Genomic DNA, 288358 nt, shown 5'->3' on the forward strand with positions numbered 1-288358 from the left:
AAAACTTTGATCCAAATCTATTGTTAATGACACACTAAATACTTAAACCAATTCTTATAAATGCAAACGTTAACAAAAAACCCCAAATCTCAGCATCCACTCAAAGCTGTAACAACATAGCTACCCATATCCACCCCCTTCTCAAATCCTTTATAAACAAGTCTCTGTTTAAAGCTAAAGAGCCAAAGAGAGACAAAATTAATTTCACCGGAGACATCTCAATTATTTAATTAAAAATAATTTTTGGACATGCTAATCCTGGCTTAGGTTTAGTTTTCTGTCTCAGAAGAAGAAAGTGATTACTAACACAAGCAAATCAACATTCTGCAGCAATATGGTACCTCAAGCGTCTTTATAAACAGGAAGGTATTATTAAAAAATAAAGAGCTCCCAAGCTCAGACTGAGTGTGCAATTACAGTTGATTATGAAACTCTGCCATCATCACAAACTCACCAAGAGAGATTGCTGAAGCAGTACCAAGAACTGTTCTGGACCTCAGGAACAAGGGGATAACGCTGCGCTTCCCTTCCCCCAGGCCTCCAAGGACAACGCCTAGTGCTCCGACGGCAAAGGGTCAGAATTAATTTCATGTGGGCCCATACATCCATTCTGGGATTTAACCTTTGTCTTTGACCGGTGGAAGGTGATTGCTAATGAGATCTGCTTCGGGGTTACACAAGGGAACATGGGAGGGTAGCACAGTGTATTAATGCAGCAGGAATAACTAGGCAAAGAATCCAGGCTATGCTCTTTCCTCTTCACGGTGCAAGTGTGGCAGCCACTTCTCAGATGACTTCACTGCGTTCTAGGCACTGAGCACTGACTTTATTTGATGGAGGAGAACTGCAATTGAAAATGGTATTTTTGCAACTTTTTAAAAAACTTTTTAAAACCATTTTTACCATCTTTACCATTGAAAATGGTATTTTTATGGCAAATGGAATTACTATCAAAAATTGCAATAGCCATACCAATAAGGGTCAGCTAGCTTCAACAAAGGAAGAGTGCCTTATTTCTTCTTGGTATTTTTGCAAGGTATAACTAAGGCTATGAGAGATGCTACTGTAGTCTACCAGGAGCTGGTGGAAGGCCAAGACTTACGTAAAGCTGATAAGGGGGATTCATACTGGAATGTGGAACGTCTAATCAAGAATTACTGTCCTTGGGAGTAAAGCACATCCTGGAGAAATATGTAAGCTAATTAAGATGTTTTGGGAACCGTCTGAAACTACGAGTAGAAGTGTGATAAGAAGCACCCTCACGTGAACTATCCTCAGTATAATACTAAAAGTCACACCCCTTGAGCCAGGGACCCTGGCCCAAGCAGAGACCCCTCACCTTTGGGCATGTGCAGAATATTAAAGCAGCACTGTAGCTTTAAGATTGAAACAATAAAATGTAGACCAACAGAAAACTGCTTTGTGTAATTACTTATGCATATGCATAACTAGACTGTATAAATACTGTACCTGCATGACCGAACTTTGTGCTAGCCTTGTGGAGCTACCACCCAGCACCCACCTCTGCGCAGACATAAAATAAAATACCTCTACCCTGGGTGTATATTGGCATTTTGCACACCGGGCAAAGGACCTCACACTTGTGGGATAACACTAGTGTCATAGGTAGTAAAAACTGAGCATACTTGAAGGATACAGGGTCAAACCCTCTTCTCTGAAAAGACAGCCCTTGGGAGCCAAAATATTTGGATTTATTTTTTCTACAGTCCATTGCTCTAAGGTAGTCTTGAGGGATAAATCAATCCATTTTAAAACATTTTCTGGCATTATTTTTCACTCACATGCATTAGCATAATCTAGTTTGATCACAGCTCCAGAAATTTACAGCTCTGAACGTCTTGACTCAGAAAGGATCTTCTCGTCAGCATTTTCCTTCGTTTGCAAGGACAAGGTGAGGACAAAGCCTGTTTCCCTGAAACTGTTTTCCTTTCCTGTGATTAAACGCAACGCTACACAGCAAGGAAGAGCAGTAGAAAAGAGCAGGTATCTGGCCACACACCATTATACAGAGCTTTTGGGAGGTAGGGAATGACCAGGAGTCACCCCCTCTGAGGTGACCGCCTTGAGCTTTGACTCCGCTTCTCCGGAGGCCGCAGGACTCCCGGCCCACCCAGCCACTCTTTCTGAACAAACACGCTGCTAATTATTGCACCTCCAACACAGGGCGAAAAAACCCGCAGCCTGCAAACTTGTTACAACTGGAATTATCTTTAGCACAGTAAGCTGAAGTCATTAGTTATTTATTCCCGGGCAGTGTAGGTGGATAATTAGTGCATAATTTGAGGTTTTCTAGGCATGACAGCCTGCTCTGATAGCTGCCCCTAGTCCTGATTAAATCGCTGCCTCAGATCTCGCAGCAGCATCTCATGTGAGAAAATTTCTGGCTCTGCCAATATCAGGTTGCTGTCTCACAGTTTGAAACCATCATCAACGTTTTGGGGTTTTTTTGGGTTGTTTTTTTTCTTTTTTTTTTGAGGAAGAAATTTTTTTTTTTCCTTTTTCCTGAAGCTTTGACTAAACGCTGCTTTGCATCCAAAGCACCTGTCAGAACATGGCCGTGACTGCAGGAGAATGAAAGGGATATTACACGAGGCATTCAAATAGCATTATGAGGAGAGACACACACAGGCTTCGGAAAGGAAAAAAAAAATAAATATATCTGCGTGCTAGGAAAGGAAAAGTGAATTCAGTGTGTGAATTAAGACTGCTCTAGCCCACACACTATGGAGAACACACAGGAGCCATTATAACACACTCAGCCTGTGTGCCCAGATTTTCTGCCTCCTACACCACAGTGCCCGGCGCTTCACAAGAAAGCACCCTGGACTGAGTAAAAGCCGCTGTCCGGCCATTGCTGTGCCAGCTCTGCTTCCAGGGGAGGGCAAGGCGGCACGGGCTGTCTCCAGCTGCTCCCTGGCAGGCGGCTCTGGGGAGCCCGGTTCCTCACCGCGCCGGTCGCCTCAGAGGCACCGCTGTGGCGGCAGCCGCACACCTGAACAAAAGGCTCGTTAACGCTGCCGCTCTTGGGGTGCATGCGGGACTTTCCTTCCCGCCCCTCAGGAAAAAACCTGCTTCGCATTCCCCCGCAGCGCAGCCGGGAGCTGCCCCGACTCTCCCCGCCACTTGCTGGCCCCTCCCCTCTCTTCCAGAAGCTTCCCCCGCGGCGCCTGCTGCCGGCTTCCATCGCCCTCGGGCGGCAGCCCCGCAGGGCGGGCAGCCACCCGGCCGCACCGGACCAAGCCCTCCCTCACAGGGACGAGTGGCCAGGCGGCCGGCTGTACCCTTAGCCAGCTCATACCGGCTCCTGGGGCAGGACGCAGGGGCGGAGGGGCTGCACAGGGTGCTGCTGCCCACGCCCAGGGCCCCTCCATCCTGAGGAGAAAGCCCTCAGCAGCCTCTTCCTGGAGGCCTGGTTTCTGAGCGCTCGTGCTCCCCTGAGTGGGGTTCAAGCTATGCCCCCCCCCACCCTGAGATACACCCGTGTTTTTCAGCCTCGCCCACAGTCCCTGGGCAGGCAGGATGGCAGTGGCTGGGTTTAATGAGGTATTGATTTTGCAGATGGCGGCAGTGGTGGGGTTGCTGGTTTCTGCCTGCGGCGCCCAGATTTGGTTGCTTGTCATAAGCGAGATCGGCAGATTTTATACATTATGCTTGGAAAGGTCACAGCTCTCTGAAGTCTGCAAGCCGTGTTGTCATCCCCTTCATCCCTCAATTCACTAAATGCCAGTTAGCTGAGTGGCCTCTGGCAACAAATTAAAACCAGTGGGATAAAATGGATCATAATCTCTGATTCACGGAGTGGGGATTCTGTACAGATATTTATTTAAGATTTTTCTGCTCCCATAAAATACCCGAGTCCTTACTGATTTTCTCCCCATGCTGCTTCTCCTCTCTTGTTCCCATTTTCTTTACTGTTGCCGCTCTGCCTGAGAGCACAGGAATAAATGACGCAGAGCCCGGCCCAGGGGCCGCCCGAGACCCCACATTTCTGCAGCTCACCACGTGTTGGAGCTCCCATCCCGTGGGCCCCCTCTGAGCACCAGGACCAGCACGATGAGCACTCGAGGGGGGGCATAACAGGAGGGAGAATCTGACCCTGTTTTGTGCTCCAAACAAGAAAGGAAGGAGGTGTCCAGCCACTGCTCGTGTTGTTAGGCTCCTGTGGAGATTTTTTTGGTTTTGTTTTTGGGTTTTTTTTTAATTCACAGTGCCTTCGGAGTGTTTTTTGGACACGTCCAGAAGTTGTAGTGGAAGGTAGCTTTGTTATTTATCTGAAAACTGCTAGGTCTCACACACGGGTCTTTCCTTTTCCTGCCTCAGCTGGGCGGTTCAGCTGGCAGGCATCCTCACAGCACTGGAGATACAGGGTAGCTGTTCTCAGCTTCTGTGCATCCCAGCCTTGCTCATACACGGACTAAAGAGCCTACCTTGGGTACCACTAAGGGACAGAGGGACTTCTGGCAATTACATTGCCTAAATCCCTCTGTGGATATAGATTTGATAAAGGCATCCTTGACAGAGCCCGGCTTCCAGAGTCCAGTCCAACACCTCAATCCATAGCTATTCCACAGATGTTGAACAGACGTCACCCCAAACTCCCATCACAAAATATTACCTCTCAGCATCTTAATAAATACCCTTCTCTCTTTCCTTGAACTGATCCCTTATTACATTTCGGGGGCTAGCTTGCAGAGGACAGGTTCATTTGCTAATACATGAATCATTATTGCTTTGAGCCTCTGAGCTAGCATTTTTATGAGCACGTTTCAAAATGGATTTGATTGCTGTTAGAAATCATTTTGGTTCACACTCGACAACCAGGCCAACCTAAGCCAATATGCTCTGCCTGGCACTGTGAAAGGATGTTGTGAGAATTTAATTACTAACTGCAAGTTACTGTGCATATGGTGAATCTTAAATGTACTATTTCTTTCCTTTTTTTTGGTCTCCAAGATAACTCCAGCTTATTAAGATTTCTATCTAGGAGTTCTGATAAAATTGTTTCAGATTGTACACCCTACAGAGAACAGCATGCTGCCTTTTCCTATCCACGAACTGCTTGCAGACCATAAATGCCATCCAAGCTAAAGTGAGTCCTCTTTGCCCTTCTGTAAGCCTGGGCTACATGTTAGAGATTAGAGTTAATTCATTGCCTTCATGTAAGAAAGCTTTTGGAAAAACATTTGTTTTATGTGATAAGGTGCAACAAAACATCACTAGAACAGAACTTCTTAGTTCTGGCAGCAAGAGTCTCACCTTGCAGAAGGGAGGGAGAGAGGGAGGGATGGTGGAGGTGTAGACTGTAAAAATACATGTAAAATAATTTAAATCCACTCACTCTTTACTTCTCCTTTTTCACTACTACGATGGTGCTGATGCTCTCCTACTGTTTGGCTCCTATACACTTTTGTGGCACAAAAGCTCCATGATATATATCACACTGATATATATATACACACAGAGTAAATCAGAACCTTATATTGAATCAGATTTCATCAGCACAATACCAAGAGAAGGAAGAGGGTTTTTCAGAATGTCTCTTATTAATACATACAGTACAGCATAAAGCCCATGGAAAATTCAGCCCTTACATGCTTCTACTTCTACACTGTGCTCATACCCAGTATTCTTTCTAATGACTTGACTAAAACTCCTTGGGCCCCACTCTATGTGTATATTCCCTTGAGCTATGTGTATATTCCCTATACTCCCTATAGTGGAGTACATAGTGTGCATCACACTCCCCACTGTCCACCAGCTCCCTTTCCCCTCCGGGAAAGATCAGTGATGCAGTCTGGGTCACCCGTGTTAGGAACCTGGCAGCATACCTTTTATTAGAACCTGACTGCCAGACCCACAAATAAGCAGGGTACCAGCTCAGCCAGGCGCAGCGTGCCGTAGAAACAGGGAAAGTATGAAGAGAAAGCAGAAGGAGAATTTGAGGTGGGAAAAGTACCTTTCTCCAGATGGTACAATAACATACATTTTTACAGTTCTGCTCCTTCCCCTTGTCTTTCCATAAAACAGACACCTCAGTGCATAGAGTCTCCTTTAGGACAAACTTTTTCCACATTCAGCAGCGTGGACTGCCTTAGATACATCTTCTCACCTGTAAGAGCTGCGTGCTTACAGGATGGAAAAATAAATCATTAAATAGATCTGGAAACCTCCTGCCTTTTGGTGGATTTTTTTCCTCACCTTTGTTTAAATTCCAGTGCTAATCTGCTTTCTTTGTGAAGTTTTTATCTTGAGCAATTCAGATCGGAGGGCTGGATATAAAGAGTGTGATTTGAATTTATTGTAGAACAGAGAAACTGCTGTGGATGGTGAAAAGCAAGACTGGAAATCTGGAGTAATGATGCCAGAAATAGAATCATAAAGAACTGATTTAGAACCAGCACCCAAAGAAGCATCTGCTGACTTCCACCTCAAGATAAAACTGAAGCTGCTCCTGAAAAACCCGCTCTCCCGAGATGACACTTCTCTTTGGAGGAGGATTTGAAGGGATTTGATAACGTGCTACTTGAAGGAGAACACCACTGAAGCAGAAAGGACCTGAGATAAATACACTGTGTAAATGTGGACTAGCTGTTCCGGAGGCCAGCAAGTTACCATTATGCTTAATGCTGGGTCTGAGGGAGCACATTCTCACCCACCACGTTGCATTCAATTACATCTAATTTCCCTATAGCTTAACTGTATCTGCTCAGCATTAAATCTGACAACCCCACTGAAGATCATGAGCCACTTTTCCCTGCACGTGTGAATAAGGGAGAAAGCACGTCTTGTCATTGCTTCGTTCACGAAACATGATATTCCCCCCCTGTTTTGTTACAGACTTCCACTGGTGACCCACTTCAGCCAGACTTTTTGCCTTAGTGGCTTGAGACCCTGAACTCAGATTTGGGAGAGAAAGGTAGAAGGAAAGAGGAAAAAGAAAAGAGCTTTTTGCTCTTGGGGCCTCTTTTCCTTCCAGGCAGAGCCATGAGTGATGAGGAGCCTGACATTCTCCTTGGTTAAGTGTTTAAAACGAGCTCGGATAAATTCAGCCCTTATCCTCCCTGTACTGCAATTCCTTCTCTTTGTGAGGCGGAAGATTCCTTACAAAGATATCGCAGGAACAGGTTCATTAGTGTTTGTGACGCATTCAGATACATTACAATGAGAGTCACATTGGTACTTATAACATTTCTGCAGATACTGTGATAGGCTTCTGATAGTTTACTTTTGTGCCTCTCTCTTTAGATTTTAATTCTCACTATGAAATGCTTGAAGGAACCGGAGTGTACATTTCAAAACAGAAATTAGGAGCACCAGCTTACTTTCTCTGCTTGCCACTTCAACAGTTCTTTGATTCTCATGCTTACAAAACCAAAACAAATCCTAAAACCTGTATTTTATCTTTTTCCTTGGTGCTGTGAGTTGCCAAGTTTGCTTGATACCTTCTGGCCCTTGTGAGCACAATAAGCACATTAGACCTCCAAATTTTCATGAAGTCCTCGGGCCTGGCACAAATGAACTAAATAGGAGCCTTGTTTTTCTAAGCAGCCAGCATTTTTCTACTTGTTTGGGATGAATCCTCTGCCGATGTACAAAAGAATAATTCTGTGAGACATGATGAAGCTGTGTGCATTTACCTCAGACAAAATTTTTGGCCACATTTATCAATGCATTTCAAAAGGAAAAGAAAGAAAAAAACCCCTAAAAGTCCATTGTTTTGCTTTGTGCTCAGGCAAAGAAGTTAAAAAAAGTGCTTCAAAAACCTTAGAATTGTAAAGTTTTAAAATAGGTTTAATAGTTACACAGGGTCCCCTTCTACTAAACCCAGTGAAGCACTGGTATAAAGAAGAAGAGGCTTATGTCACTCTGGCCTGATGGATAGCAAAACGGGTCTCTGTAACTGTTTCAGACTTAAGAAAGGAGCTCTGGCTCCAGGATCAAAACATCAAGCAGGCTCCTACGAGATGAAAAGTGTCCTGACTTTTTTATGATAAGGCTGAACACAACACAAATCCCTCACTGCCCCTCAGGAGCCCACTGGAGCTTTGAACTTCATTTCTGGTCAGAAAGAGAAGGCGGCACAATGCAGTATCCTGGGCCTCAGTATTATGATAGCTTGAGGCTGTGAGGGAAACACGTGGCTTGGACATGCTAGGATATATTCGGAGTATTTTAAACAAAAACTCCAACAGAATCATTCAAAATGTACCTTTCCAAAGACCAAGGAAAAACATTTTCAAAATACCTGTGTCACTTTAATGAGCCTACACTCTGCTCTCAAGAGCCACCCAAAATGACGTACACCATGTAAAAAGAGAAAAACTGCATCCAAAGTTATTTAGGTTCAGATTCACAAAAATATTTAACTACTTACCTTTAGTGAGTTGGACCTCAGCTGATCTGCTTGACTTGCATTTTGCACCCTCGATGCAGATTCTCTTTCCATAACTCTTTGCCCCTTGGTCAGCAAGACGAGACCATCCAGTGTCTGTCTAGCCTAGACCTCCTCTTGCAGTGTGAGAATGGCCAGCCAGGTCAGCACTTCATTTACCCAGAATCATCCTGAACAGGCCGAACATCTTGCTAATTGCTTTTTAATAAAAAAACCATCGGCCTTGCAATGAAAATAGCATTTTCTTCAGTTTAAACAAATAATTTTGCTGTTTAATTTCCTCCTTCTTGCTGATAGGTGGCACCATTTTCTGCACAGAATGCCAACACTTGAAGTACATTGAGAATTTCAATAGGTTTTGGCAAATGTTTCGCTGCTAACACACCCCGGCACCAACCCGTGTGTGTTTTGGAGCTCTGTCAACAGATTAGACAGATTTCACTGTAATAAACTGCAAAAGCAGAAGAATCTTTCCTGAATCCTGATTAAAATCTCTTTGTTAAAGCTCAGTTATTCATGTGAAGAACCCAGGGCCTTATCGCTCGGTGAATTGCTGTATGTCAGTTCATGCTTTGCAGATTGGGCAGTGCAGCTCAGTCTCTCATGTTTAACTCCCACTTTTCCAGTTCAAGGAAATCCTGATATGCCCTGCCCTTCCCTTCTCATCTCATTTCTGTAACTCCAGGTTATGACACTAAACCACTTTTCTGTGAGAAGTGAAAAAAGTAAAAAGTTTTTTTAAATAACTTTTTCTGCCAGCTGGGCCCACCTGAGGAGTCATGCTAGAGCCCCCACTGTCAGCAAGATAAAGGCCATTAGGAAGTTCTGCTTGGCTTTTCTAAATCAAATAATAGACTCCTAAAAATTGTACACACGGTCTAATGAATGTCACATCACTTTGCTGGTAGCACCTTTACCCCTAAGTTCTGTAAACGACAGAATTATTTTTGTTAGTTAGAAGGCTCCTTTTTCCAGTGCAGGTCATCTACATTAGTAACACACCTGAAAATACGATACACAATTACATTAGGGAACTAAGATGATAGAAGAAGGTGAGAACAGCCTAAAAGGAAAGTCAGAGAATATGGTTAAGCAGTAAAGGTGAGCTTATGATAAGAAGAACACAGTCCAGAAACATGTTGCGCTAAACTCACAGGAAGAGGGCTGAGTTTTGTTTGCTGGTGCTTAGAATCATAGTTGGGTTTAGGCACTGAAATAAGTTCTTGGATTTGTTTACAGGTTAGGAATGTTTCATAAATTCTAGCATAAGGAGGTTTTGTTTGTTTGCTTGCTTTTACCTCAACATTACAGACGGGAAAATACCTCAGTCCGTATTTTCCTGTTTTAAATTCCAAATAACCAGTCAGGATGCAAAGGCAAGTCTAACTAACACAGGTGCTCACCTACGTTACAGTAACAACGGATAGCCCAAACACAACAAAACAAAAAAATGACCAAGCAATGTATAGGCTGAAAAATCATTATCGCTGCTACTTAGTGCTCAGTTACAGGCACATATTCATGATTCACAGTTGATTCATGAAGATTTATTGATCAAAAAAAGAAGAGGAGTGGCTACTTTCATGATATACATTCTTCACAGTGAAAAATCTGAGACTTAGGATAACTTTTGCAGTACAAGTGTTGTCAGATGCAGAACTGCTGACAAAATACTTATATGAACCTAATTTTGCTGGATATTATTCATTCTAGCAAGCATATGGTACCTTTAAAGGTGATATTTCTCCTTACAAGAAATGCTGGCTTGATTATAATAGGAAATTAAGTCCACGGAATACCTCGGCTAGCAACAGAGCAGCGCTTCTATGCAGAGTCCTCAGTGTGGATTTACAAAGAAATGCCTCACCCTAAAAAAGACTGATCCTGGAGATGGAGCTGAATTTGGCAAGGCTGTGTCAGGCTGTTCCTTCTGAGGCTGGTTGTATCGTTGCCCACCTGAAGACTACGGCCAACCCTGCTTCCTCTGGGTAACTCGGGGAATCGCTGAACAGCTGCTCTTCGACTCATGCCGTCACTGTCCTTGTAGAAATCAGGAAGGAGAAAGCTTGTGCACTTGGGTCTCACCCAGTTAATTCAACTGAACCAGAAGTGTGGTTGGAAGCGTGTCCCAGTCCGGTCACAAAACTGTAACCCGTGGGTGGGCCCTGCAGCCTCCTCCTAGCAGGGAGCAGGGAGCTCTTCCTAGCAGAATGAAAGAAGGTGTCAGATCCTTTCTCACGTGCTCTGTGATCTTTGATCAGAAATTGCAAACTTTGTGACTACACACTAACAGAGGAGAAGCAGTCTGGCTGAGATCCAAAATCAATGTTAAAACCAGTAATGTATGTTTCATACTGCTGAGCAGTTCAAGAGCCCGATCAGTTCTCACCGTTCTATCGCCCAATCCAATATATGACACAGAGCATCTGCTTGTGCTTTTACGAAGTTGTTTGCTAGCGATACAAAAAAAGCATGACACTCAATCGGTTCTGAAATACATTTTAAAAGAGGATGACAGAGGTCAAACTAAGGGTGTTAAAAAAGAGTTGGCAGCAGTTATTCACAGTTTTTCACCATAAGAGAACTACAGGGTATCCTATGGAATGAAAAGCAGAGATACTGACTCGCTGCAATTGTGCTATTTATTACAACAGGATGTTGTGACATCCAGAGGTGTAAGTGGGTTAGAGACATACAAGCCCACAGTAGTTATTAAATCTAATGGTTGGGTTGGTGTGTACAGCCTCTGGCTTAGGAAGTCCTTACTTTTTGAAATTAGGGGGAGATATGTGATGAAAGGATCATTCTGCGTTTTCCCTGTCTCCTATTTCATTCTTCTAAACATCAATTATTGACTGTTTTCAATGATGAGGTGCCGGGCTGTGTAGACTTCTGGTAGAAGTATGACAGTATGGAAGGGAGTTCATAAGCAGTTCATATCCCCTTTCTATTGCCTTTGGGCAGATAAAAGTGACTTTGGAAGCAGGAAAAAAAATCAAGTCAATAGCAGTATCATCAGTTGCAACAGACCAGGTCAATCAATGGTATAAATTACTATAGTTCCCACAACTTCCTTGGCTGCGGCAGAGCAATGACATTTGTATCTTCTGCAAATCTGGCCTCTCTGTTGATATAGGTCAGGTCACGGGGTGTGGGATATCCTTCGGTCCTTTGTATTAACTAGGCGATTTGAGAAGTATAAGCTGTTCTGTTTCTTTGGTTGCGGGAGTGTTCTGTGGAACAGTAACACCGCGATAGCAGATCAATTTTGCTCTTACACATTTGAATTGCTAAAACATAGCTCCAATGCAAAACTCCTAGAAAGAGAACACTTCCATCGTCAGCTTCCTCTCTGTGGTTTGATAGCATATTTTTCCCCATGGTTCAATGATTCCAGGAACGGTGATTGCAAGGTCAGAATTTTTTTATGGGGATTTTTTTAATCTATGTTTGAATGCTTCTTGTGGAGCACTTAATAGTCCCACAGGACCAAACAAGAACAGAGCTTGTGTTGCTGTGTGGATTGGTACCTGGCAAGCATTACACAAGTATGTCTTTGTACTGGGATGGCAAGAGAAGCCTTCCCTCAGGTCTCACAGTCACAATGCAATCGTCATCTGTACCGTTGTCAGTCTAGTTTTGGATGCAGGCTCAGGGGCCAAGCCTCTAATGAGTGTGTGGTGATGCATCTCCTCTGACGTGCACAGAGCTTGTCCCCTTTAGAACAGCTTGCAATCTGCTGCAAAGTGTGCTGTGCTCATCTCAAAAATGGGCTGACTACCTTTCGGAACAGATTATGTGCAATTTAAATTTTCAAATGCATGTATACTTTGCTTTTCTAGTTTTCCTTTGTGTGACAACTTTGAATTTTAAATACAAGGTGTCTCGATGTACAATAATAAAAAATGCAGCTCATGTCAGCAGTAAAATGCATAGTAATTTATTAACTTTTCAAGTGTAAATACAAATTGATTTGATGATGAGCCACATAATGAAAAATTATTTGCAGTCACAACTAGCCTTCCAATTGCTGCGTTATTTTTTTTAAATTAAACTTATTACAAGGAGTTTGAAAACTGGACAATACTTGTTGATGGCCAATAGAAAACTGTAACCCTATGAAAAGTACTAAGTTCTTCTATATGTCTTTGAAGAATGCTCTTGATTCAGAAATACTGTTCTTCCAAATCAGGTTGCCATATATCGCTTCACTGGGGTACTTATCAGTAAATATTCTTGGCCAAAGGAAACATTGTTTTTACTCAGTGCAACCCATGAACTCAATACCTTTAGTTACATATCATTAACACTTTTGTAATGTAAGTCAATGTATTTTGCGAAACCATTCTAAAATCCATTACAATGTACTAAAGAGGTCACTGTAAATCTCTTTTTCTAATGGCCTTGATGGCTGGGGCATCGTAAAGACACAGCTAAAGTCTTTGCACGGCATAAGCATCCCAGATCTTTATAGGGACAAGCTGTTTTCAACAGTTATCAGAGTAAAATAGGGAGATTGTTAAGAGAGAACCTAAAGCTAATTCACTGCATTTTTTAGAAGATGTAAATATTGATGTGCTTTGTGGCAAATTCACACAGAGAGTTATTCACTATATAATTTCCGTGTTTACTCCTTGAGCTCCCTTAGTTCACTCGGTAAGCAGACTCCATCTCTAGCAGAACGCAGTGCATTAGTATTTCAAGAATATCCTTGTTACCACACAGGAACCTATAAATGCATGATGCACATACTTCAGTAGATCATGGTGCTAATTAAATGTATTTTCCATGCATTCAGTAATTACGGCTCTCGCCTTAAGTCCACTAATGTCACACACACAGAAAAAATTGTATCTGCAAAAACAAGATTTAGAGGTACACACTGCAGGGGTCTCTTGAATAGGTATTCCCGATGAAGCAATACAAAAATGTGTTGTTTGGGATTCTTTCCAGAGAGAACATAATATTAAGTTTACTTTGGTGGCATCCAGATCTAGAGACTCATGAAGACCTGATAATTCCTTGGTTTCTATCCAGCTTGTTAGCTAGTTCCTCTAATTTGCAATACCATCTTTTATCTGTGGCATGACCTCACGATCGATTTTGATTAGCAGTAAGCAGGCAGTCAAAACTGGAACATCATTGCTAGAAACATTTTCAATTAAGCGAATTCTGACAGTTGTTCTTCCTCCCAAAGCCTTTCATGAAAAAACCAAAGGTATTTGTTTCCTAACTGAATAATAATATGCCAAACACCCTCTGAACTCCAACTTTAATAGAAGTTCTTCTTACAGCCCAACTCATTGGGTCCCAAAACAGGCCATAACGTGCTTTAGTATGGCTGTTAATGAACCATTTCAAATGAATACTGGGTACTGAAGGAATTACATGCTGTGTAATTGATCCAAAGAACAGATTAGGACTGGTGCTATTTCATTAAGTCTTATTAGCTCTGGCTTAAGTACTTAAAATTGCAGCTGTCCTATGTCAGATAGATTACACCCCTTGTCACACGGCAAGTGAGGTTTTCATCCACTAGACCACAGTTTTTAAAAAGGAGCAGGCTGATGGAAAGAAACGTAAACAGCATCCAAAGGATGGTGAAGGCCTGATCTTCAGACATGCCAAGCCCCAGATTATTCATTGAAATGAGATAGTTCAACACTTTCAGAATACGTATGAAGAACTGTTGTTTGTTTTGGTATTTTTGTCTTAGAACACTTCTATGGAACCAGAGTTTAGCTTTTTGGTTGGGGGACAGCCCTGAAGAGTTCTCATGCCTCATGGATGAGGGCAATACAGATCTTTATGTAACTGCAGTGGAATCCATTGGGTCCTTCAACACCACCTTTTTTAGCTCTTCTTTCTCTTAGTTGCTTTCCACTGGAGGTTAGCATGCCTCGGGAACCAGTGAGCCAATAAAGCTCGAGGACAATTTTGGCTGAGCAACAAATGGCTTTAATCAAGCCAAGAATAAATTCAGCCTGGAAAACAGTTTATAGCTTTCAAAGGAGATAGGGCTTTTTTCCCACAGAACTCAAACTAATTTTTAGGGATCTTGACATGCTTACAAAAGTATTTTTTTACTGGTTTGCCTTTGACAGCAGTGTACTAGACTTGATGTTCCTTATCACCTTCTATTCTTCTGTCCTAGGACCTAATATTTAACTCCATAATCTCCTAAATCAAACAAAACAACAAGTGAAGATTCTGATCTGAATTTTCTCTACAAGGCATCTTACACTATATTAAACATTTTTCATAATATCTGGACTGCTGCACTGGGGGAAACAAGACAATATTTGAAACAACATTAAGCAGGACTTCAGATTATACTAAGGGGTGAAATACTTACAAGAAACCCATAGACTTTGGTTAAAACAGATAATACTCAAGGCTTTTTTAATTATTATTCCTTTTATGAGAGAATACTTCAAACCCTCTCTCTCACATGCAGAGTCACCATGTTAATACCACAGCCAAAGCAGTGGTTCAGACAGATAAAGACTAAAGTAAAAAGAATCCAACAGGTGTATTTTTCAAATGTCAGAAATTGTTTCAGTGAATCTTAAAAAAAAAAAAGACAATCACAGAAAATACCAACTCCACCTTTAAGAGTTATTTAAATTCTTTTATATTATTCTGTAAATCTCAGAGCCATTTGACTATCACAAAAATCTGCTTTCCTTCTTATACTGAAAGTCTGGTTCTTGCAAGTCTCCTGCAGCCTCCGTGCTCAAAGCTTGCCAGGGCTGACCGCTCTCAGGCAGCACGGCCACATGCAACTGCTTTGCACTGAAAACGTGCAGTAGTGAAATTCTGAGGACACCCAGTTCGCATTCATTACAGTGGTATCATAGCGAAGGGTTGTCATGCTTGCTTGAAATCTTTGCCAGTAAATGCAGATCTATCTGAGCTTCTCAGCTTCAAAGTTCCTAAACCGCAAATGCAACACTCCTTTTTGGATAGTAAATTTAAAACCTGGTATTCCTCCAAATATTCGGCCTTCCTTTTTCATTTAGCCAGGATTTGAAAGGCTTGCTGCCCCATTGCTAACCAAGGATTAAGTGCAGATTGGCAATTCAAGACGAGGAAAAAAAAGAAAAAGGGAAAAAAAAAAAAGGCATGTGGCATATTTGCTTCTGTGGAGTACAGTAACTTTATACTCTAATAGTTAGGTGTTTAGTAGTCACACTGATGTATAATTACTTTCAACTTCCAGCCATCTTTATATAAAATAGTTAGCACTTATTAATTGGAAAGACTACAAATGGTGTGAATGACCTGTGACTTTACTCCCCCCAAAAAGGTCACCTGGTCAAACTGTCTTTCCCTTCTTTTGCAGTCTCACCTCCCTCAGCCAAATATTTCACAGAGTAAAACTCCATCAGAGTAAACAAAAGAAGAATACAGCTTTCATACAATTCCTCCCTTTTAAATTGTACCTGGAGAGAAGATGAAAAGTCACTTACAAATAGAACTCCTCTACAAAGCGTTCAGCACCTTCTCCATAGATGGTAAGTATCCTTTTACATTGTCTAATAGGTTAACATAAGGAGGTTAAATGCAGGGCAACTGTTCCCAATCTATATTTAGCCTGAAGCTTCCTACCTGTTTAAGACCTGCAGGAAGGCTTGAATACTGAGCTTGTCCATGATTTTTTACTGTATTGCTTGCTTTATTAAAGATGCTACCTCTCCCTGCAGGTCTTATTACACTGTTCAAGAGGTTGTTTTCGGCTAACCATAAACACAGAATTTTAAGCATTTTTATATTTAGAATCTCACCCGGTATTATTCTTTTGTATATATTCATGCATAACCGGATCCACGTTAACATAAGTAGAGATCAGCTGTTAGCCACAAATAAACTCCAGGAGAATTGGCTTTGTATTACATATTGCGCACACTGTTTCAAAAATAAAATTGGGGCAAAATAGAGGCATATGGTCTCTGGATACCAACCAAGAGGTGACAAGTTAAAAGTAAATATTTTATTACAGATCATGCCCTTGAAAAATTAAGTTTGTTTCCATTTTATTTTGTTCAGCATGCCTTGAAATAGGAATGGCAAAAGCTCTTCAAGAAACAGATCACCAAGATTCATGGTACCGCAGTGTCTGCAATTACCTGTTTTCCTGGCTCAGTAAAACAAAACAAAACTTTTTTTTTTTAATTACTATAAAATATTAAACAGTGAAGTTAACAGATACCATCTTTGTCTCTCCATCAGTATGACTGAATCTTCTGTCATGAAAAGCTGTCTGCCATGGACCCACATCCAAAGCCTGCTGACGTCGACTGCGCTCATCAATTTTGACAGCCTTTTGGATATGGCCTTGTCATTGCTCTGGCTACCTGTGCACAGATACCGCATGAACCACTGGATACATTATTAAATTCAGGTTCACAAAGATGCTGTCAACAGGTCAACTACAGTAAAATATTTCTATTTCAGGGTAACAGTACTTATAAATGCTGCCTAGTTCTTTCTTGCTCTAATTTGCCCTCTTATCACTAGGTTTGTGTTTGTTTTTCAAATACTGAAAAGACTTTGTTGGTTTGTTCAGGAAATTGGTCTAGATAGCGCTCACAAAGCTTATTTGCTCACATTTGACATTTTCACAGGATGGGTAGCAAAATGGAAGCTTCAAGTTGCTAAATTCCACAGATGGCACCTAACTCAGTCAGCTTATTTTCATAAGTAACGAGTATCCAGCTTCCAGGCAGTTTCTGGAACAACACAACAGTGCACCTGCATGCACAGCACTGCAGGATGGGAGCCTTGCACTTACATACTCAGGGCTTATGGGCCAACCGAGACCTCTAGAACTTCATCCATCTACTAGGACATTTACTGCCTCGAAAGAGTTCAATATGCAAGTGCTATATTGTGATGCCTTTACAGTCAAGAAATGTAAAATGTGGCAATATAATGGAGGATGTGGCTATTTTACCTATTCAACATTTACCTGTGTCTAACTAGAAGAGGTCTCTAAAATGCTGCTTTTTAGCAGCTTGAAGGTTGAGAACCACCTGTAAACATTTGCGGAACAGTCTCCTTCCAGAAATAGAGACTCCTAAACAATCAACCTTGAAATTTATCATATATTATAATATATTTCCAGTGTTATTTACAGATCTTATTTAGTACAATGAACCAGACATGCTGAAAAGGTAAGATTTTTCCAGTTCCCTTTTATATGAAGTACAATAAAAAAGGCACATGATTATTCACCACAGGAGTTGTGCACCAGTCAATAACTTAAAGCTAAAAAGCTACCCATCAGAGAACTCTCTTTATGAGGCAGTATTGAGATCTCTCCTTTCAACTCATCGTAGAACCATCCGTCTATAATTCCTCTAGGAGAGCTTAAGGAACCCACTCTTCTGTTGCGTTCTGATCTTCACACGATTTCCAAATCAACAGAAAACTCTTAAGCTTCCCAGGTCATCTACCGGAGCAAGGAAGAGTCAAATAGGGCATGTATGTCTCTGCTTTTCTTATTCTTTTTTGCCTTTGAATGCCCAACTGTGGAGGACTCTTGAGAGCCAAGTCCTGTTCAAACTAATTTGCTTTAAGACAAATGCCTTGCAAGATATGGCACACTGAGCAATGGACAACAGCAGGAGCGGCAGCTTCTCAGCCCCAGCGATCAATGTCGGCCATGTTTTATCCAGTTTCTGATCATCCATTTTTGCCCCGAGCACCTTTGTACGACTAATCTGAGCCCAAAATTTGCATCCTTTGACATTTCCACTTCTAGACAACGGCCAGTGTCTCTGCTGATGATTGGACCATTCTGAGAAAAAAAGAAAAAAAAAAAAAAAAGGAAGGATTAGAGGAAGGAGTAGAAAAGGTGAAAAGACTAGAAGAGAAATAGTGCCAGATCTGTAAATCCCTAGAAAGCACTATGAAATGCCTGGAAAGTTCTGTATATATGAAGTGATAAAAGTCCCTAAAAGTGCTAGAAATTCCTAGGAGAAGCTAGATAATCTATACAAAGTACCAAAAAAATTCCTTGATAATTCTAGATTTAGGAATTGCTAGAAAATTCCCCAGAAATCACTAGAAGATCTCTAAAAAGCACTAGAGAATCCCTACAGACTCCAAGATACAGGAAATCCCACAAACTGTAAGAATGCCTTCAAAAGTCCTAAAAGTTATTTGAAATCTCTTGCTCTAAAAATTCCTAGAAAGATGCTAGAAAAATCCTAGAATAGTTCTAGGAAAAAAAAATCCTAGACACTCAAAAAAAAATTACAAGTATGTTCTTGAGAACCACTACGGAAATTGAGAATATTCCACGAAAGGCTAACTAAAAATTCCTAGAAAGCATACCCCAAAATTCCTAGTAATAATGTAACAAAATTCCTGGCTAGCACGTAACCTATGGAAAACACACCTGACTATTTCTAGAAGGCATAAGGGGGGATTCCTAGAATAGTCCTCCAAAGACCTCCTTGTTTTTCATTAAATATCCTCTAGAGCAGCATTCCTCTCCAGTTTATCTCTGCAAGGCTCCCTGAGCTCTTCCGTACCTGTGTGAAATCCCAGAACCTCTGTGCTGGCCTCAGGACGTCTTCGCACTTCTTCAGAGTCGGCGTCCTGCCCTTCCCGTCGTCAACGAGGCATTTGGAGTCAGGCAGAAAGGCCGTGGAGCCCAGCGGCCCCAGCTGCAGGACGCCTTCCGAGCTGTAGCGGACAAGCTGGGGAAGAAAGGAAAGGGAAGACTTGCACCGCAGCCCCAGGGACCCCAGCGAAGGGACCCAACGCTGACCTGCAGCTGCCTTCCCTGCTGGCTTCTGCCCCAAGTGCTGGTGAGGAGCCCTTTGTCCTGCTGCGTGTTGGGACCTTCCCAGCCTGGCACACGCTGCTGAAGGGCAAAGCTTGGGAAACTCATTTTACCAACACAGGGTCTCTGGCAGGACACAATATTCCCCTTCTTTCACCCCTCTGCTCCCCACCATTCCCTACCCACTATTGCACTGCAAAAGGACAATCAGGGAAGTGAAGTAATCAATATGTAAATCATGCCCACTCAGCGGGAGTTGATTTAACAAGGACACAATGTCAATTTGCCATGCAGTTTGTTCTTAAGAGCTCTGTTAGAGGCTATTGATAGCAACAAGTCTAATTAGTTTTTGTAAATAAATGTTACCGAAAAAAGCCAACCATGCAACCGGTATCCAAAAATATGAGAAGAAAAAAGAAATCATGAGGGAAACAGCAGCAAATTTGCTAACATATGCTTCAGGCCTACATAAGAAAGAATCACACTGGTATTTTAGTTTTGTGTGAGGCTTAACTGTTCTGCAATTTAGTGATGTGGTAAATACTACTGGCTGTAATTAGAGGCTTCAGGTGAGGGCCATTTATTATTTTAGAGGAGTCTTTTTAATAAAAAAACTTAAGCAGGCACAATCTTTCTTGTTAATTTTTACAGGAGTGTAATTTTTTTTTTTAACCTTTCTTCTATTTTAAGTGATGATTTCACTTGCCTCAAGTATTCACAGTAAAACAGCCCTCAAGGAAAAAAAATCCACACGTAGAAGGTGAGGTAAGAAAATTGGTCTCTTGTAATCTCAGTGTGCCAGAATATATTCTATTACATTAATATTGGACCAAGGGAAAAGATTTAGAGACATAAAGAATATCTGTAGACGTCTCTTGATGATCAGGAGTAATTGTCACGAAACAAATATGTGATGGAAGAGAACTGCTTTGCTGTGTCCACGGCAGCCTTTTTCTGGAAGCAGAGGGCGGTTGCCCATTTGTCTTCTCACGCTGCTACGTTTTGGGTCAGAGCGGAGGGTGACGCCGCTCCTTCTCTGAGCTCCGGAGCTCGCTGGGACGGCAGAGCCTCCCGCACGGCACGCGTGGGAAGGGACACAGCCAGCGCGGAGCCTGCAGGCTCCTGGGAGGGCAGGCAGCAGACAGCAACCCACATCTGAAGGCACTGGAGGAAAAAAAAAGCTTTTCCTAGGGACATACTGGAGACCTTGAAAAGTTTCTTGCAACCCAAGAAGCCACTGAAGAACTGCTGGATGACAGCAGGCCTGAAGAACACAATCTTGATGAAGGAAGGTTGATTTCAAGCTCTTTATTTTGCCTCTTCCAGATCTGATTTTTCTCTACTGCAGTTTGTTTCAATCTGTATTCTAATAAAGCCTCAAAGCCCTAAGGGTGGTTTTAGGATGTTCATTTAGAGGGAAAAGGGGCTCTGTCGGCTCACTCTATATCACATTGCACTGAGATAACCATGATAGCGACGGAGTCCTCATTTATAAGTTGCAAAAATTAATAAGTAATCCCCTTAATTACTGCTACTTCCTAGATAGTTGAGGGAGAGCCTATTGAGGGAGGTTTCAAAGCACATTAAAGCAAAAATGCACAATGTTAATTTGGCAGCAGGCCAATATGTCAAATCAGACGTATCTACTTCTCACTTCTTCTGTGTTTAAATCCGGAGTCATTAGACCAGCATAATGTTTTGCCCTTCTTACCCTAGAAGCAGTCAAGTGCAGCACCCAGGTGCCAAAAGACCTGCAAAATGGAGTCAGCTACGCGGCTTGTACGCTGCGAGGCAGGATGCTGCGGGGTGAAGATCTGAGCCACCGAAGAAAAGCAATTATCACCCAGGAAATTCGCTGCCTGTCTGGTCTTATTGCTGTTATATGGCTGAAATTACTTAACAAGAAAGGGAAGGAAGGTCAGAAGTGCCTGCCATTTATTGGATGCTACTGACCAGTGCATGAGATGTCATTAAGAGTCAATCAAAAAACCTCGAATTAGAGTCTAGCTTTCTACTGCCATCCTTATTAACCTCAGTAGAATCATGCTGTGAATAATCATATCTTGCTGGTGGTAAAAAGAGCATGGTCTACTCGCTCCCAGACCAGCTGCTCTCTGACAAACTACGTGTTCATTTTCCCACCTGCCGCTTCTGTTCAGAGCAACCATGTGAAGCGCAGAGTTAGAACAGAGCCTACATCAGAGAGAGCAGAGGGATAACCACATGAGGAGTCGTCTTCGTATGAACAATGTCATGGTCGAGCACGCTAAATAGAGACACTTTTTTTTTTTGCCTTTCACTATAAGGGTATGGGGGACATATGTAAAACAAGCTCAAGCAAGCAAAGTGATTCAAAATATGAATGGACTGCCAGCTCAGACAAATTAACTTCCTTTTTTCCCATATAAAGGAGGGGAAAAAAAAAAACAAACAACACACTTTTTTTTTTTTTTTTAAGTAAAACCTGTCTGTGTATTTCACAATTCTCACATCTAATGGGTACTCAGCAGAGTTCAAATGAGCTGCAGGCATGGCTGAAACTTACACTGACTGTGAAATGTGTTCATCTTGCAGTCTGTATGGTACCTTGCCAGGTCCCAAAATACCACCTAGCAACTTGGTTGGCTTTGCCTTCTCTAGATAATCAGAAGCACTGTTGATAATGGGCTAGCTGCTCTGTAGTATAGGATCAATCTTCCCTGTGGTTTAAGATGAGCAGCATTTTCTGGACCGATATTAAAATGGTCTAAAATATTATTTGTCTTTAGAATCTCAATAGCCAGAATTGCACGTGCTCTGCCTCGCAGTAGCCATGTACTTGGGAAAGACATTGTTATACAGAAGCCTGTCAAAGCAGAAACTACCATTTCTGCTCAGGCTTTAGAAGTGGAAGATACGCTAACTCTATTAAACTGTCTCCGATATTGAAAGTGGCAGTTGTGTGACAGCTCAACAGAGCTGGAGATGGCTTGGTGCAGGAAACCGGTATCTATACAACGACAAGACAAATGGAATATCATTGCCTTAATTTTCCTCAATCTGTACTTTCTGCCAAGAATTCCAACACTCATAAAAACTTAGGCTCATCCTAAAATAAAATAAAATTCTAAAACAACACCCACAAACAGTTATCTCGGTTTAGACCACATTACGTAGTAAAGTTTTAGTGCCTGCTTCTGCAAAATCAGACCAGAAATTAAAGTTGAAGAAACTACTATATGATTAATAATATCTCCCTCCAAAGACTTCATAAATTCCTAGAGACAACATAAACTGTGAAAATAAATTAAGCATTAAAGTTGCTTATTACTGTAGACTAGAAAACAGGAACTGGGATACAGAGTCAATGAAACAGTGAAAATTACACCTGCTGTGTTCAAATTCGATCTCGAGTACCACCATACTGAAAAAGAAATAACCTCTGCATTTGCATTAGAACTGTGGGCACGATACATCACGCCAAATCCATTCCCAGTGCAACCAGCCAAAATCAAACGACAAAGTGCCCTTGATTAAGGGATATTCAATCCCATTCATAAAAAACCAAGTCCGTCCAAGTCTCGATGGGCTGAGCGCCTTACATATCCACATACTCCCATTGCAAGCTGCAGAACAGAAACAGGGGTTTATACATCACATGAGGATGGACCTTCGCTCAGTTTTTCCCTTTTATCTGAGAAGAGCTGAAGGATCCACATAAGCGACACTGAAGCCAAGTGCTCTATTAAATACTCCAAGATCTAATCCTGATACTGTCTGCTGTAGCTATGATAACAGAGGATACTTTTCCCTTCAACATTCAGAAACCTGTGCAGAATGGAAGAGATGTGAAGGTTGTTTATCAAAGCCACCATATCTGATTCAAAAATAGTGAGCAGTGCTGCCTATGGAAGGTGATCCTCCAGGAGCATCAATGTGATAAGCAAATGCCAAATCCAACTGAAGGATTTGACTTCAGAAAATCCATTCCTGCTAATTTCCACTCAAGTGGAAAAAAAGCACAGAATAACAACAGGTAACTGTTTGTAGGAAACAGTTACATGGGTAGGTCCCGTAGCTTTCCACACTAAATTTAACCCCTCTCTCCCCTCTCTTTCGCTCTTGTTCTCCAAGCAAAAGGAAATCTTTGGTGATCCTTCAGCCCTGCAGGTTAAGGTGAGCTGTAAGCTGACACACAAATTGAAACAGCAAGCTATACAGGAGTCCGAAATACCTTAAATCTCCAGAATACTTGTCACCGTAAGCCAAACAGATCACAAAAGAAACCGTTACCAAACTTCCAGGTTTGTTACAGAATCTCGCCCACCACTTCCTGCAAGTGAAGAAAACTCCCTTTTCATCCACGCTGCTCTAAGCAATCAGACCTGCTACCCAGCGTGCAACTCTGGAAAGCCATAGCTCTACCAAGCAAAATGTTAAATATCTGCCCCCAAGCAACAATTTAAGTAAAGCCTTTCATCTCCTCTTATTCCATCTGTTTGCCCAACTGCGAGCTCCAGGAATCCGAACGTCGAGATCTCCCTTCTTTCTGCTTGATCTCAATGCCGAGGGAGTTCTCGCTTTCACAGCGGCAGTGCCTCCTCTTTCTCTCGGTGTGAAAAGGGAAGAGAGGAGGGCGGAGAAGGAGGCTGTTCACCGGGGCCCTTCTATCCCAGGATGCCGTTTATTGAGTTCTCCCCTTCTTTCACATACCGTATAATCAGCTCCACATCACAGCATTCAAGACAGACTCTGAGACAGTGAACATTTCCACTGAGGCTGTATAAGTATTCTCAGATGGTTCAAAACCTGTGTGGCCTATTACCATTCCACGAAGCTTCCAGAACAACACATTCCATTTCTGGGGGGTTGTGTCACCTGTGTCCCGTCCCCCCACCTTTTTTTTTTTTTTTACTTTGTTTTACAACAAAAGGGTAATATGCAGTGCTGTAGAACCAGTGGGCTTTACAGGTGATTGTACAAGACAAGCCACACGCAGAGGCAAGGCAGTTCAAGACCCCCAATGTACTGCTTTGTTTCTGAATTTTCTCTAGCCCTGGACTGTTTCCTATTGCTCTCCCAGCAGTATTTGCAAACCTGTTTTCGTGAAAGGGATTAGATTCAAGCTGCAGATCTAATGAACACATATAAAAATGACACTACTTTTCTGCAAAGCGAGTTTTGAAATCAATTTAGACTGATGCAAAACCTTGTCTGGATATTCCTAACTGTTAGCGTGCACTGACTTAGCTCGAGTCAAATTTGTTAAGCTAAATTGATGTAAACTCAGGCTAAATGCATTCCAAAGCATCCATAAAAGATCTTGTCCCTGTTTGAATAAAGAATTTTAAAAGCTGATGTCATCGAAAAGACGTGATTTATCATGGTAAAAACTGATCTTGAGAATACACATAGGGAAAGGCATTTTGTTCATGGAGCAGTAACGGCGGGGTGGGTTTATTTTTCACTGGTACCGCAGGACAATGCCAGAGGTGTGCAATATGCAAGGGAAATAGAAGGGTAAGAAGAAAAGAATTTTATCACAGATGAACAGTAATTTTATTCCTGCCTCAGCTTTCTTTAAACACTTGACTGACTTCTGTTGGTTTCAGTGGAACCATGCGTATACTAAAATCACTGGTAATTTGCTTGTCAGAATTGAAGAGTATGAAAAACAAACAAGACTGTAGCTGAATAGCAAGAGGCTTTCACACCAGTAGGACACATCAAGCACCAGTGAAAACCTAACTGGTGAAAACGAGTTTTGTGTTTATATTCATTTACATTCAGTAGGCGGGTACAACTAACCCAAATCTCAGCTCAGTAGGGGTATTTTATGCCCTATGCTTGAGATGAAAAATGCCAGAAACTGAAAGCTAAACATAACAGACAACTATGCTCACCCAGGCTGATTAGAAGAGGGGCTTTAAAAATGTTTATTTAATATATTAAAACGCTGGCTGTCAACACCTTTCATGCTATGTGCTTGAATATCCTTGATTAGGGTTCGTGCAGCTGTGGTTCTCATACTGAATTAATTTTGTAAATTGTGGTGAGATGATAGAAGTTTTCCAGCTGTGTAATCAGTAATTAACTTGGCTGCATCTGAGTGGCTCCAACCCATGCTTGTCTGTGAAATACTCAACTTAGATAAAACATCACCTCTGCCTTCTGCTTGCTGTTTCTTACAGAATGAAAACTTTTTTCCTTTTGGAAAATGCAAAGTGCTGCAGGATGATTTGGTAGATTAACTTTTTGCCTTTCGCATACTTTTATAATTCTCACACACAGGGGATGCTTTGCATTTTAAGGGTTTGAGAAGAGTGACTTTCTCTTTCTATGCATTTATACAATGCTAGTAACAAAAGGGCTCTAGCTTGTGGCTGTAATGTAAAGTCTAAAAACAGCTTTTCAGGCTTTTCCAGAAAATTCACGTAGACAGGATACTGAAGACCTGTAGCATAAGCAAGCCAGAGGAGATTTAACTGGTCACTACCCAACTTCAACTTCTTGGGCAGTAAATACTTTGTGTTGTTATTTGCACCTGAGAAGAGCTGCCCAGTGTCTAGTCTAGGGCCCGCAATTCAAAAGGCGTCATCTACTAGGCAACATATTTACATCTTACTAAAAGGAAAATGAGCTCTTCCTTAATGGAAAAAATTAGTCAGAGCTGGATGCTGAGAGTTGAGCTATTTTATGCCCCCAAATCTACAGGAGTTAGTCAGAAGCTGGGCACATCGTACTTCCTTTCAGATAAATTCACGGTAACTTATGCCCTCATCTATTTTCTTCTTCTGGAAGTCAAAGCATATTCTATGAAACAGGAGTCATGGAGGCAAACAAGTAGGTTAAGGACTTAAATTGCAAAATAAATTACAGTCAGAACCGTTTATTTCATTGTTCTTCTCAATGCTAGCACGACGATAGGAGACTAGATGTTGCAAAGGAACTTTCTGGAAGGAAATTTGCAACTTTCTGGTCAGAATTAGAACGGAGCAAGAGACTGAACTCTCTCTGAGTGCCTTGACATCTCTAACGAGTCTTCTTGAAAAGCTCATTTACATCTAATTAAGCAACACTATTTTGTTACCTTACTCAAAGGCTGTTCCTTCTGCCTCTACTAGGAAAGTGTCAGTCAAGTGTTCCATAACCATCCTGCCAAAGGTGGACATTTTGTCAGTAGGAATCACTGTCTGTCTCACTTTGCTCTAATAAGGTGTGACTCTTCACCAGCTTGCAATTAAGCACAATAGGCAATATTTATATTTTGCAACTCTTGTTATGACTCCGTGGTGATGTACGAGGCAGGACTCCAAATCAATGTCTGTATGACTGAACTTCAGATAATTGTGAAGTCCATGATAAGGTCAGAGTTTATTTACACATGAGAATGTTCATTAACGTAGTTTTCATTCAGATGGTACTTCAAAAGAAACTAGAATTACATTTCAGAAGAAGCTCAAGTCCTGGATTTAAATAATATCCAACTTGTCTTTAAAACACAAGTAACATCACTATGAGCGTGGAAAGAAGAAATGTCACTTTAAAATCTGCAGACATGTGTAAGAAAATAATAATATGCACAGGGACTGACAAAAAAGAAATCTTCTATTTTAGAAAAATATTAAAAGATATTCTTAATTCCCTTTGAAGTTGATGTTAAATATGTGCTTAACTTCTTGCCTACTTGGGGAATCAAATCAACAGCTTGCTAAATCATTTCTGCATAGGAGCCTATTGGACCAATGAACAGTTAATTTAAAGAGGTACTATTCCTAGAATAAGTAAAGTCAAAATGAGAAGAGCCGCTCACCCAAACAAACTGTCTAAACTCATTAATCTTCAGTGGATCGCTCCGTATTAAAACAAATTACGATTATTCTTCTGTTTTCCTTACTGGCATCTTCAACGTATAGATTCACATGCTGAACAACCTTGGAAAGGGCACCCAAAAAGACTGGAGTAAAGCCAGATATTTTCCTTTGCAGCTCAGGAATGTACCACCAAACTCAACTCAGATGCACCAAATCCCTTTATGTTTCTTCTGAAAATTCATTAAGTTAAAGGTTTCTCATCAATGATGGGATTTTAACCATTTACCTGAGAGGACATTCCGTGGCATGGATAAAGGATTGCTTTGTCATCCTCTTCGGCTCCCTGATCTAAGCAGTAGCCACTAGCTTTGCTGTTACGCACCTATAACCGGATCAGAAAGAAAACAGTTGCGTTAGAAATTAACCTGCACAATGCAAGCCCAATCTAGCTAAATCTTAGCTGCACTACAGCTATTGAAACAACTAGTCTGTAAAACTGTTCTTCTCTGAGAAACACATGCGTATTCTCCAGATAGGACAGGATGCCAATAGTGAATTTGCTCCAGGAGAAGACGTTATTTGGACAACCTGCTGTCTTTACAGACCTTGGGTCAGAGTTATATTTTCAGCAATTACTTGACATCAAAACCCCATAAAATTCACTCTAAGAAACCCAGGCCAAATTTTGCTCCAAATTACCCTCTTGCACATATAAATTTTGACCATATATGTTGAGAATGTGACTTCAACCAAACAGCAGAGGAACTCCCCAGGATTGGTATGGGATGTGGCACCCTTTTAGTTGCACCTGCTGCATACATAAAATCAAAAAAGCATACAAAGCAATTCTATTTGAATTGAGAATATAGTATATGGTAATGTACAGAAGTGATGTAAAGCACATTATTGTGAAAGGATACAGCAATGGTGACCAGTGTTGGAAGGCTTTCAGTATATTTAAAGTTTGGGTCCAGACAACCGACCAAGTCAAAAATTCATGTGCCTCCCCAGACAAGGGTAGTTTACAAGTCTATAAAACCGGGCTGGAGCTTTTGTGACATTTCACACCTGCCTTTCTCTTCAGGCTAGAAGTATTACACGCATATTTTGGACACAGAAACATTTTACAGGTATCTTAATCAAGAGGTTATTTAGACGGACATTTTCAAACAGTCAGCAGGTCAGTTTTGGTTTAGGCTGTGAACAATTTGTCTGGCCACCCCCCATGATATAGAAATAGCTGCCGCATGAGGTGTCAGAAAAATCGGTAAATAATCTTTCATATTACAGTGTACGAGCATAACAGGGATCAGATAAGGGGGCTCACCAATAGTTAAATTTCAGGAGGTTTATTTTATGACTTGAGTCCTATAAAGGCTAAAGAAGATGAAGACAGCTTTATGACACGGCTTTAAAAAATGTGAATTGAGTCACTAGGAAATATATTTTTACTACTGTTTCAATCTGTTTCACATCTACTCAATACATTTATTTTCCTTTAAACTTACTAAAATCCAGACATCTTTTCCTCCAGGAAAATAACCAGAAGATAAGGTATTTAATAACAAGCTTGATGTCATTTAGGATGAAGCCTCTAGATTTTTCATTATGGGCATGTAAGGCTGAAAGGGAACTATGCCAGTTTATACTAGCTAAATAGCTTGTGTGGCTCCATTTTATTATAAATTTTAATGAATTAGATGCTTGCATCAGTAAACTTCCTGTTTGACTCAAGAACCTTCATGTGACCACTGAACAGAAACAAACTTCTTTCTAGAGCCCAGCTTGCTAACCGTCTGGTATAATTGACACAACATTGGCAGTACTGCCAATGTTCTTCGCAGTTAACAGCCTTCTCAGAGCTGACAGCTACTAATAGCTCCTGTTGAATTTACTAAACGTCTTTCCTCAGCTACTGCCATATTAGGATGCAAAGTGATATTATGCAATAAAGCTCGCACTTTGTATCAATATCTGACGTGCCTGACTTATTTTTATATGAAGTCAATCAAATGGAACAGAAAGGAAGAATGCCCGTTTAGTTGTCTTGTGTGAAAATATATTGCCTTTGGATTTAATTGTAGTTCATGTAGACAATTAAAACAGAATCTTAAAAACATTGTGCAGCAGGAGGGCTCCTACAACTTCGCCCCAGTTCACAGTCACAAGTGATAGCAGTCCTTACATTACAGGCACGTGATATAGATTTAAAGAGTTACAGACGGCATGTCTGACTTCTTTAAAGATTGGGGTCAAGCATATGTAGGAGATTTGGTTGGTTCACAGAAGAGAAAGAAATGATCCAGACAGCTGAGGTGAACCGAAACGTCTACACATTTCTAACAAGTTTGGATCCAACATTTTATTAGGGTTAAGTAACCTATCCACTCAGCTGTCTCACAGTAGGTGTTCCAAGGTCCTACTCAATACTGGTACACAAGTGGAAATGAAAATACAGAATCTGAGCACAAAGCAGCAAAATTGTTTTTCCTCTAATGACTTTTGCATGATGAGATAAAGACCTGCCAAATGGTAGCCTCACCTCATAACCTGAACAAGGATATGTTGCTTTTTATCCTGAACAAGGAGGATTGCAAAAATGAATTAATCGAGTGAATGTAATCCTTCAAATAGTTTGGCAAAACCCAAAAAAGGGGTGGTTCTTTCCCTAAAAACAGTTCAGCAAACTCAACTGTTCTCATTAACTGCAATTATGTTAGCTCTCTTGACTGCTGATATTTTCTTGATGACATCTGTGGCATCCTATTTGGGAAAATTATTACCTCAAATTTATGTTCTCAGGGCTGCTGTATTTTAAAATGAAAGCCAATCTTATGAAAGCATATCATCGTTAGTGAGAACGATTTCATCTGACACACTCCAATGAGAGGGACAGTGCTTCTCAAAGCCACGCTTCCTAGCGTTGATTAAAAGCAGGGGAGGGCATTTCTGTTGCTACTAGTGCTGACTTGAAATTGCTCCTGATACCCACCGCTAAGATGAAAGGACTGCTCTAATGCAGCCATGATGTATTTTCAAAGACGTACAGTACCTCTCCATAAGTGACTGTATTATTATAAATCCTCATTTCAGGATAGACGTTCTCCAAGTACCACTTAAAACTCCGGCACTGCAGTCGCTGTCGTAGAGCTATTCTTTCAGAAACGTCTCCAAAGTCAACGCCAGGGTTCTACAAAGCAGAAAAGGAATTAAAAAATCTCACTGCATTGACTTTACGGTTGTTTTCTTTACTGAAACCAAACTGGAGTTCATTTTGTATACCAAGCTGTATTTCCCTCTCTTCTTTCTCTTTTGTAACTAGCAGCTCATCAAACAGCTGCTGTTGAGAGCAGACAATAAATATTAATGAAAGTCAGTGGAAAAAGAAGGATAACGAACAAGCAAAAAACAAACATCAATCAAAATAATAAGAATACAATAAGAATGTTATTACTTACAGCAATTCGAAATGTTTGCAATCAAACCTGAACTCTTTTGCTTTCCGATTTGTCAGGAATTTAGGCGGTAATTCTGATCTAAGATATGGCCGCTTGATCATGGTTTACTCTAGTAACAGCCTTAGGTATTCACGAATATAAATGAAATCAGAACAGACCTGTTAAAACTTCAAAGAAGAGCTGCTCAAGAAGTCATTAAGCTCCATTAAGCATTTGCATAGGCCAGCATTCAGTTTTTACTGGAACTGGAGCTCAATTGCAGACTTGAGCCATAAAATGCAGTTAAACTCAAAACCTTCTTTATAATTCTACTTCAGAATTTAATTCATGCTTGAATACAAATACCATGAAAAACACAGGCTGGAAGAGTCAAATCAATATGATCAAAACAAGCCGTTTAAAAACTGCCAGGTCCTGGGTTAGTGTCTGTTTAAACCATTATAAATCATCACAGTTCAACAGTAAGACAGTAAGAGTTACCTCATCTAAAAGGCTTTTCCGACACCGTATGAATCAAATGGACTGAAACTGGGGAGTTTTGCATGGATCTGTCTTAAGTGCCTTGTACGTTTCCTCCAGAAAGATTTCTGTACGTTTTACAAATGATGTCTAATGCAGGGTTACAAGACAGCAGCAAATCTTAGCTCAGGGTTTATTAGAATCCCCAACAGATGCCTCGTTTTCAGGAGAGAATACAAGTGTAATACTGAACAGGTTTTTCTGTTTGCTACATAAAGAGTTTACTGTGCTCACTGCTGCTTGCTGATGCATACTTTGTCATGAGCTCTCTATGCAGCATCCATTCAAATGAATGTTAATTTACGTACTACTTCAGGCTACATGGAAGGAGAGCTATTCTGAGGCACTCAGTACAATAAATCATTCAGTATAAGATTCCTTTATCACTAAAATTGTCCAGGAATAGATCATAAGCAGGAGCCTACCAAATATTTGGTTAACTGAAATAAAGTTACGCTGACCTGCTGATGAAGGTTATAGGAATATGATCTTGCAAATGCGTCCAAAGCTCATCTGCTAATCAGGATACACACTACGCGCAGATCCTCAATAACTTGGAAAGGAGCCAGTTGAGAAAAAGATGGTGTGAGTTATGAAAGGGTTAATTTGGATGGGTTTTGGTATGGGAGAACACATGTATTTTACTCGCCTCCTTTCTTCCCTGTTCTAAAATGAGGCAATACAATGCCCTGTTTGCAGTGCCGTTTCTACAGACCACAAGAGCAGCAAATGGAGCAGTTATGAAAACGCTGTGCTTGCTTCTGTATTAGCTGCAGTCATCATGTGCGGGTTACAGTGCGATAGTACAAGAATGAGGTGTCCGCGGAATTTAGTATGTGAACATATTCTTTTTGACCAGGCAGCAAGGTTTCTAGTTCTCTGCAGAAGGGTTTTCTTATGGCTTATGACAGTACAGTACTTCTTAGTCATCTACATTGAATACTACAGCGGAATAACTCTGTGAACACTAACGCTAGCTTCCTTTTCCTGAGAGCTAATGGGGTTATTTTTATGATGCACATTTTATCAATCAATTTATTTTATGGAAAGAAAATTTTAATGTTCAGTACTTATGCTGATTTGATGTCTCTTAATGTAGATGTGCCCTTTTTTTTTTTTTTAAAGCGTTGCTGTATAGCTCAGTGCAGAAAACTACATCAATAAGTAATCTCAGAGAGATTAAAGGAAATCATGTTTTGGTGTAAATGCTTATTTAAATGTCTTGCCTTTTCTCAGAATTCATTTGCAGAAGGCATCAAGCAAACAAATTTACCAAGGTTACTTCTTTTTCCTCTCCTGTTTGAAACTTACCATTTTATCAAATGGATGCAGACAGGGCCAAAATGGCCCTAAAAACTGAGATGGACGCTGCTTTGCCTTCCTACTATCACGGAAATCTTGTGTGGGAAAGAAGTTATGCAGTATTGCCTTGTTAAGGCAAAATAATTCCCTGCAATTACCTCTCATGCCAAAAGAAGTCACCAAAAGACATCTTCATAGAGACCTAACTTTCAACATTGCACAGAATGTCCAATACTGAACAGCAGTAAGGGAAATTCAGACATGTGCGAACATCTGACATGTTCAGACATCACACGGAGAAGAACGAAACATTGCTCCTTTAGGTATCTGTGCTCTCAAAACTACAACAGGAATGAACAAAAATGGGGTTTGATATATTACCTAGCTACCAAAGTACAAGTAGGTATTTAGGACACAGACTAAATCCGATGAAGTCTTTGACAAGATTCCCGTGACCTTGATGGACTCTAGGTCATAACTGAATATTCACAAAGACACTGCTGGGTTGGCATATTTTCCTGTTCTGATAGGAACATTCCTGTTTCCATTTACTTCAATCAGCTTTGAACAAACCCCTCATATAAGGGTTAACTAAACCATCATTACCTACAGAACGGAGTATGCTTCCCCTCAGCTGCTCTCCCTGTGCCCCTTCACATGAATAATTTGGATGCAAATAGCACTAAAGGATACAGCAGCAGTCAGCTTCCACCTGACTGGGATATAACATATACCTCTTCTCTCGAAGAATTATGCTCAGTGGAGATGTAGCATGTGATACACTTACAGAATAAAGTGATAAATTGAACGTATAGTTTATCTAATATTTATATTACATGGATTCCTAGAGGTCCCCACATGCCATCTACAATTCGTATGCACAGTGAGAAACAGAATGCGTCCACGTTGCAACTCCCAGCCTGGAGACAATAAAGCTAGTTAATGTGTGATTCTTTTATCGCATACTTTGTTTTTATGCTGGTGAGGTCTACTGAGTCTCACAATGAACGATGATATTTATTTATGGACTTTTCTGTAGTCCTCACCACTGTAGCATATGAACACCTCAAAGTTTAATGGCATCCCAAATTAACGACTTCTTCTGAGGAAGCACATAAACACGAAACATCGTGCTCTAGTTAAATTATAGATCTGTGTCACCGCTCCTGAGCACACAACAAAACTTACACCGAGGAAGCAAGTTTATATGGCAGAACTCTCCGTATTGAGCACGCACCAGCACGAAAGCACTCTTCCCCCTATGCTCAGCCCACTTCATACGATTGCAGTAATATCCTTCACCTCAAAGAGCTAACTAGGAACAGCCATCCGCGTTTCTGTTCAGGAGAGAGTGCGACCCGTACTTACTGCCATGGGGATGTTCCACGCCATGTAAACGTGCGACTTGAAGTCATCCATCCAGACCTCAGCGGCCCGCAGGGCGTTGCGCTTTGCATAGTAATCAATGTCGTTGTTGTAGGGTTTCTTTGTGCGTTCAATATGTGCCACGCGAGAACAGGGTAAGACCTCCATGCTTCCTCCGCACTGCCAGACCTGGGAGAGTTGGAGGAAAAAAAATTACGTGATTTTTTTTTTTTTTTTTAATAATTATTTTTAAGGTGATACAAGTGCTTCTTTTCAGATGCTGTATGTAGAGTGTTCCCTAGGCGGAGATGGGTACTATCGAACGATTCAGAACGATCGCCCGATTTACCTGCTCTGGGGGTGAAACCCCTCTCTCTTCACATTGACTACAGATGAGTCCGAGGTGAATGCAGCTGGCTGTGTTAGGTACATAAGTTTAGGTGCCATAAATATCCACGTTCTTCCCCATAATGCCACTGTTCTTGGAACTATTAGGCAGAAGACAAATTATAAGGTGGTGACCTCTATCATAGGGACTAATTTAACATAGTGCTTGTTACTGAAACTTCAACAAAAATCCGTTGTATCAGCTGGCTGTGTTTGGTGCTGTATACGTGAGGTTACTGTGTCAGCTCTCCAAATCAACTAACAAACTTTTAATAGCTTAAATGCGACTGCCAGAAAAATCTGATACGTGTATACATAAGCATACATAAGCATCTCAGATGACCTATTCCACACCAGCGCCTTTTACGTGGGGATTTGAACATTACCTTTGGGAAAGAAAAGGAAACAAATTACCCACATGCACAATACCAACAGAAAAAAAAAGCATGGAAACACACTTATTTTCTCATTATGGAAGCTTAGACTTTGATTGTGAGTCAGTCAATTATTCTTTTCTTTTTCTAATCTAGCCCCTGCAGGCTTCACTGGTTTTCAGCGCAGCAATTCTCCCTTCACAAACACGCTTTGCCCTACCTTCAGTAAGAAACAAGCACTGACTTACCTGGTACAGGGCGTCCCATGGAAGTTTTAACCGAGAATAAGACGCAAGTCTTAGCACAGGACACCTTGGTAAATCTGGCCATGAACCAAAATGTGCGTTTATATAGCAACAGAGGTTACTGCCACACTCGGTAGTAGATGAGAGCACAGCAAACGCGTTTCCCACCCAGTGCTCCTACAGCCTCTCCGCCGATAACCTGCCAGGCAGAGAGGAAGGGAGGAACCGCTGGTGCAACTATTCCGTGTGCCTTTACCTGCAGCCTGGTCGCATAAGAAGCAATGAATGACCGCTTACGTCTCTACCCGAGTTGATGAAGATGGGTAAAAGGGGCTGAGTGGAGGCTGGATCACCCAGCCTTCCCAGACACCCCCACACCCATCCCGTGCCCTTTTTTCCTGTGGATTATTTATTGTCTGAACTCCACGGTGGGAAACAAAGAGGACTTGTCCAGCGAGATTAGGAATGATGCAGGGTGAGCGAAGCTTATGCGTTTCAGTTCCCTCAGGTCTGCACCTAGTACTATAGTCTAGCTGAAATAAATAAACTATACTAAAATATAAGCAATAATCCATTGCTTCCCAAGGCTGCCTTTTACTGAGCGTAAGAGCTCATTTCCACACAAGATGCGCTCCAGAACAATACTGGGGCAGTTCTCCACCTAACCTGCCTTCTCAGGGACAAAGATAAACTGCTTGGGAAGTGGCAGATAAAATCTTCTCCTCCAGTTCGGCTTTTTTTTTTTTTTTTTTAAATACTTTGTTAGGTAATATTTGTTTGCTGCTTTCCAAACAGTTCTGTAGTAAATCACTGGCCACTGGAATTTGCATTTGATAAATGAAATACACTGAAAAACACAGTGCTCATAAATTTGGACTGACATACGCTGAGGGTTTCCTCAGTGAAGTGGAAGTGCTACAAAAAAGAAAGGAATTCATTGATTTTCATGATCAGAAGGGGAAATGAGCAGTACACTTTAGTATACTGCTATTTGCCCAACCCATCCTGAAAGTCAGCTATTGAATGCACAGCACATTTTTTTTTCTCTTGATATGGCTAATGACCTTGTAATTTTTATTTATATATTTTGGTACCAAAGGCAAATACATTATCTGAGCGATAGATTTATTTCCTTCAAATGCCAGTGCTCATGCAAACCTGAAAAGAAAAAGGTACCAAACTGCAACATTAAAGGAAACAGTTTGGCTCATCTGTAAATTCAACACAAACAGTTATTTATCAGCGATAAATTCTTCCCAGATGAAATCCACAGGGAACTCAGACACCTGGCTTTGAAGAAAACACGGCACAAAAAGGCAGCAGCAGCCTCGCACCAGATAACGCTCGCCCTGCCAGCCGGGAGCTCTGGTGCTCAGCAGTCAGCGTGAACTCGCACCGGGCTGTGACCGCCCCGTCTGCAGGTGCCTGGATTGCTTTACACGTGCATTCCGTCACTTCTCTCCCCTACCCCTCAGCACCATCTTGCTCTTTAAAGAGACAAAATTTGCTGAAGAGTAGGAAGGGAGGAAACAGCCAGGGAATAATCATGGAAATTTTGCTTCCTATGGGGATGATAATTTACCCCAGATGACTTGTTTTTTTCACAGAATCACAGAATCGTATAGGTTGGAAAAGACCTTTAAGATCATCGAGTCCAACTGTAAGCCTAACACTGCCAAGCCCACCACTACACCGTGTCCCTAAGCACCTCATCCAAACGGCTTTTAAATACCCCCAGGGATGGGGACTCAACCCCTTCCCTGGGCAGCCTGTTCCAATGCTGGACAACCCTTTCGGTGAAGTAAAATTTCCTCACATCCAGTCTAAACCTCCCCGGCGCAACTTGAGGCCATTTCCTCTCGTCCTGGTACTCGTTACCTGGGAGAAGAGACCGACCCCACCTCTCTCCAGCCTCCTTTCAGGCAGTTGTAGAGAGCAATGAGGTCTCCCCTTCTGGGAATGTGTAACTTTTAACACCAGTGGGGGACGTTTCCCAGGGCAAGGTTGGGATTTCCCATCCCAGAGAAAGAGCGCGGGATGTACAGCATAAGGGGTGAGAAGGCAGATAGTCGTGTATCACCAGGAGTACATCATCATGCCACCATTTCTCCAGATCCCAGATAAACGCCATGGCTGCTCGACTAAGGGTCATTACTTTTCAGGCCAGACAAGGTCTCCTGTTTCACTTCATCAGGATTAGTTGCTGTTCAATGGAGCACGGACATGACTCTGCATCCCCACACCCTTTCAGTGCACTGCTAAGTGCAGAGTGAAACTCTTGTCCTCTCCCTTTCCAGCCCAATGATTACTTAATCTTACGCAAAATGAAAGAGTTTCGGTAGTACAACCAAGCATGTGCACCCAAAACCAGCCAAGATCTCAGTAGTTAAGAGCAGCCATGTGAGATTTAGATGAAGACTCAAGACTTGTGTCTGAATCAAGAGCATGGGGAGGTTTAGCAGCACCTTCTCCTTGCTGGACACAGAACTGAAAGACACACGCGATTCAGAAAACCATTGCCTGGCTGCCTCCAACTGCAAGAAGGTTTGGAAATACAATGAAGGATGAAAGAATGAGGAAAGTTTTACTGCATGAAACAGATAAGAGAGGCGAGTCAGTGGCTGTCCCCGAAACCGGTTGATTCTCCTCCTCTTTTCATCCTCAAAACTGTATTTAATGACCCATTTTAACAGTAGCAAACAACCCATTTCTTTCCACATCTAACTACGGAAGTACGCCAGAAAAATAATTACATGCATCTATATAGCATTTATCAAGCAGAGTTCTTAAAGTGCCTTACTATGGCAAGCAGACTATTTCTACCTGTGAGCATAAAATGATGCCCAAGTCCCTCCAAACTGACACATTTCAGGCAGAGGAAACCAACTTCCATGTCAATGACTCATCTTCTGGGATAAGAACACGTTTCCAACCCCAGTAATTCCTCCCACACTGAGTTGCCAACATTAACTGTGTGTTTCAAGGTTCATTTACTGAGAACGTGGAAGTCGAATGGTGTCTCTGGGCCGGTCCCTACGAGGGTGCACATCACTCAAAAGCAAACTCAGGCAACAGTTGGGGCAACAGCGCAGGCTCCGTGGGAGGTAAGGTAGATGCAGACGCCCAGCAGACGCCCTGGGCAGGGCACAGAAGTAGCTCCAGCTGATAAGCAGCAACAGCAGAGAAGGAAACGGGCTTCTGCGTTGTGTGCTCCTCGACTCAGCGCAGCTGCGACAGCCCAGGGACTCGGCTTTGCCTCCGCGAGCATCACACTGTGCAACGTTTTAAGACGTGATCGAGTAATTCCAAGAGACACTCAATTTATTTGCTAATTGTAGTTAATTTCTAATTTCAGTATTGCTCTTTAGGCTGCTATAAACAAAATTGATAGCAATATAAATGTTACCATAGCCGTGTTACCTTCGCATTTTTACTGCTAATTATCTCAATCAACTTTTCTATAAACAGACATATTAAGTATTAAGAAGAACAAGTACCAACGTCAGGGGTAAATTACAAACTGAATGATAGTGTTTGTGGTTTGCGCTACAATGATTTACTGGCACTAATTATTAGCTATTCCTGTACACCTGAGATATGGCTGTCCTGCAGAAAAGTGTTTACCATTTATTATACAGAAGTCAATCGGACATCATATTCTATGCATCAAAGAAAAACTGAGATGAGACAGTGTCTTGTCCACCGTGACCTAAACTGTCCATCACCGAAGTTCTCTGAATGCAGGTTGGGTACATGATTTTAAAAGGCTAATAAATTGCTATGCTTTAACTCTTGCCAAAAAAGAACAACTTTTCTGAGGAAATACATTTTTCCACAAGTACTTGTTGCTGGAGGCCCAAACTATCATTTTTAATATTGGTTTCCTAAAAAAAAAAAAAAAATAAAAAAATCCAGAAAACATCTTAAACCAACTTATTAGCATCCTAAAAAGGAAGTACAGTTTCAAACAAACCAAAAAAGGAAAACAACACTTTTGACCAAAATCCAGGTATTTGGGGAATGAGGAAAGGAGGTGAGGCAAAATAAAGTGTAAAATTCCATCAGTCAATCAACAAGGTCAGACAACAAGCCTGGGCACCGTTGAAGCGGGGTGCAGAGCTGGCTGGACTGCTGGGCTAATCAGTTCCTAAGTTATGGCAATATATATACAGAGCATTGCTGAGAGCCTCCAGCTCCGCAGGCGAGACCTATTTCCAATAGCATCATGCCGTGCTGAGGGAACGTCAGAGCTCAGAAACATCGCGGGATGTAATACTGGGGGGAGCCGTTTGCAGCAGGGTAGCTGCAGCTCCCAGGGTGCTCACGCTGGTTGCAGGGAGGGCTCTTCGCTCTCGCGGCCCCAGTGCTCTGTGAATTGAAAGGCAGCCCCTCTTACCTGCAGCTGTTCTGTTTTTTGAAAATACAGGCTTACTGACTCATCAGTGAAATGATTCATGCCAAAAATGGCAATGAAATTCCAGTATTTTGTGGCCGTTCTTATGCACGCTTTTAGGAGTGTCAGGAGAAGGGGGTGCCTGCAGTCTACAAGTAACTAAACTAGAGATTATTCATCGTTTCAGTCAACAAACGCAAACATACAGCTTCACAAGTATATGTATGACATTGTGTTGTACACTAAGCCAACTGGACATGGTTATTTAATTTGGTACAAATTATCTCAGTAAAAGCAAAATGAGTAGGTAAAAATGAAAATGGCATTTTACGAAGGCACAGCTGAGGAGAGAGTTAACTCTCTTAACTTAGAAAACAGACTGGAAAGAAAGATCATGATCCTTAAGAACTTTGTATCCTGCTGTGAATTTTGCAGTTTAAACACCTCTGTGCTCAGCGCGAGAGAAAATAAAAGCTTCAGGCTCTCTGTTGCAACTATTTTTTCCATCAAATACACCTTTGATGCAAGCAGCTGGAAGGATGAGCTACCCAAGAACGTGTAATAGTAGGAGGACGACATCGGGGAGGGGGATTTGTTTGCAAGCAATTACCCTTTGCTAACAATTTCACGGGCTCTTTTAGTGGACGCACCGTTTCTGTCCATTGGTGTAAACACAGCAGGTCTACAGGTGCCAAGGCAACTCCAACACAGAGTGAACCAGGCATTTGCAACACATCCGTCTCCACCTCCTTCAAAACTAGCTGAGTGAACATTGGCTCACTTTTCCAAAAGAGAGCTGGGATTAGTCCTGCCCTCTAATAATATAGAAAATCAAGCAATTAATGAAATTTGCAATAATCTGGACTTTGAGCCCATTTTTCATCGTCAGCAAGCGCTCTGGAGGCGGTGCCAGAAGGGACTATTAGTGTACACCTTGCAGTGGTGTTGTAGCGGCTTTGTGCTTTATCTGCTTCCAAGAACTTGTGGCCTTTTCAGTGGTCCTTTGCTGAAAGAAACAATCACTGTCTACATCTTCCAGCAGCGAGAAAATGGAAAGAATCGGCTTTAAAACATGCACGTGGCAGCAGGGTCCCCTCATTTCTAACATGCCCAGCAGAGCATGTTACCTGGCATTTCTGCAGTGGTTTCTGCCGGAGGCAGCACTTCGGAGGTGGATGTTCAGCACATCCTGAAATGAAACCCTTATGCTAGAACCAGACTCTGATGTTTTATAAAAATAGTTCTGAACTCCACCTAAGCAGCACTTCATAGAAGTAGCCTTTCAGATTTCAGACTTTCTTTTCTGTGTGAAGGCAACAGAAGAGATGGAGGAGTTTTTAAAGCAGCTCAGATATCCCCGGTTTATGATATCCCAGCGTGGGAATTCTTAAAAGTCAGGGATCTCAGGTTTTCTTCAATTTTCGATGCAAAGCCTACCAAAGACGGATGTCTTCTAGACTACCCACATACACCTACGGCAGGACTGGAAAAAGATTTTCCTGTCGTGAAAGAATTTCCACATATTTCAGAAATTTTGCTGACCTAAATTGTCACGAATAACATCAATCTTCAATGTTTTCACTAGCTGAAGCACAGGCTCTTTGTCACCTCCATCTTCCTCCCCTCAAAAAACTACCCCCAAAACATTTTTCTTAAACTGAACCGCTAATGATTTTCCGAAGTCCTGTTTAGTGTTGAAAGCTTTTTGAATATAAGCATATTTCAATCTGAAAGGCCAGTTTAAACTGAAAACCCAAACCTTTGTTGCAAAAATAGTAAACCACAATCTTTTGACGACGTTAAAAAGAGGTATTTGTTCTTATTTCGAAATTTGGTCAAAGCACAGCCTTTTCTACAGAAGTATTTTTGGTTTAATTTATCAGCTCGAAAAGCCTCAAAAGCCTGCCCATCAAACTTGAAGGAGGCCAGTGGGCTCACAGCCCCTCTCAGAGTGCATGTGGCCTGCAGGTAAAGATGCCTTAAATCACTGCGACAGACCATCCAAATGAGGGGATCTGCCAGAGTGATTAAATTGTGGTTCCTCAAGGTGAAAAAAGTCTAAGTACTTTCTGGCAAAAGCTGCAACATCTGAAGGGCAGGAGGACACGCAACCCAGGTAGTAAATTCACAACAGCAGGTACCGCTGCGCCCATCTCAGCTCCTTTAACACCGCTGTGCAAGATAAAATCCACCTGTACAGCAAAGTTACAGGAAAATTCCGACCGTGATGAAGTCAAACAGAAAGATAACTCTTAACATTAAAAACTTGCATAGGAAGATGATGCTGTAGTTTTGGCCTTTCTTTCCAGTCAGCCACAGACCAACAAGGTCTAAATCAGAAGGGATTTTTCAAAGTACATTTGAACCATGACAATAAGATCTTTTTCACTCTGAAACACAGGAGCTCTCTAGTTATTCTCCGGTCCTTAATGGATGTGGCAGCTCTTCCAGTACCCACTCTAGAAACAAAAAATTAGCATGAACATAGCACACTTATGGTTCTTGCATCTCTGATATTGACAATTTACATAGTTCACTGAAAACTGGTTTTTCAAAGTAATTTATAGCCTGACATTTTCTATTTTTCTAATGGGGTTTTATGGATATTCTTTCTTTCATGTATTCTCAGTGCTGACCAGAGAGTTGTATTTAATCAGATGTGCTAGATAAAGTGCGCTCTCTCTGTTTTTCACTTCACATAGGAAGCTGTTAGAAACTAGGGAGGTGTCATAATCAAACATGTCATATGGAAAAATTAATCATGTGGTCTCGTTTTGTTCACCAACTACATTTTTATCATCATCTTTAAAGACAGCCATAATTATGGTTTAAAAAAGTCCCAACTTTCATTTCTCAAAATAGCCTGTGCTATTTAATGGTGTACTCATAGCAAAAAAAAATCTTTCCACACTGGAACAAAACAGCTTACATCAGAGAAACTTTTAGCTGCCAAAAAAAGAATTGAAAAAAGGAAGAAATCACATCTCAAGATCCACAGATCATATGTTTTGTCAAAGATTTCAGCATAAACTTCTGACCAATGCTTGCAAATTACAGGACCCAAAAGGGTCCCTGCTTGACTGATCATGACATTGTCTCCATTACAATCCCTGCCTTTTTGGTTTCAACTCCTGCTAACGGCAGTTTACAGATAATCTGCTAATAGCAGATATAGAGGGAGTGTGACAAAATCTCACATATAAAAGCTAATTCTGTCACTAGGATAGTCTCATTAACGTAGGTGTGTAAATACCTAGCCCCCCCACTGCTCTTGCTGCCCTGTAAGGCTGGGAACACGCAGAAGCATTGGTGGACTACTGATTTTGGAGGGCTGAATTTCACTTGGGGCTCTCCTCATGTTTTTTTTTTTTTTTTTCTGGCTCATCAAGCATGAACTTCAAATGAAGACAGAAGCATAGATATGGAGGGTAGAGCAGATGCAGTCACACGAGTCTTGAGTATATGTTTGGACCTAGTATTACCTCTTTATGATGATTATTATTAATATTTCAGTTGCCCCAGTGATGAATACTTGGAAGCTAGCCGATTTTCCCAAAACTATTATGATAGAGTTCAAGGGTGCGTTGTTAGATCCTCTTGCAGAGTCATCTATGTGAGGTTTCATGGTAGATTCAAAATGGTACCTTTTCTTTGTAAGAAAGTACAAAAATTATATCATAAATACTTGATTAGCCTTTAAAATTTGTTCGAATTGATTGGAGTTTGACCTCTTAGTTTTGTTCCCTTGGGGTTTTCCAATATTTGCAGATGAATTGCTTTCAGAGAAAAAAGGCAGCGGGACCATGATGTTATTGCAATGACACACTCAACTGATGCATGTTTTTAAAATTTCTCTGGTGGCTCTTCAGTAGCAAATTTAGAGGTTGTCCTTCATATATTTCTTGGAGGTTACACAGAACCTCAAGCCAGCTAAGATCTCAGATGTGACAATAGTGAGAAGATAAAACCCTTCTGCTAACCCTCTTACAGAAGAAAATAGATAAGCATGAAGAAATTGAAACGTGTTCTAGAGAAACTCGCACTCAGCAACTGCTATCTTGCTGTAAAGATAAACTTTGTGTGTAAAGAACTAAGTTTGATAAATTAATAGACTAGCTGCTATGGGAGGGAGAAGATAGGATTTTAAATGATATTAAAAATGTCCCATATACTTTAACCACTAATCCGATCTCCATAAACCCATATTTTGCACGGTTTTTACAAAGACTACTGCACCTTTGAAAAGGTGCATGTCTAGGGAAGAAGCTGATGATTTTGTGTGAAGTAGAATTCCCTTCCGCAAGGAAAATTCCAGACTCTCTGAAATGTCTTGGTGATGGGGGATGGAAATTGCAAAAAACCTTTAGAGAAACAACAGCAGACTGCTACCGCATGGGCTAGCTGCACATGCAACATTCCATAGGCCATGCTTTATATACAGATTTAAAATATGCATTAACAGGGATAGCAAAGACTAAAATATCACCCCAAACCAAGGTGGTTCAGCAATTCTTGTTTGCCACTAGGAAAGCTCATCTACAGCTGCAGTGATCCTGGTCAAAGACCACGTGCTCAGATAGGACTGTCTCCTGAGGAGCTGGTGAGAAGGCTTCACAGCCAAGCAGAGCACAGCAGGAGTTAAGCACAAGCCCGAAATGACGGCACAATGCAGCCAGGTCTGTACTCAACAAAATGTTAGGAGAGCTTATGCAGATACCAGACTTCCATCACTGGGCTCTGGAGCCTGCTCCTCATTCCCAATCCTGAGCTCCTAGGATTCACATGGCTGCAAAGCAGAGCCTGCTTCTGGCGATCATATCTACCTACCCTTGCTGGCACAGGTTCCCTGGATGCCTGCCTGCTCTGGGGTAGTTGCCCGAGAGAGGCACCGGGAGAATTATCCAGAGACTCCACCGATCCCGACTGATCCAGCTGCAGCGATGCACCATGTGCCATGCAGGGGACAGTGGCTCACCCCTCTGCTGAAGGCATGATCTCCGTCAGCACGTCCCTCCGGTGGAAAAGGATGAGGGAGATGATCTGTTAGTCCAAAAAAGCACTTAGGGAGCAGAATTTTGGGAGATGGCAGCTTAACAGGTAATACCAAAGCAGGCAACCTCACAGGCATGGCGTATAGCAAACGCTGGTATGTTCTGTATTGCTGACCTTAGGTGCAGATAAGCACTGTTGTCTACCATCAACCTCACTGACATCATTGCTTAGGGATGGCATCAAGGTCTGAGAGGAGAGGAAGCACTGAGGAATGGGAATAGAGAGAAAGGACAGCCTATCTAAGGGCAAGTTTTTAATTTTCAAAGACTTGTTTTTCTTAGCAAATGAATGAATGTTGGCACGTCAAAACGCTCCAGGAGATGTTAACAGCTCCTATCGTGTAAATGACAGGCATAGAGGAGAGATTGCTTTGAGGCATACCCTTAGACTTCATAGACTAGAGATAACAACTCTACTTCCTCTGAATTCTCCTCAAGTCTGAAAGAGGCTGCAGATATCTTCTCCTGGTCTAATACCAGATATGTTGGTTTTTGCAAGCCCCAATAATTTTTCCTTGTATAAAGTAAATGCAATTTGGTATCTCTAATTTAGTTTGGTAATTGTCCCAGGCAGATGCTCCTCATAACATATTCTTTAAGAATGCATTTGATGAGAATAATTTTCTGCCTTCTTACAAATTTACTCAACTTTTTCCCAAATCAATAGAACCGCTGTCAGTCATTTCTGCAAATCTGTCAGCACAGACACTGTTTGTACTGTAACTGTTAAAATTCAGCAAATTGGCCTTGGAAGAATACAATCCACATGGGATACACGAAACGGCATGTACTGGTTTTGGCTGGAATAATTTTCTTCACAGTAGCTAGTATGGTTTGGCTATGGTTTGGATTTGTGCTGGAAACAGTGTTGGTAACACAGGGATGTTTTTGTTATTGCTGAGCAGTGCTGACACACAGCCAAGGCCTTTTCTGCTCCTCACCCCACCCCACCAGCGAGGAGGCTGGGGGGGCACAAGGAGTTGGGAGGGGACACGGCCGGGACAGCTGACCCCAATGACCCAAGGGCTATCCCACACCATATGGCGTCACGCTCAGCACGTAAAGCTGGGGGAGAAGAGGGAAGGGGGGGACGTTCGGAGTGATGGCGTTTGTCTGCCCAAGTCACCGTTAGGCGTGATGGAGCCCTGCTCTCCTGGAGATGGCTGAACACCTGCCTGCCCACGGGAAGGAGTGAAGGAATGCCTTGCTTTGCTTTGCTTGCGTGCGCGGCTTTTGCTTTCCCTATTAAACTGTCTTTATCGCAACCCACGAGTTTTCTCACTTTTACTCTTCTGATTCTCCCCCTCATCCAACCGGGGTGGAGGGTGAGCGAGTGGCTGCATGGGGCTGAGTTGCCAGCTGGGGTTAAACCACGACACGGCATTAAAGACCAGTCCGTCATCCTTGTTCCTCACTTTCAGTCATGTGATTGCTTTAGATTGTTTCTTCTCACTTATCCCAAAAGACTACAGAAGAAAATCTCCCTCTAAATTCAAGTCTCAGCAAGGGATAAAGACTACGTACATTAAGCTTACATCAGAAAATCTGCAGCTGAGCTCCTGCAGCATTTAAGCTCTTAGGAAAATACCTGTTTTGCCACATTCTGAGCTTTGCTAACCTGCACCAAGCCACCAAATAACGCTGACTGGTCAATTCAGAAGCTTCTCTTGACACTCAAGGACCAGTATACTAACTGACATAGTCCAGTGCTCACTTGTACACTACTTAAAAGAGGCTCGAGACTAGATCAGCTGAGCATAGCAGCAGTCCAAACCAGGTTGAAGCACACTGTCAGATACCAGGAGAAAATTAGCAAGAATACTGAAGGTCAGAGTAGGGATGCCTTGCTTGACATGTGTAGGTGTTCACACAACACTTCCATAAAAGTCTCTGGAAGAGTACAAAACTAACTCCCAGAGAACAGAACTGAGGCACTTTCTAAAAAACATCACTTATAAAATAACTGCATTGACCACACTTGTCATTGCTGTCTCAATTTCCACTAATATATGTCAAGATCAGTATACTCTTCAATCATTCAGCTACTCGATCACTGCCTGAACAGAGAGGCATTCAATCTATTAATCATGCTGATACTTGTAGTATGGCTTTCTAAACCTTTGACTTCCTATTGGAAAGTCTTACCTAAGAACAGTAACTGGCACTTAGTCACTATATGCCTTTGGCCCATTAGTAGTTTCATTCCATTGAGGTCTACAAGGCTCTGTATTAACAAAAATCAGTCCTTCAGACAACATAGCAAGGCACTGTGCTTTTGGTCTGAGGCCAATCCCACCCTTGCCCTAGCCGGGGCTGTCACCTATGGACACAGTTCATAACGTGACAGCTCCTTCAGAAATGAACTTTTCTTCAAGAAACTCATCTCCTCAGTGGGGGAAATAAAAAAGCAGTGAGTGCAGAGAACCAGATTTGGTTAAAACCCGTCACATGATCTACTTTAAACACATCTCTGAGATAGAGCTAAAGCCAAAGATATTTAGATGGGGTTTGTTTGCACCTAGTTTAGGTTCAGGTTTGGGCTTTGGATCTGTGGTCAAATGAGGACAGTCTTTGAGCTTCTGAGGGGAAGAGTTGTTTATGTTTCAAATCCCTTCCCATTTTAATTTGGTATCTCAGGTGAACAGGGATTATTTCCTCTGACTAAATTAAAGCAAAAATCAGACCTCCAACCCAGAAGCAAAATTAAAAGCCTTTTCCAAAGCCAGGTCCTAGAATTAAAACACCCACACTAGAAACCTCTGGGGTTGGTCTACTCACAACATCAAATTTCAGATTTAAACTTTTTGAATTCAGAAAGAAAACAAGAGAAAAAAATGATACAACACGTTTGGAGTCATGCATCAGTGCATGTGGCAGCTGAATTACAGAATCACAGAATGGCTGAAGTTGGAAGGGATGTCTGGAGGTCATCTGGTCCACCCCCTCCCTGCTCAAGCAGGGCCACCTAGAGCCAGTTGCCCAGGACCATGTCCCAGCAGCTTTTGAATATCTCCAGCGATGGAGACTCCACAACCTCTCTGGGCAACCTCTCAACATTGTCTCAACAGTGTGATTTCAATTAACTGTCTTCAAAAGGGCAAATGAAATGGTTTTCACACTGTTTAGGGTGCCTAGCTTAGTATGTCTGGGAGATAAACTACTCCTAACTTTGCAGAAAGGGCAGACAGCAAGTGTGTAACTCAAAGGCACTTGTTCCTAACAGGCAGGCAAACACATTAGCCTAAAACTAGGCTGAACCTCTAATAGCATCACCCTTCAATTGTTACCTAAGCTAAGCCAGGTTGAAAGTAAAAGGCAAAAGATGTTCAACTTCCCCCCCTACCCCCACCCCAAAGCGAGTTCTCAGCTTTCTCGTGTAATACCATTAGTTCACACTTTCAGTCTTTTGCTAAAGAAATAACACTTACTGCATGTTCAACCTTCAGTAAAAAGGCTGAAAAATGATAAAATGCTTCCTGGCATTTTAGCTGAGACCACAGGGAGGAAGAATAAAGAGTGGAATTTATTGATGCTTCCATTAGAATAAAGTCATTCTGGAATAAGAAAATATTGAAACAGACTGTCTAATGAAGTGATCACAAAGGGTCTTGTCAAAGGACCCTAAGTGGAGTCATCCTCATTTGTTTTCTCTTTCCACAACAGCCCCTTAAATGATCGTTGCATATTGTCTGCACTAAATCCTGCAGGGTTGCTATTTCATGTTAAAGAACAAAGCTTTTAGGCTGCAAGGGATTCATTCAGTGAGAGCTATTATGCTTATTGTGACTCTGCTGCAGAGCCAAGGGATTTACTATATGCTCATTAGATCCTGCTTTGTTCCAAAACAATCTTTTACAATGCAAATTCTAGCATGCTGATCTACTTAGAATAACACTTTCAAAAAAAGGCTATTAAAGTAAAAGCTTCTTCTAATGCAGAAACACCACAAACTCAGATTAATTACTAATATTTTAGACCACGAAGACAGCTGGTGTCTCAGCTTAAATTCAGCTTTGAACATGGTTACGAGAAGTCACAAGGACTCAGTGTTAGGGGTACAAAGCAATACCCTGGACAGTCGCAGAGCTCAGAGGCCACATTATAAAGCCATCATAGGTGAGGCACGTTTGTCAGTTGGCTTCTTGGTGCCTGGCATACACAAGACTTAATTTGTTCAGGCGCTGGCACCTGAAGCATCTAGGCAGCGGAGAAGCCTCGCCAGCAGAGATGTTCGTTCGCCAGGACCTCTAAGGAAGCTACATGAGATGAGAGGTGCGAGTTCTCCGCACCCTGCTACATAAACATCTCCGGGGCAGTGCCGATGAAAAAAAGGAAAGAAAGCGAGGCAAACGTAGCTGGAAAAAATGGCAGAAGCGAGCAGAAACAACTCGCTGAGTTCTGGTGCTGGGTGCTCAGCACTCGGGGAGCTGTGACAGCTTCCATCTCTCGGGAGCGCTCTTTAAACTCCCGTTGGGCAGCTGTGGCCCGCAGAGGCATTGATGATGCGGGGTGCGCTCTTGTTTTTCAAAGCATTCGTTCTAGCTTGTTCCTCCTCTATGACCTTCCCAAGGGAGCGGTTGTACGAACACAGAACAATGAGTATTATCATCCAGGAGATATACCTGATAGCTCATTCTTAATAGTTCCATAAATCTCACTAAGTCTTAGTGCTTTAAGCGTACAGCAGAGATAATACTGCTGTAAGGAATAGTGTGAACCCATCTCTCCTAAGTACAGAAACCAGCCAGTCTAGTGACGCTACATTAAAGCATTCTCTCTTGTACTCTGATTAGCAGAACTCAAGCTGGAGGTAGAATTTATACTGGAAACTGATCTCTAGGAGGATAATTAATAAAATATCAGAGGTGAGCAATACAAAAAAAGATAGCTCACTAGCAGAAGTACTAACAAATCATTATTGCCATTCCAGACATCCTTTCCCACACACCCATTCTAAATCAGATCAGCAAACTAAGCATGCAATTTATATTAAAAAAAAACCAGAAATCATCACCTGCTTATACTGGACAAGTTCATCTGGTGGGAATAAGCACCTGCTCACTAAAGCAACACATGATTATTGAATTCAGGGGACGTCCTGTTTTACACAATGAGTGCCAAATCCTTAATAAACCTTAGATGCAGATGTGTGTGAGCATGGTTTTCACTGGGAATGCTTATTTACTTCAGATGATAAACCCATGATTAAGATCCTCCTCCTGGGGAAAACATAACCAGTGCTACAGAAGGTGTCGAAGGAGGGGAGTTGCCCACGAACAAATGGAATAAGCTACCTGAAACATATCTCTGAAGTTTGAAAAACATTCCTCTGACTACACTGCCCTTTCGCCCAGGCACGGCTACCCTTGGCAGCTACCTGAGTTGCAAGAAGAAGGCAAAAAAAATGCAAAAACCCTCTGGTGAGTCTGTTACAACACGCTCTGACTTCACCTTTCTGACTAAAGGACAGCACGTCTGGAAAGATTTTTGGATACCTTAGAGGAAACGCACAAAGGCAGAGAAGAGGAACTTTAACAGAAGGAAGTGCTATTATGTCCTAGTCATTCACTCCGCTTAAATGCTTTATTGCTACTATTAATGGGCAGATAATAACATCAATCGTAGGCTGTGACGTGACTGACAAACTAAGCTATTTTATATGAACAGATTGCTTAGTATGTCACCTAAAGAGCTGGTAAAGGGATGCGATTTGGGTAAAATACAAAAGAAAAAGACTGCTTGGGATTTTGATAGACAACTCCCTAAAGAATCTCCAAATCCTAGGACTGCAAAGTAGGCTGTCACATTTGTAGATTTGTTGCCTCTCCAGGGAAATTTGAAATGAGGTGTATCACCAGACACAGCCCTGTACTGCCTCTTTTTATTTCATTTCTTCAGGACCAGTTATTCCCAGTTACGAATACTTAGACTAAGGCTTGCTTTACTTGACAAATTCTTTTGTTTAGAGGGTTATTTTTTTTGTGTGTGTTCTGTTGTATAATGAAACCAGCAGAAATGTGTTGATGGTGACATATAAAAGAGTTTGCTAGGCATGTTTTTATTCTTTAAACCAGACAGGACACATTCCATCTAGCATAAGAATGTGAAAATATACATACACATTTGGCAGTATTTTTCCCAAGAGCTAAAAGTGTCCTCACAATCAAACACTGTAAATATTAGCTTCAGCTTATTGGGAAGATAGTGTCTGTATTATTAAAGTGCTGAGCAAATAAGGGATGTTCTTTGTTTGCAAGAGATTTCTAGAAGTTAAATATATATAGGTACAGATATGGTTTCAAATTGAACCAAAAATGTGCTTGGCATTTCAAGGTGTGTGACACCTCAAAATATGGAAAGAAAGTTCATTGCAGATCAAGCAAAATATTTTGTTTCAACAACATCTGAAAATACCCTTTTTGAGAACATAATTTAATGGATTCTGCTTCCTCAACAGATGAATTTAGAGATAAAATATTTTTATGCCAAATCTGTATTCTTGTTTCCAAAAAATTATTTGGAAAATTACTGTCCCATTATAGACAAAAAGATCATTAGTTGATTACAAAGAAAACACTGACATTTACCCTTTGCCTTTTTCTGGCTTCCTTAATTAAGTCATTCATCATCATTCTTCACTCCTAGGCTGGGAACATCCACACCAAATTTCTGCCGCGAGCAGGTTTTAAAAAACCCTTCAATTACAGACCGTCTTGAAAACAAACTATGTAGAAGGAAGTCCCAGGCTCTGAGCCAGGTCTGCCTTCTCCACCTTGGATTTACCACTTTGTGCTAAGCCCAAGAGAAAGGTAATCTACAGCTAATAGAATTTCACCTAAATTCATCTCTTGTTCTGCTTCCCTGTGTCAGACAGCCAGATGCTGAACCACGTGGTGACACCTATCACGCTGGGAATCAGTAGCAGCTCTGTCCCTGCCCTTGGAGACAACTAAGACAGAGCTCAGCAGAGGTTAGAAATGTTTTTGTATGATCCTTCCTTGCTCTTATCGAAGGACTTTCATCCTGACACCCGAGAGTGATCTGCAGACACCCACTGTGAGCAGGAAGAACAGTATCCCAATTTCATAAGCTAGGAAATGAAAATGGATGTTTTTCATGCCACCTCTCGATGACTCTGTTCTTATAAAACTCATTGCCTCCGTGAGGTTCTTAGCGTGGAAAGGGTTAGAAGAAGTAGGGTATGTTAGACGAGGATTTCAGAGAACACGTGCTCATACAGCATGCTCATCCCTCCCCCTCAATCCTGCCCTTATTGACCCTTCCCTGGCCCACCACAGAATGTGGCCCCTCTGCATTTCACATACGCTAGATGTTGAAGGTGATTACAGTGCAAATACACGCTCACAACCGCGGCACCGCTTGACTTGCGTCTAACAGAGCAAGCCAGAGCCAGTTATATATAGCACAGTCATGAAATACAGGCGCAAAACTGACCTCAAAGGGATGCCAGACATGACCAGAAAAGCATTGCATTAGAAAAAAATACAGAGTTTACTTAATGACCGATGGCATTTTATGTTCCCAGACAGTTACTACAGTTTTACTCCAAAAGATACACTTCAACTACAGCTTGGCTAAAATAAATAAATAAAACCAACCTCTCTGCTACTCCAGTAATTTTTTTATTTCTGGACAATGGTAGTAGTCATTAAATACTACTTTGCTTCATTAAAGTCTGAATTTCCAAGAACTGAAAGGGACAGTGCCACAGGATTAAGTAATTCTTTCATCACATGGCTGATGTGTTTTATCCCTGCTGGGTCACAAGTGCTCTTCATTTACCGAGCTCCAGGTTTTATCTATTTATTTGTGGAGCCTTTGTTGTAAACATTTTGGGCTGCCAAAGAAATAATCGAGAGTCTTTCCTACTTTTCTTTTTCAACCTAAATACAATTCTCTGTTAAAAAACCTTTGCTGATAAAATGGGATGGATGATAAGAAAAACAATTACAGGGGCTGCATTGCTTTGCCTATCATCTGTAAGAAAATTTGAAAAAAAAATATAGCTCTACATCATTTTTATGAAGGTGCTTTTCTGGACTTCCAGTTCATTTAATTTTGCCCTGGAGCATCTTTGCTGTGAGCAACATGGAATACAATCCACTTGTCTGTCCCGTTGCCTCTAAATAATCTCTTTCCATCTTGTCTCAGAGCCAGGCTGTCACGAGCGGCGTAATACCTCTGTGCAGAGATGAAATAAGACAAAAGCAATAACCGCAGTCAAGGCCCCTAGGGATTTCTTCACTAGCTCTAACTACAGTGTCCACTGTATCAAAATCCTGCCTTGTTGCCCTGTGTCAATGTTTACATGCTCTGCTGCTTCTGCTACTTGCATGTTCAGAGGAATTCCAGCCTTATCATCTGCTTTGTCAGGTGATGGCAACAACTATTTCCTTTCCCCATTTCTCCTGTCACTGTCACCTTCTGCCAGCCAGCTCTGGTCACAGCCTCTGCTCTACGGCTGAACTACGCTGAACAATTCCATTATTATATGAAGGATGCCGTGTTTAAAAATGATTCAAGTACTCTGTAACACTGCAGGAGAAAGGGCTTTGTGGCTGCTTGTGTCCCATCGCTGAGACTAAACTGCAGGTTACGTGGTTTGTCTCGGCTGGGCCAAGTGAAGCCCTTAGCCCAGAGGTGTTTGTGCCAGTCCTGGTTCATTCCCTCTGCCCTCCGTATTCACCCATCCCCAAAAGATTGCCACTGCTTGAGCTGGTCATGCAAATGCCTTGTAAGCTGGGTAACTCATAATTCAGAATGACACAGTCTAGTTTAAACACTTAATAATAGGAGCTGTGACCCTGTATCATTTTGACAGATTTGGGAAGACTAAGTATGCAGCTGAGGTTTAAGGGAATGGTAATCTCTGTTTCAGCATGAAGACAAAGAGGAGGCAATATATTTTTACCTAGCTTTGCTGGAAACAAAATGCCTGACTGTAATTTATGTTGGCATGGACCTGTTGAAGGGTGAATTTCAGTTTTTTAAAAGAGGAGTACTGTGGCTGTTAATGTGACAGCAGTTATGGAAGCTTCAATCACATCCAGATGCTACGCATGCGTATATTAAAATACCAGAAGCATTTTAGAGATCCTCTGAAAGATGGACATGGACAGAAAGAAATATTTCCTCCCACCTGCCATAGAACAAAAAATCGAATATAGGGAAATAAAATGTCTTATTTCAAAGCCACCTCTGAACCTATGGCAGAGACAGAAATGAACTCAGGTTTTCCAATTTTTGGGCTAGTGCCTTCGCTGAAAGATTGTCCTAACGCAACCACCTGTGGTCAGTCTATGGGCTCTGCATAGAACAGGCAGAGAGTTTTTACTCGTTGGCAGATCTCTGCACGATTTCTGGCCAGGAAACATCAATTCTGCTCAGTATTTCAAAATTTGTGTTCAATCTAGTTTTTCTCAACTTTATTATTTTGAAAAGAAATCCTCCCTGGTGCTCTGACAGGAATCAGGAGCTGAGAAACATCGGCAGCCCCAGGTGAACCAGGACGTGCGAGCAAGGACAGTGCTCCAGTGAATACACGGCCTCTCCGTGAGCTGCCCCGGGGAGCCCCTGCGCTCCCCACAGCCCCGCACAGGCAGGCTGCTGAGGAACGTGATCTAGCGAGAGACCAGGCAAATTCAGAGAAGCCGAATCAAATAAATAGCCTGTGTGGAATAAGATGAATGTAATGAATCATTGCCTTCCAATTAAGAAATACCCTCTTAATTTTTTTTCCCCAGGGTAGCTTAACTGGGATCCTCCTTCCTGATTAGAGTCAGTGATTACTGATGGTCCCCAGAAAACAGGCTAATAAATTCACACGCTGACAGATACATACAAGTTATGAGAATAGAAAGACACCGTTCTTAAAGCTGTCTAACTACTGTCTCCCAATATCGGCAACGATTCATGTCAAAATGGCTTGGGGAGGGCTCAGGAGCGTCATCTGCTCCCTTGAGGGAACACGTCATATACATTCAATGTCTACCCGCATTCATGCGCATAGAGAGGCGACGCAACCGAGTGGAGCGTCTGAAGGTGGTAGCTGGAGATCGCTAGAAAACTCTGCAGGTACGCCTGCCCCGTATCTGCACTTGTCAAAGCCTTCAAACTTCAGGTTGAACAGAGTTTCTGCAAGTGGACCAAGAAAATGTACTTTTCTTCTGACAAATTAACTGTATTTCACTAGTATTCCTTCTAAATAGCGTGAGTATGTTTTTAAATCTCAAAAATACACCATACAGTGAGACTGAAGAAGCCCAAGCTATTTTCTGAGAGAAGTCCAAGAGACAGTTTGATAAGTAGCTGCATGGGAAGGAATTCCTGATCCTAGCTCTTTAATGTAGCAGAAAAAGACATAATGAAATCTAATAATTGGTAGCTAATGCTAGAGAAATTCTGACTTCAGAATAAATTGGGTTTTTTAAACAACAAAGATAATTAAACACTGGACAGCTTAGTGGCTTACTGTGGCGAATTCTCTACTACTAAAAGTTTTTTTGTAGTGAGTAAAAACTTAAAGTTTTTTTTGTAGGCATCTTCTAAAACTTACAAAAAACTCAAACAGAAATTATGGGGCTGTGTAAGCTGCTGGGTCGGGATCTTGGCCCTCCATTAGCCAGTTTAATTGAAGCAGCCTGCTAGAAGTTGGGGGATTTAACCTTGCATATCAAATTTACAAAGTATTGTGGAGCAAGACAACACCATGGCTCAAAGGAAAGTCTGACAATCAGCAAACTCTACTTTTCCAATTTTTATGAATGATATATAATTTTTATGTATAACAATTAATCAGGCAAGCTTCCTAGACTGGGCTCAATCCAGCCCAATAACCCTTTGATACAGAATTAGAATTTCTTCTTTCCTTGAATTTCTCAGGCTATGATTATTATAACTACAGGGCAAGAGATACAGATGGAGATTAATAACTCCTTCACAAGGGGAAGAACATTGGACGCATAGTGCATCACTTTTTGGTCATCCAAGGCACAACAGAACGTCGTCTTCTGCTTGTAATCACTAAGGATATGCATTAAACCAGAAGTTATCGAGCAAAACAAACTTAATGCACTTGAGAGCAGTACAGTCATGGTTTTATATTAATAAACTCAAGACTAGGCAGCAAGCAATGGCTACTACTAAATAGGCACCATGGCCAGAGCTGAGCATGCTATGTGACACCACCTCAGAAGCAAATGCTCTGTAAATGTCTTCCTCAAATAGTGAGTGGAAACTTCATTTTTAAGCTAGCACTTGAGGACAGTCATCATATGATGCTAAGTTTAAAAAAAATAAATAAAAAGAGCAAGCAGCAGAGTTACTGGGAAGAGGCCAGGTGAAGTGAGTCGCTCCCAGCTCCGCTCTCTAAACAGCAGAGCAAAGCCACCTCCCAGCCCCTACCAGGGTGACAGCACAGGACTCCGAGGAACTCCGTGGTGTCTCTGGAGAGCAGCCCCGAGGCGTCCTTCAGATGATACGCTTGCTTCAGGCACTCTGTTGAGCTCCGAACGCAGCTTCTGGTGCAGCTGCACTGCAAGCTCCGGGACGCAGAGGGTCTCGGGACACAGCATCCCGGCGGATCTGTAAGCCTCAGCAATAACCGTGCACAGACAGCTCCCCGACTGCCGCAGAGGCAGACCTACGGACATTCCTCGTATCCCTGGGTGGATTATCTCAACTTGGACCTTACTTCCGAACTACTTTCCATTTTTAACCATTAGACTGCATTTTGCCTTTGTCTGCTGGCATAAAGAAAACTCCGCTACCACTATCTCTCTTTTATATCCTTTGAGATCATTAGGAAATCACTTCTTGCCTTCGCTGCTGATGCAGAATGGCATTACTGAGGGCAGAAATGCAATTTGCAATTGTCTGTAGTTCCAGATCCAGCCAAGGACTTGACTGCTTGCTTAACTATACGGCTCTGTTATTCCATTGACTATAGCAGGACAGCTCACACAGCTAAAATTAAATGCCTATTTAAGTGCTTTGTAGGTTTTTGGCTTGTTAACAATTCACCACCAATACCTCAACCTGCTTAGCCTGTCGCTCTTTCTCTCTTGTAGTGCTTCTCCAGTGTTAACTGGAGTTTAAAAACTCCTTCTGACTCCAAGCTGAACAAGTAAATGTGCTTCTGAAAGCACCCATGAGAAGACCTACTGAAGAACCTGCTATCTTTCCTACTTATGCAATTTTCGTAACAGAACTGTACATCACACTTATCTCATTAGCAGTCATCACCTCAGGCAGTACAACGTGGGTGGGTTTTCTTTTTTCTGATTACTTAGGAAGTCTTGCTGTCTCTAATTTTCCATGAATCTCATGAATTGCTGCTGAAATCTTTATAGCTACAGTAGCCTGGAATGTAATGCTCTAAACCAATTTTATACCCAATAAAACAACTTAATACCTAGTAAACTTTGTGAAGAAGGTGGCACGTTTCTGAGCAGTGCCTCTTGGTAATGAAATCAAGCCAAAGATGCTTGAGGGAGAAAAGCTCCATGCCTGAGAGTAGCAGCCTTGGGTATGTGCCGACACCTAGGGTGGACATCAGAGGCCTCACAAAACCAACCAGTATGATTTGATTGCCCAGCCAGATTTGGCAAAGCTGTAGCAATGGGTCCATCAATGAAGAATTACTAATCCTTTTCACAACAGACGTAACGCACTGAAGTGTACTAATGCAGATAAGGAAGGAAAGTCAAAACGCATTGAAGTACAGCAAAGAGGCAAGCAGAGCTCCTGTAACCGTCCGATTGACACGTTTGGCTTGTCAGACTTCCCAAAGGCAGAGACTGCTCTTCCTCAGAAAAGTGAGGCTGGAAAAAGCACAGAAACAGTCTCTCACCTTTCTAGTTCTGCTGAAGCCTGAAAATGCTGATGTGTGAAAATGGGAGTTAATTTTGCAAGAACTTTCTGCAGTGCTCAGATGTTGACTTCCGAAATTCTGTGAAGAGATGATTTTTGGATTTCATTTTCACTGAGAATAGTGTAAGCCACCCCAAGATGAAATCAGCATTCTTGAAAACATAGCTTCAGTTTGGAGAACAGAGTCTCATCCTCTCGCTCCTCAGAACAGCTTGTAACAGATCTAATCAAATAATTATAATATGCTTTGGCTAGAAGGGTAAGGAAGAAAAACTGTGCATGTGAATGAAAAGAGGATGGGTCACAATAGTAGCAATGACTTATGAGGGTTGTGCCTCACATCTGAAAGCCCAATAACTCACAAGTACCCCAGCCATAAGTGAATTATACGAGGCTTTTGTGCAAGTAAATTTTTCCATTATGTACCTAGTCTGATGCACAGTAACAATTTGTCTCTCTTCACAAAACCATAAGGAATGTTTCCAAGAGAACTTCAAGAGCCGCAGAGGGTAAAAGGCTTCCTTGCCTGTGAAAATGCCCGTGCTTCAATCAGCAACGCCTCTCTACATTTAAAGCTGCTTAAGTGCTTAACACTCCCCTTTTGAGGCTTTGTAGGAAGCGTGCCCTCCAACGCATCATTGGCATACAGTCTATATCCCCTATTTTTCCTTCACTTTTTTCCACTGGTACCTTTCCTACAACAAGACTAAACTGTACTTTTCAGCTTGGCTGTTGTAAATTTACAATCAAGTCATTGACCCGAGTAAAGTTAGTCTGAAACTATACCAGCCCAAAGGCAGCAGCTGGCCACAAAAACAGCTTTTGTGTATTACAGATTTACAGATGTGCTCCTCTCACCTGATTTGTTATCACAACTGGACCCAGTAATCCTCTGGGTGTTCAGCATATGGGGGAAAAAAAAAACAAAACCAAAAAGCCCATTGCTAACAAAACTAGTAGTATATTTCTGCAGTTTGTCTTCCAGACCTCTTGGAGTAGTTTAGATAATGTCCTCAGCTTTGTAGTGAGAGGCTTCACATTTCTAAACTTATCTTAACTAAAATGAGCTTAAAAATGAAATTTTACACTATTTTTATCTTACGGAGAAGTTGTATTGTAGAGGATGATCCTGTACTGTCAGGAAAACAGTACGGATAATAGACTTTAACGCCATTTCTCAGTTTCTCAACTTAACTGACACCTTCAGGCTCTGAAGAAAAAGCCCTCGTTGACATAATGGCTGTATAGAAGTAGGGACCTCTGAGTGACCTCATTCTGGATAGAAAACTGCTTCAACTCTAACCTCTGACCAGCTTCAAAAGACAAAAGCAAACAGCAGTCCATGAGATATGTTATCTAAAACAAAGTGGAAGATGCCAGCCCTGGTTCTTCACTCCAGCTCTGGAAGAAACCATGAGATATGTTATCTAAAACAAACTGGAAGAAACCAATTTGTGGCCCTGAGATACTCAGTCTTGGCTGAGTATCAGAAGCCTGTGTTTTATACTATGGTAAGAGAACTTGCACATTTCCGCTCCTGTCCACATCCTGCTCCACCATCTATTTCTCCAGCTGCAAAAGAAAAATGAAGGAAAAGATGGGTGAACTTTTGCACAGCCTTGGTACCCATGGAGAACTGCACATGCTACAGGTAATTTTTTTTACTTCTACTCATTTCAGGGCTACTGTGCATATTATTGTGAATGTGCAGTGTGGAAAATCACGCTAATTACGACTGTGGTATAAAAGTTAGGTGAGTAAACCATATGCCTGTGGCCCTATGACTGAAATGGGAAGTCTGTCAACACAAAATATCAGTCTACCTGCCCGATTCTTCCAGTAGCACAGGAGCTGCGAGTGCTCCTTCAGGCAATAAACTGTAACATCCTTAAATACATCCACAGTTTTAAGCGTTTCCCCTGACATGAGTGGGAACTTAAAAACTGTGCTCAAAAACCTTTGTTATATTGGGATGGAATTGAATCTGTGCTTGCCCTGGATGCTGTTGCATCTTTGCGTGACGGATCTCTGTAATCATCTTCCACTTAATCAAAACACAACTCAGCATAGCTGTGATTACACAATTTCAAATGATGAGTAACAGTCCTCATCTTTTGTTTTGATGAATTCTGAGTTCTCTACATAGATAACATGGTTAATTTGCCATTCAGAAATGGCATTTAATTATTGAAGGACATTCTGAACCTGACCAGAAAAAAACCCACCCCAACAACCAAAGGAAAAATAATCAAACAATATTTGATAAATGCAATATGTTTTGAACATTTTTGTCCAAAGTGTTGAGCTTAGCAAAAGTAGGCTAAGTTAGCAAAAACTGTACTAATTGACAAATGGAAAAAACCCCAACCCTCTCGTTTCACTTCTCTGATATTTCACAACATCTACAAGTTGCTACACAGAAGGCAGCTTTTAAAAGATTTTACAGTCGTTTTGTATTCTGAACAAATTCACTTGCTCAGCAAGAGAAATGACATTAAACTGCTGACAAAATATACAAAGCAGAGCTGGTTTCAGATATTCATGCCTTAGACTGTGTCAAAAGCACTGCAAACATTAATATCAAACCATGACTACTTCTAATGGAAACTATGAGAGAAGTCAAAATAAAATGTGTTTTCTAAAGCAAGAAGCTGAAAAAAAACATGTCTGGGAATGATAAAGAGACTGTAGAAAATTCAGGTACTGATTTCATGGATATTAACTATGCATGATATACATATGTAAGAAGACAGCATAACCTTGTGGGTAGGGCATTTTTATAAGTCTGAGAAGGAGAGCTGGCTTGAATCCTTGGTTCTGCCAAAAGCAGAGTATTTGAGTAAGACACCCCACACCTCAGTGTACTCATATGTAAAGGGCAGATAGTAGAATTGCCGTCTGTTAAAAACACAGGAAAATCAGAAGCTGAAAAAATATACGGAAATTAAATACCTTGCTTTTTTCCTTTTAAAACAACAGCACAGGTGTTTTAAAATACTGACACTCTGCTTCCAGATAAGTAGGCAGAACTTGGTGTTGACTTAGAGTAAGGGTCCTCCAGACATCACTGATTATTGGGGTGCCTCCGTTTGTAGATGGCCAGGTTGGGACTCCTTAAAGAGAGTCAATGAATGTTTCTCTCTTTAGCCACCTGCAGTTATTTCCCAGTTTAGTAACAGCAAGAAGATGATGGCGAGTGGGGTGCTCCCCTTTCTGCTGCTGCATACTTCACCACGCTGTGCAGCACGTCACCTTGTAACCACTGCCTTTGGTTAGATGGATCATCACAAGTATAAGGGCACATGCCATTAAATATAATTCTGCCTTAACTGAAGTACCATTTTATGAAATGGTTACTACTCCCAGCAATTTAAACAAGACACATATTAGCACAAACCAGTATTTTATGTCAGCAATGGATGATATCTACACCAAGAATGAAGCAGACCATATTTCTTTAAGTCTCTGATCTTCAAGGACTGCAATTTAAACCATTTATATATGGTGAACATGACACTGTATACGGCTTTCATAATTTTCAGCCACCCTCAGCCACAAAACAGGCCCTGCCCGCACCAGGTTAGCATCAGGGTGATCCTCCCTGAACTTCCCCCTTGGGCAATGTAGTTCCACAGCACCGCTTTCTCAGTGTTTCCCTATATCAAAATGAAAAGTGGCATCAAGTTCTGGGAGAACAAGATTTGACTCTCAAGTAGGTACAAAAGAGGAGATTCACTGAAGCTTGGAGGAGAAATCACTTAGTCATCGGCTTCCCTTGCCTCTTTGCAACCCTGGAGACAACCAAAGCATTTAGCTCCCCAGCTGCTAGGTGGTCCCCTGGGTGACGTTAGCACCTGGGGTAGGTTTGAGCATCCACAGTTTGCTCCAGGTTATATTATGCTGGCCCATCTGTTGGTGTGGGAAAACGTACCTACAAACACAGAAGCACTGGAAGTGCTTGGCTGTCCCATTAGTGAGGTGATTAGTGGCACTGGCACACTTTCAGGCAACTATTGCACTCAGACAGAAAGAAACAAAATACATTTTCATCAGCTGAAATGCAGAAACTTAATCTATAAACATAAAGCATCTGCTTTGTGAAAGTGAAAGAAAAGAGAAAAAACGAGAGAAACATCATGGCTTTAAAATGATAAAAGCCCTTCTAGGAACAACAGACTGTATTTGCTGAAAATGCGTGCAGCATCATTTGTCAGTTATGAAATTTTAAAGTGAGGATCAAAAGGTACCGAAGATGGAGTACTTACACGACGCTGCTCTATTTTTCTTTTTCTGAAAGCCTTACAGTGCTTTTAACACAAGAAAACATCAATGTGGCAATCGCATTTCTGCCAAAGAAATTTTCAGCATTGACAGGTAGTGGTTAGTAAGCCTGTTGAGTGCAATTAGCGGTTGCAGGGATGACAGCATTGGCCACCGGACCACGTGTCACTGCTGGCTGCTGAGAAAGCCTGCTCAAACCCACTGTCGTGGGGACACTGACACTTCTTACCCAGTGCCGCCTCCTCTGGTGACCACATTCTGTACTTCAGTCATGCCACACCACGGTACTGGTGTTCCTACAAGCCGTTCTTCAAAACTTACATAAATATACAATGGAGTCAGGAAAACAAGATCTGATATTTCTATTTATGTTCTTTAAAAGCAGCCCTAGGTTGTAGAATTTCATAGAAAAAGTCTTTTTCATTTTCTTTAGCTGAATGATATAAACCAAGTTCCACCCCTGCTATAAAATTATGCCGTAGTGGTGTTGTAACCATGATGGTTTAGGGATAAAAAAAATTGGAGAGAGGTCTCTGAGCTCAAAAACTTCCTACTTTTTCTACGTATGTATGCCAATTAATAAAACGTATTGTTTCTGTGGCTTCAGTTATCAAGCATGTGATTCCCTATTTATTTTACTACTACTATTTCCTTCTTCCATTGTAGTACTTTGGAAATCCAGTCTTGGACCCACACACCTTTGTACCTGGCACTTACAAACCAAGATCCCAGCAGATACCATCTCTTCTCATCCAGTCACACCTCTTGGCATTACAGAGTGACACTACGATGCACATGTAGACATAAGTAAGGTGGCTGGGAAGCCAGTCTCCTGGCTCTGCCTAGTGCATGATAAAGACGACACATAGGAATTCAAAACAAAAATTGTGGCTGAAAAACCTAGGAACAACCCAAATTTCTTATTGTTCTGATATAACCTGCAGAATGCTTCAAAAGAGAAGAGTGACAAACTCCACAAGGAGTGGCTGTAGTCATGTGGGTGAAGTACTTTGATGCCTCAAAAAATAACTTTATCTTTTAAAGAAAACAGAGCAAGAAAATGCTACTTAGAGATAAGTGCCACAAACTGACAAGAGTTTTGCCTGACACAAATCAAAACACAGCCCTGCTCAGCCCATCTACTGAAAGATAATGTTGCATTAGAAAAAAAAAACAACCCAGCCGTTGTGAAATTTTTCAGAGGACAAATCTGACTGACTTGTCAGCATCCTCCTTGCTGTTTGGCAGTTCCAATAGCACGAGGCATGAGAATCAAATATTAATAACCCTGTTTCTCAGGCATGCTTCCGTAACGTAAGGCTATCTCTCTCACGAACCTGCTCTTTAAAAGGATTGTGACCTCTCTGATCTTAGGTGAACTCCTAAGAAAGCCAGCACCGCTAAGTCGGAGGACGAGTAGCATGACCCACCCAGCTTAACAAAGTCCATTAGCGTTTGGGCAGGGCTCTTGCATCTCCTTCCAGTCGTTCAGAAGAAAGAAACCAGAGGCAGTATTTGGTGATTTGAGTCACCTTGAAGAACACAAGCGCTAATTGTTCTGCTCCTCAGAAGGTTGTGGCTGCTCGCACCGTCACTCCTGGCAGTACAGCATCACACGAGGGCATCGTTGCACCGTAAACACACCGAGAGAAAACCAGCTCCTACCTCAAAGTACTCTCTGTCCTCACAGACAAATGGAGAAAATAAATGAAACAAAGGCAGGAACTTCCCTGAAAGCTCAATTTTTATCTAAGGGAAGAGACAGCAGTGGCACTGGTGTTCCTATTTAATACCACTTCCTAATTTGAAGAATGGATTTGGTATTTCATCCTCCCTCCCTCCCAATCAGCATCCCCATCCTCACTTTTATCCCTTCCTAGTCACTGTATCCTTCATTTTCAGTGGAGAACCACGTTGGTTTGAACACTTCCCTGCTGCTTTCTCCCAAGCTTCTTTGTGGTATCTTTGTGAAGAACAATGCTACAACATTTTTCAGTTGTCACTTCCTACTTGGTTTTAGGTTTTCATTTTGCAAGCTAAGGCAGGATGCCTCACAGCATGCCTGCATTCGTCTCCAGGCAGCACAGCCCTTAAGCACACGCTTAATTTTAACCAGGCACTCAATCCCTGTTGACATCAAGGGGACTTAGACAAGTGCTTCACACTGAGGAGGTACTTCAGGACTTGGCTGAATTGGGGCCTGAATTTTGATTGAAGACTTTGATGTGAGGAGTTTCAACTTACATTTGTGGTTGTTTTTATAATCTCATTTGCCTTCCTAAACGCACTAATACCTACTTGCCTTTTTTTTTTTTTTCAACCCCAAGTATTCATACAACGTCCAGGTTAGCACCTCTAAGGACTGACTTAAGTTGTGCTGATGGCAAAGCCCCAAAGATTCAGCAAAAGTTTGGGTCTCCTCAAATGTCTGACTGACATCTAGGGAATATAGTTTGGTGCACGTTCCAAAGCGTCTCTGAGCTATTTAAAGAAAAAACAATGTACACACAAAGCACTGTGTTCTCCTACCCAGTGAATCCAGTTAGGAAATTTTAATATAAAGGTTTATTATTTTTTAAAATAATTTTTTCTCCTGTTGTTTTTGTGTGTGAAAACTGTTATTACTGTGTGTGAATCATCAAGGCAGCAAGCAGGCTGCAGGTGCTGTGACCGACCATTTAGATTTTGGGAGCCTGTTTTGCTGCCAGTCATTAAAATGATGTGTGGCTACATATATTTGGAAACAAAATACTAAAATTACATATACACATGTATAATTTTAGGGTATATTTGTGTATAGGCAACTCTCAGTATCCTTCCAACAAACTTTTTGTTTGAGGGGAAGTGCCACAGTGCTAATTTCCAGATTATTCCAATTGAACAAACACCTCCCCAAAAGCAGCCCCACAAGTATGAAATTAAGTTTGAGGTGCGCTACAGTACTGCAAACTCCCCGCAGGGAGGGTCTGGCAGAACGGCAGCCAAAGTTTTACCAGTGAAATTTTCGAGCAGAAATTCAATGGGATCTGGACATCCAGGTCACTGAGTATCACCTGGAAAATTTCACCCCTTTTATTGATCTTTCCTTAAATCAGATGCACGCCTAGCATTATAAGGAAACAGATGTGTGCGACTGCACACGTGCTTGGGAAGGAGGAGAGAAAGGGAGGGGCATGAAATTGCAGGCCAGGATGGCATCTAATATTAAAATTACTTTATTGTTTCCACTCCACTTGATTTTTTGGGCTAGCAACCAAGCCAGACAGATTTACATTAGCAGAGGACCTGGCCTTCACTTTTCTTCTGAATTGTCTGTACTGGCTGCACATCAAAATATGTCTTGGGCATTCGACAGGGCAAGGAGCCAAGATTGCAGGTTCATCAGGTTCATGAATTTTTTTTGTTTGTGGTTTTTTTTTTTTTTTAAGCTTCTTTTGGAAAGGTTTAGTGGTATTTATCTACTGCTAACAAGTGGGCAGGGCTTACAAGAGAAGCTTTGTTCAGCAGGCATTGGTGTCATGCAGGCATGCTGCCTTATTTGAGTACCTCTCTTTTGTGTAAGGGATTTGTTATTTGTTTGTTGTCAAGACGCCTCTGGGTATTAGCCCCCACTTCTTATAAAGAGATTATTTTTTTATTATTTTTCACACTGTTCCCCTCCAGCACCTTCAGCCGCTGTAATACCTGAAGATGTTCCAAAAAGGCAGAGGGATAATGCAGGGACACTGAAAAAATTTAATGTTGTGGCTTCAGGTTCTCTTTCCTGAAGTCATTTTCCTTTGAATTGGCTTCTCACTCCACAAATACCAACTCCCCTGTCCTTGCCCTCTCTTAATTCCTCCTCGATATCTACTTTAATACAAGTTTTTAACTGCCGTGGCTTTACTTGGGTCCACGTGGTCCCATACTACTATTACTAGACCCTGCAAAATAAAGCAGGATCAAGAAGCCTACCCCTTTGGGTAAAGCTGACCCTGGAAAACAGACAGCCTGTTGGCATCTTGATGGAAGTTGTCAAGACTTTATTTTCTCCAGAATAGCTAATTTTCTCCTTGAGCCATAGACCTGGGAACTGACCCAGTTCTAGCGCTGAGCAGACCAGTAGCCCAGGCCCTGCACTGGAGCACACAGCCCTTCACAAAACCTAGTGTGTGTCTGGTCTTTAAAATGGGAAAGAGGTCACTGAGCAGGAGGCTTAGTGGGAGAATAAAAACAAGTCAGCAACATGGAAGATGCCATTAGGGTAATGTCAGGGTACGAGTATGAGGAAAGATAGGCAGACAGGGGAAAACATTAATATTACACGGCCCTATTTCTTATCTCAGTGGGCACAAGGTATGACCTAGACAGGTTTGTCCTCTGAGCAGGTGAAGGAGTGAAGCACACGCATGAAGCATGAGTTCCAACGGCATGAGGCATTTCCGAGCTGTCCAAAAACTCAGCACTAAATTCAAGCTGTTCCGATTCACTGGTACATGAATACAGAAATAGCTAGTCTGGCACCTTTCAGCTTTCTTCAGGATTACAGTTCTAAAAGGACCACGTCTGGAAAAATGTCAACAGCTTTCAACTTGCTAAGGCAGAAACATTTGACACAAGGCTTTTTAACACATTTGAAAAATAAACAAAATTTAAGTGGAACATGAATCTGGATCCAGTAGAGCTTCCCGGTTTGTATCTTGAACTGGTGTGGACTGGCATCTCATTACCAATTTCAAGGAAGCCACACTCGTCTCTCAACTGAGAATCAGACATAACCCCTTTATCACTAGCCATAACTGAGTTTTAGGACGTAACTCAGGAAGAAAAAAAAATGCAGTATCAGCAGGTTTACACAGGGCAGATAAATAAAAGCCTAAGGGGAGTGACGGGTAATAACTTGCACAAAGGGGTAGTTGAGGTGCATGAAAAAGAAACATTAGGTTGCTTCACAAAAATCAGGCAGTAACGCCATTCAAAAAGAAAAAAAAGAGCTTGAGATACTGCACTAAATCTAGTGATGAATGTGCTGATAACTCAATACTTAGTTTTGTGTCACCACTGTAAATCAAAGGTCATTTTTCAAAAGTCTGAATGTTATTCTTTCTTGGTCCATCTTCAGCTGAGGGTTCTCAGCTCTAATGGTAAGAATAAAATTTATAGTCCAGAACTTCAAGTTGATTCTCATGCCAGATGGAAGCTTGTCTCCAGAGGTTAGGCTAACATATTTCTTACTCTCACAGATGCCTGGAAGTTTTTAAGGAAGTCTGAGGTTGCCAAAAAGCAGAATGAGAAGAAATGGCCTAGGACATGGGGGAGAAAGAGATCAGAATCAAATTTAGTAGATTTTAAGTTTTAAGTCTTTGTTATGTAAATTCTTCATTCTGGAAAAGCTGTCTTGTTCTTCGCTACCAGACCAATACTCTAGAGCCCTCAGATGTCCTTGTGATGTCTGATATATAAATTTATCCACGGACAAAAAGTCACTGAGCCCAATTCACTCCCACCAGCCCAGCACGTGGCCCTAGCACAACCGAAAATCCACTTAAGGGTTTTAGTGGTGCAGGACACAATCTAACACTTTTCCTTTTGATCCAGATAGTTTAGGACTTGTCAACACGAAGATCATTAAGATTGGTTAATTAAAAGATATCAAAGTGAATAAACATACTGGACTACTATGAAAGCTCTAATTCAGGTTTAAGTGGCTTTACATGGAAGATCTTGGTTTAGCAATCTAAGGCCACTTTGCACACACATGCTAACTTCACACTTTGAATTGATTCACTCTTTCTGAATCAAATCAGCAAGACATTAGTTTCTTTAACATCTTCACTGAAAGGATGCATCAAATTCTGAAAACACTTTGAAATCTGTCACAGATATGTAACTGAGAGGAGTGATTTACTCTTTTGTGTTGACATGAGCAAATAGTTTACTGCTACCTTTTTGAAACACTGAAGTGAAACACTGAACAGTGAAATGCATTTATGTTGCTTGGAGAAGCAGTCTAAAGCTGGAGTTGGTAAACATAGAGACAAAAGACAAGGAGGAAAACAACTTCACTAAGGACGCTTGGAACAAGTGCATATAAAACTCTTTTGCACTTGGCCAACCTACTGCACCCCATCCAGGATTTGTTAAAAGAATAAGATAAAAACCCCCACAACTCTGCAAACACAACCGCAAACCTGATCACTGCTGCCTAGATGTCCTGAAAGCGGCTCATGCACCTGACCAGACCAACTAGGCTGGAATTGTTGTCCACAACACCTGCTTACAAGGTGCATATAATGTGTTAATGAAAAATTAACCTGTAAACTAACACACCATTAGGTTTCTGATTTAGATCTCGTCGTTGGAACTAATGTCATAGATCTATTTAATAAGCTCATCACCTGTATAGCTGTCTTCTCCCATTTGCAGGTGACAAGGAAGCATAAGACACTCATGATTACCAGCTCTGTTCACATATCTGAATTATTCCATTAGTTTTTCTCCCTTTGTGAAAAAAGAACAGCGCAGATCACATAGCATGTGCTGAGAAAACCCATCTAATGACTTTATGGATATCTCACATTAAAAGATTCAGTGGATTGAGCCCAAGGTTTATATTATATGCTAACATCAATGTTCTGAACAGCCTTTTCAAACTCACCCATAGCCTTACTAACCCTCTCTAAACTGGCTGAGTTACCGTAACAAAGGCTGCCACTGTGTGGTCAGTTTTTTTAGTATTCAGGTAAACACAATATATTTTTCCTTCTTTATTCCCTCGCTTCAAATGGGAAGCTGAAAAGGAAGTTGCTTCATCTTGTTCCAGCGATGACCTGGATGCAAGAACAAATCAAGGCTTTACATACACAGTAGAACAAAATAAATACACAAAGCTTCGTGCCAAATACTGTCCTCAGATACATCTCTGCAACCCTGCTGCCATCAGTGGAAACAGACTAAAGGGAAATGGGATGCATTTGGCTTCTGCCAGAGAGGAAAGGGAGCTGGGAGAAAGCACCGATGCATGCCAACAGGCAGGGAAAGGGTCCTACCTCAGCTTCCTCTCGTTTCAAGCTTGAGATGTCAGCTGCATTGCATGGGCATTCTTTTGTAAATATTTGGGGAGTCATTCCTATGTAATTCTGTTCTGGTCATTCTTAACAGAACCTTTCCCTTCAGCCTTTAACTGCATTCGTCCCATGTGCTGACACAGCTTCAGGTTTGCTTGCCTTGCAAGGGCATGTAAGTCCACCCAGTAAAAACCGCTCCTTCCCGTCTCTCCTGCTAGCGGGAGCAAAACCCTCGTGAGGCAGAGTCAGCCGATGCATACAGTGAACACTGACGGCTGCCGTTACTCTGATTTACGTGAAGCTTTGTCATAGGGACTTCTGTCTTACATGACACTTCGCCTACAACATCAATGTGTTTCCTCCGATGCCAGCGTATGTCACGCTACCTTTGAACAAACCAACCCTAATGATCTGCATGCACAAGCCAAGATGTGATGGAAACACAGATACATGTGAATGAAGCTGAGAAGAGAGGAGGACTGGGAAAAAAGTAATTTTTTTTTTTGCTATATCATAGTAATTATTGAAATTCACTTTTCAGTAGAGAAAACAAATTATAGAAAGAATTGATGCTTCAAATCTGTCCCATTTCAGAAGAAAAAAACAAATACATATTTTAAATTACACTGACAATGTTTTCTTCCTTCTTGTCAAATTGATTTGCACAGTATTAAATATCTAATTAAAATGCGACCACTGAATTGTTTCTCCCTGGACCTCTCAGTACTGTGGAAAAGAAAACTTCTCACCAATCTTAAGGGAAAGCCGTGCTGCGATTCAGGCCTGGAGAGCAAGAGAATTTCTGTCGTAAGGAGGGGCTGTTGAGATGCTCATTTCTGGTGTTGTGTTACTGACACTGGGCTATCAAATGCAATTCTGCTAGTTTAAATGTCAGGAGGGGAAGGGATGCAGCAGAAAGGTATCGCACAACAAGTCTATCAAGAATGGCTTCCCAAAGCTGCTGCGAGGCACGTGCAGTGTAAGCCAGGGCACTTACGATGATTCCAGTCAGGTAAGAGAGAAAAAAATATCATTGTGATCACCCAGCAGCGCTCAGTGTCCTTACACTTCCCATTACACAGCAATTCCAGCTTTCATGTTACTTTCTGGTAGCAGGGAGTTTAGCCATAAATAACAAGCCGTTGTGCCAATTCATTCTGCAAGAATAGCACCAATGGCCTGAGCCCCTGCCAGAAGATGATCGTCTACCTGCACCTCTAGTGAAGGCAGCAGAAGCTCCCACAGTTCACTATTTATAAGGACAATTTGCTTCTAGGATGCAGAAAAATATTGTCAGGTACATTTAAAACAACAGATAAGAAAGAAAACAAAAGCTAAACAGTGTAAAAAAGTGAATGCTGAGAACTTAATGAAGGGGCAGGGGAAAGCCAAAACATGATATGAGCTCCAAATTTAAGCTTCAACTGGGGCATCTGTGTGTGTACAACCAAGATGAGGAGCTTGTGGTGTAACGTGCCTGGACACCTAGGTCTGCCAACAAGCCTTAGGAAATGAAAAGCTTCCTATTGACTTCAGTGGGCTCTGGCTACCATGGGATGTTCCTGTGTGGTTGCGATAGAGAACATCCCACTTGTTGGCCTCAGGTGGTGGCACCTGTGGCTCTGGGCAGCACTGGAAAGAATAAATCTGCATATGGGTACGACAAAACCAGAGGTACTTGACAGCCACGAATGACCGCGTGCCTTCACTTGCAGAGCCACAGCGGAGGTGGCCCACGGTGCTTCAGGGAGAAGCCCATTTGTTCAGCCGTGATGCACCAGCGCAGCAGGGCCCGTCTCTGCTCTTGGTGTGGGAGAGGAGTTGTACTGGAGGGCTTTCTGCTCGGTGGAGTTGGAATCAGCAGAATAAACAGGAGGGCAGAACTGAGTCTCAAACAGCTACTGCACTGCGCACCTTTGTGCCTGGCCTTAATCCAAATCAGCTTTCACAGTGTGAATAATTGCGATGTTCTGCCCATGGAGGGGACAGCTAACATCTGCCCCTCTGTGTTTCTTCAACTGATCTCTCTTCTGGTCCAAGACCCCAAGGCCAACAGACATAGTGCAATAAACAAATGTTAATGTGGTTCATTCTTGCCAGTTAATTAATAGTTCTTCTCAGAAACCATTTAATAAATTATTTGGATGATGAATAGTGCTTTGAAAGGGTTTTGCAGTTACTAATAACACCATTCTGTCTTCCTGTTCCACAGCTGGTTTTATTAATAGAACCCTTTCATAGATGAGGGCTGATCTGCAAGAACATGCACTAAAATAACATCCAGAAAAATATTACTTATAGGCTGTTCCGAATCCCTAACCTCTAAGAAGTACAGCTCTGTTTTAGGAAACCATCAGTATGCTGGCTGAAACTAAAGGAGATGGACTGCTTTCAGGAACGCAGAGCCTGGCATTCTTGCGTGAGAAGCTGCTGTGAGTTTTCTAACTTTCCATAAAACACCAGAGCTTCTAACAAGGAAAAAATCACCTGCTCCATCTCTTATTGAACTTTATCAAGTCTAATGGGCTCTACTGATCCATTTTCACTTAATTGGCTCTAAGATGTTACCTCATTATTAGTTGAGCTGCAGGCATTCACGCCACCTTGGAAAGGTAAATTGGCCCTAAAACCAGAGAATTACTCCTTTAATTAGGTTGGATTGATCAGAAAGGCTACAAAGATCACCTGTATTACTACAAATCAGTACCTGTACCCTGCCTAGAGTCAGGGAGTGACAAACGGCCACGGAGGCCTCGTCTTGTAGCACCCACTAGTGTGAGACCAAGTTCCGAGATGCTCCAGTAAGGCTGTCCATTGAACAGGCCACAGACTGCAATCATGCTTAGCTGAAATTTGTTATTGTAATGAACTGAACCTTCTCAAAGTAGCAGATGCCAGGAGGGAAGGATGTTATATGGATTTCCAATACCAGCCAAACAGCCTCAAGCTTGGAGCCAAAATTCTGTCACTCTGCTGCTCTGTGGAGTGTCTTGTTTATGGACTTTCATTACTTACCCAGCTTTGTAAACCACTCATTCCAGAGCTCCCAGTGGTATAAGCAACTTATCATCACTTGCCATCAGCTGTTGTATATTATGTACATTAGTAAGGTTCCCCATGGAAACATAGCATAATAGAAGCAGTTTGTTTTATTTTCCCCAGTAAGGAAAAAAAAATAAAATCAAGACTTCTGCAGAAATAGGCTTCTGAATATATAAAAATTAATAACAAGGAACTAAATGTTTCTGTGCCAAATGACAGAGTAGGGCAATGAAAAGCTATTCAATATGCTGGTGCCTGGCTAACTTCATACACATTCTGGGAGGGATTTTAAAAATGGCCTAAGGGCTCTTGTGTCTTATTTTCAATGACATCTCTGCTTCAGAGTCGCTCAGGTGATCTTGAAGATTCTCCCTTTTCAACGCCCAACCTATGCCATCAGACAGCTCTCAAGAAGAGATGAAACATGTAGTGGGGTATGCAGAAGACACTGCCATTTGGATGGTGCCAAAATGTACTTTAAAAAGTTTCCTGTTGCTTTATTCATTTCAAGTTCCATTGAAAAACAGTCCTTAGTTAGAGTACAGATACCCCTGCTTGCAAAAGCTCATAAACCAATCTTTGTTATATGCAAAACATCTGTACTCTGTATTCTGTTAAGGCTATAAATCTGTATTATGCTCCTCCGCGCACCAGTATTTATCTTTGTTGTTTAGTGCACCTCTGCACACTGGAGAATTCATTAGGAAAATGACACAGTCATGCAGCGTGGCTATAAATTAGTGTTCTGCCTGAAGAAATGCTATTGATTTTGCATGGCACTCCTGGATTTGCATGTTTGCCAGTTAGCTTAACCATAATACTCTGATATACATCAAAGAATATCCTGAAGAGTTGAGTCTGCAACCTAACTAAGGCTGCATTTTGGTGGTATGTTAAGCCTTTACAGAATGCTGGTGAGAAAAGCCCCCAAACCAACCAATTAAGTGGCTTAGATTTAACCAAGCTTTGGAAAAAAAAAAATTCTTAGCTTCCTGTCTTTAACATTTAAGTAGAGCAACAGTGAGGAGTGAACTCTAACTGATATGCTAAAGTGGTTCTTCTCTTTCCAGCAATTTGAGGGATCACCTTGGCATGCTACATTCAACCAACCCACAACCGCAGAGAAAGCTCCTTGCAAAACGGGTCAAGCAAAATGGGGTAACTGAATTTATGCTATCAGGTAGCAGAATAATAGGTTAAAGGACAGAGCCAAGGCTTCTGCGAACACATTCCAGCACGACCACACCATTCAGACTAGCTTATCCACTTCCATAACGCAGCTTGAAAATGCAGATTCCCAGAAGAGTAGAAGCAAACACAAAGTCCCTGGCTTGGGCAGAATGAGAAAATGCAGAACTCCAGCAGGACACCAGAGACACCCTGGTAAAGGCAACGGGGGAAGAATGGTCCTTGTGGGAAGCACCTGCAGGACCTGATGAGGTATGTGAGTCAGAGGGAAACTGGAAAAATACTACAGCAGGAGATGGAAGACAGGAAAATACAAGGAGGACCTGCTACTTGCAAACCTTGGTACACGCTATCCATGAGCTGCGGATGCCTTGGCATTTACAAGCATGACAGGGACACCCCGTCTTTTGTCACTCAGCTATAAAATCTTAAAACTGTGAGTTGGCTTTAACTAGCCAGCAATCAATTATTGCAGGAGAGCCAATTGATCACATATCATGATTAGCCAGATAATTTGCTTCATATTTCCATTAACGAGCCCAATGGGCATGATTAATTGCTGCAGGGGGTAGAATTTCAGCATGGCTAGTGGGGAACTTGCTTTGTAATACTGTGAATCCCATTACCATTAATGGAAATTTAACAGCCAAATCCCCTGTGGATCACTTAGAAAAAATTACCCCTTAAGGTTAAAGGGGATTTCATTAATAGTATTCTAGGATGCTCTGATTTAAAAGTACTGTAAGCCTCCAGTGTCACGTAGAAATATGCATCCTACTGGTTTTTGCATATCCCTCGTTATTATATCTATCACATTACCCTTCTCAAATGGAATTTCAAAACACAGCTCAGCCTATTGAAATGTAAGGCACATTAAGGGTAAATTTTCTAAGAGTTATTCAAGGAGATTTATCTGCTAAATTCGTATTAATATTAACAGGAATTGCCCAGCTACATTGCAAGACGCTACTCTGAAAATGAACCCCAACAGCAATTTGTCAGGCTCCTTGGCTCCTGATGCCCACATATAGCCGAATGTACACTACATATAAGTATAAAATTTGGGCTGGAAATCTAGATACCATGTTGTCACAGTTAATGACATCTAATGCTTTATCTTGCACTAGTCTGAGATGTAGACAGAGTCTTATAAATGACTTTCTGGAGTGTTTGGCATCAAAAGCCAATACATGGATGTCACTCGAACCTAGCTAAAGGATATGTAGAAAATTATTAAGTTGTCACTCTAGAGTGCCTTACTGACTGTCAATCACTAAGAAACACTGGTGACAGAGTGCTCCTATTGTTGGGCAGCCAAGTTGACAGAGTGTTAGATTTCCCCTGAAATGCAAGGCTTAAGTTCTCTGGAAACCAAGGTCCATTAAGATGGGCACCCCAAAGAGTCACCTTTTAAATACAGGTGAAACAAAAGGATAGCTGCAAATATTAGACAGTGTGTCTCAGACTGATGATACCAATCATTTAGAATAGATTTGGCTATTTTCCAATTTACAAGTAATTCACAAATTGAGCAGCATTTTCACAAATTCATGCATTGCTGGTAATTAAGTTTCTGGCCATTTATTGTTAACATATGACTGTGACTAGTTATTAAACAGTTTGATATTGGCCAAAGTCATACAGAAGTGCAGCTACTCCTTGATCAACTGGATTAAACTCTTCACACAGGGAAATGAGAACTATTGAATGTCAGTAGTATCACGGTGTGTGCACGGACTCGCTCATTTAACAACAAACATGACCACTCGGTGAAAACACAGCTTCGCATGCAGGCCATCAGTCTGTGCATATCTATTTGTTAAGGTGTTCAAACCCCATTACCTTGAACACCCACAGGAACTGGTCCCTAAGACACTCTTCTGCAACATTTTACTGATGCAAAACAATACAAACTCGTAAGTGATTGCTTAAAAAAAAAAAGATACTTTGAGGTTTCAGTTCAAAGTTAGAGAAAAGACTGACTGGATCAAAAAACGTAAGTTGGCACAATTAGTGTCAGCCACAGCTTGATGCCACCACAGCGAAGCTGTTGCAAAAAAACCTGACTAGTTTGGGACTACTCATGCACATAAGCTGAAACATCCACATTAATCAACGAAATCAGCCTGTCTATAACGTGAAGCAGTTATTAGCATTAAGACCATCCCTAAACAATTTGGCTATAATGGGTATCAAGAGGGACCCATCTAGCCCATCTCTGACAATATCTGGGATTTCTGGATACATATAAGGGCACTGTAAGAATTTTAAATATTTTTTCTGTTCCACCTCGACACCCTACAATTGTTTTTATACTAAAACTGTGCCCACATTAGGTAATCTGATCCTTGTGTAGCCTCAAGGTCTATTCTCATCAGGCTGGTGAAAGGCAATGTTGGATTCTCATTAGCATGAGATAGTTTCCAGCTACTTTGCCCAACTACCTAAGGGGATGAATGGCTGACAAGGAAGAAGGCGGCATTGGAAACAAGTGACCACAGAGAGAAAAAGACACAAAATAAGTAGAAGAGTCAATCAGGCAAGAGGTAACAGGAGTAAGGGATACAGTAGCCGAACCTCAGAACAGGATTAGTTCAAGACCCTGAGGATTTCAGAGACTTCTCCATATGCATCCAAGTCTGGCCCTCCTTTGACCCATTAATCTGATTCGATTTGTGTCCACCTCTGGGTTCATTTCCTGAGGTCACTGCTGCCCCCTTCAAATTTTTCTTTCAAATACATAGCATCTCTAGAAGTCTTTACTCCACCATCTGTCTACAGTCAGAGATGAAGTCAAAAGAAAGCTCTATGACCAACAAGGGCTAATTTCCCTACAAAACATAAGCCTCTTCTACTTTTCCTCTCAATTAATTTCTATTCAAACTAAAACATTTCCTTTACAGTATCATTTCATGTCACAGAGGGGACCCCTGGTTAATTGTTCTTGCTATTAAAGAGGCATTTTTTTCTACCCTGAGTAATAGGTTTTCTCCTTCTCATCTAGTCTAGGCTTCTCCTCTTAAGCAAGAAACTCCTCAAACCTCTAATGCTTCCCTTACTTTGAACATCCATTGTGAAAGACATTTATGAGCTTTCCTGGGAGTTGCTTAGGTACTTAAGAGGTCTGGTGTCCACAGGAGCACTGAGCTCGTAAGTCACTTGTGCAGCTAGATGAGAGCGTGGAACATTAAGGCCTGGTGGAGCTGAGCCAGGAAAGGTGGAGGGACGGGAGAGTGATGAAAAAGAATAAGGCATATTGGCAAGAGCAGAAAACAGAAGGTGGAGAAAACGTCTAAAGACTCACCAGAAAGAAAGGAATTAGGAGTGGAAGAAAAGCTGAACCAAGGCAGGAAAATAATCTGAATTTTCAATCTCCCCCCTGCACAGCTCAAGATGATTTGGTCCTGTTGATTTGTCTCACACGCTTGAGTAGCAGCTCATCGCCACTATCCATAAAACACTTCCTCCGCTGCCAGCTCCATTCGCAGAATGGAGGAAATGTCCAAACCCTGAAGACCGCCCTAGAGAGGATGCAATGAGTGCTACTCGCATACCACACCTGCCTTCCAGGGTTGAAAACTGAGCACCAAAGTCAATCACGTACCTCCCTCTGCATCTTGTTTTCACGGTTCCCACCCTAGGGCCCGACCTACAGCCAGCGCCGTTACATTTACACCTTCCTTACTCCTGGTTCGGTTCTGTATGTTGCAACACTGTAAGGCAGAACTGGCAGTGGATCTGTTCTTTACCCCGGAGACTGTTGTGAAAGCGTCTAGAGGCAAATAAGGATGCGGTTAACAGCCAGCCATTCGCATCCAGACTCTTCATGCCCTTCATTACCTGCGTTAGGCAGGGGATGCCAGCACCAGTGGCAAAAAAAATAGGATACAAATAGTCTTTATTGAAGACCTAATGGGTCTATGTTAATCATGAAATATTGCATGAAGTCCTCACAGTAACAGAAGCAGAAACAATGCAGAAATTAAGGCATGAAAGGGAGAGGGTTAGCACATCAGATCTTTATTAATGTGGTGACAAGTGCAAAACAACACTGGATTTACCAGAGTTGTTTTGAAAACAAGTGCCATTCAGACCTATGGTAAATTAAAACCAGCGGCTGCTGTGCCTCTGCACTTAGAGCAGCAATCCACCGCACCCCCACCCCACGCACCGGGAAGGTGTAAACAGCTTTCAAACTGGGCTGGGTACTTCATTTTGTTGGATATCGCAATTTAAGGAGGTCAATAGGCAGCAGCTTGAAAGATTTATCATGCAATCTCGAGCAGGCTCATGGATCCCAGTTTGTTATCCAAGGGGTTTCTGTTTTGCTAAATCACAGCACTTTCTTCACATCTAAGAGGGTGCAGGCATTCAGCTAATGCCGCTGAAGGAGAGTTTTCCCCTGTCTTGAGTTATCAAAAGGCTAAGGAAAAGATTATGGGATCTTTAAACTGCCTTTTGAGATGCAATTCACCCAGGTCACCATATCATCATTCCTCCTTTCTCTTGCTGTCACATTCACCTCAATTTCTTACTATATCTGTGTCTTGACTCATTGCTAAATTTTAAACTTAAAATACTAGATTGCACTATCCTTCCCTATCTGCTTTCTTTGCTAAGGAAAGAAAAAAAAAAGGATCAGTGCCCTGCAAGGTATGCAGAATGAAAGAGTTTTGTGTGAAGGTCTAAGAAACATCTTAATAATTGCTAGAATTTGCTATTGTTTCATGTAGAAACTGCCTTTGACATTTGACATGACAGGAGATGTTGCTTCAGTAAGATGGACAACAGGCTATGCTTAATTAAAACATGCAGAGGGAATGGAAAGGGAGAGAAAGTAACTTCTACCACATTCGCGCATCACTGTATCCTCCTGAAAAGATAATGATTGTGGATTAAAGAGGAACAAGAAAAATGAACCACATTTCCCTTAGTAATTATTTTTGCTCTGCTTCCTGCTGAAGACAACCGTGAGTAACCTGTGTAAAGCAGCGAAGAGCTGCTGCCGAGCACAGGGTGCCACAAACCTGGGTCCAAACTCTGCTTTCTAAACCTCACTTCCTACTTCTGCTGCAACCCAGAGGAGAATACCTCAGCATGACTCTAGAAGCAAAGTGCATTGACCCTCAAGTTAAGAAACGTCCTAGGAAGGAGCTGGGAAGGAGGAGACAGAAGAACGCCTATGGTGCTTGCATGGCAAGGTAGGGAAGTTAATGGACTGATTCAGTTTACACCAGGTCTGGCCTAACATTTTGGGTGCTCAGTGCAGAACACGCGGGGCTCGGCTCCATGATCCATTATCCATACCGCCTTCTCCTCCAGGGAGGGGTCAGGTCCAGCTGAAGCAGCTGGTACAACCACAGGTGGTTTCAAAACTGACTCTACCATGACCTGTCCTCTTCTTTCAGGAGATGCCTGTCAAAGCTTGGTTTAACATGTCCCATTCTCCACCCATCCTCCCAAATTATTAACTACTGTGCCCTGGACATGATTAAATTGCCTTCTGGCCCTTTGTGAAATGCCCACATTTCAGTTCTAGAGGTTTTTTGTGGTTTTGTTTTTGTTTTGTTCTTGTTTTTCAATTTTTAACCTCTCTGTCAGCCATTTTCTTGTCTCTTTTTTATAGGTTAAGACTGACTATGCTTCCCCCCCCATAATTCATGTGTCACAGACATCAAGGGAGGCGACACAAGGGAAAGCAGCACGCTCAGTGAACTGAATAATCAGCTAACAAAATTTCTAAGATGATGGAGGCAGTTCAAATAATATTGAACTATTAGTTCAGTACACAATACTTTACTACAGTTGACTGAGAAAATAAATGCATTATTGGCAAGCTGCTGGACACACCGAACCCCAAAGACAGAGCTCCAGGCACCAGGTAAGATTTCAGTCTGACAAAGATGGATGTTCAAGATCCATAGCCTATTCCCAAAGGGATGACTTTGGAGGTGGGTGCTATATCCAGCCCTACACGTGGCAGATCTTAAAGCGACCGCACATCTTTGCAAACAAACATCCATTCATGCTAAAACTTAGGGCAGTGATGCCTTCAAGTAGCTGAGTATAAAACAACCTGATTTGCTTGCTGAATCTCCATTCCCACATGTTGTTTTCTGGGGGTGTTGTCCCTGCTTAAGGGCATTTTGCCTCGGGAATTTGGAATCTTATTTTAAATAAAATTTCAAGACATACTATATGATAACCAACTTCTAATTGATAGATCAAACTAGATCTTTAAGAATGAACAGCCGACAGAGGTTTTGCATGTGTCTATTGGAAAGCTGACACCTGACCGCATGAAATATATTTAATAGCTGATACAATTAGATCTGGGTCTTTAAAGGAATTAGTTACTGAAGGTGATATTTTAATAAAAATCCATAGAGGATCATCACGTACCTAACTGATACGCATGAATTGCTAATGTCTCTGTTGTATGGGAAGACAATGTTTCAATGATCAAGTTTCTGTACAAGGTAGATAATATGCAAGTAGCGAGAAAAATTCACTTGTCTTTCCTGGTCTTGTTGTTAATTTGATGGAAGGAATGCTTTTTCAGACTTTTCAGACTGGTGTGCCTTTTCTGAAGTAATAAATTCTGATCGTTTTATATTTACTATAAAGGAGTAAAAAAAAAGCATCAGCAATGAAGATAAGAATATATTATATTTGTGGATGCTTTAAAAAGTTTGTCAGAGTGCTAAAAGGGTGAGTTGTTTGTTTTGGATTGTAGTAAAGTTTGCAGAAAGTCCCAGCCTCCTCCCAAGTGCCACAGAACAACACTGGGCAAAATGTTTTAGAATGCAAAAATTAAACATAAGCGAAATTTAAATTTAGCGAGAAAGTGGCATTTTGGTTGGACAGGTGGATTGCTGGGGAGGGAGCAGAGCAGTGCAATACATGCAAATCACACAGCTGCAATTCATCATATGAATCCATTCTCACAATAGTGTCCTGTATGGCACAAAATAAAGTCCCTGAGGGTTCACCTTTTGGCTTACTCTGACACTTTAAAGGTTTACCATTCCAGAATTAATGTTTACAAGATCTGAAAACAGCAGACATTGTGAGCAGAAATACTGAGAAGCACTTTTGTGGGCATGCAAAAAAATATCCTTAATAATCTGTGCAGCCTTTTTGACTGAAGATGCTTTGACCCTTACGAGCAAATCCCTCCTCATTTCATCTGGCATGTGTTCAAGCAGCCCCAGTTCTAGAAATACTGATGCTTCTCTCTTATCTATTTACTTTAACAGCTTCTTTGCCTGATTCCTAAGTCTAGCACAATACTTCCCTGGCCCTCAAAATATAATCTTCATCCTCTTCCTGGCCGCTTTGTAAACATTTTTTTTTTTCTATAATACTAGTAATCAGAAAAGCACACATTTTGAGGCTTGGAGCCACCTGCCTGCATTGGCTAATCTTTCAAGAGCTTCTATACCATTCTCAAAATCCTTCTTATTAGGCAATTTGTTTCTTGCCACTCAGCACTGTGGCTGACCCTTCTTTCCGTCACCACACCCCATTTTACCTTCTTTTTCTCACCGCTGTTCTTAACACCCCGATCACACGCACGGTGCGCGATGGATACCATCCATCTGGTGAAGCTTGTAACAGGAAAGGCCCTTTCTCTTTCCCAGCCTTCTCTCTCTCAACTTCTGTCTACACTACCCTATTTCTACATAAATGCAGGTATTTCTATATAAGTAAAAATCCTTTTTTGTAACCCCTTCCATTCTAACACCACACATATATTGAGGGTGTATCAGTTCAGCGCAGCACCCAAACAGTTTGGCATATAAAAACCAGATTGGTAATAGTCCCTTTTAAATTATACACATGCTATTGATTACGTATATTCATGGGACAACTTATGTGCAACAGTGATGATTGCATATTTATAGTGAAGACAATTGGAGCTATGCAGAACATTCACAATGAAAATTTTAAATCCACCTAATATAAAGAATCTGTTCTGCTTTCATTTTGCAAAATTGATTGAAGCCAAAACAGAGTTTCTCCCTTTAATTCTTTTGCTACAAAATATAGCACTTCCATACATTTCTGCTTTTGCAGAAAAAAACGCTTCGGTATTTGAAATTGTGCATTTTTGATTAACCGTACTATGAAGTTTAGTGTTTCGGCATAAATCCAGCTATTTCACAGAAGCCCCGAGAGGAGGAATGGCTCAAAATGAGCACTAGTCCATGACCTCTACGTACATATAAATATGTATATGCAGACTTATATACACAAACACACAGATGACTTATCAAGATGGGGAGACAGAATGTGTGTACGATGCTGCAGAAAGAGGGCATGCTTAATTAAGGGAACAACAGTACATAGAAAAGAACAAGTCTGCATGTTTGTGACAAAACGTCTGCTTTCTGATATGTCTTATATTGGAAAGCATTGTAATATTTGATTCTAGATTTAAGAAAACTGAACATTCTTAGCTAAGAGACACGTGAAGTAGTAGTATCAGAAAACACACCCTATCCTCAACTTCTTTTCACAAGCTCATTTAGCAATCAACAAAAGATAACAATTCCTTATTTAGAAAAATAAAATAATTAAGCAGTGGTTGATATTGCTAATATTTATGCATAGGAGGGAAACAAACAATCTCAGTTATGTTATACAGGAAATCATAAAGAAGAAAGCATGTACTATAAATCACACGAGTTTCTCTGAATATCTGCGTTGGTTTCCAAGTAAAAAGTCCTTGCAAAGCAAAGATCTGACGTGCAAACGAATCATGGCTTGACAGGGTTCAACATATTATTACAGCATGTGAAGAGCTACTTCCAATGCCCTCTACTTTTGTTTTATTTTAGTTAGAGACCTGTTTGTCTATGGTCACTCTTGGGAACCAGAAGGCCTGAGACCGAGGCATTTGAAAGCCACCCTGGGTGGGCAGGGCAGCCGGTGCAGAAGGCAGCTGAAGCTCTCTCGCTTCATAACGCACAGTAACCCAAACTCCTTCTGACAAAGGAAATCAATACTTCAGCAGGAGACATGCCCCAGCTTGGCACCGAATCTCAAATGAACAAAAGGCCTTTCCTGCCTGAAGATCACCCCTGGAGCACTGTATCAAGACTCACCTCATTTAATACAAGCATCTGCAGAGGGTATTTTCCCCTCCATGCCTCCCACGTCCTTCTTTAACATTTACTGTTTGAGATCAGTAATCTATACAATTTATCGCACCTGTCAAGGCTAATTTATTCATGCGATCTGGCAGTAATCAAAAAGACTGAGATCGATGTGCCAGCAAACCCTGACATTTATTCATATTTTAAAGTCCCATTTGACCTTGAACTGCAGCTCACAGGAGCTGAACTTGTCAGCAGCTCTCTGAGGCTCACTGGGTCCGGCAGACCAGTGCCTCTGGGCTAAAGGCACGACATCAGGGCAGCAAACGCCTGGACCACGAGCACAAAAGGCTGAACCACAGAGGGGCAAGGGCCCAGGGAAGATGGCACCATCAACAACGCAGCGGCCACAGACCCACCAGTCGATCCAGCACATGCACCGCTGCAGCTTGTACCTGCACGTTCCTGCGGTACAACTCTTCAGGAGTCAACGGATTTCTTGCTGAGGGGTAAAAAGGGTGAGGGAAAGGAGTGAAGAAGGAATATGACATGTGCCTGCCCACAGCAGCACAAGTAGGACACCCTAGGTTGTCCTCAGGAGACCGCTGCCGGACTGGCCCCACGTGGCGAGTCAAGGGGAGGAGAGGGAGGGAGGCATAGAAGGCAAAGGAAGAGACAGAAAATAACACCACCTTCCCTCTCTGGCGGGGGGGAACAGAGGCAGCGGCCGGTGATCCAGCCACAAAGGGCAATGCAGAAGATACATCAGAAACCCTGCAACCCCCTAGGTACCTCCCAGCACAACGTTGCATGATCAGCTGGAAACAGGAACAGAAAAACCAGCTCTCCAGAGAATTGCTTTGAATGTGCTCTCACTCTCCTACTCAGGAACAGGCTTTAGAATTTGCTTATTCCTTTTGAAGTCCATCACCCTTGTCCTCTCCTCACTCAATCATGCCCTAAAGGAACACAGGAATTTTAAGTACAGATCCTCTAATGCATGCATGTGCTGTACTTCCAGTAATCACTTCAGGCTTTGACTTCAGAACAATTAGTAGGGAACTCCAATAAAGTCTATTTAAAATCGTTCCAACCTGTGCTCTACCATCAAATGACTATGAAACGTCCCGTGAGGACATTTTTAGAGCCTTCTGCCTCAGTTTCCACTTGGTTAAATGGAAGCATACATATTTACCTCCTCCCCCAGAATGTGCTAGGAATTATGGGCATGACATGCTTTGAAGTTATTGAATTGTTTGTTTTTTCTGCTGATAGGAAGATATTTGTGTAAATGACACGCTATTAGAGACGCAGAGGAAATCCAAGTGGCATTTTAGGTAGAAATATGCAGCTACAGTTTTACTGAAACATGCAAATAGATTATTTTATTACAGTCAAAACACTTGAATATGTAATACGCAGTTGCACCTAACAGATTTTGCAGACGTATTTTGATGCTTCCCTGGGTTCTCCTTGGCTGCATTTCTCATGCTATAAATTCTGTACGTCATATTAAATATGATTTTTCAGTGAGATCTGCCTTTTCTAAGCCTAGAATACAAATGGAAATGACAGATATGCCATTTTGTCTCTGTTTTTCCTTTCTTTTAAATAGCTAACACCTTTCCATTATGTTGGAAGAAAGGTAGAAAAGTAGAAAGCCACTGGCGTGTTGGCCAATGCATTTGTGCATGTTATGTATACGTCTAACATTGCCGTGCAATCTGATCTGATGTTCACGGAGGAGAAACAATGACATATGAGGATGCAGAGGTAATTTGTCTTTATGGACCTAGACTAGCTGCAGCATGCAAGCAGTGAAACTACACACAGAGTTGTAGTTTCAGTACATTTCATTAGCACAATAAACGTGCTAATAAAGCATTTCAGCCAACCTGGTTTCCTACTTTTCCTATGTAGGAAACAACACTTCAGAGAGAGAATCTTGGAACTTTTTAAGGGAGACTTTAAATATTTTATTGGCATTTTTTTTTTCATTTCCTTCCTTCCATACTGAAATGACTTGATTTATTTCTGCAGGAGCAAAGCAGGAATTCAGCTCCACAATAATGATGAAGAAAAGTACAGAACAAATGTGGCAAATGCGTGCCATCAAGTTCCCAACTCCTGGCAGCCAATATGATCTAAAGCTATATTACTGCACACATCATGTCCCAAAATACTGTCATGAAACATTCCCCCAAAGCTTTTAAAGGACACTGAATTGAAGGAAATGATATACCTCTGCAGGATGTGTAATTTTTTTTTTTTGACAACTGATGACTGGTGTCCTTCTGTGACATGACTGCAAGCAAACGCTCACTGCCACCAGTACCAAAAAGGAAGAGATCATAAAACTGAGACAAGCTTGGGAAAATATTTTAGGGTTTACTTGCAGGAGGAAGATTATGTGGCAAGAGATGAACTTCTCATCTGCTCGCTGTTTTGTTTCTGTGCCAAGGACTGCCATCATGCCCACACCTGTGTATTTTCTGTCTGTGCTCAGCTAACAGGGATCTGTTTCTTCGCTCTGTGCCCCATTCTGGCCCCTCTGGGCTGGGTCTCATTCCTCCGTGAGCTCTTTGGGGGAGAAACTGTCTCTCCCTGCCACCGTCCTGCAAGGTGCCTGGCCAATAGTGCCTTTCTGAAACATTAACTGCAAACCAAACCACAAGAGCTCATCTGCACTCCTGCAGAGGACATTTTCTGCCACTCTAGAGAGAGCAACTTTACCGTTCCCCGGGCTGTTTTGCCCACTAGACAGTGAATATTATCCCTGTCATTTGCAGATAGGCAAACTGAAGAGGAAGGGTAGGAAACAGACTCCTCAAGATCATGCAGCTGGCGAGTATTCCCCACTCAAGTGCTTGACCTGCTATACAACACAGCCACCCTGTCTGGGGGCTCCTTTGTTGGGAATATTCCCATTGCACTACACAGGCCATTAAAACCAAATTTATAGAAGGTTTGCATTAAAAATCTCTCATTGGTGGCTAATCTTCTGCTGCCTTCAACAGAAAATAGTTTGTCTCTTTCATTGTTTCTTCACAGTGTTAAGTTGCTTTTTTCCTGTGTATTACACACAAAGAAGATAATGATATAATTTTTTGGTACCGAGGAGTGAACCTTTATTCAACGACACAGGTACATGCATTATTCCTTCCCTGCTCCTGCTCCTCAGCTCGGAGGTATCTGTCAGACAGGTCAGCTCAACATGCTTTGCTCTATTCAGGCAACACTATTGCAAGGATAATTATTAGTCATTAGTCAGTTAGACATTCCTTCAGCAGATTGCAAAAGATACAGTAAAAAATGTCATCTTACCTCCCAAAGTTTTCCAGGCAGAATTAAAACAAAACAAATCCAAACCTAAACCCCACAACACTTCCCTCCTCCAAACCCACAGCTCATCCAAGATCAGCTCTGTTTTCCTCATGCTTATGTGGCAAGAACGCTTCTGCTCACCAGAGGTAAGGATTTGTATGACTCTGTTTAACATCATAAACAACGGTGACTTGAATTTTCCTACAAGGGTAACACCTCAGCAACAGATGGCAAGTTATACATTTCAATGCCTACAACACCACCTCCAGACACTGCGCTCAAGACTGGAGGGTCCCATAAATCTGACAGCTCACCTCTAAGGCTGAAGTACGTTTTCCCAAGTGAGATGGTTTGCCTGGAGGAAGGTACCTGGGAAAACCCTTCCAGCAACACAGCCACGCGTAGGAGCCCTGGCCACAGCCAAGGAGAGCGGTTTGGGCTGTGGCTCTCGGCCGCTCCTCCAGGACTTACCCAGGCTGCTGGTCAGGGTCGGGGCCCTCCACACAGGACACCGGCCCCAACCAAGGCTTTGCTCCGACTGCAGCAGCTCAGGCTGAAAGGACTCCTGCCATCCTAAGAGCCCTCTATGCTTCCTAGAGGGTCAGATTAAACCTCTCATCCCCAGAAAAACAAGAACCACCTGGGGAGCTAATCAAAAGGTCCATTAGGAAACAGGCATCTCCCTGCTCTGGGAACAGCTGGCATCCTGAAACACTTTTGCATTTCATCTTTCGAGTGGAAAGAAGATGTTTTCCACAGCACTGATATATATGTATTTTTTTTTAAGAGTTCTGAAAGAGATTCAAAATGGTTCCAAAAACCTCAAAGAAACCTTTTGCCAGGGGTACTGGGCACCCAGCTAAGGACTGACAGTTGGGCATCTCTGGGTACACAACAGCCCAAGCCAGCCTTTCAGTAATCAGCATCAAAATTTAGTGTTCTGCAGAACACTCGGAGTTTTGGATGAGCTGTTATTTTGCAATAGAAAATATGTTGTACCAGAAAGTTTCTGACCAGCTGTAGCTCATCTCTAGGCTTTTGGTTCAGTCTCATCAATTAGGCAAGTGAAAGCTATTTCAACCTCAACACAATTAGCACACTCAGCTTCTCTGCATTTTTCCTCTCTCTCATTCAGTTCACACTTGCCACTGCAGAGGAACCTGTGTTAGATTTAGATTAAACCTTCAGCAAAGTGGCTGAGAAGAAAGCAGCAAAGACTAAGGAAGCATTTTTTTTTCCTTGGTTCTTTTGCTGTAGAACTCTTTCTGAAATTTCCGGCCTTGTGCTTTTATAATGTCCTAGTACATGAAAGAGTTTGTAACATAAAATGTTACACTCGATGGAGCATGATGTGATATTGAAGCCAAACGGCCAGATGCTCTTTTCTGAGCTATTTCCAATGCTCCCACTTTACAGAGTGTTTTTAACAGTATTCACAAGCTCTAGTCCTGTAGTTTGCTGGCAATTTCATGCTAGAGCACCATTGTGCTATGTTATGATGAAAACATTGTTTTCCATTCAAGGTTACGGTTATCTTCAATTTAATAAAAAGAAAAAAAAAGCACACTGTGGTTCAAAGAAATTGCAGACAGGTAGGGAGCTGGATTCCCTCCCCAGAAACAAGATTGTGCATCCCGTTTAGAGTACAATTAAGTCGATATAAATGATCTTGTAGGAGAAAAACCCAAGTACTCTAAACTTAGTTGGAACGGGCCAAGGGCCACCTTCTAGCTGTTTGGCTTTGCTTTACACTGTTTTCACATTCCTCTCTTTCTTGTGTGGGAAGACCCTTTACAGGGAAAATCCTCTGGTTTGAAACGTGGTTGATGTCGGACATTTGAAACCTGGCACCAGGCGCTGGTCGTCACACTGGAATTCAGCCTGTCCTCTTCATCTGCTTTTTCATGGTTTTCTTGTTTGCTGACAGCACTGCATCTCTCTGGTTCGCTGCACGGAGGCACAAGCACCAGTTACTGGGAGGATACAACCACAGAGCCAGGACCAGAGTAACCAGGGCTGCTAACAGCTTTCTCCAAGCTGTTAACACGGTTATCGCCCGGCGTAGCCCGTTGGGACTGGCTGCGTGCTTTGGCAACGGGGGCAGCGGTCATTCCTGGTGACTTTGGAACTCCAGGGTTCAGCAGCCTGGGATTTAACGCCTGCACGAGCGTCTTCACTTACAACTAAGTCTGTCTCCTTTTCCAGACAGAATGCAATATTGCTTTATACGAATGTCAAGCCTAATCTCATCCTGTTTGAATCAATGAAACTCCGCTGGCATTAAAAGATGCTCAGCATTCAGACAGGCAGAGGACCTGGCTCATCACGTGTGCACATCACCACAGAACAGACTATTCCAATCCCTATTTGGAAGAGGGAAAGAGGCTGTGAATTAATGTAATCCAGGCACCATGAATTCAATCCTTTCATGATTTCTTAATGCTTGGCTTTACAAGCTTAACATTCTTTTACCTTAGGAAATGCCTATCAAAATGCTAAATTAAACTGGAGATGGAAAAATGGACACCTTTACTTACACGGCTTATCTGGAGGGTGAGACCTGGGAAATTTATCACCGAGATCTTTGCAACCTATGCAAGGGAGTAACTTCCACTAACAGCAGCTTACAGCACTTACTAGGGTTTTGCTTAGGCAGAGCCGAGTTCAGTGTAGAACTGGTCAGAAACATTTTAATAGCATTTAACTTCATGCTGAAAATGCAGATTTATTGCACTCCAGTGTGAATAGGCACGTCTAAGGACAGAGTGCACTACATTTTCAGACGCCAGCAGTTCTGAATTTTTGTTAACATAATTTAAGTGATTAAATGCCTTCACACTGAAAGGCTTTCTTTTAAAACTCTTCATTTGAAACTGAATTAATTTATACTAAAAATTACAGCTTGGGAAAGGTCAAAATAAAAATGAAGTATTTTTGGATTTACCGAAATAAGACATTTTGATTAACCTGTATTTTTGTACAATTTTCACTTGTATTTTACCACAGCATGTGGGAAAAAGCCCTGAAATTTTGAGAAACTCTCCAGAACAGGGTTCCTACTTACCTCTTAGCTCTAAGGCTAGGGGCCTGACCTCATCAATCACACAGGGTAAAAAGCATTGTCCAGCATTCAGAATTAAAGTTTGCTATACATAAACCTTGTGACATTTTTATTACAGCATACCAGCCTAGAATCTGCATTTAAAACACTGACTGCTCAAAGGAATCTAAATCTCCTTAGCTAAAGGTAATAAAATCAGGTCAAGAATTCACTATTCAACAATCTACCATTAGCATTTCTGTTCAGAGAAAAAGTAGTTCATCTGTTTTTAAAGAAAGTAAAGCCGGGCCATATAGCGTAAGTTTGGAAAGTATAATGATTTGCTTGTGTAAGAAAGTCCATTAGGTAACGAGTTTTATTTCCTCATAAAGAGATTCCAGTGAATCTGCAGGATGATTTTTTTACAGTACACACAGTATTTCTGCAAAGCCCAGAGGTGGGACTGCATTTCTATACACGACCCATGCTTGATTTGAGCTAGGCAGCTTGGCCACCATTAGCAAGATAATCACAACGGCAGAGAGCGCAAATGATCTGAGCTTTTATCCCGTTTTCAGACAATTCTTTTCAATCCTGATGAACTGTGTGTTCCCAGGGCCGTGCTGCTGCCAGTGGCCAAACCTGGCCAAAGTTACCTGTGACACATCCGCACGAGCCGAGGTCACAACTCACCTTAAGCATCCGGCTAAGCTCTGCTGGAGAACTAAGCCATCGCTTGAATTCACCATAGAGTCAATGCGTCACACTGGTACCTAGGGACATCTCTAATTGATTTCTCTGGCCAGGACCTCTTAAACAGTAGGTTTCTCTAAGATATCTCAAATTGCATAAGTCATTAGTTGGGGGGAGGGTGTTTGTTGTTTTTTTGGGTTTTTTTCCAAATCTCTGAGTTAGCACCTCTAAGAATTCATCAGGTGATGCAGATTCCCTCCTTTGAGGTATATCACAGTGCTACTGAGAATAAAGTAGTATGGCCAGTTGATACTGGCCATAAAAGAGAAAAAGGGTTGCTTTCAGTTGTCAATGTGGCAACATATTTTTTATTTAATTTGTTTGGATTCTTAATGGTGGAAGCAGAATTTGATTTGTACTAAAGCATCCTTTAAAATAAATGCTTGATCTCTTCCCACCCACCATTACAGCTGATAGGTACAAAATAAAAAGAACAGCAATTCATTCATCTTACCACTGGAGCACCAGAGGAAGAGAGAGATCCTTAGTGCAATGATTAATGACTCGCTATAAAAAGATGCATCATAAACTGCTTGTATTAGGTCAAACCATAAACTAGGCTTTTAATGTTTATATGATCCCTTTCTAAATAATTAAGTGTGTCTGTAGCTCCCACTAGGAAGGGAACTTACATGACGCTTGCAAACCATGCAGTTTCTTACAGGGTCATAATTTGGAACCCTCACTTAAAGGGATTCCTATCTCCCTCTACATTCAAGCATTGCTTGAATTTCTTTTACTATTGGGACATCTCTCTACTACACGCCAGAGAGACCATTTGATGTCCAGGAGCAGCAAAGACGAACATGATCTGCCCTGAGTTTACACAGAATCACAGAATCGTATAGGTTGGAAAAGACCTTTAAGATCATCGAGTCCAACCATAAACCTAACGCTACCAAGCCCACCACTACACTGTGTCCCTAAGCACCTCATCCAAACGGCTTTTAAATACCCCCAGGGATGGGGACTCAACCCCTTCCCTGGGCAGCCTGTTCCAGTGCTTAACAGCCCTTTCAGTGAAGTAAAATTTCCTAATATCCAGTCTAAACCTCCCCTGGCGCAACTTGAGGCCATCTCCTCTCGTCCTGTCACTTGTTACCTGGGAGAAGAGACCGACCCCACCTCTCTACACCCTCCTGTCAGGCAGTTGTAGAGAGCGATGAGGTCTCCCCTGAGCCTCCTTTTCTCCAGGCTGAACAACCCCAGGTCCCTCAGCCGCTCCCCATCAGCCTCGTGCTCCAGACCCTTCCCCAGCTCCGTTGCCCTTCTCTGGACACGCTCCAGCCCCTCAAGGTCTCTCTTGGAGTGAGGGGCCCAACACTGAACACAGCATTCGAGGTGCGGCCTCACCAGTGCCGAGCACAGGGCACGATCACTGCCCTGCTCCTGCTGGCCACACTATTTCCAATACAAGCCAGGATGCCATTGGCCTTCTTGGCCACCTGGGCACACTGCTGGCTCATATTCAGGCGGCTGTCGACCAACACCCCCAGGTCCTTTTCTGCCAGGCAGCTTTCCAGCCACAAGAAAGTTTAGGGTGTCTTCTTCAGCCACAGACACATCCACAGCTTTGCTGCAGGAGAAAGTACCATTATTTTTCTTTATCTCGGCCTCCAGGTTGGGAAAGGGACAGCTGAACCACAGCTGAAATGAAAGCAGGGCTATCTACCGCTGACTGGGTCCACGTGGATGCAAGGAGGCAGAGCGGTGGTGTGGTGCTTGCCTGAATGCAGCTAACAAGCCAAGTTGCCCGTGCTTGTGAAGAGCACCTCATCCACACAGGAGGCAGCCACGATCTGACTTTGTAAATTCCTGGCCAAAATCAGCTTTTAGGTGCTCACAGACAATTCCCACCCACTTCAGTGGCTGGTTGGTGAACACTAAGAGAATAGCACCATTTGTCCATAACAGAATTCAGTCCTGTATTTATCCATCTTGCGGTGAAACTGTCATCTTTGAAAAATAGAGTACAAGATGACATTATATAAGTGTCCATCTATTTCCTTACTCTCACAAGCCTGCAATCACGTCCATCTCCCTTTTATTTCCCAGAACAGCTGGTGCTTTTTCTCAACCGAACCAGAATCTCCCCAGCCTGGCAAACAGACATTGGCTTCACTGCAAAGCTACCCCATTAGGAGAACGTCGCAGCTCCAACCAATATGAAGTTTACACAGAAAATAATATGAGTTAAAAACAGAGCTGCAGAGCCCTAAACATTTTCAATAGATGTAGCAGCCCCAGTCAGTTTATGCGCTGCTTACTCAATACAGAAAACCACTTAGGTTAATTATTTAAATATTTCCATCTGTGGAATTTAGAAAAGGGAAAAGCCAATACTGGAATACCCAAGATGATGATTTTTTAATAAACAATAGATTTAAGGGGGATTAGCTGGGTTATCAAACAGTATCCTCCCAATTCAGCTCATTAGTTTCACTGACTTTCCCTATTTCACTTTATTAAAACAATTTAAATGAGGGTTCATTAGATGCAATGTAATCTAATTCAGACACTCCAAGCCTAATCCCTTTTCTTTTAGCAGTAACATGGTAATAGTTTGCAAAAAAGTTTAAAGGATTATTGTTACAGCTACTTTAAATAGGGACTGTTTTCAGCCAAACGCATGCCACCGCTTCCCCACCATTTTATTAGTTATCATTATATTATTTCTTGCTCTTTACTCATTCATTCATTCATTTATTCCTTCTCTTTTCTGACTTTCATCGCTCCACACAAGCAGAGTCTCACATGGGCAACAGCATCCCTCTGCGCAGGTGTAGGGGATATGCCAAATATCCCCGCGTGGGTCAGTGCACCAGGCCTTGGGAAAGGCATGATTTTTTGCAACTTATTTTGAGATTCTGGAGGTAAAAAACCCCCCACCTTTGTAAATTCACAGTGATTTTATAAATATCCTAGAGGGAAGGGAGAAAGTTCCTGTGCATTTTCACACCGCTAGTTTCTGACAGCTCTGAAAGACACGCAGAAGGGGATCACGCGTAGGACTTGCAAATGAGGAGGCAGACACTGTATATGACTTACCGTGCTAGATCCAGGCTGAAAACATAGAGTAACAGATCCATGCTATGGACATACAGCTTATTTAACGATGAACTCACTCGTACTCCCGTACTTTCATAAAGCCTTTTTCAAACAGTAGGGTTAATTATTCTTTACAGGGCAAAAAACCCCAAACCAAAAAAAAAAAAACCCCAACCCAAACAATGAAAGCTGGTTTCTAGATCCTAGGTTTCTGCAGACTTTAACAGGTTTCCTACCCCTGAAAGCCTGTCCTCGCTCACTTCAAATCCTCGTCTCTTCAAGCAAGTGCCATTTCATAATCCTATTAAAACCTTTGCCTCTGTTTACCAGGAGCCCTAATCGTACTCAGCAAGTTCTTCTTGTCTAAGGAAGAGCGACAGCTTTCAGATTTCTTAGGAGGCTTATTCATCAGCTACGCCAGAGTTTTGCCAGAGCGTTCAATCTATTCTGGGAGCAGCCATGTGGAAAAAGTTTCAAACAGCTTAAAGCCCTGCACAATGATAAAGGAAAGCTCACACAATCCTGGTAATAGCCTGACCCTCTTAAGGAAAATTGGATGATTTGTGGTAGCAGTTTTTCTGTCCCCTATGTGAATTCTGAACCTTAAAGTATAAGCAGTGTATTCACACAGTCCCATTACAAACCCTATCCCTCTTGCGATGCTGGAATAATAAATACACACCCATATGTGAAAATAAATTCTTGCTGGAATGACCTTCTTCCTCAGCCCACTGGTGTGAAGGAGTTTGTGGCCATTTTAGAGAAAAAGAGTCAGATAAAGAATGGTCTAATTTGATGTTGAATGTTTCACCATGAGCAGAATGTATGCTTTAATGAGCACATTACATGCACCAGGGACGTGTTACTGTGAAGCAGGGAATAAAGAGTAAGGGGAAAATAATTAAACAGTCAGCTTTATAATGAGGAAACTGTATTCATGCAACATTAAGTGGCCTAATTTTCAAGTGCTAAGCAAAGACATGTTCCTTGGGCTTCAGAAGGACTTGCTGGCAAGCACCACCTTGAAAACAAGGGCAAAGGATCACAAGTATCAAACCTCCTATAGGTCCAAAAGGACAGGGTGGACTGATGCTGTCCCAAAGTCATCTGTCCACGCTTCGCACTGACCTATCTGACAGGATCCTGTAGTTCTTACTCTATAAAGAGGACCCTTAAAGTTTTACAATACCACAGCATTCATCATGCGTAGAGCATTACGACTGACTTCTACCAGCCTGGCCTTAGTTTTCTGTTGGTACTGCATCTGCTAGGCCACAAGCATACAACATCATCTAGGTGCAATGAGCACATGAAGACTGCTAATGTAGCTGTTTGCACAAGCAGAGCTACTGGGAAAGGGGAAAATCTGTCTCATTGGGTTCAGACACTGACAGAATGAACCAATAAACCATATTTCTGACTGTTATCGGTTCTCTCAAGGCCAGTAAGGCCAGGAACATTCATTTACTGGGACTGTCAGTTCCAGATAGTGTTGCAATATCAATTACTTCAGCGTAATAGCCTATCAGTCAGACAGCAATTCTGTTGGGCCACAGGCTCCCCATCTTTCTTTGCGAATGGACATGGCACAAAGTCTCTTCTTTGTTACTCACCCTCATGCCTAATTCAATGTTTTCTCCTCCATAGACCTCCATGCCAGGGTCAAGCAAGCCAATCTCACCAAAATACTCTCGGTCCACTACAAATGAGCATCCAATCATGGCTGGTGTCCTGCATAGAGAAAATAAAGCAAAAAATTAAGTCGTTTATTAGCTACTACAGAACCCACCTCCTAACAAATGTACACAGACAAAACAGTTCTTAGTCTTCAAGTTTGCATTTTAGATTTATCTATTATCGTGCAATCACATTGCACTTCATCCCCCAATGGACAGAGGACCCTGTGGGACCAGAGCCACCCAAATAACTAGCACACTGCCAGACACACTTGGACCAGCTGTCTGAGAGGCAAACACAAGATGTGAAGGCAAGTACTCCATGCACCTAAGTGAAGCATCAGGCTGTTTCTCCTTTGTTTTATAGACGCAACCTCTGTGCTGGAGCTGAAGTTCACCACCATGCACAGTAGCACAAGAACTAGACAACACTTTATTTGAAGATTAATACACAAACCCCCCACATATTAAACGTAAGTGCATGTCAAGAGCCATGGATCAATCATGGTATGAAGTTCGGCAAGGGACTTCCTGGAGTCAACGCTAGCAGATACATTTCAGCCTTTGTGAAGCTGTTCCACGATTAACATTTCTATGTTTGCTGACGTCAGTCTTTAGAAAAGGAAAAATTTTCAGATGAAGAGACTCTGCCCTCAGATCTGCCACTGACCAACTGGGTGATTTCAGATAAAGCAATCCCCTTCTCTGAGCATCAATTTCTTTATGTGTAAAACTATGGTTCTGCTCTCCTTCACAAAGCAATGTGAAACCTGTCACCGAGCAGCACTACATGACAACAAATTTTGAGATCATTTACCATATGAACACAAGCATTATTTCAATGCAATACAAGCTAATGACATTTGCTAGTTTCATTTGTCCACACTTTCTCTGCATCTGTGTACTGGTCACGACACCTGCCTCTTTAAAATTCTGCCTCTTTAAAATAAAGGTTTTGCTAATAAAGCCCACAATTTAAAAATGTAAACTTGACTAACTTTAAGCTGGAGAAGCAACAAGAGCCTGCAACTCCATGTTGGACTTGCAATTCAGCTGCAGGTTGCATAGTGCCTACTGCAAGATGATGGGTAGTCATCCTGCAGTCTGATCTACAGGACGTGCCCAGGCCCAGGCCCTGGGGAAAGACCCCCCCATTTTAGTGGGATCCCGACAGACCAGACTGCTGAATCAGGGAAACCGTAAAATCATTTTTGAAAGTGAATACTTTTGGAGCTGACCTAGAAGAATGAGCTGTGCTCCCTCTTCCATTGAAAGGGAGGTGATTTTGGACCATGTGGCAGATGCAACATCATTCCTAACAGTGCTATTGTAAAAAGACATCAGGAAAATTCTAGTTTACGCCAATTTTCTATTTTCCAGTAGAATAGAGAATGCTCTATCTATGGCCCAAGCTTATATATACACACCATGAAAATGCCCTATAGAAACAAAGATGATGGAAAACGTCCAAAACCTATTTTAAGAAGTCTCCTTTGTAATGCACTAATGTTATACTATCACTATGAAGTCTCTCTTGTCCCAGATACCTTCATGTTTCTTCAATTGGTGCAGAAAGCTATTCACAAGGTATTTGCCCACGACATCTGAGAAACATATTCATGAGGCAGTTACATACAGATATGAAAAACTGCCCTGGCCAGGAAAACTAACACACTTTTTATCCACGTATTGGTGGATCCCACTGGTAGCAGCAGGTGGCTGCTGGAACGGTGTTATCACATCAGGTCCTTTTTCTCATCAGCAGTTCACCATTTCTACAGCAGGAGGTTAAAAAGGCTTCAAACGAACGGCCAGGCTATAGTTAGATAAAACAATTCTTTGCTCCTGGACCTAATGCATATCCCGACACTGCAGAACACAGTCCAACCTATGGCAGGAACTATTTGGCACCCTTGAAAAGGTTCATTTGCTGAAGTGTTGCTATTACTTATCTGTAATGGACTCTGCTGTAGCACTCACATTACTGGTACCGCTTCGGCATCTCTCCCTTGCACTTTTTCTCAGTTTGAAAGCCATTGCAACCTCTCAGATCATTACAAGCCTACACTGCAGTGCACACTATCCTTCTCATGTTTTCTCTGCATAATTGAAAAAGGCAGCTGTTGACAGAAACACATTTGATCGGCACTGTTTCTGACAAGTTGAAATAGCTTGATTAACTCTCCTGTTCCACCCTTACAGAGTGAGATGCATTCCCTAGATCATGTGCTGCGGGGCCAAGATTCAATGGTGGTTACACGGGCAAACATCTGGCTTTCACAGATGACTTTGGACTGAAGTGGGGCGCTCAGCCAGGTCCCTGCACCCATTCCGTTAAAAAGGCTGGAGGAAACTGAGGTCAGATGTCACAAACCCTACAAAGAAACTGCAGCAGGGTCAACACCAGCACCCTCCGTGCTTGGACCTCTCCCACACCCCACAGTCCCCCTTTTGTGTGTGCAAGAAATTCCAGCACTTCTCTGTTTGTGCTGTCATTTGTGCAGGCTTTCTGTTGAATCAGCCTCTAGTTAGAAGTGGTCTCAGAGCTCTATGAAAACCATGCATGGCCCTGGGTACTCCTGGCTGGACACATCCATCTTCTCTTGATGCATATACTTATACACCAGGATCTTTGCAACGTGGATGGCATTTATAAATTCAAGTTATTTGGTAAAATGCATTTTCCTGCTTATAGTTCCTAGAGCCATGCCTGAAGACAGACTTGCCTAAAAAGGCTGAGAGCTCTCCTGTACACAGCACCAGACATATCCCATATATATCCCACTGTCACATCCTGTAGCACTGAAAACCATATTTTAGGCTAGCAAGGAATAAATTTGGTCTAGAAACTGAAATAAAAGAAAGACATGACCAAGGAAAGGGAATTCAGTAGCTCTGAAATGAAATAAGCCTCTAAGGGAATATTTAGGTATTTCTTAAGTGTTAACCGTGATAAAAAAGGGAAGGAGGTGGGGGGAAGAAACACACACCACTTTCTTAGTTTTCTTTTTCATGTGTTTAAAGCTAAACACAGGCTTCACTGGATGAAGGCTAGAGCATCGCTGCTTTGCAAAACTGAGCTGCTAGTTTGGGCTTAGACTCGTTCTCTTTCCAGCCCCCCTGCCCAAATCCTCTGGAGGCAGCGCCTTACAGCGGTAGGATGCTCCCATGAGGACATTCCTCCTTCCCTCCTAATGAGGACCGGTACCGCTAGGCTTTGCCGACTGCTCTCAGGTGCTGGAATCTCTCTCTCTGGGGGATGGATTTTTGCAGCTGTCGGCTCTGTCCATTAAAACACCGACTTGTTAATTGAACGGGGGTGGGAAATACATTTTAGATGCAACTACATAATCATCGCTCACAGACGAATGCCACTGAGCACTGCCTTTGCAACTCCCTCTCTCTCTTCTAGGTTTTATTTCTTCTCATTAGATATATTCAAATACAGACTCCACAAGCCTTCATGGCTTATTCAGAAAAAAAATGTTTTCAGGAACGAGCAACCATAGCAGTGCAGTGGCAGAAGGAACCGCATCCAGCTTTTCCGAGAAGCCAGTCAAAAATTGCCACTGTCAGTGCCTTTCTCTACCTGAATTTGGCTGCCTGCAGCCACTGCTCTTCTGCACAGCAGCACGGCTGCAAGCCCAGAAGCTGAACCGAGAAGCCGGGGGCTCTGCCCTGGCCGCATCCTGACGCGATGGCAGAACTTGCCTACGATGCACGGTGTTGAATTTTCTGCATACTGCATGTTCAACACTTCCATCGGGTTCAACCGGAGTTTTGGGCATTCAGTCCTCATCAAGCCCAGGCCCTTAACTTCCCCGTGCTTTGACTGACCCAACTGTAAACTGAGCGTAATGCGATTGCACGGCCCAGTGAGCTGGTAACGCCGCTGGGAGCCGGGGGACCCGGGCCCTGTTCCCAGCTCTGTCATTCAGCTGGTCGTCAGTGAGTCACCTCCCTCTGCCTCTGTTTCTCCATCTGTGAAGCACACATAATAATACCGGGTAAAAGTAATTTTTTAATTTTTAATTTTAATTTTTTAAAAAGTAATACCGGGTAAAAGAACTGCTTCGGCAGCCTGAAAGCCCAAGATTCACTTCTAAAAGCGCTTTAAGCGTATAGGTGGATAATTTAGCACTACTAATAATTTTTTACTAATTATTTAATTATTTAATTAAATTATTTAATTTTATTTAATTAAATTATTTAATTTTATTTAATTATTTAATTATTTTACTAATTTTTTAAAAATAAAAATTATTTACTAATAAGCTGCACTACTAATTTTCCACTACTAATAATAGGTGGATAATTTTGCACTACAGTGTTACATTGGCATATTGCAAACACTTTTAAAAAAACCTGCCCCCCAAAAAGCATGAGCCCCTCACTTGGCTATCATCACTGGGTTTTTCCAGTACCTGGAAAACTCCAGTATATCTACCACTTCCAGTACAGTGCAGCAAAGACTTCCTTTGAAAGTCAGAAATGGATATATGAGCCAAAGCAACTGCGTTAGCACGTCTTAAACACTGCTCACTAGCCAAGGGCCAGCAAATGAGAAGGTGCATGCCCTTAGCACTTCACAGCTCCAGAGTAAACTATATTAACCTAAACCACACCTGCTTTATATCAAAGGACCTTTTTCCTGAAGTCATGCACTTCCTAATAAAACAGTGACATTTTTAGAAAGAAGGTATCACAAAATGGCAATTAGAGGTGTCCTATTTTTTACCAACACCTCAAAGGTGTTGGGAAACTTAATTGATCTGTGGAATACTCTTTGGCACAACTGCGGATGTTACAAGCATTAATTATAATCAACAGCAGCACTCAAAGGATAATGTGGGAAACACAGCAAAATGGTTTTTGCAGCTAAAACCTTAAAATGCAGCATAGAATAGTATTGATTCTGCACTGGAGAAAGATACAGCGTAGTCAATTTGTGGAAATTACCTGACGGCATGGCTGTAGCAAGGGAGATATAAGAGAGATATTGCTCTGGGTAATACCCTGGGGAAAGGGAGGAAGCGGAGCGAGCAGCACATCGTGGTGGTAAACCCTCCCTTCCTCCCCGCCTGCTGCTGCAGCAGGTAGAGTGCGGGCGCTACGGGGGAAGAGGGGCACGGTACGGAAGAGGGCAGCGCCTGCTATGGGATGGGGTACCAGAAACGAGGACTCGTTGGCCAGAAACGAAAGCCACTTGCTGTAGGTCTGAGTCACGACTATTTCGTTTTAGCGAGATCTCCCGGAGCACGGCTCTGTCGGCAAAACTCGAGCCGGCGCCGATGCCCACTTCTCCAGCCAGGTGCATCCCCCTCCTTCCCTTTACAGCCAGCTGGAGAATGCTGCCTGGGGGCTTCATCAAGAGCAAGCGAAGGGGACAGGGATAGCACTAGACTGACATACTGCACGTGGTACCATAAGTCTTCCTCTCCCTTATGCATCTTTCTCCCTTTTACTCTCTTTTAAGGTCAGCATATATGCAATCGGGTCACATTTGAAACAGTTTTCGGAGCGTACAAGTCCAATTTCCAGGACAACTGACCTACAAACACTCACACACAAATACATCAATACAAACACAAATATAACTGTAAAGAAATATATAAACATAACCGTATATATACAGGGATAACGACAGAGAGAGAAAGAGATTCAAATGACACACCACACACCGTATCTTCGAGTTTTCCACCTTTCCTGGCAGAATGTTTCTTTGCTTCAGGTTCCTAAGCAGCACCTCACCCCTGGCCTGACAGATAAGTGGGGAAACCTGCATGGTACCTGCACAGGCATTTATTTTTTCTTACAACTCATGTCTTCTGCAAGAAAAAGTCACACCAGGCCGTGAGAACAGAACTCAAGGACAGATTTGCTGCTCAGGAGCTACAGGAAAAAAACCGACAAGCTTAATGATGGGAAGGTTTGTTAACCCCTTTGGAGAGCTACAGCATGGGAAAAAAAAGCAACCTGGAATGCTTGGCTGGGAAAGGCAGAGCCATAGGGATGTAGAATAACTCTCTGATGCCCCACATCGGTATATTTTTTGGAACAGGCAGGATACCCATCAGAACCTGGACAAATGAAAAAGAAACTGCTCTGTTATGGGCTCCTGTGAACCAGCAACTGAAAAGATGGCCATAATCAATCAATAAACAGTCACCAGTTTTATTATTACATGACAGCATGGTTTATCCTGGAAGACTTTACAGATGAGCCCCTTCCTAAACTCAGGTACACAGAGGGTTTCTTCCCCGAGCAGCGAAGACCCAACATGGCTGCATCACCATGGCTATGACAGACCAGCCCAGGGCCTGACTTGCACATGAGATGGGCACGCACGCTCCCAGCTAAAGTAGGCAGCACAAACCACTTCACCGAGAGCATATCAGATGCTAATTCATATACATGAACGAGACACACGTGCTTTCTGGAGTGGCTGATTCAGCGCGTGTACGTACACATTCCTACTGGTACCAAGCTATGGCATATTAAAGCAATAAGTGAGAACATATGCAACAATGAAATGCACCGCTGCTGCTAGAGGAAGATAAAATGGAAAGCTGTGCAGCGCTTGGCTGAGTGAGGCTGACTAATGACTCTAATGTTAGTGGCTGCTGATCAAGAAATCAAACACAGAGCAGTCCATCATAATCACAGCAGGTGAGGGAAGACGAGCCAGAGCCTGAGCTCAGGATACCAGAAACCTTCCTTGCTGTTCCAAAAACCAGTAGTATCTTCTGCATACAGAAAAAACCCCAGCTTGTTTCAATGCATAGTCAAATTCATTAGAAACCCTCTGAAACAGAATCCTTTGTTACACAGTTTGTTGCCAGATGATAAGGACGTTTTTGGGCAGCGTGTTCTCAGGAACACAAATGGAAAATGACGTGATGGACACAGTGTGTCAAAATAACAATCCTCATTTAAATCTTCACGTTAGAGACATCTTACATCTTAAATGTCAAACATGCAAAATGGATTGCCTGCAGAAGCTGACTCAGGGAACATCAATTGTTCTGAATTTCAGAGTATTAACGTGGAAAAAAGAAGGAACCGACTTTAAACTGTATCAGAAATCTTTACAAAATCTGACACTTTGTTCTTGCTATTTCTTTACCTTTGTTTGCACTTCAAGGCCACATCCCCTTTGTCACTTGGACCACAACAGCTGATCTGACATTTTATGGTGTGCACTTGACATGACTGCCTATACGGTGCCCCACTGACTTGAGAGACTGTTCCTGCTCCTTCCCAGCAAGAATCTGAGTAGGATCACACCACTGCTAGTGTTCAAGAAAGCAGAGGATCAGGCTTCAAACAGAAAACTTCTGAGAAAAGAAATAAGCACATCTGTTGTGTAATCCCAGAAGAAAACACGAATTGGACTCTACTTTCTAAATGTCTCACCCAATTCTGCAGATCGATGATATTTATTCATACAACGCAAACATCAGAAATGCAAGGGCTCTGATCCTCACTGATACCAGGGTACGCATTTTTTTTACCACTGTAAATCTTTAATCCCTTTGGAGATCTGGGAGGAAGTATTCAGCTACACCAACCACGAAACCAGTCATGGGGTTATTAGTTATTAGCCTTTTCTTTTACAAAACACACAGAGAGACAAAAACCAAACCCACTATTTGCTGAAGACTGTCCCTCTTAAGGCTTCCTTTGACAACGTCAGCAAGGACTAAATGAACTTGCAGTTTTCATGCTGATGAACGGTCCTGCGATCTTATGAAGCATTGAACAGACACATGGATCCAAACACCGTCAATGCGGACCAGGTTGCATGCCTTGCAAACTGGACTGAAACAGAAATCATGGCTGCAGTACATGGTTTGGAAAACTGGTTACAAAAGCAAAATCTGTACCAAACCAACAGAGATTTCTGACAAAGTTTGCTCACTAGACTGACTTCCCCTTCCTTTTGAAAATATACCTTAAATTTTCTACAGCTACTAAGTTCCCATCATGGGTGCTGTCGAATCTCAATTCTAAGTACAGACTTCCTGATTCTTTTCATCAATAACACTTGCACGTCCACTCTTTCCATTACCATAATTACACTGGCATATCACTTAAAAGCCACCAAATTGCATTGTATTTCTATAGGCAGGCATAACACAACAGCACACAACAGCACACCCAAATGCTTTAGCAAATCCATCACGGTGCTACTGCTTCGGAGGCCCATCAGAAATCAGTGCCGTGTGGCCGTAAAGTGGATGCTCCGCTCTCCTAGGTCACTGCCTTCAAAGCACGTGTTCCCAGGGAGACAGGTCAGTGTTCATGGTTCGACGTTGATGTCTCTGCATTTTAGGGCATGTAATTCATAATTTGCAGGAGAGATACTTATGCAATCGCAACGTCTCAGTGCTCCTGATACTTGCCAGCAAGGGTTGGGCACTCTCCTCCTTGTGCTGCTTGTCTCGTCTGTCTCTGGGCAGTTTATGCAACTGTTGAATTGGAGAGTTTCTTCACTTGGGTTCAGAATAAAATCTCTGCTCTCAGGAGCCAGCTACTTATGTGCATCAGATTTCAACACTACTCAGTGCTTGAGTTTGGACCATATTCACTTCTGTATCAGTCCAACTCAGTGCCAGTATAATTCTGGCAAGAGCCTGAACATAAACCTGAGGAAAGCCCATGGTAAGTCAGGCCCTGTATTGTTAAAAAACCCCCCTCTTATCCCAGCATTACAGAGATGAGATTCCTTATTCTCTATTAAAAAGATCTGTAGCTGAATTTCCGGAAGTGTTTTGCAGATGCAGCTTCCGTACTTTAGGGAGTGCACGAGCTACCACCACTGAAAATCATGTCTAAGGAACTTGCTGAGGTTTAACCTCTTAGTTCAGTCTTATCCGATATGTGATCATTGTCTCCAGAACAGAAGATACTCAAATACTAGAACAACTCATGTGAAGATTAATACAGTGATTTCACATATAAACTGGAAGTAATGAAGTGTGCAAAACCTTTCAGGAATAAAAGACCGAAACCCTGATTTCAGGAATGAAAGCTTTGGCTGATTAATTTTCCTTCATCAATAAACTATTTCTCAGGGCTGAGTGAAATAGATATAAACCACCTGCACTTTTAAAACAATGTGAGGAGAGTAGGGCATGTTATCCAGGAAAACTGATTTCCTAAGTAATTACTTTCCTGCTTATTGAGGTTTCAAGCTGAGCAAAGGGTCAGTGATGAAGGACTGTGCTGTCTTGTGGTAAATAAGGTTAACGTTACTCTATAGCTCTGTTTTGCAGTCACAGGGCCTGAGAATGAACCTCAGAGCAACTTGCAACCCTTGTTCAAATACGGATTGAAATATTACTCCCTGTATGAGGGACAGATCCTGTGAGATGGCCCCATCCAACCAACCACTTCAAAATGTGAACAGTTCGCCTGTATCCTTTCACTTCCAAAAGACCACTTGGAACCTTTCAGTTGGGTATATTATTTGAAGTGCTTAGATGGACTTCTCAGGACCTGACAGCTCAAGCTCTACACTTGAAGGGAAGTACATCAGCTTCTCTGTCAGAGCCTACATTGGGACCACACTTTAGCTTACTTTAGGCTGAACCTGATATACATCGAAATGAAGATGACTCTAAGGTGGTAATTAGTGTCCTTCCTAAGAAATCTCAAAAATAGGGCAGAGCAACCTAAAGTGCATACCTGGGCTTCATATTTTTTAGCATTTATTTCAACAGTTGCTGACAACAGTAGCCTTCATCCAGCACAGTACATCTCAGAGGAGCTGTTAGACAAGCATCGGCACTGGTGATGAAGGGCTAGAAGATAAGAATTTTCAAATGAAGGGGAAAGACAGCCCCTTTCTTATCAGTTCCTGTTTTCCCACTGTAACAATTCTCAAAAACACTATCTCAATTCCTGAAATAGTATTTCCTTAGAAAATTCCATTTTTGCAATGGAAAATGTTCCCTTATAGAGAAAAATAAAATGACACACTGACTACGTGGTCCAGTTTCATTTTAAAATTCATCCAGTAGGAAAACTCAGAACATGTGCAAAGTTCTCCAAAAAAAGAACAAGTCTCCAACAAGGCAAGGCTAACACATCTCCTACTAGTGCTGTGGTAAGGGCTGATGGCCAAGAGTGCTGCCTACAGACCAAAAGTGAAGCCAGCCTCTTTGTAGTCACATACAAAATACCTTCGTTTCTCATACACACAATGTTTCACTGGCTTATTACTCATGCCAGAGTCCATTGGAAAATAAAAGCATAGATGAAAAAGATCCTGCTGTCCTACTCAGGGCCACAATGTGAACTTGAACCACACATTCACAACTAGAGCACACGCACTTCTGTGTACGTTGTGGTGCAGCTCCGAGATGCGACACATGCATCCGTAGCTTTGCAGAGCCATCTGTTTTCTTCCGTTTCATTTCGCCATCCCTGTACAAAGCCTATCGCCTTGCTTCGCTTAAATTCCCACTCGGCAGACAGCTGAGATGGAAACATTGCTCTTACCAAAATGACAGCACATGGGATTTACCTGATGGGAGCTGACTCATCCCCTTTATCGAGCCAGTCCTGCGGTGGGATTATGTACATGCACCAGAGGCCCCAGTTATAGCCGTGGGCTGCATTGGCGTATTGCTGCACTTCAAAAGTGTTGTACTTAATATTGTCGATTGCTGGTAAGATGATCCGCTTTCGATCTTCTTTGATCCGGGTAAGTGCAGGTTCCACCCTGAGAACAATAAAAACAGCAAAATGTTTTACAGCCGTCCAATAATCCCAGGTCCTGCTTTGCAGTCTGATAAAACGAAGTTCTCTAATACTGAGAGCAGTAACCCAGCGAGATGGCAGCCCGTAACACAGCAGAGCGGGATCACATACAGATCACTGTCATACACTGAAGAGGCGGGAGCTTGGCGTGGGATACTTCACATAGCAACAGCACATGAATTACTACCATTATGAAGCTGTACCAGAGTTTAACAACACAAAATTTTACCGAACACTTATTCTGAGGCCTGGAGACTGTCAATTCATTTTGCAATGGACAAGTGTTGAGAGACACTATCGCCAAGAGTACCTAAATGGTCTCCTAACGGCTACACCACCAGGATGCCTGGTAGCGGTTAAATACCTGCTCTTGCTGACAAGGCCTGAAGAGCAAAACACCCACCAGGGACTGAATTAATCTGAAGGTTACTCAGAGGTTTTAATCTTGTTTCCTAAGGACTGACCCCATCGGATCTAGTTTGAATGACAAGCGTGGCTGCATTATGCCTTCTAAAACCTCTTTGGTGATGAGAAGATTTCAATTGCCAGATGGTGCAAAAGCAGCGAACTGCAGGAAATGTGCCATCATTTCAAAAGGCTTTAAAACATCAATGTTCTTTCAACAGAAGCTACATCTCAAAGTGTTTCAGGAAAGTAAAAAGCTTCAGTGCAAACATTCATTTCTGACCAAGGTAGTCTGAAGTTGCTATGAATTTACAGAGAAGCTGATCCAAAGGGGTAGCAGACTTACAGAAGGGTGGAAAGCACTTCTCAAAGCAGTATTAGAAACAGCCACCGGTTCACTCCTTTGTAACTGTGTTTCCCCTTGAAATGAGCTTTGAAGATTTTGCAGAGCTCTCACAAGTATCTTTAAGGGAATGGTGGTTTGCTGCAATTCACAGAGGTAGTAGGATTTGAACACTGATCTTTTCTCATTTTTCTTTTGTTGTTGGTTAAAAGGCAATTGTTCCTTTGTGGTTTCAAGTTTGTTACCTTATATTTTGTTTGTTATCTTCTATTTAGTTTGTTACCATGTATTTTCTTGTGTAGGCCGACAGAAAGGGACAAGTTATGAAATTAATTCAACCTCCATTTTCAATCTTCACTGCCTCAATCTGAACTATCGTAAACTTTCTGATCTCTTCTGTAAGAAGACAGCAATTTCTCTGTACTTGAATATGGCCAAAATATTTGTATTTTATGTACACAGACTCCATATTGCTTACATGAGGTCGTGTACTGCTTTCTTTCTCTTCTTTTTACCCCTCCCACACCAGTAAAAAGACACGTAGATTCAGGGAAACCCTTGAGTATCGATGATGAGCTACTTCTGCAAATAAAGCACCACAAAACAATGTAAAATATGAGCATAACTGACAAAAAGACAAAGTGTCACAGCATTTCATTTGGAGAGAAGTCAAAGAGAGTTAAACTACTTTTATTTGGATTCCTCTAGAAAAATGACATTCGAATTTATCATCTGGATACCATTAACACAGAGCATGGAAGTTTTAATAAAAAGGGTGATCACAAGCATGGTGGGAAGAGAAGAATGACACTGCAAGTTGCAGAAATTCCCACTGGCCAGGAAGGTTATGTTCATCTCATCTGCAACGTGTATTGTTTTGTTACTCTACTTGATTTATTCTGGGAATAAATCACTGCATCCCTCATGACTGGAATGGCCTGAGGTCACTCTTACTACTGCCTGCCACCTGCAATTTTTGGTGCAGTACTTCTATTGTCAAAGCCCAGCCCTGCAAGGTACCAAAGACCTCCACAGAAGCACGAAAGTGCATCAGGCCAAAGGAGGTACAGTGATTTCAGCTCAGGTTATTAAGTACCTTTTTGGTTTTAAAATATTTCCTTAGTCAGCAGGATTGCATGCTGTTTCTTTTTCCCCCTTTTTTTGCATGGCATTTAAAGAACTGCACCCCAGACTCAAAGGAGATGTGTTTTTTTTTTTTCTGTGGGAGAGACAAGAAACAACTGAGAGAGATTCAGGACAGTGCAGTACGTGATTCAGAATGCCAATATGTATGGTCTTTAGGCCACACTCATGCACCCACATAAAGAGCCAATGTGACCTGCCAAATCACGATAAATCACTTCCGTTAATAATATGAGATTATATTTATGAGATTAACTGTTTTAAAAACCAGCAGGTGGACGGCAGAAAAACTCTTGCAACTCCAATAAAGCAGGGAAGAATGCAGAAAACATGAATCTGCTTTGTTCTTTCCATAACGTTATCTCTGCTTATCAGCCTAGAGGCAGCAGAAGAAAATACAGCAGGACAACAGAGATGTCAGCCAGACACCCCTCTCTCATCACGAATCAGGTGCCTCCATGCATGGCTGTGGTAACCCCTGTGCCTAATAGCAGGAGGCTCTCCCACTCCCTTCTGGCCTCTGAAACAAGGGCTTTCAAAAGACCAAACAACAGGTATAGATGTCACTAATGACAGGCCACTCATTTTTTGACTGGAAGAGGAATCCTCATCTTCGCGGTTGTGGAGAAAAAAAATTACCTGTCCACGCGGAGCACTTGCAGCAGAAGCCTCGTTACAAAACTGACTCTGAGTTCCCTCGCAAACCAAACAACACCTTGGGAGGTGGCCCACTCCTGAAGCCCTCGGGCATTGCTTCGACAGGTGTGGTGCAGTGGGGAAGTCACAGAGCAGAGGGATTACATTCTTCAGTGAGATCTGGTGCACATCACAGGACACAGCCGCACCTAGCGACTCCCACAGCATGCACAAATGCATTATCGTTGGGTCTGATTGCCAGATCTGCCCTGCAAAGCAGAACTGCCTGCATGCCTTCTGAAGCAGAAATCTGAAAGTGGGTTTCCTTTGTAAGAATCAAATTCTGTCATTCTTATTCACTACCATCTGATTCTGGAAACAGGTCTTTGACAAGCAAGGAAAGACTGGAAGTTTTTAAAACTATTTTTATCTCTCTTGGTTAGAGTTCTTTGGTCACCAAATTCTCAAGTCCTCAATTACTGGGATGTTTATGTTGACACAAAGCAAGACCATTTAACCATCATACTTAAAACTATCCTGAAGTTTCCATGTTCCTTCTACAGTTCCTCCTTGTGTGCTCATTTTGCAAGTATTGTACTTTGAAGAGTAGATTGAGATTGTGTAATGAAAAAGCTAAAAGAGAGAAGGAATTCTTCTCCCTTAAAGTCAGATGTCTGCAATAGACCCCCCACATCCAAGGTAATTGCCTCAAACTTTCATTCTCAGCAGAGAGAGGCAGAGGCTGGCACTTTTATAGTAAGATGCTTCTCATAGTAATGTAGACACTGAAAATAGGTGAGATTAATAATGTTCCAGAGGAGCTCATTTTGAATATAAAAGGAATTTAGCCTGCTACTTTGCAAGACAGCTTAAAATTGGACTGTTGAAGTGTATCCCAAATAATGGTTAGAGAAAGAATGTGAAGAAAATATTTCAGTCACTCTGATTTTCAGCCCTCAGTCATATTTGTGATTGTGTTCATCTGATACTTGGGCCTTGGAAATGCTAATATGTGTCCTCATTTTCTCCATAACAAGAAGAACAATCCATTCCTAGCTCTGGTGCTGCTGTTACACCAGCCATCACCAAACTACTCCCGTCACTCTACAGTTGACTGAATTCCTGTGTTTATCCAGTTGTATGGCTTACATTTATTACCACCTGACTCGGTACTTCGCATCCAAATGGCACAAGGAGGGATCTCTGGAGTGTAATACAACAGTCAGATCAAAATACATGATGAAATTTTATCAATCTCTATCAATCTATTAATTTGAAATCTCAGATTTTGGACTTCTATGAAATCTGAGGCATTTGAAAGCTGTCCTTGTGATGGAAGTTCTGTTTCAGTCCCCTGCACTCAAGAAATGTAAATGTTGAAGATATTACCACTTCGACGAGTGTTGATATCTCTACCCTCAGGTTACAGATGAAGCAAAATGCCACGCCAAGGTTATGGAGTGAATTGGTATGAAAGCAACTGCTGGAACTTCATTTTCTCAACATCCCATCCCCCCCAATGGAGGTGACTTCCGTCCTCTGTCTGTATCCTGGAAATCACATCCCCACAGGTATTAGGAACAGGAAAGGTTCAGTATCTGGACATGCTGCACATTTATCTAACTTCCAAAATATGTTCACACCCACAAGTAAGAGAGCAGGCGCTGAGTCACGGATGGAAAGAGAAAATCCAGTGCAGAGTTGTTCTCTGTTACTTAGCAAAACTCAGAATGGAGAGTCTTGTCATTAAACGTTGTACACCTGTGAGATGTCACAGCTTGTCTTGCCCGATCAGGGACAGCAGAAATAGCACTGGGGTATTCAGATGCCAAGCCCTAGCTCATCACAGGGACACCTACAGGAACATTCAAATCCCAGATTCTGCCAATGCCCTCTGCACCACCAACACTGCTTGTGCTCTCTTTTTCTGCCTGCCAAGATCCCTAGGTAATGGCCAATGACGAAGGACTATGAGCTTGAACAGGACTGGGTAATGGACTGTGTTTACATTGCTTATCTTAGGTAATCCATGAAGTATGAGGGGGTTTTTATTGCTATTCATTGCTAGCAAAGTCCAGCCTTGGAGTAGCTCTATTAGGCTCAATGGACTTACACAGTGTCTTTGTCTCTGTAAGCTGAGCTGCACATTCATCAAATCCTTTGTCAGCTTTGCTGGTAATTCTGGCTTTGTCTAATTGCTTCAGGTTTTTGAAAGGATTATGATTAAATCTTTCCTAGTAATTTCTAATTTTTTTCCTAATTTTAAGCTGCTACATTATTATGCAGATTTACTCATCCTCTTTATAGACATCAGGGTTCTTTCCCTGTTGTTTTTTTTTCCCTTGTCTTTTTTTTTCCACTGTGCATCTGCAGAAGTCAGGTGCTCCTGGCAGCTCCCAGGACTAAAAAGACAGAGTGGAAGAGGTTGCTGAAGTCCAAGTATATTCAACATGCTACGTTGATGAGCTGCAATATGTTGTTTAAGTATTTCCTTTCCATATGGCCACTGCTGGCAGTGAGGCAGAATTCAGCCCTGCCTGATTAGGTACATAAGCCAGATGTGAATTTTGAGATTCCTCTCTTATTTTTCACAGATGCAAAAATATTAGGTTACGGGCTTGTATCTGAGTCAATGTACTTTATGGGCACAGAGTAGCATATATTGTTAACAAGTTATTTATGGGAGCAAGAGGAAAAATTCTCCCAGGCATATTCATAGACATGATGGATTTCAGTAAACTAAATATAATCAAAAGATTCAGCTTTAAAGGTAGTGCTTCTCATCATCCAGTTCTTTTTTCCACCTAATAAAAACCAAGCAGACAATTTGGGCTGGAATTTGAGTGACATAACAAGTTTCTCCCTTCTATCTGCTCTAGAAATACGTATTTGTCAGTGTCCTCCTCTCACTCTGAATAGATCGCTGGTGAATGGATAAAGCCAGAAGAGAAAGGACAGTAAATTTAGTTCTCTTATGGACTCCACTAGGCTAAAGGGTATTTTCACTTGGGTTTTATTTCTCTGAAGCAGTTCCAGAAATACAGTAAACACTGCTGAAGTTTCATTCCCAGGACTCAGACCTGTGACGACAGTGCTTGGTTGTAACTCCACAACGCATATCGCTGCCCCATGATTTTGGTGGGCTTCCCACAGGCACAAGGACGTGCTGGGAGGAACGTCCATAGCAGGTGCCTTGGTAAGTGACTCCTCCTTACAGAAACTCTCTTGGGGAATTTGTGGAAGGAATCTCTGATCAGGAGCAAATTCACAACAAAAGGATGCATCGATTTGTCAAAGACTGTTGAGCGTATCACTAAACGCAGCACATGCATTTCAAGCATTTAATGCTTTTGCCTACCCGTGGGTCAATTTCTGGATTAACACTGGATTTTCCAAGGTGTTGAGCACCCATGATGACTTCAGTGGGAGCTCCAGCAATGCCAGTACTGTGGGCCTCAAAGAATAAGTGCTCCCAAGATAAACGTTAGAGTTAGGAAAAGAGTTGGAAGGCAGAATTTAACCCAGAGTATAGAATAAGCCTGTAAGAAGATTGAGAGCAAAGGCAGGGGTCATACTGTGATCATGTGGGCTTCTCTAATCCCACTGTAAGTCTCTCTCTGAACATACATGCATTCTGTATTTAATAAGGGCCAATTCAGAGCAGCTCAAACCCCACGGGAAACCACACCAAACAAAACTTGCCTGCTGTCTTACATCCTTATCAGATTGCCAGAGAGTTCATGCCAATGAGGAAGTCTGATTTTTCCAATGCTAAAAAGAACAGCTTCTTCTAGATAAAAAACAAGTTAGTAATGAGCTCCTCAGCACATATGATTATATAATTCACCTTTTAAAATATGTAAAAACACCTGCTGACTTCAAGCAGCCTTTTAAAAAGGCACAACATAGCAATAAATGCACACGATCTAAGAGAATCATTCAATCGTTTAGGTTGGAAAAGACCTTTAAGATCACCAAGTCCCACCGTTAACCCAGCACTGCCAAGCCCACCACTACACCATGTCCCTAAGCACCTCATCCAAACGGCTTTTAAATACCCCCAGGGATGGGGACTCAACCACTTCCCTAGGCAGCCTGTTCCAATGCTGGACAACCCTTTTGGTGAAGAAATTTTTCCTAATATCCAATCTAAACCTCTCCTGGTGCATCTTGAGGCTGTTTCCTCTTGTCCTATTGCTTGTGTGACGGATGCACTCGACCTCTTAACCAAACCAGCACTACTTTGGTACAGGCTCCAAAGGAGGTAAAGGTCTGAGCTGTGGCCGGGCCAAGAACTCCTGGTTCCAATCTGTTCTCTGACAACCCACAAAGAAGCCGAGTGGCACAGAGAACATTGATGCCTATGAACTTGGAACACCAATCATGCACAAATAGCAGCTGGCTTTTCCAACACTCATTTATCAAGGAACAAAGAAAGTTGTGGGCACAAGGAGCTTCATGCATATCTTTCCTATTGCATGTAATTTGACTACAAGCCAACCACTTTATCCTACAAATATGACAGCCTAAGGGAGCCTTCTTTGAGCTTTCCGTGGTAGGCAGTGTGGCTGCATGGCGGTGATCTCCCCTTGAGCTGAGACAGCTCTCAAGGTTGCTCCTCGAGGCAAAGAGACCTTTTACCAACAGAAGATCTTTGGTAAGCAACCTATATCACGCATAACCTTGTAGTATGGTAACTTTGACAAATTTTGCATATGTAATCCTTTAAACATAAACCATTGTCCAAGACTGAGACTAAGATTGGACCTAGCCGCACCTAAGCTCCATCAGGAGTTTAGAAAGCAAGGGGTTTACTCTGAACCTCATGACTGAACAGGAGGGTCCTCCGTACCCTTTGGTACCCCTGGTCTCTCTGTGAATCATTTTAACTTGAGTGTAACCCAATTTTCCTTTGTATGTTTCTTCCATGCAGTAATTAATAGAGTGAACCTTGCCATCGAACCTTGTTAAGTTGCACTTTTACATCGTATTAAAACTGCTTTTGCTAATACCTTTGACGGTGATTCTTTAAGCGATCTAAATCACTCATTCGCGACAGCTTGTTACTTGGGAGAAGAGACCAACACCCACCTCTCTACACCCTCCTGTCAGGCAGTTGTAGAGAGCGATGAGGTCTCCCCTCAGCCTCCTTTTCTCCAGGCTGAACAACCCCAGGTCCCTCAGCCGCTCCCCATCAGCCTCGTGCTCCAGACCCTTCCCCAGCTCCGTTGCCCTTCTCTGGACACGCTCCAGCCCCTCAAGGTCTCTCTTGGAGTGAGGGGCCCAAAACTGAACACACACGCAAGAGAAACCACACACATGTCACGGGCCAGATCCTCTGCTGTCCAACTCTTCTACTTCAATGGACTTCACAACTTCAGGGATGCTTTGCTAACATGCATCATCTGAGGAGCGGACCCAGAATACTTTGCAGTTCCTAATCAGAATGACTGTACCAGGCATTTGTCAATAACTCCCTCCCCCCCACCCCAAAGTCACTTTTTCTGAATTTGTCCAAAAGTAAATCCTTTCCTAAATGACAGGAATTGCACTGGGGAATGTCTCTCTCAAATTCTGCCCTGTCCCAACTGGGTACCCACATACCCTAATCTCTGGGTTCTTTTGAGATAAACATGTCTTTTTTTCCTCTCCACCATCACTATTCTAATTTTTACTCCAATAAAAAATGAAGAACTAACATTAAAAAATCCAACCTTTTTTTTCTGCCTTTCACAAATCAGAATTCCTTTTTTTTTTTTTCTTGCAAGGACTTAAGGAAGAGTCCTTATAAGACATAAATGAGAGACAACATGGTCTCATCTGCTAGATTTTATGGCTCAGTGAGTTTAACACCGTATTTTACTCTGGCTGTACCAGTCAGGTACCATGAAGTAAAAACTTAACACAGAAATGTAAGAAAAAAATCTGTGTAAACTGAAAGCTTATTTTGCATGTGATTTTATATGGTACCTCACATTTCACTGACAATATACATTTATCAGATGCAGACAAGCAGATCTACTGACATACATAATTCTTCACTGAGGCCAACCAAGGAATATTTCATGCAGAATGCCTTTCCTGTAAATAAGTGTTCAGAGAACCAAAAAAAAAAAAAATTTCATACTCCCTTCCTCAGTCTCTAAGAGGAGAGAGAAAATCCCCATCTGTTCTACCTGACATCTCTATCAGCATTCCTGTGTGCCCGAGGTTTCAGACCTGCAGCCCCCAGCCAGAATGGAGCGAACGCAGCATAAACGCCTGCTGGAGAGTTAAAGATCAGTTCTTTGGCTGCCAAATCTGAATAGCTCTTTTCTGCACCACTGAAAAGCAATGAGGATGCTTCACTGAACACTCTAGGTTGTTTAGGTAGATGAATAGTTGAAGTTGCTTTTCTGGCATGTCCTCTGTATGTAAGCTGGCACTGTCCCATGAATCTGAAAGGCCCACATAGCTTATGTTGCGTGCTTCCCTCTTCACTCAGATAATATTAGTTCACTTTTGCTATCTAAATCATGTATTCCATTAAGTTACCAAATTGATCCTAAGTGATGGTAGAGGCTTTGGATAAGAAAAAACCCTCCCTTAATAAACACATGTCCTTTCCTTTGCATTTACAAAGGAAATAAAACTTCCCAGGTCAAACTCAGCATGGTACCAGGGATGCTGCAATGAACCATGTCCTGAGCAGGAGTGATAGGCGTGAACCCTCCAGAGGGGAGAGACTGCCCAGGGGAAGGACTGCAAACGTAATTTCACCCTCACCTTCAGCACTTCTCTCACCAGATGGAAAGAAGCACCTGGACCTTGCCAGGTCCCCGAAGAGCCACCTGAGCTTGAACAGGGGGGACGGGGAGTTTACCTGCTGGTACAGTTTGGCTTCCAGTACATTGCATGAAAATATTAATGAGGGAAGTTTCAGTGGAGCGAAGACCTTGTGGCTTTGCCCTGCAAAAGGATAACCATGTCTTTGTTGTAGAGTACTTGGGGTAACCAAAGCCAGTAGAAGATTATGAGGAAATCAACTTCCTTTTTCCTTTACACACTTTGGGTAAGAACCCATTGCTTACGGCCACTATAGCAAATTGCACTACATATTACAGTATAAAATAGCATCTGCAAAGTATTATCCATAGACCTGGGGATCTTGTTCCTTAGCTCTTCTTCTTAGTTCATTAAAATGCCAGTTTTCTATATCTTTAAAACGCTGCCAGCTTCAGGGATAATCCATAATGATGGGCTGTGTGTGGCACAGTCTGATGGATATTCGGCTTATATTTCACGTCCTCTTTCTCATGTCAGGCTGTCTCTGTCTCTCTGGTACATTGAAATCTTTTGATGAAATCCTCTTACTCCACTGCTTCCTTATTGATACTCCCCCTTTGTCTGGCAAAATTTTAATTACTACAGTACTGCATAACTCCATTCAGTGCTCCGATACTACCTCTGTGATAGGAGCAAAAGCAGTTCCTAAGATAGAAAGCAAGTATAATACTCTACCACTATGCCTTCTTTTATGGCTCCTAGCACCCTCTTTATGGCTGCTAATATATTGTGGTGTCTGCATTTCACTTACTGATTTCTGCTCTCCTTCACTCAACGTGTCCTTTTTCTCACCCAGAGAATTAACACCCCACCTCTGCTATCTCTCTTTCCTGCTCCCAGTTATAATGCAGTGAATTTCTCTTCTCCTTGCCATGTTATTCTTTCCCATCTCTCAAAGACAGGGGTCTATACAATGCTCTACATCTTCTGCAACACAATTAGCAGCCAGGATGCAACGGTCTGTACTCAGCGTTACTGTGTGCTGCTAAACGCACAGTGGGTGGACCTAATACAAAAGTCAGAGCAGGAATGCTGAAAACTTCAGAGGACTGAAGGGAAAACTGAACTGTACAGGTTAAGTATACCCTCAGAGAGGAATGTACAGGAGCTTTTCATTCCTGTTGGTTCTGCTGGGTTCCTGGCTCTAGATGCTGTCTTCTATTGACATTAAGTAACCATTAAAAACAGACAAGGTTCTACTGCAGGACAGGTAGAATTTTACATATGAACTGTACGCATAGATTATCATGTAATTTTAATTTAAAATTCCATTTGAGAATTAATAGCAATGGCCTCCCTTTCAGCTAGTCCCCTCCACTTTTGCTCTCACAGCAGCAGTATTGGCTTACACTACCAACAGCCTTAAGGGGAACAGGTCAATAGAAAATCTCTGCTCTGCACTAACACATTTCAACACCTGAGAAGCAAGAAAGCAGCAATTAAGCACAGCAAAATAAATAATTCAATAGTTAATTTGACCTGCCAGGTTGTGGAGTATTTTTTTATATCCTACCAGATTGTATTTTAGTTTAGAAGAAGTGTCCCTGGAGAGTAATGCTGTGAGAGCCCATAAAATTCTATAGTGCGATATAAGGCAAAAGCTCACTCATAAATAGGGCAACTATTGTTTAAAGAAAAGTTTTTTTGTTGTCAAACTCCTACATATTTCATGAGGAAGTGCTGAAGTCCTTCTCTGATTCTTTATGAATTAATCTGCCAACTGATTAGGCAGGTAAAGCAGGCATAGATTGGAAGACTAAAATTGCACTGCAGGTACTTGACTTTTAGACGGAACACAAACCAAACAGAAAGCTAATGCTCTTTTCTGTGGTAAAGGAATTGGCTTCTTTTTAATTGCCTCACAAATAATCCATAGACAGCTTTGAGTGGGAGTAATCCATGTGGCCTCTGAATACATGAATATACATTGAAAATGGGGGGAAATATTCATGCAAGATGAGACTTAATAGGAGAATAGAACAGCAGTACTTTAACAAGATACTCCCGCATGACTACCAAGTTTATAGGGTTATGGAGTAGGGGTGATGTTAACCCGGTGGGAAAACAATAAAGCAGTCCAGATGGAAGGACTTTCAGTCCCTCCTCGTAAAAGAAGATGAGATGAAAATTGAGATGACAGGCAACCGTATGTGCACAGGTGGACAGAATTAAAACTAGGAGGAAACAGGTAGAACAAGGTTTGAGATGCAGCAGCCCCAAAGGTTGAGGGGAACAACAGGGGAAACACCAGAAGGGAACACTCTGAGCCTCCACACGCGGCTCTGAAACAAAGGGATATGTGATGCTTCTGCTGCATGCTTGCTATTCTCATTCATCCTCTGCGGCTACTCCAGAAGCCAAGTGGTCTCAAAGCAGCTGCACAGACTGGCTCAGCAGTATTACTGAGACTTAAGCGCACTTGTTGAAAGGAGAGTACACCAGGGAGGACGCAGAAACGCAAACACTTTTTATCTTGGATATACGTACACACGCTCTCGTTTACTGAGTAGTCTAGGTTCTCGCTATGTTGATTTCAACCCTTTCTGACATTAATGCAAAGCAGTAAGGTTAAAAAAAAAACCCAAACAAACAAAAAAAACCCACAAAAGCAAGCACAAAACTCTTTTCCTGCTTACTGATACCATTGCCCAGCTTCTCTGGGTAGAGTACATCAGTAAGATCTCAATGTCCTTCATAGAAGTGATAACAAAATTCTCCGCAAGGCTCAGAAAACTTCAGCTTGGGCAGGACAAGCACTGGGAACAGCACCCAGAGCATGCTCTCCCCAGTCCCTGATTCTGCCCAGGAGCTAATACTACCTACATGAACATTTGCAATGATTTGAAAGATCTAGTTGCTTTAAAAGTAAATAAATAAATCAAAGCAGCTCTTAAGCTTCTAGAAAATTACTACAACTGCTATTATAGTCTTTCATAGTCCTGGGGAAAAAATGGGGTGAACATAAACCAGGTGCACTACACTTCCATTTTATAAAGATATTCATGAACATATAAAAATAAACACTCCACTCCTTTGCAATTAAGTTTCTCTCTGGTTGTAAGTACAGCTATTTTTAGTTTTAATTTGGGGATATCTCCCAGAACTGCAGAGCATAATCAGCTCCACCATAACGCTGCATCATCATTATCAAATACCAGCCTATCTTTGGAAAATACACATTTTACGTACTGAAGGTCCCAGCAGCCCTTTTTCAGCTGACTGTACGTATCAGTTCCTTCAGCCCCGACTTCCAGGAATGCCAAATATTGGCCACCAAGTGGTGCTACAAAGATTTACTCCAACTGCAGATCTGGCCCATCAGGCCCCAAACTGTGCTTGCCACAGTCAGTTCTGCTCCCTTGAAAAACAAAGGGGATGAGGAAAGGCGTGCGAATTTCAAGCCCCATTAAAAATGCAAGAAATAAGTCAATATTTCCCTCAAATGTAAATGCAAGAAAATTTTGAGGAAATGAGATTGGTATTCAAGTTTCGAAGAAGAAATGGTAGAAAATGACAAGGAGATTAAAAAAAAGTACTTGAAAGGATGCATCTGCCTCCAGCTCAGAGCCTCCTTAACGGTGTCTCCCCATTTGACTGCTTTGGAGGTTTCATATTCATTGTGGTTTAAATTACTTGTCTCTCCACTGAGCTGTACTAGAGCAGGCACAACAGCTTTTTTATGGATCTTGCAGCCATTGCAGAAGATTGTCGGCAATGTTGCAATAATCAAGAATATTATTCAAAAGTAATTGCTAATGTGATAACACCAGCCTACAGCCGTCTCATCCCCACAGTTTTTCAGCTTCCCTGTTGCTGAGGAAATCTCTTCCACAGCCTTTGAGACATAGCACACAGTGTAACAGTACTGCTCTCCCTGCAGGAATAGCCAACAACTTACCAGCCAATGTTGAATTCAACGTGAGCATCAAAGAATCCGACGACGGGAGAGGTTGCTGCTTTCCAGCCTTGGATTCTGGCTCGAATCAGTCCTTCTCGTTTGTTATTGCGCACTATTTTCACCAGACCTGGGTATCTTTTATTGACATACTGGTCCAGATTAAATTTTAGCTCAACTGCAGGACAAAAAACCCACACAAATATTCAGAATGAGAAAAGCCCTGTAACATTATGCTTCACTTGGATTTATTCTGCAACAGAAAGGGAAAGAAATCCTTAAATATTCCTAAACCCTTAGTCAGTCTCACAGATACAAACCAAGTACCGCAGTTGTGGCATGGACCAGTTTCAGGGGTATCAGCTCGGAGAAATTCTCTGCGCATCAGGGCAGTTACTGTTAGACTTGCACAGGTTTAATGTGGCCTGATGGATTTCAGAAGAGGTAGTTTTGAAGAGGTAGTTTGTCTAAATATTTTTAAATAATTACTATTCTAATTCTCTGATGATTTGCATTAGGTTACAACTGGCCTCTGGAGCAGCAATTCTGACCTTAGAGCAGTGTAACATGGGAGACTGGTGATTTTTTTTTTTTCTGATTTATGCTATTCAGTAAGAGTTTGAAAAATAACCTCAATGGATTTTGGGTCAAGACCTAATTCAGATCAGAATTAATTTCCCTTAATTTTAAGGGTTTTCCCTCAAATATAATTAAGACTCCTCAATACCAGGCTTCTTCCCTGTTGAACTAAATGGATATTGAAGATTTCAAATAGACTTCTTCTCTTTTGTTCATTTTCAGGCATTCAACCACAGATGGAGCAGAACTCATTCACTCCGTTATTCAGCTTCATTTCAATAGGCTTATAAACAGGCAAATTACCAAAATGGTCTCTGTATTTTTTTTAAATCAATCTAGTTTGGTAATTCATTTACACTGCAACTTATTCATAATGAGGCTTTTACTCAAATATATTTATTAGGAAAACTAGTAGAAGCTTCCAGGACATTAGAAGCCTCATTCTTCTGATCTGTATTACACAGTAGAATCGTTATTATCGGAATCAAAGACCTGATAAATCTCCAGTTATTTAGAAGAATGACAGAGAAAAGCCATATAAGAGTTCACTGAGAAACAATGAGTCCAATTCTCCTCTGTATTACATTGACTCAAACACTTTGCAATCTCACGTAATTATTCCACAGGTTACACTGCTGTAACGGAAAGCAGAATTGGACAAAAGGTTTCTTAAATCTATAGGGTTTGGAACTTGTTTTAGTTTTAGTGATTTCTTCTCTCAATCCTCCTTTCTTTTCGGGGATCCTGAAGAGGAACAGCAACTTAAAACTGAAAGATTTAAAGCTGTTGATCTGGGGAGGAAATGCTAGACTTAAGCCTTATTTTAGCAAATATTATTTGAGAAGCTGCAACAGTTCTAGAAGACTAAGGTAGAACAATGTAAACCACAACAACACTCTTAGTCATCTGTATGCTAAAAGTTCTTCAAACCCAACTGTCCTGTGAAACATGTTGATCAATAGCACCCTATATGCTCACCAATATTTTGAGGTTTGATTGCTGTAACAGAAGTGTTATTTTTACATTAACGACCAGATGACCTGAAAGTTGCGTGTGCTCTGTGCCCATTCTTTTCATTCTCATAGTCTAATTTATTCCCTACCTCAAAAAAAACAAAACAAAACAAAACAAAACAAAACCCAGACTCAAAACCTGATATTCTCAACACCTGTTTAAATCATGAAGAAGCAGAGTGTGCTGCCATGTAAAACAGTAGAAACTATCTTTAAGGAGAATCTGTAGCCCCACTTTTCCTTGGAAGCAGAATTTAAACTTTTAATCTATTAATGATGATATTCCTCTGGATCTGAAAATTTGGAGAAAATGGTCATTTCTGTATTAAGATTGCCTATACAAATGTCATTAATCTTGTGAGAATGTCAACGAAATCAGCAGGGTTTATCCACATAATGTTTATTTATTATACAAATAGTTAATATTTGCTCACAGCTTTGTGTAAGTGGCTCAATCAACCCTCTCATCAACAAACACAAACTCTTGTAAATTCTACTGACTTCAACAGGGGTACGTTAATTTACACCAACTTATGATCTAGCTTATTAGCCATAAATTAGTGGTTGCACGTATGACCTTCCTCCCCCGGCTGTTTAAATGCAGAATGATTCAACGCTGTTTCATCCCAACATTAAAAAAAAAAGCATTTCAGCTAGAAGTGACCAAACTCCCTTTGATTTCCATTTCATGTCCATTAAGCACACAGGAGCACAGTACGTAGAGGAAAAGTTACGTATGTTCACCATTGTCGCTGTTGTCATCCACCAGAATGATCTCCTTGAGCAAGTGCGATGGGGTGTGATTCACAACGCTGTGCACAGAGCGCAGGATGACAGAGAGTGCCTCATTTACAAATATAAAGACCACAGATATCTGGGGCAGGTCATCGGGGTAGGTCATCTGTTTGCACCTGGAGAGAAGAAAGAAAGAATTAAAACCCCAGTAGCCACTGAGAGGTAAAATACACTGAAGAGTGTCCTCTCCTCATTGCTCTCCAGCATACAGGGACTTGCAGGGTTTGTTCTTTCTAACCCCAAACAAAGATGTGGTAAAAGCTCAAAAGAAGCAACGTAGCTAGGAGCAGCAAACTTTCCATCAACTCAGTGAAAACCGAAGCGTATCTGCATGCACACAGACTTGTAGCAGCTCTCATTCTCTGGAAGGTTAAAAGCATCTCTTGAAAAACCAAAGGAATATCAATGACTTTGCTCAAAAACAACCTGGAGAAGGCCCACAATACTATAGCCTGTCTGTGCTCCCAGGGGAACCATCAGAAGGTCCACTGGTAGGTCATCATTAGATCTCATGCTTTTAAAACCAGGACCCACTCAAGCAAATTTTGCATTTGCCTCTACAAAGAGCACTTGCCACCCTTTCTGATTTTGCAGTTTGTGCAGCAGTAACAAATGCATGACGCTTGCTGTACAGGCATGCACTTGCTGAAATATTTGCAAAACAGATCTGCTCCATCTGAGACGTCACCTTGGCAGGCAGCTACATCCTGAGGTTCACAATTTCCTTTTGTGCTTGCTCACGGATGCATATAGGTTACCACAGACCATTTTGAGAAGAAAAAAACCTGAGGCCTGTAGAAGTCACACAGCACAGAGCAGAGCCTCTGCTTCCCAAGCCCCCAGCCCATGCCCCTCTGTGACACCATACTGCCTTCTTTTAGTGGAAATCTCTCCCACTAGCAAAGATGCTAACTTCAAAAAATTACCTACGTGTTCTCACAGTCAAAAGCCATTCAGAATTACCATAGCAATTACTGAACCTGGTCTCTAAAATGCTGCTAATGATATCACAGGAAATGACTTTTCCTGCTCTTATCAAACTTTCTGACCTCTTTGCTCATTACTTTGGCATAACAATCATTTTTTTTCCCCCACTATCAGCAGGATGGGGAGGGCGACAAACACTTGGCTGCTGGGTAACCTCTGGAAATCAGTCATGAATACTAGTAAAGTGCAATTATTCATAATTCCTACTCATCCCAGCACTATTTGCTCAGAGACCTGTCATTGATTACAGTGTTACCGTAGCTACTTACTAGCAGCTTGCTGGTGGCCTGTGCCATACAGAGGACCACTGTGTAAAACTGTCTAAGCAGGACTCTTACACAATCTAAAAATAAACCTGGAACAAGGGCAGAGATTTACAGGAGGTGTGAACGCTCTGACACAGCCTCCTTTTTGAATGTGATTTTCCTCTTGACCACAGCCACATATCAAAGAAGTCCATCAGGAATGCTTCACTAACAGGAAAGAGCCCTCAGTTAAAAACATGGACCTTGCAAGATTTCCCTTGATGAGGGACATCTTTGACCTGACAGCAATTTGCTTCAGAGCCTCAGTTGTATCCGCAGCACATAGCAAATTGCACCTCAGTAAATCGGAGTGTTACCCAAGGAGTGCACTGCTGGTGGAAGTGAGGCAGAGGAGGGAGCCCACCCCAGGCCACGCATCCTGGTGGGGTCCTGCATCAGCACTCGGAGCTAGCAGGAAAGAAGGGAAACAAAGAAATCATGTAGCTGAAGTCTGGAGACAGCAAGGAGGCTGTGGCAGAGGAGGAGGAGGAGGAGGAAATGCAGTGAGAATGAGAGGGCAGTCAAAGCAGCACTTGCAATGCAGAGAGACAAGCAATCAAAGGAAAGGTAGGATGAACACGTCAGAAGCAGAGAGGCATATGTGGCAGGACCAAAGTATTTTGCCTAGGAAAAGACAAGGAACCACTGAAATAGTACAAGACCTCAGTGGATTCGGCGGGGCTTCCTTTGTCTTCTGATCAAGAAATTTTGCTGAACTTTTCTGGACTAAAAAGTGTTTGTTTTATTGGTAAGTGGACTGAAACACCTGGGCACCCAGCCACATGTTCCTGTCCAGACTGAAAGGTTGAGTAGGACTAATCCCCAGCGCTTTTCCTCCATCCTTCCACTTACATTCTGAGAAAATCAGTATTTCTAATTCAAGCTTTAAAACCAGCACACCTAAACCATAACCTCCACTTCTGATTTATTTGCTCTTCATCATATTAAATCAATGCATTATTATCCTAAGTGTGACTCCACGGTCTCACTGGTTCACAAGACTTTTCATGCCGTGGATCTCAATGATTACTTACATTGTGGGGTATCACAGACTGCTTTACATAAAAGGCTGTCTTGAATTCATTATCCCACCTGGGTTAAGTCATTCCTATCACTTCTCACTGCAACCTTCCTTCTGTCAAGTTCTCCCCTTTCTCTGTTAGCAGGACATAGTTGAAAAACTGCATTATGTCTGCATTTGGAAAGAGCACTCCGACCATTACATATTAGAATATCTTGGGTAACCCCGCTGCAACAGGAACATCTAGATGGGCAAAGGCAAACCTCAGAATTCAGCAGTTGTTTAAAAGCTGTCATAATTTTATTTATTACAGCAAGGACAAAGAACAGCAAAAGAAGCTGTCCAGCTGAGTAGACTTATCAAAGTACAGCAGTGATTTAGGAGTTTATTTCCTGCAGACTTCCAGTCAACCTTGAACTCCCAACTCCTTAAGTCACTTCAGAAAATGAGATGGATGTGCTGAGGTAGTCAGGAAAAAGTACTGGTCCTCTAACTGTCGTGGTTTAACCCCAGCTGCCAACTAAGCCCCACCCAGCCGCTCGCTCACTCCCCCCGGTGGGATGGGGGAGAGAATTGGAAGGGTAAAAGTGAGAAAACTCGTGGGTTGAGATAAAGACAGTTCAATAGGGAAAGCAAAAGCTGCGCACGCAAGCAAAGCAAACCAAGGCATTCCTTCACTCCTTCCCATGGGCAGGCAGGTGTTCAGCCATCTCCAGGAGAGCAGGGCTCCATCACGCCTAACGGTGACTTGGGCAGACAAACGCCATCACTCCGAACGTCCCCCCCTTCCCTCTTCTCCCCCAGCTTTACGTGCTGAGCGTGACGCCATATGGTGTGGGATAGCCCTTGGGTCATTGGGGTCAGCTGTCCCGGCCGTGTCCCCTCCCAGCTTCTTGTGACCCCCCAGCCTCCTCGCTGGTGGGGTGGGGTGAGGAGCAGAAAAGGCCTTGGCTGTGTGTCAGCACTGCTCAGCAATAACAAAAACATCCCTGTGTTACCAACCCTGTTTCCAGCACAAATCCAAACCATAGCCTCATACTAGCTACTGTGAAGAAAATTAACTCTATCCCAGCCAAAACCAGCACACTAACAAACACTTCTGATGATGTCTGAGAGCACAAGCAATCCCAGTCAAGGGGCCTTTCCTTAAAAATCAGTGGGTGCTTAAGTGCTTTGTTGGATTGTCGCCCAACTGCTTCCCAATGTATTCTGTAATTAGATACCAGCCGCAGCAATTTACAGTTAATACTTCCTTCATTCCAAGAAACTCTAACCAGCAATTGACACTCTGAGCCAAATAGTGACATTAGCAAGTCACGCGCAAGGATGCTTTACCATCAAAGTACAACTGTGCCCACTGTCACCTCACAACACCTTTGCTGCTTCGTTCTCAGCAGGATGCTGACAACAGACCGAGTGCGTTGCAATGGAACATTCGGTCCCTTGTGCCTGTATGCAAGGTTGAGAAAGGCAGAGTGTCAGGAGGAGACGTGAAGTCCTCCTTGGTGCAGCCCTTGATTTTTGCCCTGGAGCATGGCAGCAGGAGAGAGGTCATTCCAGAGAAGTCCCAGGAAGAGTAAGGCTATAAGAAGCCTATTGACTTTCAATAAGGCATAAGGCGTCCTCTCAGACAATGGTTGGAGCAGCAGTCTGGAAACGGAGGGAAAGCATCGGGCAAGAAATCTATGAGCTAATGATGGAGGAGCTTAACATGAGACTAGTCACTTTTATTATTTATTTTGAGAAGAAAAGTAACCAGCAGGTGAAGACATCAAACTGTATTAAGGTGTCCTAGCAAGGCACACCCTTATATGCTTCAACCTGACCACCAAAAGGACTTTGGTAAGAAATTAAGAAATCATCCATTTCTGGCAGCCCTGATACCGTGCAGTGAAGTGCCTGGGTGTTTAAGGCAGGCCTTCTCAGGGGCCAGAGGCTTGGCTGCCCTGCCCGGGAAGCCCGCAGCACCAGCACTACGCCCAGCGCTCTGCCAGGGAAGGGAGCTGGGTACCACCATGGTCTCCACTTCTCTGCGCTGGTCTGGTCACATCATGAACTGTGGCAACCGGGTGAGGGAGGACAATTACAGCAATTGACAGCCGAATCTTGGCCTCATTAACACCTGTCTAACACTACTGAGTTCGGGAAGAACTTAGAGCATACATTTGACCTCTGTGGTAGCTAACGACGGTCTAAGCTGGCCAGGCATAGCTCACATCTAATATTACTGTGATTCTAAATTAGTATTATGAACTGTCATCAGGTTTCACAGTGTAACCAGCAAAAGACTTCAGGTCTGCATGAAGACCTCACTTCCACCATGAAGCAGTGCCTCTCTCTGGGTCAGATAGGTATGCTGTAGAGAAACACACCACTGGATGCATTTAGGACTAGCTATTCCAAGCAAAGACTGACAATGCCATGGCTAAGCATTTCCATAGACCAGCTGAGGATGGATTAGACCTGACATGTGAAACAGCCCTTCAGGCACCTTGGTACAACATGCCAAGCACCAAACCTGAGGCATCCTGCTGTTGTCTTGGGAAGAGTCTTTGAGCGTTCTTGCTCTGTATTGGCTACTGCAGAGCTTGGCTGGCAACCCAGAGGTATTTCCTTTGTACGTGACAGGGAGCTTGATGTCAGATCATTTTTCTCTACTCTGGAGATGATCTTCACTCATTCTTTCCCTTGCACTGAACTGGTTCCTTAAATGAACAATTCCCAGCCAGCCCCCTGAGCCCGATTGTGAGCACTGCCTATGCAGGCATAAGAAAACAGGAAAGACTCTTCAGTTGGCAGACCAGAACCTTAGAGAAAAAAATCATGTACTAACACAAAAAAGGTCATAGATTAGAAACTGGGACAATGAGAAAACAAAAGCTTCTCAGCTGCACATGAGCCTGCTCATGGCAGCCCTGTGAGCTTGTAGGCACTAAAGAGAAGGAAATTTTCTTTTATCTGAACCTTCATTCCTTGATAGCTGTATTTACTCTATTTGTATCTGATCCGACGGAAACATGTGAAGTCCTCTTCTTATCAGAGCTGGTCTTACAGTCCATTTGAGTTGCACTATTTTTTGTGAAGGGCCGACACTACACCCATGCAGGTAGTTCGGCGCATTACCAAGGAAAGAAAAATCTTTTCTACTCTCTTTCTCCTGCCTTCTCTCCTGTCTGCATATCTGCTAAACTCCCAAAATGAGTTTTGCTTGCAGACCTTAATATACTGAGTTTGGAAATAGATTAGGCAATGCATTTAGAGATTTCTGACAGCTTTACCCTTCAGGAATAAATGCAGACAAAATTAAAGCTGCTTCATGAATCATTAAAGTATTTAATACAAGATATGTTTTTTCCAATGAACCACTGGCATGGAGATGACTGTGGGTTTCTCTTCTTCACAAACTTGATGAAATTGCTGGGCATGAAGAAACCTCCTCTGCAGTTCTAGCACAAAAAACCCCAACGTGCTTCATACCTTGAAAGCTGCAGAATGGTCTGTGTTTGTGCTTTATAGCCACAGCAGGGGAAAGAGGCGGAACAGCACTTCCTTGGGTACATGATCAATGAAAGGACAAAGGTAAATATTAAAAAGATTATCGAATCCTTGCTCATTAATGCTAACAAATCACCAGGTCAATGTGTGTTTTGAATCCAGTTAAAACCAAGGGCTCAGAGTAATCTTACATACACGGTTACCTTTTAGTACCTAACTGCTGCTGTGACTTCCATAGGTGCAGACGATTTACAACAGCTAAATCACTAAATTTAGTGGCTAGTTCAATGCCTGATTGCTTTCTCCAGAAAACCACTGAGGCTTTGCAGCTACTGCTAGATGTAATAGTAACTTTTCAGATGCAGAAATAAACTAGCATTACATTCTTGTTCCGTATCGGCACGACAGTGAAAATGTGACAAGCTGCAAACTTCTCCTTCCCTGGTATGGGATTCAGCTGCTGACCAGTCCGTGGCAAAAGCAATGACAGGCTACAAAACTGATTAGCTTCATGGATCATGAACCTGTCAGGCAGAGGGCTCCAACTCCTTCCTAATTAATTCTCCTTCTCAATAGAAGGTGTTAACTGTATTATGACATAACATTCTCCTTCTATTAAGGATGGATTTTTCTGCTGTATTCAAAAGGAAAAAAAAAACCCAAACAACAAACCAGTAAATTTTTGAGTTCCAGACTTGCTTTTACTTTCTCCTCCTGTTTTGCAGCTCAAGGACAGCATTCCTTAAGAATCAGGTGATATAAATACTCATAACTGTGAACAAGGGACCAGTGGCACAGAACGCTCTATGTATCTTGAGAGAAGCAGCCCATTGTGTTTACAACTAAGGTAAAAAGAAAAATGACAGCTGCTTTCAGAAAAAGCCTAGAAAATCTGGTGATTCCAGAAGATAACTTTTTACCATGGCTATTTCTTCACAGCCTGTGTTGCGTTATGGAACAGCCTCCACTTTGATTTATCATAGAGAAGAAAAATCAACACCACCTCTTTTTTCCTGAATTTCTTTGGGGAAGTGCAGATACAAGATACAGTGCAATTCTTGTTGGTGCTGTAAAGCTTGGTAGTCTAGGCAGCTCCAAAAAACCATCAACACTGATGAACAAAGGGTTTGGTGGGTGAAGTTCCTCACCTGACTGACAGCTAAATAAATTGGGACAGTTTTCCCTCCACCTCTGCAAGTATTGTAACACTCCTGTCAGTATTTGGACATTCAGCGTTAACACTGACTTCCTGTATCCATCCATTTTTGGGGTCCTTGGCAAAAGAAGTATTTGCCAAAGCAAAGAAAGCCAATTTTGAGCTGCACCGTCTGATTCTTCTGGAACGAGCAAACTGAATGACAGTTTTGCAAGAACTAAATGTAATGCCAAAGAAACGACTGCCCTTTCTATTGCTCGAGAGATCATCTTCATAGTATGCCTTATTTAAAACACTCCTCTGTCAGGACTTTAGAGTCTGGAAATGGTCAGCTTCCCTGGCTAACTTCTACCTGACTTCAGTTGCTCCCTTGGCCACACTCCATGCACCATGTCCTCAGCAGTTATTGCTGAAAAAGAAATTCATTAAAATAAAGGCACCTCCTCAACTGTTCGAGTACAAGCTGTGTCTGTTCCTCCTCCCACAGTGTTTCACTGCTTCATATTAAAGGGGAGTCAGGGGAAGGCAACTAAAATAATCTGTCCTCCAGCTTTTCTAGTACACAGTGATGCTGATGGTCATTTTCAGGATTATAATAAACTGAGATCTCAAATCTACTCCATACCGTGGGAATTCCCAGCAGCTTTTTTTTTTGCATGCCTCCTTGACACACTTTTTCCTCATTTTGCATCCAAAAGTCTTAAGAAAGAAATCACCCACATTCATCAGAAGGAAGTCAGGCCAAATCCTTGTTTCTGTGCTAATCTCAAACAGTTCCTGTATCAAGGAAAAGTATCCTTTAATATCAACCAGAAACAAATCATTGCAATATGCCATGAGTTTACCAGCACACATCTATCTGCTGCGGGGCATTTCCCACATTCCCAGGCTGTACAACTGGACTTCATGCCTGTAGGATTTGCAGAATGAAGAACAGCAGCAGCCTTTTTAAAATAAATGTCTTTTATACCTTAGAACTCTCTCTTCTCTGTCCTATTTCCTACAGAAAAGACCAAATTTACAGGAATTTCTCTCCTGTAATACTTCCAGGAAGGAGAGAGCCCTTTCAAGCTGGGACAGAGGCAGTTCCACAGGTAGGTTAGAGCTCCCCATGAAGTTGCAATAGTACACATGGGACAAGCGTTTCCTGAGAATCAGACATTCATTTTTGTCCTTTTTCCTTTCTTTTTAAATTCCAGGCCAGTACAACTGGGACTAATTTCTCTGCACAAAACCCCCCACATGTTTGTACCTTTTGTTTTTTAACATGCTTGCTGCTCTATTTGGCTTAATTCCTCCCTTCTTTATGACAAATTATTTTATGTGTATGGTAGAAAGCCTTGAGAACTGTCAGTCAGTGACTGATAGCACAATATATATGCATAGTTAACATATGCAACATGAGGACGGCCCCACTTGTAAAGAATATTAACCCTTACATTTAAGATTATGAGACTCTTCAAAAGTAGCTGCCACACACATAAAATAAGAGGTCCTGTATTTCAGTGAGCTATTTCTGGCTTTCCTCAGGCAAACAATACCAGAAACATGCCATCATGTCTCATACTCTTATTGATTTATATATATAAAAATGCTAAAACTAGTTCCAATCACTTTTAAAGCAAGCCCCTCTATTAACATGAAAAATGACTAAGAGCTTACGCTCAGATCCTTCTGTAGTAAAAAGTATTTGCCTTTTTTTGGTAACTTAACTTGAGTCACTAATATGTTTTGAAATACCATCTGTAAGACATTTCCACTCTATCCCCTAGTGTGCCCATTCAGATCTGCCTGTGGCTGTATGCATGCTGCATCACAAAGCATTAGGCTGATTGGAAATTAATGGAGAAGCTTAAATCTGCTTTCAAATGCTTTTCAAAAATCCCCAAAGAAAATGTATCCCCCATGCGACTTTATTTTTAATGGTGCTGCACTTAATTTTAAGGAAGAGCCCAACTAAATTCCAAATGGCACGTACTCTGCTGAATTTGAGGTGATTAAACACTTATTTAGATTTGTCAAGTGATTCTCAAGATTTCTGAAAGATCCTGGTCCTTGTTCCAATTGGATTTTTAGCATGCATGCTTTAAAAGTAAAAACTAGACAAGGGTTGTCTTAAAAAAATTAAACATAAAGGTGGCCTTGCAAAATTCTTTGAGATTGGAGAGCTCTTTGAACTTGAAGCTAAGTGAAATATAAACATCAGTGAAACCAATGAAGTGACACTAAATAAAGGCAAAACTAAAGGCATTTTGCCAATTCACAATAGCACTGCTTAGATCTGAAGTTCTTACCAGCAAAATATATTCAGAAAACACTACCTTTTGTGCAACTTTTGGAAACTTAATTCTGGGAACTATGCTGTCTATGGAGAAGAGAGAATATAGTCCCATCTCAGGGCTTCGCCAAAAGTAAGACCTCGTATTTCAAACAGGGAATGTTCACAAAGAGCCATTCCAGAAGCCAGATAATGATTTCTAGGGTGCATCCACAAAATTGGCTGCTACCCTGGGGCACCACTTCTTGTTCCTGCCACCAAGGGTCATTACTCTCCCGCTAGCAATGTGAAGTCAGCTATTTCGCTGCATTTCCAACAGGGGTTTCTAGCAGATTTCCCATTAAGAAGTACTCTTCCACTCACGGTGATGCGTCAAGATCCCAAAAAAGGATCTTCACGGTAATGAAGAATTAATCCCAGCATGTCTGGAAGGAGTGAGAAGGTAACAGCCCAGATATCTAACAGTGGACTACATATCTTAAGATATCACCTTCTGTAAAATGTCCCTCCCATTGCACTCCAAGTCCATGCCAGATGTAAAGAAAAAATAGTGGAGCGGATGAAATCAAAGGAACAATTTCCAATAAATAATGTATAAGAGTAAACTCACCATTTTCCATTTGCACAGAACAGTTTGCTGTACCCTTGAAGCTATTTGTTATTCAGATAATAATATGTAAATACAGAAAGTTATCCCTGACTATTAAAAAATTTACTGCAAGTATTTAATATTAAAAATTCAAGGGACTTTTGTTTAATTTTGACTATCTCAGTCCCTCAGCTGGTGCTGTTGGTGCTGGACAGAGGCTGAATATCGCAGTGTTATCTAGAAATGTAGGGCAATAAAAAAGTTTTCAAGGTAACTGCTGCAGAGCTCTTGACGGATTTCATTACAGGTTTGCTGTCACGTTGCGGTGTGGTGGTAAGGAGGAGGATAGAGGAACGCAATCATTTTCCACTATTACTTCAGCTAACAATGTTTTTTATGGTCTCGGGAGGACACACAACAATGTTTGGCAAACAATCCTTTCTTTAATGGGCTCCAGTGTATTTCACAGGAGACCAGCTTTAATCTCTGGTCAAATCCAGTTATGTAGCAGAATGTTTCTTTCTACCTATGTACAAATACAGGACGGTCGGAGGAGTAAACAACCAAACGGGAGGTCAGTCATAAACCGAGCAAACCCATCCCCTCACTGCCTGCCAAAAGCATAGTGAGAAGCTCTTAATTTTGCCCTGTCCCAACAGTTGCAAGGCTGGTTGTAGCCCAGAAAGGTAATGCTTGCCTGGTAATCACAGCACTTGGTGCCCCGAGGTGATGCAGAACCTGATTTGACTAACCAGCGATGGCCTTGAAACGTTTAAACAGTAGTCACAGGGTTTTTCCTCTTGCTTTAAATGATCAATTCCTATCAGAGTGAAAACAGACCAAGTTTATGGTATGTGGGAAGAATTATGGTTCAAATAGAGCAGTGTTCCAAGAACAAATGCATAAAGAACATTGATTTAGCACTGAAAATGGGAGTATTAAATCCATGATGTTTAGATGCTTTATATGGGATTGAGCGGAGAGCCTGGTGGTAGCAGCAGCATGTTTATGAAAAGGCATGTCTCCGAGTCAAGCAGAGAGGACAAATGAAGGTGCATGCGCCATATGTATTTCCCTCACTAGACAGGGGTAGGAAACTGCCCGACAAACTAAGCCTCTTTAACAACAGATGATGGAGCACATCCAGAGATCTCAACAGACTGGATCAGGACCCTGCAGGATAAATCACTGGGCAAAACCAGCTTTGTGAAACCTAAAAGCAGTCGGATCCTGAAGTGCAGATGGGACTTTACTCCTCTTTACATCCTTCCCAATGACACTTGCAGGATTGTTCTTGGTGTATAATAACTACTTTATGAAGTGCCCTATTCAAGTAATGCAGTTAAGCATGTCTTAACTTCACTGGGGTTACTCATACACTTAAAACTAGGAACATATTTAAGTGCTTCATTGGACTGGAGCCTAATTGCACTTTTATAGCTTTTGTTTAAATTAAAGGCTAGCTAGAGGTGAACAGCACAGTATTCAACAATTTCATGCATTTAGAATTTAAATGTTAACGACAGTTTCTTGCCTTCTAATTATTTTGGGCACTTCAGAAAACTCTTGCATTTTAATTCATTTTTGGTTACATTTAGAAATAGAAACATTTTTCTAAAAATCCTGCCACATTTACTGTCTAACACAAAGCTAATATCTAGGGCACACACTTCATAGCAGCAAAACACTTCAACGTATGGGGGATTTTTTATATTTATGAGCTCTTATCCTAATTCAGAAAAAGAGGTCAGCATATGCTTACTCTTCACGCAGGTTGACAGAAATTAGGCACACGTCCTAGACCAGGCAACGTACTTAAGTATGATTGTGAATTTGAGTGGGCCAAGGACACGTGCTAGTCTTTTCCTGACTCTGAGAAGCTGTGGCCAGTGTGGCACTTCAACATTCATGCACTGCTCCTGCCCAAATCTGCCTGCTGAGAACCGATTTCCTTTTACACTCTGTGTTGTCTGGTCTTTTTTCCTACTTGCCTATAGACTTTTTGAAGTCACATCCTCAGTGTTTGCAGATTGAAATTAATTTGCCATCAGAGAGAAACCTAGAAGTGAGTGCTCTGCAGTGGGGGAACAGATTATTCCCATTAACCGTCTGCCCAGCAGTCTGAGGCTGTGTTCACAACCACGTCCTTCTTCACCCCTCATCTATAGACAGACACATTCAACCTGTTTCATCCAGACTATTTGCTCAAACCTCCACTTGGAGAAACTTTCCCCCCCACTGCTTCCAGAGATTCCCAGATTTGTCAGGCAAAGGAGCTGAGTGCTGCGCTATGAGCAAACAGAACACAAATTCCCCGCCTCTTGGGTACGCTTGGCTTAATAACACCAAGGCAATAAGCCAACGAAGTAGCTGTAGGTCATGTATTTGTTTTCAGGCAGTGTAGAAAATACAGGAGCAAAGCTTCAATGTCATTTTTATCTTGAGTTTAATGTAAACTGCACCATGACCCTCTGGGAGAACTGTGTCCTAATGAAACATCCACGAAGAGGAGGAAAGCTTACTCCAGTTGCTGAGTGAGACAACTGTTCACTTTGTGGATGGAAATAACTGAAATTTATGCCTTTCCTCTGGAATTTTAGGGGTACAGTCTAACTTAGCAACAGCACCCAAGGGTATTTTAGTGCACTGTTTTAATTATTATTGCTGCTATTAATATTCTACCAGTAGTCAAGTCTGAACTACCGTTTCCGTCGGGGAGGTGTGTTTCATACTACTCTAGAGGCTAGCCCAATGCTAGGTCATTCTGAAGACAAAATACATAAATGCAGACTAACAAAAGTCTGGGAGTGTAGAATAAATAATATACTCATCCCTTGGAGCAAAGAAGAAAATAAACTAATTAAGGAACTATTTGACAACCTGAAGGCATCTCACACAGGTAAAATGCAACTCCAGAGGGCTTTGTTTCTAGAAGCTGAGAAACAGGGAGCTTTGTGCATAAGCAGTACACAGAGATGAAATCTCCTGTAATTTAAAGCTGCCTAATGCCTCACTGATAAATCCTGCCACACCACCACCTCTGAAACACTGATTCAGAGTATTTTCCAAGCGTTGTTTTCATGTATATGCTAATCTATACACCAGAGGTGGTCAGAATAACGTACAGAGGATTCTTAACTTAAGAAATTGAAGCCCATATAAAGTTTCTTTGCAAAGAGTAACTTTGCCTCAAATACTCATTAATTATAGACTTGGGCTAGTCATCTTTCTAAGACAGAGCATTTACTTGCACACTGAATGAAAAAACATATACTAGAAACACGGAGTATGCCGTGCGTTTCCCCAGTGACCCTGCCTTTACAATACTTCAGCTAGTTAAAAGCTCCATCACAAGTTTTGTGTGAAAAATGAAATTTCCCAGTTGAGTTTCCCCAGTGCTCGCAAGACTATTCCTCTCAATGCACAGAATCGTCAAGAACCACAGAGATCAGGAATCTGATTTTACCGCACATTTTACACCCTGATTTCCTTCTGCTATACGCAGAGAGTGGGTTTTTCACCACCTTGGAGTTCTGAGGCTTAGTAACCCATACTGCATGACGCCTGCTTCACAAGGGTTATTTAAATGTGCCTGGACAGCCAAGAAATAGACAACAGTGATCAGCCTGGTGCTGGCTTTACAAAGGAGGCATCAAGGCACAGGCCTGGAGCTCCTGCTCCTCAGGGCTTACACCATATTTCAAGAGAAGTCTCCAGGTGGGAACATTCAGCTGCTTCAGGATTTCTTGTGGCCAAGAGGACGCAGGCCAAAATTGCATCATGATTTCTTATCAAGACAGCCATTTGGTTTGGTAGAAATTTAGGGAAAAGAGTGCACAGACTGCATGGGAAGCATCGGTCCCTGGACTTCCTTTGGAGTTGCATCCGGCAAGGTGACCTGGTTTGACCATGGTTTGTTTTTGAGACCACAGCAGAAGGTTTAGAAGCAATACAGCAGAAGCCAAGAATTTTTCAGAAAGCTGGAGGAACAGAAAATAGAGCTTCATACTTCAACATCATAAAACTATCAAACAACTTAACAGGCAGGTGCTGTTTCAGAGAAACAAAACCTTGGAAAGAAGCTAGATCAAGCGAACCAAGACAGGAAGTTTACATTTACTAGCCTGCAACTGTCAGGTACTTCTGGCTCTGGCTAGTTTTAAGAGTCTCTCACTTTTATTAGCACTAAATTCACTCAAAACAGGAGACATGAGCAAAACAAGCAAGAACTGACACTATTAAAATGAAACACTGCATCAACTTGGAGTTCACAATTCAGTTTTATTTCAGACAGAAGAGTAAATTGTCTGACATTTTGGCCTGTTCATGTTTTTATTGCAAAGACACAAACAACAACAACAACTAAAAAACCTTGATGTTATTTGACCTGAAACCTTGACTTTCTTATACTGTGAAACCTATCCAAATAAAATAGGAACCAAAAGTAGCTAATGTTGAAAGTTACACTAGGAAGGCATTTGGAGATAATACATATCTCACATTGTCAGCAGAACTAAATTTGCATGCACATTTTAAGAAAGAAAAGGGGAACATCTTCACCTCAAACCGTTAGAAGAACTCCTTCAAAGCCATAAGAAAGCTATCAGGTGTAGTGTAACAGAGATACATGTAAGGAAACATAAAAAGGAAAATAAATACCACCCTGAATTCATTGCCTGACTTGTTCTGTTACTTCTTTTTGTCCTGTAATGTGATATTATGGAGTGTAACATAACATGAAAGTTCAGAAATTTACAGGAATACCCTTTTTGCCCTGGAACTGATAGCAGGCAACAATCAGCCATGGGCCCAGGAGAGGGAAATGAAAGAAACTTTAAAATGCCAACACACAGCTGCAGACAGCTGCAAGTCACGGCTGGATCTCAGCAGTGCTTCTGCATTACAGATACGTATTTACCTGTGAAAGAATAGCACACGCAATTTGAAGACAGGACTCCACAATTGCTCTTCTTAAGGAGGAAATACTCTTTCTGCTATGAAAACACCGTGGCTCTCTGTTTTCAAGTTCAGAAAATTACTACAGTCTATAAAGCATACTTTTTTTTTAACAAAAGCAATCATGTTTAAGGCACCTGTAAACGTGCAGGTCGCACGAGGCACATTTAGTGTCATGATCTGTAAGAAAAACCGAGGGATGCAAACCAGCTTTTTTGATCATCTTTTCTTTTCCTCCTAGCTGAAAACTGTGTTACCTCCACAGTTTTGCCTCCACAGCTGCTGGGTGGGGAGCTCACCCAGGTTGCCTATGCAGGCAGGTCATTCTTCACCATGTGCTGCTAATACAGAAATTCCCTCTTGTTTCTTTATGCCTTGGAGCATTTAACATTTTGGTTTGGATTCATCTGAAGTCCTATTTAAGCGGGCTGTCCTAGGTTCCTGAGGGAGAGACCTCCAGAAGACATTACACACTATACATTGTAAGCAATGCTACCGTGTCTTCTTCGTCTCCATTGACTATAAAGGCAGCCAAGTCAATGACCTTAAATTAGATGTCTAATTTTTAGTCAATGCTATGCAACCCACCTTAGGTAAACTATTCATGTATTCAAGAGTACGTTCTGATGCAGACAAATTGCAGGGAATGGCTTCCAGTCTTACTGCATTTAAACACAACATTGCAATCAGTTATTTTTTATGCTCTCCAGTTAATCAAATTCAGCCTCCACTAAATCTACATTTATTAGTGCTGACAGTCATGCAGAACTTGTCTTCAACAATTAATATACACAAAGACACTGCAAAAATGTAACAAGAGGAAAATTACTGCATTTGAATGTCAGGTGGGTTTTTTCAAAAGGTCGTTCATTTTTATGATTCTTTTTAATTTAGCCTTGCTGGTCCTCCTTTTGTTATCCCATGGGCCAGTGTTAATAATCAAGATCTATGTTATACGCTTTGTGGTATAATTAAAGTCACTACTTAATTGGAAAGCCTAGCTAGCACTAAACAAAAGGGAATCAATAACATATCTAATGGGAAAAGCCACAGAAAACTTCTATCAAATATGAGAAATAACTGCGAGACTGCCACCATCGGGCACTGCTACTGTAGAGACAGCACGGAGTCCAGCTCATGGGAAGTCTCTGCTTAGAAGCCACGTCCTGCAAAAAACTTTGGCGCTGTCTTCCCAAAGCCTGCGGGGTCACCAACCCCTACGCCCAACAGAGCGGAAGGCAGGGTATTACTGCAGGGCAACCTGGGCAGCCTCATGGTCCTACCTCATGGTCCTACCCTACTGCTGTTGCTCAAGCAAAAGCAGTCTGAGAACCTTCTTGACGATCAGATGGCCTCAAAAAACGGAGAGTTGCTCAATAATTTTTATTATTATCGGGAAACATGGTCACAATGTTAGTCTGTTCCTCAGTCAGTCTTCTCATTGGAGCAATTTAACATTGTATAACTAATTAAATATTCAAAGATCTAATGGTGACCTGGGGTTTTGGAGACAAAGGTTTGAGCCCACATTCCAATTAATATATCATTATTTATGCAAAGCGAGCAGACCTCCAGCAGAGGTTGGGAGAAGACCTACAGCATCTTCGTAAACAGGGTCAAGTCACAGCTACAGGTCTCAGTGACAACTACAGAGGTACAGTACAAATAAAGAGCACTGGGTGTAAGGCCAGGGGCTGTCTGGCGGTACCTGTGATTCACAGGGAGTTTCCTTTCCCAGCCAAAGGAGCAGGTGATTTTTTCCCCTCCTTTGAGGGCTTTACACCGTTCCAGTCTGAGCCCTTTACAGCCAAATAGGAAACGCTTCCCAAAATGCAGTGATAAGCCTTTGGCATACACAGGGATCACAAACAAGCACAACTGGCCCAGAGGCAGCAGTACGAACAAATTTAGGTTGCCAACTGATGTCCCAACCGAGCCGAGTCAGAATTGCAACACTAAACACCGTGCAGTAGCTGGTCAGAGCCCAGCTCTCTGCAGGGGAAGCAGCGCAGGGACTTACTCAGCCCACACCAGTTCCTTCTGCTCTGGGGCAGCGCTCAGCTCAAACTCGGGCACATCCCTACGAAGCGGTATCAGCAACCGTGCATACAGATAACGCGTGCGCAAAGGCGCCTGTGCTATTTGTCGGGGATTCGCAGCCTGAGCAAAATGTCCAGCCTGTGTAACTTGGCAAAGCTGGTTGAGATCTATATAAAGAGCACGTGTACACACATGCCCCCTTTGCACTGTTCAAAATCCACATCTGGACATTGATCTGGGATCTAATTAAAACACTTCAGTTAGTTTCATCTCTTACTCCATTTCCCTCCAAAAAACAATCACAATCTGTTGCCCAGAGGTAATTCTGTCTGCTCCATTTTCTGTCTCTGTTTTTCCTTCTCTCTGCTTCAGCTTACAGCATATGTACAATCAGAGTGGCCAAAATGGGTTTTTCAGAATTTTACCATGTTTTTTTAGATTTATTGAGAGTGGGTGCAAAAAAAAAGTGGAAAAGTTTCCTATTAAAAAAAGAAGCCTAACTGAAATCAAAATATTGTGCCTGTACTGTGACTGTGAAACAGTCACCTGAAAAAAGGAAATGCTTAATTTTAACTAATGTTTCACTTTACTGTGACCTGACATTAATCTGAAAGTATTGATAGAAGCTAGTGATAGACAATTCATTATTTTAAAACTAAATTTTTCATGGGAAACTAAATGTCTCATTGGTCTAAACATTTTGTTTAAGTCATCATTTCACAGATGTTTGGCCTGACACAAAATATTTTTAGGTGGTTTTTTTTCAGTTGCCATTTTCTGCTCATCAGAAATTCTGATTCCTGAAAAGCTCTGGATCTGTTCAAGTTCAAATATTCCTTGCAAAGGGGCCCATTACGTTGCACTCTGGTTAACCTGGGAAGAAACCTAAGAGCCTGTTTTAATTTGGAGATTCTGGTGTCATTTTTCTAAGCGGCGCAGAGAACACCCAGTGTCCCCAGAGGGTTTGCAAAGTGGGTCATGAGGCGGAGCAAGCTGCAGAGGTGGAGAAAATCAAATAATACCAGGTCTAGCCCTCTCCAGTCCACTGATCCAAAAGCTGATGCTCTTTGAAAGCCATCTGCCTTCCCGCCCTGCTCCTGCAGGGACATCCAACACAGACAGGCAGGGGAGCTGCCCACTCCGACAGCCTTGGGCAGGGGCCGTTGTACCAGACCACCGGTCCTCCTCTCACGACAGAGAACTTGCAAACACATACATGATTTGGCTTGAGAGAGCTGCCGACTGATGGCTCAGCTATCGCAGTGAGTCCACAGAGCTCCACCGCCAAAAGAAAGGGTCAGAATTAAAGGTGAGCTCCCTGCGTTCTCAAAAGGCTTGCGCTCACCGGCCACTGAAGGACAGAAAGGCTGTTTTCTAGCTCCTGGCCTCATACTAGCTACTGTTATTAAACCCTTGAATGAACAAATCAGAGGTCTATTTACCAAGTCTGCCCCCTTGATAGCACTATTTGATCAATTCCAGAATCCTTTTTGATAGGTAATTAAAAAAGCTTTTCCTTAGATATAGAGTGGAGTGAACCATTAATTACACTTCAGAGCCCTAGAGATGCAATTCCTTTGCTACTGTGAAATGTCTATAGCAAGCAACAAAAATGCTCGCCTCTATAAAAGAACTGAATAAATGAAAGTAATTTCCTCAAGACCTAGATTCCTCTGCTTTTTATGGCTAAAGACTTGAGTTGCCTCAGCATTAATAAGTTTGTTCTTTAGGGCTGAATTTTCTCAATACAAACATCCATGACCATAACACAAAGAAATATCTTCTTTGGCTGATAGAGCCAGCAGACTGAATCCATATATTAGTATTATTGTTATCACTGAACTGCCACAATGCACTCGGCATCAAGTTGCACAAAAAAGATCAGTTAAATTAAAGATCCTCACCAAGCGGCGACGATTTCTTGTAAAAGCCAATTTAGCCCTTATGGAAGCTCTGGGATCATATTAACTTTTCTCCAAAGTATGCATAATGCATCACAGCAAGTGGTTTTAACAAGTGCATGTGTGCGTATGCGTGGACGTGTCCTGCATGTAAAGAAACCCAGAATTTATTTAAGTTGCAAAGTCAAGTGATAGAAAGTTACAAAATGCCAGATTTACAGGTGTTCAACCTGTTTAATTCAACACCTTGCGGTCCAGACTGTGCACCAGAAAGAACAGGGGAATTGATGTTGTCCTGAGAGATGATGCTTACGTTTGAAAGCATCTGGCTAGTTGACACTTCCTAATTTTCCAGGATGCCACACTGTAAAACAAACAGCTTTTGTAAGTTTGGGCGCCCTTCCCCCCCACCTTTGAATGAAATTCCCTAAGGTTTTGACTTTTTCTGCGTTCTTCACCTTTGATAAAGTCAAAATCTACTGTCACATGGGGCTGTAGCACCTCTGTCTTCATGCATGATTGGGAAGGATTGAGTATGATCCGTTGTTACTGGAACACAGACTTATATTTTGTGCTACAGCTGGCAGCAGCGAAGGCTGTTATTCCCCCAAAAGGGCAGATGGATGGCTGCTGCCGTTCCTGAAGCCTACTGTAGCAATACAGCACGTTCCAGCTAAACCTGTTCTCTTTCTCTCAGTACCCCTAACAAATAAAGCCGCTTGAAGACAAATGGCTACGCAGGGGTTCAGGTGGCTGACTCTGGGCACTTCTGTTCCAAAGTGTGGGATCTCTATCAAAATCTCAGCTGTGTTGCTCCAAATCTATTTTTGACTATTCAGTCAAACGTTGGCCCTTTGACATTATGGTAAGAAAGGCATGCACACAGCCCAGCAGATTTCACAGCATTCCCAAGGGTAGGATTCAAGGCTATTCTTCATCCACGTGTATTGGTAGAGATAACTGATACAAATACATGTGCTTATGCTTTCCCACGCATATACATAAGGCCAGCACTGGATTTTTCTCCACTAAGTACTCAGGTTCATGTGATCACAACCCTCATTTTGAATATGGAAGAACATAAATGGAAATAAATCCAATAACATTTCACCATTAAATAACAGTTTTCTCAGAGAACCACAGAGCAAGTTCTAGCTTAGCCGTGTGCTTCCAAGGGAAAAATAACCCGTTCCTTACAAGAGAAGCTTCTCTTTCTTCTATTGCACAGAGGAAATAGGGTATGTTAGTGAGGGCTAGAAAGTCCTGCTAATACTTTACTGCTGGGAAGAGAGAGCAGGACATTAAACATCCTGAGCTCTCTGCAACATATTTTCCACAGTGGTATAGGCCTTGAAAAACTTGAGCACACCAGGGAGCAAAGCTGGGGCTGCAGCAGGGACATGCAGAGTCCTGTGCCACTTTCCTTGTCCCTTCTTCTTGTGGCTTGCCCTTAACTTGAGAAATGTTTTTCAAGCTTGATATGTGCCTGTATGACAGGGGATGAAAATAATTCCATCACAAGCATTATGAATTTCCTTGTAACAAAAATAATCCTGTAACAAAAATAATCCTGCAAAATTCTTTTGGCATTAATGTAGAATTCATACGTACTAAAAAATTTACTCTAGAGTTTAGATAGTAAATAACAGTCAGTACTAACCAGACCACTATTTTAGAGTTATTTTCATGTATTTTAACAGACAACAAGATATCGACCACTTTCCACTGAGTACGTGAAGCAAACTCTCAGGTCAGTCCAATACTAGGATGATTAGCTGAATGTTTCTAAATACTCATCAATCAAGCATAATAAATCCTGAGTATTCTGCTTGACGTTGAACTCAAACACATTTCATTCCCACTGCTCGGTCCTTGCATCTTCTCAGGGCACTCAGCTGCACTGTACTCAGCTGCTTCAAGGCAAAAAGTCACCATTAAGACTTATGTAATACCTTGTGGAAAGATCATCAGCCCAACTCTAAAATCAGCTCATTTGATTTAGGTGAAATCCAACAAGAAATGAAAAGAGTGTTCAAGGTCACAGTGAATAAACACAAACTCTTGGGAAGGCTTTGCATTGTTTTATAAAGCAAAATTGCAACTTCTCTATATTACATGTCTCTTGAAACTAAACACAGCTTGAAATATCAGTTCATGGTATGTTTTTGAACTGTTTCCCCAGGGTTGTCTGCTTTCTACATAGAGACAGGGCAAGCATTCAAGCTGTGGGAGGTACAATATCAGAGTAGAAAAAGCTGAGACATATTTATTACACCACGTTAGGATCAAACTATAATTTTGTAATTATTGTGTGAATTGTAATCACAACCAAGCTATTTACTGTCATCGCTTCGATTTGGCACACAAACACAACATGCACAAAATCTGCTGTTGTCTCTTGTACTGACTTAGCGATTCCTATCTTAAAGAAAAGGCTTCTGAGTTAAAAGGAATATCTGCACTGGCAGCAGCAGGTAGGAAAGCAGAACACAATGCGAGGATATGGGAAAAGCATCTCGAGAGCAGGACTACCCACCCAGGCTTGCCGACTTTACTGCAGTGGAAGGACATGGAGGTGACTCCAATTTAGGTGCCTTCATGGTCACGCTGTCTGACTCTACACCTCTTTAGTGTAACGTATTTTTTTAATTTGCTGCGTGCGGATGAAAATACCTCCTGAAAAGCAATTAAACTGCTGAATGCTTACTGTAGTTATGCTAGTAGAAGGAACAAAAGGCTTATTCTACCAGAATAAGATACTGGACAATAAGGGGAGAGTTCAAAGATAAAATGAACTAAAAGATAATATTTCTGATCAAATTTCTTTTAAAAGATGACTAAGCCTTGAATATTATAAGTCCCACATTTGCATAGTGAAATCATGTTTACTTTTATAAATTGTGTCTATGCAATTCAGACTTGAGTATAAATTTTGCTGGTTCATATCTTTAATACCTACTGGTGTGTGCAAATGTGTAGATCTGAACATTTTAAATGGCAGCCAGAATGGGGAGAAAGCATGGTTTAATACTTTGGGAATGTGAACCCAGATAAGTGGTTTTATTCATAGGCTGGCCATGGACTTTGTACATGGCCTTGGACATTAATTCTACCTTACTTCTCAATTTAAAAATGAAAAGTCTTCCCTTTTTAAAAATGAAAAGTTCTGAGAACAACATGAATATAAATCACAAGCAGACTGAGAAGGGCTCAGCGATGAGAGCTATTATCAAGAGGCAGGGAGATGAGACCATTGGGCAAGTCAGAGTACAAAGTCAGACAAAACAAGAGTGGTTTTCCCACAGCCTGTTTCAAAGATCTGGAGGTTTAGTTGTCTCCAATATATAATTAGAGCAGAGTGTCTAAACCGGACAGAAAGTCAAGCTCAGCTTTGCCTTATGGCTATGATGCACAACTATTACCTGTTAGGGAAGCAGATGTGATCCTACGTGGTGGATAAGAAGAGGTTGATGGGGTAGGGAGTGAAAACTGCCTCTCAGCACTAGAGCGAGAGCTCCCAAGAGAGACTGTGTATGAGTAGCTGTGCATTTGAAGGGGTCAGAGACAAAAAATGATGCTCATGAGGACCTTTGATACAAGTGGATAAAACTCTTCATATAATAAGAGCTTCTACTTTCTCCAAACTTTCACTCATTTTTCATAGCAAATTCAGTCTGAAGGGTTTTCCTGTGACTCGTTAAGTATCTAGAGACAAGTGTTTTAATTCCAGCATCTAGACCTAACTAGAACCACCTCAAAAGTGTCAAAACACCACAAGGAAGGCAGTTCTCCCAGTAACTCAGACAGTTAATCACGCAGCATGGCCTTACAAGAATCCCAAAATGAGCGCGTCAAAAAGCTTATCTGAATGACTCATCAAAGCTTCCAAGTAAAACAGTGGAAGAGTATAATCTGAAGTGAAACATCACTGCATTGCAAATGCTCTCATTCGTCTGACAGCTGCTGAGCTAGTCAAGCTCTGCAGCCTTTGCTTTTGTATTTCCTAGTAGAGCATTCTCATTTATTATCCACCTGACCGCAGCACCTAATAACAGGCCAGGTCAAACCTCACTGATTTTCATCTGAAAAACTTCACACTGATTTTAAGGGTCTTTGGACCAGATCTGATGCACAACTCAAATATTTGCATAACGACAGACTACTTTTTCCCCAGAATAATTCCATGATGGATTTTTATGGTACATCGAGAGAGATGGAGAGATGAGACCATTGGACAAGTCAGTATACTTGCATCAAACGTGGTATCAAAGCAGTAGATTTTTTTTTCTCTTTGCCAATTCTTTTATGTAGGTTTTCTTTTGTATAGCAAGTGTCTGAGAAGACAAATGCTGAGTCAATACTTCTGAGATTAGATTAATATGTAACACAGCTAATGAAATTTGTAGTTAAGCTGAAGTTTTGTTTTGCTGGATTTTGGTTTTGGCAGCTTCAACTGCCTAAAATCCTAATTCAATTGCAATCTACTCACAGAGCACAGCTGTTTTGCTTGGCTAAACTTTTCTCGTCACTTAATACGATACTTTTTTTATTTAACTTTCAGTTCTGCCTAGGAGCCCCAGTGGGTCTTTTAAAACAGAAGATTATTATTAGAAATTAATTAAGTATTCTTTTCAATTCTGTCTCCTGAGAGTAACGAGGCATTGCTGCTGATCTCCTCTGCATTAAGACATTACTGATTGTCATTCGTAGGATGACAGTGCGGATGTCTCATCTGGAAGATACACAACTCCATAAATATGAAAGATTTGAAAGACATTTAATACAAAATATAATAAATCAGTACAAATATTAAACATATAATTGCAATATCAAACATAGCACAGGCATGTGAAGACTGTAGCACTAGAATAAAAATAAACACACATTCCAAAGACAAAAAAAAATGCAATTATAGGACCCCGATGGATTACACTTAGTCCGTGTTTCAGCACATTGTAAACCCCAACTAAACAATTCTAAGAACATCAAATGCAATTAAAGAAAAGGCAGTTGATTTGATGGGGTTTTTTTTAAGTGACCAGTGTCTACAAAGTATTTGTTGTCACTGCCCCACCCTCCATTGCACATGACTACAAGGAGCACAGGCTAAGGCTCCCGCCTCTGGCCGTGGGCTGAGCTGGCACTACCTGCCTTTTTCTAAGTGAAGCAAACCCAGTAAGCACCAATACCCTGATGTAGTTTTTGATCGGAGGCCTTGAATGTGCATATTAATGCATTACTCACAGAATTAGCTATGCATTTAACACGGCACTTCATGCTTGAGATGGCAGTCGGTCTTTTTAATTTTCACTAAACTCAGGGGTATATGTATGACTAACTGCTGTCATACTCTAACCAGGAAGGGATGTGAAGAGAAGAATGCCACCATGGGTCAACAGAACAACAATCAATCACTTACTCTTAATAATAATGTGAAATTCAACTTACTTTTTTGGTCTGTAGTCAGGGATGGACCTGTCCAGTGATATCCTGTCACTGAGTTGGGCATTGTAACCATATTCTTCATACTTAGTCTCTGATTCATGGCTATCATCTCTCAGGGTAGCAGCCATTCCCCCCTGGCCCAAGCCTCCTGGACCTTCAACTAATCCCATGGGCTTTGCCAGACCTAAATGAAAAAGAGAAAAAAAATCAAATTATTAATATAAAGGAAATGGATCTAACCCCTCCTGTGACCACAGAATGTTTTTAGATAAACAAGATCTGAACTCCCATGAAACTCAGCTCTGAAACCCTCATGGCTCTGTGGAAATTATCCTCCGCTTTTCAAACCAGAGTCCATATCAACACATCTTGTAGTATCAGTGCATAATTATTCATGAGCAAACTATAAAGAATCAATTAGCAGCTTTCACATTTTCTCCTTTTTCCTGTATAAATCCCTGGAAACAGGAATCTTGTTTCCAAACATTCCAAAATGCCTAATTATCCTTAAGATAATTAAAATAAATTTTCCTCATAAGAACTGGAGGCCAGGCCCTTTTCCAGTATAGCCCATTATAGCTCCATTCATTTTAAGGGAGATATGTTGAATTTCTACCACATGTAGGTCTACCAGTTTAACTCCATATTAATGTCAGTTCTGGAACAAGTGTTGGAGCAGGGGCATCTGCTCTGTGGCTCTAAGACCACCTGCAGCTCTTGAATGGTTCAGGTTTGGTTCCCATGCTGGGAATACAGCTGCGCGACGTCACCAGCTGCTGCTGGGTGGGAAATAGAGGGTAAATCTAATTTCACTATGGGAGTCAATAGATGGGTCATTTGGACTCAACTGCACACCTTGCCCAGCCTGTTCCCACAAAGATGTGCTAAAACTGTTAGGGAGCTGACACCACCTCTCACCTGGGAATTACTCCAGATTTCCTCTGTCCTTCAGATCTCTGATGAACGAAATACGTATATTATGTAAGATACTCAGCTCTATACAGCTTATAGGATCAGAACGTTTGGACGCACTTGAGCTAAAATGATTAGCCCCATGTGGTTAGTGCTGAGATATTAGCCAGTCAACAATGCATTTATAGGTTTCATTCGCTGGTATATTACTGGTCAACTCAAAAATACATGTAAAACAAAACTAAACCGACATAAAAAATGCCCATGCGATCACATCGCCAAGAACCTCTTCCATGGCAACAGGCATTTAACGTGGTGCTGAATTCTCATAAATAAGCTCCTCAAATATCCAGTGTTTAACATCAAAGCTTTCCTTTCCAAAAGGCTCACTATCAACAAGTCATTATAAGCGAAAAAGTTACTTATAATAGTCTTGGGGATACCATACAGAAATGTACAAATATCCTCCAAATCATTTGCAACGCAGAGCAAAACAATTAGAGTTTGACCTGCTCAACATTTTTCAAATTAAGAATTTTTCAAGAGGAAAATGTCATTATTTCAACTAAACAATTAAGGAGAAAGACAGAAAGAAACTGTCAACTTTTGCTAGGAACAGACATGCAAGGCAGTACAAAGCTGGGACTGGCTTCTCCAAGTCACAATAAGATATCAGACAGTTTAGTCTCTGATGAAGGAATTTCTCTTGCACCTCATTGCTAACGCTGTCCTCACTTGTTATTGCTCGATCATCAGCTCTGCTTAATTACAGGACAGAACAGAGAGACAGTGGTTCGTTAGTGGTCTGAAAGAGTAAAGTTAACATTTTCTACAGTAGGCGCTTATGAGAAAATCCTGTGCTAAGCTTAAGTGCAACACTACCAGTAGTCTGTCCGAACATAAAAGGACTGAGTACCTGCAGTACTTGGGAATTTTGGAAGTGAATTTCAGACGCTGCCTACAAAAATACGTACCTCATACTGCAATCAGTGATTCCCAGTCAGGACAGACCTTGCTTGTGTTTGTGTCTTTGATGTCGTCTTCATGTTCCTCATCATCATACACTGAAATGCTCAGCTGTCTCAGAGTGAATCATGAGTCTGAGCAGGAGGAGGGAGGGCAGAAGAAGAAGAAGAAAAAAAGGATGCCCTACAGAAAAACATTCTTGGCATGTTTCATGACTACTCTTCCTCCCAGGCCAGCTATGCTGTCTTCCTCTCCCAAACACGTTTTCCTCTAGTAAGGTATGGGAACTAACCCAGAAGACAAATAGGAAAGTGCTCTTGTCCTGTCTCAAAATGTACAAGGAGAATGCAAGAAATCAGTTCAGCTGGGCTGAGTTGAGCCCCAGCAGGATGGCAGAGTGGCTATTCCTTACCTTTCTGCTGAAAAAAAAAAAAAAATTACAAGGAGTTACCAGCACAAGCCACTAAATCCTAGAGAATTTGGACCTAATGCAACAACTGCAAAAAAGCTAAAGGTTTCCAAAGATTATTATAATTATTTCAAGTACCTATATAGTTCTCGTTCATGTCTCATATTATTCTTGAATTCATGAAACCGTCTTCAGGTATGTGCAGAAACATTCAGAAAGTTTTTGCATGCTTGTCTCAGCCATGCTCCTCCTGTGCAGAAGTCGAGGGGGTAAGAGTCTTTCTTGTGATCTTAGGCTGGCCATGTGAATCTCTGCCCAGCTGCATTTTCAGGTAACCGGAAAAATAGAATTGCGTCTCTGCTGTCCAAACTTCTGGCCAATAGGAGCTAGCTCATGAGCCAAAACTTCCTACTGACTTACACTGGTAGCAATTCACTCGGAGACAAATCCAAATCATAGCACTGTGTTGAATTGCTGCTTACCAAGAGACACAACTGAGCATGCTGAGTCTGGATAGGACTTATGACACTGGTTGCCATTCTCTAGTGCAGTCCTCACTGGTTCTGTCTTAATTATTACAAATATTATGATGCCTACAGTTTGCTATTAATGTACAAACACACCAAGAGTTCCTACTCTGAATGACTAACATTAGTCCAACGTGACCTCTTCAAAAACAGTATTCTTGTCCCTAAAACCTTAACAAATTTTCTTCATACATCACAAACCGCTCTTCTTTATTCTTCACATTTCTTTGTAGAACTGTACCTTATGAATCTTTCTTCCACTAAAACTGGTTCAAAAATGTCTGAGAACCTTCCATGCTTGCTTGCAGCAATCATCATAAAGCAACTGGGTTAGCATCAGTGGTCATCCTGCAGCTGGTATTACACTTCTGCATTCTGCAGGGACAGGGAGAAACTCGCAGAAGGGAGGCTCACAAATAGGAATTGATACAATAATTTCTCCAACTGGGTCATGCAAAGGAGGAAGCTATAAGCAGAAAATGTGATAACCTGATATTTGGGGTATTTAAGAAGGACTATTTGAATTTTCTAATGAAACCATTTTCTGTAAGAAAAGTAGAGAATGAGACAGACAGTTTCTGTTGAAACATGACTAAAACTCTTCAAGAGTTATGCTGCCAGTTAGTGATTTCAAACAGTAGAAATTCTTTTACCTTACTAAGTGAAGCACTTCAATACACATTAAATATTTCTGAAAATATTTTAGGGAGCTTCATTTTGAAGGAAATTGTAATATTTGTCCCTTTTGTTCCAATTTAGGATGAGAGGCTATTTGGCACTTTGACTAGCTTTAGTATTTAATATTACTTCCTTTGGAAAAATTAGAACAGAAGGGCCTAATGTTGCCATCCCTGGCCTGACAACTAGTCCTTGCTCAAGTAATTACAGAAATTACATGTCTGGGACTCTAAATCTCTCCCCTCCCAAAAGGAAAACCACAGCAGCCCAATCTTCCTGCATGATACAGTCTTAGACTTACAAGACACTAATAGCAAGCAGTGATGCTGCATGCCTCTGCTTTACTTGCCCAATATACGGCATCTTAAAGAGGGGGCTCAGTTTCAGAGAAAAGTCAGCAGTTCCCTCAAAAAAAAATAAAAAAAGCACAAGCAGGCCTTATTAAAAAGGAGTCAAATTAAGCACTTTAGAAGTTAAAGAATCCAGAAAACTAGACACTTCATAAAGCCTATGTCCTTGAAAGACTGCAATGTGGAAATTTATTTGCTGATCATTTGGAATCATCTGGGCTGGGTTCTGATGTTACATCAAAGCAAATTGAAGACGACTTCATTAAAGTTAACTGACCTGCTTTGATGAAAGGCACTCCAAGATGTGGCGTGCTCATTTGACTTTAAGCAACAATTTAATTCCAGTAGTTGAAAACTTTATTCTTTATACTATATGCTCTTGCAGTTTACAGAACAAAACACTTGCATCTTTATGGCACAAGTAACAGGGGAATGAAACTTTCAACCCACAGGAAGCATCAAGCACTTTGCTTGCAATTTTTCTTATGAGAGAATTAGCTAGATAGCCTTCCAAACCACGCATAATGCAATTATTTCATATACCTTTTTCCTAAATCTGATATTCTAGCTCTTCATGCTGATAATCTGATCTTGTTCTAGGAAAGAGTCATCATATGTCTGACTTTCTCTCAGAACATATTGCTGTGAGGTTTTTTTCCCCATTCATTACCCAAATTGTAGTCTAGTCTGACTGACAGTTACTATAGCAATGCAGTAACATTGACCAATGTACAGCAGCAATTAAATAAATGATATCACATTGCTTCATTGTGCAAGAAAAGCACTAAAGTGTCCCTACAAATTCTTAGGAACAATGAATATAGTATCTTATATATATATATGTTTGTGTGTGTTTTAAATTCAGCAATTACAGGCAATGTTCTTCAATGCTCGGTTCGTTAGCTAGACACACTGTGTCTCACATAAGATAACATTTGCACAGCATTTTTCATCTCAAAGGATTACCTGTTGCTTCAGCAAATGTCTCCTCAACAGAGTGCTTTGCCCTGTGACTACCTAAGTCAAGATCATAACTCGCTAATCCCCAAATCCACGGTTATCTGCACGGGTCAGCCTTTTGTGAAAAAACAGAAAAGGGGTGCCAGGTCAGCAGCATCTTCTCAAAAAAAGGTTGGTCTTAAGAGATAGCATTGGGAGGCAGGAGATGGGAGACAGCATCCTCAGGTTTGGCCGAGGCAGAGGCTGCTGGTGAACAAGACACCCCTTCGGCACATCCTCTGGGCCCTCATCCAAGGGGTGCCCCACAGTCTGGGACCACCGAGCAGAATCATCTCCTCAGAGGCCTTCCAGCATGCCGAACATGGGAACAACACCTGGGAGGGCATGGAGGAGCAGAATACTCTACAGCAGTGCTCCCACAGGATGCGTAGGTGGGCTGCCAAAGACAGGGAGTCAGCAAAGAACAAGTTATTTGTGTCTTATGTCTTGGGTGTTTTCTCCTCAGCGAAAACCCAGGGACAGCCCATAGGAGAATTCATTCCTGTGGGTCTCGCCTACTGGAACAACAGGGAAAGGGACACCTCTCTGGAAATACTGCTGCTCGGCAGAGAGACAATTGCTATTGATTTTGTATGCTGGGTGTTCAGGTCCTACAGTGATGGGGAGCAGTATAAACCTAAAAAAGACACATGGAGAAGTGCTTCTGGTTCAACTTCCAGCATATATCTGGGTTTTAAGCAAGGCAGATCAGATGAGAGAGCTTTTCTGTTTTCTTCTTTTAAAGCTTGCTGCAGACTTCCAGATCCTCATCGTATTTTTGAGTTGCCTCCCTATGGCTCTAACTAGCACCCATTTCACCCTTTTTTCCATGGCTTGTGAAGCCATTGTGGGCAGGATACAGCACCACTGCTGATAGTGGAACCCTGCGGCTCGTGTCAGAGCAAAGGATTGAAATCATGCTGCCAGCTCTGAAATGGCGATGGGCAGAGAGGGGAGAGAGGGACCAACAGTGGCAATGCCCAGTGAGCTGCTATTTTTAAAGCTGCCTTTTCTTTAAATTTTTAGACTAAAAAGATCTACAGCCCATACGCTGGGATCAGTCATACCCAGTTCAACACCGCAGATGACAATGAGGTCACAAATAATTAGTGTCTGTCACTCATTTCAAATTTATTGCTCTCACTGCAGAGATTTCTGTGTAAGAAAGAAATTGCTGGGAGAATGGAGAGCAGAATGAACCAGTCTTAGTTTCTTAACCAGATTAATTACTCCACAGGATGCATAATTTTCTAGGAAGAGACCTTCTATTTTTCACTATAAACCCTGTCACAATGGGAAAATTACTGAAGAGGAACATGTGAGGAACTATGGCAAAAGCAAGATCAAACTACATCTGTGATTATTTTAGTGTCTTTTTTTTTTTTCATTTGCAACACAATTACAGGCAGCTGTATATCAGGTTCAGCCAAGGTTCTTAGACATCATTAACCTTTTACCAACTCAAAATAAAAATAAGCAATTGCGAATAATTATACACCCACATTCACAATAGCACAGGTCTGTTCTTAGCCTTTTCCTGGCTGTCCTGCCACTTCTGGCAAGGCCACCTCCCCTCCAGCAGCTGTGGTTCTGCTCCCACACCTCATCCCTCTTTCATCAGAAGTCTGCCCAGGTGGTACCAGGGATGTTGGGCACAATCACAAGGCCAGCTCCATCACCAATGCCACCAGATTTGGTAAGCACTGACAAAACTGCTGCAAAATCTCTGAAACGCCCTTGCTGACCTGCCTCAGTCTTAGGCTGAGAAGGGCTCCAAAGCCAAACTTCTGAGCCTTATCTAGACTTAGATCATCTGCACTCTTGAATAACTACACAAAAGTATTCTGGTTCCTAGCACCTTAAAAGGAGGGAATAAAACATTTCCTTCTAAAAAACCTGGCATAGTCACCCAGCAGTTTTACCTGTGACCCCTGAAACACTTCTCTCTCTTTTAAATAGGAAACATAAAACTCATCAGGAAAACAGTTGTTTCCTTCCTTTTTCAATTCTGATTTCTCAGTTGAAAATATCCCTGCATACTTTGCAAGGCAATAAAAATCTTTAGATCCTAGTTTAACCAAGGGGAAAAAAAAAAAAAAGGATTCAGGGGCAATAGCAACTCTACATAGATTGACAAAGCTGACTTTTAGCATTTCCAGTTATATCTTTTAAAAGAAAAGAAAAAGGTTCATAGACTCTAGAATAGGTTCAGTAACATAGCTAAAACGAGACTCAGCTTACAACATTTTTTTTAAGCTATTCCTATACTAAACCACCCTTTTGGAAGCAGGTATTGAATTAGTTGCATCTAATGAATCAGCCCTAGTGCTTCCATCTTGAGTTACTGTATTACGCTAATTTTGTAGTCTTGCTCTGTTGCAACTAGAAACTTCAGGTGAAGGTTACAGCCTCACTGACTGGCATATCTGTCGGCATGGAGGAAAAAACTGGTCTTCCTCCTTCAGGAGTTAACAGTGCGTGTTAGAGCGAAGCAGATGCACAAGAGAAGCAGCTGGTTGGAGGAGGAGGAAGAAAGAGCAATATGAGCGAGCTGTTCAACACTAAGCAAAAGGTCTCAGCTCACCAGTTGTCTTGCTGTTTATAGCTCCATTTTAGTGATCTCTAAAAATAACTAAGAGGAACAAGTTTTCTAAAATAACATGTTTACATCAGAGAGCGCTTCAATCACGTGAACAGTGCCTTCCCTCTCATACACACCTAGCACAGCCCCGGGACGCTCTGATCGGCTGCTCAGTTCAGTACGTTGCCCAGACCGGGTGCTAGAGGAGACCTCCTGGGGAGGCTAAGCAAGTCCCTATGGGGCACAGGTGCTACAGCCGAGAGAAGAGGAGCCATGAGCTTTGTCTCGATTCCAAATTGAGCTGATGAGTCCCACCGGGCAGATGGTTTGACAAAGAAGGGAATGTATACAGAAGCTACAAAATGGCAGCAGTAACTACTTTTACAAAACGTTTTGAAATCTCTGGATAGAATGCACCCAAGTTATTCACTACATACCAAAAGAAGCCGATTTGGGGCTTGAGATTCATTATCAGAAAAAGATCTCTTTTTCAGAAATAAACAAATCCCTTCTACCTTGGATACTTTAGCTGTTGAGGTGCTCCAGGATAATGTTTTTGCACCAGCTTGTTCACAAGTCCTTTCATTGGGCTACTGAATACAAAGCAGCCCCCACTGTACAAAAGGTTACAGTACTTGGAGCTCTTTTGCAACCATCACTGATATATCGCAGTGCCCCCCAAACACCAGTGAGGTTGGACTCCCAATGCCCCTTGAGGTTGGAAGGAGTCATCCTACCCACCTTTGGGCAGAAATGATCTGCTGAAAGGTTAAGGAACTCCCCAGGTTTGCACAAGATATGGTGGTGGAGCCACAAATCAAAAGCAATGACTGCCTGAATTCTTGTCCTGTTGTGATTAATTTGGAATTAAAAACCAGCCTCCCTCAGTTTCTAACACAGGCCTACCCTGGCAAAAGCTGAAGCATCTTCTGTCCAGTGACGTCAGCAGGAGCGAACGGTGTGGGGTGGTATCATACGGCATCACATGTAGAATGGTATTTCTCTCTTGTCCACCCCATGATACCACCCTGACTCTGCCAAAATGCTGAGTAAGTTTCACAGCCCGTGCTTTCTTTTTCCTCTCTCTCCCATGCTGTATGCTTCATTTTTGCCAAAGGACCCCATGCAAAAATGTGCCAAAACCAGGTATCTGCCTCTTCCATTGCCTCCCACGAATACTGCACAAAATGTGGTTAATGAAGAAATGACCATAGGTAAAGAGTGGCTCTCTGTGATTATTGCCTTGGAGAATATAAAAAAATTGTTTTGTCCCACAGGCATAAATTTGCTGAATGCATTAGCAGCTCAGTGCACCAAAGTTAAAGGTGGAAAAGTAAAAGCATTTTGCAGCTGCAAGCACAAGGATCGACAATATCCAGAAAAAAAACTTATTTGAAACTATTTCACTATTTGACATTATTTCAGTCAACTCTGCAAACAGTAGTATGCAGCATGAGGAGTCAGTAGTGTCTGGTTCATGATTCAATCTAAATGTTAAACAGAGCCCGGCCCTTAATTTCTGCATATCCCTACTCAGTTTCTCCTGCCACCGCCCTGCAGTAAGCCTACATAATATCTAAGATTTGCTGCCCGGGGAACTGATCTGAATTTTGTCCATATCAAAGGTGCTTACTTTCTGAGCTAGAAGGAATGCTGTATGTGGATGAGATTTAGTTTTACGTACAGAAACATTCACCAAATCGCACTCTACAGGGACACAGGCTCCAACTCTCTGCAAAGAGGAGAGCAACAAACAAAACCCCATGCAATTTAAATGACTCCAGCACTTCCATTTATCTGAAATCCAAAATACAGTCCTATTTTTATAGTTGTAATCAAGTTTGCTGCATCCTTGCTTGAAAGATTTATGTCCCCTCATATCCAGTATCCCTGAAGATATACCAGGGAGGAAACAAACAGTATCCTATGGATGATGGTTTGAAAAGGAAAAAAGTAGAGTAACTTGTAAAGCTGAGGCACTTAATGTGCAACGTTTTGGCTCTAGCAACTAGGTGGTGCAGCATTTTTTTACCTTGACCTCATCTCCAGACCCTTCTCTCTGTTCAAGTGGGAGCCTGAGATCGTGTTTCTCAACCTTCATCCACAGGTGACTGACAATCCTCTAAGATATTTCTCTGTGAGAAGACTGCTGAACAGCGGTGAAGCGATGAAGTGATTTGGCAGCTCTGCTTGTAGGAGGGCTGTTCCTCTCCTGCCCACAGAAGCCAGTCAGGCAGAGAGAGTGCAGAATCAGGAGCCTTGGAAATGATGTAGATTAGGACAAATTATCTGGCAAGAGGACTAATATCCAACCCCTTATGTGCTTTGCCCTATGTTTCATCTTCTTTTTTAAAATGGGGACATTTCCTGGTTGCAGAGAGCACTCGGAGGCACAGCCTATGAATATCTGTCAAGTGCTCAAAGGACATTAGAAGGAAAACGGCATAAAAATGCCCAGGGCTGTTATCAGCATCTGGGCTGGAAGCTGACCCTTGTTCCATCCTACACACTCTGCCCCTATCATATTGATGCATTAATCCTTAAACCCTTTATAGGAAGCCCTATCAGGACAGGATTTGGCCAGAACAGCTTTTTTTCTTAGTGTTTTCATGACACGTAGTCTAGATTCAGGACACCATTGTAGCAGATGCTACATGAGCCCAGAAAGACAGTTTCTACCCCAAAGAGCTCGCTATCAATGTTGAAGACAAGAAACAGATGCAAAAAGATAATCAGGGAAGAAGACAACAAGACACCATGGATCAGTAAGAGAGGCAGAGGTTGCAGTGCAACAGCAGCCTGTGGATTTCATCCTTGTCACGACAGCAAGAAAACGCGTTGTTTCATTGCCCACTGGAGGATCTTCTTTTCTACCCCATTGAACAGATTCTATCAAAATGTGCTCCCCATACACAGATGGCTGCTTGGGGCTGAAAAGGAGATGATTCCTATGGGAGAGTAACCTAGGTACAGGGTTTATAGTCTTCAACAAAATAACATGATCGAGATGTTTCTCAAATGATTCCTTCTGTAAAAAAGCTTGTAATAAAAGCTCCCTACTCACTCAGGTTATTTTGAGATGATGAAAGATGACAGTTCTGATACATGTAAGACAGATTTCCCACTGAGAAGGCTCAGCACAACTCCTCCTATGCCTACAGAGGGAAGGAGCCCACATGGAGATCTTTGGTAAAGCTGTTTCATGCCAAATGCAAGATTCCTAGTGCATGACCTAAGACTTTGAGGAAGAAGAGAGGAATATCTGAGGAAATGCAAAGAAAAATGCCTAACGGAGGGCCAGGTGTAGGAGACAAACATAGCAGGAAAAACTGTGTTAATCGTCTTGGCACAATGTGGGGAACGACCAAGTCCATCAATACATACAACAGGCCTGTTGGGGGAAAAAAGGAACATATGTCCTTGCAGAGCCGTTTTCTCTCCCTGCCCCAGTATTCAAAGGTGTTTCACACATGCTGCTGCTGGCTTCATCAGCCCTCTCACAGGCCTAATTTTTTGTTCATTGGCTTAGCAGAAACAGTAGCATTGCGTAGGCTACTCCCTCTCTAGACACAAAATTCATTAGTGCTTTTTAATTGGAAGAAATACTGTGGTTTTATGTACAGATATCTAATATCAAAAGTAATTGCTTTTATAGAACACTCATTTGGAGCTGGTTTCCCCTTGAGATGAGAAAATGTATTCTAATTACAACAGATAATTCAGGAGGAGATAAACAGATTGATGACTGGAAGGACCAAGAAATAGGAGCTACACAGACCACTGGAGATGAAGATAAAACCCCATTTGTGAGGTAGAACACTGATCCCAAGCCTGTAGATAATAAGAGAGATACCAGAGTTTTGCCAGAGCCTTGATAGAAGCAAAATCAATTTCCTAAAGAGCAGGGATCCTTAAACAAGGGAGAACTATGTGATATATTTTTAAACCTAAATTTTGAGTAACAAAAAAAAGAGCCTACCCCATATGCACAATTCTGAATTATATGTGTGCGATTCTGATTTGTTTTTAATTTTAATGATCAAAAAGATCATTCACAGAGAAAGATCCGTTTGTTTTCTTTAAATAAATAACAAATGCCAAGATTCTTCTAGAAGTTTTAAAATCCCAGCTGACTTGTGGCTTGTGCTGGTGAAACATATAAAATGGATTTTTCTCTTCAGGGCTTTGGAGGAAAGCCAGAGAACTCCTCCTCTTGGTGATGGCATAAATCTGGAGTTGGGAGAGGGGGAGCTGAAATGTTGGTGTAACTGCCCGGCAGCCCGCTGATATTAAAAGGAGACAAAATGTGAGTGTCATCAGTTTGGTATCTGGCCTCTGGCAGTAGCCAATACCTGAGGCTTCAGAGGGAACGAAACACAAATCATAAAGCACTTGGCCAATTAAACCCTGCACAGTCCCTGGAAGCAGAGTTCCCTTCTGAACCCTACAGGCAGGTAACTAAAGCCCTGAAGCATAATATTAGATTACCCTCATTATCTTAACTCAGACAGGTAGAAATAGGGCTTAAAACTACCCACTGTCCTTTAAAAGCCCAGCCACTAATACTGGATTCAGCGGCCTCCGGCAGCAATGAATTCTCTGGTCTTGTCACGGTCAGAATGTCACTGGCTCACATGGAATGGATCATCTGTATCAATATATTAGACGTTCTTTAATTTTTCCAGGGAAACAGAGATGAGAACTCCTGGGGAAAAGTGATCATTAAAATTATAACAGAGCCATTCTAGAGAAAGGGAAAGGGAGTTCTTCTTGAAAAGCTCCAAGGTGCAAGAGCTAAAACTTTGGGGCTGTTTAATCAGATGCAGGAACGAGCTGCTCCAAGCCAAGTTAAAGGGCTTTCATTTCATAAACGAGGAAAAGATCTTTTGAAAAGCAGGGAGTTTGCTTGTGTGAATCACAGGTAGGGAAGGGAAGCAGCAGACCATTGCAGGAAGGGAGATTGGACCCAAGGTCTGACAGGACGGACCCCACAGCTGAAAAGATGCTGTTGGATACAATGACATTTTCTTGCACCTAGAGAGCTGACTGCATGTCTCTAACCATTAAAAATACCCCTTTGATTTCTGACGCAATTCTGGATGAGAAATCCCTGACTGGCCTATTCTCAGACCAGCTCAACTACAGCAGTAAATCCCACAGGGTTAGGTTCCATAAGGAAGAAATTATCTTTAAATATGAGGAATCTAAAAAAAGCGTATCGATCTAACTTCAGGTCCTATGCAGGCTTGTACCACTCTAGACTCTATTGTGCTGATATTAAAGGCTAAAGTAACCAGAGGTTGCACCACATCTGACATTGTCCAGCCTGCCAAATCACTTCCTTTCAGCCCAGGTTTCAGTCAGGCACCCTTGGGACTCTGCTCTGTCTCAGAGGGCTTGTGCCCAAGACTAAGCAAGACTCTTCTCTCCCTGCTCAAGGGTGTTTGGTGAGCTCTCGACAAGGGCCAGACAAGCCCATCTCCTGCAGCATCGTTTTGCAATCACGGTCCACATTATTTGCAGACATTCATATGCCTCCCTGCTCATTTACCTAAACAGTCTGCTATTAAATTAAACTAACATAATCACACAGGCAGCTTTCCCAGTAACAAAGTCGCGTACAACACTTGCCATTTGTATGACTGAAAAGCTCCCGGTTGTTCAACCCATTTTACACAGCAGAGGATGACAGCATTAAACCCAGCCGTAGTAGCTGCTGGAACTCAAAATCACATCACGCTTGCAAGTAGGATCTCGATGTTCCACAGCTGTGAAATTAGTCACCACCTCCACGTCTGGCACTGCAACTCCAATAAAGAGACCACGTAACGCCTACAGACCTGCTGGCTATGTCCACTCTTCTCCCTTCCACGCTCCAAGGGTCGCTGTCCAGGGTCTTCGCTGGCCATGAGAGAATCAAATGATCTGAAAAGGTCCCCAGTTTTGTCAGAGCAGTGCTGGTTCTCTATCTGCTGCCTCTCAATCTTAACACCAGGTAGTTCTCCTTGGGAACAGATGGTAGAAGAGATCAGCCGCCACTGAGGACATGAGATTTCAAATACTTCCATCAGATCTCTTCAAGGGCCCACACTTGAAAATCAGTTAATTTGGATATCGGTTTTGACAGGAGCCAGAGAGCGCCTTGATTCCTCCGTTTCCCTTTCAGTGTGATATTGCCTTACAGGCTCTTTAAAGGTGACAGACTTTTCTTTTGCATCATTACACAGCAATATTGATGGCTGGCTTCAAAACATACTCATTTTCCTGACAGACTGCCTATTTTACATCTGTAGATATGTGTATTTTTCTTGAACTGTGTTTGTGTGCTGCTTTCTCAGGCACATCTTTAACACCTCTCAGGGAGTTTGGCTTGGAAATTTGGTTTGAGATAGAACTTGCATCTCCGCTTTTCCTCCTCTTTCCTCCCTTCACTTTATTTTCATATCTCATGTCAACATACACTACAGCAAAGCTGTGCCTTGCTTGTCAATGCCAGGCTGCAGTGCCTCCTTCCATCAGCCTCTTAATACGCATGTGATTTAATTTTCTACCAGCAGGACAAGTCAGTTCAAAACCAAATACAGGACACATTTGAAACAGCAAAAATACAGCCCAGAATCCAGCATCTGAACCAAAATGCTTACAAATCGACAATTTTTGGCACTTTTGAAGCTAGAGTGGTTGAAGAAAGTTACTACGCAGAGTCCTAATTGGTGAGATAAATTGGCAACCACATTTATAGCAGATCTATTAGAGGATGCGCCACAACGAAAGGTCTGATTCTCTCCTGCTCACAGAGGAGGACTGGGAGGAGAAGTTGTCTACAGTGCTGAGAATTAGACTTGGTTTTGAAGTGCCTTGCTATTGTTTAAGGAAATGTTGAGCCTAGATTTGGGTTTGGCTCCAGAGAGAAAAGTGTTCCCTTTTGAAATTCATAAAAGAAAGCCTATTTAGAAATGAAAGACACAATGTTGCATGGATAGCTTATAACATACAATTAATCAGGGATTTATCAGGGAAAAATAAAAAGAATTAGGTACTATATTCTCTGTAGGAAGTAAATCAAAGGATGAGATAGTTTTGCAGACGAAAGGAGAAATGAGGATAAATAGCAATTGTTAGTAAATTTGAGAAAATAAAGATGTAATGTTAGGGAAAAAATATTGGTACAATGTTCTATTTAAAAGCGGTAATAAAAACATTGCTTACTTTGATTTCTGGCCTTTCTGGTTTATTGTTGATATAAAGATAAATTGACTCAGACTTCCAGGAGCGCGAAAGCTATGATCCACTGTTACAGGCACTTTAAAAAACAGCACTGCTATAATACCTGATTCATTATTAACAAGATTGGCTTCATTGCGTGTTGGTATTTTTACGAATTGACTGTGACCTACGGCTAGTTTAGGCCCTGACAAACTCACTGCAAGACAAAGTGGGCTTTGTTTGACAAAGGGGGGGTGCATTTGGTAACAACATGCTACTTCGATCCACCTACAGAGCATGTTTAAAGCTATCACACGCATGTAGAATTCAGATCATATATAAAGACAACGGCCATTTGGTTTTTTAAATTGTGGATCAGGCTTCTCCAATTTACTTTCCTAATGCCACTGACTGCAATAGCGCTTATCTGGTTTCTACCAAGGCAATGTAAAAAGAAATTCAAGTTTTCAGAGACTCAATTTTTTGTCAATCTTTCCTTTACTTTATGCAGAAACTCCATAAAAGAATGAATGTTCCTGTACCCTGATGTGTCTCAGGTTTGTACTTATGACTACATTATGAGATGTTAAATTACACAGTAAAGAGAAAAATGAAGACAGTGATAGAAGGTGCCTTTACACAGGAGAAGATGATCCTTCCGTGAAGAGACAGGTATGAATCAGAATTTGAATTTCAGAAAACTGAGGTTTGAGCTTACAGCTTGGGCTCATCACTCCTCAAGGACACAAAGCAGACGTGCCATCCTGTCGCACTTAAACTTCAGGTCAGACCCACGCTTCCCATAAGCAGAAAGAGCTTTCCAGCACCAAATGGTCCCAGTCAAAGCCAATGCTGAGCTGAGCCCCCTGGGCCGTGAAGGGTATCTGATGAGATGAGCAGCAGGGCACGCTTCACGCTGCCTAGCAAAGAGCAGCACAGGATCATTTCTCTGCTCCTCGCATAATTTAATTATTCAGTCACTACTGAAAGGCAATGAGACAAACTAGTGGGACCCACGTCTGCCGTTTTAGGAAGCTGAAAATAAAGGAGGCTCTCCTGCAGTACTGCTGTAGTGTCAGAGAAATTTCATGCTGCTATTGTTATTAACTGAAGTAAGCAGGAAAGCAGAGAAAAAATGCTTGCATTAACATATTGCCAATTAACAGAGCAAGCAGAAGAATTCAGTGTGAAGATCTGAGTCTGGTTCCTTTAAAAGCTAAGAACTTGATTTTCATGTTTGTGTTTAAACGCGTAAAAATCCCATTTGTCACCAATACGATTCTTAGCCTGGTTTGCTAAGAAAAAACAGTTTGCGGGATCATGCTATGATGCATTTGTCTATCAGTCTGCTTCCCTCTCTCATACCCTCCCCTCACCTCTGCTCGTTAGATTTAGAGGACCGTGTCTCATTTCAGCCAAAGCCTGGCAGACAGTCAGAGGTCCCCAAAAATGACATTTCTGCAAGTGTCACAGAAGTCGACATCTGGGAAGAAAATGGCATTAAAATGTTCCTGCTGAGAGAAGAGGTTCAGTGAAAGATCAAATACGAGAGACCTATTGCAGCTATTAGGGACCACTCAAGAATTCACCTCCAGGATACCAACCCACAACAAAGTCAGCTTTCTTGCTTTTGCTGCTCAAGGAACTAAACACTCATTTTTGGGTTAATTGTGGTAATTACTGGATGTCTAGCTGTTTGTTATATCATTGATTAACAATATCATGAGGTAAGACGCTGCACAGACTAGTCTGGACTCAGACCTCCTCAGTTTAAATAGAGGACACAGATAAGGGGAGGAAAAGGAAATGAGCAGAGAGATGAGCTGACACCACAGCTAAAGAGCGACGGAAAAGCACACCTGGAAATGAAGCCCAGGTCTCCTAAGCCCAGGTCTTGTATTTCAGCAGCTCTAAATATATTCTCAAAAGCTAGAACTGAAGCTGCTCCTTTAGCCCCCGGTTCCTGTGAGCTTACACACGCTTCTCATCAGGCGTTAGTGGCAATGATGAGAACCAGGTTAAGTGATAAAACAGCATGGTTTTTGGTCACAGATTAGGGGATTCCTAATGAAATAATGAGGTATGTCTGTGACCCCATTTAAAACCACTTTCCCTGTAAAGATACCATGTTAAAGAAAATTCATATGGAAATGCCTGACTCACTAAATTAGTACCTCTTCCCTTAGGAAGGGAGAGACACAGATTTAGAGATGAGGCACCATGACGGCAGGACACACCGCTCCATGCAACTCCGCCTGTTTTCCCTGGCATTTATTAAGAAATTAATCCTTCTGATTGTTTATAGTAGGACAGCTTTTCTCTCCCTGCCTTTGCAAGGAATATAAAGGATGGTATGATCCCAAATCCACACAGCCTCACAGCCTCACCAGCAGAGTATCAAACAAAAATCTTTTTTTTTTAACAGGGAATTTGTCAGTTCAGTATCTGTCAAAATACTTTTGAAAATAATCAACCTCTAGTTTCACAACTATATGCTGAGACACTCGTATCTAGCATGGAGAAGCCATAGGCATGCAATATCACCCATCAAACAGATTAGAGGCATCTCCTTCCAGGTCAGGGACAAAACCAAAAGATCATACGCTGACTTCTTTTTCTAAAACAAATTTATATCCAGAAGTATCCAGTTTTGTTTCCTGATAGTACAGTGTACAGAGGATATCTCAGCCTACCATCACACAGAGCATCGCAGAGTCATGTCTAATTGGTGCTGATCCTGCATTAGCTGTCCTGTCCTTTGGGCCCGATTCTGATCGTGCTACTACAGTGCCATAAGTAGGCTATGTAAGACACAGCTTTTATCACTTGAAATTCTGGTCCAGAATAGTCATCAACAATCTACGTTAACATGAATTGTCAAACTGTGTTATGGGCTTTACCAGAATAACCTGTTGTACACTGTGCTGCAACGGGGAGCTCCACCTCTCCTTAGGGCTAGAGCAGTCCTAGCGTGACTCATGCACGGACCCTGATTCCAGTTCACTAATCCCATGCTTACTTCACTGACTATAAGAAACTTTCATAAGAAAAATTTTACAAAGTATTTCACTGGTCTCACTCTTCCACAACCTCCACTGTGTCTCTAAGACAGCAGTATTTGTGCCTCAGCTCCTTGTCAGTATGATTAAAGGCTGAGAGATGCCTAAACAACAAGTCCTGCAACATATGCAAAAATGCCCTCTGCAATGATCAACGCCTTCTCTGAGGGCTGCATCACTCAGCTGGTGTCCACTGGCATGCTGGGCTGCACCACCCCAGCCTCAAAGTCAGGCCATGTCTGTGTTCTCTCATGAGTATTTCTCCTCCATTTCCACATGTCTTCTGTTCACTCTTCTCACTGTGCAACGAAGACTTAAAAATCGCACTTTCTGAACTTTTAATGTGTGACAGAAAGAGGGAGACAAAGAATCCAGTTATTAGGCAGATCGGGTTCAGAATGAATCACAGAAGAAATTCTTAATTCCCTGACCTCATCTAAGAGGGCTCTCTGCAGCTTGGCTTACGGTTTTGTAGGCCTGAAACAGGAACATGGCTGTGAATATGGGAACCATACCAAGCTGACTCTTGCAGAAAACAGAAGGTTTTACATATAACCCCACTGGATGCTAGCATTATAAAAGCCACTTCCGTTCCAGAATTAATTTTCTGTTGAATGAAAATGCATTGAGCCAGATGGATCTATTTCAGGAGGAGGATCAGGCTGGCACAAGTCTAAAATCAAAGATTATTGGTTTTGTGTATTCAAAGCTGGAGTAGCTGAGAGCAAAGTGTTCAGTGCAGGTGCTGACGTGTTCAGGTATATGCCTAAAGGAGCATCCCAGGAAGGATATATTGAGTGAGTTTGGCAAATATTAAATTGAAGAAAGATGGGAAATTTCTAATTAATACCTGCAAATATTTTCACTGCTCCCTACAATACTAGCAGTGAATAAACAAAAGACATTCTTCAAGTGTCGGGAGAGCTGCAACCTCTAGCAGATGCAAAACAGCATTAAAAAGTGGGAGAAAAGACTGGTCACCAGGAAGAAATACACCGGCAGGCTCCAGTGGAGCATTTGGCTGCCCATGTCCGTGCGATGGTGCTCGAAGTCAGAAGTCTAAATCGCAGATCTGGATTCTGGGGATTCTCCATGTGACACAGAAATGATGTAACAGAACTACCAACAAAATGTGGTTTCCAAACCCAGGGTTAAGACAGGCTAACATCTAAACCACCCAACCACTCGTTTTTCCAAGCCAAACCCACTCATTGCTTGTGCAAGTTGTAAGCATCAACTATTTCAGCAGTTAGGCAGCTTAGTATTAGGTTGTTTAATAACTTGAACATGATCGGCTCACTCTTACCTCATACTCCACTCCCATCTGTTACATGGAGCCACCTGCAATCTATCATCATGTTTTAGGATTAACAGCTCTGTGCAGCAAAATCTGTTTTTCCTGTTAGAGGTGTGAACAGTACCTAGTCCCTGCTCAGCACCTCCAGTACAGCGCCTGTAACACAACCGACACAGGAATACGTAAGCCTCGTTGGCCAGCTGACACCAGCACTTTGTGCTTCTGGTCGTCACCAATGGGATTGCATCTTGTAGATAGGTGCAAAATTGTGCAGCTATCAGTAGCCTCATTTTACACATGGCTGGATGACTAGGAATCTGCCTTACAAGGAACTTATAAAGCAACTGCGAATTTTAATCCCGAGGAAGACTAACCTTTGGGTTATACAATGCTATTTCAATTGGGGATATTTTTAGTCTTATCACTGCCTTCAGTTCAGTATGCACAGGAAAGAATACTACTAATCTTTTCTACAACACAAGGCTTGCTTGAAAATGAGTTAATGTAACGAAAAATACATTTTTATTTACAAAAGCTTCACATCCTAGAGGCATATGAGAGCTGTAGAAAAAAATAAATTCAATTTCTAAAAGGGCAGTAAGGCCCCATTGCCAAATAAAATACAAAACCAGCATAAAGAACCCAAATGAAAAACAACCAATTAACCCTAACAGCCCACCAAAAATGCCACAGAGACAAAATGAGAAGCAAACTTCGCCAGTATTGCAGGACAGGGCTTTCCACCTGTCATGGTGGATACCTTCCAAGAAAAATGAGCTCCTGTGCGACAAAGCCCCTTTTGGTTTGGGAACGGTAGGGCAGTACCTTGGCTAGGATGCTACTCTGGGCTGTGGGAAACAGGAATTGGAGACTGTGTGTGACCTTGCACAAGTTCCAGTTTTTGATGCATTCCAAAGTGCTCTAACGCACTGAGGGTAACTCCTCGGTGCTAGCATCTGGGGTCCAAGCTTAGCGCTTGCAGTAAGGACCTGCTCTCCCTCCAGGGAGAGATCAAACCTTTGGCTGAGGCTTGGGATGGGGCTAGTCAACAGAGGATGCTGAAAAGGTGGGAATGAAAAGTCCCATCCTTGCTTTGAAGCATGAAAACATTTGCCCGCATAAGCTCTAAAGAATACAGCAGAGATCTTACTCTTCACCTAAAGGAAAGGGAAAGTGATATGATCCTCCTTTGGTTTTTGTTTTTTAAACAACATACTAGTGGTCAAAGCATTCAGCTAGGATGCAGATAACCCATACACATTTAATTGCATACGCACGCTAAAAATACTTATTCAATCAAATCTTGAGGAAAAGCCTAGTTTTGGATCGCAGTTAGACTCCGTGAGTTAGGCACCGATTTGCCCAGCGCTGTCAAACGGAGACAAAAATGATCATAGGCAGAAGCAGATCTCACAGGTCAAAAGTGAAGGGCTTCTACCATGCAGGCACTGGCTGAGGGATGGGGGAACTTCGTCCATGGGAGCACAGGCAGTAGCTGAGGCATGGGGGGTTGTGTCCAGCAGCATACGTAACGGACAGGGTGTGGGAAGAGGTAAGTAGATAGCACTGTGCAGTGTTGTGGAAACAGATAAATCAATCTTGGAACAAAGCTCGCTCAGATACCAGGAGCAAGACAGCCACGATAAGGCTGCTAATCTGACCTCCTGGTCTGTGTTCTTCTTTTTGCAAAATGCAAACTGGAGCCAAACAGCACAAATGCAGAATCAATCAAAGACTCCAATAGTAGGGGTCAGAGGTAGAAACACAAAGCTCACCAGATCTATACTAGAAAGGGGAATCGCTCAAAAACCTGCAAGGAGGAAGGATCCTGTTCTCAACCATACTGAAGTAGTACAGGGACATAGCATGAATTCATCCTTTATACTACATATACATCATCATAACTAGCCAATATAATGTTCATCCCGTGGCAGAAGTTTGGCCTTCATTTGGCCAAATTTACTACTGGAGTTACTATGCTAATAACTACTGGCTGTGCTGATGCTTTTGAATCAATAACACGGATGAATTTAGGCAACTGACTTCAACAGAACTAAGTGCATGGGTGAGCTGAGGAGAATTTGGATCATTGCTGCAGGCATAAAAACCTGTTTGAGCAAGTTACCCCACCCAACCAGCAATATCTGTCCCTGTCCACACAATGCACTGCTGACAGCAGAACAGGGGTCGGCAGGATCTACGGTTTGCTTAGAAAGCAGTGTTGGATTTGCACCTCACTTAGATTCCTGACTAAACACGACTGCGGACTGTATCACAGACATGGTTTTTAACAGTTCTCCCCAGGAACAAAAACTAGTAACACACTGGTAATCCCACAGAGACCAGCTCTGTGCTTCCCGAGCCTATGAAGTCTATGACAGAGGATACCCCTCACAGGTATCTCTGCGTAGTCTAACACAACCCTGCGTGAACCTCTGTAGGCAGTGCTTGTGTTTCACAGTACCCGAATATTTAAAGAACTTCACAGAAGAGAGAGACCTGGCAGGATCCATTTTCTTCCCTGATCAGTTTATCAGACACTAAAGCCTAGTTGGTAGACCTTTTATGCTGCTTGTACCAAGCAGTGATTCAAATGCAGCTTTAGCAAACCTGGTTTGAGTCATGCCTCGTAAAGTGTGCGAGACCCTTACACTAGCGAGCGCTTATTCTCATGAGTACTCCAGTAAAGGCAACTGGATTGCCTGTATAAGTAGCTCTGAAATGTAAGTAGAACGTAGATAATTGAGTTCCACAGCTGCCTTCTGCCTACACAGGCTCAGATTTTCTCCTCTCCCTCCTGCCGCAGCTAATAGCCTGAAGAGAGGAAAGCGGTCGTTTGTACAGCCAAGGAATTGCCCTCCTGGAGCAGAGTCCAGTGGCACACAGATAACGAAGGCCTTAACATCAGCAGCTTCTTTCCACAGACATGTCTTGGCCTTGCAGAGAGGAAGGAGGCGTCAGGGATCTGTTGGGGGATAGCCTGGCTTTTGCCAGTGCTATGCTATTTCACAGGGGTTATTCAACCCAAGGCAGATACTGGCATTACAGCAGCCTCTTAGGCATTTATTCTAAGATTTAACCCAGGAGATTAAGCTTGAAAGCAAATGCACTAAAGAACGCAAAAGCCCAACATGTTCCTTTATATTTTAGGCATATTTCATCCACTGAGTTTGGGTTATTTAGATGTGATTTCCAAGTGATGCTGTGAAATGGGTAACCCACTCCTGTGTCAGTATTCTGACACCAAACACCTCTGCCTGACAGAACCATTTTTAAGCAGCAGCGCTTACAGAAGCTGTTTCAAAAACCTTTTCCTTGGTTTTGTTTTCTTAATCATTGCCCATTCTCCCAGGATGACATGCAAATTACAGCTCAAGTATTAAAAGTATAAATCAGTCTGTGGTGGCAGGGCTTCTAGAGAATGGCTCCATAGGAGGTGGTGCAAGGCTTAAAATATTCAGAAATCTATATTCTCACCTTTTCTAAAAATGTTTTGCTCATTTACTTAGACAACTCTTCAGCCCCTGAGAAAACCAGGCGTCCACACTGCTCATGATGACAAAGCAGAATCAGTCTATTGTCTCCTCAGCTATCTACTCTGCAGCTGCCCTTGGACTCTCCTCCAAAGCCAGTAATCAAGGACATACTTGGGAAAAAAAAAATAAAAATAAAAAATTAGGCCTTTTGCCATTTGTCAGAGATTCCCAGAACTGGCCCTTTTCTACTGCATTGTTTCACTAAGGACTCCCCTCACTGAGGATACAAAACAATTCATGGTCCCAGGGTCATCCTTGCTTGAGAGCAGATCCCTCAGAACAAGTCATCCAAGAAAAAATAAAAGGGACAGGCAGGTAGCCACATCTGCTTCACAAGACAGCTTTGCAAGACTGGGCAGAACGCACGCAGAGTAGCTTAGCCTGATGGCAAACAGCAAGTGACTTGACTTTATCCTGAGGACACTCATTTCTTCCTCTTACTACAAGACAACAAACTTGTCTATAGTCATTGAAGTGAGCCCTCTCAACACACATTTCAGAAAGATGACATAAGAGGCATAAACAAACAAGCATACACAATTATTCAGAAATGAAATGGCCTGAGAAATGCAGTAAGAAGGGTAGAAAACTGGTCTGAGAGCTCCTCTGGATGTTCCACTGGATTTCCCACAGAAAGCGCTGCTGCACTCTCTTTCCATGCCTAGCAATGAGTCCCATTTAGCTAAACCAGGTGGAATAAAAATCTAGTGCAAAGAACCACAGAAGCACAAGCCCACCCCCCTCACTGTGGGAGGAGAATGTCAAACAGAGGGATAAGAAAGCAGAACTCAGCTCCAAAATACCACTTCCTTGGACATCTCCAGACTTGCATATACACACACAGCTCACTCCATTTAGATCTACACCGGATCAGAGGTGTGACATCACTTCAGCAAGCCAGCTGGTGAAGCTCAATTTGAAGAAAAGACCATTTTGCCACAAACAGTAATCCCATCCTCAATTCTCGCTTTTAGAGGACCTCTTGTTCATGGAAATGAAGGTCCTTTCCTACTGCTTCACAGTTCAAAAAACCAAGGCCAGAGAAGTCATACAGGTTATCCATGCCACACTCTTGTACGCTACCAGTGCTGATACTGCGAGCAATGAAAGACGACAGAACAGAAATTAGAGGTAAACCAACACTGAAAAGATGAAGCCTACCAAGCTTTGAAGCTATCTTCACTAGGTGAAATCCCATACTTTTCAGTGTACTGGAGAGTTTGCAAGTGAGAACTCGAAAGCCTAGCAGATTAGACTGAGAAATAAATTACAGAACCAAGATTGTCACCTTCATCCCCAGCAGTACTAACCATGCCTTTAAATTCAAAGTAACCCCGGCTAAATGAGAGGACCTGAGACCAAGTTGCATCATGCTGTTCCCTGATTTCTCCCTTCTGTTCCATAAGTCAAGCAAATCTTGGCTCAGGAGATAGCCTTGCTACAGGTACTTTTTATGCTCTTTTTATGTCCTACAGGACTTGCTGAGTAACCAGCAAGTGTCAGTTGCGCTGTAGCTTGTCTCCAAAACTGTCTGGGAAACCTGGATATTCAAAAGAACACCTGAAAGGATAAAAACTATAGGGCAGAAAGACATTTTTTGATCTGTTTGCATCTGACATGCTGTCCTTGAAACGGGTTTTGCCTCCACCCACGAGGCTTTCAGATATTCACAGCCATTTCCATGGCACCATAGCTATGGGGTTTAGGAAAAGCAGACACAAGCCATATACACATCCAATTAGCACTTGGCTGCTTTAGCTCTGTGCTCTCAGGAGAAGATGACTTTGGGTCAGTGGGGGGAATCTCTATCTGGTTTTCATTCTCAGAAGATAAAGTTCTCTTATTTCAGAGGACAGTTTTGATCAGTAGGACAAAAACAAGGTTGGAAGCTGCTCTGCTGTCATTGGCTTTCTTCCTTCCTGTTATCCAGAACATCATAGGCTCTTTTTCTTTTCTTTTTTTTTTTCCCCTTTCAGTTTGTTAGTTTAAAATAAGTGATGAAAATGACTACCAAGTGAAACCCCACAAATAATAAGAATAATAAAAAAGTATGCTAAGTATACTGAGAAAGAGAGACTGAGTACGCATTAGTAAGGTTAGAGAGGGGCATTAATAAAAGGAAGATTTGTTAAAAATGACTCATTTCTTTTCCTTCCTTTCATAAATCTTATTATTTCCTTGGAGAGCAGCCATGCACTCAGTGGCTGGAACTGCATTCTTAAATGATGCTCTTGGTTTAACTACTACCTGCCTTTACTTAAAAAAACCAAATTAACAAAAAAACCCCTAAACTCAAAAAACAACCCCAGCCTCCCCCTATCAAGTGTATTAAGTCAAAGCCAGGTTTTCTAATCCTCTAAACCTGTATGGTGGTTACAGATGTGCAACAACCACACTGCAGCTCTTCACTAGAAAGATGACAGACCCATATTTGCTTTTCCAACTCTAGCCACATCTACAAAGAAGTGGAAAGAGACTGAACTGGAATACCTCCTAAAAGGCAACAAAAACAACATCAGTCAAAGATTTTCTTTCCACCTCTTTAAACATTGCTTTTAATCCTATATGGTACAAATGATTCAAGTTCTGCACAAATAAGTCAATGATAAAATTACCGCGTGATTTTTCAGTCAAAATAAGCTTTCTTCCCAGCTACAAACACAAAAAGCAGAAACATTACATAAAAAAATACCAGTATATGAAACACAGAGTACAGGGAGAGACTTTTAAATCACTGATGTGCTGCTGGAATTGAGAGATATTTTTTGTATTTCCAATATTTTGAAGAGTTGAATGCCGTTTTTCCCATTTTACAAAAGAGATTTACCCTCTTTTTTCTACCCAACCTTTAGACTTTTTCTTCCTGAAGTGCCTAAATAAAAGTAATACTATTTCAAATATTACGTTATATTTTTATGGGGGTTATCCAAATATCGACTCATGATGTCTTCTTCCCTTATTGTGGGGAATAAAATCTGGGCCTTCCTAAAATCACTGATTATGAGTTTCCTCAGTGACATAAATCAAGACTAACATAGCTAAAGCCAATGTGAAGTGGAAATCAGTCTTTTGGACTTGCCCATCACTTTGCAATACTGAAGGTCAGGCCTGTAACCATGTTTACTTACCTAAGCTTGAGTAACTGATCCAGAACAATTGAAAATACTTGTTATATACTGTGTTGTAAACAGATAAACTGCAGCCTAACTTAATAAAATAAAAAGGAAATGTAGTTGGTATTTTTCACTCCTGCCTCCACTAGGCCCAACCTTGCATTTCTTAAAAATATCCTCAAAATGAGACCACATGAAGGCCTCTCACCAGTACAAGGAAAGCACATGGCTGAGAGCAGTCCCCACAAATAAGTTGATACTTCTGGAGATAATTATGTGCTAATTTTGTCAGATGCACGTTAGCATCAGACCATAACCAAATTCAATAGAAAGAGTTATAACACCAGAATCTGTACGTGGGTAGGAGGAGGTGCAGTTTCGTTAACGTTAAGGCTGGCAGTCACACTTAATCTTTCCCCATGCACACGTGGATTTACCTCTCTTCTCTGCAAAGGAATTACTCTTCAAGTGAAAGTTACCAGCTGTAAAAGCTTCTTTTTGACAAATCTGATGTGGACATTCACATGATTCATTTGCAGCCTGTTCCCAACCCTCACTTTCGATACGGAAATTTGGAACCATTTTCAACCAGCCTCAAGCCTATGAAGAATCAACTGTCCTTTTAAAAATACTACTGTACCTTTTAAGTATGCAGATTGCCAGGCTGAATTTTAAATGCAATCACTTTGCTTCCAGTACACTCTAAAACTCGGGAGTCACAGTCTGCGTGAATCAGTCCTCTGCACCTAGGACCTGCTATTTCCATCATTCTGAGCCTGTGTGCGGCAATTACGTGAATTGTCCACTTTTTTTCCCCAGCCTCCTCCATGAAATGCATACGCAATATAAAACCCATTTATCATACTGGAAATTGCTATTATACTTAATCTTCCCAAAGAGAGCAAAATCAAATTATGATGTGTAAAGAATGATAATCTGCCAAATTCAAGGGAATACTCCAAACTTATCCCTCCACGTCTGCAATAGAACAGGTCAAAGAGGTCTAATGTAGAAGACATGGGTAGGAAGGCATGATATGAGCATACATAATGAGAAGATGAAAACTCTCTTAATCTTTGCAGATTGAATGAAATCTAATTACATGCTGTATTGATTGTTGTGTATTACTGGAAAGAGACAGTGAAAAGGGAAAAAGGCAATTACAGTGAAATTGTAGTCTGACCCTTCAATTGCTTTTGGCATGAAAGGTTATGCTGTAGTCGGGGCATCAAAAATTCTTTATCGTCTATGGTAAATCATTAGCAACAGACTCAGATGCAAAACTGATTAGGGGTAAAAATCAGTCAATTAAATCTGTTTTCTTTTTTCCCCTTTACAAATAATAGAGGCAAAGGAAGAAAATACCAAGGTGTTACCATTAAGCCATTTCCTGAATTGCTACTAAGTCTATCTAGCATTAGTTCTGCGTTGACTGACAATAAATCATAGTCATTAATAGAAATACCATAGTAAAAATGAAAAAATATATAGATTGATGAACTAGATCTTGAATAACTCAGTTTTCCAAAATAAATATCATACCCAAAGTCAAATATTAAGAGGTAATATAAAGTTTCACCAAGGGAATTCCACAGACACGTTTCATTGCTTTCCTTTCCCTTTGCACGCTCCATCCATTTACTTCCACCAAAACCAGCAGCAACTGAGCGTAAAGAAAGCTTTCAAAAATACTATTTTTCTAAGTTGATAGAAAACCAAATCACGAGCCAACTGAAAACTATTGTTTGGGTGTATGTCTGCAGACTCTGCAGGGAATCATGGCAATTCTCATTCATTCTATTCTAAAAAGTCTTGTTCTGTCAAAGATAACTGCAAGGACCAGCTTTCCCCTGACTTTCATGCGTGGTCCTCTGCATTGTACACACACCTCCGCAGGCATTGTACGCACAGTTTTTATTCAGACTGAAAAGATAATGAGTTCTCTAGTGATCAGTGTTAGGTTGCCTCTTGATACACTTGCAACATTACCACTAGTGTTTATTTTTCCTTGTAGAAGGTACCCTTTCAAATAACATTTCTCTGATTGCATGCAAACAAATAAGTGTGACAGAAACAAAATTCTGTATGGCTACAGCTGCAGGGCTGGTCTCTCACAGAAGTGTCTTTCTGTTACACTGGATCTTCAACAGAGTCCCTAGAAAATCCAGGTAAGGTCTTACCAGTTTAGGACTAATCCGAATAGAAAAGAAAAATGAAATAGAAGAACACCGAGATTTTATTACCAAAAATGTAAGATGCTTAATAGGTGGCTCTAAATTTGCTGATCTCAAAACAGAAAGAACCAAGAGTCTAAAATTGAAATACTGATCTGGACAGACCTACTGTAACAATAACACTGAGCTGGACTCAAACTCCTGGTGCTTGCAGGAGTTCTGGATATGCAAGGAATTCATATTCCTTATGAATAAAATCTGTCTACCCATGTCCGTCTCTCCCTATAAAAGGGACTTTGACCCACCTCATTAAAAAGTAACATCCAAGAAGGCCTGGGATAGCTCTCTAGCCTTGTGATAAAGCAGTATAGAGGAGAATGTCTGAGAAAGCTTGCTCGACGCTAGGATGAAACTGCACAGCTCCAGAGCAGACAGAGTGCTTGTGTAATACCAGTCTTTCCACGAGACACGGTACAGCATTTTCACAGACAGGCTCCCTTGAATCTCAATGCTGCCAGAGCAGCACTATGCCCAGTAATAGCATAAGTAATGAGTCATATTAAAAACGGAATACCAGTGAGCTAAACCCAAACATAGATGCTTGATCCTGATTTCACTCACAGTGATGCAACTCTGATGACGGCAGTGGAGCACCTCCTTATTTTTTAGGACGTTTCGGTTTTGCTGCCACAGAATGGAAAAAAAAAAAAGCAGAAGGTGACAAGGTATCTTTTCATAATGATGGTGAAATAATTAATCTGTGTTAACGTACCACTGTGTAATAAAAAAACCAACCATGTCAGAGAGAAAGCAAAGGGAAATGAACAGGAAATTTGAACTGCTCAGCTTGAAAAACTTTCTGTATTTTCCTGTATAAGAACTTTCACGAAGAAGAAACTGCCTACAGTGTTTATCATGACCTGAAGAAGCAACATAACATTTCAATTCAAGTAATTTCACTGCGAATTTCCATATCCAACAACCCAAATTAAAGAAGAAGAAAAAAGTCCCCCAAACAGAGGCATACTTTACAGAGAACTTCCTGTTTACTGTGAAGCCACAGTCATTCCGTGCAAAGGTGCCTGCCCAATACATTAAGGACTCCTGCTGATTCTCCAGGGGATGCTACGCTGAGATGAACCCAGAGCAGGTAAAATCCTACCCGAAGTCTCACCTATGACCACCACCAAGAACAAATCAATTTGGGCCAAAAAACCCATTCAGTTGAGCTACGATGGACATAGCCCGGAGACTAATCTAATTTAGGTTGGGAACTCTATGGCTTTGTTGAATCTGGGAGGAGGATTTCCCTCTTAAATCTTACATTCTTCAAAACTGCTCCAAAATGTGGTTAGGAAACACAGCTGTTGACACTTTCCCTCTAATTCATGAATGTGTATTTTTGCGACTAACACCCACACTCCACATTCCCCTTCTCTCTTCCCCGTTTCATGCAGATGAGTGCGTAAGGGGATGCCTGTTCTATAACACTTGCTGGCATAGACTGCATATTACCATAACAGTCTAACCTACTTAGATTTATACAGTCATTCAGAAAGTAGTAATAGGAAATATACTTTATCCTAACCCTCCTATTTGTCTGCATTTTGAAACTACAGTAGCCTTTGTTAAATCAATGTTACGAGTAAGATTTTCACAAGCAGCCTAGAAGCACATTTGGTGTACTTAAACACATTTACACTGGAAGTTTTATTTGGTGCTAGACGCTAAATGTTACATTTATATTATAATTTCGTGTAAAAGTTCACTCCTTCAGCCTCTTCTTGTCCAAAGCATTGATGTATTTAATCACATACTTATTTCTTAGATGTTCCACGTTTAGAACTTTATGAATCTATGCAAATACAAATGCACTTGTGTTGAAGAATTACTTTCTATATGAAACATTAGTTGTCTTATAACAACTTTCACGGCTTAGCTTGTTCTAACTACCATGGAAGGGTTCTTTGCTTACCTACCGAGATTCTTCAAGGCTTGTGAATTAGAATGGAATGTCATAAAAAGAAGTGATGGATGCTTCCTCTCCTCACCAAAGATAATACCAAAGTTAAATGGCAAAGTCATTAAGGGAGCGTACGGGTGCTATGTTTAAACAGACTATTAAAAGTACACAGCGCAAGAACTCAGTAGAATGTTTTTAAACTAGTTCTGAGACCGAGTATATGACTTCGAGCGATAACCTAAGAGTGTATTTGCTATACAAACACCTACCCGTGCAGAGTTAATATATCCAGGCAAACTATAAAACCTGGTACAGTTCATAGGGACTTCCAGCAACCCTTAAACCCGTGAACTCTGCAGCCTCCTTAACTCTGTATCTCTTGAGGAAGTCCCGACTTTGGACCGAGAGTTGGCGGGGGGTGGCTCGACAAATCCCTCCAGCAAAACCCTGCAGCCACCTCTTTCCCTTTCTTTTCAGCACTCCAGCAGTGGGGTCAGTGCGTATGGTGCCCGGGCTTCCCTCCCCAGCGGGCGGGCACTTCGGGTGCTCTCCCCCACTCTGCAGCACCCTCCCAGGACACAGGGCACCACGGGACCGGCGCCGCACCCCCTCCCAGCCCTCCGTACCATTGAGCTGGTTGTAGACCACTTCCTCCAGGTGGTCCAGGCGCTGCAGGATGGACTCCTTGTCAGCCAGGCTGCCCACCTTGGCGCCGCGGCTCCTGGCCCGGCGGTCCGCGCTCCGGACGATCTGCACCAGCTCCTGGGAGCGGTCCTGGATCCTGCAGTAGACGGAGAAGAGGATGATGCCCACGAAGACCAAGATGTTCACCGTCAACAAAGTTTTGATTTTCCGTGCCACCGCCATGGGAGCCGCCGGCGCAGTGGCGGGGGGCACATCAAGGCGCGGCGGCCGGCGGCCCTGACGGCCACCCGGCGACGGGGCGCGCCCGGGGCGCGGAGCGGCGCGGAGGGGCGCGGAGCGGAGCGGAGCTGTCCTTCAGCACCGCCGCGCCGCTCCCCGCCCGGCGCCCGCCTTCGCCCCGCGGGGGCCGCGCCGCGGCGGGCTGGGCGGCATGGAGCGGGGGGGCCGCGCAGGGAGCGCGGGGCGCGGAGCCGAGCGGCTGCTGGCTGCGGAGGAGCCGCCGCCGCCGCCGCCTCTCCTCCTCCGGCGGCTCCCGCTTGCCCGCCCTCGCTCTCCGCCGCCCCAAACGCAGAGCGCCGGTGCGGAGTGACGTGCTCCGGGGGATCTCATCTACATGCACACGGCGGAGCCGCCGTGCCGCGCCGCGCCGCCCCGCCTCGCCCGCGGCTCCCCGCCCCGCATCCCGGCCCTGCCGGGGGCCGCCGCCCGCTCCCGGGCCCCGCGGTGCAGCCCCGGCGCTCGCCGCTGGATTTCAGCGCGACGCACGGGTGAACGAGCCAGGGGAGTTGCGTGCTTCTCTCCCACGGAAGACACCAGTGGCCATTTTCTCTTCATTGCCCACCGAGAGGGCCCGCGTCCTGCCCAAGCATGGCTAGAGGCAGCTCCTGAGCACGGACAGGACGAAGGTGGTCCCTGCCTATGGGTGCAGCCCCCCCAGGCGAGATGATGCCCACCCGCCTCACCGCGGGAAGTAAGCCAAAACCAGTGAGAGGGAGAGCTGCTAAGGCGCTCGGCTCCGTGGGTTTCCCAGCAGCCAAAGTACAACATTGGCTAGTGATCCTACCTGGGAGTGACACGGCTGGAACCATGTCAACGGGCAAGAGCAGTTCTTGCCAAGCATACACAAGTGGAGAAAAGCAGCCTAGGCCCGTACTCTCAAACACACATCCAGTGACTGCTGAAGAATTACCAAGATCTCTAAGCTTGATACCTATGGACGTTAGACAGATGAGCCCTTTCAGCTGGCAGCTTCTCCATTCACGTTCACGGTGGTCCTCCTTTGTATACCATCCCGCTTAGAGGGCTGCATACCATAACATAATCCTGGCTGTGGGAATTTTCTTTCCTTTCATCCTTCCTTCTCGGTTTCAGGAGCTGCCAAGCTCAAAATCCAGCAAAAGTTACAACCTCCCTGAATTTACTGTAATTTGGCAAGGCCTGCTCAGGGTTTCCCGAGGTATAAACTCTCCCCTGCTGTCCTAGTTCTGACCCTCCTGTTGTTCACCTTCTGCAAGGCCCTTGAGGGTGCAGTTTGTTTGAGAAGACGTGTTTCTGTCTTAGAGGAATTATCCCCTTGTCTTTTGGGGCTCACCAGTGAAACCTGTGTGGGAGGGATCAGCAGCGCAGAACAAGCCTAGACCAGAATTTCACCACAATCTAATCTTGTCTCTGGCAAAAGATGCCACAGGTTTCTGTAGTGTCATCTCTTGCAAATAGGTATGTCTCTGTAGAAATATGTACAAGATTTGGTTACTTCCTACAGAACTGTACTCTCAAAGACGCTGAAGTCTCAAATATTACCTAAACGCAGGGTCAGATGTTCTTTCACTGAAGCAGCAGTAAAACTCTCAGTCAGCTCAGCAGAAGCAGCTCAGAACCTGCAATTTTCCAGTGTTTTGATTATTTTAGTAGTATTCTTATTGCAAGTCTGTCATAGCATTACATTTTCCTAAAAATACTAATATGGTTTAAGAAAATGTATTGAAGTAACGCTCAAGTGTAGCTTACTAGATGTCTCCACAGCATTTAATATATTATAGCAACACCTGCTGGTCTTGATAGAGTTAAGAATCTGTTAGATCACTATTTCCATTATGAACTCCAAGTTCACAAGCTGGCCACAAGAATTCAGTTTGGATTCTGACACGAGTGTATAGTTTGTCCCAAGAGTTGTAAAATGCCTTCAACTATCTCAGAGAGTTTACCAAGTTTTGATGGTTTTTCTTTTTTCCACATCACTGCAGTTTTAAATGGGCTCTTTCAAAGACATGATTTCATCCATGATTGACTTAGGTCAAACAGTTGTTTCCTTTTGCTAAGTAAATGTTCTTAAATGGTCAGCTTAAAATAGTCTACGGTGTGTACAGAACATGAGAATATACTTATATGGCTGAAACCTTACCTAACACCATTCAAATAACAGCTAGCTCTTATAAATCACTATTCATTCAGAGATCTCAAAGCAAGTTACAAAAGATACACTATTAGAGCTGACTGAAGGATGGCAGTAGTGGTTTTGGAAAAAGTTCAAGGTCAGAAAATGTATTTTCTTTTTGCATTGGAACAAAACCAAAAAGCTTTGAAATATTTTCACACAAACAGCATTGAGCTGAAGCCACTGTATCCTGCCCAAAAGGGTCAGGTTCCAATTTTTCTTCCCTCTGAAAGGCTTATATTGCCAAAAGAAAACTAGATCAAAACCAATACATGCAACATCTGGATTTCAGTGAAAATGCTTTTGTTGAAACCATACCAATCAGCTCTGATTGCTGACCCATCTTACAGACGGGGAACATGGGAAGGCATTGGTAACTTGTTCCAAATCAACAGAAAAAGCCAGAGGCAATGCTGGGATCCCATTCCAAATTACAAATCCAGTTTCTCTCCCGCTCGCTCGCTGTTATTCTCTCTCACGATTACTCTCTTTCATTGATTTTTACTCCTGCTCATCTCCATAGGGCTCATGTTTTCACTCCTATCATCCGAGATGGATTAGGAAGCTGCTAGAAAGAAACACCAAGATACTGTGTATTCAAATGACAGTCTATAGTTGATCATACTCTTTACATCTCTCTGCTACCACTGTGCTCAGCCAGAATAAGCACCTGGATGAAGGACAGCTGGCTGAAGATGAAGATGATGTTCAGTAGCCAGAGGTAAAGACTCTAAAAAACCAGTCAGCACTCTAAAATAGCCATCTGTCAGAGGCATCTCCCCTAACGTAGGAAAAATGGTTTATCGCCTTGGGCCACTTCTGGGCTGCTACTGGACTGTCAAATAGCTAAGGCTGCAATGATAACAGCAGCATAAAAAACTCAAACCTTGCTATTGTCTGTGGTTCTCCTTGAAACTGTGCTTGGTCTTGTACAATGTTGATCTTGCAACAGTTATCTTTGCTTCTGTTGACTCTTGGTTACTGCAAAACACTCCATCTTGGCATGAAGATGTTGATATAGAGGAAAACAGTTTCCTCTGCTTTTACAATCCTGTTCTGCTTAGCTACTGAGGTCAGAGACAGTAAATTTCACTTCAAACAACACTGAACTAAAAGATTTTGAAAAGAACCTTTAGTAAAGCATCGGTCTTACAGCCATTATCTGCAGAGCCCATGGTGCAACTAGTCAAGGCAACAGACTCCAAGTCAATGTGACCCCAGTTCATTTGGAGCTACTAACCTCAACCAATACAGAGGAACTAGATTTTTTTACTAGCTAGTGAAAACCATAGATTGTGCAGCAATTGAATACAACCAAGTTACCCATCATCATCTGGACATTTCCCAAGTTCAAGTTTTCCCCAAAAGTGGTCAGAAAAAGTTATAAAAAAAGACCATGTCAGACCTAAAAAGTACCATCTCTATAGCAGAACCCTTGGAATCACCATGCCTTCTGTTGTACAGTCCCAGGTATGGTGGGTACCTACTCAGATAATCAATATGAGTTTCAATTTTTTCCTAGATGTTTTCTGTTGAATTTCATTTTCATGTCTCTAGAAGGAGATGAAGGAATTGACTTGCTGATGAAACAAAATAAGTAAGATTTTACTTTTGGGGAGAGGCAAGAGGAGAAGAGAGTGATTGAAAAGTTGCTTGAAAGTTTTTTGAATTTTAAAAAGCTTAAGTTGAAAAAAAAAAACCAACCTGAATTCAAGTTAAAAACCATAAAATCATTCCTAACCACTTTTCCAAAAGGACACAAGATTGATTTACCATATCTAAAGAGACATACCTTTCTGATCATTCTACTGCATGATATTTGACATTTGCAAGAATGAATAATGTGTAGAAGGGAAGACTTTGATGTTTAAAGTGTTTGAACACTAGCTTTAAAGAAAAAAAAAAACCACAGGCAAAATATTATGCCAGCGATGATCTGCAATTGTAGATTCCAGCTGCAGTTATTCACGCACACTAACATCACCTACCATTTTCCTAATGAAATCCCAACTACATTTACTAGCCCATCACTCAGACTTTTCATATAGCCTAATATTTTTCTACTTTAAGTAGTACTTATTTAGAAGAAAACAGCAATAAAAACAGACAACAAAGTCTCAGATCTCTGTTAAATTACCCAGACATACAGAACGGAGGCCCTCATCCTGTTGCAAAGAGGTATTGCAGCCCATCAAATAATTGTGCAATCTAGTGTTTGTGCAAGCCCCCTTCTTGCCGTAGTTCCAGCAGACTCTGTAAGAGGAGATGTGAACAAACGCAACGTTTGCATGAAATTGCATGAAGTCTTTGCAAAAGTAGCTAGCAAGTTAGGAGAGAAATAAATAAGGAAGGCTCAACTGTCTCATACTTGAGATGTTTCCAGCCAGCCTCTTATCTTTTCTGCTGCAGCTTTGGAGAAGATGGCAAGCTGGTATTATCGTGGCACAAGAAGGCCAATAGCCAAATAATTCCTCTTGCAACAAGATACTGCCAGGTCCCTAAGGCTTCAAACTGCCACTCTGCTCGTGTTGATGCAGAGGCTTTGGAGCACATTTACCGTTGACCAAATGCCTGTTATTGCTAGCATAGAAGTGCTGTAGCCAGGTAAGGCAGAGAGAAGAATCCCTAACCTGGTATCCATCTCACTGCATTAAAAAGGCTGGAAGCCCAAAAGCCATGAGAGATTTCCATGCAGTGATTATATGCTGGGAACATTTAGTGCTGGATCAGAAAGTAAAGGTGTATGGTGACTGGATAGCCCTGAATATAATCCTTGTCTATTTTACTTAGAGCAGAATGACACCACAACGTGCTGCGCTGTGGTTTCAGCCAAGATGAATGTGTTTACTTTAGTAAGATGACCTCTCTGCTATGCTTATTACAGACCCGATGCCACAAGCGTTTATTAGTAGGGTCACAATGACAATGTGCAAAGACTCTCGCTCTTAATCAGCAGACCTATTCAAAGTGGTGCGCACGACACAGGGATTAAGTATTTCACAAGATTAGCCTGAAGGTGCTGAATTTTAACTTCATCTTGAGGATGGTTCTAAATCAAATGAGATGCCTTAAAATCTGAACACATATTTCAGAAATTATATATATACTTTTAATTTTGGCAGTATTAGTCTCATCACTGTTTCACTTATTAAGATTATACAGAAGTTTCCTAAATGGAATTTTGGGATGCTTCCTTCTAAAACTGCAGCAATTCCCACTTGCACATGGGACAGTTCTTCCAATGTACAGACTGCACTGTGTTCTAGCACCTGTAGCTGCAACACGAAGGTGCACTACCCATATATTCCTCGTATTGTATTAAAACTACAGGTTGACTCTGCAGAGAGGATTTATAACACACAACACAATTGCAGGCAGATCTGTTGCTTTCATGCTTGTGATATTGTGCTGATGACCACACTGTAGTAAATAGCATACAGATAAAACCCAACAATTATCCAAACACACATTAAAAAACCCAATAAACCTGTCATTGTAAAAACAGAATATAAATAACTGCCAAGACTAAAACATTCAACCCACATGCTTATGTTTTACAAAGCTCTAATTTATAAACATTACAGCTCTCACCGATTTTAATAAGAATGAGTTGAGCTCCTACCTTTTTAAAATCCAACTTCATAGTCCTCAATCCATTGTCTTTTATTATCTTCTACTGTAATTTCAGAACAGGTGCTTGTTTGCTAAGAGAGAATTATCACCATTCACCATGATCAAAGATTATTTGCATGGTCTTAGATTTACTCCACGCAACAACAGAAAAAAAAATACTTGAGGACCTCGTCTCCCACAAATGGCAGAGAGCCTCAGTCCCTCAACAGGGGAAGGTGGTCGGAACCTGCCTGACAGCTGCTGCGCAGGGATTCTAGGTTGCAGACTGATGTTTTTGATAACCACCATAACTTACTGTAAGGAATTTCAGAGGTGCTGTGATAAGACAGAGATAGAGACTCACACACTGGAAATAAATCTAGGAAGTTTTCAAGGACAGCTTCTATGTTTATGACAGTTCTAGTAAAGAAAATAAATGTGCAAGAGAGATATAAATGTAATTTAATATCCAGCTATTACAGATACAGTAATTACCTCATTATACTCCTTGAAATCCATCTTTACTTGTTCCTGTTGCCAGAAAACTTACAAAAACCTAAACAATGGCTCGTCTGGTTGCGTGCTGAGGCTTCTGCTTTTCATGCTGACCAATATTGTCTTCTGGTTCCCTGTGTTCCCGCTTCTGCTGCAGTCACTGTCTCTGCTCTCATACTCTGTATAGCCAGAGGCTGCTTTTTGGTAGTACTGTTTTTAAAAAATGGTTCATGAATGGCGTTCCTAATCCCAGGAACAAAGTAATCTTTGGCTCTACCTGTCAGCTGACTTCTATGGACTATGACCCTAAGTTCCTTCTTGGAATCCATTTGTCTCATCTCCACCTTTACTCTTAAACCGCCAACCTTACAGTAACAGAATTTGCAGTCAGCTCTCATATCAGTATTTAATCGAATATTATCTTAGGCAGAAAATACTGTCCAGATCAAGTTTTATATTAAGGCATGTTTTTAATATAGCTGTGCTTTTAGGTAGAAGTCTGTTTACTGAAAGGACTGGCAAAAAGAAGTGGGCTTTCTCAGACAGATGTTGAATCTAACAGTTCTCCACTGGCACTGAAACAGCCAGTAGACCCCAACAGAGGAGCAAATACAGCTGGAAGGTTGTTGCTCCATGTCCAATCCAGCTGAAAGCCTATGAAAAAGCTGAACATTATCACTGGCTTAGAACAGTCAAAAATGTTGTGCTACTGGAGTTGCACTGAATTCAGTAGGGTGCATTAATTTTTGGCCATCATCGTCACAGTCCCAATTCTGCCATGAGGTACAGGCTTGTGGACTTCTGCAGGTATTTGCTCAGGCTGAGCCACTTGTAGGAAAAGAGCCTCATACAATATTCATTGCTTACTTGTTTCTGTCTTGGTGCACATTATTAAGAGATGCATGGCCCTCCAGCAAAATCTTCACAACAAAATTAAGAAACACAGCCAGTCATCATGTCAAAGTCATAAGAGATTAAATATTCTAAGTGCAGCAGCACAGGGGTAAATTAGTATTGTTACCTTCTGACCCCCAGAGCTGCACCCAATGCTGGCTTTAAACAATAAAAATAATGAGATTTTTAGATTCCATTTATTTTGAAACAACAACTGGCAGCTTGAAAGAAGAAAACATGTTTTGGCAAATAAAGTTGACATTGACATTTTTAGCGAAGACTAGCTATACGGTGGCTTGTCACTGGGCAAATCTGAAGAATCACTGCTGCCTCTGATGTATGATGTTTTTCACAGGGACAGTGCATGTGTGAGTAATAAAGAACATTTAGTACAGTTTGTATCTGCCTTTAACAGAGATGTTCAGAATATTTAAATAGAAACCAAACCATTTCTAGCATTAAAGTCTTCAATGTATTTTTAAAAAATATCATCTTAAAAAAATAAGATGATACAAGCTGATGTATGGTAAAATTACACCCTAAAAACTATGCCAGTGGGAAGCCTTAACAGATGGAAGTAGGATGACAAAACCAAACTCTTCTAGTTGAGTTGAATTCCCAAATATTCCCAGTAAAGGACAAAGTCCCATTTACCAGTTTTGGAGGCCTCTTTTTTTTTTCTTTCTTTTTAAATGCACTTGAAAATGAGCCAGTCAGTAGGAAAAGAACACTTAAGACTATATTGGACTATGCAAATGCTTGAAGAACTGTTATGCTGTTTCCTGTTCCAGACCACACAACGTCTCTAGTTTTCAATTTCGCCATTGGAAAATTTGGGACAGCTTGCCATAAGGGAAGTGGTAGAATTTGCTTTTATTGATCTTCATCTCAATTGATTTAGAGACCATATGCTGCTTAAAACAAATAAAAGTCCAAAACAAGAAAAAACATGGAAAACCAACAGATCTGTGATAAGGCACCAAAAGAGCCACATGGTGACGGGAGCTGCAGGTAGACAGAGACACGTAGGTACGACATGCACAGGTACAACCCAGGTGTAGATGCTGGGAAGACATTCTCTATTATTCATTAATTCTATGGTGAGCAGATAGATTAAGCACTTTTCCCTCTTAATTAATCTTGCTCTGGGCGATGAAGTTGAAGAGCTTCATTTATTTATGTATTTACTTATTTTGAGGGAAAAGTATTTCTCACCAAAATCCTCCACAGTGAAACTACAGCATCAAAGCCTCTGGTCAAGCTCACAAGCATTGCGTATGCCTCAGACTGCGTATGCCTTTAGCCACTACAACACGATATATAATTGCACATACAGAACACTTAGTGCTTTTGATACTAAATACAGGGAGATATTTTACATTGGTGGCTTGATTTTCCCAAGTACAGACATTAAGACCAGCCGTAAAGGACGGATCATATTGCACCTACATAAAGGAAACGTGAAATGGAAAGGATCAGGTCTGTAGTTTTCATTAGGCTACTTATTATTATATATTATGTCCAACGTGTCCAATTGTATCAGCTCACTAAAATTTCCTGACATTAAATCCCTTAATGTCCATTGAGCTGCTTTTGATTTACATAAACCAAAGATAAGCAACAAGCAGTGACCGGGCTGCTCAGTGCTGAGCAAAGCTTTTGTTGGTGCTGGTTATTCCCTTCCATCCCTCAGGCACACAGGCCCCTGGGAGGACACACCTTGACAGAGGTTAGCATGGAACTACACTGGCTTAAAATACAAGGGTTTCAATTGCTATTTAACAGAGACAATGCTGCACTGAGCAAGCACTACTGCTTGTTAGCATGCTTTGTTCAATACAATTAGTACAGTACCCTGCCAGAGTAAATACTAAAGGAGAGCTCAGGTGATAGACTGAGGTTATTCAACTTTTGACAAAAGGTTAGGAGAATTCTCTTGAAACAGTAATTGTCTGTCACATGAAATAGTGCAACTTCTTGAATGCAGGAGAGAGGAAACCATAACATGAATTGGATTAAGGCAAGAGGAAACTAGAGGCAGGCAGGTTAATACAGCAGAATCTAATGGACTTACCAACAGAGTCTAGGGTAGACTGGACAGAAAATAAAGAATAAAAGAAAGTTAACAAAAATCTCAAATTCACCTGATGTGTCTGTATCTAAAAATAACTGAGGCTGGTTTCCTCCTAGGTCGTAAGATTTTTTGTGGTCAGTACGTGGATAGGGAACTTCTGCGGTATTGCAAAGAAGGGCCTCGGAGGATTTGGCATGGGATGCTCTCCCATGCGAGCCAAAAAAAGACAGAATGGCATAGGAAGAATAACGTATTTCTAGGGCTGACAACATTCACTACGCTATAAAAACAGACCCACAAGTAACACATAATGTTAAAGATCCAGAGCCCAATACAGACATAATGCCATTGCTCCCTGGCTAACTGGAGGTAAGAGAAGTTAATTGCCTGTGCAGAAATATGTTCTGCAGGTTTAGTTTGAGGAAATAATACTGAGGAAGACTTCAGAATGGGCATACCTTTTGCAGAGGTATCATTTCAAACACATGGGTGCACAAGTCAGTTTTGGAACAGAGGGTAAAAAAAAGGCTTAAAGTAAAAACTTGTAACTTAATCTGGTAGTAGAGCCAGAAGTAATATTCACAGAACAGGTCTTACCATTGGCTTTAAATGGTCACAGGCACAACTACTGACTACTATCAAATTCATTCTGTTGATGAATCCTTCAGTCTGTATCTTACAATCCCCTTTTTCTCCCGTGGCACTTTCCCAAACTTTGCTCTCAATGCTTGAATGGAGCATTTATCTACAACGGGACCCTGATCTTGACTGGGACAGCGAGATGCTTCCATCTGACACATAGTACATAGACAAGACAAATAATAATGGGCAGCAGTGATAAGAATAGCACATCTTTATAACATCCACTCTATGTATGACATAAATGAATACATCAGATTACTCTTAAAATAGCCTACTCTAAAATTAGATAAGTGAATACTGCCACGTAACACTATAATACTAATGTAATTGGAAGAGCTGGATATAAAGACCAGATTTAGTGCTGAGAAAATCCTCTGCCTTGAAAATGTCAATTCATGTAATTGCCACTAATTGTGCCTAGCATCAGTGTAAATTCAAACACGAAAACTGAACGAGCAGTACTGAATCTGACCTTTGTCAGGTAAAACCTTCCTTTTAAGGAAAATCTGTATGAGAATCAGTGAACGCATGCTCTTTTACACCCACCTACCTTTCCAAAGCATGCTGCAGACAACTACAAGGACAATACTAAGCTAAACATACTCCAAATTCATCTCAAATAAAGCGCAATTTCTGTGGCATGCACAACAGTTCTAAGCCACATCTTCCATCATTTTGTTCCTCAATTGCACAATTGTCTGAACCTGCAGCATAGGGGGCAACCAGAAAGAAAAATTGTTCTTTAAATGCAGCTGACAAAAGAGCACCTGTGCAGAGCATGCTCACATGAGGGTTTCCTGGGCTGATGTGAGTAACTGAACCGTGGACTTCCAGAGATTATGGCAGGATAAAACTACTTGGAGCAGTAACAGATTCACATTTCTGTGGGCACAACTGGACTGTTGTGTAACGAGCTGTCACTTCAGAAATGCCTGGTCTCCTGGCCAACAGACTAAGCAATATCCAGGGCTACACACGTAGCCTCTGGCTGTTGAAGATGAAAGTCAGGTTCTACAGATGTGATCCACAATAGTTTCACATATTTGTAGGCTTAGCAAAGACAGGCATGCACAGTAGACAAAAAAAAACCACTGGATGACACTTGACTGGTCCCATTGTCTGTGGATTTTATTACTGCAAAGCCTCAGAAACAAGATTTGGGGTGATTTTTTTTTTCCCTAATTACTTCTTTTATGATTTTTACCGCAAGAAATCATCTCATTTACCCACTTATCACAGGCAATTTGTTTGAGAGACGTAGTCTTGGTTGACTCCAGCATTCACAAAACAAAGAAAAGCAAACCCCAAAAAACCTGTAAAGAGCCTTAGCTACAACCGTAAGTCCTTACTGCTTTGTAACTTTTGAAACACCACTTTCAGGACAGAAGAAAAGGCAGAAGTTGTTAATATGCCGTCTGCTGCTACCAGTGTGTCCTAATCCACTGGAGAACCGCGCGCCATCGAAACAATGCCTGGGGTGCGGTGCAATATCAGCATTAAATCCCAGCCTGAGATCTAGAAATGCTATTGAATAACACCAAAAGGCAGGGCTCCACCTTGGGAAATCTCCTTACCAAAGAAAGTATTAAAGTCCCATAGCCATAGGAGAAGAAAGCCTTAAGAACTTGCAGCAAGTTACAACTGGCAAAGGTAAACCTTTTATCCGCTTTTTGTCCTCTGAAATCTCTCTCTCCGAGCTGTGGTACATGGTAGCAAATCTGATACTGTCTTTAAATGGCAAGAGAAGTAGCTGAATGCCTTTCTATCTACTCCTCTAAATCACAGTGAATCCTACAACAGAGAATTCAGCTTTATAAAAATTCTTATCCTAATGGGAATTTGGGGGTTTTGGGGTGCAGAGAAGAGGGAAGACAAGACCCCTTTGTTTTAAGGAATGAAAGTCTATATGTGATAGCCAACAAGACACGAAACACTGCCATGATGGACACAATTTGGTATGTTAGAGGAAAATTTCTTATTCTTTCGGGAATATATTGTCACAAGCCAGCTGCTTATACTGGATTAGAAAAGGGAATTAGAAAACGCACAACCCAATTACAAAGTAATGTTTTGTTTGTTTCTTGCAGTTCTTTTGCTCTTTCAAACTAATTTCTTCTCTTTTTCATTTTTGCTTAATTTAATATTAATATTCACAAATAAATCCCAAGGTTCATGTCTTTTTAAAATGTCTCTAGCATTTGTTTTCACACCATGGCCTGATCCTACAGCTCTAAATGGAGCTACGCCAGCTTCCAACAGCTCAGGATATAGCCCCCAGCATTCCTCTGCTGCCTTCAGTGGGAGAAGGACAATCTCTGAACACAGTAAACTTTCCATGTCATCATACCAAAATGAAAAGGTGCTCCAGCCTTTCAAGCAAGGACACCCAAATGAATCTCTATCACTTTCACACAGATTTATAGAAAAGTTGAAAGAAGGATCATGCTGGAGGCAAGACAGAATGGGAATTTTTCTCTTGCTATGTGTTCCTCTGATAGCACAGGCTGGAAATGGAATTGGCGTGTAACAGAAATACCAGTATGTTAACTCTACCACCATCTAGAATGGTCCATCTAAATAACAAAGACAGTAACAGGTGACATTTTAAAGCAGCACTGAAATTCCAGAAAACGAACGGTAGAACTCCTGTAAAAACCTACACAGACTTCACAAAATACCAATCTCAGATTTGAGGGCAAATTCCCATTTTCCATCAAAGTGAAAAATAGAGCGAAATCAAATTACACAACTTCAGACAGACCTGTGGACCTTTGAATTCTCTACTGCTCTTAGAAATAAGAAGGGTTTTAAAAATGCAAAGCCCCAACTCTTCGTTGTTGAAGAGAAGAAAGAAATATACTTATTTATTAGGTTCCTTTAAAACCTGTGAAAAATTTTCAGACAAAAAGCTTGTGGCACTCCATTTATTCTTGCTTTCATGAAACAACTTACATGATTAGAAAAGAAATATAAACTTTCTGTACTGAGTTGAAAGAAAAGGTTAAAATCAGAAAAGAAGAAACAGGAAAAAGAAAACCCTCCAAAACTATGACCTTGCACTTCTAGTAAATTCTCTTAGCCCTCAGATGAATAAATGTGTCCCATTGTCACATCACCCTGAATAGTTTCAATCCTGATAACTCATTTTGGGAAGCAAAACTTGTAAAGAACAAGGAGTCATTCAACATTTGTATGCTTGCAAGTCCATTTTTGTTGTTCATTTCTGTTCAGTCTGCCCCAAGCTAACACAGCTGTAGTCTCCCAGCTGGGCTACCTGCCTCTGCAAACAGGCTCTCGGCGTGCTGGGGACCTACAGCACCCTCCAAAGCAGTCTGGTGAGCTCACCGAGTGCAATGCATTTGAATTTTAGATTGCAGAATTCCCTCCATCGTTCAAGTGATTCTTGTTTGATGCTTGAAGTCAGGAAAGTCAATTGAAACGTAATTCTTTTCTTCTTTGATTTAGAGCAGCTGTGGATTAAGTGCCTGATTTGGGATAGATTCAATTCTTTCCTCACTGAAAACAAACTAAGTTTTTCTTAAGGTTTGCACCTTGAATAATGGTTGTGTGTTTTATCGTATTACACCACTATATTTTATTAGAAAGCGTTAGCCAACCCTTATTTTCCTGGAAATTCACCAGTGGTGCGTTCATGTGGTTGTCAGAAGATGGCAATGACTCAACAGCACTCTGTGCTCAAGACACATGGGGACAAGGGGCTTGGCTAACCTGGTGGATTATTTCATTCATTGAAAAACAGAATTTAGACACCCAAAAATGGGCCAAAAGCATTTCCTGCAACTGTTAGTAGGATTTTTTTTTCAAATAAACTTTAAAAGGGTTATTTTGTTTCAAAATTTTCACATCTTTCCACTCTGAGTTTTACATTTCTAAATGACACCTTGATATGAAGGGGACCCAATTCTGACCCTAAAGAACTTTCAAATTTTTTAAATTTTTGTTTTATTTTCTTTCATTTCAGTGAAAAAGCGTAAAGAATTCATTTTGGATCTGGATATTTCTCTTCACCAGTGTTTTGATTTAGTCAAACAAACAAACCAGTTATTTGTATATCTCCAGTCTCCCCACTAAAGACTTCCCTTTTTAGAGTTTATAGGAGACAGCATACTTCAAAATAATGCACTCTGATTTGGGGCTTAGTGAAAAAGATGCTTAGGTCGCATAAATCAATATATCTTCAGTGAGGAACACAAAGCTGTGTGCTTTCATGCCAGGCTAGGAACTGACCCATTTTTACTATCTCATTTTGGAGATAACTTTTTTGTTTGCAAATATATGTGTTTCATTACTCAAAAATATTTAGTTAAAAAATGTAATTACAGAAAACATTAATGTAGTATTTCCCTAAAAAAGGTGCACTGAAATGCACAAAGTATTAGAAGATAGGGACATCACGCTATACAAAAATAGGAACCCTTGACAAAAGGGTAATGCTTTGAAAAGATAAAGGGAAGATCAATATGTTCCATCTTTGTAGACTCTCATCTTGTATTCTCCTGTAGTCTCAAGTCAAAGCCTACTTTTGTCTGTAGTCTAACAAAGGGTATCGGTGTTATGAAATGTACAGTAGTTCCTTCTTTATGCTCCCTGATAACTTGTCATTTATAATCAGTCTGAAATTCAAAACAGCTTTTCCTTTATGTGCCTCGTTCCCTTTGCAGAACAGCTCACAACCAGCCGCAGTATGGTACCTTGTTTCCCTGCATTTAAAAGGTTGTTTCCTTTGTTGGGTTCCTCCCTGTCGAGCTGTCTAAATGCACGGCCAGCAATGGCCGGAGCGGAAAGCTGGGTGAAGATTGAATCTGTTTAGCTGATGTACCAGGTACTGCCATGATTCACTGGACAGTAAACTTAAAGCTGCGTTATACATTGAAAAGAAAAATACACCTCAAATATATCCACAACCACAGCTGAGGATGTGGCAAATCAGCCCCCATTCACCAAAGCTCCTAATGTTAGGTAATATTAGGGGTGGCACATCTGCACCGAGGGCATGCTGCCTTGCAATAAGCAGCTGAAAACTGAGGCATCCAAATACAGAGGTCAAGCCCAGAGATTCAACTAAGCAGCCTACTTTGTATTGCGCCTGAAAGTTATGGAAGGGAAATGTAAAACACCACTCTTCAGGGCAAGTGCAAACCACAGCTGCATAGCAATTCAAGAACAAAGCTTGTCTCCTGACTCACAAGTACCTAGACGTGACAGCAATTACTTGTATACAGGGAGACGTGATTTTCTTCCCTTTTCACCCAACTATCTGTATTTAAAACGTGCCTGTTTACAAGAAGTCGTGCAAGATGGAAAAGGAAGCACAAAATCACACTCGCTTCTTCCAGAATAATTTACAATACCTTCCCTGGAAACACAAAATCCCTGTGACATTCCCTGGTGTTTCAGCCAAGAAAGCTTTAGAGAGGCACACTGTGCCGTGCCTCTGTTGTTTATGCTTGTATTTATAGCCAGGTTTTCCTCTCCAGCTGAATAGCACTGGTATTCAGCACTTTTTGAGAATTTCTAGAGAAGTTGGGGGGGCGGGGGGGAGGGCAGCATTTGAGCACCAATCTGGGAAGCAACACCTCTCTAGAAGTTCATGGCAAGGCAACTTGCTGGAGCACCAGTGTGAGTTCTCACTCACTGGCTCCACGGACAATTCACTCAAGAAAGAATTCTCTTCCATACCAGATTAAATGATTTCTTTCTTTTTCCTGTGTCACCATTGTGGCTAATTACAATTAGATCAGCAGCAGACTGGTTAGTTCACAGCATTCTACAAACATTGCACAAAGTAAGTGGGATATTAGAGGGTGCAAATGAGTCATGTGAATACAATCGTTGTCGCCCAAAGCAGCTAAATATATAGGAGCCCAGAATATGGGACAGTGCAATGTCTTTTCAATTAAAAAAAAAAAAACAAACCATAGAAAAGGTACTTCAGCACTTCTAGAGATAGCACAACTGACTTTTATACAGAATAGACAAAGCAATTTTGAACTTAATGTCAACATTCAATGCTTATCAAAGCTTTTTCCTTGATCATGTTTGGAGAAGGTGGAGAGTAAGGAGCATGTGAAATTCTCATAGATCTTATTTCATTTCTGAACCCCAAAATCTATCATTGCAACATCTGGGATTGCCAGGAATCAGCAAATCCTTTTCCATATTGGCTCTGATTACAAAATCCGAGCACTTTCCATTCATACAGAAGCCCATGAAAGTATAAGGTGGGCTTTTCTCATCTGAAAAATCAGTCAAGACCTTCACTTGCGTGCTGCCCATCAGTCCCATCTAGGGCAAGCAGCGTGCCTACACCATCCAGAGGGCAGACTTTCCGCCTGGGGCAGCACGGGGAGACTTGTACTTTAGCAGAGGCTGTAAATCAGACACTTGCTGACATAATTGCATTCATTATGTGTGTTATGGCAGATAAAGAAGTAGCCAGCAGGACAACAGAGTAAATGATGCCCACAACCACCCTTCAACTCGCAAACACAAAAAGCACCTTCTTTGGAAACTCAAAACTCCACTAGATTAAAGCCTGACTTCTTGATAAGGAGGCAGATGAATACTTGGAAGAAATGCTAAAAGACAAAATCCTTTTGCCGCAGACAATGAACTGCTACGAGGACCGAAACCTATTTCTTATCTTCCAGTGAGTTTTTTGTCTGGATGCTATTAGCACAGCATTCCTCTGATCATTTGTAAACGTCATTTATAAATCCTTGCACAATTGTTCTCTGCAGCGTAGATTACAGGGTCCAGCCTTCCTTCTTTCAGATTGCAGACCATGCTCGGTGTTTAATAAGGATGTTGCATATTGTGTTTTTTCAGTTTATGCTTCAGTGACTATGACCCATGCTGCCCTATAATGAACCAGGCCCTCTACCAATTCCAGTAAATTGCTGAACGTGTGATATGTGAAATGCAGAGGATCACGCTCTCAGTTTGAAAACTTGCACTCATTTTCTCACAGAGCTTTCTTCAAGGCGGCACTGATTCTGGTTGGATCAGAAAACTGGGCTGATCCCACAGAGAACCAGCTGCACCAGCTCTTCATGTCCACAACAGTCTCATGCACACGGGGATTTCTGGCCCTGTTCAGAGCTGTCTTGACATAGCTGCACTCCTGGGTCGACCCCTGGCCTCACACCTACTTGTGTAACTTAGCAATTTGCAGTATTTTTGTTCCTTTTTTTTTTTTTTTTTTTGCTAAGAATAGCACAAACAACACCAGCTGTTTATATAGACCGGGTTGTCATTTCTGTTCAGTCTCCTCTCAGAGGTAGCGAGGCAGACAGAAAGGGAAGTTTGATTTTGATCCTACGCTAAGAATTAGCTATTTCTTGACCCAAATCCTACTTGCAGACAAGTCCGAAATGCATGCCAGTAGCGTCCATTAAAGGAGGACTGGACATGGCTCCTCTTCATTCTCACCTAAACAAAAAGAGCAAAGGCTACCCCACCACAGCACCCGAACAGCAAACGAATGAGGTAAGGAAGACAGCAGACATGGCAAATAAAGCTCTTGTGATAGCACACCATAGACAGAACTCTGTTCTGGCTTTAACTGCTGCATGCAAGTAATCTAGAAATCTAGAGTACAAATTATGAATTCTTCACCAGCCATTTATATGGGGTCCATACACGCTTGTTGAATTTTAAAATTCCAAGTGTCAAATAAACATGCTACCATGTGAACTCTGGACCAAAAGAAGCAGATGTTGTATGTTTACTTCTACTTTGAGCTGTAAGGTGCACTTGTTGCTAGGTATTTTAGTGACAATGTCCAATTCTGAAAAGCTGCTAGCTGTTTATTAATTTCAAAGGAGGAAATGGAACTCTCTCTGTTGAATTAATTAATCTCTTTCAATTCATGCAATGCTTCTCCTTCTTCACAGCTTGTGATCAAAGAAAGGATGTCTTAAATAACATTAAATATGTTTTAGGTTTTACAGTGTGCTATCTGCTAGTTTGGTTTTCACTTCTCTAGCAAATCTTTTGTAATCACATCACGCGAGGACTGTGATAAACACCATGCAGGAACAAAAGAGCGAGGGCACTGAGTCCAATGTAGAAATCAAACAAAAGCCAGTTGCTACCTTATTATTGCCAGTCCTGAGCTAAACCAACAGAAAATCTCCTAAAAACTACCACTTACAACCTCCTTAAAACAGAACAAGGAAAACACCTTCAGTATTGGGACCGGTACCATTTTTTCCAGAGGAATCCAAAGTCAGTTGGGGAAGCAGGTGATTCTCAAACGTTACCATACACCACCCTTGTCCTGCACTCAGTAGGTGACATTTGGATCTCTTTCCGTGCCGCAGTAAGTAGAGGTCCCAGCCAGGCGAGTGGTTGCTCTTTCGGCACGCTCCAATGGCACGGAGCTGGTGCAACTTCAAAGTCAATAAGACTACGCTCACCGCACGGCTGATTCCGGCCCAACACAGAGAATTATGTCATGTTTGCCAAAATATTAATGCATGTTATGCTCCAGTGTTAACTAAAAACATTTCTTAATCTATTGCCTAATCCAAACAAACAAATTAGTATAATTGGAGAGCTGTGTTTACGAATACAAAGCATAGAGAGGCAACACATATTGTCTTGTTGTCATTCCTATCAGGCAGCAATGTTCGGTTCGTTCTGCTCCTTGCAGTCTGAGCATACTGGTATAATTGATGGCAACATTTATCATAACAGCAGCGCAAAAGCATCAATTGCTTGATGAATTTATTTACTCCTGCCCAGAAGTGAAGCTATGATTGGACCACTTTATAAACATCAAACTGCTGTAGACCTGGTCTGTTGTTGTTGATTGCACTTAAAGGGGAAGAGAGGGAAAAAAAAAAAAAAAGGAAAAAACAGGGGAAAAAGACCCTGATTGGGAGGCTGGAGGTTGACTGAAAAGACAAATCTCTTTGATTAGAGGAAAACCACCATTATTTTACCTAATAAAAAAATAAAAAAAAAATCAAACTCTTGCATCCGTGATCAACAGCTGCAGTATTATCTGCTGCATAGTTTAGTGCTTTCTCTGGCAGGTTTTTTCTTCTTTTCCTCCTTTCTTCAATATTCCTGGAGGTAGAGAGCTGTAAAGAAAGTATCAATCTCCCAAACCAACATGACAAGGCCCCTGGGCTTAGCAAAGCAAAAACACGAACCACACCACATTCCTATTTTGTGAACTACCTGTCCTCCATAGAGAAATATGGGGCCATATTCTCTTCACCCTGGCACTCCACAGTCCTTTAAACCTGTGCAAAACTCTGCTATTTTTCCTGGGTAGATTCTGCACTTTTTGTGCACAGATGGAAGTAAATCCAATGGCAAATAGATCCAATGGCTCTACATTTGGTAGGTTTCCAGACTCACACTCTAGCTCTAAAGAGGTCTGAAAAGCATCGCTTGAGATGGAAATGGTCTGTGACACTCAGTCTGCATGCTAATAAAGTATGGTTGTTTTTCAAATAATAGTAACTAAAAGAAAAAAAATATTTTTTTTCCTGGTTGGATCCTCCGACTCCCCTCTGAGAAGAGCAGAGGGCAGCAGGGTCAGGAGATGGAAGTTTCAAACATCCAGTTACTGTTTGGAGCAGTCTCTATCCAGTCTACATCAGAGCCAGCAGTATCATCACATGATGATTCACAGACTGAGAAACACCACCAATGCCATTATGGGCTGCAGCAGGGTAAAGAGTTCATCCTTAACGAGATCTTAATGCCTCATAACTCACTAGATAAAATTTAGTTTATGATGTTATGCTAAGAAACCAAAGTGTAGTCAGGCTGGGCTCTTGACGCCATAGTTAAGACTCTTACATTAGTGCTTCAAACTGCTGGGAAACTAATATCTGCTATTGAGCTATTCCTTTGGCCAGTAATTTTAGGAAGAGGTGACAGAAACCCCAGAAAGGGAAACCATAGGCCATAGACAAAGGAAATCAGCTTTAAGTAACCTTTTTTTTAAAAAAAAACACAACGATTTTGTACTCAAGGTGTAAAATGGAAGAGTAACATCTTCAGGCTCCCAACTGGGCCAAGAGCTGTGACTCATGATGGCTCTTACATACGATGTCTCACATAGTCAGATGCTCACAGACACAGCCTAAGGCTGAAGATGCATCGAGTCTGCAATGCTTCCCATCCCTGCCCACTAGAAGAAGCCGCTAAATCCTGCTGCACCCAGTTACTAATGTTACACACCCCATGGAAAACTGGATGACAGCAGCAAGAACTGCTTGTGGCCATTTCTCATCCCCGCCAAGGGATGAACGGGGAAATGGACAGCTCTTGTGCATGAGACTCCTCTTTTCAGGGCAGCTGATGGAATATATTAACGTTGCCTTTAGATAGTAAAAATTATTAAAATACAGGCTTCTCTGTAGAAGCAGGCAATTAGTATTTCCTGCTACCTGGAGAGATACCTTATAGACATTTTAGTGGTCTTGGCAGCTGAACTGACACCTTTGATTGGGCTTTCATTCAAGGGCTTTGGTGGTGCCACTTGATGAATGTTTCAGGCGTGAGCTCCCTGAACACACAAGGGCACTTGCTTTCTTTGCCAGTGACCAGGTGAACAACTCAGGGTAGATTTTTTTGTTGCTCTTTCAAATAATAGCTTTTGTGCTCAAAGGTGTCACCTTTCACAGCACAAGCCACAGCACTAGGACACGGAATTCCAAACTTGCCTTGCAAAAAATAAGACTTAAAGGCACACTGCGGTTCATCCCAAGGAGCACAGGGTGGTGAAGCCATCCTCCAGAGCCCATGCAAGCTAGCAAGGTTAAACAGAACACACAGGGCAGAGACCAACGTGCCCTACAAGCAGTGTAGTAACAGTGACTGGATCAGGCCTCAGGCAGAGAAATAAGTGGGATTTCAGAAGCATACTCTGGCCTCAAGAGCACAAAAGTCAGTCACTGAATTTCTTTGGTTCTTACGCTCCTTAATGACTCCGGAGCTTCAGAAAATTCCTGCTGAAACCTTTTAAATTCCCTTCCTAATTATGCTGCGTCTACCTTTGAAGAGCCATATACAAGGCATTTGTTATAGAAAGCTAGTACAAACACCCGTGCTCCCAATAACAGTCTGTGAAGGTGAATGGGAACGAGGACGCTGCCTCCCGAGTGCCTGCAGGATCGGACTCCTCATAATCTAAAGATTGTTTTTATGAGTGGGGCTTGTGTCTCCTTTATGTGTTACGCAGCACTTCAAACCCATGGTCAGTGTCACACAAAGAACAATAAGATAATCACAGTAATAAAACGCTAATCTATCCTATTAACCTGTGCCTGGAAAATTGCAGCAGAGCTGGCTTCCAATAACAATGAAGAGAGGCCTGAGAAAAGGGCAGATGAGACAGATTTCCAGCACAGGGAAATAACCCACCAAATCCTGCTGCATCCAGTTACTAATGTTACACGCCCCATGGAAAATTGGATGACAGCAGCAAGAACTGCTTGTGGCACAGTTTCCATCCTGCTAGTCTGCTGAGCACACAAATTAAGTGAGTCCCCGGCAGCCCAGCCAGGCAAAGGGATGGCTATTAATGTAAAAGAAAAGCCTGCATAAGTAGGGGTAAGCAGTTTTTACCATCCTCATTGCTGTTCATTGAAAGGCGCAGCTGCACCTTTCTCTGAGTTATCAAAGATTATTTCAAAAGCATGCAGAATGGCTTTTACAGCAAGATACGTCCCATCCTCTCTCTGTTACTCTGTTCTGCAAAGCATGGGACGTGGTACTCTCCCTTTAGTACAGGCCTCTTGGCCAAAATATTGCCCCCCAGAAGAAACGGTTGCTTACAGGTAGCCTGCCACTACCCTGGACCTTAGCCAAGTCCTTCGGACTGAGGCTGTGCTCCCTTTGCCAGAGAGGTGAAGAGGAGACAGCCTTCCTACAGCTGTAGTTGGGACCTACAAGAGAATTTAAAGTCTCAGGCAAATGCCTTGGTAGATGAGCCAAGGCGGCCCCCGTTCGCCCATGCTAATGGATGTCGGACAAAGCTCGGCTCTGCTGGGAGTCGTCTGACTAAACAAGTGCTTTGAATGGAGGAACTGAGCACAGGACGAGAAGACCGCAGAATAGGCTTCAGTGGTTCCCGTTTTAGCATGAATCTCTTTGGTTTCCTCAAAAACTCCGGGAAGGAAGGCGAAAGGGAGCCTCTCGTGACTTCCAAAATTCAGAGGCTTTCAACTGAAAGGAACAAATTTCTATCAAAGACAATTATTTTGCTTTTAGTGTAAGTAAGGCAAGCTTAGGTCCTTAAAAAAAGAAACCTCACAGCAGCATATAGCAGCTGAGGACTTTGCTCCCCAATACTAACAGCGATTTTACCATAATCTTTGTTTTTCTCCCTTTTTGCATCACAGTTCAATGACAGACAGAAATGTTGATGGCCTTTCCATGTGCTTACTGCTTTTTTCACTGAATATGATGGAAAGAGTTTCAGTGGAGTTACACCTTCATGGAATTCTGAGCAGCTCTTCAAGCCCCGAAGGCGGCTGTTGTCCATGGGAGGCTTAGGGGTCTGGAAGCGGAGATGTGCAGATGGCCAGCTGGCTGGTCATGCACAACACAAAGGCTATGGAGCCAGATGGCTGATGTTAGGAAAAGCAGGAGAGATCAGCTTGATTGAACTCGCTGGCATCATTTACGGTCATGTCAGGACAGGCACGAGGGCACCATCGTGAGCGTTGCTCTGAGCTGTTCTATCATATGTGCATACCCTTGCTCAGAAAACAAAATCACATTCACCATGGTTTGCAAAAAGTCCTCAATAGCGTCAAAGTAAATCCTTCTTTACTATCCAAATATCCTTTCTGGAGATACTTTATTGCAGCTTTAATAGTTATTTAAATATTAAATATTTAATATTAAATTTATATGTATTAAATTATTTATTAAATAATATATTATTTAATATAAAATAATATGTTATTGTATATTAAATCTATTTATTATAAAATATATTAAATTTATTTGTATTTATGAAATTATTTATTAAATAATATATTATTTTATATGAAATAATATATTGTTATATATAATTAAATTATATATTTATTAAAATCATTGAATTACTTATTAGTATTTAATAAAAATATGACATATTAAATATTATTTATAACTAATTTTATTATTTATATATTATTTAACTATTCCACAAGCATGCTGCAGAAGCCTAGCTAATCAACAGGAATTCCTCTGCAAACTATTAATTGCAGAAATACCTCTCAGCTATGCCCCGGGCCCCAGCAAGACTACTTGTGAGCAGCAGTGGGATGTACGGCTCAGACCAACGTGAGGACCACACAGTCCGAGAGGCAGGAAGGAGCCACAGAGCTGCCAGTCACCCTTCCTCAGCCTGGGTCTGCTGAGCAAGACTTCCCCCCCGCAGAGGATGGAGCTTCCCTGGAAAAGCACGCCACTATCGGCCACGTTACGAGGGCACGCACAGCTGAGCTGCTCCTTTTCCACTGTCTTTCCACTCGTTTCCCCTCCCTGCCATCTCTTTCTGAATAACCTCACTTACTCGCTCCTCCTGTACACGTCAAAAGGATGACTAAGAATCACCCACCATCCAACCCGAAGAGACAAAGGGGAACAACGCTTTGAGGAAATCCGCAGGGCAGAGCTGTCGCACAGTCACGGAGCAGCGTTAGCTTGGGTACAGTGTCCAGGCTGGCCACGACAGCACTAATCCCCGTGGGAGATGAGCTCCCAGGGTTCATCTTGCTTTTCTGGGAACCTCTGCCTCCTACCCTGAGCTCCAGGCTGATGAAGCTAGACCACAATCAGGAGTGACTTTAAACCCAGATTGAGGATGCTGTGGACCAAATCTGCAGGTAATGGGAATGAGCACCAATGTCAAGGCAGATTTATACCAGCTGAGGAATTTGTTTTCTCCCTAGCCCATCTTGCAAGAATAAAGCATTTTCTTTCCTCAGTCATGAGACACTAGCGTGGTTTGCAGGGCTCTGTCTCCAACTCCCTCCAGAGCCAGGCCTGCCTCCTGAGGGCTGCAGCAGTCTCACCCAGGATGTTTGGTCTTTTAATTCAATTCCTTTAAACCAACAGCACTGTCTAGGCTTTTCCCTTCTGTTCTGATTAGCAGACCAAATATGTTCTACATTAATTACATAATTATATGAGCAAATCCATTTTCTTTTGCAATTTTTTTTCCAGTTTCCCAAACTGTATGGCTTTTTCCCCTGCAGAACTCCCCAAAGAGATGCCACAAAGCCAAGCAATCATGCAAAAAGATTTATGACAGTCATTTGTATACATGAGTATGCTCACAGACATTCGAGTTCCCTCTTCTGTCTTCTCCTTTTATTTAGTGTGAAAGCGCAAGCTGTTCCCAAGTCACATTTATACATTTTTCATAAATCAGATATACTGCTCATACCATTTTAGAGATGGACGTGAGGGGGTTTTGTGTGTTTTCTTTTTCCAGGGTCCCAGCATATTTCATGCTTTGCCTGGAGTCTTTAGCGAGCATCAAATTTAATGAAAAGGGACACTCACCTCGTGGTTAATCGTGACCTGGACTGAGCCTTTGCTCAGTGCCCCGTGTAGGACTGGCACTAACTGAGGTGCCTGAGGAAGGAAGCGTGACTCAGACGCAGCTCCTGCCTCACCACTCCACCGTTGGATCCTGCAGCTCTTGGCTAGGTACAGGCTGCTCGCATGGAGTCAACTTCTGCACCTTCCAGGCTATATTCCTGCTCGGGGGGAGCGTGAGACTGAGAGATGAGCAGTAGCGCAGCAACAAAAAGCGTGCAACAGGCCTTACTGCAGGCTGTTCTGCAGGACCCAGTCACAGCCGGGCTATTCATTAGCATTAAAACAGCGAGAGCTGGTTAAAGCACGTGATTCATAAAAATTAACACTGATATCTGCTGCTGCTATGGACTTGCAGAACAAATACAGACATTTCATCTATTTTTTTCCGCATCTCAGTTTCCTATTTGCAAATGCCTGCCCTATTTTACAATACCACACAGCAAATGTAGAGCAACACACCTCTACTAGAAACGACTTCTTCATCCTCAGGTTCTTGTCCCTCAACCCATCTCATTCCCCCTGAAGAATAATGAAAACTGCAGAGGCTGGGAACAAATCTACATTTTTGCCCTAAAGAAACTAGTAGCATGCATACATCTCATCTTTCAATCTCCCGCTGAGAGAACAAGACCATCAGTTCAGTGCTTGACTAGCCCACGTCTGCCTTTTGCAGTCCTTTACCTTGTGCAAGCAGAATATAAAAATGCTCAAAATCAGAAAGGACAGGCTCAGGAATTTGGGACCCTGACATCCTAGGATGGAGTTTGGACTGCCCTAGGAAGCAGGGTGGGTTATAACACTTGCACAGGTTCCCTGAGTGTTACAAACCGAGAAGGTGCATATCACAGACCCACTTGCAGCACACAACACGCCTAAGACTGGAAACAGCAGGCACTCGCCTCACTCCGCTTCGGCAATTCTCTCTTCGCCCTATTCATAGCAACGTATATAAAAGAAATGCAAGTGGCAGAATCCCTTTACACTGCTTTGCACCCACTCTACACAGGTGGAAACAACCACCTGAAGTGCATGGCAGGGGGGAATCAAACCACAGCACATCAATTGTCCCGAGCGTCTGGCTAGTAACTCATCTCATTATAGCATAAACTAGAAACACAGAAGCAGACTAAATGAGTTCCTGAGTAGAATATCTACCCTATTACTCAGCTGAATGCTCCCAAATAGTTACCAGAAAATATTAATCTTCTGTATTCCTGGGAACATGCCGATGCAGCACGTAGCGTTAAAGGCCAGGGAAGACTTCAGCCTTCCAGAAGTATTTCAGCCATCCAGCGCTTAGCACGTAACCTCCTCTTACGACTGCTCTCTCGGGGAGCAAAGTTTGTCTAGGCTTTGGCTGACATCACACAGAGCACAGAGATCCATGTTTATCTAAGTTTATCACACATTTTGTGCTACTTAAGGCAAGCGGCTTGCTTCTCGGCCTCGGCACAACTGTCAGAGTTAGGATTAGTTAGACTAATGGGGGGGGTATTTTCTTGTGGGGAAGCTGAACAAAGCCTCTTCCATTCTTGTCAAGCGTACCTTTGCAAAACACTGGCATTTATTAGACACAAAAGCCAAAGAAGGTGACAATAAAAGCTAGGTAAAAAGAGAGTTTGGGCTGTTTCCTGTGAATAAAAGACAAAATATTCCTAGACAAAAATCAGATACTTTCTGAAAACATTTCATTTAATTGAATATAACTAGTTTTTGTGGTGATGATGTTTGCCCAATACACAGGACTGCTGAAGCTTTATTCAGAAAAGCTTTGAAATCACACTGAAAGATGGCATTTCTGTACAAGAGCAGTATCAGAAAATGTTCCATATTTTAGTAGTCCAGAGTAGCAAGATCACTCAGCAGCGGAAGGCAGTGAAAGGAAGAGGCTACTAACTTCTTAAAACAAGCTGAGGATCTTTCCAGATTAGAGAGAACTGTGAATAAAAAGTTTCTTTATTTTTAAATACTATGTTATTCAAAGCCTAGCATGACCAAATTATGCTGAAATTGCTGATATGTTTTGAAAGAATAAAGACGAATATGACAAGAAGAGGGGAAAACCAACAACTAACATATTAGGAAAAAAAACAGTTTCTATCTGATGGAAATTAAACCTGGGTATGGAGCTTAGTCTCCTGATGCGGTTTTATTTCTAATCACTGTAAAAGCTGATATATGAAGCTGTAAAGCTACTCAAAATGTGTCTATCTCAAGATCTATGGGTTGTATACTTGGCAGAATATTTCTTACAGGGACATTATCAAGCCACTGCTCCAACTGCTAGTTTAAATAATCCTGTAAAGATAACAAGTAATGCTCTAATTAAAAACATTTTTTTCTATCAAGTAAATCACTTTAAAGACATTTGTGGCTGATATGATGGACATTACAAATCCTTGTAGCACCCATCTGGTCCCATGCCAGCAGCACACTAGTATATAATTTTATCTAATTGATCAATTAAATTAAAATAATCTTTGAAACAAGCTATAATAAGAGTTGTATAATTCCAGTGCTACCTATTATTTTCCTTGCCACTTTATCTACTCTGTCTCACTAAAATATTCTTCCAAGTCCTGGCTGAGTAATAAAATGGCAGTCCTGATGGTTTCATGACAGAACAGTAGATGAGCTACGGCTGAACAATTCAATTAATTCCAGTCTCTCCTGTGTTAACCATTTCTTGCTGTTATAAAACGTACTGAACCTTTTCTAAGTCCCAGTCACTTCATTGCTTACAGCAATCCTCAGCCTTTAGAAGACAACCATAACTAACACAAAAACGCTCATGAGATGGCAGTTTTAGACAGAAGGTTCTTCACTGAGATACTGTCTTTCTGCTGGGTGTAGACAGGACCATCTACAGAAGAATGCCCACTGGTTCCTCTAAGCCTCCCATTACAGAGGTGCTAAAACTCTGCTAAATCACATTAACTCACACCAGGTTCGGGGCTGCTTTCTGTCAGTGCATTTTCCCCTCGTCTCGTACGTATTGTCCATTTTCTCACTTAACAATATTGTCGTCTTGCAAGAGGAAGCAGATGCTGGCTGAGATATGGAGCCTTCACACAAAAAGCTTTTGCTAGGGAAAATAAGTGATTTCATGATTAAGTTAACAGCTAACAGAGTAAATGCCAATATGTATCGAAATGCATGGCAGCTGGTCTCCAAGCCATTCAGTCCCTCTGAACAACTGGTGAGGCTTGAATTTGTCTGGAGGGATTCTGTCTAAGGAAAACTGCAAATATGCTATTAAAGTAATATCTTTTCCTTTTAAAGATGAGGTTCCATGTTCAAGCACAGATGATGATCATGTCATATGCTAATCCACCGCCTTATATCCCAAAGGGCTGCAAAATGGCTGGAAACTGATTTCCCTTTACAATGCATTCACTACCAGACACTCATCTAGAGAGTCTGCGGGCTGGAGTATGAGTGCTTGGAGAAACTCAGGGAGGAGTTTTTTCTTTAAGAAACTCCTCAAATGAAAAATTCCACATGATCTAGCTCTACTGAGATGGAAGCAGAAACCTATGCTGAGCACTGCTCTACTTGAGGCACAGCTTTCTCTGCTACAGGGCATGTGTCTAAACCTTGGTGAGGCACAGAGCAGCAGAGCGGCTAACTATGTAGCAAAAAGTCCAGCTATTTCCTTGTGCCTTAGTCTTTCAGTGCTTACCCAAGGTGTTCAATTCACCGCGAAGTCTCGAATTAGCGTATAAATGTCTTACCACATGACTTTGAGAAGGCAAGACTTTCTTTGGCCTGCTCTTCTTCTGCAGAAGAGCTCTTGCACTGCAACCCTTTGCAAAGCTCAGATGAGAATTTATATTAAAAGTCCTGATTTCTACTCTGGCGGAAGAAATAGACCTTGGAGCTTCAGCAGTCTCCATCATCTGTAAAACATGCTTATTTCTATTTAACATCTACCTGGACAGGGCTCAACATGCACTGAAGTCACAGTCATCAAATTCATCACCGTCAGTGCCTCCAGATTTACATTGCTGTAAAGGAGAAATACTTGGCCCATATGGTCTTAATTCCTATTTTCCCTTCAGTGATTGAAATGGTTTATTTTGTTTTTCCCAGGTGTGAGGCCTACTGTCTCCACACATCTATAATTCTATTAAACAGCTCTTCCTCTTTAATTTCCCTTTAAAATTACATCTTCTAGTTCACTGGTATATAAGGAATCTTTGTTGCAGGTAGATAAGTAAAAGGCACCCCAAATGAAATCTGCCACCCACAAAACCTACTGCTTAACTTAACAGCATTCGCTGCGCTTACACGCAAACACCATCCAAGTGCGACAAGGGGGAAGTTTCTGGTACAAATAAGAGCAAGGGGCGAATTCTGCCAGATCTGCTCAGCCAACAAACACTTAGCACTTCAGCCAAAGGCAAGTAAGCCCACGCTTAGAAGTACAGCCCCCATGGGAACCATTCCCATACTCTAAGGTAATGCTTGCTTAAATGCTTTGCTGAAATGATGTTGGCATATTCAGCATCTTCAAGGATCAGGTTGTTGCTAGTACTTAAAATAGAACAATAGGAGACAGGGGAAAACAGCCAAACCTAGATAGAGATCATGGCCCTGTGGAAGCCATATAGAGGTATTTTCTGAGCTCAGCATCCTATGAATAGCGAGAACAAGAGATTATCTCAGCCTCTCTGTCTTTTGCAAGAAACGGCACATGTAATACCCTTTTTTCAGGTGGAATCCATAGGCAGTTTAAGTGGGTCCTGGTTGCTTTCCATTACTTGGGGACGAAAAATTCCCCACACAAGTGAGAGCTGAGAGAGAACCAGACTGTAGGGGTAGCACAAAAAAGAAAATGACAGAAGAGGGGAACAGAAAAACTGGAAGAGGAAAACTTCAATAAACCCAACTTGATGTCCTTCACAAAGGGCATTTTGTCTTTCATATGCATTTACAATCATTTTGTAAACCTTGAAGAAAGAAATCTAAAAATCTCAGTCTCGCTTGGGAAAGAAGAAAGCCAAAGAGAGATGCTGCCCTGCCCAGATGACGACACCTTCTTTGGGATGCTGATCTCAGGAGGGTGAAGTTTCCCACTTTTTCACAACTCAGTATATTGCAAATGAAATCTATTGGCTCAGGCAGACAGAATGGGGAAATTCTATTTCAGTCAGCCAAGATCGATGAGCAGACTACTGACCGGTAAAAAGAGTCAAGAATTAGCAAAGCAAAGGACTTTTTAATGGAACTTTATATTGTCGATCTCCATCTGCCATCGAGAGTCTTCAGTCACAGCATGAAATTTATTCAGACATTATAACCACCTAGCCTTACTCTGACATTGGGACTTAACATGCCTTCTCTTGTTAATATCATTCAGCAACAGCTGCATTATATTACCTGTCAAAAATTATTAATCCAATTCTGTTTTCATGTATATTTATCATTTCACTGCCAACCACAGTCAAGTGATTCTGTAAGACATATTGATTTCCTGAATGAATTAAATGAAAAGTATCTGTCATAAGTTTTATAGATAGTGGAGTGATTTTCAGGTACTCTTGGGTTTTTTGCTCTCTTTTATTCCCAATAACTTTCAGATAACAATCGGGGAACAGAGATGAGCTACTAACTATGAGGAGGTTTTTTGCTTTCTTTCATTTTACTTGCTTAGAACAACTGTGGCATAGAGCCAAATATCCTCACCTTCCTCATATGCTGATTCCACTTAATTTTAGGAGAGCTCCTTGTGCAAAATACTATTTCACTACAACTGCTCATCTGAGTAGTTCCCAGAATCAGAGCTAACCAAGTCCATTGTAACAAAACCTTTCTGTGCTCTTGCCCTTGTATTCGTATCATAAGGCCCAACAGATAGCAAGTTGCTGCCCATCTCCCACCACATTCAACGGTAGGCTTCCACCAACTTCACCAAGGGTGGATTTGAGCTTCGCACCCTGTTTAAACAATTCCCCATTTACAAAATATTGCCCAGGTCATGCAGTGGACCGTAGACTGCACTCTACCTTCCGCAACTGGGTTGCTACGTGGCAAGAAGTGCAACACGTCTCCCCCAGTTAATGAATATTTGCCATTTACATCTAGTATCCACAAAGAGAATTTAATACATAAAAAATCCAAGATGGGCTTGTTAAAAGACAACTGGAGGTCTTGGTCATTGAACCCAGGGGTCCTGAGGAAGCATGACACTTCTCAAGCAAGCCCCTTTCATCATTTTCTTCAAATGAAATTATAATAAAGTTCACCATGCCTAAAGCAAAAATTAAAGTCCACAGGGACTTAAAAAGTGACAAAAAGATAAGAGACATGTTAATACGAACAGATAGTTTCCTTCAACCCAGAGCCAGTGTTGAGGAAAAGTAATTTTTCCCAAAACATCTACCTTTTCCTCCCAACTCTCTTCAAGTGCTGACGAACTGAATAAAAGCCTTCAAAAGCTTCCTTGTCTCTCCTCCAGCCCATCTCTGAGGGCATCTTGTAGATGGCCTAGTGTTTGGAAAATGTTGCGTTACAGAGAGGTTCAGCTCTTGCACAGGAACACAGCTGAATGGTGAGGCAGAGTGAATCTGATCCATCTCTATTTGATAACGCCAGTGAGAACGCCCAAATGACCTCAGAGTTGTTCATCTCTCAAGCTCATTGCCTCCATCCCATTCCCTAGGACACAAGTTCACCTATCATCATTATTTGCAGGTTGTAAATCTTCCCTGCCTTCCAAAGGACAGAGATGCAAAATGAAGCTTGTTTTCAAAGATCACGCTGCCAGTAGCTAAGACAGATGCTCCTCAGAACGACACCAAATGAGCTGTGGAACGCAGGCCGTTATGAGTTGGACCTTGTGTGCAATACATCAAGCTTTTAACAGTCAAGACACAGCACTGTGCAGGTGAGGTTTATTGCATGCTTTGTAGAACAGGTGTGAGATGTTGCTGAGCTGGGTAAAACAACAGCTGAGCAAGGCATTTGCTGCCTGTACCCTGGGCTCTGAACTTGCAAAAAGCACAGCAGCTGTGGCCCACACTGACAATGACCTTACCTGGCAAACAACACATTTCCCAAGCAAGTGTTACCACATGAGTAGACCATAGAGAGAAAGATGCATGTACAATAATGCATTTTGCCATGTTTTCCACATAAATATCTAGGGAGAGTTTGCCCCCTGCTATTTATTCATGGATGCAAATAAATTTGGGAGATGATGAAGGGGGACAAAAATGGACAATGCCCCTCCTCCCCTCCTACCTCTTTTGGTCACCCTAACCTTACCTAAGTCATTTCTTAGCAGAAGCATGGAAGAGAAAGATCTTGAGACGGGCTGAAAGAGCAGTGCCTCAGTCCAGAGATGTGTTCCACACACAAGGAACAAAGAAGCAGAAACGCATGGCAAAAATATTTGGATTTCCAAAGGTGATGTCAAGCAGCAGAGACTTGAGAATTGGTAGGTCCCCACTTGAAGGACTTCCCAGGAGAACAGGCAAAGTGAGAATTGGAAAGATGATTTCAGCATTTGTAATTGTGTCTGGGAGAATTATGCAGATTTTAAGGGTGCTAAGAGAACGAAGGCTACAGTATTTTTGATTCAAAGGAGTGACAGTCTAGATGGGAAGCCTGACTGAGCACAGAAAGAGAAAAGGCATTTCTTAGAAGTGATAAAGAAAATATAGTCTGTCCACTGCCTGCAGGAGGGAAGGGAATTTGGGGTAAGATAGGGAAGAGACTGTATCTAGGTAACAGGCCTCGGTCAAACTGAGCATATTTCCTATATGTTACCCCTGATGCTTTATTACTGAGGTAAGAGGCAATGATTTCATTTCACTCTCTTTCAGGCAACGCAGCTTGGTAATTTCTCTAGGATCATCTTGATTTTGTTCTCGTCTTTGACCTCCAGCTCTCGGCTTTTGATATTTCCTCAGTGAATTTTTCTGTAGCCACTGTGAACAACAAAACAATGCTACTTCTACTCTCAGTATTCCCAATTCTGCTGCTGCTATTTGCTCTGGAACTGGCGTTCTTTGCTTTGGCCGTATTGGCTCAGGGCTCCCACAGCCCAAAATGGTGCATTAGAGCCGTCTGTAAAATTGAGCAGTTACTTACTGAAATACTTCGTTTTTCACACACAGCCTGCACTTACAGTCAGCCCCCTGTGAAACAACTAGAAAATATTCCCGAGGAAAGGAGAAATACTGTCTTTTCTTTTTCTTTTCTCCCCTCATCTGACAAAATGGGAAACAGGAAATCCGTGCACAGTGACAGCAGTACCTTAGCTCAGGCTTGACTCAGGCATTTGAAAGGTTTCCTCCCTTCACCAACCTGCAGGACAAGTAATGTCTTTACGAGCACATAAGCAGCAGTACTGGCATCCCATCACACTAAACGCTGCGTATATCACGGACTGTATAGGCACATAATAACCCCTTTCTTTTTCTCTCTATCTTCTCCTCACTATTACCAAAGGGGCTTGTGCGGCTAGTTGAGGAAGCTGAAAAATAAATTCCAGTTAGCTCAATCGAGATTCAGACTCGGAGCACGTGCTTATCGAGAAAAGGTGGTCTCCCCTCCCTAAGCTGGCTCCCAAGAGCTGGGGCAGGGAGGAAACACTTGATCTGAACACGCAGGTGCAGATCGCTGCTGTGCTCTGGAGGGGACAGCCGGACAGCTCGCATCCGTCAGCTGGACAAACCCGCGGGTCAGCTCAGCCGCCACTGAGAAGTGTCATGGAAGGACATAAATGGGTAGCAAACTACTCCTGCGGGTCTTCCCCGGGAGCGGGAACGGCTTGTAGTTCAGAGGGCATTTCTGAGTCACGGCGCTGCGGGGCTCACACGCAACCTCCGCGTCACCAAAGCCACCCGTAGCCCTAAGGAGCCCTCCAGGGAGCATGTTAGTCTGCTGGAGCTTTTGTCCCCAACTAACCATCTGAAGCTTCAGCTGGAAGAGGAAACAACATAGTGTACATATTAAAACAGCTACAATGGAGAAGGAAATCGCCTTTCATTAATTTTCCATAAGTGGATTACACCAAGCAGAGTGTAAACAGTCCCACGGGCACCAATTACCAGGCTTATTCTATAACTGAATTGTCCTAAACAAGCACCATTTTAATTTGAATATCAAATACTTTACACAGCAGGAAAGAGAAGGAATAAACCAACTTAACAATGCATTTGTTATGGGTTTCTACAAAATTGCTGTGGAAAGCTCTGTGTCCCCAACAGATAGTGCATATTCTCTTTGCTGCACACCTCATGCTGCATACGCTCATGCTGCACACCTCATTCAATCAGATGAGAGGCAGCATGGGCACATGCCAGCTATTGTACCATTAACAAAATTGCTCCAAATTTAAGGAGGGGCCAAATTTAAAAAAGCAAAACAAAACAAAAAAAACCACAACAAAACAAAACCCCTACATTTAATTAGATTTAGCATGATTCCCTTTTTTCTTTTAAGAGACTAAGTTATAGTAGACCTATTTTCTGCTTCTAAACATCTTGATGAAACTAGCCTTTGGGTATGATTTTTCTTTAATAAATTGGAATTAATAAATACCTCATATCTCCAGGAGTGAGTGAAGCCAGTGGCATTAAAGAAACAGTACCCAGCATTATCCAGATCAGTTCACCAGCGTAATAGAAGCAGCACACATTCCCGTGAAGATCTGGGGCTTTCTTCTCATTTCCCATCCAAGCTCTAGGTTGTTCCTGACCTGTCATTCCAACTCCTAACCCAGTCATAGAAGAGCGTGTCACCCTCATATGATGAGCTATTAGACAGAGATGTTTGCTTGCTGCTCTGCAGTACGGATGAAAGCATAAATCACACACAACATAAAATGTTGAGGCCAGGTAGCCCAAGAAATTATGTAATGGAGAATTCCAGTTCTCCCTAGTGGGAAGAGTAGAGCATGGTGCAAAGCTCTTGCCCTCCATAAGACCTAAGCCAAAGCAAACCAGAACCAGTCAAAAAGAACAACCAAGGAACGGACCTTTGAGAATAACTTGGTTGTCATTAGTCTGCTGGCAAATTTGGAATGAGTTGGTGAATTCAGTCCTGCTATCATCACCAATATCAGCAAAAGGCCAAAGATTAAATAGATGAAATTAGAAATGAGATAATAAAATGTTCTACTCTGTCCAAAGGAAGGCACAGAACTCCAGGGGACACTCCACAACTTTTTCAATCTTGGTAAAACACGAAGTTTTGTCCTCATATTTGTACTCAGTGCAGTTGTGGCCATTACAGATCAGCCCTGGTAAGTCTTGGCCTCACTCAAAGACATTAAAGCCCCATAATTCCTGTTTGTGGAACTGAGAATTTGCAACCTATTCAGGCTGGAGAAAAGGTCTAAGAGAGAGAGGGGGTTATCCCAATTTAAAAAGTGGAAACCGTGGCTTGCATTAACTACTTTACTCAATGAAGCTCATGCACATAGTTTGAAGGACATCTCCTGCTTAAACCACAGGGCTCCTAGCTCTTAATCTTCTCTTCTGTAGAACATTCATCCTCCAGAAACAGTAACAACGCTGGGAACAAGCATCAGAAAGTATGTCTCCTGATCTAAATCTCCAACACACCAACTGACAAGGCAGATTTGCAATAAGGTATTCAGAGCCTTTATTGGTATAAATTCAGTGATCCTGCCACAGGACACTCACCACTGCAATATGTTCCAACAGAGCACGCTGTAAATTGAAAGCAAAGTGTTCTCTGTACAGTTCTTGAAGAAATAATTTGGTTCTTAGGTGAAGACAACGTTGTTAAATGCCTTTGAAGTGCTGAATACTAAACAGTCCTTTTTTCCTGCCAGTATATTTTGGGTTCGTTTTATACATCACATAGATGAATGGGCAGGAAAGAGCAGCCTTCTGGAAACTGAGTTTGGTCTTTGCCCAAAACCATTATTTATTTCCATGTGGCAACAGCAAGAACTGCATGTTCTCCACTTGTACTTACAACATTAAAAGGAGAGGCCCTAAAGAGAAATGCGAGGAGAAATTTTTACACGTAAAACAGAAGCTATGAAGTTACCTCTTCTTCAGTTTCATTAAGCAGAAGAAAACTCAGCAATTACATAGACTGAATCTAACCATCTTATTAAATAACCAGTCTGCAAAAAGGCCAAGCCACAGTGTCCTTCCATTAACGTCCACCTATATGAGGGCAGGATTAAGAAAGGTGGATCAACAAGATCCTGAAGGAAAGAGTCTGATGTCTTCTAAATCTGCCTGGCTGCTCCTACACAGAAGCAGAAGTTGGGTCCCTTCCTCCTACACACTCCTCTACTTCATACTGGCAGATTAAAGGTAATCAGCCAGAGGGCTTTGTGTCCAGATGCAAAGAGCCCGGGAATCCTATCTCCATCTGTAATCCCCCCTGTGCCAACCTATGTCCTTCTGAAGCTCCCCCCTTCCTCCACCAGTGCCTTTAGCCAGCCCTGCATGGCCACGGCCCGCAGGCACAGCCACTGGTGTGGAGCACTACTGTATTGGCATTTCCCCTTTTTCACTGGTTTTTAAGGCTAATGAGTATCACCTGTTTCACAGAAGAGGTGAAGACTACTGTCCCCGCTTCCATTATTGCCAACCCAATGGAAAAACAGTTCAGATCCCTGCTCCAACACAGACTTCCTGTGTGACCTTGGCCAGGTCACTTCACCTCAGTTCTTCACCTGGAAAACATCCATGAGCTCTTACTTCAGTCGAGCACTGGAAGGATAAAATACAATTCACTGGAACAGATAAGTAACCAGACACTGGGATAATGATTAAGGATGGCCCTACATTTTCCAGCTAATCGGTTGTGCATGCAGTGCTTTACTAGGGAGGTCACTAGATTGTGTCCTCGTGCTTGCACAGTCCCCCTATAGCCCCTACAACCACCACTGTACCCAGGCAGCTTGCATATAGTTGCGCTATGTTCCAAGCCTCATCCACAAGTCTCTAGTTCAACCTGTGAGATGAGATATACCGGATGAAAAACAGGAGCAATGAATTTCAGGCTCAGTGGAGAAGCTCCCTGTATATTTATGAGCTTAAGTCCAACCTTTAAAAACTCTTTTCCCCAGTGGAGTTTCCTTCAACACGAAGTCATGGATGAAACACAGAGAAGCTGCTAATAATAAAATGGCCAGGCAGAAAGAATAGATTTGGATTTTTTTTTTCCACATCGCTACTAGCACAGTGAAATAGCAAGGAGCACCAATAATTTATTTACTGGTCTTTGGTACTTCACATCCTGCTGTTTTTCTACCCCCAAACAAGACCCTGTGGGTTTAATTAAGTTTTCAGAGGAGGCTTGGGAGATATGATTTCACTCAGCCTATGTCATTTATTCCATGTTTTCTACAGATGCATGGGGAAAAACCTACGTAGCACAATAAATCAAACGTGGTGCTGGTGAGCGATACATTAGATAGACATGGCAAAAGCTCCTTGTTCTAATGCTCTAATACTGCAAGGGATGACCACAACTGAGGGAACTCCAGAAAGCCTCTGCCTGTACAGGGCAAGGCAGCCCTGAAAACTACGCATATCATGGACATCATTCTTCACCAAGAAATGGGAGGACGATGTGAACGAGTCCCCTGACGTAGCTTTCCTCCCTCCCTTGCCACATCCACATGGCACGACCTTATCCCTGGATATCTATAATAAGGCTGGCATTTCCAGGCTCACATGTGAGACTCCCACAGGCAATAAACTAATGCTATGATCTAGACAAATCACCTAGGGGTAGGTCCAAAGCAGTATTCAGACCTCTGAAGATGCAAATGGGCACCTGCAACTGGGAGTTTGGCACTTGCAAAATCAGCCAACAAACAGACTAGGATCTTGAGATAAGTTAATGGTTTTAAGTATTTGGCCCTTGGACTTTCTGCCTCAGTACATCACCTGCATTACAGGAAAAACATGAATATCTGACCTCTGAGGGACAGCGTGAAAGACTAGGGAAGTGCTCAGATACTACAGGGAAATGCATATGTGCATCAGTACTTGCGGAGACAGACATGCATGAAGATATAATGACTTTCCTGACCAGGACACAGAACAGGCCTGTGTCTTATGGCACATTCAGATTTCCAGAATTGATGTAACAAAAGGTATTGGGTGGGGTTTGGTTTTTTTTCACTCTTCTGATGAAAACGTAGACTTGTTAATGATCCCCTTTCAAGTCAAGCAGCCAGTGCTCCTGTTTCATAAAACGCTGTGTTCATGTTGAACACAAAATACTCTGCTGCAGCAAGATTAACCCATCTTTTGAAGGTCACTTCTGCCAGAATTGGTATTAACATAATCTAAACCTTCTACCTTCACTTTTTTTCCCGACACAGTGAACATGTTCTGTCCCCATGAACTGCATGCTAAAATACATCTTATGTCCCAGCATTTTGAGTTAATCTGCCACCTGAATTGTCTCTGTGCTAAGGCCCTACATTGTTGTTAGGAGGCTCCAGGTTGGTATCAAGACTGTCTATTGACTGTCTTCACTTGTGCGCACATCGACTCAGCTGTCCCTCCAGAGGCAACTCCTCTACCCTGACTCATCTAATCTGTCTGTTGACTAAGACGACTTTGGGCCTAGAGCCTGGAGCCCTCTAGATCCTTCTGGGACAGATAACCATGAGAAAAAGTTGTGGTATTCAAGCTTTTCTAACTGAAAATGAGCCACCACTCAGCTTGTCTTCCTAAGAGACAATAATCACCAGCAGAGCATCTGAATTTCCAAGCAGTTTTGCTTTGGCATTTTAGATGACCTCATGTGAGTGACCATTTCCTTCAGCTATCTTAAATGAAGGGATTTAACCCAACCTACCCAATACCTTAGCAGAACACTGCAAGACGTAAAGGGTTCAGGAATCGTGCTTTGAGACAGATTAAGATCAATCCATATTTGAGGAACCTGACTAGAGCTCCAGAACAATAACTGAAAATGGTTCCCAGCTCTAGGCCCTCTGTCTACTTCTGTAAGCAAAAAAACCCCTACTGAAGCTTGGAGGCCACTGTCAGTGTATTTTTCATGATTTAAAAAAATGACTGGGTTTATTTTCTCTCCCTGTTGTTTTTCAGCCAAAATCTTAGAAGCCTGAAAGTGGAATATATTTCTTTATCAGTTTCTTTTTTTTCTCCTCCTCTGCCACTCATGCACAGTGGTTTGCTTATTGAGGTTCATTCATGTGTAGGGGCTGCTGGCATTGATGTATTTTGTTAGCAGGGTGGAGGGTTTCTTCCTTTTTTCTTTTTTTTTTTTTTTTTTTTGAGAGCAGACTGGCAGATTAATTTAGGCTGGCAGAACGAGCAGATGAAGATTATGTTAATTTTGCAAGCAGAAACAAGCAGGGACAGAATGCTAGGCTCCCCATATCTAAGACATCGCAGTAAGCTACCACACAGACAAGCTCAGGACTTCCCGACCGTAATTCTGAGCCAGCCTTATTCTGACTGTGTTGTGACTGAGGACCCATAGGTAAAAGGTTTCACTTGCTTCTGAAAGTATATTTCGTGGGGGGTTTTAAAATTGGTTTTACTCTGACTCACGGAACAATTAGATTTTGAGATCATATGCAGGGAGAGCGTTCTCCCCTAGTTCTATTCACAAGCATTCCTATAGTCTTGCTTGTCGTGCTTTCAACTTGCTGTTGAAAACCAAACCCTACGACATCACACAACTTAAGATCCTTAAGGAAAAATGAGAAAGCTCTCTGTAATGACATTATGGTATCTCTCAGGCAGGGAGGATGAGATATATTCTGTGAGCATCCCTTCCAGCGAGAGAGACAGCTGCCAGGCTTAATCAAATCAGTACAAACATCTTCCTCTCATCCATGTCTGAAATTAAGGCAATCACCAAAGAAACCAATTAAGGAAATATTTTGGTACCAGTTGAAACATTACTTACACAGGTGCAACTGTTTTTAGCCCTACATGAGTGTAAGAAACCAGAATCAATCTGCCATTTCCAAACCAAACTCTACTGTGAAACTTATTTACACAATCAACAACATGGCCCATCTGAAGGTACCAGTTCCCCACCCTCTTTATAGCCATCTATATGAAGAGCAGATCAAGGAGTAAGCTACAGTTACTACCATTTTGACCAGCTACGTATGATCACTTGATCAGCAGCCTGAGTGCTCTAAGAACAGAGAGATAACAGATGGACAACGTGCATTTCAGCAGACAGAAGACAAACCATGCCAGGCGTGCATGTGTATCACTTAAATGATGTCCCTTAAAACTGTCTTCTCCTCTAGGGTCTAGACAATGCAGAAGGCTATGAATTCAACCCAGCCCCTCCAAGCTCCTTACCAAGCCAGAGCACCAGCTTCTTGAATTCCTAGAGGGAAACATTAACACTCCTGCAATATGAATTGTGAGGCTGCATCGCCCAGCTTTTCAACAGCCAAGATCAGTAGGCATCCAAATTTTAGTTGGTCAAACACACCTATTTTGCTAAAGCATTCAGCTCACCCAGTGATTCTGCACCGTGCAACACCAAGTCAACAAGTCATCTACCATATGACTGTCTTCTGTGCTGCTGTATCTCCCTTGCCAGGCCTCCTAAAAAATAGGTTTTTCGAGGGTTTTTGCCTACTCCAGAGAGAGGGAGAGCTGTTCACAGTGTAGCCAGATGAGGGGCTGCTCCAGCAGCAGTCTGCTGGATTTATCATCCGCTGCCCACCCAGCTGGTAGAGAACTTCCAAACACAAATTTGAAGAGAAAAGGAAGCTGCTCAGAGGATGAACCTCTCCCATCGGTGATAATCTTATCATATCATGTTTCTACCAGGCAGCATTTTAGTAAGTATCAACAGTGTTAATGATGGGCTCTAACTGGAAAGTTAAGAGATAGGACTGGTCTTGGTAAATCTGTCTCATGTGCTTGGTCTTCATTGAGATTTACTTTAGAGTTCATCTATCTAATGCAGTTCTTTGCATGCTAGTCACTTGTAGGTAAAATATGGACACTTGCAGGAGTAGAGGAGCTCTCTGTTCCTCCAGGAAGCTGACTATACACCAATTCACCTGTTCCCCTTGCAACCATTTATCAGTTCATTAACACTACTTAGCGCCTCATTCAAAACTCTCTTCATACGATGAAAAAAAAAAGAAAAAAATAGTAGTGATTTGTTTATAAATGTTCATGCACAAACTTCTTTTCACAGGAACACTAGCTGTAGTACAGGCACTTCAAGCACTGTCTACAGGCTCACGTACGACATGTAAATTAGCTCTTGAGGAGAACTAGCTCTGGGGTCCCCTTAGCAGGTAACAGCATCTTCTAAGCCTTTTGGCTAAGATCACTCACAGTATCACTTTGATAAAAGATACATCATCTCCCATCAGGTTACATCCTGCTTTTTACAGGGAAGAAATTTAATGATCTAATGGGCCTCTTCCATCCCTAGCATTATTGAGTAGGATTTGAATAATTCAGACAAAAGTTAATTGTGGTCAGAATCAGTCCGATTACTTTCATGAAATGCAAGCTTTTTGTAGTGAAGAGGGAGGCTTTGTCTTCACTTTTAAAAAGAGCAGCAATATTTATCTGAAGGAACTAACAGGCACCAGGTATCCTACAGCAGAGGAGGCTCATGGCACTCCACTGTGAGACAGTCACCAAGGCAAACCCAAGGAAAAGGTCTAGGGTTGATCTTGGCCACTTTGCCTCCTTACCGAGCACCACACTTCAAAATTTGTTTAACGGGGGTCTTTCCCTTGCAAACACTTAGTCATGCTCCCTGATGCACTGCAGAAACCAAGGGCTCCCTCTTCTCTCACCCTGCTTCAGATGCAGGGCTGCTACGCGGCTCCCACGGTGGAAAAACCACGCAATATCAGTAACTTTGAGTTAAAATCCAGTATCTGTCATGGCTCTATCTGCTAGCTCATACACATCTTTGCGAGAGCTTTAGCTTGAGCATGAAGCCATTTTGCAGCAGCCATTGCATACAAGGTATGCATTTCAGTCCTCCTCTGAACATATGCACATGCTTATATACAGACAAGTTTGCGTGTGTAAAATCTGTCATCTGCCTGGGAAAGGGGGAGCGTGCTCGAAATCTTGCACTCAAATGGAGGCTGCCTTGAAACAAGAGCTTGCTTAGACATATGCCAGTATTTCCGCTGAACAATAATACTTCTACAACAATAAGGAAAACTCAGAAGAAATCTGAGAACACAGAGCGTTTAAGGCATTGCTTAAGGTCTCTTGTAATATCACAGATTATTATCCCTCCATATTTGTCAGACGAGTTTGGGAGAAAGAGGAGTGATTGCTGAAAATTGGCTTTTAAATCTGGCTTCCCCTGAGAAAGATGGTCATGCTCTGAGGTTTGTGGTATTACTTGATAAGCAGTGATTAAAACAGTAATCCCAAATTGTAATCAAAAAGCAGCCAAGGCTCTGAAATTACTTTTCACTAAGCTTTTTCCCCTTTCAAAGACAGCCCTGTATGGCAAAAGATAATAAAACCACAGACGCCATTCCAATTTCATTTAGAAATATTTGATCCATTAATTTATAGTTTGGAAAGGTTTTTCCTCTTTTATTTGTCTTTAAATCCACATCAAAAGTAGGTCTATAGTCTAGGAAGATGGAGGAAATTCTTTTTGCAGTAGCTGTTCACTCTGGAAGAATACCTTATATGTCAGCACAGAATGAAGTAGTGAAAAGGTTTCCCCTTACCCAGTGAAGTGTTAGCTAAAATCAGCCTTACCCTTGCTTTCCCAGGCAATAAAATGTCGGGCTGGTCCATGTGATTGGTAGCAGCGTAAAGCCGCTCCTAATTGAAATGGGTTTGAGATTTCTGAGAAACAAAGCTCATCCTGACTTGATTTCATGAGCAGAGCTTACTGCTCTGACTTCAGGATGATCTCTGCAGGATCACTGGATGAAGACACCATACAGAGTGGCTGTGTTCAATAACTTCTACTTCGGCCCCTTCAGCCAGAGCAACTGCTATGTGTTCGTGTTTCCCTCATCAGATGAAAAGCACAGGCAATAGCTCATGACAGTTTGATTTTCCACATAGCAAAGGGTCAAACTAGCAATTGGTTTGTTTTCAACAGTGATGTTTCCAGAGGAAAAATTATTAGCAATAGGATAGTCCAACACACATGCTTTTTAGAATTTCAGAGAGGTAAGTGCAAAACTCTCATTAAGTTTGAAAATTTTCCCTAGTTCTGTGCAATAATTTGTGATTTTTTCCCCTTTATGCTGATTTTGCAAGAAAACAGAAATAAAATTCATCAAGCTGTAAAAATCAATAGTGATGCTTTGTCCTGTGTAATAGAAAAACTGCAGAAGTTTATCAAGCTGAACTGCAAAATTCACAAAGGATAGCAGGTCATATCTGGCCACAGGAGGAACTGAAACCACCGTTTGTACGTCACGGTCCAGCCCCACACCCAAGTCTTAGTCTTTATTAGGGACGCAGTAAGGACATCACACGGCGTTGCCTTTTCCCAAGCATGCCCTTATAGCTCTGGAACCATACTTATTTATTTTAGAGACAACTTAGAGGTTTCCACTTAGTAAATGCTACTCATGGCCTACCCTGAAACATAGTCACACAACTCGCACCATTCCAGGTCTCACATTTCCTCCAAAGATCAGTTAAGTACTTTTCTAATTGTATCTCTCCACATTAGTAGCTTACAGAGTGGCATTTCCCCACTGTACGTTTCCTAAGGCCAACCGCCTCAGGAAACAGGATCAGCTGCTTCAGATGCGGTGGAAACATAGACCAGCCTGAGCCTGAGAGACTGCAGATGAAGTGGAAAGCCTTTGAGAGCACCGGTCTTTGGACTAACGGTGGAGAGAGACAGACAGAAAAGCATTCTCTGCGTGTTGATTGACCAACCTCGTGAAAAGGCCCACTAATGAAACTTGCATATCCTTGATTTACAGAACTTGATGAAATCAAAGCTATGACACAAACTTTTCAAAAAACAAATTTTCTCAGTGATAAATGTTTCCCTTCTGTTCCATTTAACAGCTGGGTAGTGAAGATGAAGACAAAGCACATGTTTTATCCATGGATTAAATTAAGCCCTGGATTACAGATTGTAATTGAGCATAATTACTCCAAAAGTACAAAAATTTAAGGTTGCCCTCATGAGGCAGAATTTGCCCCACAGAGTAGCATTAACATGATCAAAATGGTTATGTTCTACTAATGCACATTCTGGCATTCTATTTTCAAGCAGCTAGAAAAACATCTTCAATTTCTTGTGGAGGAACAAAAAATCCCAAGATACCTTTATGTTTTATGTTCGTCTATAAAACTAGCAAAGTGTAAACTCTATAAAATGGCTTTTAATCTAGCACAAGTTTACTTTATACTGTGTGATACAATCACCTAGAACAAATGTTGTGGGTTAAATTTGGAAAACAGAAGACAAAACCTAAAAAACCCTCTCGTTTAATGTCTGGAGGACAAACCCCAGCTGCCCTTCATAATCAAAAGATTTGAAAACAACAGAATATGCTATTAGCAATGCTGGTCAGGTTAGCATTTCTCTCCATAGAAGGAAAATTCCTACTATTCTTTGGTCACGAGTGCTACTACTCATGTCAGTAGGGCAAACAAGATTTGACTCACAGAAAAATTGTTATATGCAGGATCTGTGATGAACAAATGCCTGTTTATCACTTTATCATTCAATCTTATGATCTTATACTTGTGTAATTCTATTGAAATAAATGTAATGCAAAAATGAAATAAGAAATGCATGAATTGGACTCTGTGTCAGAAACCATAAAAATCAGGACTACATGAAGGAGGAGGAGAAGATTTATTTTTGAGCACTGAGTTCATGTCCTTTAGAGACAAAAAAATGTACTCTGGACGACAGATAAAAGCTGCTAAGCAGACATCGTGTGTGCTATGAGGACATGTAACTCCCTCATCATGTCTAAAGGCATCAGCTCCCAAAACATGAAAAATCAGCATTGAGCAGCATCCTCAAAAAAACAACAGCTTGTTACGTCATGATTTACTAGACTAAAAATGTAAGTTGTGTCTGCTCAGCTTGCTCAGGTTGCATGCAATAGCTGAGAGAGCCCATTGGTAGTGGTGGTCATGTACAAACCACAGTCAGCGTAAACAGCACAGCATATGTCACGCTCACAGCATACGCTTGTGTCATTTGGGCTATACGATAAACACCTGTGGGAGCATTACTTAGAGATTTCAGCCCCAGGAGTAACTGGCATATTGCAAAGCCAACAAGCGGCGTTCAGTATATCCGATGAACTAGCTGGGAAAGGCACCATCCAAGCTACAACAGTGCTATAACACATAACCTGGAACATTTAATCACACTGTTTGGACCAGTGAAAAACAAGCCATTTTGAGAAGGACACGTCACACAAAATCACTGGATTTTTAAAAAGAAGTATGACATGGGTCAAAATGTCAGTGTATTGTGTGTGACATAAGACAAGTGAAACAATTCAAAGGCAAAACTGACTCCATTACGTTTGTCTTACCAATAGCAAGAAGGGTCTGACTCAGCAGAAGATGATTTTGTTCAGCCTCTCCAGGAGGATGGACACAAACATATTCAGTAGCCCTCAGGGTGATTTGGGATGCTATGGGAACACCCAGAGCCCCAGAGAGCAATGGGGACCCATTTTGCTAGGCAGCAAGAGACACTACACTTCCTCTGGAGGTATATGACTGATTACAGATAGAGACAGGGGAGAGCGAAAACCCAGTTCAGCGTTAAGGCGACTGTATTTATAGTAGCAATGGTTGCAGTACATCAGCTCCCTTACTGCTAAAGTGGGAGGGAACAGTGATTCAGAAATAGGAAAGATGACAGCAGAAGGATATGATTATTACAGTGGAGGGGCTTGGTTTGACGGACTGGAGGAGAGGAAGCCCTCCTTAATGTGTAAAGCAGTCAGAATAACAAAATAAGAAGAAAACTCCATTCAAGACACAAACATGCATAAGACTGTCTCTAGGACAAAAAACAAGAAGGCAGAATGAAACACGAGAAGAGGGAATGCCTAGAGGAGAATCTTGGTTGTGCAGAGAATGAAACTACACCTTGGATATTCTGGATAGGAAGACGATAAACCAAAGGGGAGGCTGAAAAATATACCGAGGCATGCCGTAAAACTTATAGCCATCTCGACCCACAAGGCACTGACAAAGAGCGTTCTTGGGTTAACCTTCTTTTTGTTTCTGGGATTTTGGGGATTATTGCTTGCATCATTTTGTTTCCATTGCAATAAGTATAACAATATGCTAATAATTTCCATGCATGATAAACATTCCTGTCTGACTTCTGTAAGACACGGGCGTCTCCAGATGTGGACAGAGACCGTACGTACCCATATACCATACACATATATATACACCATACACAAACTTGGATAAAGGTTCGATTCTATCATTAAACTGCTTTTAGGATCCTTCGTCACACATCAGGATCTTACTGCACTAGAGACTTACAAACACAAACCAAAGCAAGACCTCCAAACATAATGGAAGATGAACAAACGGTGGATCACAAGGAAGAAAGCAAGACATTACTGGCTGACAAAAAATGTAATTTAAGCAAATACGCACTCTGGCACTCTGGTCCATTTTTCTTGGCATCACAGCAAAGGACAGTTTGAAAAGTATGATTTGAAAGAAGCTAACAGTAAAGCTCTATGGACTTTTAACAGAAAGCTTTTCTAATTCATCTCAGAAATCACAGGTCCTACTTCCCTCCACATATACCTCAGCCTTGCTGTAACGGCAGCTCTGTATATCTACATATATAAGGCAGAACACAGCTGTGTGTCCAGTTCTGCCTCTCCCTGTAAATAAGTGAACGGGGGTCATGATTTGCAAAAAGAGGAAATTCTTACTCTACATTCAAAAGGTAAATAACGACTCTGACCTACTGTTCTGACCCAAGACAGTGCAGCCTGTCCCTTATCCATCACTTACTCTCGTAGCATACAGAGCAGTACAAACCAGGGAGTAAATTAATCACTTTCTGCAGCGTACAGAATATGGACTGCTCTAGTGAGTGACTACTTCTTTATAAGATAAGGTTAATCAATAAAGATAATTAGACACTTCTGGTTAATATGTCTATGTCACTGAAAAAAGCACATAAAGTCCTGCCATCCCCTATTGAAATACAAACAAACACTGGAACAAATCCAACTGGTATAAAAATGTTCTAACTGTATGGAATTTAAAAACTCAGATTAGAAATATTGTATGGTTCACTCCAACCTGAACATTCCCGAATCTCAGAGGAAATTACATACGACCTTATCTCTCACGGTCTGAGTCACAAGGTTAAACCTCTGTGTTCACCTGGAGCATCCTGATTTTAGTGGATCTTTGAGCAATTTGTGGCAAGTGACAACTTGTCAGATCCCTAGAGCTGGCACCTGGCATCTTGGCAAAACTGGCTGAGATAAAACCCAACGCTGTTTTGGGCACGAGGGTCCAGCCACAAAAAAAGCACCCTTACAAGACCGGAGCCTTCTTTGCTATTTTTGGGCCATCTCTACACAGCAATTACAAAACTGGAGGTTGATTAACCTCATCCCAACCCCATAACCTCTGCGTGCTCAGGCTTCCTTTGATGCAAAGGGAGATTTAAGCAGGGGCAGTTTGTCCAGAGCACAAACGGATTCAAAGGTGCCCGCATCGCTCCCTCAGTGAAGTCCTTCTTTCCAATTGCTTCTGTGGGACCTACAGCTTTTATTTTTAATTCCTGTGAGCCACACAGTTCGTCTCAGATCCTTCTCAGCTCTGAACAGGGAGGGCAAGATAAACCTCTCCAGCTAACAACGAGAAATCTATAGTGATGGACAACCAGCAGATCATCTAGCTAATCTCCACTTGTCCCACTTTAACTGAAGCTTTTCGCAAACAAGTATCGATCCATTGTGCCACAGTCACAAATCCTCAAGTAATTCTCTGTGCAAAGAAGCACTTCTTTTTGGGAGAGGAGGGGAAGCTTTCTTTTAACCAGAAGAGAGAGAGAGAAAATAAATCCTTCTGCAGCACCAGCAACCCCACAGAAACTTTGCTTCTGCCCACAGACCAAGGGCTCTCGTGAAGTCATACAAGCGTATCTTCTGCTTCCACTTCCCCTAGTTAACGTTTTAACCCCCAAATAAAATTTGGATACACCAAAGTTTTCTTAAGGGCTCCGAACATCAATTTTATTTTTCTTACAGTTGTGCTATTGCGCATATTCTGCTTTCCTTGCTCACAGGGAAGGGACTGCACTCCAAGCCCTTCCTGACCGACTTTCACTTCTGTACAGTGTTCCTCTTTCTTGCTTCAAAATGAAGGTAACAGACAGTGCTGTGACTCCATTTGAGTTGCCATCCTCTTATTTTTGCAGGTCCCAATATGCAGCCACATACAGCAGTAGCTGGTCAGAGTTCCAGGGATGCTTTGTCATTGCCTAGTAAAATAACTAAGTCTAGCTTTTCATAAATAAGAGATAGTATCAGCTTTAATAGAAGGGCGGAAAAAACAACAACAAAACCCAACCAAAACCAAGCAGGAGCCCCTGCCAGAGAAAGCTTTTACAGGGAACAACTACTTTGCTTTTCCCCTTCACCATTTGAACAGTAACACTGTTTCTTTTCTACCAGCACATCTCAGCATGTCCACACTGATGTTATTTTCACAAAAGTGGTTGAATTCTAAAAAAAAAAACCCAACCTGCTAAGAAAATAACAAGTGCTAGGCTGGGGGTGGAGCTGCATAACATTGTGAGATGATGATCACAGCCCAGTGGAAACGTTCAGAGGACTGTAAGAACCAAAAGCCTGAAATGCTGGGAAGAAAACAAGCACAGCTGGGCCACCAAGCCCTCACGATGGAAACCACACTAAGATGCTCCCCATCACTATAGGGTCTCACTGATTTGCACAAGAATGGCCCTCTGGTTCAATGGGAAAGGGGCTGAAGAAGCCCAGGCAGGACAGTACCTCGAGTTTATCATCACAACACAGTATAAGCAGGAGGAAAGGGAGGCGGGAGATGAGCCCAACCCCTCCGTTTCATTTTATTACACAAAAGAAAAGTTAGCTAAAAAAAAAGGACACATTTAAATTTTCTTGCAGATTCCTTCAGAAATTAAACTTATTCAGTATCCAGTCCCTACTAAGAGGAACTCAAAAGATCTCTGTTGCCTTTTGAAATTTAACTCATGTTAGCAGGTGGATCTCTCACCAGAAATTACAGGTCTTCAAACAGGGGTTGCGGGTGAGACTCTATTGCCTGCATTACAAAAAGGGAAGGCAGATGATCACCATCTGATCCTGAAGACAATGAATTCAGTATTTTTTCAGGTGAACAGACATTTACAGTCCAGAAGAATAAGGGAAATGCTCAGTTCCTGCCATTTTTAGTATTACTTTTTTTTTGTTCTTATACGACTCCAGGTTCTGAGGTCAGAGACAATTTCACTACAGTCCAAATGCCAGACCTACCAAAGATTATTCCATATCCTCATGTCACCCAGAAAAGTAGTTTAATTGATTTCATTATCTTTGGAGTTTTATTATTCTAATTATCTGTGTGCTTTTATTATCCTAAATATTGATCTTTCCTTCTAATTAAGCCTATAATTAAGATGGGAAGATGTTGAATCTGTTTGTAACAAATGGCAACTAAGAGAATATATAAAGCAAAGCAACCCCTTGGTGCCACGGAGGGAGATGGAACCAAACATCTGGAAAACTTCTAAACCTCTGAATTTTATTTCTAGAATGTGAGAATCTGAATTTTATGTTAGCTGCAGTTTCCACATACAACCTAGGACCAATCCATTGCCAGCTTACTGACACAGATAGCTGGACTGCAAGGGCTTTGAAGGGAAGAGGCTTTTCATTCCGTACTTGAGCTGAACTTTGCACAATGCTCTCCTGGCCCAGGACTACTGTGTGTGTCACTGCAACGCAAAGGATCGACAGACAAATTATTCTCTTCTGCGTCTTGTTGTATTCTTCTGCTTCAGTGCTGAAAAAGTTATCATGGCACGTCATATTTCATTTGGAAAATCTATTTTGCATGGTTTCTTCTACAATTTGCATGTGCTTTGCTTGCTTTTCGCAGCATTTCCCATGTAGCGGGCATTTGAAGTAAAGGAAGAACATACATAGTAACAAATGACATTCAGTGACATGCCGTAGAGCTGTCTTTCTGTTCAAATTTGGTCTTGTTCCCACTGAACCAAGACTTTGATGCTAGACAGCGGTAGAAGTAATGCTGAACTCACAGTATTAATGTATTTTGTAAACCTCTCAAAAAAAAAAAAAGTAATGCATAAATATAAACTATTAACAATTCTGTGGCAAATACATGATTGGCTCTTTATGATGTACAATAATATTTTTCTCTTGTATTTCTTCAGAAAAAGACCTCTGTTAAACATTTATGCAATAAAATAGATGAAAGTGATGAAGCTACAGAGCAAACAATTAGGCTTTCTTAACAAATTCCTCCAGCCAGTAAATTAAATCACATGTTCCTGAATTTTGAAATCTTTCTCCTTTAATTATTTGAAGTTATACTCCAGGATGGCATCTGGCTTTTGGTATATTGTTTTGAATGGAATTATGTAGACAAAACTAAAGACAAAATAAAAGATAATGATCCTTATCCTAGAGTGGGTATAGGAATACTGAAAACAGTTCAAACCAACATCCTGTGTCTCGTCTTCTAATGCACATTTGTGTTTTTGGACAAAGACACGTAGGCCTTCAGCAGAAATAAAAGTCCTATTCAAGTATTCTCCATCCTGGGGTGGGGGGAACAAAAGATGGATCTTTTGCAGCTTCTGAGGGAGCAGTGGTAGAGTGAGACATTGCACCAAATGAAGCAAATCCATCCTTACAGACAGCAGAAACTCATTATTTTTTTTACACTCTTCGTGTTTTCTGAGTAGCAAGAAGCAGCACTGCCAGAACTGCTGCAGCAGGATGGCCCTTGCCAGCTTCTGTAGAAGATCTTCAGAACTGCATTATTGTTTCTAGAGCAAGACACGCTACAAAGTCCTATTAATAACACCGTATATAAAATTCTGACAGTCCCAACGGCTTTATTTGTAAAGTATCCAAAATCCCGTAGTCAGAGATGGAGAAGCATCCAGTATCAAGCTGAGTTCTGCTGACAAAACATTATCATGATATCTGAAGAAGTACAAATGGTCATTTAATTCCTGAGGAGGTATATTCCAAGCATCTCTGCAAGAGCTAAAGAAATTTCTGACTTTATTTCTAGGGTGTATCTCAGAACAGCAGCGTGGCCAGACAATACCACTTTGAATCTTCCAGTTCACATTCAGATCCGGGTGATTGCACACAAATTGTATACTGGGAAATTCAAAGGAGCCTTCTGCATTGTAACTGCTTTATCACCTGCTCGAGTAGCTCTGTGCTGCCCAACTGACATGACTGCCAAATCGTTGTTAAGCTTGAATCTTAAAAGCAGATGCACAGCTTCAAAAACTCATGGTCTATCACATATGGAGATGCCATCTGATTTGTTTCTGCTCCAGTATGACCAAGTCACTCAGCTCTTTCCTTCAAAGTCTACTGAATGCCAAGACTTGGTGATAGAGGAGGGAGGAAGTTCAGATTTGCTTTTCTTTCTGCCATGATTAAGAGGATGAATAGGCAATAGATGCTTATTCTTAAGCACCACATAATATTAAGAAGCATAAGAAGTGCATGTAAGAGACAAGTGTAGCTCAACGGATGAATCACTCAGTAACCAGCATGTTTCTTTATTTTTCATTAAAAAGCCTGAAGTGCCTACTCTCTCATAAGGCCATCTGTGCATAGCCGACGGTTCTCCAGGAACCAGAAGAGCATGTTTACTTGCCACCCTGGTTTCTTTCTTCAGCTTTGTTCTGCATCAGAATTGGACAGGTAAATTAAAGTAGCCTGCTGAAACATTCTACCCAGTTAGATAAACAAAGCACTCAAGTTTTAGGTTGGCCTTGGATTACACAGCCAGAATGCACGTATGTAAAAGTTCAGGTGCAGGTTTTCATGAACAATGAATTGGAAAAACATGATTCAGACATGAAGCAATTACTGTAACCGACAGAGAAAAATCCTGTAGATCAGGGTCCCAAGGAAAAAAAAAGTCCTATGGGGTGCTTTCAAACTTGATGTTTAGCTACCCACTAGATTCAGAAAGATGGTACAGTCATTCCAGCCACAAAGCCACAAGATGGTACAACCAGGTCCAGCCACAAAGCAAAACTGTGGAAAGCATATTTCTCACAATATTTCTACACTTGTGTGCTGGTTTCAGCTGAGATACAGTTCATTTTCTTCATAGTAGCTGTTATGGGGCTATGTTTTGGACTTGTGCTGAAAACAGTGCTATTGCTGAGCAATGCTTACACAGACTCCGCTTCCCACCCCTCCCCACCAGCGAGGAGGCTGGGGGGGCACAAGAAGCTGGGAGGGGACACAGCCGGGACAGCTGACCCCAATGACCCAAGGGCTATCCCACACCATATGGCGTCACGCTCAGCATGTAAAGCTGGGGGAGAAGAGGGAAGGGGGGGACGTTCGGAGTGATGGCGTTTGTCTGCCCAAGTCACCGTTACGCGTGATGGAGCCCTGCTCTCCTGGAGATGGCTGAACACCTGCCTGCCCACGGGAAGGAGTGAAGGAATGCCTTGTCTTGCTTTGCTTGCGTGCGTGGCTTTTGCTTTCCCTATTAAACTGTCTTTATCTCAACCCACGAGTTTTCTCACTTTTACTCTTCCGATTCTCTCCCCCATCCCTCCCATCAGGGGGGTAGAGGGGAGCGAGTGAGCGGCTGTGTGGGGCTTAATTGCTGGCTGGGGTTAAACCACAACAACTTGGTGTGCCTATCATCACTAAAAAGCCAACAAGAACGCTTCAAAAGAGCGCTCTCACAGCAAAGAAAAGGAAGGTCTTGTACAGAAGATCCTAAATCAAAATCCTGGATATCTCAAGTCAATTAGCAGCTTCAGCATGTGATAATTACGTGAGCTAGCCTTCTCCCTGCATCATGCTTCCTCAGTCATGCATAGGTAATGCTCACTTCACCCTTACTTTATCTCGTTTATCAGGACTAAAGCTTTTCAGGACAGTGACCATGCTACTAAATGACCCTGTGGCTCCCACGACATGAACGGAAGTCTGCGTTTGTTACTGTACAAGAAACAAGAGGAAATATAAAATGATCATGAGGGGACATCAGGCAAAAGAACACTATTCAGGTATTTTAAGGCCATTCCCTTAAATCTAGAATAGCTTTCAAGCTCATATAGATCTTTATATTGGCAAATCTTTACTCTGGATAAAGATATCAAGATTGGAGTAATATATTTACACCTCTCTATACCTGATTATGGTCCGTGCCAAGTTCCACATCTTTGACAGAACATGTAACAAGGCCTCTGAGAATAATCCAGTCTAGATAAGAGCATTTGTCAATGGCCTTAAGCCATTCATATGAGCAAATGGTCATAACCTGACAAGGCTTCCCAGATAGTGAAATGAAGTTTTAATAACAAACCTAAGATATAAGCCTTCTGATAAACCGGAGGATAACACAAGAGCCACACTGCTGCTGTCAGAACAGCATTGCTCTGAGAAACCTTCAGTGCTAAAACATGAGTCACGTTGACTTCCCACTTGCAGAAAGCATCCTGGGTGATTCAGAATCTGCTAGGATTACAAATCACCCTTCAGACGTGGTGCTGCTGGTGCTTCAGGGAAGATATTCAAAGGAAATTCTGTATCTACAGGCCTGGAAGGTATGTTCTTCTCTTTTGGTGTTATTAATACATAAAGTTTAGACCAGATTGAAATATCTACTCTGCATAGGCAAGGGTCTTCTGTTTTACTGAATTGCTCCCATGCTGCACTAAGAACTTGTATTTCCCCGAAGTTTATATTTCAGAAAGGCATCTGGCTGCAGCTAAAGACTGCTGGAAATGGGGAAGCCATCACTTCCTTCTGGACCTTGGGAAACCCTGGGTCTTTGCTTTGTGCAGTCAACCTCAGCAGTAATGCTGCCTCAGGATATATTATGTAATTAAACAGATTAACCCACACTTTATTTTGTCCACTGAACACATGGGGCCCTTTTTAATGCTCTCAGATGTGTACATCACCCTAGGGGATTGCAATACCCTGCCTGCTCCAGTTCCACTATTTTTGCCGCTAAAGGAGCCATTCCGATATCAGAGTGGTAGATCGCACCACTATAAAGCACACGAGATCATATCCTTTTACTCAGATTACTTCTCTAACATGCTGAAAAAGGAAACTCCTACTGAGAAGAGTGGATACTAACCAGCACAGAGCTTGTTGATGACAAGAAATTGGCAGTTTGTTAGCCTGGTCACCCAAAGACATATCAAAGTCTCAACAAGGAAATCTAATTGTAGCATGATTAATGCCAGTCATTTGCTCTTTGCCAATCCCCCCCTACGCGCTTCCAAGGATGGCGTTTTTCCACCCTGGCATCTATAATATAGTTAATGCTATGTGGCTAAAAGGCAGAAGCAGAAATGAAAGAAAGAATGTGTGCATAATGCCAGATGGAAACAGAAGAACGCAGGGTGTAAGTTGCCTATGAAATGGAGATGATTATAGGCAGCGCAATTAGCAATCTGTGCATCTGCCTTACTAGGACTCCCCAGGTCAGAACACGCTCGCATTGCCGCAGTGTTGAAGAAAGCATTTCTTTGCTATTGCAAGAGGATATGAAGAAAAAAAACTTCCAAATAATGCAATCCTGAAAACACGTCGCAATTAGTGGCAAACACAAGAGGACCCCACTACAGTGTTGATGTTACTACAGTGAAGACTAGCAAGAAAACTGCCCTACACCTACATTCAGTAGAAATATTTTTCCTTTCAAAGCGGAGGGTGCATGAACACTACACTCACCTGGAGTGAAAAGATTCCTTGAATTCAAACTGAAGTCAAGGAGTTAGAACACTGCGCATTTTTTCACATCTTTGCTCAGTTAGGTACATTTCCACCATTTCACTTGTGCCCAATAGCTGCTCTCTCTGCAAACAGCCCTACAGAGATCAACAGACAGGATTCTCACCTTTACTGAGCAAGAGCACACGAGGATACCCAAATCAAAGAGGCCACAAAAAGAAAGATGGGAAGATTTGGTTCTTCAGGACTGATGCACCAAATCGATTTTCCCACCACTCTGAGAGCATTAGCTTGGGCCTGACTTCTCATGAAGGCCTCGGTCCAGCAAGTCCGTGACCAAAAGCTGAAGTAATGATGGGATGGGATTATTGACGCCTCTGAAGTAAGGCAAGTGCTTTTCTGAACTGGCAAAAACACCCAAAAAGAACACACCCCACCCCCCAAAAAAACCCCCAAAACAACCCAAACCAAACCAAAAAAAAACCCCAAAAAACCAACCCCAAAAAACACCAACAAAAAAACCACACAGAGGCAGCTAGGACATGAGAGGTGATGAAATCCTCTGTATTATCTTCAGCACTTTCTTTTTTCGATCCTCAGGTTTTAAATGCACAAAAATCTCAGAGGAATGCTACTCATTTTCTGTATCTGTTCTTTCTGAATGTGGCTGTGTGATTCTTTTTTTAAAACAATTTAATATATTCTTAACATGAAACATTTAATGTCTGTTGCACAAGTGTGTAATAAAATTCAGCCCTGTGGCTCTTTTACTGTCAAGCTAAATAGGATCCATTTGAAACAAACGTGCAGCTTTAAAATTTCTTCATCTGAATGTTCCTGTCTTTGAAGGGAGCAATTCTCTTCTCCTGTCCCCTACAGAACAACAGGGATTGAGGGGAGCAGTAGGAGGGAATATTTCAGCTTTGGGTTTGTTTTGCAAACCCAGGGTTTTTGGATGGCAGAGCTGTACCCTACTGCATTGAAGAAAATGAATCCCTCCTTAGAGGCATTGCTTTTAGCAGGTATTAGAAGTATACAGAAATAGAAGAAGAAAAGCAGCCCCAGACATTTTCAAAGGAAGGAAACCGAAGGGATTGAGATATGGTACAAGGGATAACTACTGCTAAGAGAAGTCTTTTCTCCTAACCTAGATCTTGCATCACTCAGGGCCAGTTTACTACCATATACAAACATAAAGGAATTATTATTAGTGGTTGAAGGGGGTCCTCTACACCACCACTGAGAACCCAGCCATCTTTTATCCCCAGGAGAAGCAGCCTTTTGGTGGACAAGCCATGTTTCTAAGGTCGTGGAACGGAGGTGCACCTGAACCGCTGAAGGCTGCCTGGCTTTGCTGTCTACCCTTCACCATCGATTACTTCAGATTAAGCTCTAGACTGATCCCCAAAGACTGAACACGCCTTAGCAGTTGGAGCATGTCTTACAATTCACTTCTGTGTGAATTAAGGCACAGTATGTGGGAATGACTGGGAGATTTACTTCAAAGTGTGCTCCTGATCCAGCCTAAAATGGTAGTGTAGATGCAGCCATAAACACCCAAGAATATCAGACCAAACACTGTGTTGCAATAAATTATTTTCCTGTCAAACATAAGAGCTGCAATTCTTACTAGCTCCAAAGCTAAGCAAGTTTTGTTAATATTAATGTAGTGTTAAGACAGGAGTCAACAAATTGTTTTACTACTACACATAATGTTTCAAACTGTTTTCCTAACACATGAGTTAGGCTTTAGTCTTTAAAGAGAGCTGTTAATTTTAAGTTTTGTTCAGCAGTCACCCTTGGAGAAAATCAGTGGTGGTTAGCAGAGTTTGCTTTCTGGGGATTTTTTCCTACCCTCTCTAAACCTGCAAGCTATTTTTAGGCTAGGGAAGCTTCCCAGGAAGATGTCATTAGCTTTGACGGTGGCATTTCTGGAAGGCAGAATTATCAGAGTACTTGCTTTGTGATGGCTTCTGCTCCAGCACTGGCATAGGTATGTAAATAGAGAGAGATGCATTTAATATACTGATTCTCTGTTGTCTCCTCCACAGGGAAGCTGATCTGCAAATCTCAAGTTTCTTTAACATGCAGTAGCTGCACTACACAGTGTCCAGAAGAGAGACCTCCACTCTCTGAATCTCTAAGCATCTTCTTACTTTGAAAAAGAAAAAACATCTGATTATAAAAGCACATGCTGCAAATAATATCGGAATTAACCGGGTTTGTGATTAAGCATCTACACGCAGCTTTGCAGGTGGAGAACAGACTAATGTGACTTAACTGGTACACTTAAAGAGAGAAAAGAAAGCTATTAAGCCTTCATTTTGTTAAATGTGTAGCTAGGGAGTTTTAAACACAAAGAGGGAGAGAGAAGGATGTCATTCACACAAGAACTTCAGTTTCACTCTTACAACACTGAGCTTGCAAACAAAGCTTATATCTAACTGATTTTTGATTGAGTAAAATTAGACAAAACTACAGCCAGAATAAACATTTCTTTTAAATGAATTGTGATATAAAAGCACTAATTTATGTTTCTAATTAATTTTCTAAAACAAATGATAATCACATTTCTAATAATTAGCATTTCTGGTTTGCAAGCACATATTACCCACTTCATTCTTATGCAGCACGAGAATAAAAGCTGAGAGTAGAAAATAAGTCAATAAAACCAAAAAGCCCTCAATGCTGCAAAATACAGAATGCAAAGGACAATGGTGACTCCTAGTTAATGCGGACTCCCATTATGGGTAACTCCCATTAATGATGTGTAAAGCCCGATGGGCTTTTTGAGTTTTAGTAGGGGTAGCATTGGGTAGCAAAGATTTCCACAATACCAGCTATCACCAATTACATAATGCCTCGCATCCTTCTTCCATCTGTGGCCATTTCTGTGGTATTCCTGCAAACTGAGGCTATTTCTGAGCTCTTAGCAATAGGTTTGTGTTACATCTCTCCTCCTTGGGAGGACATAACGTGACCTCCCTCGCACTGGCAGAGTCCTGATGCATAGACTGCTGTGGAAACGATCATTGCTCAGCTGAGAAATAAAAAGCTAACGTCATAAACACATGTTACTAATCCAAGGTACCTCAGGAATGTGCTGCAGAGTGCTGGCAAATTGTGGGAAGGTGTAAAGCTCTGGGCAAAACCATTCTGTGGAGCAACATCGCTGTTTCAACAGAAAATTTTTCACAACCCCTCCCTCCTTGGTCCCACACTTATTGAATGGACCCAGAATACTGCGCAGTGCTCTTTATTTGTGCTTCTGCAGCACCGGGTGCCCCGTTGAAGCATTGGTAAAAATATAGTTGTTGTAAAAGAAGAGAGGAAGTTAGGCCCTCTCTAAAGCACTCACAAGATAGGCCCAACTCTGTGCTACGAGTCTGGTATCGCAGACCAAAACACAAAGGCTGGCTGGGTGTGAGGTCTCAGTAACGTATGACCCCACCTGTCATCTCTGCAATGACGCTCTCTGCTAAAGCCACATAAGCCGGGAGTCATTCAGCTGACTGCAGAGGGGTTACCTTTGAGCACATCCAGCATCAGAATGAGGTTTTCTCATTCCTCTTGGCTTAGGCATCACTGCACAATAATTCCTTCAATACCAGTATTTTAAAATGTCTCACTTATTTCAGCCAGGAGGTTGCACTGGTGACCTTCGGTAGAGTTCAGCTGTGACCAGTACAGAAATACAAAAACAGTTCCTTGCAACAAGTCCGCAATGCTGCATTTACTTTAACAAAAGTCATATTCATTGAGAGATGGTATTGTCTAGAAGATCCAGCATACCACAGCTGTTCCAGAGACCTTATTTCATCCCTTTCTGGCTCTTTTCCCAGTACATAAGATTCTTGAGCAAGACACTTGGCATCTGAGCATGATGGCCATCACCTTTTTGACAGCGATGTGCTTTAAGTGCTCACACTGTTCAACACAACCAGATCTCTTTACATGTAGGCATTTTGAAACTGCTCAAGCTCCAAAGTCCTCAGATGTATCTGAATGCAATTGCAATGTTGCAATCACCAAGCCCCGTTAATTTAAGGCCTTGGGTGGAAGGGTACCGTTACATAATCTTTCTTGCTTAGTGATTTACAAAGTCCTAATGCAGCATAACATCAAACTTCAATGTCTGTCCCTAAAATTCCCTCTAATTTCTATTCTGCTGTTTTGTCTATCCACATTTTTTCCTCTTTTAATTTTTTTTTAAGTAGGAAAGTGTTTAAATAGCTCTTTCACGTATTGATTAGGCCAGTACTCAAAGAAGAAGGGAGGTGATTGATGAATGTACCTGTTCATTTAAAGTAGGTCTGAGGCAGCAGTGAAATTAGTTGCTGACTTAAGTAATTTAGTCACAAAATTATGCTCATGTAAGTAGCAAATAGAGTATTTCTGCTGTGCAGTCAGAAAGTCAACTTTTGATGCTCACAACAAAAAAGAAGAAATTCTGCGTGTGACTTCTTTACAGCAACTTGGACAGATCAGTGACTACCTCGTGCATTTATGCAGGAAACCCATAGAGTTAAGGGTTGAAAAACCACTGCTTTTTAGCCAGTGATGATAAATCACCTCATGTAGAATTTGCGAAGCTGTTACATACTGACTGAGGAAATTACACTTTTTCCTTTCCAAGTACACATCGAGGCTAGAAAGAATTACAGTGCTATATACACAGTGAAACCTGTTCTGAGCACCTTGACACACTGATAAGACAGAAGCTGCCTTTGAAGGACTTAAAAAAAATCTCTGCCTCGATTGTGCTGGGTTTCTAATGGAGGTGCAGCAGAAATGCTTTCACAGTTTTGGTAACAGCTTTAGGCAGTGTCATGGTTTAACCCCGGTTGGCAACTAAGCACCACACAGCTGCTCGCTCACCCTCCCCCCGTGGGAGGGGGGAGAGAATCAGGGGGGAAAAAAAAAAGTAAAACCCATGGGTTGAGATAAAGACAGTTTAATAGGACAGCCGAGGAAGATAAAATATAATAATAATAATAATAATAAAGAATGTACAAAAGTCACGCACAAGGCAATTGCTCACCACCCGCTGACCAATGCCCAGCCAGTCCCCGAGCAGCCATCGCTGCCCTGGCCAACTCCCCCCAGTTTCTATACTGGGCATGACGCCCTATGGTATGGAATAGCCCTGTGGCCAGCTGGGGTCAGCTCTCCTGGCTGTGCCCCCTCCCAGCTGCTTGTGCACCCGGCAGAGCAGGGGAAGCTGAAAAGCCCTTGACCAGTGTCAGCACTGCTCAGCAACAACTAAACCATCAGCGTGTTATCAACGTTATTCTCATGCTAAATCCAAACCACAGCACTGTACCAGCTACTAGGCAGAAAATCAACTCCATCCCAGCCGAAACCAGGACAGGCAGGCAGCTGAGTAAACAAACCCAGATGCCTTAAAAGGACAGAAAGGTAGATGTACTGCTTGAATCCACAGAAAGGAAGGCTGGCCCCATGTTTACAGAGACCTCTTCTTTTCTATAGGGCAACTAGGCCCCTAAGGTGAAATACTTATCCTCCATTCATGGGACAGGCAAGCCATGCTGCTGAGGACACGAGCGTACTTTCTGGTACTCCATACAGAACACCTCTGTATCTGTAGCACATTTGTATTACTGCAGCACCGACACACCTTTGCCAGGTATCAGTAGGCTAGGTTCTATACGAATACAGAGTGAAACTCTCCCTGCATCCCCCAGAGACCAGCGGTCAGAGGAGCAGGTTTACCAGGAGCTCAGTGACACAGCAGCAACTCCTTTTCTCCACTCTCACCACTGCTCAGCATGAGCCAGATGCAATGATGCTGCAGCGGTCACCGTCTCCTCTGCTCCTCCCTCACAGTGCACACCCTGCCACCACCCTTCTCTGGATTTTATACAGCCGATTTATACCAGCAAAAGCCTTAGGATAGATGCAGTTACAGCAGCAAAAGAGTTTTTATTAGTGCCCTCTATTCTGCTGGAGGAACTGGAGTTAGCTTCATGTCTACTGAGAAGTTTACCAGTGCATTTTAAACCCTCCTATTAGAGAAGCTTTTTGTGTCAATGAGGCACTTCAGCTCCTATATCTTGTACCAGTTTTTAAGCACAGCCACGCCAGCAAAGACTTTCTGGCACATCGAGACACCCAAAGACAAGTACACAGACCACGAGCAGACTGGAAAGCACAAGGAAGCCCAAGTCAGCATAGTACTATCTTGCTTAGTGCTCTCAAAAATGTTTTACTGGGACAAACACTTCCAATTCCCCTTGCAATGAGGACAAACGGGTCGCCTCTTCTGCATGAAACACAGCCATTTGCATTGCAAGAGCAGTATTCGCAGCCCCCTGAGCACCCTCAGGTCTGGTGCTAAGGCCCTGGGGAATCCAGAAGCTCTTCCTGAGAGCCAGGGCTTGCTCAGCTCCCGGCTGTCCAGAGCCTGCACATCCCTCTTAGGAGCTTGTCAGCAGGCAGATGGGATTTTAGTAAAGGCAACTGGTAGTTCTATAATAATAAATCTTAGTAAAATAAGGTAACAAAAGGAAAAGCGTAATTGCTGAGCTTCTCAGCAAGTTTTTGGAACATTTCATTTGAGGAGGATGGCTGGCCAAGTTTTCTTTAGGCGGCTATAACTATAAGAACTGAATATCATTATGAAAGAATATTTAGGCAAACTGTTACAGCAGAAACCTGGTGATGGAGTGGGTCTCACCTCTCAGCTCTAGGTACTTCAGTTCTAAGTCTTATTACATTACTGTGACGCAGAAGAAAGTGGCAAGTACAACAGCATAAAGACAAACAAGCAGTGGGTATATTATCCTCACCGCAAAAAGGGGCTGAAGTGATCAGTGCCTTACCTGGCCTAATCCATGTTACAGTCACAGCAGCACCCACTGCAAAGCTGCATCCGTGTCACTAGGGTGCACCTTCCAGATCCTGCAGTCCAGCTCAGTGACTCGGCAGAGCTGGCCAGAAAGTTGTTCCGTCATGAGAAATTCTGAAAAAATCTGAAAGAGAAGACAACACATTGATGTTCAAATTCAAAATTATTGTTGCATTTTCAGGAAAACAAAGACGAAATCAAGAACAAGTTCATTTTTGAACCTCACCATCAGGCCCGTCCCCACCAAACACACAGACATCTGGTGAAATCAAAGGCAAGGGAGGCATTGCGGAGGAACGGCTATCTCAGCCCAAATTCTGGCAGCTCTGGGCAAGCATTTAAGCTACTGCTCAGCCTGTAGGATTGGAAAAGTGCTGCCCCGAGAGCCTTACTGCTCCTATGCGCCAAGGGTTACTTGGGGGTAGCTGGAACCAGACACTGCCAGGGAGGAGACAAGATGGGACCAGAGCTGTGACCCAAGAGAGCAGCTTTTACAATCTCAACAAGCTAATATGTGCCACAGGAATGCAATAAACAATGATTACAACCTGCATACTGCTTCTCTGTTTTTGTATCACTTAGTGTTTGGGGTCCCTTTCCTCCAAATCAGAAGCAACTGGTCTGGCACACATCTAGAATAAATATTTAAAACACCAATGCAAAGACAACCTCCCTCTTCTTTCTTTGCCATCTCTTTATCTTTCAGCACTGCTAACAGGTCTGCTGTTTACAGAGCAGTGACAAAGCCTGATTAGGGATGCATCTTTAAAAAAAAAAAGATGTGGGGAAAGGAAGGAGCAGATATCCTTGAGATCAGATGATTCCCCCAAACGTTTGATCCCTCAGATCAAATGCAGTGTTTTTCCTCCCACTGTGTGCATGTGTGTGTGCATCTGCATCAGTTTACTGGCAGGTACCACGGTCCTTAGAATTCCTGATCAAGGTCACAGGAGAATCATAGCAGAAAGGAACAAACATTGTCCATTAAAAGACAGCCTTGAGTTGTTTTTTGCCAGTTTTCTTGCTTTAGGCTGATACTTTGGTGTTCATTCAAACCACTGAAGTCGCTTATCAGGGACAGCACAGCATAGAACTTGAAATGGAAAAACACAGGCAATCTGAGTTTCCTTAGAAATATTAGAAGGCAAACTTTGAAATGTCTTAATTTTAAACTTCTTTCTCTTCGCAATTATCTCTCCCTAAAAGCAAAGTGATGACAGTAAAGTGACCAAAAAGAAAAAAAGGGAAAGGAAAAGAAACTAAAAAAAAGGGAGGCAGAAGAAAAGAAAAACCTGGGAAGAAAAGATTACTTCCCCAGGGGTTTTATTCTGCTTTTTCGTATATATCATCTTCCTAACCACAGAACAGGAAAATGATCTTCCATTAATCACATTAAGTTTAACCATCCATTAAAAAGTATTTTAACATTACCTGTCTCACAAAACAGAAAAATCTCAGACAGCAATATCATTTTCCTGATGCACCCACCTTCCTTCATGAAATAAATTTTATATCAAAGGAAACCTAGGAATAAATGAGAGTCTGTATCATCCTACTACCAAACTTTGATAACGTGGATTTGCTAATGATGGGAATGTAATAGAAGAACTAAAATTTCCACCAGAGCACACTGGGTTTTTTCCTTTCTCACTATTTGCACGGGCTCAGCTGTCCGTAGCGAGAAGCAGAGCCCATGATGAGTGCAATGTCACAGCTGGGTACCTCACCCAGGGCTGGGGGTCCCTTTCTTGGTCTGCTTGTCAACCTTGAAGTTGTCCTTGCCTGACCGGTGCCTGTAGAGCAGCGCAACCCACTACCCTTATCACATGTTGTGCCATCTCCAGGTGCAAAGCTGCCTAAACCAGCGCTACAGAGTAAGCGCTCTCGTACACTCGCTCGTTATCTCACAGAGCTCACGTCACGTCATCCCGCAGCTCAGCATTTGACTAATTCAACAGACTATAAGAGATGGAGAAATCCAAGTCCCCTCATTATTTAACAGGCCTTGAGGTGTAAAATCATTGGAGCAACCTGCCAAAAGAATCTCATCTTTTAAACTCTTATTTTGAACCCATTTGGGTTTTCAGGTAACCAAGAAACTCATCTTTATTCGTAGGCAATTTGTTTTACAGCTGCCTGTAATCTCCCAACTTCCAGACTGAAAATCATTTAAAAACAAATGAGCTTCCCTGCAGATAAAATTCAGAATCTCTCTGAGCTTTCAAGATAGTAAAACTAAAAGGCAAAGTTAAGTTGAAAGGGGAGATGAAAAACAGAGGAAACCAGAAAGTCTCATAAAGTTCAGAATTTAACCTTAAGGCTAGAAGAAATGGGCAGCGAGTAAACTCTTCATTTCCGTATGCCATTTTATGGAATTGGGATGAGAGCAGCAGCAGAGCACAGCATCTATATCTTGTTAGCACTGTACATATTCTCATGTGGTTTTGTACGTGTGTGTTTGTACTCCAGCTGGGCCTAGTGCCATCACATATTATATATTCACAGCTTCAGACTTTACAGCCAAGATTCTCAAAAAGCTCTAGTAGCTTGAGGTGCCTCCAATGCTGAAACATCCTAAGGCGAGCAGCTTGGCAGCACTTTCAGTAAAGGAGGCCTTTTCAAGGTTTCTCAGACTGAATGCTCAAATAGGCTGGTACCCCATAATCATCAACTTGTGACAAAACCTGGCAGTAGCATGAGGCACATTTCCATACATATAAACTGCTGATGAAGTTGGTAGGCGGTTTTGGTTGGACATTTCCATAATATCTGATCTCAAAGATAGGATAATTGTAAACCTGCCTCTCTTCTCCAGTACTTTAGCGTTTTTAATGAACTGCGCCAAAACGCTTTGCAGGAACACTCTGCATACTGTGGCCCGTCACCTGTGAAACGCATCTCGCTGTGTTGGTCAGTAGCACTAAGTCCGTGGTGCCCCACGACGGCGGCTCCTCTAGGATGGACTGCAGAAGCACGGCCTGTTGGTGTCAAGGGTATAGTACAGCTTGCACCCCAACTTCCACAGCATACAGCCCAGGTGAACTAGGGCAGAGATATGATACAAGAAACTGGACACAGACCCAGTGTCGGATCAAATTCCCCTCCTGACAAGGGATGGGATCTTTTCCACTGAACACGGAACCGCATTCTTTGGTCTGTCTCTGCAGAATTTACCACTCTCATCTTTGTTTCAGTTCACACAGATGCTTAAAGCCCACTTGGAGAACACAAGGCAATCGCACGTCTTGTTTGTCTAATGCCAAGCATTAACATAAATAAATTATTCAATTTTCTACTATTTTTACAGATTCTTAGACTTGCAAAAGTCTTCCCCTGTATGTTTGATAATTGCAATTATACTCAGCATATGATTTTGTCACTTTTATAAAGTTTCCCTCTTAACTTGTAAAAGTGCCTTGAAAACAATTCAAGTGCAAACGTCGTATTCTCTTTCCCTACTTCCATGAAAATTCAGCAGTACCACCTCATCCTTGTTTAGGCTCACAACACTCTTTACCTCTTCCTTCCTCAAAAATTGGTCTGCCACATATATGCTGCAAATGTCCCTCTCCATGACAGTTCAGCTGCACTGGTCGTCGTACCACGGAGGGAACCGTGCACCGGGGGCTGTAGAGTAGAAGTCAAAACTCTCTTTTACTCTACAACCTCTGACAGCCTTAGCACATAGAAGAAAAAGACTTATGTCATCTTTTCTGATGAATACACTGGGCAACAAGCTGCCACTGCTATGATAAAAATAGGTATTTTATTGCAGAAATGGAAGGTGCCTTTAACATAATAAACAGGGAGGACAGGATAGAGGAAGACTACTGGGAGAGAAAATGAAAATAGCTTGCCCAAGAAGAGGTTACACCTCTCAGCATATTTTGTAAGGCTTCACATATATGCAAATGTCCCCCTGCGCTTCTGCACATCAGCACAATGTAAAAGACTAGATGAGTCTGTAGGGGGGCGGAAAAAAAAATTAGGCCAGCAAAGGAACTCATGTACACACAACTGTTCCAAAAAATTAGAAAGAAAAAAGGGAGAAAGTGGGCAGCGCAATCATTTGTGTGAACTGATTATACATCTCATATCCAGGCATTTCAGACAAGGCAGGCTGGGAAAGTCAGCTGCAAAACAAAAGAGCAGGGTACTGATGGGGTTGCTGTTGAAGGAGTACAAGGAATAAAAGACACTGGCTTCTTGCAACAAAACCAAACCCTTTGAATCCCCAACTTCTCCCCACACCCGACAGTTATGAGAGCAGAAAGAGACTGTACTCTGGCATTAAAAATACCGGCGCCATGCTCCTCAATCATTTGTGCAAAGCGAACGGGTACCATGCAATAGCACCACATCTACAGCGTATCCTGAAATCAGCCCATGCTGACACAGCATCCCAGTACAGATAGCCCAGACGGCTCAGCGTGGAGAGCGCTGTGCCAGGTGTATTAGAGCCAGCCATGCAGACCCCCAGGCAACACACGTACCCATTTCAGGCAGGCTGAGAGGGTACGGATCTCGAACTCACAGCCTTGACTCTGCAACGAGACAGAACACCTTTCTCACTGCACTCCTATGTAAAAGGAGCATGAAAAAGCCCAGGGACCCAACTCCTGATAGCAGCAGTAATTCAGGCTATGAAAAGTAGTAATCCAAGAGAGTTTAAAACAATCACGAAATTAAAGAATTTGAGATGAGTCAAGGAGCTTGTTTTTACACACTTCCAGGTTGCTGTTTCTAAGAGCACATGCAGTGACATAAATTCATGCCAAACAATTTTTGTGCTCCAGTAACCAAACAATGGCTTCAATGTCACACGTTACAAAGGTGTTACCCCATAAAGGGCACAAGGACCTTGCGGCAGCTCAATATTAAAACGCTGACATAAGCACTGTGTGTTTTCTTTTGCAGGGCAAAGGAAAAAAAAAAAAAACAGTTTGACCTTCAACTCAGCAGCCTCTTCTGCACCTACCAGAATCCTAAGGCTGAAAAATATACTCCCTCTTCTCAAAAGAAGGAGGAAGATCCATATCTAGCAAACAGACAGATCAAATGAATCACCATTTGCAGAGAAGTGATTATCAACATGCGACTGAGGGGTATATGATCCCGTTCGCAACATCAGAGCAACAGCGACACTTCACCGGAAAGATCCCATTAGTTTTATCTCACAGCAGAACCTCAAAGCTGCCCTAAAGGCACAACGTATCCACAAAGAAACATTTCTTAGCAAGATCCAGGCATCTTTCTCTCTCTCCAGTTTGTAAGGTTTCACCATTGCCAAGAAAGACTTCCAAAATGAACTTCTATTTTTCCATTTTAAACTGAATGAATGAAAATAAAAAGTAGAATAGAATTATCCTCAGTTCACTGATCCACACCAGCAGATGTCTGGCGCTCACCCTCACTCTCTTTCTGTCCAAAAGAATTCATAGCACGATGCTCTAGGATGTGTCTCAGCCTACTAAACCTGCATTGTCTGACTGTAAAATACGTGGCTTTGCAGTTATGTTTTGAGCCTCATAAACACTTGCGACCATATTTAAAAGAACAAAGTAAATGAATGATGCATGTTTTCAGCTATGTTGTCTTCAGTTACTTAATTAAATGCATCTTCTCAGGAATATGATAAATGTAATTATTTCCATTGGATCAGCCAACTCAGCATGCTAGTACTGGATTATCTCGTATTCCTCTAAAAGAAAGACAGAAAGACAGAAACCCAACAAAACAGAGCAGGATTCCCAGCCTGGGACTAAAGTACCAAGCAGGACTGTCAGAGGAAGCAGGATGATGAAGTGTTGCCGCATCATTTGAGAGAGAACTGCAGGATTTACCACCTGCAGCCACTTCCAGAAGCGACAGAGACAGCACCCCCACCTTATCAACACGAGCCAGAAAGCGGCCGGTCCAAGGAAGCTCTTTGCATTATGTTTCTGCTACTCCTGGAGAACAAGGTGAACCCTAATCAACAAGGCATGCAATTGAGATCACTTACAAGAAATGCTGAGAAAGGTCAAATTTCTCTAAACTTTGCAGAAAAGTCTTACACCGGTTTTTAGCAAGTTGGCGAATCACGTACTGAGTTAAAGATATTCAATGGTTTGGGCTGCTGGTTTCAATTTTCAAATTGCATCTGAAAACAAACCCCCCCAAACAGACTGATGCTATGCTTAGTGGAACCTAGCATAATCTAATGTAACTGTAAAATAGTCAGTAGTTTAAAATTCAGTCATGTCAGCTGGAGTCTAATTTATCTCTCCCCTGTGGATTCCAAGTGCATTTTCAAAGCTTTCTGGCATTAAAAAGCAGAGCCAAAAAAAAAAAAAAAAAAAAAAGAAAAAGCAGAATTTATAGTAGGAGTTCTGTATCTCCCATCCAGTTTTGTGTCAATACATGAGGGGTTTTGATCGAAAGAATAAAAGGTGAGCGTTAAGATAAGGTCACCTCCTCTAACATATACAGCACCTCAAACTAAAGGCTTGTTCAGTTTGTCAGTAAGAAAATGGATATTATGAACTGCTTCATCACCAAGAGTGAACATTATGCAGAAGACATGGACAGAAATAAAATTTTTCATCCTGTAAAATTTTGACATTTACACTTGCCTCTGCTTCTTTTTGAAGAAAAAACCAAACCCAATCAATGAACAAATCCCAAAAATAGAGCAAATAATTAAATCATCTAGAACAGCAATCACTGACCTGGGAGGTGGCAGAGATGAGTTCAAATTCCATTTCTGAATCGATTCAAGTGGAACTTAGAATAGAAATCCCCCAAGAGCAGCCTAAGCTCTGTCACATTCCACAATTATTTTAAATGTACAACTCCAACAACAAAGACAAGGGAAAAAAAAAAAAGGAGACAAGGAAAAAAAAAAAGGAGACAAGGGAAAAAAAAAAGGAGACAAGGAAAAAAAAAAAGGAGACAAGGGGAAAAAAAAAAAAAGGAGACAAGGAAAAGAACACAGCAGTATGGCCTGGTGGTTAAACCACACACCTACGAATATGTTTGACAAATCCTTTGAAATAGCCTTTCAAAGATTACTGTTCTGCTTTGTCAAGATCACTGTGAAATTTTCTTGAAGAAGTTGGGTCTTCTTAAAACCAAAGTTACATGTGGATGAGAGATTTAAAGAATGGAATCGGAAACTATGAGCTTTTTCAGCCTTACAAGGAAAAAACAACAGGCTACATTTGAAAAGAAGATGGAATCCAGCAAAGATGGATTTTAATCAATGTGCTTAAATTCCAGAATTTAGCTTGTGCCCTGATGAAAAGAGGGTCTGAAAGCAAAAAAGCCCAAGGAACTCTGTAATTCTGGAATGCGAATCTGGTACAAGGATCGCCAGAAGCTATTCAAAGGTCTGTTTACATGCTGCTTAAGTTACCACACAAATTAAAAATTAAGTTATCACCATTAAAATCCTTCATAAACCCACTATTTTTTTCATCATTATTTAACTGTGAAGCATTTATTGTCACAAAACCTTTACATGAACTTGCAGATTTCATTCGGGAAAATATTTTGCTGTACCTTTCAGACAGCATAAGGTTCTTTGCCTCTTTCCCTCTTTTATCTAAGCATGGGATTTGCATCTTCAAACTCTGTGGCAAGCAATCTCGAGGAATGTATTGTCACTAAAAGCAAAGTTCAAATAAAAAGTAAGCACAGCCCCGCTGTTTGATGCATTTTGATAAATTTGACAAATTCCTTGAGCATGGATTATCTGTGTACAGCCTTGTGCACATTTTCAAGTTTAGAGAGCACGTTGGTTGTAAAAGACGCGCTGGTTGAACTGCTGCCCCTATTATGCCAATGACAAAACAGCCCACTAATTCACCTGGACCAGAATTTCACCTGTAGATTTTAGGGCTTCTCAGTCTAACCTCCTGTACAGTCTAAAATACACAGGACAAAGTTTTTACAAGTAATTAATGCTCCAAACTCCATTTTATAAAATTATCAATCTTAAATATTCAGTGTCTATAATGTCCTTTACATTCCAAGAATATGAAAGGACTTCATGAAAGCCCTAAGAACAATAATTTATATTTTCTTCTAAAATTACCTTCCTCCCACCCTGGCTAATACTATTCATAATAGCACACCAGCTGAGCAAAACCAAGTAAGTATTACATTAGGAAGCGGTGCATCCCGTTCTTTTCCTGTCCCCCAACACTGAAGGTACGTTTCCAATTTAATATGAATCTATCTTAAAAACAAATTCATGACCCTTTTGTTGTCAGATTTTTGTTGTTGTTGCACTAAGAAATGTAAATCATATTTCATTTCCATCAAAGTAAGTACCAGCCAATTTTTTGTTTCTCCAAGCATGGACTGAATTACAGCACCTTGTTTCCTTTTGCACATACTGTGTTTCCTCTCCCCTTTTGATTGCTGCTGATTAGTTCAAAGAGCAGGCAGTGGAAGCAAAAGATGTTGAAATAAGATAGCAAAGTCAAGTGCTTTCCGTTATGAAAACAACGGATGTTTGGAAGATGTGGCATAAAATCTAATCTAGATTTACTATGATGATTAAAGGAAATCACAATTTAAAGTAGATAAAATAATTCGCTAAAATCTACACCACCTTGCGAGGATGCAGAGATTTCCATTTTTCTGCAGATGATTCTTATGAATGAAATAAATATTAATTTTACTGGAAAAAATATTAAGAACTCAACCCTAAACAATACTTGTGGTCTAGGAAATTGAATACATGAAAATTCAGATCAGCTATTCGTGTGCCTGTGACACTATGAAGAACGTGAATCTCTCATCCAAAACAGTAGACTAAAAAACTGCAAAATGACATTTGGGAAGAGAGGAAGATGCCACGCTTGAAACAAATGCTTTTGTTCTTAAAAGACAATGGAAGGGAGTTAATTGCTTCATAATGGAGAAAGTATTGAAGTATGAAAACAATCTGCAATTCGGAGAACTGTTCTGTGTTCACAAGTTGAGAGTTCATTACCAATGCTTTATTCATTTATTTTAACATTGCTACACTAAATTCCTACTATCATTTGTCTGCTTGCATTAGATCTTGAATTTTAGCACATTCCAGTTCCAGCCTGGAAGTGCTGGAAGCAGATAACTCAAAACAACTGTTTATGTGGATACAATTTCTTGATAAACCAAGGCAACAAAACACTCTCCTTTCTGCAACTGGGAAAAGCACTGAGGTTCCAGTTAAAAAAGAAATAAATAAACAAAAACCAGGCATCAGAAGCTTTTCAAACACAAGATCAAGGGCAGTCATTTTCTGGTTTTCTTACAAGGAAAAAAAAAAAAAAAAAAGCCCCACCGTTTCCTGTAGGCATTGTTTTGGGGATTAACACAGAGCCAAGGAAGTCAGCCATAAACCACACTTTACAGCATCATTAAATTGTCCAGAAACCACAGGCTTATTGTGTTAAGCACCATACACATTCTTAGGGAAGTAAGCCCTCCCCCAGTTTGTATTTTGAATATAAAAGACCTGTGATAAAAAAAATCCCAACATTCTTGCGCTCATTTCTGGAGGTGTCCTTGCCCCTTTCTGAAGACGGCCTTGTTCTCGCACCCAAGAAACACCGAGCGATGACACCTCAGCCCGGGACTCCCCAAATATCCCCACCAAGGTCTCAGTTTCCCCTCTCTCACCGCAGCTCCCCCTCTGCCCAGCTACATTTGTGCTGTAACTCTTGGACACCTTTGGCATCAATCAGAGCAAAATAAGCTGCTCAAATCCGCACTAAGGTCAAAGCGCTGAGCAATGGCCCTTGTAGGCAGTTTACACTCTGTCGTTACCGTATTATATATTACAGGATTAGGCACTTTAGAAATGATTCACAACGTAGAATGTCCACATCCATAGAATAAGTTCATCACAGTCCTTACTTACTGAATTGCTTTTGAGGAAATATCTTCAATCGCTCTGTCCATCAGAAACCTCAGTTCATTCAAACTTCATCACCATACACAAATGATTTAACACGCTCCTCCCCACAGTGCGTTAGCTGAAGTCTACCTTGGGTGGATTCGCCTTGACTGTTTCAGAACCATGGAAATACTAACCCAAAGTTTCCTTTGGAATATAATTTGCAAACCTGACACGTTATTTATTTATCAGGGGGAACTGAAATTGTTTCCATATTTCCCTAAAATAAACATACCATGGAGTGTTGAGTTAGTTTAGATAATGTTGCCTCTGATTTGACCTGCCAGCTGCACATCAGTTCAGCTGTTAATAAACCTTCAGACCATACCTCATCTCCAATAAAAACTGAATTTTAACATCAGCAAGTATTCTCATTGCCGCAGCTGCATTGGCCTTCAAAACCCCAATCACCGGAAAATTCTGCTAAACTAATGGAAAATGTCCGGTCTGTCTCTGAGAAAATGTGAGCTAATTTATATGTAAACCCATGTATCTGTGTTTCATTTCTTCAAGCCTGACTCACACTGATAGCTGTTAGTCCAAATAAGGGGAAAAAAAATCCTTTTTAACACAAAATTAGCTGTTGAGCATCCTGCTCATTCACTCTCTGCCTGATCTGAGCTTTCGCATGCAATGATATGGAAAACAGCAGGACCAAAAAAGAGCACTGGAGGACCTCCGGGTATTTTGCTCTACTCCTGTTAACAGGGGAGGGTTTGGAGCCCAGAGGATCTCTCACGTCCAGTACTGGAAGAGGTGAAGTCAGCCACACCATCTAGGAAAGGGACCTTACAGCTGTTTTGAGGGCTTGTCCATTTTAGCAAAATTCATGCATTACACCCGTATTTCTCCTGGTGCGAGTCAGGGGAGTCTCTGGAGAGGGGTGCTGGAGCATCACCACGCTGGGTGTGCTGGAGCACACAGCCGCATCCCGGAGAGGGACCTCCCTTCGGAGTCCACTGACGGCCTTCTGAACCCTGAAAATGGTAAATATTTTACTGCTTGCTCTTCATATTTACCAAGGATAAATCACTACAGGACTTGAATGGGGTACAAGCAGTTATCCTTGCTTCTAATTAGTCCTCAATTACTGCTAACACAAGATGGCTTCTCCAATAATCTGTCAGTTATTTGTGCTTAGGAACAGCCTTGAAAAACATCATCTGAGACCACTCTCAGGCAGTTTCTTTGTTTCAAATCTCCTAGTTTTTCCCCCTTTCTACAGGTCTTCAATTTCAGATGTACAGCCTATTTTTTGTTTTTAATTGCTGCTGCTAGAGGTGTCACACTTCACTTATAACTGTACATCTCAGGTGGAATTAATCTCTCCCAACTCACTAATAATAGTGGTGTGTGAGCAACTGATCCTCTGCATCTGTGGGAAAGCTGAAAAATATGGTGGAAAACTGTTTCAGATGGATCCCAAGGCAAATGTGTTTGTTTTTTTCCAGGCAAAACCCCCAAACAAGTCCTGATTAACTTCAAATTGATTTAGGTCGTACATACTGCTTTTGCTTAAAATTATTTTTCTTTTTTTGAGGCTATTGTTTTTAACATTTCAAAAATAATTTAGTTAGAATGTTTTGGGGAAAAAGGTATTGAAAGCTGAACTATATTTTAAATATTACCCTAAAAATACCAGGAGCGTAGGTGGGGATGAGCGTAAGTTCTCTCTGGAAAGTTCTGTCCAATGTTATTTTTATACCATTTTCTCTTAGGACTACAACTGTCCCTCAGAAAAATTAAGCAAGCCCAAACAATACAAAACAAAATCCTGTGTCATGTTCAAGGAACCTGCTGGGCCCTATCTGAGCTACTGTAAGATCATTTAATGAGTACTCATTAAATTAACATCTACCCCCACAGCAAGTTCAGCAGTAAAAGATATAAGCACAAGAGCTTTAAATGGCTTTTCCTGCTCTCAGGGCTCCCGCTGTCTCATTTGGTTCAGGCAGCTTGAAATCTGTTCCTCCGCACTCCCGGGAAGCTGGGGATGGCTGCAGAATAGGTTCACAAGACTTCATTTTTACTGTAAATTTCCAGCATTAAGAGGAAAAGGAGACTTATTAGCCTCAAGCACAGCTGCCTCTGGAATTAAAGATACTTCCCCAGCAGAGGTGTGCGCAGAGCTGCACGCAGCCTCTGCAGGGCAGTGTCACGTTATCCCCGCGCCCTCGGACTCGAGAAGTCTCGGGCTGGGATCCCATCAGCGGTTGCCCTTGGGACATCCCTTCAGCCAGTGCCTCGGGGCAGGATGCTGCCTAAGCCACTTTGCAAGCTTTCACTTGCCTTTTTTAATCCTTGACTTTCCCAAATGAAGGATGTTTGTGAGAAGCTGGCGGTCTAGGAGGGAGACTCCTTGCCGGCTTGTAAAAGCCCTTGCCTGCAAATGGCTCGTACCTTACAAAGCTAGGCTAGAGTCCGAGGGGACAGAGATGCAGTTTAATTCAACTGGGACAGAGATGCAGTTTAATCTTACAGTGTGTTTCATATGCTTGCCCATTAATTTAAAAAAAAAAAGAAAAGGTGTTCCTCTTGCAGGTAATTTAGATGTACTACTAGAGTACTATGGAGACCAAGATGAATGTATCAATGTTTTAGAGCAATACTTAGATGAACATAAAGAAATCTCAGTTAAGTTTCACGCTGACTCATATACCCTGGGTAAAATGTAGATACTTCGCTTTGAACTCAGAACAGTTTTGCTTTTACAGAGTCTGCCATGCTGTTTGCTGACTGGATAATGCACTTGGTTCAAAAGGTATCTAAATATACTTAGCACTTGGAAAAGGCAAACTACTTGATACATTTTTAATACTAAGGTACTACAAAATAAGTTACCAAGGGTTCAGGATCACCCAAATAGCATACAGTATCGGCCCAATGCGTAAGGAAAATAATGGCTTATTAGGATAGTCCATCACTACATTAAGGACCCTGACTTTCTCTTATAAAACCAACCTCTAATACTTCCATCTGGACTAGAGCAGACTTCAGTTACCATTAAAGCAGCATCAAAAGCAAAGTCTATTCACGTGCACACAATGCTTCTGAATGATATTGAACTGTCTAAAGAAATTGCACCTATCAAATAGATGCCCCCTACACATGATGAGGAAGAACTGACTGGTGGTTAGAAAGGCAGAGTCCCAAAGTGTCCTACAGGTTCTTGGCTTTTGGAGCGCTCGATTCCAGCACATAGCCTCCTAACTAGTCTGGAGATTACTGCTGCTACTGCTGGCAGCTCTGCTAAGGTCAAGGAATTCTGTGCTAGGTGCTGTGCAGGCAGAGTAACAAACAGTGTCTTAAGGCACTTACAGCCTGTATGGAGAACAAACAACAGCTGATGAACCTTGTTTAATCTTTCTTTGTATCCAAAAACGACTCAAGGGACGGTGCTGTTGAGCTGGCAAGGAGTTAGTTACCAACTGCTAGACCCTCACCTCCAGGTCCAGTCACCAGATTTCTGCATTCAAAGCGCGGCAGCTCTAAACTGTGGGACAGCTTTTCAGGAGCAGGCTGCTGCCAGCCTCAGAGGCGGACCCTCCCAGGAAAAAAGGAACATTTTGCAGAAATGTTCACCGGATGCGTACCAGCACTTTACTACCAACCTCTCTCAGAGCCACGATCTGTAGCCCTTCGTCCAACACATTTTCAGAGGCTGTGCTGGAATCATTTGGGAAATAACACCTGGGGCAGTCTCACTAAGAACAAACAAATCCTCTAAGCACGACTGGGACACAGCAAAGCAGCAGAGGGAAATGAAGAAACAAAACTCTGCAGTGAAATTGTGTAGACATAGCTTATCAAAGTCTTGACAGCGCTTTAGTCCTACTGCAAGCAGAGGTAAAAGCAGTGACTTCCCAAATGATTCTCTTAAAGAACAGAGACGAAGACATTTCTACCCTATAATCGGCATTTTGGGATAGAGGATTTTTTCTGGAAATTAAAGAATATTATATCTCCACTACAGTTGTCCAGGAGATAAAAAGCTGTGGACTTGTGTGGCAGGAGTACAAAAGAGGGTTGTATACAAAAGGTAGGAGAATTTTTTGCTCCCCCAAGAATTCGTTGGTTTATTTTGTTCTAATGTTGTGTTTGTCCCTGGGTCATTTTTCATTTGGGGCCTCTTGGCAGAGCAGGTGAGATAGAATAGTTTTGCATAGACAAACTGCTTTAAAAAATGAAGAAGAGGAGGAATTTAGAAATTGATTTGTTACGATGGAGATTACTCCGGGAATGATTTCTCGTGGTTAAAGATTTTCCTTCTGCCTGGAGTTTTTTGTTTTCTCCTCGGCTTTTTTATTTTATTGTGTTTAAGAATTTAACATGTGCACACACATGCACACTCACTTTCTCTGTCTGCTCTTCCCTGAATCCGTAGCCCATCCTTCTCTCTGGCTGCAGCCGAACTGCAATAATGAAACTTCCTTTTGTTCTTGAAGCCGACTGCTGGGAGTAATGGGGTAGCATCGAGGTCAGCAAAGAATCAACTAATGCATAAAGAACCAAGCGCACAAGTTCTCTCCAGATAAACTAAGGTGATGCAGCATAAGAAAGCCTGAACTGAGGTTCTCCGTGCTGCAGATCCCTGCAGAGAATTTCACCCAGCTGAAATCAGTGTTAAACTACATCTGAAACTGAGCCAAATTTGGAGGCATTCTATATTTACCGTGGTGGCTTGCAGGTTGCTGTCTAGCCAAACTTCTTAAGAGGCTGTTGAAGCAGTGACTCTGGAGCCTGGGTTGCTTTGCAATAATGCTGTAGCATTTAGGCCTCTGCTACTGTTAAATCTACTTTTATGAGTGGGCCATAATGCTCGATGTGGTGGACCAGAATGGCACCCTATGGCCAGCAGCAGTGCCCATCAGTCTGGAAGGGAAGGAACAGAAACCATGCCCAGAAACCATGCCCACGGTATAAAGCAAGTCACCCAGTTTAAATAAAGCTCACTGTGATACAGACTCTTCTGTGACTGACCACCCCTTTTGTTCCGGAGCGCCAAATTACTGTCACCCTTGGGAAAATTTGTTTTATTGCTTTCTACATGAGTGATTAGTTTTAACGAAGACCCAGACATTTTCACTCCCATATTTAATACAGCAAGAAAACACCAGCAGGCATCAAGTAGCCTAGCATAGCCTAAATGCTCCTTCAAAACTCAAAAAGAAAAACAGATTACCAGACTAGATGCCCCTACCCCATGTCCACTGAGCTTCCATCTATTATGGTGTCCTGAAACCCCTGTGTCTAAACCTAGTCCTAGGTCAAGTCCTCATTGCTCTCCTAACCTTTCAGTCCCCATTGGCCCAGTAGTCCAAACCCCAGGCCAATGTCAGCAACACCTTGTAGCCCCAGGTCAAAATCTGCCCAGACAGACCTGTCAGCCCCTGCTACCTCACACTATCAGGCACTACATCCTTCACCAATAAGAGTGTTTGGGATTTTTTGGCACTTTCTGTCCCTTACCCCAATTACAACTCCTATCCAATAACTCTTCCCAGTCCTAAACACAAGCGTTGTCTAACTCCAGCAACAAAATCTAGCTCAAATCAATGCCTGTAAGCCCCAGACCCCACCTTTAACCATATTCTCAGCCCTCGCTGAGAACAAGCAAATCCTACTTGCCCAACACCAAAGCTAAGTTGGGTGCCTGTCTTAACTGGTAGTCTTCTGTCACAGTCACATTGGTGCCGATTCTTTATCTCAGTATTTCTCCTCATGCCTCAGGACTTCAGAGACGCAGAGGAGTTCATTGCTGTTACCAGCTGCGAAGGAACATGAATTGCTTCCGAAAAGAGAAAGGCATGGGTGGGACAGTAGGAAGCATCCTGTTCTCTAATGGTTATTTCCATTCAGCTGCTGAATCAGGGAACACTTTCAGATTAGTGCTGTCACTGTTTGGAACACACATCTTAAATGCTATTGATTTTTAAGATGATGAGTTCATTTGTGGAATACTTTGCCATTTACGATGTTTTAGATGAAATCATCATCAGCTTTCCGGTGGCATTTGGAAAGCCACCTTCTGGAGAAACAAGCTCTCAGGGAACACATGAATGCTGGGACACCTTCCATTTTTCTGACCATTGTTCAGCTACAGCTAAGGAACACTTAGTCATTAATCTATCTTTGTAATATTTTTTACCGAGCTGTATAGTCAGATGGATTCTCACAATTACCATCTGTGAGGTACTTAAAGCACCGTGCAGTACACATCAACCTTCAGATGCCTACACATGTTAGAGACTAGGTGAGCGTGCATTCTCTTGTCTCGCAAGTGAGTCAGCTGAAGCACAGACAATGGCTGGCGTCAGAGTAATCTGCAAGCACCATTCATTTTGCTTTGCAGAGCAAAGGAACCAGGTCAGCCTGACACGGAAAATGAAGCTGTTTGTAATTCTGAGCTATGGGTAAATCCTTTGAAGTCAAGCTGCAGAGCATGAAGTTAAACACACTTAAAGTCTTTCTGCACAGCAAACTCATACCTGACAAACACAGCAAAGGGCCAGGAAGCAAGCACTGCCTCAATTAAGAGCGACAGTTCTTGCCAAGCACTGACTCTAAAGTGTGGGATATAAACCTCCCAAATCTGATGTGCATTTCAACAGAAATAACTGCTTTGAGGGATCAACTAAAGCAAGATACAATTTCAAGGCTACTGGCAGCCTTAAGCACAGCACATCTCTACAAGGCTTGATGGAAACAGGGCCGTAATTCCAGCTGTGTCGTCCTGAGATGACTGTATTTCCAACTGCATAAGAAATGTGACAGTCAGCCCCAGCATCTGCTTCTCGAGCATCAGGAGGAGTCCCCCAAGAGGACTTGCTGTTTGCAAGTTTACTTACAATTTAACCTGGCTCAGGGCAGAGATCAGCTTATTTTTTTTAATTAGCCACTCTACGCACTGATGTTCCCAAGCCAATGCAGTTGCTGATGGCAGCACACATCAGCAGATCTGATTATTTTAACCTAGTTGGACACGTGAAAGAGTCTGACAAGAACTGTGCCTTCAGAGGATTCACCCAAGAGGCAGCTGCTTCACTGGGCTCTGGGTTAGACAGTTTGAACAGAAGAAACTTGTTCAGAAGGAAACATTTCCAAGTGACCTATAATGAAAACGTGATCACTTCTCAGACAAAAGCATAGTCAGAGCGTGCAAGATAGTTCATAACACAGATACCGCTTTCCTGCTTAGTAGAGCTAAAGCTCCTGGGGCAGTTGCCTTTTTATACATAGTACCTAAAGGCTGTGTCTGGCACCAATTGATTGGAAATGTGCTAAGACACAACTCTTCTTCTGAATTGACCAAAAATCCATATAACACCATGACTTTTTTTTCCAGTAGGAAGGGATTACAAGAATCAGAGGCCAGGTTTTATTTATACACACACACACAAAAGCACAGCGTGTGTGCGCGCATGTGCACGCACCACTGGAAAACAGTCTCTCAGCCCAAATTGAAAGATTAGTTCAGGCTTTCTTTAATATGGCACTGACTCCTGACATTTCCTTTGTGTTATCATACACTCAGGATTTACTGCTAGCAGAAGCTGCCAAAACCCTTATTCTCAAACCCTCTGCATTACTCCCTTTTGCAATAGCTGCCAATCCCTCTTCCACACAGGATATGAACACCTCACCCTACACCCACAGCAGGACCTCAATCAAAGAGCCAAAAGGCAAGGGTCTTGCAGGCAGGGTAACAGATCAAACAGAGAAGCAGATCAAATTCACAAAGAACATCTCTTCACAGAGAATCTTCTGCCAGCAGCCACCCCCCCACTTATAATAGGAAACATCTTGCTTGTATCAGCTTGGAAAGAGAGGATCAGCCTGGTGTTTGGATGGTGCACTATGCAGAACTTTTAGGATGCATAGCTTTCTAAAAGTACCTGTTTCAGAGCAGACTTGATTTATGGCTTCATTGACATTGCATTACAGCATTACAACAGCGGGTAACAGTGACAAGGCAGCGCCAGAGCTTGACCACTCCGGGCAGGATGAATCGCACACAAGAGCGCTAAAGGAAGAAATGGCCCACATGCACAGTGGTGGGAGCACACGAGAGGCAGGATGGGATCTTACACGCCAAAAAAAAGTATCGGCATTGCTAGTGGCATCCCCGTTCTCTTATTCAAGACCGTGTTCAAACGCATCTTAATGATGCAAAAACTGACATCAATGGTATAATGCCCTGTACACTAATTTTTGAAATGTAATAGTATTTTTTGGCAATGAACCAGTGACACTATGCAGACATCTCAGTGACCCGAGGGCAGCTATCACGGAAAAACAACATTAAAGCAGATCAAATTACATAGCTATCACATATACAGAGGTAGGCTTAAACTCTGGAAAATTCTTTTACTTATAGCCAGTGTAACTCCCAACCAATTAGTCCCACTAACGTCTTATAGTACCTCAAATACTTGAAATTTAGATACTTGCCCAAGGTTCTTCACTCAGCTAGTAGCAAGATTAATCGGTACGCTGTATTCACCTATAAGTGATAATTCCAGTTATAAATACCAAACTGCGTTCTGCCTCACTAAATTCGATGTGCACCACTAATAACATGAATCTGAAATCAGTTTGCCTCAGCATTCATCATAATTTGGAGTCCTCAAAAAAGTGTGTAATAAAACTTTTGCTATTTTGTCCTGAAGTCTGTGATAGCTTATGAGTGTCCCCCTGCAATAGACATGTCAGCAATATTTTCCCTCACATTTTTTTTCCTAGTAGGTGTAGTTGGCCAACAAGAACTGTAAATTGATCTGTGCTTATCTTCTGGCTATTGCAAAAATCAGGTCCTTCTGAAACGGTGTCACCTGCAGCCTGCAAGATGAAATTAAACCTAAACTTGTAGGCTTAATCATATTACTTTGAATGGAGTATCGATTGCAGCTAATTTTATCATACGTTTTGAGAGGTTTGCTTGCTTGCTGGCTGGCTGTCACTTTGATAAATGGGAGCCAGCAGATATCTGGAGGGGGACTGGTATTTATATTTGAGAAAATACCACCAGTAAGTGTGCAGAGAGAAGTAGTCCACCCTCTTCACTAGCGATCACAGGAGCGACCAGGTTTGATGAGTCACAGTCACACCTATCCTAAAGCAGATGGTCGGTTCAGAATACCTGGCTACTTCAAATTGCTTTTTCTAACAGTTGCTGCAGCTCAGGTGAGTTTGGTCCCTGCGTGAGCAGCAGCTGCCACTTTGAATTTCAAAAATACTCCATTGCAAAGGCCCTCAGGACAGTCATGCCATTTAGTCAGGACTGTGACCACCCAAATACTGAGGTGTGGACACTAGATAAAGATGGTCCCGAGAATCAAATTATCAGTCTGGATTTCAACATCACATGGACACTGAGGCTACCTGCCTCCCTCTGCCTACCTGACTGTAACACCGGCAGCAGCTGGAGCCACATGTAGGTTCGGATCTTGTACACAAGTGCGCAGTCAGATGCGTGTTTCTGGCCTGGGCTGTCTTCTATTGCAGCTGCCTTCTGGTGAAGGAAGTACTGGTGGGAGAGACGTGAGCCCATCAGCTTTGACTGGCAGGCAGCGTAGGGAGGCAAGGTGAGTCACAAGTGATGCAGCCTTTGTTCTTCCTACTTCTCTATCCTATGAAACCACCTGAGAACTGATCATCCTTGGGGCATTAAGGTTTACAAAACCTGCTTTCACATTTGGTATTTTAGCTTTTGCTTCATGATCGCTTTATTTTAATGGTAGAAGATAAGAGACAAGACTGAACAACATTTATCTTACATTTAATGAAAATTAATACATTAATATTAAAAGCAAAAGTTACATGCAGTTTGCTTACTCAGACTCACCCTATTATGGATTCACTGTATAAACAATTTTCTCCATTTGGTTTGCTTCCTACGGATAGCCTAAACAGATTTTAAGGAACTGATCAGCAAATATCAGCAAAACCTGCCTAAAACAAAGATACCTTCGAAATTAAATTCAGGGAAAAAAGCCTATCAGGGATTTTAAAACAAAGTCCAGTCTCATAAAAAATCTGTCACTCCAGGTTACAGAAATAGTCCATTGCCTACTTGTTTAATATTTCAGAGTCACTTATCAATTCAGATTCTTCTTCGTATAGAGATTCGCACCAAAGCATCCACATGTGTAGATTATAAAACCATTATCTGTATTTTGGAACATGTGGCAGATTGCGGTACATCCAGATGCAAAAATCTGTTTACAAAATATATGACCTTGGTTCTTCCTTGGATCCTTTTCAGATGTACTTTCCCTGATAATGTTATCTGATATTATAGTACATTTCTCAATGCCAATTACAGGGCTGTGGTTTCCTTCTGAAGTATGCTTCTCATTCCTCATTAAAGCATGTTCTTATCTTCACAAGTTCAAAGGAATGAATCCTTTTCTTTCTTTTTTTTCCCCTCTTGCTCTGTTCTTCCCCTCGCTCCAATGTACAGCAGAATTTCTATGAGATCTTATTTAGTTTTTGGAAACAGAATGGAACAAGGCATCATGGCATGTAAGGAGATTTTTGTTTTCTTGTTTATTTGCTTTTTAATATCAGACAGACACTGAATTCTGAAAAAAAAAAACCAACCACCAGCATATTCCACCTCTGTTGCATTTCTTCCCTTTCCAAATTGCATCAAATGGCTCCCACTGAAGTCAAGAGAAAAAACATTACTGAAGGTTTCAGTAGAATCAAAATTACTGATCCTATCACAGCAAGACTAAGTCTGTCTTTAAAAACATCTTGGGCTGCAGCTGGTCTCTCACACATATTTGCCAAGAGATTTACTTGCTCACCAGCTCTAAGCACCAAACAAACATGGAAGGATACATAAGTGACTCTCCCAAAGCTCACTCACTACCCCAGTATCTCTTGCAGAAGTTGCATTTATAGCTTCAGCTATCTTTCATTAGAGAAACTTAACAGGATGAAGCAAGAATATTGGCCAAACACTTATTACCATGATGTCGGAAATTCTGACACAGAAAAGTATTTTCTTCAAATTAAAAAAAAAAAAAAAAAAGATCACTTTCAAGATAAACAGTGGGAAAAGTACTTTTCTGTTTCAAAATACAGTTATCATCTAAACATTTCTGAAGGAAATGGAGGCACTGAAAAATCTCAACACAGTCCTTGGGGTTCTCAGGATTTCCAGCACCTTACAGTGGAGGTGCTGCCAAGGCCAGGGCATGGCCAACTGCCCGAAATCCTTCTAAATTTTGGCTACAGCCCCGATATGGAACCACAACATAAGTCTTCAACTTGTACCTTTCAAAACAATGTTTTTCATTACCAGTCTCCTCATTTGCATCTTCACCTTTCTGGGTCATTGCCAGGAAGGAGCAGGAAGCCCAGAGTGCTGGTAGCATACTAGTGGAACGTACAATAATTTGACCCTTACCCATTTGCTGAGATGGCTACTCTCCTCACGGAGAATCACTTGAGAAGACAAATTCCTTTGAAGCAATAGAAAGCATATCCATGACTGAAGAACATAGGGCAGTCAAGAAAATGAATGGTTTATATATTAAAACAAATTAAATGCCAGACTCTCATGCTTACCACGTGAACACGCTCAAATTCATTAATAGAAACTAGTTCATACCCTGAAGTACGTGCTGGGATAATAGAACAAATGCATTTGTACTGACATTTCATTGGTAAATGGCTAATCAATCCCTCAGTGCTTCTTAATTAGCGACTGCAGGAGACCTTTTTAATTGGCATCTGATACTTGATTTGAACAAACAAAAAACTGCCACTCAGCTCCTTATTGGCAGTCGACCTTTTTTCCCCCTATTAACTCCACTGTAGCTCCTGAAGAACATTTCTGAAGACCAGACCAAATTACCAGCTCCCTACCATAGGCTAGCTTGGCACCCTGAAGTATTTTATCATTATTTCAGTGCTTATGTTGCACTGAAACACTGCATATGCTCTACTGATTGCTCAATATGGTTTATATTAATACAAGTTGTAGGCTGTCACTGTTCAGAGAGTAGGTAGTTACAAGGAATGCATTGGTTACTTTATAACTGGAATAATTTATTATGGAACAAGCAAGTTCAACAAGCACTATAAAATCAATTTATAATTTTTATGCACTTCATCTGGGCTGAAAAATGGTTTTGTTCTCCACTATTTTCTGACTAGACCTCTTCGACAGAAAAAGGGAGAATAAAGCTTTTAAAATTGCATTTTGGTCAGCAATGCACTCTGGAAATCGAGATTAAAGATGACAGTTTTCAGATGCATAAGTTATGCTTACTTTGGTTTATGGACCTAAGGCCACCATGGTGTCAGGCATTTCATCGTGAAAGAAAACCATCCAAAGGTTAAAGAAAGAAATATACTTTGACAGAGTCAGCCAAAAACTTAGGTGATTTGCATTAGCTGAAAAGCTAGTCCAGTTTTGTTTACTCCTTCAAATCATTGATTCACAAAGGCATGTAGCTGGCGGTTATTAAAAGTTTCAAGAGAAGTGGCAGTTTTGGAAGAAGTAAAACAAGGAGTGCTAAAATCTTCAGTGGCTGTGCCTGTAATTGCTATGCAAGACACAAAACACACACCTTCCCAGTAGCATGAAATCCAATTAATACAGTTCTGGGAAGACTCGGTGCTCTAGTTCTGATGAAGATTTAAAGGCGCAATGACAGATTGTAAGAGTTAGCTTGGCCTAACACTCCTAAAAGCCTTGTTAATACCGGCAAGATTTACTTAGCACGTGTCCAGCTGGGCAAGTTAAAGAGATAGCTTGTCACCCCTACTAACAGGAGTGTCTGGGCTTTGCATTGCATCACCAGATCAGTAGGGAGGAGGAAGGCACAGACAGCTGGCAAGATAGCCCATTCCGGCAAAGTTTAACATCCTAGCGGTATACACTGAATAATCTCAGAAAAGTATCCCGCCATCATGCATCCATGAGCTGTTAGGGGATTAATGCATCACTATCCCCAGACCGCCCTGCTCAAAAACAGATGCAGCTGCTCCAGTCTGTGGTGCCCTTTGCACTACAACGCATTTGCAAAAAAACCAGTCACACCTGCCCCAGTATCCCAAGCTTTCTGTCGCCACCGCCTAACGCATTGATTCACAACGCACACATGGTTATTAAAAGTCACTCCGAGTTATCCTTAGCAATGATTAACATTAGTGAAATGCCCCCATTCACAATCAGCACTTTTCAAGGCCTTGTTCTTTATTACTAAACCAGTTTATCATATCACAATCATCCTCTATCACAATCATCCTCTATACTCTACAGCCTGAACTGCTGTGCAGTTTGGAAATACAAGTACTCTAATGCTATTTAATTAACTTTTATAATATTCAACCTCTTGGAATCAGACATCCTATGAAGTTGCTGCACCAGCATCCCAACAGACTGTACAGTGGAGAAGGGCGAGCAACATGGTGCAAAGGCAGTCACACGCATGCTATTTCCTTCTGAACAGAACCTATTGCTTTTTTTTTTTTTCCCCATTGTGCAAGGTAAAAGTCTTGTGTTTGACATGTAGCTGCTTAATCCAGAGGGAACGTGGATGAGAAGACACTGTTTAAAAGAACATGTAGCTCCAAAACCTAAAACTCTAGCTGAAGTGTGGCAGGTAAAGGAAGAAGTATATGTGTTGGGGAAACTTCGACCCCAGAAGGTGGTGGCAGATAATAAGCTGACACAAAAGTTCAAGTTTTGCAGGGTGATTTATCACCTGTGACAGTAGCTTGCAGTAAGAAAAGTTCAAACTGTGTAAAGCATCAGCACTACTTTCCTTCTGCTCAGGTGGATGATACCTCTCTAGGAGTTTTATCAGTGGATTTTCAATGTCCTAGCTATCAAACTATTTAAACACAAACACACATCTGAGAGGCTTAAAATAGTAATCCACAAAAGATATAGGAGGAAGATACTGATTTGAATAAGCCAAGCGCCTTCCTCCCCCTTCCTACTATCCATAGGTTTCCTCTTATTCACATCTACCATGCCTGGAGACTTTTCAGTTGAGAAATATCCTAAATTCATTGTGTGCCTGTAGAAACAGTCTAAAAATTTTAAGATAAATATTGAGGTAACCAGTCCCACTGCATGGATTCCAAAAGTATGTAAGCCATCAATGTGGGAGGAAAGATGGCTTCTCATGGAAAGGGGAAGGAAGGGATGATGATCATAATTTAGACAATTTTGATTTCCTTGTTCACCACCAAAGCAGACCACAAATTTTTTGTCTTAGAACACTTAACAGAGGAAAGGAGATGGGCAATAGCAGCTGTGAATAGGAAGCAAGAGAATTTCAGGGATACTGAACAGAAAGTAAATAGAGTTTAAGTTAAACGGTAGATCTGTTAGAAGAAAGGCAGTGATATAAGGTCTTGGAGAAAAACAAGCACAACCGAATGCATCTCTATTTTCAAGTGAAAATTTCTGGTTCCAATTCCCGTTTGGAAGCTGAAGTATTGTAGCTGAAAGCAGAAAAGTTATGGTTTGGAAGTGCTGCTGCCTTGCCCAGGGAAACTGCGGTTTGGCTGCTCTGTGTTTTCACTTCCTTCTGCGGACCAGAACCCAGGTGGACAACACCATCGATGACACCTCACAACTTCTCCTTACACACAACCAAGAGGACAAAGGCATTCTTATAAGAGTCGCCCATTTCGGGAGCTCCAGCCATAACAGAGAAGAGAAAAAAAATGAGTCCACTAAATGGAAATGCCTACAAAATACTACCAAACCTATTTTGTAAAGAGTGGCGATTCGTCAAGTCCCTTTAACTCACACAGAGAGACATTTCTGCTGAAAGACATTCAGCTAGGCTCCCTGCTGAGCAACACAGGTCTCCTTGCATGCTCTCTCCTTCATGCTGTTCCGCTCGCTGCTTCATCAACTACATCCAGAGCAAAGGGAATCCGCATCCGTTTGGCAAGATGCTGTCTCTGGGTCTGACAGATATAAGCCTTCCAGCAGAGGTCTTACCATCAGAGACGCATCTGCCAGCTCCAGCCATCTTGAGGAAGACACTACTAGAGTACAGCATTATTTAATGAATCTCACTCCCAAACTTCAGCTTTGTGTGTATCCTTTTCAAATCAACTAAATGCTTGTCTCTACAGCTACGCCATTTACATGACATTGGAGCAGCGATACAATCAACACCTCAAGGGAGGTTTGAACAGCCTGAAAATGTAATTACTCCAAAACTGGGCAACAAACTGTACAAATTTCTTCCCCATCAGATCAGAAACAGCACTGCTTTCAGATTCAAGTCCAAAAGTAATTTTCTCAGCCTAAGCTTTCCCCCAGCAGCACACTGATGAAACTTCACAACTCCTATGGGAACGACTGCAGTGCTGTTGGAAGATGCAGCTATAGGATGCATACACACGTGCCACAGCTTTAATCTGGCTAGCACAGGCTGGGAGCTGTGAAGCTTCAACAAGGCACTTTTTAAAACAGACCACTGGAGTCCACCTGGAGCCACAGATACTTATTCAGCACTTTGGAGACTGGACCATCACAACTGCCCTCAAGATCTAAGCTGTTCAGAATAAAGCCAATTGCAGGTGTACTGCATATCTTCAATCTCACCTTTAAATACCACATTACACATCGAAGAGTAACGACAGGCTAGCACTGCTCAGACACCAAGACATTTCAGCTTTGTAATGCACTTTGCCCTGACAGTTTTAGCCAGGGAATGCTGCAGATGAGGGAACGAGACTGCATACAAAGTGGGATTTGTCTGTCATAGAATTACGGTCTATATAATTTCAAGTCAGGCGTACTTATACTGTCTGGCATTTGCTGTTATACTTTCCAAGGGCTTTTTAAATGGCTACAAGAAACATTTACAGGGTGAAAAATAACCGAAGACCTGGACTCCCCAAGATATTTCAGCATTAATGGATTACAGAATTACCAAGGGAGGACTAGAAATCATTCCTTAAATAGTCTCAAAGGTAATGAAATAAAACCCACTGAAAGACAAATAGGAACATGAAGGCCTGAATATTATGATTTCTGCTTTAATCGGGTTCCTGAGAGACCTAAATCCACTAATGCTAATTAGCAATAAACAATCATAGCACTTACATGGACCTATTCAACTCTGAGATGTTACAGGCACTCATTTATGAGTGCATAGGAGGCCAATGAGATAGGTATTATTCTTCAGTATCACCAATATTGGTTAAAATTGGAATTTCTGTTCTAGGAGAAATGCTCATGGAGTGCCGTGTCTATTCCAAACTAATAATTCTTCTAAAAATTTCATTTCACAGGCATTTTTAAACACTTTGCTTCATTTTAATTGACAAATCATGAAAATAATTAATGTCAATATCAGGTCTGTTCCACAACTTTGCAGCCCTAAAAGCTGACCTTTTTCAAATATTTAAACTCCATTTTTCTTTCAAAATCTAGGTTTGTCTGACACACACTGAAAAGTTGAGCTCTGACAAAGCTGCTTTTTCTAGAAGAGAAATGTGCTGGTCCAAAAGAAACTGCTGCAGCAGGAAGGATGGAGACCATGGACAGTTACTCACGTAGCACCTTATTTTCCAAATAAAATATATTCAGATATTATTGAGGTGCATTAATACCAAAAATGGAAAATTCAGACAGATTTCAGGAATTACCAAGCACAAAAAAAGCCTTAGCCATGTAGGGAACACAGGCAGCAGAGTGACATGCTAATTTTCAATAAACATAGCTGCCACAGGAGTAAGTTTAATTTCAGCCATCCAGCTAAGCTAAGGGCACTTCCATGTAACCCCTGTCATGGGGAATTCCTTTTCTCCAAGCACTTGCCTAACATATGATTGTTTTACAGTGATTAGCAGTAGGAACCATTCACTTCTCAGATGCTGATTCAAAAGTTATTAAACATACACACACACAAAAATTAGGCTGTCTTAATTACGTCTTCGTCAAATACAATCACAAAGGCTTGAACTTTCAGCTCAGCCACCTTGTGCATCAAAGTAAATGTAATCCTTCAGGCAAAATGTTTACCAAGTTGAATAACCCAGAGCAGTGGGAAACCAGCGTCACATGAAAAATTAAGAGCCTTGGTGTTTCTAAAGGCATTCCAAACAGTGGGGGGAAAGCAATCAAAATGCATTAGCAGAGCAGGGTATTCACACCTCCCCTCCACCCTTTTTCAAGCTATGAAAGCGAACGCCACATAGGCAAAGCAGATAAAGCTTGAATGGATAGGATTAATTAGAAAACAAAATAGTAATGGGAAAAGCTGCTGTGCTTTTCCCACTGCCCTCGCAATTTTCAGTTCAGTAAGTGGCCACTTATAAAACCCAAACAAAACACTCAAAAAATCCTAGCATAGGATGACATCTCCTTGTCTTTCTTTGAGTAATGAACCTATTTTCTTGTTCCTTGAAGATAAGGCAACTTTTGACTATGAGAAATATAGGAGAAAGTTTTCTATTATAGGTATAGGTCAGCTAGAGAACAGAGGCAGAAAATTGCAATACAGCAGTGATACAATGTTGTAGAAGATAAGTTTTCCAGATGCACTGCTATACTCTCTTCTTTTTTCAGTTTCTGGGATTTCAAGGGCAGGTGCCAACAGACAAGATGAGTCTCTGATGGGAGTTCATTCATTTCATAGATAACGGGAATGGATCACTGGGGGGGGTGGGGGGAAGAAAGGAAGAAAAAAATTGAACTGAAACTTGTCTGTTCCAGTGCAGGGGTAAGTGAGGATGGGAGGGAGCAGCCTGGCCAGGAGGCACCGAGGGCTACTTGTTCAATCTAGTTAGCGTTGAACCTGAAACTTCACAGCATGGAGCTTGATGTTCCTCTGCAACCAATGGATACAGAGCAAATTTCTAAGCTTCCCCCGCCCCGAATTATCCTGATGTCAAAGCCAAAGAGGAACACTCTATTTGGTTGGAATTAAGCCAATTTTCCACCACTCTCTTCTCCCAGGAAGAAACAAGGAAACCTAAATCCCTCAAAGTGTTGGAAAGGACATTGGCTTCATCTCCAGCTTGCTACATCTCCTCTTTTCTTTGGAGTACTTTGTTGGGTTGCTGGAATTGTCTAGATCTGGGACACCAGTTCACAGACATTTCCCACCTGGAGCACGATGTAACAGGCCCTGACCTAAGTCTGCTTACACAGAGAAGTGTCTCCTGCAGCACCATTAAAGTAGCAAACCCCCTCCCTTCAGAATACATCCAGCTCTAGGTGCCACGGAATATTTAAAATAAAGTACAATAAACACATACCTACCTACCTACCTACGGAAAGGACATAAGTTCTTTTCTATGTACATGTGTGCATATCCATACGTAAACATAGATGCAGAGAGAGATATTCTAAACTACCAGAATAAACTATGCACCGGTAAAAGGCTACTCCCTCTTTAATAATGCTGTCAACTGGAAATGCTTTAAATCTTCTACAGGAAACCTCTGTTGCATCCTTACAGTTGTATTGGGGGGGACGGGGACGATTCATCAAAATATGCAGCACTGATGTGAAGAATTGAACTTTTTTTGCATTTTAAATATTAATTAAAAAAAGCCACAAACCAAAAGATATTTCACCACATTTTCTGTGTTTTATAAAAACCTCTAGAACCAAATGATTGAGCCAACCTTAATCAGAAAGAAAAATAAAATTTCTGGAATATTTGCAGCTTCCTTCTGGTTTAGATGGTTCAGATCACATATTGGGTTTTTGTTTGTTTGTTTTCTAACACAGATGGTTGAGATGTCGTTTAGACACATTCTGCTGTCAATAATCATCCTCAGCCATCCACCATTGATGCAAGGACAGGTAAACTTTCTGAAGTTAAACAACTTTAAATAACGATTGCTGTTTTGCCTCTTTCTATTCAGTTGGCTCTCGCATTTGACAAGGACAATATCATAGGCAACTGGCTTCTTGTCATCTGAAGAACCATACTAAGAAAATTCACCCTTTTCAGACTACATGGTACTTGTAGCTATGATGCAGGCTTATTTATACTCCTCCTACTCCTTTCTTTGCATGCAGATGAAATACCATTAGTCCTTAAGAAACCATTTCTGATTCAAACAGCAAAGGATTTAGTGATGCCCTTGATTTTTATAAGCGATCAGACAGAAGCACAGAAAACCCTCCCACCCACGTGAACTTAATTTTTTATATTCTTACTAGGACTTGAGGTGTTGACATTTTCGTAAAACTTGTAAGATTAAATCCTTCCTTCCTCCTCAGAAACAAGGGAATAATCTGCTGTTAGGGTAAGTGCTGCCCTCCGTACTCGTGTCAAGCACATCACTCCATGGTTGGTCCATTCAAGTATCAAAGAGTAACAAAATCTCACTATCACATACCTAAAGGTCTCTATCATCTCCAGTAGTGTGCCCATGTTCTTGATCCTGCCAGGAGAATTTAAAACAATGTGTCAAAGCACTCAGCTGTTTAATCAACAGATGAATCAAGCACTTTGTAACACAGAAAGCAAGACTGGGGTTCACCAGACCAGAATAAGAGAAGGCTTATTAGTACTGAGCTGAGGAGCTGTGCTACAGCATCTCTGTGGCACAAACATCATTCCAATGTGACAGGGTGACACGAGAGATGGGGAAGGATTCTTCAATGGTAGCAAAGAAAGGAAGAAAATTAAATTCCCTGTCACTCAGCCATAAGTGGTCTAATGAAGTGACAAGCAGATTTCCCAAAATAAAAGAAGTGCATGCCTCTGTCTAAATAAAGACCATTAGACTGAAACCTGAAAGAAGCCTGCAAGCACAAATGCCAAACTGGAATAATCACCTTTTCTAGCAAAAAACATTGCCTTCCCCAGGTACCAAAAGGCTGCGTCTCAGCAGCAGAACTCTCCTAGCCCGAGGGCAAGAGCGGGTTCAGCAAAGCTCATCCGGCAGCCGATACCGCGCTGGCTGGCTCAGCTCTGCTGGAGTGTCTCTGGGGAAAGAGCACACCTTCCTCCAGGACAATGCAAAATACAGCTATAAGCTCTCTCCCGTCTTGAATCAAGCTCCTCTTTTCCCAACAGAGAGCTTTTTCCTGGTGGAGAAACTCCAGTAGAACCTCTCCAAACGACTTCCTGAGTTAGGGCAATTAGCGCATGAGTCCAGGACTGACAGCACCGGATCATTTCCAGAGTCCTCCAGTCAGGCAAATCCAGCCCTCTACACTTAATTAAACTGCAAGTAAAAAGCTAATAGTTTGTTTCATCACCAGAGCGTCCTAGCAGCCCAGAATTTTGCTTCAAAATGACCTAGCCAGAAACCACAGGCATTCAAGTGATCTGTTATTAGAAATATTTATCCCGATACAGATATTTCAGGCACCAGTTCTCAGAAGTCTGCACAATGGGAAAATGAAATCTAAAGCAACCTGTCAGGGGTTGGAGAGAGGCCTTCAAAGCAGGACTGACTCCAGCCTGCAGAAATCTAATGCCATCACCATGCTTCTGTCCCTGCCCCTAAAAGGCACACCCGGGTCCTTCCCCAGCCCCGCGCTGCACCCTGTACCCACAGCAGTTATACAGGGGACATTCTCCACAACGCTACGGTTCACGGCTCACCCCTTTCTCTTTTGAACGGTATCATATGCTTAATCTCTAGCCTTACATGATTACCGGGGTACGCTCTCGGTCTCCTTGACGTGTTCTTTATCCCTCACTTCTCCCCTGATGAAAATCAGGAAGGTCTCATACAAATACACATTACATCATTAGAGCACGTAGCTCATTAGAAAATGTTTTAACTGACATGTTTGCAACATGCTTTTCCCCCTAAGAGTGGATGACATATCAGCCATGTTTCTGAGCACATTCACCGACTGTTTTCCTAGGGAGGCAGTCCTGAACCCAGAAACTGCCTGTGAAAGTTCCACTTCCTCCAGTTTGTCTTACTTTCCTTTCACTTAGGTAAGCATCTGAATTTGCTCAGGAAGCCACGCGTGATTCTGGGAAAAGGCACCAAGAACAAGAGGGTTTGGGGAATTCATTTTAACATCAAGTAAGGGTGTCTTTTCATCAGTTATCTTCTTGGAACTAGTCATACATCAGCAGCTCGTGCTCTGTATAAATGAAAACAAACTAAAGACTCTGCTCTGATTGCTTTAGAGTACGATTCCAGACAGGCAATGAACACTACAAATTTATTTACAGTGACAGATATTTCAAATGTTGATGGCTCTCAGAGGTACTTTGCATGGCAGTTGCCCTTTTGTTTAAAAAAAAAAAAAAGGGGCAAAACTAACAAAGCAAGAAGTATCACTTTGGGCCACTTCTAATGCAGTGAATTACACAAGTCTGAATTAAGCTGGAACATATCCCATAAGGATGCATTAATTCCGCATACTCCAAATTCAGCAATGTTGAACAGATTTATCAGGAACAGAGAATTCAGAGTGATTTAAGATGGTGCACCGAAGGGGCACGTATGCTGAGCCTCTCCTGAACTGGCCAAGTTTTTTCAGCTGAGCTATCATTGACTGTGTCATATTTCATTACCGCGGAAACCCTGCTTGGAAATAGCATCAAAGGAGAATGCCCATTCCTGTGCCTCTGCTAAAGAATCTGTTACAAGTTTCCTTACAGCACAAGAGGATTTCGAGTACTGGGAATTTTTTTCTGTAGTCCTCCCACCATGATACGCACAGAAATTAAGAGAGACTTTTTTTACATTTTGAGGTTAGGCAGGGAGCACCAACAAAAACCTTGGCACTATTTCCACAGAGTTAATAATTTTTCTGATCTTCCTTCAGAGCTCAGGTAACACCCAAAAGGCTGAAGGCCTCCAGCAAATCCAGAAACCTTCAGAAAAATCTCAGTTTTCACATCTACCTAGATAGCTCCAGGGCAACACTGTTAACAAGGCTAAATGGCTCCGAGTCATTTTAACCACAAGCCCTTGCATGTGGGCAGCTTCATCATGCCCATCATCAGGGTATTGTTTACATTCAACCTTAGCATTTGCCCTTTCTCAAAACTGAGATAGGTTAGAAAGGACGGATTTGGCTTACTGTTCACAGCATTTATCGACCCAAAGAGGTTATTATGATAGACTGCAAGTCCACAAGGTCTCTTGCACTCCAGCTCTGATTTCCATAAAGCTATAGATTTTGTGATTACAGCTGCTCTGTAGAGGTGCATTTAGCTAACAGTTGCAACGAGCTACCCAATTCAGCCCAGCTGAAAGCAGAGCCCCAGTGAGAAATCTTAGTGTACTCTCTGCTGTGAGCTATTGCTTATCATTTTGCCCTTGCAGAAACACACAGCATTTGGCTATGTGTACAGAGATGAGGTAACTTCATCTTGAAGACCTATAGCTTCAGCTACACAGCATCATCCAGTACCAAAGCTGCTATCTGGACTGTGCCATACAGATATAGCCCAAGTATTAGAAGTATCAAGTATTGACCATCAAGTATTTGCATCTCACAAGAGCACTCACAGTGTCCCCAGAGGACCTTACTTTGCAGCTGATGTTACTGTTCCTCCCCTGATCTAGACCAGATTGGCAGCCTACTGCAAAATGAGCTCGGGCTATCCTCATGGCATTGCTGCTGTTACCTCAGGAAAGCCCAGCCCTGATGATATTCATCATTCCTACACAACAGAGCAAGGAGGAAGCAGTCTCTTTTCTGCTTCCCATTGAGAAGGCCAGGCAAGAAAGCTCAGGTATAAAAACAGTTCTTACAACCACACTACAACCCATGGACACCCATTAAGCTTTTTGGTGGCAGAGCACCGAGCCATGCTTGGCATTCAAACCCTCAGCCCAGCACAGCATTTCCCAAGCCTGGATCCTGGACAAGCCATCCTTCATTTTGACACTCTTCCTTCAGCTTGCTTAACATGAGCGCCTCAATGCCATGTGGGCAGAACAACCCTGACGCTGAATTTTGCCTGAACACCTGTGTTGCTTAGTGGTGCTCAAGCCATTTTCATCAGTGCAGCTTCGAAGTACAAAAACACTTTAATCCAGGTGAAGTTGCAGCAAGGAAAATGATGATTAATCTCTTCATGTGTCACACCCACAGTCTTCTTCCTTCTAATAAGGATATCTATCAGTACTGCAATAGTTCAAGTTAACAAAGAAAAAAGGCCCTGACACAGTACTATTCTGGTAAGAGATTGTAGCTAGGTTGGTGACCAGGACTGTCTAACATTTTTACCTCTGTCAGCCAGCCACGCTGGGCATTCAGTGTCCACTTACCTCATCACATGATGGCCCATGACTACAGAACTGGCTTATATTTCAGGACCAAGGATGGGCTTGAATGCCCCAAACTGTATTTTTCTTTCTCTTATAATGAGATCCATGGGTCTAGCAAGAGATATTAGCCCCACCTGAAACACTGCTGAGATTTTCTCACATGTAGTTAACTTAGATAAATCTCCATCCCCAAAAGGCTAAGGATTAACCATGGTTGCTTTTCACAGTATTTTAACTTGTGTCTTACATGGTATTTTTATTTGCTTGTACAAAATACTATAAAACTAGATTGAATTTTCCTTAAAAGAAAAAAATCACAGAGACCAAAGAATTGCTGTGGAGCATTTTTTCTGTGTTGATCAACCTGCACTGGAAGATTTTAAGGTTTCTGGTCACAAGACTTTTTAAAAACCATCAACTATCCTCAGAGGAAAGACACAAATCTCCACTTTTATTTGAGAACTTGATTGGTGCTTTACTTTTCTTTCAAGATTCTGCTGAGTCTGCTTGGCTCACGGCCAAGGGATGCATTTTGCCTCTCTATTTTTATCAAGTTAAGAATGACCATATTCAAGCTGATGGGGAACAGGCTGGTAGAGAAAGAGACTATTAAATAAGCCCATTTCCTTAGCAACAATCCCTTTTTCCCCTCCAGCACTTTTAAAACTCTGGTTTTCAGTACCACTCCATGCTGACACAAACATTTTGCCTCTTGACCTTAAGCAGATCAGAGCTGTATCAACACTAAGCGTCAAATTCAGATGAAGTAAATTGCTCTGAACCTCACCTTTCTCATAGCCTGCCCTTAAGCTGCCAATGCTTCATATTCAGGGGAGATCACTACCGAGAGGGACCTGTGGCATTTAACGTGGATGAACATTGCCTCAAAGGGTGCCTGGACATTTCCAGTACCATATTTTTTATTCACCCAGTGACATCCTTAATTAAGGCCAGGTGAAATACTAATCCCGAACGTATCTGTTTCTCAAAAAAAAAAAAAACCCGACAATTATCTCCAAGCAGACAGCGTATCTGGTCAGGATACAAAAGTTTCTGTGCTTAACACAAAACCTTTGGTAGGAATGAAGGTAGTATTTCTCTGCTCCTAGGGCAACTAATTAGTGCTCAGAGCTGTGTTCAAACATCTTTCCCTAATGCCACAGACCTCAGCTATTGCTTCGCACTGAACTTCCCATAAGCCTAAAATCTGTAGTGTCTGTTCTATAACTTAACAGAGCAAAATCTAAATCCTTTCTCAGAAGGGAAAAAAAACTGGCCAAAACACAAAGGGATTTAATTAAGAAACAAGTCTTCATTTATCAGTATTGCTATGAACATGTAAAAACCCACAGGGAGTTCCTAGTAGACAAGAGTCTCAGGAATGAGGGGATCTACCTTCTACAGGTTTGTGGTTGCTCTGTTCTCATCAGAGCTGAACAGGAGCTGCTCTGAGCAACCAACACCCAGTCACATTGGTGAAGACCAGGAGGAACCTTATGTGATCAGGCATGTCTTTAAAGAGAAGAATTCACATGCCTACCTTTTGATTGAAACCTTTTGTGGATCAGATCCAGTCTGGGGTCTGAGGTTTACACGCATTTGTCTTAAGAGCCAGATTTGCAGTTAATCCATTTAGATAAGCTTGACCAAATGTCTTAATTACTCCAGTGTAAACAATTGGGAATAACATGTTCCAGATCCATAGTCACCATCTTCACATTTTCCAGGTAATACCTGCCCCGGCATTGTCAGCCTAACAGAAGACCATACTTTCTATGATTTCAGAGAAATTGCTCACAAACTCAAACTTGCATACAAATGGTTGCAGGACAAGGCATCAAACTAGAAAAATGAACAGCACTGCCACAATACAGCAAATCTTTCATTTGCATCCAGGAGCCACTCTAAAACAGGTGTTCTGCTGGGCTTCCCCACTGGATATGCAACTCACTAATTACCAGATTTGTCTCAGGACTACTGGCACTAATTAACATGGCAGTCTAATTAATCAGAAATTCAAATGCCACTGAAGAGCTTTTACACAGCTATTTCTGCTAGCACAATAGAGGGATTTTTTTGTTGTTGGGTTTGGCTTTTTTGATAGTTTATTTTGCTTTGAACTAGTAGCAAGATTAATAGTCTTGATATGAGTAGAATTGATCACTTTCCATTAAACAGCTTTTTGTCTCTGTATGTTTTTTAAACTAACATTGCTCTTCCCAAACTCAAACACACACCCTTCCCCCTGCCTTGTATTTTAGTCTCAAAACACAGTGGGTTTTTTTCATATGATAGTAATCAATACCTTAACTGTGGCTTGCTATAGATCTTTCCATCTCTAGTCTATGAGCAGCTTAGGCTGAACCAAGGAGTCATCCTGCCACAAATTTTAAAGACCAAGATATCTGCAATTCCCCCAGTACCAGAATTCAACTCCGCCTGCCCACAAACTCACATTAAACACAAACCACAATTGTATTCTCCAATTTAGCTCAACTACAATTTCTTCAGGGACGTGCATGTTTCTTTCACTCTGCTGATAGTGTTTCAAGGATAAACACGGTTTTGATCTGGCCTTGCAAGAGGCCAGGGCCAAGCGTGGCCCCATAATTTTTCAGGAGGCTGAAATACTCACAGCAAAGTGCAGGTTCGCAGCTGCTTGGGCACCAGCCATGTATTAGCGTCACCAGAGCCCTGCTAACACTTTACATAAAGTCCTTTCCCTCTCACATATTCTAAATGGACATTTAGCTTCCCAGCCAACATTTTTTTCCCCTTAAACATCTGAAACTCTCATCTCCTGTGATGGTAAACAAGAGATGGTCATGGGATACTGCATGGCCTCCTGCATCTCCCAGAACCTCTACTAAAACAATTAAGCAAAAGTGGAAATATCTATCCCCTCTGGAACATTCTCCAATTGCTCTCTGGACAATATTAATTTCAGCCACGTGGGAAGGAAACATTCAATTTTATTTTTACTAAAGCAATGATTTTTGGTAGATGTGAATGAATATGAGTACTGGCTGCTTTAACTAAAAAATAAACTAAACTGAAATGCATAACAGACCATAAATGCTACCTGCCTTTAAATAATTCTCCTTCCATACTGTTACTCCTCTACATCTCTATGCAGGTTTGTCATAATCCTTAGCCCTACAATCTATTAAGGTGCTTCGTTAGCTATTTGTACTTTGCACTGCTTAAATAATTCAAACGCAAGCAACTAGAACATTACACAAATCTACACTACAGAGGCTTACAGCAGACATGGCTTTACGCAATTTCAGCACGGTTCGGTCACACAGTGTTTCACCAGCCGAAGACAACCCTTCAGTCCCCACCCAGCAGGACTTCAAGCCACTGGGACTGTAGTACCCTACCTGATTTCATGAAACAGCAGGAGCAGGAGATCATGCCACCAGTGGCTAGTTTTGAAAAAGTACATCACATTCAGATCAGCTAAAATCCAGGTAAGCTCCAAGGTAACAAGCAGTAAAAGAAACCCTCCCACTCTGGCTGTTCTGGAAGATCTGGTTCATGGAATGATTTAGCAGCTGAAGGCAATGGGAGCTATGGGTGCTCAGCAGGTCTGAAACATCACACCTAATGTGGCAAGCATGGTGGAGAGAGCAGAGCTGCAAACTAGCACAAGCAGGGCTTAATCCTGATGCTTTTAATGAGTCGAGACAAATATAAGTTAGCCCTTATCTTGCTGGCTTCTACACAGGGTAACATGCTAAGTCCTCACTGGCTGTGCACTTAAGAAAACTTTCCCTGACTTCAGAGATTAAAATCTAAATGCATCTAAACAGGCAAAAACTTGCAGAAAGGAAGCTCTTTGTGCCTTGTGAGCACTAGGAGGCACAAACAGGAAACCTCACTGTGCTTGTGTCCCCCTCCCTTCCCCCCCGCGCACCTGCACTGAGAAATGCCAACCCCAGATAAGCTGCAGCAGTTGAACATCAGCAGTTCCTTCACCAGATGCACATTAACCTAGACGCTTTTAAACTTGTACGAGAATAATTTAATGCAGGTCTTGTACCCCTCTGAAAACCAAGGCGTGTTTTCAATCTCCCATTACAGATCCATGCATCACTGCATTTGTTTTCCAGAGTTTTTGGATGGAAGGAAGAGGGACTTTGTAATCATCCTGCTGATTACACCTACAGCTGGTGAAAATTAGGGAAAGCCAGATGGTGTCTCACCAATTGTTCTGCAGCTGGCCACAACGAAGGCAGCTGGGGGAGACAAACACTCCCACCACAGTCACCACAGAGAACAGCACAAAAAAGAAATGCATCTCCTCCTAGCAAAACTCCAATTCATTATTCAAAAAAATAGCTGGTTGAGGAAAATTGTTTCATGCAATTGCCAGGGGAGAAAAAGGGAAGAAGGAAAAAAAAAAACAAACCACCAATCTAGAAGTTCAGTTGCATTATTGAATCAGTGCAGCAAAACCTAAACTAATGTGGTTGATTCCCAAGGCATGGGAATGAGGGATGTCCTTTGGCTGCAGATGTGGTAGCCATGTGTGTTCCTTGTGACGCTTCACATTTACATCTGCAAGCTTGATTTCCTACCATCCTCTCAACTGCTAAGATTTTCCCCTCCCTAGGCAACACGCCATTGAGAACAGATGCAGCTCTAAGGCTCAAAAGCTGAGCTATATATTTTTGAGCAAACACGTGCTGGCTGGCAAAGAGAAGCATTCATTAACACAAGAAGTGAGATGATATCATAGGCTACAATGGAACGCTGCTCTACTGAAGCGCTTACCTGAAACCCAGGCCTTTGCCTTCATTTTACATGACGCATGCAGACCTGTCTTTGAACGTTACAGACACCGCAAACTTCGGTCAGCCATCCTCCTACCTGAACTAACCAAAAAAGGAATCTGTATCTAAAGCTTTCCATAATTCTCAAGCACCAGCCGACTGAGGTGGGAACTGTCGTTTTGATGATTTCACAGATGATTTGGAAAGGCAATTCCTTAAAGGGTCACTGACTTGTCTCTCTACACCTTTAGCTTCATTGCATCCAAGGGCTCTTCAGTTGCTGAATCCATTCCCAGAGCACTTTCCATTACATCTCTCTAGCCAGTCATGTCTTTTAGCCTTGCAACCCTAAGCCAATAGTCCCGTAGCCCTAGATAAACAGTACTTCCAGACTCTGAATCTGTTTTTTCCAGAGCTGTGATGGCAGCGGGCACTCTGAAACATCCACAACAGCTGTGCACAACTTATTATTTCCCCCCCTCCCCACACACACTTCAGCAGGTTCTCTTAAACTGGTCATGAACACTCAAGAGCATTTACACACTTGCTGGACCTTCACTGTGCCCAGTGGGTCAAATAATTAGTTGGGATCCATCACAAAAAGCAGGAGGAAAAAAACCCACAAAACATAATTTCAGTCTGCAGCAGGCTAAAAGCCACCAGCATTCTTCCACCATGACAATACAACACTGAATGACACCTCTTGTCTTTGTCAGAAATTCCAAAAGGTTGCAAATGAAGCTGAAATGTTCATTTTCTTGAGAAGGAAAACCAGAACGATCTCCAGAGATGTGGTGACAAACTATCACAGTTCGTCCATTACTCCACACCATCAGGCTTTTCTTCTCTTCCAACAGTCCATCTTTTCAATGTACTGATTTTTTTTTTGCAGCCAAGTACCATGCAGCACCACCTTAAAAGCCTTAAAACAGCTTCTGCATTTCATCCCAGAGCCTTCACCGTTTAAATGACAAGGAAAGGGATTCTTATGCATGCAGATTAGCAAGCTCTACCCTGTACAGCTAGCCAGCATGAGACTGAGGATATCATGATGACTAGAGTTCATGATGCTTCACAGATCGGCTTTTCAAGCAGGGGCAATCTCATTGCTTGTGCGTCTGACCCCAGAAAGAGGAAACATACACAGTTCATTTGGGAAAGACCAATGTGGTCATTGACGCTGTAGCTACATAAGGGGCTTTTTAGTCCATAGCTTGAAGAATATTACCTCCCAACTCAGCCTAGCTTGACATTAAAATCAGAGGTCCTGGTAGGTAAGTACCTAATAAGAATAGTACTTTGCCATTGAATAGTACGTGATGAGGAAGATTTTCTACCAACAGCAGAAAAATGATTAGTTCCCCTCATGCTTGTCCACTGTTAGGCACATCTGCTTTGAAGACAGATGTCTCCAGTATGTTAGGACAACAGAGGACCATACGTTAGTCTCCATTTATTTAATAAATTCAAACCTAAAATTTGCTGAGTGTTTTCACTGAATGAGTATCAAACGTATAATCGTGTGGGCTTAGCTAGATAAGGAGGAAAAGAAATAGGTCAAACTTTTGTGCTTTAAGAATATCATAATGTTTACTTCTTTTTAATTAATATTGCTGAACTATACACCTCTGTAACGAACTGGCAAGGACAAAAATATCGCCCCATGAAGTTTTCCCTCTAAGCTTACCATACTTGAATGTAGATACCAGTGATGATCAAGAAAGAAAAATTGAGAGATACATACATATATAAAAATTTCATGCAAGAAACCTAAAACGCTGTAAACTCATGTCTTTCTGCAGATGATGATTCACTCATTAAATCTAGAAACATTTTCAGACACTAAAGTGGATTAACATATCTGTGTGGGTATGGGGTAACTGGAAGACTAAAGTGATGGATAATTTGAAATGTTAAGATACTATATTAAGAGCATATATTTATGACCAGAGCTGAAAAGAGTTCCAAAATGTTCAAAAAATTTAATGGCTATGGTTTGGCTGTATTTGATTGATTTTCCTAGAAATGCAATGTTTGGTAAGCTGAAAGGGGAATAAACCGATTTCCTAACCAGCTCCCGTAGGACTGAAGCACAGTGCCCACACTCCTCCTCCCCAAGGGGATCCCCCAAGGCAGCCAGCAGGTCTGTGGGCAGCTGGTAGCTTAACCACATCCTGCTGGCTCTCGCAGGCTTTAGCGACCCCTCATTACACGCTGGAAAGGTAGGCCATGCATATTCTGTGTACACACAGAGAGGTATTTTTTTAAAAATAGAGATAGATATCTATCTATCTAGAGATATATCATAAGTAAATAAATAAAGGACCAGAAAAGAAACCCACACTAAACTGGGACTGGGACTGCATTGCTGCTACTCTGGGCCCTGCTTTCAGCATACAGCTACCACGTCCCCAGGGCGCTCTCAGCCCGCACTATATCATGCCATATCAACCAACTCCACGTGGCCCAGCTCCTCATCTGGTGCACGCTGGCACTGCTCCAATGACTTGATCAGAATTTTGCTAATTAGCACCAGCACACGACTGATGGCTTTCTGCCTGAGGAGATGTGAACATTTTTCCTGCCTGCTGGCCTGTGAAAGCTTTTGCTAGCATAGGATGATCTTTTCTGATGTGGTAGAAAAATAGTTGTGCGTTGTGTTTCCATTTCTGGAAAGAACTTCAGTGACTGCTTGCTGCACCGACGAGACAGGCTGTAGCAGGCTGCAGTCCTGTAAGACCCAGCGATGTCAAATAGGACACTGTGACCACACAGGTCAACTGGAAAAGTGTGCTTCTGACACACTGCCAGAGGAAACGAGCTCTCCTCATCAACGGCGCACGGCTATGTTGAGCCAAGCAGTCCCCCCACTGCAGTGAAAACCCAGCATATGTGCAAAGTAATTAACAGCTACCGTTTAACTCCGGAAACTAAATGAACAGGGACAGAGCTAGAGAACATTAGCGCCAAGAAACAATGGACCGGTTCTAACGAGGGACAAAGCGCAGCACTTCCCCACTCACTCTGCACTCGGGTCTGCATACGCACATGGCCACGCGGAAGAAAATATAACTCTCTCCTACCATCCTAGCAGTATTTATTATTGATATTTGTGACAAAGAGCACCTACATAGTGCAACGGAGATGGAATCCAACTGCGCTACACACAGACTCTGCCTCCAAAAGCGTAACATACAAATACACCATAATGACAGATGACGCATTTGTTAGCAAGCCATGGCCAGACTAAGCAATGTGACCAAGGTTACACAGACAGCCAAAGGACACTGAGAATCCCTGTTACAGTCCCCTTTGTCTCCTACACTGCTAAACTCAGAATGCATTCCCAGATGGAGATAGACAATAAAAACAGTCAATACCACCAGGGATCTTAGGCTTAACTGGAGTCACTCCGATTTGCATTGGTACTAATGATAGCATGTAGAAAAGCTCATCAATTTTATTGAGTGAAAGTTTCATTAGATATAAAGAAGCTGGTCAATAATGAGCATGAAATTAACAGAATAAAAGAAGTACAGGATCATATAAAATTACAGACAGATTTCTCTCCAATAAAAGACAACATTCAGAGAATAGTAAAGGCACTTCCACTAATTAAAGGTGTTTGATCACATCGTCTCCTTCAGACAGACTCAAGTTTGCAGTTGCAACTATACTGGTGTTAAGAATTGAGGCAGTGGAAAACACAGCACAGTTCTTTTAGCTGACCTGAAAATACAGCGCTCCCATTCTCACCTTCAGTTGTTATTTCTTTCAATGCTGACAAATGTTAAACAGACCCTAGAAGCAAAGAGCTCAGCAGTTAATGTGGTACAATTTATAGCAGGAGCTTCACCTATGTAAAATACAGCTCTGTGTCACAAACCTCAGTTGCATGGATTTCATACAGAAGATGCAGAGGCTACGCTGACTTCCAAAGTTATAACTCAGCAGAAGAGCTGGAGCAACAAGCATATTTTATTATGAGAGGCTGCAGGCTTATTTATTTATCCAGCTTGTGCACCAGGCAGATACTAGAAAGAAGATGCAACCTTTCCCCCAGGCTCGCACACATGGGCAATTTTGTGTCTGAACACCTCCCTCCCAGAGAGAGCGCGGAGTCTCGCTCTGAAGAACGGCAATTCAACACTGCAGGAAGCCAGCACAAGCCAAGGAAGGATGCTGTGGGAATACAGGATAGCACCATCATTCTCAACCTTTTCCGAACTCCGCTCTTTCTCATTCGACTGAGAACCAGTAGCAATCCAGCATTACATTTAATAACTTGATAAGGCTGGCAGCAAGAAGCCTTGAGCTAACAGGATATTAATCACTCTGTCTTTGGAGCAAGCACAAAGTGTGAGAGCAAATATGACCCAAAGGGGCATATAAAGGACTCTGGTTTTTGCATTTGCTTTATGGGGAATCCCCTCAGAGCTTTTGATCCAGACGGAAACCAGCAGGGGCAACAGGGGATACAAAGGTATCTTTTAGCTACAGTTGCACACATACCTGACCTAAAGTGTTCAGGCACAGGTTTGGATGCTGTGATTTGTGCCAGGGACCACTTCAACTTTTGCCATTATCCTCAAGGGGCCACTCTTGACTCCAGGAGCGACTAGTGCTCGAGGGAATCAGCATGGGCAAGTAGTAGGAGCTGCAGGTAGTGGAGGGCACCTTAGGACTCCCTTATAGTGAACTTCTATAATCATGCAAGCTGGTTTTATGGCAGCTTGGCAGAACAAACTGCACTTAAGGAAGACAGTTCTGGTGCTTCCTTTCTGAAGCAATTGGTGGAGTTGCAGCAGGACCCTACAGAGACTATAAAGGGGATAGGCAAGAGAGGTTGCCTTTTAAAAATCAGGCCATGCTCTGGCCACTTCCCCAACATTAATTGCAGAACTGCCTGCAGTGAGCTCTTCCTTGTTGCGTGCCCGTTTTCAAAGTCATTAGCATGCATCATGACAATGTGACTTCGGCAAGGAGAAGGACTGCCGATTAATGTGTCTTTACAGCAGCCCTTTCAACTCACTAGGACATTTTGCTTGTAGAGTTAACTGTCCATTTGTAGCTTCCAAATGAAAGTTGTCAGATGCGTAAATACTGTTGGCCCCATGGGAGCTGTGTCTCCAACCCTTGTTCCAAATAGCAAAGAGGCTAGGAAAACTGACAGACAAATTTAATCCTTTGTAGGCTCCCTCTGAAGTGTTTCTGCAAATGGTAGTCCACAGCATCCTTCCAGGCTTGACATTTTCTTTCCTTCCTTCCTGCATCTGCAGGTAGCACATGCTCAGCAGTTGTGTCCCTACCTTCCTTCTAGTGCCAGCCCCTGGAAATAGACATCTTTGAACTCCACTACAGTTCCGGCAAAATTCAATGTGATATGCAAAAATCCGAGTGCTTGGTTTTTGGCCTGGGTGCAATTTAAATCTCATGAGCTGCAAGATCACCTGGGGGTTCTAAAATGACTTGTGTACAGGTGAGAAAAAGGTTCATTTAGTTTCTGGCAGTTTCTCATGGAGAGTTGGGTAGCATCTGTGAAAGGCAGCCATTTGGTTTTGATTAATGAGAAAGGTTTGCTGAGCACAGATGGAACAAAACCAAAAACACTGTGAGCACAACTGCTGGGTTTACCCATATCCAACAGTCAAACACACAGCATACAAGGACAGGGAACTGGCCTCACAACGAGACATCGGCACATTTATGTATTCATGTAAGACACAGTCCAAAAGGACTCGCGGTCTGGAACCCAACTGCCATAGACCTTTTAAGAGCATAAGGACTGGCCCAATATCTAGAAGAGTGAAGTCAGCATTACTATGGGAGGACTTTCTCTGTCATAGGCCTGTTTTAATCAGGGTGCTGCCATGCCTGTGTTAATTTATGCCGACTGTCATTAGTTCAAGCCCACTACAGTGGCACGGTCCATTTGCAGAAATTCTCAACCAAAATGTTGCTCTGTGGTTGTTCTCGGTGGTTCTGGAGCTACCTTGTCTTCGCTGTACCCTACAGATGTATGCTTACACTGGTTCCTCACTTTCCAGGTGTGCTGACACAGCAGGCCCCGATGAGCTCAGTGCTCCTGTGGACAACTAGGCAAGGTAGCCCCTACTTGTAGTTTTGGGTTATTAAGGCAAGTAAGGCCCAGCACTTCCCCACTGTTGGAGATACAGTCATGTATGGGCTGTAACTTCCATATCGAGCACTGGCTTCCACTTAAGACGGAGACATACTGATAACAGCTAGACATAGATTGACATCAGGCTGGTTTCGAGGCTCTGAAGTGGCATCCTACCAACACTTCCCCCTTGGTCTCCCCACTTTCTCAGGTTTTCGCGTTCGTTCTTCTTTTGCCTAAAAATTATTGCTTGCACTTCCTTTTAAAAATACACTTGATGCATTGGTTTTTCTATCTTCTTTCATCTCTGTTTCTTAGTTTCAGTTCATACGCTCTTGTTTCTAACTTGCTCCCACACAGCTTCAGCTCCATCCACCCTCCTCATCCAGAATTTTACATTTCAATCATGTCCTCTCAATCTCCTGTCTTCTAATGAATTTAAGCCTAATTTTCTTAACCTCTCCACATGGCTCTAAACCATCGAGACCTTTTATCTTACTAGTTACTCTCTCCTGCACGTTTTCTAATTTTCAATATGCTTTCTGTAATAAGAACAAACCGTTAGAGGTAAAAGCCTCTTTTCTGGCAAGTGGAAAGAGATTTATTAGAAAAAATGGAAGAATGCTAATAGCAGCCCCATTTCCTCTCTCTGAGGACAGACACAGACAGACACCCATTTGCAGCCTGGGTAGATCCCTAAGAATCAATCCCACAGCAGTGGCAAAATGGGAGCAGCTGATCTGTAGGGGATTCAGTCTGCTTCTTCATCTACTCGTGCTGCACAGATTGCAGCAGCTTCTCATCCAGCTAACAGAACAGTAAAAATCTGATGCCCACTTCAATGAGTATTTCATATAAAGGAATCTCAGCACTTTTGCACTGTGCAGGTACCTTATGGGCTGGGGCTGAACAAGTTCCTTTCAACAGTTTTACCAGTCTGCTTCTATCTTGATCTAGAGAGACAGGGTCAAGCATCTCATTCTGAGAGCATGTCTATCAGCCTCCTCATCTATTTCCTGGCAGTACAACACCACTGCAAATTCACAAGAGAGCTCAATCTAAAGACAGAAAGGATCAGCATCTGTACATCCTGGATGCCACCTGTAGAGCGGTCTAAGGGTTTACTCATCCCTAAAATAACTGCCCCGAGCAAAACTGGACTCTCCTAGTGTAGTTACTGCAATGTCACCATTAATGGGTGAAAACCAAAGCAGTTCACAGAAACTTCTTAAAGACTTGTTCAGACATCTTCAGCCCACCAAGTTAAGAGAATATGAAGAAGATGTAGAGCATTTTCCTCCTCATCTTCATTAACCCAGGGGACACATGCTGCAGTAACATGCTGCCAGTTGTCATCACATTCTGCCTGTTAATCCTCAAAGTAGGAGAAGCAGCAGTGTCTCTAGAGTAGAAACATCTCTAACCTCTAGAAACAAGTCTGAAACAAGTCTCTGAATAACTTTGACTCTTCTGAATTACCAAAACACTTAAGTTCAGCTCCTAATTCCCCATCTAACTCTTAACTTGTAAAAGCTTCTAGTAGACCAGCAATGCTAAATTGTAACCAAACTTAGAATTCAAATCTGGATCTGAGCTTTGCCACTTTTGGTAGAAAAGTCTGGAGCAGTTTGAAGCTCCATAAAAAAACATTTGCAGCAACAGTAACCCATGTTGCAAAGCTATTTTTTTATTATTATATGGTGATGTTATAAACAGAGAAAATACAGTAATTACTTTAAGTCATTAGAAGATTTTTTTTTTTCTTTCCTCCTTGCTTCCAACTGTTGCATGTTTGATCTCAAAACTTCAGTCAGACCTGCAAAAGATCACAAATTCTGCCTGGCACTTGTGCATTTGCCAAGTCAGCCACTGAATTCTGCCCCGCTAGTAAAATGCCATTCAGCGTAAGGGAAAATCGGGGTGAATGGAGCTCTGCCGAAAAAGACTCAAATTCATATTCCTGCTTAGAGATAGTAGTATACAGTCGACTGCTAAAACAGGTGGGGCTCTAGGAATTAGAATACTTGTTTTGTGGCTATCCAAAAGGTATAGATGGTTTATAGAGTATAGATGGAGGTAAGATGGTATAGATGGAGTAAAGACAGTGCCCCAGTTGTGGGAGCTGCTTTCAGGGTCTTCCCCCTCTTCTGCTCATTAGCTCAGCAGGCCAGAGTGAGCAGACTGCCGAGGCCAAGAGGAGAATTAACCCTGAAAATACAAACCTGCAAGAACATTTTGGTTTGGTGTTTTTTTTATTTCACCCACCCCTTTAAAAACCTTGGCATTTCTTCTACCAAGCAATGAGCAGTCCCAACTGCATTTTCAGCAGCTTCCTTTGGTAAAGTACATTCCCTGGTAGAACACAAGGATATGAAATGAAACATTTAGGGATTCCTCCCAGAGTAATTGAACCCATTACATTTCACAAGATTTCTACATTTCATTTAGCTTGAAATAAAACAAAGATTGTATGTCTTTCCTGAGTCTATTGAGTGAAAAATCAAATGTACCTTTAACAGAGCTGCAAAAATTAGTCTCATCTTATTAAATCATACTTAACAAATTGTAGCAGTGACACAAGTTAATTGCAGAGTTATCTGGAGGATGGTAGAGTTATCATGAGTCACTCTGTAATTAGGAACAGAGCATGATTTCTAACAGTTACCAAAGCTATCACATAGGAAGAAATTCTTACTGTGAAACGATGAGCAGTCGCCTGTTATGCTCTAACGCATTGCGGCCAGACCCCAATTACACTACTGCCATTGATATCAGCTCCAACAACACTGAGTAGAAGCCCCAGTTGCAGAGGCATTCACTGTGCTATGAAGATGGGCCCTGTTCAAAAACTTCATGGTGTGAGGAAGTATAGCCTGAAAGGTGACAGGCAGATATTGTCGCTGACACACTGAAGAGAGGAGTGAGCAGCACTTGGTAGCATAAATCCTGTTTACATTCAGGGTGAATAGTTAACCAGAGAGTACACTACCAAGTAACAGGATCCCATTGCCAAATACATCCTCCTCACACATCCCGATGATGCCCGTGGTGGATCATATGGGAAAAATGAGAAAAGCAGCACAGATTTAAAGTCTGAGAAAGAACTTCAGCAGCAAGTTACTGGCTACAGGTAATCAGAGACCTGGTAAAGTTACAGCTGTAGAAAAGGGGAGAACTGCGGCCTGGAACATGATAAATGCAAAACAGAAAACCACCGATGCCTTGAGAGCAAGAGGTGAAAAAACTGGATAAGTAGGAAGCAGATGCTGTGACACCTTTAGAGACAGGATAAGGAAGGAGAACAAAATAAGCACAGAGATTTTCTTTTGGCTAAAGGATTGGGACTCTGTGGAGGCTTCTCTGGACTTTCCTCCAGAGGAGGATCAGAAATGCACTGAAGCACCTATGCATTGAGAAGGGTTTGGATGATCACGATTAATTCATGCTAAAAAAGAGGAATATGTATTGCCCAAAGAATGCCAAGAAATTCACAGTGCCCCTTCACATCCCTCAAGTGCCAGACTGCACCCATTATTATGGAGAAAAGTAGAAATATTTAATCAGGTTTAACTAGGTGAACTTCACTCAAGAAAAGTACCAGGAGTATCTAGTATCTGCTCGGTACAGTCCCACGATTTCTTCAGAACCTCCTAGTGCTTTCTGCCTGCAGTTTCTCTTGGGTAAGAGAGTAACTGCTGATAAGAGGCTGCATCAGTGTGGGGGTGCTAACAGTCCCCGGAAGATTTAATGCTGCATTTCAGTAACAGCCCACAAAGCATTCGGTGAAACTTCCTCGTTAAGCTGCTTTACGATAAATCAGTGCTAAACTGTAATTGCAATTTGCTTTTCAAGAACACCCATTTCTCAGAAGTCTATAAAAGTTCAGGATGAACATCAGCTAAGCCAAATTTTGCACTTCAGCCCCTTTGGTTTTTGGATTTGAACTATCCCCAATTACCTTCCTTATATACCTCTGACATTTATGAGATCTATAGCCAATGCGTTCTGTGCCTGTTGGCAGGAGCACAGCATTATTCACACTACCAGATACCGCTTTCTGTAATAACTCAGAGCGAGGGGAAGGTGCAAGGCAGCCCGACCTATCTGCAAAGAAAAATAATGTATTTTCCTCTTCTATGCTACAAACAAACAAAAAAGTGTGTTTTTTTCCACTCGCATCTAAAAAGGGAGCTTCAGTGAGACAAGGTCTCATTTAAAGCTCCATACCCTCCAAGGGTTCGGCGGACAATCTCAGAGGCTTGAAGGGGAGAGGGTGGGGAAAAAGAAAAAAAAAAAAATGATAGTCAGCTCTTTCTGTCCGATTCTGTCATTTGCTATCACAGCCAGACATACCTCCCCCGTGTTTCTGGGATCACATCTCATTAACCTGGGGTTCACGCATGCCTAAGGTAATCAGTGTTTTGCAGAGGGTCCATGGAGTACGCAGCACAGATTACCATTTTAAGAAGAGAGGCATTTGGAAGCCTATTTCTGAAACAGATGCGAACAGTCTTTCCCAAGGCTCACAATGCAATGATGTCCTTGCATCTTCTCTTTTCACCAAACAGATGCCCCCAGGAACAGTCTCCCAGTGGTACTGTCTGCAAAGCGGACCTGGCCAGATACATCACTGATTCAGCCTCTGCCAACAGGATTTTGTAGATTCCCTGGTAGACATGAGGGATCATCTGCCCTTGGGACTAGTTTCATTAACAGCCAAATCTTGATGTAGCTGCTCCAGTGCAAATGTCTGGGACAGACATCTGGGCCATTTAGCCAGCATGAAAACAGGGAGTGCTACCCTGGTGGAAAATGGCAGCTTACAAAAGATAAGTGCAGCTACACGGGTAGCTGCAAAACGAGAGCTGGATAGTAGATTCCCATTTTAGAAAAGACTCTCTGGGGAACACTTTAGTGGAAAAACCATATGCCCTTCTTTAGTATCAAATTCTTGCCACTCTTGAGTGTCAGAAAAGGGAGCTGTGCAGGTTAGTACAATGTATAACTCTTGCACCAAGAATATAGTCTTTTAGAAATGTAAATATGTACATGCAGTGCATGTAAGGACAATGGGATCAAAAAGTGACACTGAAAAAAAGGACGGTTAATTGGATCTGGATGGCATTTGCAGAGGGCAGCTAATCAACATGCCAGATAATCAACACAAGGTAAGTTTCACCACTGCCCTTACTACATTCGTTATCAGTGGCAATTTTCTCACTTTGGACAACGGAACTTACTTTTGCGAGTGTCACCTTCCATTTCTACTGTACTTAGAGATTAGTTTCGTGAACTTCATGTTTCCAAAATACAAACCATATGCTTCATCCTTTTCTGTCCATTTTTTCCCTTCTCCATTCATGCCTTAACAAACTTTGTAGGAAGAGAGTCTACTGATGCTTTAAGCTCATTCTCAGTACACATCCAGTCAGTCCTTTCTGCAGATATTTGTCATTTAAATATGTATTCCTCATTTTCAAAGCTTAATTGTAAGAGCTTTGCAGCAATAACAATTTTCGGGATACATGTATGCGAAGAAAATGGACTGCTGCTATACTGCAAATAAATTATAGTCAAGCCAATTAGCTGTTTCCAGAAAAACTTGATTTCTGTCTTTATTAGCTCCACTATCTGCTTATAAAAGGAACAAACCAATGAATTCTACATAGGGAAAGAAAAGGGTGGGGGGAGAGTTTTTCTCTTTTGGCACTGACTTTCTGATCACTAGAGAAATAAGTGTTGCAGAAATGATCCACACCGTGCCGAGTATTTTAACATAATGGGCATCCTCTAATTTGTACTGCTGACAATTTCATCCCTAGGATGTTAAAAGCTAAATTGCATAGTAAGATAGCAGAAACTAGGAGATCACAGAGGAGTTTAAGATCTGTTTAGGTTTTGTCTACCCCAATAGAGCAGCATTTTTCACTCCTGCTCAATATTTGTCATCCATTAAATCTGCTTAGGAGGTTAGTCCGGCAGTTCACACACGCTCCATCTGGTTTCACAGAATGCCGCATCTCTTGGTGACTAGTAAAGCCAAGGAAATCAAACAGTGAATAGACTGCCTTGCCTCAAACAGCGCAGAAACACAAGTAATGATAAGTTACATCCATTTAAGTTTACCCTCTGCAGTGCAATGTAAAATGGGAATGAGTGGTTTATGATGCAAGAATTGAAATGATGTATTTGTAGTTCCCCTGTAACAGCTCAAAGACACTTTTACCTTTACTGAGGAATTATAATCCCCTCGCATATCAATCTCAGGGTAGCTCATTGAGTATTCTCTCTTAGCATTTGGCCCTGTATTCAGCAAGACTGCATAAGCCAAGCAGTGGGGAACATGCTGCCAAAGGGGTAACGAACAGGCAATACTGTATTTTAATTATGGAGAAGAGAACAAGGTATTCCGACAGATGATGGCAGGCTGCATTGATGGTTTCTTTGATGGAAGCCTGTCTTGGTGAATGAAGTGTCTTTCAGTACAGCGAAAATAATGAGCTCCCTAGTGTAGGCTCAGCTATTTTTAAGAAACCATTTTCTTTCTGCTCCACAGTTATCAGCCAAACTACACCAATCCTTTCAAACATGGCTCAGGGTAAAAAAAGACTAGCTGGAAATGCACGGCAGTCCAGCCTATCATTATGGATAACGAAACAAACTGTGCCGAGCAGCACTTAACTCTCTGATTTAGAAATCCCACAATTTGATCAACAAGGCCCTTTACTGACTGTGCAGCTGTGCAGCCACAGGCAGCACAGATTTGAAATGCAGACAGGATTCACCCCCTGGCATCATCTTTGTTAACAGTCAGATTCACCCAATACTTTTCCCCTGAACGTTGCCACCCTGAGCCCCTGCCATGGGACCTAGCTCTGTCAGGGCACCTTCAGCTGAGTCCTTAGGCTTTAGATTTTTCTACTGGATTCCCGAATCCTGTCACCGCAGCTCAGCCCTCAGCCCCAGTTACAGCCTTCCCACAGCTTATTTAGGACTGCCCTTCTCTCCAGGGACCATCAGGTCCTTCTGGCTGTGATTCCTTCAGAAATACTTTACAAGAAGGCTCTCAACAGATCCTGTTTCCCCCGGGCCTATCTTAAACCATGCAACATCACCTATTTTATGTGACACACAGCATCATGTATCCACAGCTACATTTCCCACAGATGCCAGCGTTAAGGAGATATCATTTCTGGTTACTTTTAGCTAGGAGGGTTGAGCATTTGTTGTCCTAAAAGTCAGATTACTCCATCCATAGGCCCAATATAACCCAGAGCAAAGGTGATTGTGTTCTACACTGGGGGAAAACAAACTAACGACAATGCCAGGGCAAGTGTTTCTAAACAAGTGGCAAATTTATAAGCAGACAGGAGGAGAAATGATTAAGCATTGAAATGAATACTGAACATAATAAAACAGGCTAATAAAATGAACATCACATTCTAATTATGAGAAGGAAATAACTTCTAATAATAGCATAACCTTAATTCACCACTACAAAGAAAACGCAGTGGTAAATTAAAACAAAAGCAAAAATTGAAAATCAGAAGTAATATTTTCCTGGAGAAAACAGGAGGGCTTGTCCCCCATTCCACACTCTTAAATATAATATACACCCTAAAATTATTCCAAGCCTAATTCTCCTCTGGAATGAATCAGCATTGCAGTAACTTCAAAAGCAGGAGAAGTACAAACCAGAGACCTGATGCTGAAACTTAAGGGGGGGTGGGGTGGGGAGAAGGTCTTCTCTACTATCATTAATCTTTCATGAGCCATCTCTGACTCCTGAAAATTTATTCATTATTTGAAAGTATTTCCCAAATAGTCAGCATGAATCATTTCCAGACTTTGGGCAGTTCACTAAAACATCCATTTCAGCAGCATGCAATTCAAGATATGCAGTTTTGAAGCACATTTCTGCTTCTGCTTCGCCACCGGAAATGTTTCAGCAGGGATGTAACGACAAAGAGACGGGCAGTGCACATCCAGCACAAGCTGCTATATTTCAGGAAATGGAGAACATTCTTCAGGGAAACCAGACACAAAGATGGATTTCTTATACCCTGCAAGCAAGCATCGTCAAATATCATAAGTAAATTATTCATGAGCATAATTGAGAGGGATGTGGTGAATTCAGTTGCATCTTTCAGTCAAAGCTGGAACCCATTTTCAAAGTCCTGGCCTCAGTACATGAATGACTGAGTAAAGCTCATTAGCCTGAATTATAACAAAAGGTAAGATTAGATTAGAAAACTAATTCTTAATTAACTATAAATCTCTCTCACAATTCTCTACTTCTAATGCACATG

The 288358-nt window shown here is 42.0% G+C and overlaps 1 protein-coding gene across 1 annotated transcript; it reads right to left on the minus strand.

Moving 5' to 3' along the window:
* Positions 1-18068: 18068 nt before the first annotated feature.
* Positions 18069-174696, minus strand: GALNT9 (polypeptide N-acetylgalactosaminyltransferase 9). The gene is made up of 11 exons (XM_072880211.1): positions 174456-174696; positions 144063-144243; positions 119836-120002; positions 117503-117677; positions 104017-104214; positions 93423-93540; positions 33649-33834; positions 30054-30191; positions 27288-27383; positions 18955-19122; positions 18069-18215 (listed from the first exon to the last, which is right to left on the minus strand). Exons 1-11 carry the CDS (start codon positions 174694-174696, stop codon positions 18069-18071), a joined length of 1815 nt encoding a protein of 604 aa, XP_072736312.1.
* Between the last annotated feature and the right edge of the window lie 113662 nt (positions 174697-288358).

Source organism: Ciconia boyciana, chromosome 15, assembly GCF_034638445.1.
Source record: "Ciconia boyciana chromosome 15, ASM3463844v1, whole genome shotgun sequence".
In the NCBI taxonomy this organism is placed as follows: Eukaryota; Metazoa; Chordata; class Aves; order Ciconiiformes; family Ciconiidae; genus Ciconia; species Ciconia boyciana.

Bases quoted from the DNA above. Each gene is read 5' to 3' on its own strand.
- GALNT9 (XM_072880211.1), bottom strand. From the start codon at position 174,696: ATGGCGGTGGCACGGAAAATCAAAACTTTGTTGACGGTGAACATCTTG. The intron at 33,835-93,422 runs GTGAGTAACAAA...CAACTCTCCCAG, and splicing joins ACATTGAATTAGGCATGAGG to GTCTGGCAGTGCGGAGGAAG. The intron at 18,216-18,954 runs GTACGGAAGAGC...TTTTTTTCTCAG, and splicing joins GGTTCTGGGATTTCACACAG to AATGGTCCAATCATCAGCAG.